This window comes from Diplotaxodon limnothrissa, linkage group LG14 (assembly GCF_057381915.1).
Source record: "Diplotaxodon limnothrissa isolate DT_005_m linkage group LG14, D_limnothrissa_male_GT1.1, whole genome shotgun sequence".
Taxonomy (NCBI): domain Eukaryota; kingdom Metazoa; phylum Chordata; class Actinopteri; order Cichliformes; family Cichlidae; genus Diplotaxodon; species Diplotaxodon limnothrissa.
Window position 1 is genome coordinate 34,458,724 of NC_140609.1, and position 241,607 is coordinate 34,700,330.

General features: G+C 39.5%; 5 protein-coding genes across 7 annotated transcripts; 4 read left to right on the forward strand and 1 right to left on the reverse strand.

Annotated features, from left to right (window-relative positions):
• Positions 1–9,542: 9,542 nt before the first annotated feature.
• tenm4 (teneurin transmembrane protein 4) lies at positions 9,543–122,131 on the forward strand. Of its 3 annotated transcripts, XM_085370026.1 has the most exons (32): positions 9,543–9,765; positions 10,396–10,668; positions 32,436–32,657; positions 41,245–41,494; positions 43,904–43,978; positions 44,218–44,316; positions 45,222–45,457; positions 50,767–50,931; positions 54,129–54,343; positions 55,448–55,658; positions 58,982–59,083; positions 59,746–59,940; positions 62,259–62,459; positions 65,807–65,992; positions 68,850–68,876; positions 72,614–72,760; positions 75,121–75,337; positions 81,257–81,376; positions 84,687–84,948; positions 86,266–86,533; positions 86,635–86,778; positions 90,549–90,798; positions 91,212–91,232; positions 94,701–94,933; positions 95,670–95,824; positions 99,892–100,769; positions 106,192–106,364; positions 109,211–109,446; positions 112,954–113,250; positions 114,200–115,814; positions 117,897–118,039; positions 121,373–122,131. In XM_085370026.1, the coding sequence occupies exons 1-32, from the start codon at positions 9,543–9,545 to the stop codon at positions 122,129–122,131; spliced, it is 8,598 nt and encodes a 2,865-aa protein (XP_085226152.1). The 3 variants fall into 3 exon arrangements, with proteins under 3 accessions (XP_085226152.1, XP_085226153.1, XP_085226154.1); XM_085370027.1 differs by lacking the exon at positions 43,904–43,978; XM_085370028.1 differs by lacking the exons at positions 32,436–32,657; positions 43,904–43,978 and adding an exon at positions 52,332–52,333 and having other exon boundaries at positions 50,767–50,935.
• Positions 122,132–134,960: 12,829 nt separating this feature from the next.
• Positions 134,961–140,457, forward strand: nars2 (asparaginyl-tRNA synthetase 2, mitochondrial). The gene is made up of 14 exons (XM_085370885.1): positions 134,961–135,260; positions 136,180–136,289; positions 136,393–136,513; positions 136,612–136,752; positions 136,841–136,921; positions 137,038–137,132; positions 137,353–137,485; positions 138,007–138,105; positions 138,215–138,252; positions 138,350–138,416; positions 138,526–138,663; positions 138,784–138,881; positions 140,198–140,224; positions 140,313–140,457. Exons 1-14 carry the CDS (start codon positions 135,099–135,101, stop codon positions 140,455–140,457), a joined length of 1,455 nt encoding a protein of 484 aa, XP_085227011.1. The 5' UTR covers positions 134,961–135,098.
• A 766-nt stretch (positions 140,458–141,223) lies between these two features.
• On the forward strand, positions 141,224–172,305 carry gab2 (GRB2-associated binding protein 2). The gene is made up of 10 exons (XM_085370900.1): positions 141,224–141,522; positions 155,702–156,002; positions 166,460–166,688; positions 169,652–170,178; positions 170,751–170,848; positions 171,029–171,305; positions 171,432–171,522; positions 171,626–171,728; positions 171,861–171,983; positions 172,060–172,305. Exons 1-10 carry the CDS (start codon positions 141,451–141,453, stop codon positions 172,201–172,203), a joined length of 1,965 nt encoding a protein of 654 aa, XP_085227026.1. The 5' UTR covers positions 141,224–141,450; the 3' UTR covers positions 172,204–172,305.
• A 5,465-nt stretch (positions 172,306–177,770) lies between these two features.
• maml2 (mastermind like transcriptional coactivator 2) lies at positions 177,771–211,263 on the forward strand. Its single transcript, XM_085370964.1, has 5 exons — positions 177,771–179,049; positions 203,761–204,930; positions 209,456–209,620; positions 209,708–209,816; positions 209,912–211,263. Exons 1-5 carry the CDS (start codon positions 178,639–178,641, stop codon positions 210,742–210,744), a joined length of 2,688 nt encoding a protein of 895 aa, XP_085227090.1. The 5' UTR covers positions 177,771–178,638; the 3' UTR covers positions 210,745–211,263.
• Positions 211,264–214,546: 3,283 nt separating this feature from the next.
• Positions 214,547–238,333, reverse strand: yap1 (Yes1 associated transcriptional regulator). The gene is made up of 8 exons (XM_085370965.1): positions 237,611–238,333; positions 236,217–236,452; positions 226,743–226,861; positions 225,722–225,835; positions 220,936–221,099; positions 218,771–218,898; positions 217,644–217,756; positions 214,547–216,843 (listed from the first exon to the last, which is right to left on the reverse strand). Exons 1-8 carry the CDS (start codon positions 237,809–237,811, stop codon positions 216,608–216,610), a joined length of 1,311 nt encoding a protein of 436 aa, XP_085227091.1. The 5' UTR covers positions 237,812–238,333; the 3' UTR covers positions 214,547–216,607.
• Positions 238,334–241,607: the final 3,274 nt, after the last annotated feature.

Consider the following 241,607-nt stretch of genomic DNA (forward strand, 5'->3'; position numbering starts at 1 on the left):
TATTTAGTAAAACATGGGCAAACTTACATGAAGATACAGTAAATAGGCAGAAACAGAATTTGTACTATTTTAATGAGCTTGAGAGTCAAAACTTGGTATGACCACCTTTATTCTTCTAGACAGTCAGAACTGCCTTAGACAAGTTTTCTTATCATTCCTTCAAGTGATAAAGAATATTTCTAAGGAATAATTCTCCAGGCTTCTTGAAGTGTATTCCAAAGTTCTTCTTTGGATGTTGGCAGCCTTTTGTTCTGTCCTCTGTAAAGGAAATTCCATACTGCTTCAATAAATATAAGGTATGGGCTCTAGGGAGGCCAAACCATAATTGATGTGATAGTTTTCCATTGTGTGTTTTTCTATACAGGTATGCTTTTGCTGTATTGGCAGTGTGTTTGGGATCATCATCATGCTAAAAAAGTAAGCCATTGCCAGTCAAAAGATTTACATGCGTGATCTGACTGTACTTTTCTGTGGTCATCATCATCGTCTGTGTTGCATCAGCCTGTAAAAAATTTCCAACACCACTGGCTAAAATGCAGCCCCAAAGCATAAATGTTTCCCCCCTGGAAAAACAAATAGAGTTTTTCCACTTTTTGTTCTTTTGTCCTCCATCTTTCCAGTTTCCTCAAATTTTCTAAGCATAGACTGCTGATATAGGCCCGGTTTTTGGCTCATACCTCTTTGGGAATCCCTTTGTTGGTGCAAAAATGCTATTTTATGCTTGTCAAACTGTAGTATCTAAAAGATTTAACTCCAAATAATGCATTTTTATGACAGGCAGCTAGTAACAAAGTGTCTGAAGATATCAGGTACAGTACATTTTTTTTTACATTTTTATTTATTTATTTATTTTTACCAATTTTCTCTTAATGTGTAAGTCCTTTGTAGGCTTAACAAAAAAGAGCATCCCTCTGAAAATAGTGAGCTACAAGTACTGGACTGAAAAATTAGCCAGTGTCAAAAGAAAAAAAAACTTGAAGAACTATTGCTCAAGATAACCTAAAATAAATGACAAGAAAGCTTTGTGCCTTAGAAGCAAAGTATACAGAAAAATAGACTTTTTGCACAGTATTGTATCTTTACAGTAGGTGTTACAGATAATACTGTTCTAACATTTTAATGATCAGTTGCAATATTATTTAGATTTAGTACATAGCCTTAAAACTTACATTCTTATTAAATTACATTTGCATTAAAATATTTTGTTTCATGCACCTGAACATTACCAGCTGTTACTTATCAGCTATTATCTTAAAATAGCATCACTCATGAGGAAAACTTTAAATGCCAGTGTTTATGATCAATCAATTAAGAGATTTCACAAGCAAGTAATCTGTAATTGCATTGGAAAATACTCAAAGGAATTTGGTAAACACCGTGTGAAAATGCTCTAAGGTGCTGGAGTATGATATTAAATTCAGTGCGTTTAGGCTGTGCTATAACAATAATACCAGAGATATTTTAAGGAATGTTATAATACCAACTGAATTGTAGGTTACATCACATGGATGCGAAGCCTCTGCTTTTCCCTTCCATGCTCCATACTTGGCACTGTTGTGATAACAGCTGAAGGACACATCATGCAAGGCAACATGGCTTCTGCTGCCACGGCTCAAATAGATTTTCTTCTTTGTTGGATTCACAAACATTTTGTTTTGCAGATTTTAACATATTATTATGTTAAATTGAGGTTTGTTTTGTGTAATTCACAATGGCGCTTACGTTGTGTTTATCAGCATGTTGTTTTGTCCTGGTTGGCTGGTCGGGCGGTAGATGTAGGTCATGGCAGCAGTCACACTGGGAGATGCGCATCTTAAATTATTGACCCTATCACAATTCTGTCCTAGGGCTTCTGTAACAATAGAAAAACAAACATGTTGTTGCCATAACCAAATATATTGTAAATATTTTCTCATTGCCATTTTTTTTCTCAGGGTCCAAAATTGCAAAGTCTTTACTCTGTGACGAATGTTACCATTTAGTCTCGAATACTGCATTGAAAAATCTATGACATGTAAAGAGCAGCAAGCAGTTAATTATAATGGAAAACAGGGTTGTGCTGCGAGAGAAGGCTAGATTTATATGCACCGGTGCTGAATAGCAATTCTCAGCACGCTGCTAATTGTTTGATGGATAGTACAGACCCATTTGCATTTATATTGTACCCCAATTGCCTCCCACCTATTTAGATCACATATTTAACTCCTGACACTGGACCAATGGCCATAGTAACCTCCAGACAAAAACCTCAACAAGTGCTTTAACATGAGCTTCACTAAGTTACTTTTGCACTACAGATAAACTACAGGTGGTTTATTTTATGCTTTGCTTTGCCAGGTTTTGTGAAAGACAAAAGACTACCTTTGGAACAAGGAACTCCTGCAGCTACAGCAGTTTCCACTTAATCACATAAGAATTGTCTTTAGCGTAAGTTTGTTTTGGGGAGTTGAGATGTGCTGATTATACAGAATTAATTGACTGCAGTTTGTTCAGCAAAACTTAACGGTAACTCATTTTCTAAGCAGAAATCAGTTAACCCGAGTAACCATTTATGAGCGGTGACGCTGATGTACTGGAGAACTGTGAAGATTTATAGAGGCAAGGTTTATTGCTTTTTAACACTGAATTAATAAGACTATACAAATCAGGTAAAAAATGGCCTGAACTAAAATTAACCGGAACCCTGGAAGAGATTGGAACAGCTGGCTAGTCCGTTTGTTAAAAACTGTATTTTTTATCATGCTAATATTCCAGGTTGCATGTCGCTGGTAGCTGGTTACGTTCCGTCTGAAAGCAGCAGCACTAACCTTTTTGATTGATTGATTGATTGATTGAATCTTTATTTTGAACATGTTGAAAAAGTATAAAAAAAAAAAAAATAGAATTAAAAGAGACAGTAAGTTATTGTCATGGTCTCCGTGCCTGCCCGGTCGGCCCCACAAGGCTACAATTGCTGTTGCTGTTTTCTCCCTCTCTGCCTGGGCGGAGCTCACTGTGGGCTCCCGCCCTTGGCCCACACACACACCTGACAACACTCACCCATCATCACCGGGAGCACTATTTGAGGCTGGAACACAGATCCTCTCGTCGCTGGATGATTGTACCCCTAACGTTAGTGTTCTCACAGCTCTTGTGCTTCATATCCGTGACTTGTGATTAGTTGGTGACCTGCCTTCTCGTCTGCTTCAGATCTCCCCCCCCCCCCGGACCTGCGACCTCCCTGCTGCGGGAAAGTGTGTGAGTGTGAGCGAAGAAGACGTGAGCGAGTTACCCTGTGATTCCCCCCGGAGTTTTTGGATCCCTTCACTGTACATATATTGCACTGCACTGTAAATAAACCACACCTTGGAGATACCTTACCGCTCTGCGTTGAATCCCTGTACCAGATCGTGACAGTTATACTGGTTTTAACCTTTCTTCCTAAGGAGTGAAATCCAGTTCCTGAAGAATGCGGATTTGCAAGTATTACTTCATAATTGTGACTTTTTCTTCGGGAGCTCCAGTGGTCTTTCTTTTATCTATGGTAGCTCATTCTAAGTTGTATTGGCTGATTGTGATCTCCGATGCACCTTGAAGTACTGAATGGGTCAGATGATTTTTAAATCTGTTCTTGCTTCCCAGCAGATATTTCAACAAGGACCTTATGCATCACTGTGTCTGATGACTTGAACTGACAATTCATTTATTATTGAATACTCCCTGCAAGCCCTTTTCTGTGGAACCACATTATTGCACTGCTTACAGCTGTTATACATCTGCTTTACACCCACAGACAAACCTGACTCTACCCTGGTCAGTTGTAGACAATGTAATTGAAAAATGTGGAGTCTGCAATTGTTTTGTTTGTGGATAAGAAGGATGGTTCGCTGCGGCCGTGTATTGACTTTCGGGGCCTTAATCAGATCACTGTTAAGAACAAATACCCTTTGCCGTTGCTTTTCTCCGCCTTTGAACTGCTTCAGGGCATGACCGTCTTTACCAAGCTGGATCTGCGCAACGCTTACCACCTGGTGCGCATCAGGGAGGGGGATGAGTGGAAGACCGCGTTCAATACGCATCGGGGCCACTTTGAGTATCTCGTGATGCCGTTTGGGCTGACTAACGCCCCCGCGGTGTTTCAGGCGATGGTTAATGATGTCCTTCGTGATTTTGTTAACCGTTGTCATCTAAGTACACAAACACACATCTTGGTCTTTTCTAAGACGCTCGAGGAGCACAAGGTCCATGTCCGGCAGGTCCTGCTACGCCTTCTGGAGAACCGGCTCTTTGTGAAGGGGGAGAAGTGCGACTTCCACGTGTCGTCTGTGAGTTTTCTGGGCCACATTATCGAGAAGGGGGACTTGCGGACAGATCCGGAGAAAGTGCGAGCTGTGGTGGAATGGCCTACTCCTCCTGATCGCCGCCAAGTGCAACGTTTTTTGGGATTCGCCAACTTTTACAGACGGTTCATTCGTGATTTCAGCAGAATCGCTCTCCCTCTCACTAAACTCACCTCTCCCAAGGTTCCCTTCCAGTGGGATTCTGCCGCTCAGCGAGCCTTCGCCCTGCTCAAGGACAGGTTCACCACCGCTCCCATACTCCGGCAACCGGACCTTACACGGCAGTTCGTTGTGGAAGTGGACGCGTCGGACTCCGGGGTTGGGGCAGTTCTGTCTCAACAGATGGACGGTAAGCTGCACCCGTGTGCCTTTTATTCTCGCCGTCTCTCCCCAGCAGAGTGTAACTATGACATCGGGGACCGGGAGCTTCTGGCCGTCAAGCTGGCCCTGGAGGAGTGGAGACATTGGTTGGAGGGAGCAGCACAACCATTCATCGTCTGGACGGATCACAAGAATCTGGAGTACCTGCGCTCGGCTAGACGTCTCAATTCCCGGCAAGCCAGGTGGGCACTGTTTTTCGCTCGTTTTGACTTCACTATCACCTACAGGCCAGGAACACGGAACGTAAAGCCAGACGCCCTGTCCAGGCAATTCTCCATCACTGGGGAGGACTCGGACCCTGAGCCTGTCCTCCCGGCCGCCTGCGTAATTGGAGCCATCTCCTGGGAGATCGAGGGGCTCATCCAAGAGGCGCAGGAGACCGAACCGGATCCTGGCACTGGTCCACCTGGTCGCCTCTTCGTTCCTTCAGCCGTCCGCTCTCAGGTTCTCCAGTGGGCTCACACCGCCCGCTTTTCATGCCATCCTGGGGTCCTCCGCACCTGCTCGTTCCTCCGACGTTACTTCTGGTGGCCTGACATCGTCTCGGATAGGGGGCCGCAATTCACGTCCCGTGTTTGGAGGGAGTTCTGCTCCGCACTGGGGGCCAAGGTCAGTCTGTCTTCCGGTTTCCATCCACAGAGTAACGGGCAATCGGAGCGGGCCAACCAGGAGCTGGAAGCTGCCCTCCGCTGTGTCACTTCGCACAACCAATCGACCTGGAGTGAACAGCTTCCATGGATCGAATACGCCCACAACAGCCACACATCCTCCGCCACGGGCAAGTCTCCCTTCGAAGCGTCCCTGGGCTATCAACCACCTTTGCTCCCGGCCATCGAAGGTGAGCACTCCGTTCCTTCTGTACAGGCTCACCTCCGCGGGTGCCGTCGTGCCTGGCGGACGACTCGGGCTGCCCTGCTCCGTACTAAGGAGCGGAACAAGACCCTCGCTGACCGTCGCCGGACACCGGCCCCCGTGTACACCATCGGTCAACGAGTATGGCTGGCTACCCGTTTTGTGCCGCTACGGACTGAGTCGAAGAAGCTGTCTCCTCAGTTTATTGGCCCTTTTCCCGTTGAGGCCATTGTGAACCCTGTGTCTGTCCGCCTCAAGCTGCCGCGCAACATGCGCATTCACAATGTCTTTCATGTGTCTCAGGTCAAGCCGGTGCTCTCCAGCCCGTTGTGCCCTCCCTCCAGGGCCCCGCCGCCCCCCCGGCTCGTGGATGGTCAGTTGGTCTACAATATCACCCGCATCATGGACTCCCGGCGCCGGGGTCGGGGTTTTCAGTACCTGGTTGACTGGGAGGGCTACGGGATAGAGGAACGCTCCTGGGTGCCTCGAGCTGCTGTCCTGGATGATGCCATGCTCCGGGACTTCCACCGCAGGCATCCAGGTAAGCCTGGTGGGTCACCGGGAGGCTCCCGTTGAGGGGGGGGTACTGTCATGGTCTCCGTGCCTGCCCGGTCGGCCCCACAAGGCTACAATTGCTGTTGCTGTTTTCTCCCTCTCTGCCTGGGCGGAGCTCACTGTGGGCTCCCGCCCTTGGCCCACACACACACCTGACAACACTCACCCATCATCACCGGGAGCACTATTTGAGGCTGGAACACAGATCCTCTCGTCGCTGGATGATTGTACCCCTAACGTTAGTGTTCTCACAGCTCTTGTGCTTCATATCCGTGACTTGTGATTAGTTGGTGACCTGCCTTCTCGTCTGCTTCAGATCTCCCCCCCCCCGGACCTGCGACCTCCCTGCTGCGGGAAAGTGTGTGAGTGTGAGCGAAGAAGACGTGAGCGAGTTACCCTGTGATTCCCCCCGGAGTTTTTGGATCCCTTCACTGTACATATATTGCACTGCACTGTAAATAAACCACACCTTGGAGATACCTTACCGCTCTGCGTTGAATCCCTGTACCAGATCGTGACAGTTATACTGGTTTTAACCTTTCTTCCTAAGGAGTGAAATCCAGTTCCTGAAGAATGCGGATTTGCAAGTATTACTTCATAATTGTGACTTTTTCTTCGGGAGCTCCAGTGGTCTTTCTTTTATCTATGGTAGCTCATTCTAAGTTGTATTGGCTGATTGTGATCTCCGATGCACCTTGAAGTACTGAATGGGTCAGATGATTTTTAAATCTGTTCTTGCTTCCCAGCAGATATTTCAACAAGGACCTTATGCATCACTGTGTCTGATGACTTGAACTGACAATTCATTTATTATTGAATACTCCCTGCAAGCCCTTTTCTGTGGAACCACATTATTGCACTGCTTACAGCTGCTATACATCTGCTTTACACCCACAGACAAACCTGACTCTACCCTGGTCAGTTGTAGACAATGTAATTGAAAAATGTGGAGTCTGCAATTGCTTTAGAGAGGAAAATAGACCATCCATCATTTCTTTGTCTATCCAGAGAGACCTCAATTGATTTTGGATCATTCCATAGATATGCAGTTAGCGTCTTTTTGGCACTGCTCGAGGTCTGCATCTAAGGCTTTAGGAGAACTTTGTCTTTAGAATAAAAGCTTGATTATTATCTTCATTTTAGAGATTTCAGTTCATGGCAGTTATGTCTTTTTTACTGTTCTTTGTAAATAACTTTTCTTAGTCTTTGTAAAAATACCCTCATTAACCTTCTCCATCGGTGCTTCAAGGCACTTTGTTCATTCCCTTGAGCCTACCATGAGATGATAATAACACTTTAAAAATAGGCTTTGTATCACATATTACTTCTATTTTTTTAGTGAGTGACGATATAACTTGGAAAATAAAACCTTCTGTTTATTATCTTCACACAAAAGTACATTAGAATAACGGTGGCGTTTCCTTTGTTTTGGCACGCTCTCACAGGATTTAGCCTTGGGCAGATGAAGAACAACAACAGCTTTGCTCTCTGGCACTGAAACACAATGATAATGTCAGATGTTGCTAAACACCGTTTCATTTTACAGGTGCCTTTTGTAAAAATTCTGACAGCAGCATTTAAGATGGATAGGGTTTCAAGACTGGAGAACATTTGCATCCCATGTCATTTGTCACTGTGCATAGTCTGTTAGCCTCTTTGAAAAAACTTCACGAGGTTTCCCATGGTCTCAAAACTACATCTCATTGCATACTAGCCGATTAGTAATGAGGAGGAAGGGCTGTGCAAAACAGAGATGGCCAAAGCACTGAGCCCAGCTCTCAGGAAACAAAAACAATGCACTTTACAGAACATTCTTGAAACTTTAGAAAGCTGCTTGTTGTCTGGTACCTCACATTTGCATAGCATCAAGGATCTCGAGTAAAAGGTAAAAATTAGCAACTCATACAGGCTGCATTTGAAATGTTGGGAGCAGCTGAAGTGCTCTTGTGGCAGAAGAGTGGGAGCATTCGCACTACGCCCCCACCCCCAAAACCCTCCACCTCCCCATGTGGCAGAGGTCCTGCTATTGAGGCCTCAAGTCATTAATCACCAGGATCTTTTCAGCTGTCAATACGTACAAAAAAGAAAGCCCCCAACTCCAACAATGGCATCTTTGAAAAATAAACTTTTTTTGGGAGAAAGGGCAAATATAGTTCACTACGGATTATTGTTTACTGTTCTGTCTGGCACAAATCTCATACAGTATTCATAAAGAGCTTATCTTGTGAAAAAATCCTTGTCTGAACAGCGCAGCCATATTGTCAGTTAAACCTCCCAGATTTGCCTGGTGTGTTTTTTATCTTTCGTTCAGAGAGCCGTCTTCTAGCATCCAGTGAGTTGCATCCTGCGTTTGGTTATAGTAATTCATTGTCAAGTGTTGAGGCAGGCAGAATTGAAAAAGAACCCTGTGGCATGAATGGTAAGGTGTTCAGCTCGTGAAATATAATTATCATGGCAATGCATTTGGATGAAGCAGAAATACAGGTTACTCTGAGCTTCAGAGTGAACTGTGATCAAGCATTTTTGTAAGGTTTCCATTCATAGTGACATTTGTAGATGTGATCAAATGTTTTTATATCCACGTGGTCACTTCGAATGTCATATTTGCATGACAAAAATTGCTGTCCACTGTACTAATACCCATTGATTTATGTCGTGCTTCTCTGAGACAGCAACGTCTTGCAGTTTTATCTTTATTTTCTTCTGTTTTCACTTCAACAGTTTGTCCTTGACGCCAAGAAAATAAAATGCACCACATAGCTGAATGCCTAAAGTTCTTCTCTGTGTAGATCTTATACTCTGTGTTCTGTTTGGCAGTAGTAGTTTTATGTTGCAGATTTTAATCATCTCTGTGGGTTCAGAGTAGTCTTAGATTTGTTTGAAACCTCCGTTTCCAACTGGTGATGATTTGTAACTTATAAACAACACAATTCATGGAGGGACACCTGCCACTTTTACAGATGCTGGAGTCCCAGCATTTCTATGTGGCACATAAAAAAGAATATTTGTGGGAGACTTGCACCGTAAACTTTATAGGTGCAAGATTTGTTGTGCAATATTTTATGAAATCTAATCCTAGTGGTTCTCCGGGCTCTCATTGTGTGTGCTGAGCCATGCATGCGCTGTTCGGGGGCATGCATTTGCATTTGATATGTTTCTGCAGCAGCTTGGTTAAGTGTGTGTATGTGGGTGTACGGAGATTTTTATTTGAAAATAGTCAGTAATGGCTTTTTTTAACATACTACCATTATGCTTCCTGAAATGATATGAGCATGTTTGAATTAGACATATTTTATACACATTTGAATGCCTTAACTTTATTTTGGGCGATGATAAAGGCTAAAATATTTTCTTTTTCTTTTTCTTCTACAGAACTCTCAAACTAAACTGGCATTGTAACACACATTTGATTTTGGAAGTAGTGTGGAGGCAGCCATGGAAGTGAAGGAACGTAGACCCTACCGCTCACTTACTGCTCGGCAGGACACAGAGCGCCGTTACACTAGCTCCTCAGCAGACAGCGAGGACGGTAAACCCAACGCAAAGTCCTACAGCTCCAGTGAAACACTAAAAGCCTTCGACCATGATTCCAGGATGGCTTACGGGACCCGTGTCAAGGAAATGGTTCATCACGAAGTGGATGAATTCAACCGACAAGGTTAGACAAAATAGTAGATGAGAAAGTGTCATTAATATCACTTGGTATAGCTAGTAGCAGTTTATTAGTGATATGCATCATCATTTTTTAATGATGAATCTCTTATTAATTTACATTGAGTCGCAGTAGAGGTCACTCAGCATCATCCAACTATTAAGTAAGGTGGCTATGGATTGAACTTACCATGGCAATGTTAAAAACTGCATGGAGGACATGCACACTTTCACCTGCTCGCTGAAATGCATAATTAATCATTTAAGTTTAAATTAAATATGATGGTAGATTTAAATTTGCTTGCCACTTGATGTTGTAGTTCTGCTTTTGCAGAGCAAAAGCAAAAAAAAGGGCAACATTTAAATACAGTAAAACAGGGAATTGAGTTACAATTTGCCCCAGTGTAACAAGACATAGTTCTGATAAGGTACCCTAAAGTGAATATAGTGAAAGCATATATGTTAAATGTCCCAATCCTTCATGTACTTGCAACTCCACGACCACTGCTAGTGAAACCTTTGCTCTATAGTGTTTTCTCCGCCCAGGCCATTAAATTGCTGTCATTTTCCTGCGATGAATACTGTTAATTATGTTAAGTGATTCAGCTAATTATGTCTATCTGTTGGCTTGCTGTAGGGGCAGACTTTTCCCTTCGAGATCTTGGCTTTGGAGATGCCCTCCCATCGCATGTCGCCACATACAGGACTGACCTGGGGATGGCACACCGCGAATATTCAGTCAGTGTGGGCTCAGATGCGGACACGGAGACAGACGGCATTATGTCACCAGAGCATGCAGTCAGATTATGGGGCCGCAGCAACACCAAGTCAGGCCGCAGCTCGTGCCTCTCCAGCAGGGCCAACTCCAATCTAACTCTGACTGACACAGAACATGAGAACACAGAAAATGGTAAGGAGCTTTTCTCTTTTTACTTTTTCTCAGCCATTCTTTATCAAAAAGCAGAGTCTGAATTTTTTTGGTTTATTTTGACGCTGGTGTAAACAACGTAACATGTTGTTTAACAGGAAAAGAAGAACAGCGTGAAATAAAGTCACAGTTTTAGACTAAATGATTATTATGTTAGGTTGAATAGTTTTTGGCATTGCTCAACTGGACTTCTTACAAAGACAAGATGAGCTGCAATTAAACATGACAGTTTCATTAAGCCTTTCAGATTTTTGCTTGATTATATCAGAAATTGGCCCAAAGACCAGCATAATTAGGATGTGACTTCTAAAAGGAGATGCGCTTATTAGTTTTCAGCACGATCAGAATTATTACCTGCCATTACCTCTGCTTTTTGTTTAGGGATCGCTTTATTCTTGCTTTCTTTCTGCTGAATCTGTTGTATTGTATTGGTCTTTGTTGGACAATGATCTGTCTTGGTGCTTCTGTTTTGTCCCAGAGCGCATGAAGTCTTTGTGTGTTTGCTCAGAAACTCACATATAAACCTCTTTAAATGAAAATTAAATGTTTAGCCTCGTTAAATGTCCACGTGTTCTACGTTGTATGCTGGAAGACATGAGATAAAAGAGCAGTCATCATCATGGCTGGGGTGAAAGGGGGGCTGTGGGGTGGTGTTCAGTAACAGGCTCAAAGATACAGATTCAAACAGCCGGGATCTCATATTTAATTAATCTAAGGAACAAAATTGTGTCAACCTCTGGGGGTGGGCCCAACTTGTCATGGCTGGCGATCGGGAACAAGGGTTAACAAACATTAGCAGCGCATTACTGGCCAAAGGATCATGCTATTCATTACATACATTTCACACTGTATTGTATTCTGTGTTCGCTCTTTACAGCGAGCACAGAATACATTGGCATTCTGATACATCAGGTGACCCTGTATAATCAGCTCCTGTCTTTCTCAGGAATCAGTTACCAGTTCAAACATGTAATGCTGAATGAAATTACAGTTATGTTATCAGTAGTGCTATTGTGTGTCAGCCGAGTCAAAGGTGAATGGAGGGAGACATATATCTGTGCATGCTACAGTATTTCAAGTGTTTTTAGGGGTATTACAATTCCAGAGCCTGACTTTACCTGCGACAAAGAAAACGCCGGAAGGGAATAACAGTTTTGCTGAAGCTACTTGTTAAATTGCAGATTAGCGAGAGCCGTAAAGTTGTGATATTACAGAATTCTGTTTGGAAGATTAAATTTGGATGCTCAGTCCCGCTGTGCCTGTTTGTCAGTAAACTCTGTTGCATCCTGTTATTTTTTTGGACAGTGTGTAAACTGAAAGAAAAAGCTCTCATAGGTTGGAGGTACTCTGTCATTTAATTTGCTTTTTGTGATACGGAGGTACTACATGGTAAAGTTTAAGGTCTGTTTAGAACGATACATAGTTAGAAACAAACCTAAATCATGCATATTAACGGGTAGATTTATGACACTGTTCCCAGGATACTTCCCAGAAAGAGGAACTCATCAAGGGCCTAGCGGCAAAATTCTAATTGCCCCTGCACAGCCTTGTAGAGAACCTTGTGAATAGTTTTGCATTTCAGAGTGTGTCACATTATGTATTAGCTTCTTATTATAACTGACAGAAATGACTCTTGGAAGTGGAATCCATTTGCCCGAATGACTCAGGGAGAGAACATGGCATCTCTCTGCTTGATCATCTGAGATGCCAAAGGACTTGATTTTACCAGCATTGTATATAATTAAAGAGACTCTTCTTGGTTGACTGTTCAGGGGTTGGTAGGCTGGAATGTATTCAGAGCACCCGAAGCTGCAGCATCATGCGTCTGTGAGACCCAATCGGGATTCTAAGTAGCTTTTTATTCCACTCACCCAAGCAGAAAGAGCACTTGTATTCAGCATTTAATTCAGTAATGCCTGATAACATACAATTTATATATGGCAAGTTAATTAAAATCCATCGAGCAGGTCTGCTTGTGTGTGCTTTAATCTCTTTAAATCAACAAAAAATTTACTCTGCTTTAATGTATTCAAGCCACTGGGCAGTCCCCCCTTCTTCACATGTGACTTACTTGACCCTAGTTTTAATGCATGCAAATAAGTGACAGCAATTTTGGAACAATTTTCTCGATGCTGTGATTCAGTTGTCAGTTTTACACTGAAGAAAAACCTTTCCTTATCATAGTGTGCTTCACTGATTCATTCCATTTGAGATGTCGCAGTAATATTAGCCTTTATCTTGATTGCCGTTTTAACAAATTGCATGATTAGTTTCAATAAATAAGTGTAGTGTCGCAGACATGCAAATTTTTATTGTTATCATTTGATACTTAATGGAGAAATAAGTATTTCCAGTGCTCATTGTAAACCTCATTTATATGCGTGCATCTGTGTGCACATGCATGTGCTCGACTGTGGATTGGATATCATTTAAATGCAGTGTGTACCGGTATGTGTGTTTATCCTATCCATGCTGCCTCCGGTCCCTAGGGAGTCCCTTGAGGATGCTTCCAGCAGCCAGCGACTGCTGAGTCATTGCACATCTTACAGAGTTTAAACTGCAAGAAGGGCCAGGCAGACTGCTGGGTTTGGGAGAGACTTGCTGTTCTTGGTTTTTACCCAATAACGGCTTATCCAGATGTGCTCTCTAATCCAACTTTCCCCCACTGTCATGGCTGGGCTATTACATTTCTGTAACCATAAGAACCGGCAATGGAGATGGCCGCAAAAGCCTGTCGAGGGATTGTTATTCATGTGTTCCATAACCTGTGGAGAAAAACAATGTGGCTAAAGTCTACACAGTTCTTGTTGATAGAAAATGTTTGAGTGACTGATGCTGATATTTTTCAAAGGACAAAATGTAATTAGTTCCAGTGAGTGGTTAGTTATGTTGTGTACTGATTTTGCTTTCCCTTTCTCCGTCCTCCCGAGAGATCTTGTCGGTATCGATTGAGGAGATATACTATGCAGCCGAGCCTTGATGTTACTGTAAAGTTCAATTTCATGATACGCTTTGTTACATCATTTCACAGAAATTGAATGCCGGTATAAAGAATATGCAAAATTTTTTATTTTAATTATTTCATTTCATTTCATTTGATTTTATTATTAATGGTCATTACTGAAATCCTGGTAACTGTAGGCATTGCTTCAGGGCAAAGCTTCATGATACTTTGGTGAAATCTTCTTGTGAAAGTCTCTCCATAGCCTGCAGCACACAAGCAACTAGTAGGGGTTTGTGTTGTCTCCACACACTCCTGAAATCGCTGGATTCACTCTGATTTTAAATCTTTTATTAAATGAAACTTTCCTTGAGGGGGTGTCTGAGTGAAATCAAAATTATATGCTAATAGTACTAATAATAATTTGAATAAAGTTTTCTGATTTCCTTTTAAAATAGAAGATTTCAACACAAATGAGCAGTCCTGATGCCAGATGCCACTTCTGGTGAGCTTAAGAGAGGTTTTCATTATATAAATGTATTTTTTGGGACGGGGGTAAAAAAGAAGTTGTGTCAAGTTGTGTCCCGCAGCTGTGTTAAATAACTCACTGATATGTGGACTTGCTGAATTCCAAAAAATTATATATGAATGATTTGAGTATATTATAGCAACTTAAGTAAATTAGCTTATTTTTATGGATTAGTCTTGCATTGAAAACAGTTACATTTGAGGGGATGGATGGATGGATGAAAAGAGCAAACTAAAATTAAGTAAGACAGTTGCATGGAGCACAAAACTCTTTATTTCCTTGGATCTGTACTCCACACTGTTCTCAGTTTAGTTACGGTTCCCCCGCTGCTCTGCACAGAGAGCAACCCACCCAGTTCTCTACAGATTCAGTCACACACACTCTGCACTGCTCTGCCTCAGTATCCCATCACCACCCTGTTTCATAACCAAAACCAACAACATTTTTAAGGGAAAAAATATGCACCTCAGATTTTTGAGCTAGAGCATCTCACTGAAATAAGACACTAGTCCATACTACTTCTTTGAGCAAACAATAAGTTGTATTACTGCCAAGTACTAGTAATAGTACCACCCTCCAAAATGCTATCTGCAGTATGGGGAGTTCCCATCCTAGAAAGCAGCACTAATATACACACCCAAATACTACACATTTTATTTTTAGGTTCTGTTTACAACTTTTCTCTCCTTTAAAATAACCCAGAAGTGCTTCTGTGCCACCACTAACAACCCCTTGCAACAGAATACCTAAACTTAGCTCCCACACACCCCTGTTTATATATTTTACTTTTAGGATTTCTCTACCTCTCCTATATCCATTACTTTTTAGTAACACATGCTCCATGCTTTTTTCCCTTTCTATATGGTATACATGGTCCGATACTCTCTTTTCACGGGTAGTTGAATTTAATCACGTATGACCTGTTCTTAACCTAGAAAATATGACTTCTTCCATTCTGTATATTTAATCACAGTACATGTAAATACCCATTTAACAGAGCTGTGACCTTACACAGTGTATGGGCTCCGATCAAATACGGCAGCGTGAAATCGCTGTGACATCACGTGAACTATGAACAGAATGGACTTTACTCTCAATTGTTGAATTGACTCAATAAAAAGCCATTAAGTTGACTTGCCAGAATGCAGTATTTTGCTGAAATAACACAACTGACTCAATTATAAAAAACAAAAACAAAAAAAAAACCTTATTTGTGCAGTATCCAATTAAAGAGGATTCTTTTAAACCAACAATTTCATTTGTTTTTGAGTGCAGTATACAGGAAATTTCATTAAAACAGAATGGACTTAATGAGCATTTAAAGTTCATTTTTTAAAGAAGAGGAATATTCTGATCTTATAATTATCCAAAATACTAAAGCATTCCCCCCCCCCCCCCCCCCCCAGTTTTTCTTCCCTTTCCTATGATCTTTATCACAACAACACACTTTAGAGGCTGCTCCACAAACGAGTGATTTGAGGTAGCATGCAAAAATAAGGCCTGAATATGAGCGGTGGTCGTGTTTTTTAAGTCTTTTCTTTTTTTATTCTGATTATAACATGAGTCAGTGATCAGCATTTATACCTTCAAAGCACATAATCTGCTGAGCTGATCATGCGTTTAGCTTGGGTAAGTGCAGCATTTATTGATGGTGAGTTGGCAGATAAAATGTGGTCAGTCTGTTATCTAGATTCACTCTGCTCCTGCATTCTTATGATGTTTTTGCTACCGAGATGTTCTTTTTGGTCTGCTTTAGATGTTGTTACTGACTTCCACTGATGATCCATACATGCAGTCATAGTTAGTGTTAGTAAGTGTTATAAAAAACTGTGAAACAAAACTCACACAGTATTCTCCAACTCCTTGGTGACAATGATTTTGTTCCCTTGCTACCTGGTTTTAGATGCATGTTGAAGGGTTCAAGACTGAAGAAACCTTGAACTGTTGAAAGATTGAGGTTAAGAGCTCCAGGGCTATACTCAGTTACTGAATCTTTGAACATAGCATGACTGAGTGTGAGGGACAGGTGTTCCTCGTAGAAAAGTCACAGCCCCAAAAGGCTGAGGAGCTTTGAAAAGCAAATCTCTCACAGTTTTGAACTTGAGCGGGGAGTACATCAACCTGTCCCCTGTATCCACGCATTGAAAGGCCTTTTGTTCGCTTCTATTCACTGTCATTATTGTTGTGCCCAAGCCACAATTCCATTGCATAAAGAAGCACCTACACTTGAGGGTGATTGTAAAATGTATGTGTTACAGAGACGCAGCCCTAACAATAGTCCACTTTCTTTTGTTAAATCCAGTACTGTTTTTTTTTTTTTTTAGGGGGGGTTGTTTTTTAATTTGACCTGCGTAAAGTAAAATCCAGGATTTGGTGAAGTGAGAAGCTGAAAAAATCTAAATGAAATAATTTGAAAGGTTACAGAGAATAAGGAAGCACATTACAAATGTACGCTCTGCCTAGAGATAGATGTCAATGGCCACACACCCCTGAATCATATGAGAAAATGTCTTTGATGCACACTCCACATTTAAGATGTGTTTTAACTTTGAACTGAATAAAATTGGAGCCTGTGGGGTGAAGTGACATCAGCCTTTCATTTGGACACGTTTTTTCTGTATTACACGGCTGGACTCATAGCGCTTGCTTACAACATTACGGGAGTATTTTTTTGTTTGTTTGATAGGTTTGTATCATGAATGTGGGTTCTTATTGGCTAATTAAAAAGAATTAAGATAGAAAAAGTAAGGCTATGATAAACTATTGATACAGACTGTGATTGTTTCTCTCTAACAGATATCTTTTTTGCTCAGCAATGAAACCAGTGACATATTTATAGAATATTATTTTTCAAATACCCTTAGGAACAATTACACTGTCCTATTGTAGTTTATTAGCTGTATCGGTTTTCCTGCAGACACAACAGAATCGTTGTCAAACAATGGTATTTTGAGGCATCATTGACTTTTGGCATCTGTGATAGAGGCTGTGATCCTTTGCTGTAGAGGAGAGTTTTTGCTGTAATGCTGGGATCTGTAATTTGACTGCAACCACATCGAGCACAACATGGAAGCTTGTTCTGAAATGGTCACGGGCATCGCAGCGGCAGAATATCAGGCGAAATGATGCTTCAAAGAAATCACTAGTGGTTTCCTAGCTCACAGCAGCCACCACCCCCAGTATTTCTTATGAACTTATTTATTTGTTTACTTTTTTGGCAGAGTTTCTCCTCAGATCATGGATTAGTAGAGATATTTGCTGGCTCATTTGCAGGCTAATTTGGTGGGTTTTATAGGCCCTTGTGGACAGTTTTGAGCTGTTATCTGTGGGGTTGCTTATCCACTCCCTGCCAGTGCCTCTGACAGTCTAAACCAACATCACATCAGGGCCCACCACTGAGACTCAGGGGCCTCAAAGCACGACATGGAGGAGGATGAGCCCTCCTCTTTGGAGGATTATCCAAACCTAGTGTTACAATTTCTGTCCCTCTTTTAGCAATATCCATTTAATGTAGAGTCCTATTTTATATGCTTGTGTTATTTTCAGAGAACAGTCATTCTTAAAATGGAATATAAGCTGCAATGCACTGATTCAATATTCTGAATCTTTTTCCGTGCACGAGTAATAGTTACTGTCCAGATTCAAGGATCCCGTATTAAATACAGTTTCTTACTCAATGCTATCATATAAATATGTAACATACCATTAAAACAAAACATCTACAAATCTCTTGTATCTGATGCTTTTTATGTTTCTCTTTTCTAGAAGCCTTGCAGTAAAATTTCAGATAGCTATGGAACTTTTAGTCCTACTTGATCTAACATTTATCAGTAAACACCAGCTATGGAAATTGAATATGTAAATATGTTTCTGTCACTTCATCATCCAAAGGTAGAAAACACTTTCTTATATTTAAGATGCAAAATCAAATCATGTTTTTTTTTATTGAACTCTCATGCATATTTCATCGTATATGTATAAAAGTACACAAGAAAAGAGCCAAAAGAGTCTCAGTGGATGCGGATGAAACGTGTCTATTAAATTTGTGTTTCTTTTAAAAGTCTTACCCGGGAATGATGTGAGTTCAGATGGTCCTTTGTGAGTATAATTATTTGTCAATACAGAGCGATTCAAAATAAGATTAGCATGCTTAAATATAAGATTATTTTCACACACATAAAGACTCATTGCGCTGGACAGCTCATGTTCTTCCTGGATTATTTATCTCTCATTGAAAATAGCTTGGCACAGTGAAAATTTCACAGCCTGTGAATTTTGAAGAAAATAGTTTGGGATATAAGCTTTACAGTTTTTTTTCTTCTGCCTTCAGAGGTTTCCCAAAAGTACTGCTGTCACACTGGAAACGCCAGTCTTATCGCAACTGTATGAATTGCCAGCTTCTGCAGTAGGTCGCACCAGAGCTGCAGTCTGTCTGTCTTGCAGTGTGTGAATTAGAGCTGGGCGATAGAACGATAACGATATGTATCGCGATATAACTTTTACTCGATAGAGAAATTAAGCTATCGCGATAGACCTCGCCGCTCTTGTCCTCTTAAAAAAAATAAATAAATAAAAAATCAGCCAATCCAAATTAAGTAGCGCAGAGCCGAACCAATCACAGCCGCAGCGTCACGTCGCGTGACTTGTAACGTACGGCACAAGTGCCAAGCCGCACGTGTGTTTGTTTGGGAAGCAGCCAGCGGGTAATGGAGGAAATGAGTGTGCCGACTAGAAAAATCAACCGAGCGTGACCGAAAAGAAAACAGATAATGGTTCCAACGCCGGAGAGATTGTCGAACGGAAGAGCCATAGAAGTTCCGTAGTGTGAAGGTATTTCGGCTATTTCAAGTCTGACAAAAAACAGAGTAGCGTGCACTGTAAATTGTGCCGAAAGCAAGTCTGGAAATACAATAAACTGGTGCATGCGTCACACTGTGCGCCACGTTATTGTTTCGGTGAAATGAATTTCTACAATACTGTTAATTCTACTCTCTGCAGTGTTTAAATGCTTACATATACACACAGTTACTGTCTGTCCACACATACGACTCGGTTCTGCTTCTATGCCCCAGCTTTGTTTACTTTTTCCCACCGAGGCTTCTAGACTTCTGATTGGCCAATATTTCTGCACGGTTAGGAATCTAGCGCCACCTGCTGCTTTGGCATGTTCATAGCAGCGTTTTCCTTCATTTCTCCCTTTAAGTGTGGACGGGATTATTTTTTAAAACGAAAACGGAAAATCTCCGTTTTCAAAAATACCCGTGTACGTGTGGATGTAGCCTCAGTCTCTGACTGGAAGCGCTAATTCGTCATTCGGCTTTTGTCAGACTAAAGTAACTGTTAAAACTGTTTGAAAAGCTCAGCTATACAACAAGGAGAGATTGAGAATTTCCTTTTAGTTCTCAGTTTATTTGATATTGACAAAAGTTAGTCAGTTTTGTCTGTTCTTCTGTAACACAAACTAAGATTTATTTTTAGAATTAATATTTTGTTTCTAAGTGGAATTGACAATTTAGTCGTCTGTTTCGTTTGTTCTATTTTGAAACTTAAACGCTTTAGCGGCTGCCTTTTGTGTAGTTTGCAATATTTGCCTTTATTTATCTGAAAAAGTCTCATGTTCCTTAAGTACATCTACCCTGTTGAACTTATTATGGGAAATAAATATTTAAATAAAAACAAGCTGCTGATTATTTCACATTTTACTTGTGAGCAACAGCACATTTAAATCTTACAAATATAGTTATTTGGCTTATATCGTGATAGATATCGTTATCGCCTGAAATGAAAAAAACATATCGTGATATGAAAAAATCTCATATCGCCCAGCTCTAGTGTGAATTACCAAATTCTGGCATAGATGCACTTTTAGAGGATTTAAACTGGTTTCTTACTAGCTAAGCTCTGTCTGTTGTTTACAGTAGGTTGGAAGTGTAACGCCTTTACCATTTTGTTCCGCGTAAGTGTAGTTCAGACGCATTTTCCCATTTAGCTTAGGTATGGATGGCAACCTGAGGCAGTATGTTTTCAAAATGTCAAGTTGAACAACTTAATCAGGTACTAGAAAATAAATTGACTTCTGTCAGTCAGCTGCCTGATAAACAGCCACTATAAAAATTTATACGCTACACTAGTTATGTGACTCTATAGCATACAACAGTTGCATGGCTGCGATAATATTATGTTCGCTTTTGCAAAAGTGAAGTGGAAAAGCGAGGACAAAAAAGAATATTTTGATTTTCCTAACATTGTTATAGTGTTAAGTTGAGCTTTAAGTCTTGTGTGCCCCTTTTGTCATTTGCTAAAAGACAGTGAGAGGCAGGAAAAGATTTTCTATAAGTTTGTTGTGGTGAGCTCAGCCTGCTTTGTTGGGGTCTGCTGGGGGAACTGCGTCGGAGCTGGTGACACTAACAGATGGATAATCTGATCAAGAAAGCTGGCTCTGTGATTGGCTACAAATTGGACATATTTGAAGATTTGTGGTCGAGAGGAGGTCACTGAAAAAAATAAATACCAATTTATAATACTGACCACACTGTTCACCGTTTACTGGACTGGCAACGGCGGACTTTTTTTGACAGACTGTTTCAGCTCTACTGCCAAAATTCAGTTAAACATTTATTGACATTTTAAAAACTTTTTTGCTTCTACTTTTTCTTTTTCTTAGTGCTGTTGATGTTATTATTATTAAATTATATTAACTGCTGTAGCAAACATATTCCCTAATCTCGGATAAATAAAGCTTTATTGTACCTTTTCTTATCACATAGTTGACTTCTAGACGTTCTGCTTTCTTCACACTGTACACATCCAAGAAAAGTATAGAAGTAAGATAGAACCGTAAATGTCTCATTTTATTCTAGAAAGTGACAGCTTCATGAATAATAATACAACCTGTAACAGCCAGAATGCAGTAAACAAAGGACTGAAAAAAGATTAGGCTTATGGCTCATATTTATCCATTAAATATTTATTGGACTCCATTCTTATCCTGCGGTTTAGCTCAGAACATCCTTTATGTAACAGAATGTATGTTTAATATGAACTAAAATGTCTCAAGGTAACATTACTGAGGTAACATTATACTAGGGCTGGGCAATTAATCCAGTTTCATTTTCAATTAGGATTTTATCTTCCAACAATTATGAGAACAAGATAACTGGGATAAAGCAATTATTGTTTTTACTGTATGTTCATTTTTCCTAAGTGTTTCACCTGTTTCTAAAAAGCAAACAAAAAAAACTAATAAAAAAAAAACAAAAACAAAGCTGAGACGTTAAAGTCATAAAATGCTTCCATTAATGAACCTTCCAAAGGTTCATTAATGGCTGCTTAAAGCTGCCTGACAGTCGCTGGCTTGCTGCAAGTCCACTGCCGGCTGGGCCTGGACCACATCCCCCATTGCAGGAATTCTACTGTAGAGGCTGTTGGATGGTTGTGGGCCACCAGGGACCCTTCCGAGATTGGCTCTACCGTCGACCAGTTTGTGCTTCCATCCCCCTCTTTTTCTCCAGTTTTTCATTATTAATTAATTCATTTTTTCCCAGTGTTTTGCTTGAGGCAATCCCTTATAAAAAGGCCCATTTTTTAAAGTTCATGACGTCCACTGCACTTATTTAACATTTGTCTGTAATTGGTAGTTATTCACCATAATTGTTGGTAAACAAACTGTTCAATGTTGTCTTATTTTAATTCTTAAATAATTCTTTTTAAAACGAAAAATTGTACACAAAGGACTCAATGCTCAACAATAGAATATATAAAATATTGGAAATTCTTATAATTTTTTGCTACTAGATTGACAAATTATTTAAAAATAATCATGATGTTTGTGCTGTTGTCCAAGTCCAAATTTGCAATAAAAATAGTTTTCCTTGCTGTGAACAATTGTTCCTTAGTAAAGGTGTTTTCTGTCTGCACAAAATATTCTTGCAACTGACATTCAACCAAGTATTGTTAACTACATACTTGGATGAATTATAAGAAGTACTTGGATGGTTGGAATATACTTATATAAGGTCGAAATTGTTTTCAAATTCAAAATACATTTATGCCCACATTTCTTTACTCTTTGTTTAACTTCTTGTGGTATAAACTAATCTTACTGACCATGTTGCTGACTCTTAGTGGCTTAACTTTTATCATGCTATGAATTATATAAGCACTTACAAACACAAGCCGCTTGACAGCATGCATTTTAGATAGCCTTTTGAACTGTCTTGCACTCAGTGGGAGCTGAACACACACACAAATCAATTCTTCAACACTGACAAAGTGTCTGAAATGAAAAACAGTGGGCTTTTATGTAAGCTATCTGGAGAGCATGATGAGAGGAGGATATCAGTTTTAACAGAGGTGTACTCTCTTTCATGAAAGCCTGCGTGTTACTCCGATGGCTATATACAACATCTGGTGGAATCATGTAAAATGTGTCCCTCTCAGTAAAGAATTTTACTGTATTATACAGTTTGGATTCCAGAAGAAAATTTGGAAGATGTAAAGGTTTTCAGTTTTTTGAGGCCATGTTTAAGCTCTTTATTGTCTTTTATTAGGAATGTAGCTTTTTCTTAAGGGTATACTTTAGAATTTTATTAGGCAAGCCCTAGAATGCACTGAGGAATGGCAGGATGGGGATGGTGTTATCTTTGTTCAGCAAGGCCCGAGGCAAGCCACATGTAGCCCTAATGAGTCGCTTACAATTTCAGGCTCTGCTTGCTCTCAAACACCAAAAGTAAACTTTTGTCTTTTTTCCCCCTCACTATTCGGGGACCTTAAGAGGATTGTGGGATCATTATTTATTCATGCCATTGTGTTTATTCACCAGCCTCTTTGTGCGATGGAAGAGGGAATGGAGTAGCCTGTGCAGACGAAGTAAAAGCTGATAATTATCCACTATTAGTGTTGTTTTTTCAGCCATGGTTTAAGTCAGCTCAGTTGATGATCGAGCTATGATAGAGGCCGCGAAACATCCATTTAAAGCAGATTACCATGTGCACAACTTTGAAGTTTGGAATCCTCTGCTGAGGATTCTCCAAATGGGCGTGATGCGTTTATAAGCCTGTTTTTACTGCACTTTTTCTGTGCAGTTAGAGAAGATGTCTTGTCACAGTGTCACTTGCGAACAGTTGTGTCGACCAGGAGATCCTTGAAAACAGCCATCACAGGCCTGCAGGATGTCGTTAACAGTGAGAGGTGAGGAGATTGGAACCTTTACTTTTCATCCTAGAACAAAGAAAACCCTGGGGATGCTTAAATGGGGTTGTATGGAGGGATTTAGCAATGTCAGACTGCCTCAGAAGTAGCACTGATTCAAAAGACCAGCAAAGTAAATTGTAAAAAAAAAAAAAAGGGGGGGGGGAATGGAATTGGGCCTAAAGACCAAGGAGTCTTGAAAACGTTTGCTCAGTTAAAAAAACACAACAACAAAAAAACGGTGCATCAGCTTAGCTGTCTCAGCATGTTCAGTTGGCCTGCACACTGTGTTCTCCGTTTATTCTAGGTGTCAAAACATTCCTTAAGGGTAACACAAAAAAGGTTGAAGCTTGCCGTTCAGCGGGATTTAGGGTTTCTCTTCGAACAGAAAAAAGTCTCCTCAGTTGATTTCAGTTTTAAATACCGAGTCTGATTCATTTCTCTGTTTGTCACAGAAAAGTAAGAACAGATGGTGTCTTTCAGCTGGATAGCGGGGCACACAAGTTTTCTTCTTTTCCTTCCAGCACAGAAAAATAGAGTGGACTGGATGCAAGAGAGTGGCAGCAGCCAAGCAGGGATGTGGGTAGAGGATGACTGGGGAGAGAGTCTGTGGTTCTAACCCAGAGAGGAAATGCCATCTCTAATCTAAGACACTCTGGCCTCCTGTTCATCTTCCTAGGTGATACCCTGGAATGCATCTGTCTTTTCTGCTGTCTGCTAATGCTGCTGATTTTTTTTTATCTTAGTTAGAGATTCTCCTCCTTCCCCATGCGGATGAATAGATTAAAACTGCCTAAGATGTTAAATTAGTCTTAGGCCCATTGCCTGTAAATATACTAATGAAAATTACCCATTTGATCTAAATCACTAACTATTTCTAGCATTTTACTGCTAATACTACGATATTTGCATTAATGATCGATGATGAGATTTTTTCTCTTGTTTTCTGGATTTATTCTTTTCATCCATTTATAATTCAGCATTTGTCTCTTTAAGAGCATACAGTTGTTGTAAGTAATGGATGCTTTGCTTAAAGTGCTGATAGAAGTGTAGTGGTGAAAGTCTTAAATGGAATTGTTTCTTCTGTGGGCATACTGTTTTATTACAAGACAGTATAATTTCCATTTTCTCAGTAATGGTTAGCCCCGTCTATAAAGAAAAAAGACATTTATGTGTTTTTACAGTTTATTTTCAATCATACATTTGGTTCACTCTCGTTATTATGATATTGATTCCTCACAGGTAAATGGCACCATCAGAGAGATATTTATCAATTTTTCAATGCTGGTTCATAAAAGCTTGTTTCCCACTTCCTCTGCAAGCGAGGCTATGGTTCTATTGTGGAGTTGGGGTAAGGAGGAGGACTTGATGTCACATAGAATTGCACCAAATCAATAAGCAAAGTCTTGTTGTCACACAGCAGACATGTTTTGTGTAATCTTGAGTATTGCAAAGGAGCTTGATGATCTTTGTAGTATCACAGTTAAAAAAAAAATATACCACATATGTTTACAATACGGTTTATCGCTTGGTTTTGGTGAGTTACTTTTATGACTCTGTCCCCTTAAGCTGCAAATTTGCTTTTGTTTACACTTCTTTTCTTTCTCTTTTTTTCTTTTCCTAAAGTGAGATCACTTTTCAAGTGTTAATTTTATCAAAAGGCTAGTTGTTGCTTGCAGCAGTATCATAGAGCACAATTATGTCAATTTGGGAATTCTAATAATAATGCACAAGAGAAAATTAAGCTGCCTTGTTGGCCGTATTGCCTGTAGAACTGTGATTAGTTAAATTACCAGAGCACACATGAGTATTCAAGATACATCTTGTAGTCTTGTAATCTAATCCTGATAACTTTTTACATGCCTTATTACAAAATCTGTTGTTTCCATTGATCTTATCCTCACAAATATTTGTCAGAAGAAAATGTAAAATGTTTATATTCAGCAAAAATTACGGATAATATGGTCATTAAAAGATTATATACATTTTTGGAAATACAAAAATGAGCAAATTAATTTTTGTAACTGCGTTGGTTTTTAAACATTGCTTTTTGTTGATCTTTTGTAACATTTCCACCTGCTTTTGCTTGTATTTTTACTGAATCTCTGAGATTGTCAGTGACACAATGGCAATATTAACACCACATTTTCATATTCTCGAAATTCATTATAAAGTAAAATATGTGATATAGTTAATGAGAATACATTTGATAACACCCAAGTAGAAAAAAAAGAATCAGACTTCCTTATTAATGGAGTCGGCTCTTTATCAGTCTTTTTAAAGACCTTGTGTCACACAACATTCCCCGGACAACTTAATCCTAAATGGTTAACACAGTAAATATGGCCACTCGAGCTTTAAGCAACAAGACGTTATGAGGGGGGAAAAACTTGGAAAGCTGAAAAGGGAATTGCAGATGCTCAGGTAATTTAAAGGCTATTAACTATCCAATTAAAGCACCTTGGTGGCCAAAGCACCTTGTAGGCAAATAAAACTCAATTAATAGACCATTATTTGTATTTGGTTTGGAATAATAGGCTTATTTATAAAGCCAGCTGTTTTCCTTTGAAGAGAATATATCCTTAATGCTTCTCAGCAAACTCACAACAGTCACTGTTGTATTAATTTGTTTTGATAGCTTAGTTTGAAAAGCACGAACACTTGTGAGTCATTTTTTTCTAGAAGTAAAGCTTTAATACTGCTGAAGTACCTTTATTTTTACCCACTCTTGTTTAGCAGAGACACTGGCAAAGACACTAGATTTTTGCTCCATAAAGTGTAAGTAAAGATTTCCTATAGTAGACACGGAAGTAGATGCTTGCTTCTGATTTTGGAAGATTTAATCAAGACTATCGGTGGTGGTGTGCATAATCACATTTCACCGTGTGCCACTCAAATTAGACACTGCAGAAGCAACGCATACCTGCAGCCTTCAGATGGGTCCAAAGACAGCTAATCAAGAGAAAAGGAGGACCTTCATAAGTGAAATCTGGCACATAATAATCAAATCAAAATAAATAACAAAACTCTGTGCATAGATGACTGATGATTGGCAACAGTACAATTAAAGTTGAGCACAGCGGCAAACATACGTATTTGTTAGACATAAATTTAGAGGAGAACTTAAAGGTGCTCCTTCTCCAAGTAATGATGTAAACAGTACAGAGCCTTTGTGCTGCACCCATTGCATGTTTCTGATTAGGTCCTTACTGTGATTAGTGCAAAAGATGCTGAAAATTGCACTTCACTAACATCACCAACCACCATCAGCAGATTGGTGCAAAATGCCAAGTAGGTGCAGACAAGGAACAAAACCACTGTGGTGTAGAGACGAGCACTTTGCATGTATGTGCACACAGAAAAAATAGAGCTGTCCATTTCCATTTGACCTCCACGTTTAAACACAGTTGGAACACTTACAGCAGCAGGGAAAATCAGAATATTCACGATCAGGCCCGCTGATGATGGCTGAGGATAAAATTCAGCAGCCGAAAATATGACAAAAGCTTTATTCATGGCATAACATCTTGGAGTGAATCCTACTCCACCTACACTGGATGACAAAATTGGTGCCAGGAGCAAATTACATAACATTTTACTGATCTGCCAATGACAACCTGCCAACCTTTCACATACTCCTGTTAAAATGGTACCACACAACCGTCCAAGCCAATTTGTTGACACATAATATTACTTGTTTGTTCTTTTTTGTCTATTTGTCTATTTTTTTTGCTTTTTGGACCTTTTTGGGTTGGGGGCGGGGTTGCCATATTATCATTGTACAATGCTGTGATTAAATTAAATTACGATTAGCATTACAATAAATGATTCTACCTTTACTACAGTCTTATATGACCACCATTGTTCAACACAATGTGCATTTTACAAAGAGAATAGCTATGTGATGATGACACTCAGTCTCCTCTGAGACTCTGAGTCATACTTCTGTGTCCTATATGCTTAGTGCCCTTAGCTGCAGTTTTTAAGTAAACATAATTCAGACGAGTGACTCCATTCATCACGGAGTCACTCGTCTGCTCCAGCCTTCCTCTGTGTGGTGGCTGTATTTAACAAAAGCAGTCATAGACCTGGTTTATCATGTTGCGTAGCTGAAGAATGGCACATTTTATCTCCAGGAATATGTCTTATTTTCTCTGTATAACTTCCGACTTTTATATCAGTCGGTGGTAAAATAAGAAAGATTAGTTAAGTTTGGAGAGAAAACAGGTTTGAATATCAGGACTCTGTTGATTCTTCTTATTCGACTTTCTTTTCACTTGATTACATCCTCCCTCTAAATTACATTCTTTGTTTACCTGATTTCATTTCCTCTCTCTTAGCATGTGAAGCCTCCTCAAATAAAGGAATTTTTAAACATAAATTTTCTTTTTTTGTTTGTGCTGATTCTGCTTCTCATTCATGCACAAATGTAATCATTCTGATTAGTTTCGTAGCTTCTCAAGGCCAAAATGTGCATTACAGTCTGTACACATAATAGTTGTAGTTCTTAAATATGTTTGGTAATGCCTTTGCTTGTCTGTAGTCACTTCTGAACTCACATAATAATCAGAGGCATAATATACAAACAGATCTGGAGCAGAAAGTGTGGCTACAAATGCTTTTTATGTTGCTGTTGGTTTGAGTGACATAGCACATAGCTGATTATTGCTAAATAATAAATCATCAGTTTTCCAGCTTTTTATTTCTGTAATTTTAAATTGGTTATCCTGGTGTTTTTTTTATAGTGTTTATTTCTGTCTGTCTCTCTCTCTCTCTCTCTCTCTCACACACACACACACACACACACACACACACACACACACACACACACACACACACACACACACACAATTTGGATGCCTTACATGTTTGTCACCTTACCCTGTGACACTGTGAATACTGTTTCTTTCACCATTTTGTGACATTTATTACACTACAGCCATTTTCACACATGAACTGTCATGTAGCACATTGAAGGAGATAGTCTGCACTACTGGAAGTAGTCTTATTTATTTATTTGTATTTATTTATTTATTTATTTTTTGGATGAGGAAGCTTCCTGGATAGAATGTGTGGGAGGCAACACACTCTCTTACTAGCAGCTAATACAGCAGACAATTAGCTGCACTATTTGTACATCAGTGCAATAAGACATCACACGGACTTAGGTAGGTGTATTAGGTAGCTGACAAGTTGAAGACTGGCTAATTTCCCGTCTTACTGTTTCAGACATTTACATTCTCCTTTGCACCTCCGGTGTAGAGAAGTTCACGGCTGCAGCACATGTGTAAAAAGAGCTTAAAGCTTAATGCAGGGTGAGATGCTATTATAGGGATTTGTGAACCAGTATACGGTAGATTCTGTAACAGTTTCCAACTCTAGAATGATTGAAAAAGGCAGTGTAAAACAGTGTTTAAGAAAGGTAAAGGTGAAAATTGGTATTTTGCATAAACTAATTAAATAAAAATAGAAAGTAAGTCAGATAAGCACAGCATCATCTTGACAAAATTCCATTACACAGATCCCAAAGATCTGTGTAATGGAATTTTAACTAGTGCAGCCAGAGCACTAGTGATGAAGCAAATGAAAAATCCTAAAACAGCTAAAAAAAAAAAATACTTTTCTTGATTTTCTTTTCTATATGTTTTTTCTACTGTTCACAAACTTGCCTTGCCCATTTGGAAACCCCCTCGTGCTGCACTCGTCAGTTACTGTAAAAAATTTAGATTTAGCCCAGAATAGCGGCAGAGTGCAGATGTGATGTCACCACTCATGGAGCATGGACATGGAGCTCTGCCACTGAAGATGCAAACTTCTTTTTTGTTGATTTGTGAATTTCTTAAACAGTTTAACAATTGAATTCAGTTCAGTTCAATACAGTTTCATTTACATAGCACCAAATCACAACAACAGTCACCTTAAGGTGCTTTTATTGTAAGTTAAAGACCCTACAATATAAGAAAGAAACCTCGATAATCACACAGCCCCTATGAGCAAGCAGTTGGAGACAGTGGGAAGACAAAAATCCTTTTTAAGAGGAAGAAACATCTAGTAGAACCAGTTTCAGCGAGGGGCAACAATCTGCTGTGACCAGTTTAAAGTGTAATGAAGGTGAGATCAAAGAGACAGGAGAAAAGGAAAACTATGAAGAGAGAGAGTGAGAGCTATAGTTTAATAATTGCTAATGATTAAGTACAGCAGTGATGTATAAACACACAGAGGTGATTCTACCAAAGAATCTTATGCTCCCGTTTGCATGATGTAGCCCATGCCCATTACTAGTCTTTGGTCAGTTTTTGCTTATTTATTTTAAACTGTAGGATTATAAAAAGAATTGATCGAATTTTTTCATCATACATTTGCATGTTTATACTGCTGCTAGGATCATGACTGTAATTCATACACCACATACAGTTTTTTTTCTTTGACCTGTAGAACTGTAACATATAAAATCTTTTAATTATTATTTTTAAAAAGCCTCACAGTGCTTCAGCTTTTGTCTTTTTTCTGATTTCAAGTGACTTTTGATAACTCACTGCATAACTTTTATACAAATTCCATTTCATATAAGCGTATTTTTATTCATATGAAACCTATATTCTATATCCACCCATATCCACCAAGTGGTGTAGCATTACGCTTGTGTAGTGTTGTTGCTTCCTCTGTTTCAGCCTTACCTGTTGTGTTTGTCAGATTATCATTTTAAATAATTAGCCATTCATTCGATTCTGTTTTCACACTTTATTCTGACACATCTGAGCATTTTTAATAATAGTGTTATTAAAATGAATATAATTGAATGATACTGAAAGTAAAAGGTTTTAGAATGTTTGTTTACAGAGGGGGTTACATGCATTTAATGCAAGAATGTTACATTATTAGTAGGTTCCTTTAGTTTAGAACAACCCAAATCTATTGAAATACATTTTGTCAGCAGTTATATAGGGAGCAAGCACTAAAAGCAACAATGTATTTAGCAGATTTCCTTACCTACAGATTACACTTATTTGCCTGTTCTTGTAATTGGCTTGCTAATGAGTAGATTAAGACCTTAAATGCAGTGGGTGGTCATCTGTTTTAGCAGTTGGGACAAACTAGGCAGTAAAAGGCACTTCCTGAAGCTGTCAGAAGCTACAGCAGTTGGGCATGGTCCAAGGGGTCCTAAGTAAAGGTTCCCTTTTGCTGCTGTAATATAGTGAGCGAAGGCAAAAGCAATCAACTCTGGCAGCCAGAGAAACTTCTCTGGCCATCTCAAGCTGTGGCTTTCTGTCTGCAGAGGCCTTGTGTCTGGCTTCAGGTGGATGTGGTGTGGATAAGGCAGTATTAATGAAATGCAGCGAGACAGTAGAACCTTTGTGTGCAAGAGTAATGGCTTCTGAACATGACTACCTTGACCTCATTTACGTTATGACTTTGACCATGTTTAGAGGACTTTAATCTTTTCTGGTCTCAGTGATGAATTCTCTCTTAGAGGAAAATGCAGTAATATTCAGTCCAAGACCCTTGTGCAGCTCATCTTTGTATTTTCCGTCAAGCATTTCAATCCTACGGTTGATCTTAAATAGCGTCAGGTAGTAGCTTGTCAAGTGGTACTTGATTTAGCAGCACAGAGTTGTTTTTTGATACTAATACATGTCTTAGATGAATCCCGTTGAATCAGCCGTGATAATGCTCTTTGCTACAGCTTTTCCTCTCGCCGTTATACATTCCTGCACATTCAATCACAGCAGTGTCTTGGCCATTAACCCACAGCAGGACCACTATGCCTCAGCACCCATTACTGAACCGGCATTAGAGAGTTGAGAAAAAAAATGAAGTGTCTGGTGTGAAGTGTGTGTAAAGCACAAACTGTGACTCTCTGAAGCAGTGGACGTTTACTGCTTGTGTAGGGCTGTGGCTGATATGTTAATATCACTAATTGTTTCCTAATTAGATGCGAGTCAGTGAGTCGTGTTTTAATACTCTTCAGGGATCATTACAGACATAGACGAAAATCATCTCTCCTGATAAATGACAATCAGGTCAGCTGGAATTTCAACATCAAGACAGTAGGACTGATGGAAAAATGGGGAGAGCGCCATACTGATGGCTTTTGTGCGCTGTAGTCATGTTACTTAAGCAGTGTTATTTTCAGCGCACTGCAGAGGTCCATCAAAAGTTAATTACACATTAACAGGAGATCTTTGTGGAGATTTAACATTCCCTGACAGCATGTGATTGGAGCCAATAAGGCTTAACAGACAAAACTGTACCATATTCAGATGTAAGAGTTATGGAAATATATTGAAATATAACGAGACGACTCATGCTTTAAAGGCAATTGACCTCTCTGACAACTATGCTGTTTTATTTTTTATATTACTGACAAGCAGAAAAGCTAAGATGGACACAGTGTACATACGAAAAAGGAAGGATTGGTTCAGGTTGGATTCATTTCTTGACTGGCAGGGGTTTTATATATTTCCACAGGAGGGGGTATTAACAGTCACCAGAATGAGGGACATATTCATATGCTTGCTGCACAGTGCGTAAATTTGATCTCTAATCATTTATCTCTCAGTGTAACTTTTGTAGTTTGGAGAATGGCAGTTATGCTAGATAACGGATGTGAAGAGAGGTTGTTTAGAATTTGAGGAGTTTTTAGATTCATAGTAATTTGACAGGCTCCTGATGGGATGCATATTTGCTGTGCTGTAATGTTTCCATACACCCTAACACGTCACCTCTGTTTTCCTCTTTTTGTTTTTTTTCCCTTTGCTTTTGGATTTGTGCATTGTAACCTGTAATTATCCCCCCTTTTTTGCATTAAACATCCCAAAAAGGTGTTTTGTTGTTTTTGTTTCTCTAAACCAGTGCCAGGCATTTGCCTTTTCTATTCTATCTCAAAGTCATTTCAGCTGTTTGTATTGTTCTTCCCAGCTGGGATGAGGTGGCGGAGACAAAGGCAGATGTGTCCCTGTTTGTTTTTGAAGTGTCAGAGTTAAGTCTTGCATGTGTGTGTGTGTGTGTGTTCTGCTTCTGTGTGATGTTGCCTGTGTTTGGGTGTGTTTCATTTCCCCCCCATGTGTTGTCTCTGTTTGTGGTCCACAGGTCCTCCGCTGCATTGTTCATCCGCCTCCTCCTCCCCTGTTGAGCAGCTCCATTACCCTCCCCCTTCCATTGCAGCCAATGAGAGCCAGGGAGGGTTGCTAGGTAACTGTGCGGCTCAGCCAGCCCAGGACTCTGACTCTGAGGATGAGTTTGGCCCCAATTCATTCTTAGTTAAAACTGGCTCAGGGAACCTGTATGCTCCTGCTACCGCTACTGCTGATGGTGAGTTGGTTTTCAAACTACTGTTGCTTTGTGGAGGTTAGCCTTCCCCTGCTCCTGGATATGTTGTGTTATAGGTCATGTGGATGGCTATAGGCAAGAAAATGTCCCTTTTTTCTGAGCACCATGAGAGAGAGTAGAAACTTTTGAGTCGATATGTAGCCTCAGGAAATGCACAGCACTCTCTGAAGCAAGGTCTGCAAAGTTCAGAGCCTCACACAAAGAGATGGACGATTTTGGTTCAGCAGGAGATATTTGTCACAGATATTTCTCTTCAATTTCAATGTTTGATGGTGAGAGTATCCATCTAAAAATCCCTCAAAAGCAGCTGCATGCAACCTCCACACCTCAGACAAGAAATACAAAAAAGACAGTACTGAGACAGTACTGAAGTACTGAAATGTAGTCCTTGCCATATCCTACTCTGAAGTCTGAGTGGTCTGAAGTTATGTTAAAACAGTTTTAAAATAAACACTGTCATTTTTTATTTTATTTAAATAGCATAGCAAAACATGGTTTTTGAGCTAGATTGAGTCTAAAGAGTCCCAACATGATTTCTTATTAATAAATGTCAGCTAATTATTCCTCATGAAACGCAATGTCTCCTGCTGTTAACTTAACACTCACTCAGACTGACAGACTCACATGGTGTTAGGAGATGACAGAAATGTAGTGAGTGTAAAATATTTACAGTATGTTTACCAAGCAGCAGTCAGACTATGTTATTCACACTATCAGTAGTTAACTTTCAGTTATAATGATATATCTTTTTTATTTGCATGAGTTGTGTGTGCAGGTAAATGTAATTTGGCTGGTCTAGAGGCTGAAATTATGGTCATATATTATTTGTTTGTTGCTGCATTGTACTATTCTGGTTGCTACAAATTCAGAGACTTTTGCTTAGACCTTCATTTTCAGTATAAAAAGTTATTTCTTTGTGTTTATGAAACATTATGAAACTTATCACTCACATCTGCATGCTAAATAAGATGCTTTAGAGTTGTTTTAATGTCGATGTCTTTCAGCTACTGTACATCTGTTACTGGTGGAGTAAACCCAAAGGAAAATTCAAAAAATTGAAATATCTGATCAATCTTACAAATCAAATACTAAAGGGTTAGCTCACAGAGCTCCAAACTACCCCAGCTGCCTGTTTAGAAAGCCCGGAGAAGGAGCTATTAATCCCATCGCAAATCTCAACACTAATTCCTCAGTAGCAACATGCTGGTCACCCAACAGTGACATGACTGTGCTGAAGGGGACATGGGTGGGGGGAATGGCCTTTAAAGCAGCAGATTTGTCTCATAACAATGACACTGATTTGCATAGGTACATCGTTTAGGTTGGCCTCTGGCTGTCAGTAAGGGGTTGGAGACTACCGATGAGGAATGTCCCCCACCAGTAGCTTTGGTCATCTCAGGTTTTGTAGGACTGATTGTTAAACTGCAAAGTAGAGCAAGTTTCTATGTGCCCTTCATATACAATTTCATATAACAGTACACCAGAGCTCTTAATATTTCCATGCTTGTCTGTTCTGAGAAACTTGTAAATATTGCTTAGTGCTTGGCAAAATGGGCTTTGCTTGAGATTCTTCATTAATGAATGTTATTATTTAGTTCTACACAATGTTTGACAGTAAGAAGCGACGTACAGTTATATAAGAGGAAATAGCCTTCGTTCTTCAGCTAACTTAAACCACCTAATGAGTTATGTAAGCTTGTTTGTTGCCTGTCTCTTCAGTCATTCTATAGTCTTGCAGATTTTCTTTTAAAATTCAAATTTGGAGAACTGTCTGTGTAGTTTGTGTCAAATAATTAGTGGCAATGTTATCATGAGCTACATAAATGTATCTGCCATTGAGCGTGCATGAGTGTTGTATACACAAAATGACATAGCCAATATAATTAACCAGATTACACATTTCTATATTTGTTTAATTAAACATCTGGAAAAATAATTCAAATGTTTTCTGTTTTATTCTCTTTTTATGGATAAAAAAGGTTTCATGTTACTAAATGTTAATGTGAATTTGGCATGCATCTCAGGTTTCAGTGAGAATTGCATGAGCAAAAAAAAAGGTAATTTAAAAGCCACCATGGCAAAAATGACTGGAATATCAAATCAGATCTTTTTTTTAATGCAGGTCAGTTGTAGAAGACAAATTCAAAGTCAGGGTTAACAGACTGTAGCAAAATAAATAAATAAATAAATAACATTATTATTGGCAGCAAACAACCACAGAAAATTTGCATGCCAAAATAATTGTCTCACAGTATATCTGTTGCTCTAGAAAACAGGTGGGTTTTTTTATCACTTAAAATTACATTTGCTCAAGGTCGTCTTTGAGCCCCCATACAGGACTTAAAATGTTCTGCTAGATTTTGAACAAGTAAACACTCTCAGCAGCATATCATTATTCACATTAGTAGCTTTCAAGGCAGCAGTGTTTATTTATTTCCCTTTTTTTCCCTGTGGGGTGGGGGGAGTCCTGCTTTTATCTAGAGGAACACTGAGCAATAGTTTCTCTAAGGCTGATGAGGCTGCTCGCTGAAGCCTGCAGTTCTTTTATGAAGCATGTGTTTCACTGTGGCCCTCAGCTTTCTCTGAGGGGCTTCTTCCCGAGGAGACTGCCAGTGAGATCCCGCTGCCACACTGAGCCACAAGATCTGAGACACTGCAAACTCCCAGCATTAGCATCTCTTAATGCAAAACAGCATGGGGTCGGTCAGTGTTAGCTTTCAGCGCAGCCGGGCTCCCTGGTGAAAGGGCCAGCACACCACCACCACCGCACAGCTGACCAAGCAGGAATGCTGAGCCGGACAGAAGGCCCAGGGACATAGCTGTGTGTGAATTCAAATAAGTCTTCATTTGAACTGCTTAATCATCCCGCTGCGTCTGCAAGGACGGAGAAATGTGGTTAAAAGAGGTCACACCAGAAAGTAATTTAGCCACAGACACCGTGAGGAATAAAACTATCTGAGCCTAAATAATAATTTAATGAGCTGCACATGGCACTGCCATGCTTTGCCCCTGTTTTTCTGAGGATCTGATTTTTTTTTTTTTTACTGACATATAAAAAGAAATTGGTTTCTCTTAGTAATAGCTTCAAGTTATCAATGAACTAGAGTCAACAGACAATTTGTCCAGTTCCATTCAACTTGCTGTCCGTCAGCGTGCAGGGACTATGGATAATGCATTTTGCATACCTACATATCTTCCTTTCATTGACATAAAGTGAGATGCATTACTTCCATTGCATGATGATTGGAGACCATCTGTGCCATCTAACAAAATCTCCAACCTCTTGATGGATTTGCAGCAGAGTGACACACAGAACAGAGCATACATAAACACTTGTCTTGTTCTTTCTAAGGCAGCTCAGGGAATGACAGAAAATCCATTAGATCTCAGGGTGAGAGAAGCATTTGCAAGCAAATCCTTATAGATTAAATTGCTGTAAAACTAGATTTTTCTGAATTATGTTACTAATATTTTTTTTGTTGTGTTATTAAAAACAACCACATATATTTTTTGGATAAATATATTTGCTTCCATCAAGTCTTTTCTACTTACTTGCCTCCTTTGCAAAAGCTTGTTTGGGGATCTTATATTTCTAAAATATCAACATTTTCTACCTCGGTGATGAAGGTGAAATTATAGTCACAATTCAATATGTTTTTTCCCTAGTTTTCCATAGAGAGCGAGTGGAGGACTGAGCGCTAAACACATCACGTTGTTCTCGGCACCTGTTACCTCTCAAATGGGTCCAGCAAAGAGAGCTGAAATTCCCTCATGTATCTTCCATTCAGACTTCTCTAATGTCATAAGAAAAAGCAAGTCCAGCAGAGAGAACCAGCCTCTGAGAGTCAGTAGAGTGTGCAGCTTCACTGCCTTCGTGACAAATTCTATTTGTATTTTTATAGACAAATGGTACTCAACTGGAAATTTTGCGCCTGTGATTAGCCATAGGAGATGTAGCAGTAAGCAAGATTTAATGATTTATCTGGGCGCTTGATAGCTTTTGATTAATTCTGTATCGAATAGCTCACACCTCAATGCGTTGATCGGGTGTTTGGAGCATGTCATATCATTTTATTTCATCAGGTGTGACCATCACTGCCATAGATTTCATCCACTGTCCTTGTTCAGAAATACAACATCCCGCAACCCAGGTCTTTATACCGAGTGGTAAATTGAGAACCTGGCCTCTGTATGTGATTTGCCGAATGTGGCAAATGACACACACTGCAAGCACAAAATCTGGTATTATATTGATTCAGTCTATTATATATATCCACTGTATCCACTGAAATAAAGAGCTGATATAATGCTATATAACGTATAAGTTAATACTTTTATTTTAGTGCCATATAAGGTTTACATAGCACAGAATTTTCTCATCACAGAAACACCTATTTTCCGTCTCAAATGCCAAGGCAGCCAACCCAAAAATCCCAGTCTGCTCTTATTGGTTTGTTGGCTCATTTAGTGCTAAATTGGACCAGATGAAGGGATGCTCTGCTGTGACTGGTTGTCGATTTTATTGTTGTTGTTGTTGTCGAGAGTAAAATTCAAAGTTTGGCTACTGCATACACTCTGAGTATTTCATTAACAAGCTCAATACAGTAGCTCATGAGTAAATGAACATACCCAGGACTTCTCAATAACCAAGATTTCTAATCCTTAAGTAAAAATCTTAACTTTACATTAGTAGAAATATTACAAGGAGTTTGAATTATTTTGTATTCTTTTAGTTTTTTTTTTTAGTTTTTTATTTTATTTTACTTGTTTGTGGAACATTAACCATTAATTTTTATTTAATCTTTCCCTGAGTTTTGTGTCATTATTTTTCTACAAATGGGACAGCAGTCTCCCAGTAATTATAACATTCCACCATTAGACATCTCTCTTATTTCTCAGAGTGCAGGGTGAGGTCGTAGCTAATGAAGTGGATTTGCCTTAATTACTTGTCTAGAAAAGCATCAGGAGGCCTTAACCAGTGCATACATCTGTTAGAAAGAAAAATGAATATGCCACATTCCCAGACTGAATGGGTATCTTTAGGCTTCTGTTTTGAATGTCCTGTGAAAGTTTGGCTATGGTAACAAAGTCCTTCTCTGACTCTCTGATAACAAATGAATCTTCTTTTGTGCCAATTTTGTTGTGCAAAGCAGTTCAATAGAAAACCATTTATTTTCTTGCATCCTTTGGATAGTAGTGAATAATTGTTGCTGAATCACCACATCTGTGGGGGTCATGTTTCACTGTGCTTGGTCTCAGACGCGTTTCTTGTCTTTCTGTTTCTTTTCAGAAAAATAAGAATGACTTTCTGCCGGGCTGTTGAGCCAGGTGCGACGAGCATTTATCTTTCTCTTTATTATAATCTGTTCTACTGTGCAGCGTGCTGGGAATTGCTTATATATAAACAGGTTGGCAGGTTTGGGAAAACTTCTCAAAAAGCCAATAAAACAGTTGGAGTGGACTGTGCATGCTAAATTATCTTTTGTAATTTGCTGCTTTCAGGGTTCTCCGAGGTTCATAAAAACATTGTAGTGCATATAATTTTGGTTGTACTGCAAAACTGATTTTTAGATTGGCAAACGTGTGGACCTTGACCCCCTACTGGGCCATAAAGTACAGACTTGAGTTAAAAAACAAAAAACATTTTCAGCTTTGTAATTTTACTTTAGAAGGAAATTGCCTTTACATATGTGCATTTTAAAAAGAAATAGAAAAATTAAAGTTAGAAATTTACATGGTCTTTCAGACCTATATTCAATCCTGAACGTATAACTCATTAATAGTTAGCAAACAGCTAAAGCAGAGCAGTGGCTGCCAGGTGCTAGAAGAAGAGCTACGATGAAGAATCGGTCTCAGCAGGCAGCAGCTCATCAGAAGGGAATGCATCAGTGAAAACACAATAAAGGAAATTGTTTTAGGGGGCATATGATGATCAAAGGTTTGATTAAAGGCTGCAGAAGATTTTCAGTCGCTGATTTTTTGCAACTGCTGTCTTGAATTTAGAGATGGCTTTTCTGTGTTACAGTATCCAAAGGGAAGGTCAAAGGTGGAATACCCAACCAGAATTATTTTCCATCAGTTTTAAAACTGTTGATACATTAAGGTTTAAAATGTAAATTTAAATCTAAATATCAGAGTAGCTCAGACTTCAGAAAGTATATTTCAAATATGTTCCTCCTGTGGTCTTTAAACAGAGCGAACAAAAGAGGCAGTAGTCCTAACTATACACTGCAAGCGCATTCTGCATACTTGTATTAATTTATACTTATATTAAGTTTATGATATATTGATGTGCACCAATTTATTTTCGTGGTAATTTTTTATGTTGTAGCAAAGCTCTTAAGAGCCTTGTTATAACACTGGGGACTGTTTCTATGGTCCCCAGGTGGAACAAAAATATGTTAGAGGAATTAATCACTTGTTGCCCTACATTTACTTGATGGTCATACAGTAGGAAGTAAAGTATTTGTTTACCTAAAAGTAAATGCATTCCAGAGCAGCGATGCATTTGTCCTTGTGATATATTTCTCAGAGTATCTGTGGTGTCCCTGTAACTAATTAGCATATCCTTATTAATGGCTTTAGGGAATCAGTTACATTACTGAGCAGGAAGGAGATCATCAACAACCGTGTGGCTTTACCTCACACTAGTCCACTGCTGATAACGACTGTGGTGTGCTTCTCTTTCACTGTCTCGACTAAGCACAGAGGCAACATTGTGCAGAAGTGGAGAACTTAGTAGCCGACCATCTGTCAGTGCAGCAAATGCATCATATAGCAATTACTTCTTTCAGCGGTTCTTTTACATTAGAAAATATGTAGATTACGTGGCATTGAGCCAGGTGAAAATTTAAATGTTTTCTCTTTTTTTTGGTGATAGTTAATGGAACGTAAAGAAACAGAAACAGAAACACTAGACTGAAACAATATGAAACTGTGTATAAAATTACCTAGTGCCTTGTAAAGCAACAGCTTGTTTAAATCCTGAAAAGAAACAGGCTTGCTTAATACAGCATGGTACATTTTGTGTTGATTTCTTTTGCTGAGCCATTATTTAGCATGCCACCTCTGAACACAAAGGACTTTATACCCACTTTGCAGACTAGACCTAAGCATTGAAGCTTAATAATAATGTTTTCTGAATACCCAGTGTGCACCTTAAAAGTTCTTATTGTGCCTGCTTTGATTGACACATGTTGATATCAGAGCTTCATGTTCCTGACCCTAAAAATATCTGAAATGACTCTAAGCTTCTTGACTGGCATGAGTAGGTATCGCTTTAATGAAGGAGCTGATTATACAAAATAAGCTTTGTGTGTGTCTGTATTCTGCTCTCTCTGCTGTAAATTGGCAATTTAGTGTTGTGGATATCTGTGAAATAAAGGAGGCTTACTGCTATAAAGAAAAGCCACTCTGTGTAAAGCCGGGAGTTCATTGATTGATGAATGGCTTAGCAGATGTGGAAATAAATGGATACAGAGTGCATACAGACATTGGTCCTCTATCTCATGAATTGCACACTATCAAATAGTGAATATAAAACCACAGGGTACAATTTCTCCGTCTAGACTTCATATCTAATAGTTTTAAATCCTCTTAAAAAAGTGACAATATAGTTGGTTAAAAAAAAAAAAAAGAAAAGAAAAAAGAGCAAATTTTCCTGCTAAAAGCTTTGAAATGGTACATAACCAGTGGAGTCACTCTTAATCTGGTTGATTAAATCTGGATCAAATCATGAATGTGTTTCACTTAAGCTGCGGCAGTTACGGGATTGAAGTTTGGAGGCAAACAAAGTATTGTTTATTTAAAAAAAACTGTGCATGCTCAAAAAAACGCTAAATGCAAATTCAGAAAAGCCCAGTGAATTGGTGTGTTTCAGGAAGAGGCCAGCTAATCTGTTTACACAGGAGTCAGTGTCTGATCTGAGTAAACTGTCACAGGTCTCTGTGGGAGGTAGAGAGAACACTCTGATAGAGGTCAGTTAGAGAAATAATGAGCAGAAGTACGACTTTTTTAACTGCGTTTTTTTGTTGGTAAGTGAAAAGGTGAAAAACTTGGTAGTTTTTGGTGTTAATTTATACTCACTGGTCAGTTTGTGATGATAAGTCCAGGCTCCTGGTACTACCAAGTTCCTTCAAAACTGCCCTAACTCTTCATGGATTCATCAACATACTGGAAACATTTTTCTCAGGGATTATGGTTCATATTCATCATCACACACTTGCTGCAGATTTCCTTGATGTGAGTCTCTCATCTCACCACATCCCAAAGGTGCTCTATTGGATGAAGATCTGGTCACTCTGGAGGAAATAAGCTTTGGATTTGTCTTAACCAGTTAGTTTACACACATGAGCTTGCTTTCACAAACCTTTTGGAATGTGCATCCTCAAAGGAGCTGCCATATTCTTGTTATGCTGGCAAACAAACTGAATCTGGCTGTCTTTGATGGTGCTTTCAAAGGTAACCCAAAAGTGCCTGAAAGCAAACAGTAAATGAGTCGAATTTTTATTCTTTTAAAATATCTGTTCCATGTTTTATTTCTTTTCTGTTTTTTTTTCTTTTCTTTCAGACGGAGCCTTTCAAAATCACTCTCGGCTGCGGACGCCTCCTCTACCACTCTCCCACTCCCACTCGCCCAATCATCAGCACCATGCAGCCTCTATTAACTCCTTGAATAGGAGCAACTACACACCACGGAGCAACCCAAGTCCTGCGCCCACAGACAGCTCCGTTCCTCCTGAGGGTCCCGCCAGTGGTCAAGACTCTGGCAGTGCACAGGACAACTGGCTACTTAACAGCAACATCCCCCTGGAAACAAGGTACTGTGTAGTTTGTCTCTCAGACAATGTATAGAGAAGTTGGCATCTGGAAGACTTGAGCTGAGCTGGTGCCATTGAACTTGGTGTTTCCTCTTGTTCCTGCTGTCCGCTCCATATTAAATTACCACAGTGCTAACAAGGAGCAAAGCAATAAAATGGAAAATATCCTGCTAGGGGCAAAGGCCTATATTTGTGATGAACATGATTTTGTGGCAAACAAGAGAAAAGTGGTGCTTTTGGTTCGCCTAATACTAGGAGTCCTAACAGGGGAAGCTATTGAGTTTAAACAGCAGAGTAATTACAATCATGTTGGATAATACCAAATTATATTCAGGCTCCCGTGAGCAGGCTTCGTAGCCCCTCCACTTCAGCCCTGAGTGTTATTTATTTCATATTAATCAGCATTCATTTCTCTAGTATTTCTCAATAGGAGGCCCTTGTGTGAAGTAGGTCTGTCAAGTGTTATTGTAACAAAGGGAATATCTGGTGTTTCTTTGGATGGTCTTATTGCAAGGCGGTATGAAATTAGGAATACTGAGGCAGAATTTTCTCAACCTTCCAAGATATCAATTTAGTCTGCTAATAGTAAAAAGAAAAAAGTAATCGCCACATCACCAGCGGCACATTTCCTTAAATAAACCCTTTGAGTAAGTTGTTATGGAGAACAAAGAAAAAACCCTTTGTTTTATAACTGTTGCAATTATCTCTTCAAAGCAGTTAAGGCTAAAAACAACAGATCACAATGACAAAAAATTGCGCATACCATGATGTTATATTATATTATATTATATTATATTATATTATATTATATATAAAAGTGAATAGTTTGTAAATTTAAATAAATGCAGCAATTGCATTTCTGTTTCTTATAGGTAAAAGTGTTATAACAAATAATCAAGAATGAGCAAAACCCACAGTTCTGGCCAATGACAGGTGGATTCTTCATATATATTTATACTGTTTAGAACAGGTAGTACCCTAGTGAAGGTGTCACTGAATAATGATTGATATCGATCTTGTCAAGCTGTTAGACAAGTACTGTTCAGGCTTATTATAATTTGGTTGGTCAGCTCAGATTCTGTCAGTAAACTATGATGAGCTGAGAGAGGACAGAATTTCTTTCCTCCATTTATATCGCTTTCTCTGAACATTTTTCTGAATTCTGACTCGAAAAAATCAGCTCAGAAAGTGTGCACAAGTAACAGTAGCTATTTGTTCTTAGCTGCCGCATAGCTTTATGTACAAAAGTTAAGGTTTGAATATTGTAATTTATTTCTTCTGTTTTTTGAAAATGTTACATAACAGCGTCCTCAGTTTAAATGTTGCCAATATTTTTAATATATTCAGAACTTATTAAAAACCACTGGTCTGTGTGATAAAATACATTGCCATAAATTAAATAGCTGTTGACAGGAAAATAGCTAATAGCTAATTTGGCGTGGCTAAGAAACCAGTCTTGAACAGACTTATTGTCTCCTCTTTCAGTTTTTGTGAGACGCTTCAGTCAACAGGAAAATGAGAATCAATTTCAGCTGGTAGAAGGACAGTTAGTTGTATAATGAATGATTACACATCATCCAGCTCCAGTTAATCCCGTACAGGTATTCCCTGTGGAACAGAAAACAGATGGTGAGGAGAGGCTAGAGTGCTGCTGAAATCACATACAGAATCGAGTCTGTATAACCTATTGCATTGAAGGAAAAAAATGACACCTAGCAAAGTTCCAATAAGGAAACTGAAACCATTAGCAATATCCGCATGGACCCTGCAATATTAAATGTCACTTTTACTAAGTTAATAGTATTAAAATGGCCCTCTCTTGTCACTTTTGGGAAATTTAATAGCACTGATAAATTCAGCACTGGTATATTTCTGCCGTGCTTTAGCACTGGAAAAATGCCAGCAGTTGGTTGGCCCTGTCCAGCTTCACCATTTTTTTTCTGCCAAGTTTCTGCCAAGTATTTCTTTCTTCGTTAAAAGTAGCATTCTTCCCTAGAACACAAGCTTTAAAGACTATGAACAGATTTTACTGCTGGCCGCAGAGGAGACTGGGATCAAAAACAAAGCTTTTCTCTTGTACCATGCAACGTGTTCAGCCTGCCCATTGCATGTGGACAGTTCATTTCTCCATTGCATTGCTGCTGTATTTCCTTATGGAACAGAGCTCTCATTTGGGGGGGGGCAGTGAGACATGAGACTCTAGAAATGTTTGCTGAAAATGTGTTTTAAGACATGTAGCAACCATTAAATGGGGGGAAAAAAGTAGCAGTTAAGGATACTAATCAGTATAAAGGCTATGAAACCTCAGTGATGATTTTCATTAGACTTAGAGTAGTATTTGTGTGTAATAGACTTTAAGGTTCTTATTTGTAAGTGATGCATTGTTTTCTTCCAATCACAACCTTAAAGGAGCCAGAATACTCTAATGTTTATCAGAGAAGAGCAAGACGCTTGCAGAGAAGGGCAGGGCTCGTACAAAACAAGGTATGGCAGTGTCCAAATGAGGGGCATAAGACAGGTAGATGTTATTTGTGTCACACCTTTGTAGAAGTAGTTCCATAAGGGCCTTGGTTGTTTTGTTTTTTTGTCCCATACTGTCCATCTTGAGCTCCATTTGTCAGTTGTTGATGTTGCTTGGTGATCACAAGTTGTATTGGCCTTTCTGTATTTCTTGCACGCATGTCTCACACTAGCTTCATATCCATCTTTCCACCTGTGTGTAGAAACATAGCAAAGCAGGCATTCCTAGAGACTTTACAGGACAACCTCATTGAGATGGACATTCTGGCATCAGCACGCCACGATGCCTCGTACAACGACGGGTATGTTGCATGTTTGCTATCTGGCTCAGACTACTGTCAGGATCTGCTTTGCCATGAAAACAATAGATGCCTGCACTATTTTCCATCGAGCATCCTCTGTTTTGAAACACTGTCAATCATCTGTGTACATCTCCTGCAGTGTTACAATCCTTGCTGTATTTGTCCCTTCCCTGTTTTAATACAACTAACAATTTGCATCGAGTAACATTGTTGGATTGTATTGCTTTTGAATAATGGTAAGCACGACTGCTGTGTGGAACACAGTTGCCCATGCTGTCTCCTGTTGCTTGAATAGGACATGTGAGAGATCTGTCCTGATATGTATAAATAAAATATAGTCTCGGTGACTTTCCACATCATACATTGTAATAGGACATTCAATCACGCTCATGTCACTGTTGCTCGAGAGCTTCTTGTATGCTTGTCAGTAAAATGGCCTTGACAACAGTGCCGCTGCCACTGGCTCTCTGATGGGCTGATCATCCGGCACTTGGACATGTAGCTGTACACGTTTTCTGAGATAGCCAGCCATGTTCTTCAAGGGCGAATAAATCTGCTCAACTCCATGCTGAAACCTTATATAATGTATCTCTCCTCTACGTAGCCTTGACACATGGTTACGGGGAATTACTCCTCTCGCAACGGATGGAATATATAAACAAGAGCCAGCTGTGGTCACTCGTCCTCTGAAAGAGATTTAATATAGATTCACAGTTTCAGCTGTTTCAACCCGAAATGCCTTAGTTTTCTCACTAATCTAGCATGACTATGGTAACACTACTGAATGTGCTTGGTATTACTTACCACTGGAAAGGGCCGTACCTGGATAGACAGTAACCTGCAACGTTATGGTCATGAGCACCTAGTGTTTCTGTTAGAACTAACAAGCAAATGTATTTTCCCAGGCACTTCCTATTCAAACCAGGTGGAACATCACCAATGTATTGCACAACTTCACCAGGATACCCTTTGACCTCCAGCACAGTTTACTCGCCTCCTCCACGACCTTTGCCTCGAAACACCTTCTCTCGACCTGCCTTCAGCCTGAAGAAACCCTATAAGCACTGCAACTGGAAATGTGCTGCTCTCAGTGCCATCCTCATCTCAGTAACACTGCTGTTCCTGTTAGCCTACTTCATCGGTGAGTCACCTCTGACACTCTCATACACCAAGACGTATACCTCTGTCAGTCACTTCCAAACCCCGCCCCTCACTTGAATGCAGACATAGGATGAATACATACTTTATCATTTCCTTCTGTCATCCATTTCAATAGTGATGAATCTGTCCTCTGCACCTTATATAAGCATGGTTATATAGGGACTCACAGATTGACTCTTTGCCCACACAATTTGTCTAAAGAAACATTATCATTCATAGATTGGACTGACTGAATCTGCAGACAGGCAGTCCAGTGTCTTGCTCTTGCGAATAGCCAGGATGTGAAATAAATTAATAAGACATCAGCCATCACACGAGAGAGGGCTGCACATTTAGAATATTCATCTTATTTCATTTAAGATTCCCTAAACAGCATTCTCAGGTCCCAGCTGGGTAAGGACTATCAGATAAGTTTTGCTATTAAATCATTTCTGCTCATTTTGACTGCTGTCCTCCCCTAAGGCATTGATATTCATTTCCGGTCATACTGTTTTCATTTCTGTGATCTATATACACTAGAAGTGTTTACACAGCATTTTGGTTGCAAATAATCACAAAAAGACAGAAATGAAAGGATAAAATATTAAAGTATATGTGGGGGGTTCCTGTAAGCAATCTCCATATCAAACTTCCTGATGTTTAAAACAATCATTCCCAACAATTTAATTTGCCACATCTTGACATATGGAGAATTTCTAGAGGAGAGCAAATGTTTTTAGAACTTAGCTAACTATAACGTATGAAGCTAATGTCTTTGTTCTTGGATAGTAGAAGGATTCGTAAAACTGTGGATAAATTAAATGCCAGTGGCAGCCCTGTTGGTACATTCAAGGTCACTAACAACATATTTGGAGTTCAGTCTAAATTAAGTAAGCTACAGGTTGACTGAGTTATTACTATAAACTAGGCTATGTTTGGGGTTCATGAACAAGGAGAAAAGATCATGTTTGAAACAAAGTGTCAGAGGTTCTGTATTACAGTGAGAAGTCATTTAAAATTTCACAAAAAGGTTTGTTTGAATTGTGAATTTAAATATTGTCATTGCCTTGATTAGCAGATATTTCCAACAGTCTGCTGATTGGAATGAAAAACAAGCAACAGCTTTTGTAATTAAGTAATGAAAGATCACTGTAACCCACAAATAAAAAAAGGAGTTGATACACATTTCCGTTTAATTTATTTTTACCATATTATGTACATCTGGTTTACTGTGAATTTCTGCTTAATATACAGATGGCTACACTGTTGAATTTAAGTCTTAAATAGAAAAAGGAATAATTCATTGTGAAGGATGGCGAGAACGCTGTTCATTTGCATGAAGTTGATGAAAGAAATCTTGATAGTTCTGCTGGGTGTCACAAGGGAGATACATTTTATGAAGGTTATTTGTTGTAGATACACATTAGGAAGTAACAACCACAAAAGCTATCATTAATTCTTCTCTTTAAGAACACACAAACTAAAATGTGATTATTATTTTTGTTACCAGAACCATTTAAACTGAACTGTGCTGGTGTTAAAAAAAAACACACGCAAACTGTTTGCTGCTCATATTATCTACATCTACTTGTTTTAAATTGGTAGGCAATTTAATATGACCAATTTTAGTTTGGTTTTCTTTTGGCATCACCGGTGTAATTTGGATGTTAAAGTAGAGATACAATTTGTGTCTTCTGCTTGTGAAGCCAAAGATCCCCATCAGTCTGATGGTGCTTAATCAGACTCTGTAATTATAGCCTGCAAAGCTCAGGCCATCTCTCAATGCACCACAAGTAAACATGTTGGAGACCAAGCCTCACCCTAAGATCAGAATTTCAAATCAAGAACGTGGGTCATATTTAATTAAAAGCTTGATGAGAAAATACATTTAATTCCAAGTGCAATTAATTATTGAGGTCTGTAATTGGGAACTCTGGGTGAGATGTCTAATGAACCCAGTTATGCCTTGTGACAGATGTTTTGACATGTAGCACAGTTTTATTTTTTCACAGCTGTGTAAATTGGAACATTTTGAAGTGCAAAAAGGTTGGGAGTTTAAGGTGCCACCATATTGTCTCAGTGGTTGCTTTCTCATTAGTACATTTTTATATATTTCTCATTTTAAGGTCATCAGTATCCTCTTGTGTTCCCTTCCATTCACCCTGGGTATCTAACTAAGCACAATTAGGCTGGTCCCCATCTATTGTTAGACTTTAAGGTCATCCAACCCGGTAAAAGGCTCTGTAGCCCCGGTCATACCTGTTTGTATGTCTTTCAATACCTCCCAATATCTTAGCAATCAATTACTTTTATAGTGAATTATTTTCCACAGCCAAAAAACGTTTTTTCCCTTCGTTGAAACCCCTTTTTGATTTAATCCTAGAATACACAATATAGATTCAAAGTCCTATATTTATGTGTAATGATAAACACCTGTGCTACAGTAATATTTGAATATACTATTGTTTTTTTTCTTTGTCCTATGCAGTATCAATTAGTCATTGCATTTACAACTACATAATATGTGCTTTTTTGGTATATTAACAAACATTAGTTAGAACACAGGTATAGAGAAACAGACAGATTGTGTTTAAATTCAAAGAGCAACAATTGGAAGTATTCATTTTACCACTTAAACATGATTTATACAGAACATCAGAAAAAAGCATCAATATGAATTTTTGCAGGTTTTAGCTCAAGGTCTTAGCTTTTTGGTAATTTCTTTGTTCCATCAGGCACTCAGATTGGATGGATGCTTTGATGTGATGTCTTTTTTCCATCCCAGCTGGCATTAATATTTTTTTCTGCACTGAACTAAGCAACACTGAAATTTCTGTGGCAAATCACAGATAGCAATACGGTTTGACTTCCTCAGATTGGCTGAGAAGTCTTCTACTACAGTACCTCTGCCTCCTAATTGGCACATGGCGTGACTCAACTTCCTGATAAGTGAAAGGAAGGCACAACATGTGCTCAGGACAAAATGGACAGTCCTATAAAGCACAATACTCGTGACAGGTCAGCGGCATCATTGGAATGTAGACACAGCGTGTCAGTGCCAGCGGCTGTCATGTTAGAAGTACCTTGTTATTCCTACTACCTGTCTTTAGTTTGCAGGCAGTTGCAGCAGCCATATTACTATCATTGCACAGTGTTTGCAAAGTTTGAAAGGCAAGCAAAACCAAATTAGGAGGCCTCTCCACTGGCTCAGGTCCAGTGCTCTGCATATCATAGATACCACGAAGGCGCTGAAGTAAATCTTTAAGGATGGGAGAGGGAGGCTCTTTAACCATTTTCCATTAGGGGCCTCAGGGACAGATGGGATGAAGAACGGGGCTCACAAAGACGTGATTACTAGGACACTTGGAACGACATTGTGCCTGGTGACTTTGTGATTGTTCAGCAACGTACACGGACTCTTTCCATTTTGCCAGTCAGTGTTGAGCTACAAATCAAAGGAATGTCATTCTGGAACTTACAAAATGGCAAATAAAGCCATCTGTCTCTTCTATGGTTGCCTTCCACGGACACAGTCACTTCCACAAGCACTGGGCATGCACAGAACAGATGCTGGTATTGAAGATGAACTTTTATCATGTTAGGGAATGTTTGCATTGTGGTTTCCCTGATAACCACTCCATTGCTTGTTGTCTTTATTCACAAATCCATGCAAATATTTTAGTGAGCATTTGGTACTGCTTAACAAGTGTGCCGAATAAATTATTAAGGACTCTTAAATACATCATGCGCATGCAGTTCTAGACTTAATATAATGCCAGTTGCTTAATGATGCAAACCGGGGGATTTGTGTCTAAAACCCTTTTGTTTTTACTCTGATGAAGACACAATCATCTTCTAGTCCTTTGTTTTTGGAGGGTTTCTGACCGTGGCCTAACGAGCTAATGCTGGAACTGTATAGTTGTAGAGGACCCTTTTCAAATAATGTATTCTCCCGCTTCATTATTATTATTGTTGTTATTATTATTATTATTATTATTATTATTATTATTATTATTATTATTATTATTATTATGGTAACCAGTGGTAACCACTTTTATCTGATAGCAGGTTGATTCTTGGTGCAAACTCCAGTCTCTGTGCTAGCGTGGGTTTCCTCCCACAGTCCAAAGACATGTTTGTCTGTCTCGCTGTGACGGACTGGTCACCTGTCCAGGGAGTACCAACATCTCTTGACCTATGCCAGATGGGATGGGCTCCATCCCCCTGGTAACACTAATCTACTCAGGCAGTTAAGAAAATGGGTACATAAAGTTAGTTGTAAGCGAAATCCAGACCAGTACAAACATTAGTCTCGTTATTCTCATTTTGATTCTTTTTCGAGTAAATGCAGTAAATTGACAAACAAATTTCTGTCACAGTCATTGTTATTCTTAGTTCTTGCCGTAATCTTATAAAATGACTATCAAATTTCTCCCCAGCAAAAAGATTACAAGAAATCAGTTTGACTTTTGTTTTGTGAGCTATTAATGTTATTATTATCTGTTTTGTATGAATAATCCTGAAATGCTTATGGACATGACTCTGTGCGCTTATAAAGAGGAAACAGAAATGAAGAAAACAGCGTTGTGCTGTAAAATTGTCAGTTAATTTCTCTCCTCATAATTTAATTGCATTATAATATCCTTGAGGAGCTTAAGAGAACCAGCTAAACAATAAAACAGCTATATCGAGTTTCTTGGCCTTTTCTGCTGACTGTTTACTTCAATATTGGCTTTTGCCTTGCTAAGCTTGCCTTGTCCATTCTTTTATTGGTAATCTGTCATGGTCGGCCCCTCCTCCGTCTGTCCTGCGCTTTAGTGCCATTGTTCCAAAGGACATTTCTTTTGTCGACCTTGTAAAATATCCGTGTGCTTCATTCAGTCTGTTCACATTGAAACACCCCTGGTGTCTCCCTGCTGATTTGTTTTTTCTTTGTCCTAACCGTCCCCTAGTTTTGCAGGGGACTGTAACGGTAATGTGCTTGGAAAAAATGGTACTCCAGTGTTGGTGTGGTGAGACAGATGTTGTCCCATGGGGTCAAGATAGCATTCATCTTGTGATTTTACTACTCAGCATTTTGCGAAAAAGCCTGTTAACCATTAAACCAGCTATTGTTCCTTATTCTATGTACTTCCTCTTCCCACCTTGCAGCTGACACCTTCATTATATTAAGCAAAATGAAAAAGAAGCAAATAATAATAGTTCTGTGAGAACATTAAGGTTATACGTTTTCAGCTTAGCTATAATCCAACTTTAAAATGGTTCTTAGCATGAATAAATTCTGAAATTGTCTTATATTTCACATTTCAGCCATGCACCTTTTTGGATTAAACTGGCACCTGCAACCCATGCAGAGACAGATGTATCAGCTGTCAGAGGACAATATAAGTGGCCTAACCTTTCCTACAGACCTGAGCTTGCCACCACTTGGCAGCACAGGCTTGGAAATACATGACCGCAAAGGAAAAGATGACAGTAAGTACAGTTTTTATCAGAATAACTTCCATCCATCCATCCATCCATCCATCCATTCGCTTCCGCTTATCCTTTTCAGGGTCGCGGGGGGCGCTGGAGCCTATCCCAGCTGTCATAGGGCGAGAGGCAGGGTACACCCTGGACAGGTCGCCAGTCTGTCGCAGGGCTAACACATAGGGACAGACAACCATTCACACCTAGTGGCAATTTGGATTATCCAATTAACCTATCCCCACAAGTTGCATGTCTTTGGACGGCATAACACAGGACAGAATAACTTATTTTATTTAAAAAGACATATGTTTTTTCTGAATGGTACTCGCTATAAGTAAATAATCTTAAATGTAGCTGTTCTTGTTTTGATGATGAATTCTTGCACATTAATTTGTGAAAGTTTTTCAGATCTCAAAGTTTTAAAGATGACATTTCAGAGCTCTTGTGAGTTTATTATTATTTTGTCATCCAGTTTCACATTTTGTTCACTTGTCTCCATGGCATGGAGAGATCTGCATTGTAATCCTGTGAAAGTTGTTGTAAGTGGGAAAGTGTTATTTGTTCCTGGAGGGAGAAAATGGAGCAGCTTAAGGGACTGAGTATCCAGGGGCTGGAGGGGGATTAGCCACTCTGTCCCCTTCAGAACGGATGTGAGCCTTTCATCTCCTAGCTCGGGCTGCCTTTCCTGGCAGCCAAAGAAAGCATGTGCTCACCCAACGGTACCAACTGCTCAACTCAAAAAAGTTTGCTCTGTTCCATTCCTGAACAAATGCGCCCAGATTTAACCATGTGATTTGCCACTGGCATACCACAATAGGTAGAAGATAGAGCTATTACCATATAAATGAATCCAGGAGTTGTCTTTTTCATTTACTGGGCAGCAGAAGTGTGTTTAGCTTGCCATCATGACTATAACAAAGCTCAGACTCTGCACAGCACCAATTGCTGATAGGAAATCAATAACTATAGTTTTCTAAATAAGTTAAAGTTTGCTCTGCTATCGCTGGAAACAATGCTGGGCTATCTAATGTTTTATCAAGGTGATTTGTACAATGTCGAAATTTGATATCGTTCTCTCTTTCTGGTTCTCGTGTTTCCATCAGAGCACTATGCTGTAGCTTATCTTGCAGAAGAAAATAGCATTTATTTAACCATGAGGCCCATTATCACTTGTCCCGGGTTATGATTTATTTAAACAGCCTGATGAGTACAACCATTAATGTGCTGCATAAATACGCACACACGCCAACATGTGGAGAATGTGCCTGTGTGCTGCAGCATTATGTAAAACCCAAATCTGGGAGACGGAGAGTGTGTCCTGTATACTCTGATAAAACCAACTGCCACTGATTGACTTTTGCGAAGACTTCCATCTGGTGTGCCATGTGTAACCCTAAGTGTCCTAGGGGTAGTTTGTATGGATGCCTGTTTTAGGCGACTCCACAGCTGAAATTAGCTCATCTACATGTGCAAACAGATGTTGCCCTTTCCGCAGAGTCCAATAAGTTGTATTATGGAGCATATGGACAATTTTTAGCAGTAGATGCGCTAATACCTGAGTGGGTAGTAGCATTAGAAATCCCTCTTTTCTATAATTACAATTTTCACTTTATTACTTTTCCTTTTTACTATCAAAGTACTGATGCATTTCTGTTTTATCAAGTATTTTCAGTCCCATACCCCTGCAAACATATGTACTTTCTTTTATGTAATACAATGTTACAATGTAAAGGTGGGATTATGTGTAACATGTAAGGCAGGGGTGCCCAATCCCAGTCCTCGAGAGCTACCGTCTTGCAGCTTTTAGATGCATCCTTGCACCTGAATCAAATGAATGGCTTGTTATCAGGCCTTTGCCAAACTTGATGGCATGCTGAAGAGGTAATCAAACCATTTGATTCAGCTGTGTTGGAGTAGGGATGCATAGCTCTCGAGGACTGGATTGGGCACCCCTGATGTAGGGTTTATAAAGCACCTTGAGGCAACTGTTGTTGGATTTGGTCATATACATATATATATATGACCAAATCCAACAACAGCGAATTGAGTTGAATTAAAGTATAAAGACAGAATGCAATAACTTACTTATCACTGAAATTCAGTGCTTAATAGAAAATAGGACCTAGTGAAAAATACCAAATATTGCGGCTGATTGATAATAAAAACAAAAACACAGGGCAAAGGGACATATTTGCAACTTTCTGGCATTACCTTGTCTTTTAATTGCACAGCATTTACTATAGTTTCAAAGAAATACACATTTTTTTCCATTAATAAGTGATTTTTAGTTACTTAAAAATTCACAATGTCTTTATATTTTAGCACCCAAACTTTTTAATAAAGTGAAATAAGCCAGACCTTTCATGAAAAGGTCATTGTCTGGATGGAAGCATTTGTTGCTTCAAAACCTGCATTTGTTGTTCAGCGTTTATAGAGCCTTAGCTGAAGTTTCATCTGTGCACTAATCCACCTCCATATCATCATGGATGCTGGCTTTTTCGGTTGAGTTTGAGCATTAATGATAAGCCAGATATTTCTCCTCCTCTTTAGCGCAAATACATATATATCAAGTACATTTGATAATGGTTTGATTATTTGATGATGTGTATATATATAGTATTCGCTGGATTCTACTAATTGTTCAATAATCGATTGAACAACTGATCATGAAATCCCCTGTTTTATTTTCTTAATAGTTCGTCCTTTGCATTGAGTTTTTATACTTCACAACTTTTGTTTTGTTGCACTTGTCCCCAATTTTTTGAAACATGGTGATAGCACCAAACCAAAAAACACTATCTCCGTTCATGATACAATTTTTTGTACTGAAATGAATAATGCTATCTCATGTTGAAATGTATTTTATCGTGATCATGATCATCATTTCTTTTTAACAAAAATATTTTTTCTATTTGCCATATCAGAAGACTCAAAACAGGACACTTCAAAAAGTAACTGGATTTTTGTTTGAAGACTATATTTTCTTTCTTTTGTGCTCTCCCCTCTAGTGGAATTGTGACTGAAATTGCTGGCAGTGGTCGGAGGGTTCATTCATTATATTTTTTCACTGGCTGTCAGCGGCGTGATTGAATATCTGTGATATGGTCAGACTATCATGCTCCAGCAAACTGAGTCCCTCTGCCATCCACATGGTGGATTAATGGTGTGATCTCTTTGACCGATTTACTTTGTGTGCAATGCAGGCAAATTGGACAGCTTGTTCCCAGATGACAGCTATATAGATATGGGAGAGATTGACGTGGGGCGTAAGGTCGCACAGCAGATTCCTCCTGGTATCTTCTGGAGATCCCAGGTCTTCATTGATCATCCCATGTACCTAAAGTTTAATGTGTCCCTAAGTAAAGATGCCTTAGTGGGGATCTATGGAAGGAGAGGTCTTCCTCCATCACACACACAGGTAGGCAATATTTACATGTCACTGATGCTGTTACAGTAAATGTATTCTACTGCACTTATTAATAGTATGACAGGTGAGTGCAGAATCTAAATGGTCGATGCACTTAGCATGTTTGAATGTTTGCGATGCCAAATCGCGTTACTCAATGTTGTGTTTTGTTTGCAAAAGACAATGGTGTATTGTAAATGTGATGTTTTATGAAAAAATTTCCAATCATGCCTGCATTGTACAAGGATTCTTCTTCTTTTCCCATTCTTCTTCTGCCACAAAATATAAATTGGGATATTGTTTAAAAGAATCTATCTAGCCATGTAGGAACGTGTCATGAATGCAAACCAATTCCGAGTTTTCTCTATTCTATTAAAAATCGCTTTCTTGTTGCAGAAAGGATTTATGGAAAACTTCTTCAGGTTCAATACCATCTGAGAGTCGCACAAAAATATTGGGCAGATTTTCCGTCTGTATATAGCCGAGAATGAGACATGTCATGTTATTAATCATACCTTGCCACTTGCTTCGCACAGTTGAGATTACTTCTGTAAATGCAAGTGCAGTTCAGCAAAATTGTTTATAGCATGAATTTTGTTTCCGCTAATGTCCAGTGATATTGATTTTTCAGTCAGCCAACAGAGTTGCCTGTTTCCTCTATTTATGCTTCAAAGAAAATCATCTAGAGTGGAGTTTTCGTAATGTGGCTGATTACACATAGAATGGCAGATGAGTCAAGATTCCCTTCCTTATGTAAATGAAAATGAAATGCCGTCTCATTGGTATTCATTGACTCAAAGCTGATGTGAAGCAAATCGGTGCAGATGTTATTTGGTAAACACTAACTTTAATTCCTCCAGCTTCCCTTTTTTCCACTGTAATAGTTTCAAACAAGGCTTTTATAAGATATGCGGACTCTGAAATTATCTCAGCCCATCCAGCCACGATGTGCCAAGACTTAACTCAAGCTCCTCTAGAATGATGAGTTATTCATGCAGACCAAATGATGCTCCACTATAAAGAGGGCTGAAAGCACTCAAGTCTCATGTGTCACTCTAATGGTGTGTCTGCGGTCCATCCATCAGTCTTTCTCACTTTCTGTGTTTCTGTCTGCAGTTTGACTTCGTGGAGCTTTTGGATGGGCGGCGGCTCCTGGCTCAAGACATCCATGGTCTGGAGGGGCCTGTGGCTATGCAGCGAAGCCTAGTACCCATCACTACACATGACACAGGCTTTATCCAGTATATGGACACAGGCATCTGGCATTTGGCCATCTACAACGATGGAAAAGAAACTGAAACTGTCTCCTTCCTCACCACTGCCATAGGTGGGTGCCCTGGGCATGACCTGCTGCTAAAACCTGTAATAGCAAACCGTAATCCCTATAATACCAACCAGGAGCGACTTTACCGCAAACAGCACAGACTTGTAGGCCATGAGTCAGAAACACTGAGAGTTTAAGAGCCAAGGAAAGTGCAGGTTAATCAAGGTGAAGCTGAATATTACAAAATCAGGACATCAGTGCTATCCCACCATGCCCCTGAGTAGGGCATTGAGAGATCATAATATCCTCATTACCCTGAGTGTCTTCCAAGCGAATCAGGGGTCCAGCTTCTCAGAACCATTTGCATACAATTCAAAGTATGATTGTACCCTCCTGCTAGTGCCAGTTTTGATCACGATTTGCTCCAATTTCCATCTACTTTCCATATATCATTGTAGGAAAGATGTTTCCCTCCTCTAACTGTGTGGCACGCGGCTGTGTTTCAGACATACGTCCTTCTTTGTGGAGGTGACTTCATTTTGTACGCTCCTCTTTGTTCTCCCTAAAGCGCCTTTGATTAGCACTGCTGTATCAAGCAAGGTGTGAGAGGGCCTAAGGTGTCGACTTTCACGGGGATGGCAGCTGGGAGCTGTTCTCACATGCTCTTTAATTAAAAGCTCCTGGGCCAGAGTCCATCTGTGACAGGGGCTGTGCCAGGCAGCAGATCGATGAGAAGCTGTCCTCAACACCAAGTGGAGACAGGCAAGAGATGCACTATGCCCTCCCGCTGTGCCAACAACAGCTGTAATTCAATACTTAATATATGATATGACACAAAAAGGGGGAGTCAGGGCAGTATGTTTACTTGTGCTTATTTCTTCTTGACTGGGTGTGCATGAAGGCCTCCTGTGGTTTACATAAGAGAAAACATAACTAGGTAAGGTAGTCTGGGGTGGGGCGAGAACTCTGTCTCGATTGAGTCGTATTGGAGCTGATCTGCTCACAGGAGCTCAGAGGGAGGCAGAAGGGCCCTTTTTAAAATGGGTCACCGGTTAAGTGCCCTTCAGCAGAAACTGAATCTTACCAACTGCCTCACTTGTATTGAGCCGTGGAGAAATGGAGTTGACCTTCAAGTAGAACAGCCCAGGTATAGAAATATATGTGAACAATATCGAACAGACACACTCAGAAACACCAGCAGCATTGTTTAAAAGACACTAAAAGTTAAATTATTTCTGTGTTTCTGACAATGCTCGTAGAGAAAATTTATATATAGATCTTTTTCCTTGCCATCAGTGTACTCTCTATGTGCAGCAAATGAAGGGTTTTCTTGGTGCACATAGCCATGCCATAATACATCTGGGGGGATGGAGCGTCCGTGTCTTTAATCTGGGTTGCTCCTCATTACTTGGCTGTGACTCCATGGCAATGTGAAATGTGTCCCACTGAATGTTTTGTATCACAACCCTCTGGAGCATGAAGCCATTTGTCCCTGCTGCCTGGTGCCAGAAATGCTTCAGCCTAGGCACGGCAAAGCAAAGGGAAGCAAAAACCCAGCACCAGTGTCTTACTCTATGTCCCGTTTAACTCTCCAGCAGAAGTTCTTTCTGTACACAACCACCCATCATCCAAAGGTATTGAGCAACCTTAGAGAGCATGGCAAGTCGCTGATTAAACTTGCCTACTGCGCACTACTCTGTCCTCACCGACTGGAGACCCACACAATAGTTAGCTCCCCTGATATGAAGGGTAATGAATTTCAATGAAGCTCTGCTTGAATCCATGATTTATGCGCTGGCCTATGTTGAGTGTGTGGCTAAGAGATATTCAGGGCCTCCTTTCCATGCTCTCAGAGGAATCAGCCAATAGACATGGGCAATGTGCAGTCTACTAAACTGCAGCATTCAGAACAGGAGCACTCCAGTTCATGATTACTTAATTAAATGTGTATGTTGCAATGTTACAATGTTGCTCACCTATCAAATATCTCTGATATAGATACAATAACCTCTGTTATTGATGCTGGTATTCTAATGTCAGGGTATTGCGTTTGAATATCTCAGAGCCTTTCTTTATGAAAAATAATGGTAACCTATTTGAATCTATTGTATAAAGTGCAAATCTGGAATGTAATTATAAATCTGGGTGGGAATTGTTAATAGCTGGCTTGTAGACATCTATTCCTTTTCCCTAACCTTCAATCACTGCCCTACCTACACTGCTGGTCTCTGTAGCTTTGAGCAAAAAGTCCAAGCCTGCTGCTATAGTTAGATGTTCTTGTTGGAAGCCATCAAAACCCCACCAAAGTGCTGATTGCCTCAACCATGCCAGAGGATAGTTTCTCCTGCATCCCTTCACTAACACAAAATGGCAAAGGCAAGCCTGCAGCACATTAGATATCCGCAGCATTTCTCTGCTCGCTGCCTCCTCCTCCTCCTTTTTGCTGTATCTCTGGTCTGCCTGTATCTCTTTCTCCCTCCTCTCTTTGTCTTTTTTTTTCCCTCGGTCTTGCATTGCATCCTCAGTGATGATTGACTCTCCAGAGTAAAGGGAAGCTGAATCCATGGCTCACATTTCTAGCCATTTGTGGAGCACAAGAGATTCTTTGTTCTGTAAGTTTTGCCTCAGAGTTTCTGCTGCCTGAAGGCAATGGACAAGATTGAATATTTTTCAGCACCATTTCAGGCTTAATTCAGTGAGCATTGTGCTTCAGATTCCTGCTGCTGTCTGCAGAGATCAGTGGTCAGTCTTATTTCTAATAAAAGCAAGTGCCGGGACATGGTTCTGTAGCACAAATAACTGTTTTGCCAATTAATTTGATTTTGTTAGAGGGATTGCTAGAGGAAAGCTTGGAAAGAGTGTGCGTGCTTTGCTGATTGTTTGCATCAAAGTGCCTCAGTTTAAAGCCATACAGTTAATTGCAATGGCCACGTCCAAGCACTGCATGAAAATTGTAAATGACAGTGTAATTTATAAGAAAAACTTACAGTGTAAAACTGAGATCACAGAATAACTCACGATGCCGTCAGATTTACCAGTCACAGCAGATAAATGCGGGTTCCAGAGTTGCAGACACTGTGCCATAAAAGAGTTAATTAGGCAGCTAGTACATGTGGTACTTAAGAGACTTTAATTCCTTTGTAACTTTTCGTAGAAGCCTGAATAATTAGAACTTGTACCCTTTTAGTGAAAGCTCATATTTGTTGTGAAACATTAGTAACACTCAAAATGTTTTGCATTGAAAAAGAAATGTTGACAGGATTGGATCCTCCATGCTTATGACTGTCATTAGCAAAGGGATAATAATCAACCCAAAGAAAATGAGTGGGAGGAAAATTTTTTTCAAACCACATTACTCAGAAAATCTTTTGATTGCTCTCTTGCAGACTCTATTGATGACTGTCCCAGTAACTGCTTTGGGAACGGTGACTGTATTGCTGGAACATGTCACTGCTTTTTAGGATTCAAAGGACCTGACTGTGGGCGAGGTGAGTCACTATCTCACTCATGTTACCTCTGTTAATCATTCAGATGCATTTTCCAATTTATATTCTCTGCATGGCTCGAACAAAACAATTTTACTCCACAATTGCTTTAGTTGTACTTAAGACCTGTTTTATTTAATTAGGCAGTAATACTCGAAATGGTTCAGTACTCATACTGGAGTATTGGGTTGCATATGAAAGAACTCTATAAAAAGCTTTAGATTATAGGGCTAGTAGTCACTCATTCTTTCAATTATTAAAGAAAGGCTCTATTAGTTTTTCTCCACATAAAAACAAATTCAGGCAGCGTGTTAGAATGATGGTAGGTTGTTTTTGTTACCTCTTTACACATACTGAACTGCCATCTGTTATCCATGTGTTGATCAGCACCATGCCTGACACTTTAATTCAGCTAATTTTTGTTCTTATGTTTTTTACCAGCCATTGTTAAGACGTTAGATATTTGTTGGCTGCTTTTGTTAGAATATATGGCACATCTGCTCTAGATGCCAAGGTACAGTAGTTTGTGCTAAATAATATTTACCAGACAGGACACCCTTTAACATTTTGGTCATTGTCAGAGCGAGGCTTTAACAAACACTCACTATTCTTTGTGCATGAAGAAGTCCATTCAGATGGATGTATGCTGTCTGCTCTTTTCAAAGCTGCCTGTCCAGTGCTGTGCAGTGGGAATGGTCAATACCTAAAAGGTCGCTGCATGTGTCACAGCGGCTGGAAGGGCTCGGAGTGTGACGTTCCCACCAACCAGTGCATTGACATCACTTGCAGCAACCACGGGATCTGTATAGTCGGGACCTGTATCTGCAACCCTGGCTACAAGGGGGAAAACTGTGAAGAAGGTGATTGTTTTAATATGTCATGGTTATGTATCCTAAACTAATAAAATCCTACATAATGTGGCTGCTGTAACCGCCATCTTAGCCTGTTAGTGCTTGACATTTTACTCATAATGGGAATGGCTATTAAGTTGGTATGGCTTACAGTCTGTTGAGTAGTAAAGACAGGACATCCTCTATGAAGAGCATTATAGCCATAACAGTTCATAATCCGCATCCTAGGTGACTTTTCCTGTATAAATCATGGCTATAAGGCATTATGTTAATGGAAACAGTCCATTTATTGTCTGAAATTCTGAAAAAAAGTCTGATGTTACTCTTCTGGGAACTTCAGATTCATCCTTTGCTGGATAAGGCTTGACCAGATAAGATTGAAGGAGCCATTGTGTTTGTCAGCTCTTGAAGGCTCTCATTTCAAGATGAAAAATGGACCCTGGGAGTTTGATAAATGGGGGTTTCTGACATCCATAGGCCCCCATTCTATTTTAGGTGGAGCGTTAGCCATAAGGAGTGGAGGGGAATGTGGACGAGAGCCCTTTAACATTTTTACCTTTCTTCCATATGACCTTCAGCCACAATGATTAATTGCCAGGAGAGAGTTTCTTGTCAGTTAGCCTCTGATCTTTGTGCCTTGTGCCCAAACCATCTGCTAAGAGGCAAGAGATCCTGTTTGTCTTACTATAACAGCCTTTATAGCCATTTATGTCATGGTAAAGGGGAGCTGCCATGCCGTGGCCTACAGCTCACAGTGACTAGATATTGCTCGTGCTTGGTGCCCGTTTGCCATCTGTGTGTACCATGTAAATATTGTTTGGTAGAAAAAAAACATTAATATTCTGATCATACTCTCCCACAACTCTTGTTCCTTTCAAAGTGAACACTCATTTAGCACGTCAAGGGAAGGCATTATCAAATCAAATCAAATCACTTTTATTGTCACATCACATGTGCAGGCACACTGGCACAGCACATGCGAGTGAAATTCTTGTGTGCGAGCCCCACAAGCAACAGAGATGTGCAAACACAACAACACAAACGAGCAAAATACAAGAATGGCCAACCTGAAACTAATAAATATATGTACAATATATAATAGTGTATGCATTTCTGGATGTGTATACTAAATATTTTCCTACGTGTGTGTGTGTGTGTGTGTGTGTGTGTGTGTGTGTGTGTATACACATTTTTACAAATTAAATAGTAAAAAAATAAATAAATAAATAAAAATTTAAAAAAAAAAATAATAATAATAATAATAAAATATATAAAATATACAGAGTTGAATATGTGCAAAACAAGTGGCATTTATATACAGTGTGGAGTGCATAATGTTGAAGTTCCAGTAGTGAAGCTGAGGTGTCTATGAAGTGTTCAGCAGTCTGATGGCCTGATGGAAAAAGCTGTCTCTCAGTCTGCTGGTACGGGACCGGATGCTGCAGAACCTCCTTCCTGATGGAAGCAGTCTGAACAGTTTATGGCTGGGGTGACTGGAGTCCTTGATGATCCTCCCCGCTTTCCTCAGGCAGCGCTTCCTGTAGATGTCTTGGAGGGAGGGAAGCTCACCTCCAATTATCCGTTCAGAGCACCGCACTACTCGCTGGAGAGCTTTGCAGTTGTAGGCGGTGCTGTTGCCATACCAGGTGGTGATGCATCCAGTGAGGATGCTCTCAATGGCACAGTGATAGAAGGTCCTGAGGATGCGGGGGCTCATGCCGAATTAATTTGATATTTGTTGACTAATTGAACTTGTACGGTGTGCACTGAGACAGTGTACAAAAGCCACTGCATGGGAAGCAAATGCAAACTCTTCAAACTGTCTAGAAACTAGAGTTGACTATCTAGTTTTGCCTAGAGGTCTGGCTGTTGCCCCAGGCTTTCCTTACCATTCCTGTAGATTCTGTTAATGGTTTTGGTTTATTCAGCTTTGAATTATGCATTATGGTGGCTTTGATTTGTGAGAAACATGCTCTTATTAAACAGCCTTCGCTCTCTGAGAGGATTTTTTGCTGTGAGATAATGGGAGGGTGCCAGCACAAGCGTGGGCAGTACCTGTAGTTTTGTGCCATGAGACATACTGTGAAAACAGCCATTTAATTAGCTTCTCTGTAAATCTTGTCACTGATTTTTGAAAAAAAGATGGACCTCCTTGAATAATTTACCCCCATTGGACACGAGCTAAGCTGAGTGCATCTGCAGCTGAACTGCAGCCTATTCCAGTTGCCATTGTACTTTGGCTCAAATAGAGATGCCAGGTTGCCTCTGAAAGAGAGAAACAGCAGGTGACTAGTGTGTCTAACACTCTCTCTTTGGAACCTTTTTAGTGGACTGCCTGGATCCAACATGCTCAGGCCGAGGGGTTTGCGTCCAGGGAGAGTGTCACTGCTTTGTCAGGTGGGGAGGGCCAGGATGTGAGAGCCCTAGGGCCTCCTGCATGGACCAGTGCTCTGGACACGGAGCTTTCCTGGCAGACACAGGAACCTGCAGCTGTGATCCCAACTGGACAGGCCATGACTGTGCTACAGGTGAGTACTTCACTCAAAACAGAGTAAATATTGGCGAAAGCCCTTCTCACAGGCCAGTGCTGATTTAACTCTGATTAGCAAGTAAAAAAAAAAAGCAGTGCATCCACAGAAAATGTTGCCTTCAGTTCAGTTCAGTTAAATGTTTCTTAGTGCGGAATATGAGCAGGACATACACAATTATTAATGTAGCTTTTCAAAGACATAGAGAAAAAACAAAATGTAAATACTGAAGTAGTTTATTACTTATATCTTGGCATCTGGTCAGCACTGTGAGTGAATAAGGTAGCACGCGTTTAGTAGCTAATATAATTATAGGTGATATGTATAATAATTTTCAGGTTTAATGGATCACAACAACAAAATACCTTGACATCTCTTTTAGTGTACCTTTGGTAATTGCTTTTATCCTTTCAGAGGTAAATATTTGTTACTTTCTTTAAAGAAAATGGCTCACATAAAAGCCATAATTATTCTCATCAGTGATCAGTAGGAGGTCCTTCGATGGCTATCAGATTCTTTTGATTTGGTTCTAAATGTAATTCTCTTACAAATGGTTGTAGTTGTAGAAAAAAGAAAGACAGATAACAGAGATGTTGTCAGAGCCATGATCTAATGCAAGTTTTCGCTCTTTTTTGGGTTCTGGATTTCTTTACATCAGTGCATTGGTTCACAGCTGACTTTTTTCCTGCTCTGAAGCGTTGTTCCTATTGCGTTCATCTCGTCCATGGGGAATTGTTATTCAAAGTGTAGAAACAGCATATGATACAGTTTCATAGCTAGAATATACCTTCTACAGGATGTAAGCACGAAAAAAAGGTTTTGTGTTTTTTACAATATAGGTTACAAGTAGATTCTTAAAGTGCCGCGAAACATAGGTAACATCAGATTTGCACTCTGAGAAGTCTAACCAAATTCACATTAGAGGAAAAAAATTTTTTTTTTTGTCTAAACATGAAGAATTTAAAAATTCACTCGACATATAAATGTGTTTATATTTGTTGACTGTATTTGTAGCAGATGGAAGTTTCAGAGAGCTCCAGCTCAAATTTGTTTATACAGGGACCAGAACAATTTTCAGTATTTTCATTTGCACACAATTTGGATCCTCAGAAAATATTTTTGAAAAGACTATTTTAATACACCAGTCGCTTTGCTTCATGAATCCTTTTATATTCTTGGCAGACGCAATGACCTATTAGGTAATCCTGAGGATTTTAAGGGGAAATGGGCAGTTAGTCTGAGTTTGCCTCACAGAGAAAAAAAGCTCTGCAAATGATGCAAATGATGAGCTGGCTTTTTATTCTCCTTTATCCTGCTCATTGTAGAGTTTTCTGTGGTCTAATACGACACTAAGCTTGGTGGTAGGGTAGTATAGTTGGCACCGATAACCTTTCAGACATGGCAAAGAAAAAGATGGAAAGCTTTCGATACATTTTTCAAGATTCTTTATCGCCTCTTGCACTATTCTTTTAAGTCAGAAACTCGTTTTCTCGTGTTGCTTTGGGACAGTACAGCCTAGGTGAGCACGGCTGGTATAATGCTGTTAGTAGCCATAAAACAATGCCTGAGGTTTTATGTCCTTTAATATGTGTGTTTTTATGCCATTTTTGCTATTCCTCCACCCAGAGGAAAGTTTGTTTACTCTGTCCTTTAGTGCAAATGGTAACTGCCATCATGGGAATGGGGGTATTTCTCACTGAGGGCTCCTCTGGCCACAGATAATGAGGGTTTGCCTGCAGGCTGTAATTGGATCTTTATCATGTTAAAGGTTTCTACTTTGTTCCAAGTGAACAGTTGTCTCACAGTCAGTTTGAGTCTGTTTTCTCTGACCACTGTGTGTTGTAGTAACTGGTTGAGTTTATGGGAGAGGGGGGGATTGTGTGTGGGGGGGTTTTTTTTCCGCATTTTTCTTGATTTTTAAAAAAAAATATTGTGTTCTTGAGCTCAATCACTGTTGTTTACTAATGTTCACTATGCTCATTACTACTTCCTTCTTAACTGTAATATTTTTCAGAGGACGTAGAAGGTGTAGTTTGACAGAAAATATTTTATTCATAAAATGATTTATAAGCTCTAACTATTCCGTGTTTGCATGTGATTTCCGTTTGTTTGTATGTTGGTGTGCATAAGCAGCCTGTCAGGCACTAATACTGCCAGCACACTTTACCTAGAAATCAACAGTCAGATGGAAAATCAGCATTTGCATACTTTGTGCTGAGCTGTAATTAGCAGAAGAGAGTGATTCTGATAAAAGCTTTTTAAGCTGGTAATGCCATGTTATGGTTTGTGGCTGAAAATACCACTCTGATTTAATTTGTAACAATGGCAAAATAGGCACTGTAAAGGCGGTAATTGACTTATTACAAGATTTTACCTCCAGTTTGGTCCCCTGTGGTCAAATTTGAATTGGCTTGGCTAATAAGCCAGGAATACATGGCTATTGTTCATCGTTGCCCATACTGCTAAGCCCCTTTTATTACAAAGTAGTTAATAAAGAGGTTAACATTTCAATGAGATTCATAAGTAATCTGTCAGCGTTTAATTTCTTTCAGCTTTCAGCTTGTCATACTCTCCCTCGAGTTCATGTGATGAGGGTAATGTCCCAGGCTCTATCACACCCAGTCAGGGAGGTCTTTCAGCTGCCACACAATAGCATCAGCCAGGCTTTACAGCAGCACTGTCTTTCAGTCTCCTTCATTGCGTCAGTGTACTTCTTCCTCTCGTGTGCAGCACTTAGAGAAAATGAAGAAGAAACCCCCCCCCACCAAAAACCAGTGTATTCATATCCTCTGCTTCAAATCATTTTGTGGAATCTTGCCTCCTTCCTGTAGACCACAGTAGAACATGTTGCAAAGCTTTGACCGCTTCGTGTACAAGAAGGGACATAACGTTTACAGTTTAATCAAAATGGCAGAAGTGACATTGTTGCCATTTCTACAAAAAGTTTCAGCTGAGCATTTTTTCCTCTTCACGCCTTTTGTAGCACAAAAAGCTAAATTTACAAAAGAGGAGAAGAGGAGAGGAAAAGAATAAGTCTGCTAAGGCTGCCACAATCCTTGTCTTTTCTTGGTAATGGACTTATTAGATTTGTATTGTCAAAAAGGATTGCCCCTTATGAGGTGCAGGAATTTCTTTTCAGCTGCCATCAGACAAGGTAGTGGAGCGTGGCTGCCTTTCCTTGACAATAAATTCTGGATTTGTCTTTTTTTCACCCTTGTCGCCTTGTCCCATCACCGCCTTGTCTTCCCTTTTCCATCCCACTTCCACCTCCCCCCCTCCTTTTCTTTCTTTCTGTCTTCCCCCCGCTCTCTTTTTTTTGTCCCTTTCTATTTCTCTGTCTCCCACAGAGATTTGTGCATCGGACTGTGGTGGTCATGGCATTTGTGTTTCGGGCACCTGCCGCTGTGACGATGGCTGGATGGGCACTGGGTGTGACCAGAGGGCGTGTCACCCACGCTGCAACGAACATGGCACTTGTAAGGACGGCAAATGCGAATGCAGTCCGGGTTGGAACGGAGAACACTGCACTATTGGTAAGATGGGAATAGGTTTTGGGTTTGGTTGGGGCGGGTGGTGTCTCTGTGTTTGGGAGGGGTTTGGGAGGCCAACAAAGGCAAAGACTGACATTCTGCCTGCCTATGTGAAGGGAAGGGTCTAGGTGGAGAAGAGTGGGAAAAGCATGCTTAATTGAATTTGTGCAACTCAGTAAAGCATGAAAAGGTTTACTCAAGGATCTGAAGCTTGCCTTCATGCATTTTAATGTGGGAATGTGCTAAGGTGTCCTTTCATTTTACTCATCCTTTTCCTCATCTTTTTCTTTGCTCCCTTTCCGTTTACTATTAATTTCAAATGCTTACATGTGAGTCATTGTGAGTAGGTCAACCACTGCTTTTCGCTGTGTTTATGCTAGCGATTGTTCCCCTCCAAACACTTGTAAAGTAAGGTTTTCAAAACCTTGACTGAATGTCAAGAGCTTTCCTGAAAACCTTGGCTCACATAAGCCAGTAGAAAGTTCAGCCTACTAGAGTCATTATATGCTGTGTATTTTGCAGTGGTTCTATGCTAGGAATAGTTCATGGATTGATCATTTTGGTATAGTTTTTGTATTTTTGGGGGTGAAAAAAGAAAACAGTTTATAATTAAAAAGAGCAGCATGGTCTACACAACACTTTAGATTGAAAATGTGCTTTCAGCATGTTTGCTTTGATGGAGGTGGCACTCCCGCTGTGAGCATTTTGTGAGCATTTTTCTGTCACCGGGAAATGGTGACTGCAGTAATATGCAAACATCAAAGTGCCCCCAAGTTGTTATCATAACTAAGCAGTAGTTGACCTCTGTTTGTGACCTGTCCTCTTTGTTTCACATGCCCTTGTTTGACAGGATGGCATTAAGATAATTTAGTTCTGCTGTTGGATTTCTGAGGTTTGACAGTTTCAGTTTAACTTGAGGTCATTAAGAGAAGTGTTTTAATGCAGTTAGCTTTCTGATATTTCTGATATTTTGTGTCAACGCTGTCAAACCTCTATTAAACATTGGAGAAAATCCACAGGATATGCTATGTGATGTCTGCTTTGCAAGACTGCAACTTTGGCATTCTGTGTTCATGTATGGATGCATCTCTTCTCTTCTCTTCTCTTGATAATATTGGATAAGCTATTTGAATGGATTTATAGAGCTATATAAAAGATGTACCAATCAATTGACCACAGACTGCAATTGGCTGGCAGCCTGGACCGGTGACCAGCCAGTTAGTCTCATATAAGTCTGATTACAAGTGGATCCACTTCATGCATGGATAACACAGCCCGACAGACACGCTAACATGTCATTAGTGTGTGTCTGTGGCCATAAGCAAGTTTTTTTTTCTGATTATTGTGGAAGACGCAAAATTCACCAAAACTTTGTAGCAATAAACGTGACACTAGCTAGACTGAAGCCAGCAGACTAAGTAAGAGTCTCAGTATGAGTAGTGAAAATATCTAAGCCATTAACATGAAAATTATGGAGATGGGTAAAAAACAGAAAAGGGTTGATGCCCTGTTATCTAGTAATAAACTTTCTGAAAAATAAAGTAAGTAATTTAAATCTAAATCTATACATATTAAATACAATTGTATATGCTGTAATATAAACCTGTTGCAACTGCTTTTTGTTTATTAAGGTAAAATATCTCGGGTAGAGGTGGGTGTACTGCAGAAAGCGCACCTCTGTCCAGTAGCACACTTTATTTCCACTTGTTTAACTTAAAGAAAATTCTGTGACTTAACTTCTGTTGGGGGAAATGTAAAGTTTAATTGTTTAATTATTCAAACCTAATTTTACATTGACAAAAACTTAATTTGTGCAAGTATGTGCTGTCAGTTATAGTTTTCAGGAAAAGAAAGTACTATGCGCTAGTATTCTAGCACTTTTTATATTTACTCCATGTTTACTTCAGTGCTGTTGCAGAAACAAATGTCTCAGTGGTATACAGTATGACACATTCATCTAAACGGAACTACCAAACGGAGTATGTGTTAAAATAAGGTCCGCAGCAGTCAGCTTTGTGTTACTAATATAGGAATAGAATTAAACTAAAGCTCTGTCACTGTTTGCTGACAGCTGTTACTGAGCAAGGTGCCAAATGGACAAAGATCTTTTTTTCTCACAGCAGTCTCATGCATATTTTGAACCAGGGCTGCATGAGCCTCGACTCAGTTTGTGAATGTTTTATACACTGGCTTTACATTATTGATGGGGCTTTTATAAGTGCCATATTGAGATCCCCACTGAACAAGAATATTCTTCCATGTCGTCTATTTAGAAGCTAAAGATCTCGATTTGAATCAATTTTCATTATCGAGAGCTCCGCGTTGGCCTCGAGTCTCAAGCTGTGGAGCACAGGAGATCCGATTTGGCCCGTGCGCTGGCAAAGCCTCTGGCGACCTTATCATATATAGAGGTGTTTGAAAATTAAAAGCACCGTTTGTTGAACATCCTGACCTCCTTTGCAATATCGCTTAAGAGATTTAAGGGAAGTAACGTGCGCATCAATCATGTTGCCTTTTAAACACTCCCCTGAGACGTTCTGCCGATCTCAGCAGTTACTAAATAGTGACAGATTTCACTTTTTTATCCTTTTGCTCGCTTCCTCTGACTCTTTCTCACTTTCATTCTCTTTCTCTGTGTTCCACAACTTTCCCTGCCTTTTTTCCATTTCCATCTCTCTCCTCTGTGTTGGTTCGTATTTGTTGTGTTGCTTGTAGTGCGTGCATGTAATGCTTCACGTCAGCATTTTTCGTCTTTTTTAATTACCTTTTGTACTGTAAACTAACACATTGCCTTGCTGTCCTGTCATGGAAGTGGCACTGTTCAGACCTCCCTTATATGTCCTGTCTTTTATCTCCCAAGCTCACTATCTGGATAAGGTAGTGAAAGGTATGGCATTCCTCCTTCCTTCTATTTTGGCCTCCTCCCATTGTAAATCCAGCCAGCATTAACAAATCATATGCACACACCATGCTTTTCCCCTACATTGACATATGCAAACACTATGCACTTCTTGTTCAACTCATTCTTAAGATCCCACATCTCCCATCAACTTTTATTTTACCATATTGTCACACAGTAATCTCCACTTAGCACTTTCGCACCTGGTTAGTGAATTTATGGGGCTTTCTTTATGTGTTGAGTAATTGGTGTGCTTGTATCCTTTCTTTCTCAATTGGGGGATGTTGGGAAAGGGCCTTTATAACCTGTGCCATGCATTATGAATGAGCATGCAGCTGTGAGAGGGGCCTGATAGGTGCTGAGGCCGCATCCTCTCTAATTAAAAGAGTTCATGGTCTGGTTGGTGCTGGGTAAGCAGGGGGTACAGGCTTTGCTGCAGCCCTGCCTTCCTGCCTCCAGCTACCCTTCTTGCTCTCACTGCGTCCTTGGTAATGGACCACCTGGCATAGGATGGTCTGCCAGAAGAGGTCTTCGAACACTTGCAAGCTCACGTTTGGAGCTGTTTCAGGAAGGATTGGGTAGAGCTCAGCAGGGACTCCTCTCTGAAAGGCATGCCAATTAAGTTGAAGTGGTGCCAATTGAAAGTGTATTTTTATTTATCCCTCTAATAAACATTGTGAGCTTTCTAATCATCTGTCTCTACTGGTTTAACCGCAGTTGTTTTGTCCATTTGTTCAGTAATAACACAAGAAATGACCGAAAGTGCCTGGACACAAGGCTTCAGTGCACAATCTTGTTTTTATTGGAGTTCTAGATGAGTTTTTGTTTTACTTATAATTGCTGAGAAAACATTTGTCAACATGCCTTATACAGTAGTTATTGGCCGCTCTCCTAAGCAGCTGTTCACAGTTCATCAAATGTCCACGGCCCATGGACTGCTCTGTAGTGTGGACAAACAGCTCCAATTGAAAAAGCCTGAACCAAACTTATTTACCTGAACCAAACTAGTTATTTAACAGGTTTAAATAATCAAATAAGGATTTGGGTTATCTGGTGAAATGTGTTCCTGATTACTATTTTATATTATGTTTTACTATTGGAAATATAGTTCTGTTTTGGGGTTCTTTTTTCATGGTTACAATAAGACGTGATTGTAGTGCAGAATTTTAGCTTTAATCCAAGAGGTTTAACAGTAGTATTACACTGACCTTTTATAAATTATAGCCATTTGTATACATAGTCCTACATTTTCCGAGCCTCCAGAGTAATTGGAAAATTGATTAACATGCAGTTTCACAACCAGGTGAGCTGCTCATATCATTATTTTACGACAGATTCAACAAATAAAAAATTTGGAGTTGATTAACATTTTGAACATGTATTCGGTAGCTTCTCGCTGGAATTCTCAAGATTAGGTACAAAGAAATGTTGATGCAAGTGAAGGAAAAAGCCATTGCATTCTTAAAAAAGAATAATAATATAATAGTAAGAAATTAACTTGAGCCCTAAAACTTTAGTAATGCGCAAAAGAATAATTTGGTACAATTTGTCCCAGAATGATGGGAAGTTGAAAAGTATACAGTAGTCAAAAGAACTGCTGTTGATCTGAAGAAAACCACACTGTCCAACATGGTTTAGACAATGTTATGGCATGGCTGTGTATGGCGTCCAGTGTAACTGGCCACTAGTGTTTATTGATCAAACTACTGAAAGAAAAGCTGGAATAATTCGAAGTGTACGGGGCTGTATCTCTGCTCAGATTCAGCCAAATGCGACAGAAATGATCGGACGATTTATCACAGTGCAAATGGATAATGACCCAAAGTAAACTGCACAAGCAACTCAAGAGTTTCTCAAAGCCAGGAAATGGGATATTCTTCAGTGCCCAAGTCAGTCATCTGATGTCAGCCCAGTAGAGCATGCTTTTCAGTTACTGAAAACAAAAATAAAGGCAGAGACCCACAAACAAGCAGCCACTGAAGGCCTGGCAGAGCATCTAAAGGAAGCAAGCACTGCATTTGATTACAACTATGTGGTGTAGAATTCACAAAGTCATTGCCTGTCGTGATTTTCACAAAGTATTTAAAACAGTGCTTATTTTTAAAATTACATTACTTTTTTCAATGACTGCATCAAATTGCTAGGAAAACCAGACCTGCTCTCTTCTAAATGAGACATCGGGTCTCAATGGGACCACCTGTATACATTTTTTATCCGGTCTTCCTTCTCTCACCCCACCTGGTCTCGGCAGATGGCCGCCCCTCCCTGAGCCTGGTTCTGCCGGAGGTTTCTTCCTGTTAAAAGGGAGTTTTTCCTTCCCGCTGTTGCCAAGGTGCTTGCTCATTGGGGGTAAAATGAATGTTGGATTTTTCTCTGTTTGTATTATTGTAGGGCTGATAATGGGGGACTATATAAAAATGACTGCAATTCCTAAACAGTGAATGCAATGCTTTTGTCGTTGTTAAAACCCTTGTGCACTTGAATCACATCTTGATTTATTTAAATTCTAAAAAGCAGCATTAAAGCAAAAGGGGAAGTGTTGCCTATGCCATTAAAAACATTTATATGGGATAAATGTGCATAAGTAAAAGCAGTGTGGGCTGTTCTTTGAATTGTTTATGCTATGACTCATGTCATAGTGTCACCTTTACTCTGTAGCTAACCGAGAGATCTACAACAGTCATCCTCCTAAATGCGTATACTTGTTTCTGTCTCACTACTGATCTTTCTCCCATTCATATGTCCACCAATCACTACACCTGTCTCTTCTTTTCTCAGTATCTCCCTCTTTTGCTCCCATTCTTTCTGTGTGATGTAAAAGCATACAGTAGAGAATGCTGCCCCACTGTCTTTAGTCGATAAAATGGGTCAGTTTAATATTCTTTCTATCAAGGCAGCCTTCCTGCAACACAAGCCGCTGTTAAGATGTGTTTTTGATATCCTGTGAATTTACCCTATGCCTCTGTGAGAGGATACAGATCACAAGGTATCAGATAAATGTCGAAGAATGGGCAAGATCATCCTCTAATCTATGCCCTTGTAAAGATATAACCAAAGAAAAACATTGGAATATTGTACCTGTCGTTATGCTCCAGCCAGCTTTTCACTCCCTTGGGGTCGCTTCCCCCGGAACAGTAGTTCTTGCAAAGCCTGCCTCTGCACAAAGCTACTGAGGTAACCTTTATCCATTTTAAACTATACTATGTTATATTCTTTTCTTCTTCTCATAATGACAAAACAAGCATTGTATGTTATTGATAGCTGAAAAGTGTCTTGGGACAGTTTATCAAATAATAAAATGAATTATTTTTTCAATAAGTAAAACACCAAACTCTTGTTTTTTTCAGCGGACGGAAATACCAGCACAATACACCACTGCTCTCATTAACGAACTGTAGCGGCATAGATATGAGAGTCCAGTCCACTGTAGTAATGAGTGAATATTGATGTAGAAGATCCCGCTTATCTGATTTTACTGCAAAGGGATATTAGAAGCTTCACGGAAGGTATATCAAATTAATCAGCCTCTGCCGAGGGTCATTGTGGCTGCCCTCACCCATTTAAAATCTTATTGTTACCCGATAAATATTAGCTCTCACCTCACATTTTTGTCATTTTTTTCAAATTTGTAGTTTTCTTTTCCCATAAATAGCGTACAGTGTCCGTGTGTTACTGCTATTTGATTTTCATTGCCGACCTTTGTCTTTGTCCATTTTGTTACGCAGAGGGCTGCCCTGGTTTGTGCAATGGAAATGGTAGGTGCACTCTGGGTAACAATGGCTGGTACTGTGTGTGCCAGCTGGGCTGGAGGGGCACTGGCTGTGACACCTCTATGGAAACTGCCTGCAGTGATGTCAAGGACAACGATGGAGGTAAAGTCACAAACAACACACAATGGTGCCTTCTGACACTGGCCAGGCATCAACAGGGACTCTTAACCAGACATGATTTGACTATAAAATTAACCACCCTTGTGCTTGAGAATATCCTGTACGTACATTTATGCTTTCCAGGCTCAGTTGCTCTCTTATACAGGTGAAGTTGAGGAATGGCTTCCAGCCAGGCACCTGGACAACAGGTTTTTATTAAAAAGCAGAGTACCTGGCCCTGAGGTCTTGAACATTCGCCGGCCCCAGGAGGAAGTCTACGCTCTGCCCTCTAACTAGCCCTGAGCAGAGCCAGGCACACACACAGAGCCAGCCAGGAGGCTGCACCACTCTTGAGGCCAAGTGGGAGACGTGACTTCCTTTCTTCCAGACCTCATTCTGGGCTTGAGCTATGCACTAGCATCCCTTATTTATGCAGGGGCTGTTTGTCTTCCGATCACTGTACAGGGACCACACAGCTCTCAATAGTAAAAGGAGGGTGCTTCTGGGGATTTGACTGAATCCTGACAGCAGGGTTTATTTTTATCACCCATCTGGCCAGATAGGCCCCTTAAAGCAAAGGCTAGGGAGTCCAGTGACCCACTTCAGCAAAGAAAAGTGCAATGCACAGCAGCTCTCTTTGTCATGTATTCCTTAAATTACTGACAGAGAGCCATGAGCAATGTTACAAGTTCCGACCATCAAATAAGGAGGATATACACACGCGTACACGTAAGAAACACTGAGTAAAGCAACAGGTCGGAACTGCTCTATTTTTTCTCACTGCTATGGTATATTAAATAAATTATATATTTAATTTTGACTCCTATTCATGTATATAAATTGTCTCTGTTTGTGTAATAATACAACAGGCAAATAAATAATCCTTTCTTGTCTAATTCTATATCAAGTAAAATATAAGGTATGAAGCCCTAAAATTTTAACAAGAAGAATAATATCCATAAAAAAGACAAATATACAGTGCAAAGTTTTGGGCATAAAGAAAACATATACTACACATGATACATTTATTAGACCATTACCCAATTTAAGGTTTTACCACAGCTGCCCTAAATTGACAGTACTGGAAATTTTATTTATTTTATTCATGTTCTTGTAATAGTCAATCTACCAGTAAGCCTAAGTTTGTTAATTAAAATATTTTTAATGTTAAAATATATTTATTGTTGTTATCCACAAATGTTAAAATTTACTATTTTACAAAAGAAACAAAGTAAAACATGTTATTATTATTTTTTGATTAACACAACAAATTAGAGTTGTTACATTTACAGCCTCTTGAATGTGATGCTTGATTAATTTGTGAGAAAACTCCAGTGTGTCAGCTCAAGTTTGGGTATAAAAACATTAATTCAGTTTGTTACTTCCCTAATTAACAGCAATATATTTTTTTAGTTTTAGCTTATATTTCTGAAATATTAATTTTCTCTTATTTTTTTTGGACAAGTGGTCTAATAAATTTGATAAGCTAATAGCAGAAGCACAAAGTAACAGACAAGGTTAAAGATGGAAACACAACACACTCATCCGAGGACACACAGTTGATGAATTTCGGACGCATTTGAAATTCAGCAGTGCCAAAAAGCAGCTGGGCTCCGATAGTTTCTTATGGGAGACTTTGAAACGATCTTTTTAGAACATTTTGTACATTTTATTGCAGTTCTGTATGCTTTCTGACTTTCAAGATGATAATTTGCTCCAAACTATTGTTTTTTGATGTGGAGCAAACTAATCATAGTACAAAAAAAAACTTGAGTTCTGATAACAAAAGCAGCAGGTACTCTTGCTTACTTTCCCTGATTAATGTAAATTTAATACAAGTCTGTTTGTTCGACAAAGGTTTGCAGCCAACAGTGCATGGCAGGTCCTTGCAGGTTTTGGGCTACACTTCTGCAAATGGAGCTGGGAATTTTGTGAGAATAAATGATCTTCTGAGTTCTGAAAAATGCAAACAAATTCTTATCCATCATCCGAGCTGTCCCAGATTTATTCCGCTGCATAACAATACTCTCAAACACAAAGCCCTAAACAACTTGTATCAACTTATCTGCCACCTACATTAAAAATATGTGGGCAAGTGTGACTAGGATAAATTATTATGTTTTAAAGATGCAGTGTAGTGACAGCAAGCACCAATTTGATTTTTTATTTATCTTTACTGTATTTTATATTACGTTAATGGCTATATATATATTTTAAACTTTTATTTCTCAAAGCATTTGTGCTTAACACACCCTAAAACCAACTTTGAGCAGTACTTTATACTTTCTTTTGCCAGGTGTGTGTCTAGGCTGTTGTTTAATGAGTCAGTGTTTGTGTGTTTTTGACTTCTTTGACCTTGTCAGATGGCCTGGTGGACTGCATGGATCCAGACTGCTGTCTGCAGGCAACCTGTCACACTACCTCCCTGTGTGTGGGCTCCCCGGATCCCCTGGACATCATCCAGGAGACACAGATGTCCTCTGCACAGAGCAACCTACAGACTTTCTATGACAGGGTGCGCTTCCTTGTGGGCAGGGACAGCACCCACATAATCCCTGGAGCAAACCCCTTCGATGGCAAGTGAGTGACTTTTGCATTACTCTCACCAGACAGCACCCAGCACAGCCTTCTCTAACCAATTCTCTTAATAATATAACCAGAACCAGCTACGGTATTGGGTTGAATTCCCTTTTTATTCTGCATCGTCGTTTGTTGTTCATGCTTAAGATTCTTGTCAGATTCCTCCTGGTTGAGCCAGTCAAATTATCAGTTGATGCTCAGTGAACTCAACAGTTGTGTTATCGCTTTCTTAAGTAATGACATTTGAGGTTCAGGCATAAATCAGTGGATTTTACTTTTAATATAGGCCGCTTCAAATTACTGCGCTACAGTTATAGCACTGACAGATCTTAGTAGATGTAAATTATGTGCTTTTTAAAATCCAGATGAAAATATTTGCACAAGGGAGAGGAGGCAGCAGTCAGTGGGGGCTGAAAGTAAGGCTGAAATGAACGATGAGGCTTGGAGGATGATGGACAGATGATGATGGACAGACATAGAATGTGGCAAAAAGGAAGGAGAATTCCCTACAAAGAAAGGCATCTCATATTTATGTATTGTGATTACTTTTACGGTAATCCATCTGAGGCCCGCTCCCAGAGGCAGAGCTCATGACACCCCAGCCATGGACTCTGAGATCCTTTCATATCAGGCAGGAAAGCAGTCAAACTCCCATTAGGTTCCCCTGCCTCTGTTTTCTTTTGTCTCCTTCTCTTTTCATCTTTAAACGCTTGTGAGGCTGCGTCACTTATTTGCATCTCACTCGCTTATGCATCTCTCTCATCTCAACTTATTATACCCACGTGACAGAACGAGACAACAGCCTAAAGAAAGTAAATTGAGAATATTTGAAAATGTTTAGAAAATGGTATTAAAATGTGACTCAGTAATGGTTTGTTGGTTTTTAATTTTTTTTTTAGGTGTTTTAACATTTTTTTAAGCAGACCATTTGTACTTTAAAAAACATGTTAGCATTGGGTTCTTGTTAACATATGAAAATTATGCCAAATTTGATTTAATTCTTTCAAACACCAGTGTCAGTAAAGGCTTTAAAAAACCTCTGTGATTTGCATCAGCAAAGTAAAGTATGGCTGATTTTAAATTTTTTTTTTTTTTTACTTTTGCAGTAGCGTCAGCTGATACTTAAGAGAAGCGGTGTGACATTTTCCCTCGTTGACATTTTACTAGCTTTCAAGAACCACTCAACATTTTGCAGTTCTTCACTGGACAGAGGAAGCGGCATAGAGGATTGAGTAATACTCTTGTCTCTCTCACAAGATGCAGACATAAATAAGTAAAATGAAGAATCCAGAGATGAGCTGCAAGATTGGAGGCCTTAGCTCACCTAAAAATATCAGTGATAATCTATTATTCATGCTTGGTATTCATTCCCCACCCACTGACAGATATGAACAGTTATGACAGGGAGCTCTGGGCTTCAGATGAGCCTTAAAGGCACGGTCTCAGCATCTTCCTTCCTGATATTCCTGCCCTGGTCACCCGATCATCTGGCTATTGATCCTCTAACCGCTTCCTTGTGCTAGTAGACATGTTGGACTTCTATTTCTGATGTTTCCCACCGCAAAAAGCTGCAAAGGTGCCACTGAATAAAGCATCTGCCACTGCATGAAACATCTTGATTCTCCACCATGACACATAATACAAGAGACTGCCTATGCCCAGCAGTGGATGGTGACCAGAATAGTAAACAGGAGCTTTGTCCGCGGAACAATTTGGGCAAAGATTGATAGCTGGCATATAATAGCGAGGCAGAAGCCATTTACTTCATTTACAGGCGTGCACTTGTATTATTTTATTTAGAACTCTTTTATCAGCGTTAGACCATTAATGTCAGAAAATCTCTTGTTTGTTTCCTTCTCTGTGTGTCCTAGCCCTTTTAGCAGCATAGTATATTTGGAGAGCTAAAAATTTATATCGACGTCTCCTCGTTTTCCCCTGTTCAGCATGCTATTAACACGCAGACAGGGAAAAGAGAGGGCTGCAGTGACATGCTTACAGTTTCAGCAGGATTTCCCCTGTAATCAATTCATTTGCGTGGGTAATGATGTTTCCGTTGCTTCCGAGTTAATGGTACTATTTATTAGCCGTGGTCATTGAAGGTTCTCTATAGTTAAAGCTGACACGCAGCTTTTATTGTATCTGAGATGTCAGTGTGAGAAAACAATGTAGTTTCCTCACAATTACACAATTGTGAAAGATGGTATTTCCAAATTATGCTTCAAATCTTTACCGTTTAATGTTTACTACCATTATTTTTACCTTTTTTTAGATATAGATCAAAAGCTCTCCTTTTGTCATTTAGTTCTTATTTTCTTGTAAATTAACCAGCCAGTATGTTGCTGTAGTCATTTGGATCGTCACCATAAATATCACCTGAAGGAAACCTGATGTTTTTTTTCCTATATAGAGTAAGTTTAAGACTTGTTCAAGTGAGGGGTGAAAATGACATCTGACACACTCCACTGTGACGTCTGACTAGATAAGCTAAACTAAAGATTATTTCATACTATAACATGTCCTCTATGTGCAGATGATGTATGATAAACTGGAGTTTGGAGATACTGTGAAGTCCCTTTTTCTCTTTGCGAATCCCTTTGGACTTGTGAAATCTCACAAAGGATGGAATTTTCTGTAGTGAATTCTTCATGCTTCCTTTGCCACTCTGTCTCAGGGTTTTATTTGATGTCAATATTTAAATCATTTGTCTTGACAGTGAGGAATCAGCTTCCGATGTGGTTCACAGAAGCAGGAAGGCGATAGTTCCGCTTTCACAACTCCATCTCAAGAAAATGGAGACGGCTGAAACTTCAAACAAGACTAAAATAAACTATTGCTGTGAATGATTAAATGTAGACAGCCAGATCAGTGCTGGGTTAACTTTGGTAATAATTCTATGTAAATGCATCCTCTTAGATATTTGGGTGTAAGCCCAAGGATTCAGAGCAGTATCTCCTTGCTTGTTTACAGCACAGTAGTGGACAGCGAAGGTCTTCTGAAGGAGACCTGGCCTAATTAACATAAAACAGGGTTCCTGGGGACCAGGATAGTGTAGGGTGAATGATCTTGCCTCTGGTAAGGACATGTTGAGGGCAGCTACTAACACGCTAGTGTTAATTGTTTCCAGTACGTGGCAGTGTTTAAGACCCAAATGTATTAAAAATAGCCATGGTCTAATGAAGAAGTGACAGTAAGGCATTTGTTAGGGGACCAATTTTTTGCAAACGACTACAGAAACAACGGCTGACCATGAGTCGGGCCTTGATAATGACGAGGGTAAGAGTCGACGAGGGAGACGTGCTACAGCAAGGTCTCAACTCATCAGTCCAGTAAGATTAGGAGGTGAATTTGGACGACTTCCCACTATTGATTGGTGGCGACTGATGATCAGATCTAATTTATGCAGCTTCTGGAGGCCTGATGTCAGTCTGGAAATCTGTTGAGGTCTTGATAATCAGCCAAGCAAGTCTTGCAATCTGCAGTCCTATTATTTCCCTCTCTGGCATTCTGTAATGGAAAAGATAATTCCTCTTTTTTAATTAGAGCAAAAGCAAAGTAAAGCTTCCTTATCTCATTATCCTTCCATTCTGGATGGAAAAACCCTTAGAGACACCCTAGGAGGTGTTAGTTTGTTGTGTTTCTGTTATGGCTATTTTATTGTGTACAGTATTTCTATTTTGAGCAAATCCATACTGACTTTAATGTTTCTCCTCTCTGTTGATCTATTTCTAATGCTGAAAAGAAAAAAAAATAAGATAAGATAAGATAAGATAGAACTTTATTAATCCCTCGGGTGGGTTCCTCTGGGAAATTCGACTTCCAAAAAAAGCACAGCAACGACCGAAGTTACAGTTACAGAACTGTTATATATATATATACACACACACACACACACACACACACACACACATATATAAATACAGAGACACATATAAATAAAATATACAAAGGGGATAAATAGAATAAATAGGAATAAAAAATAAAAATACAAGTGAATTGCACATTTCAAGTATTGAGTCTATTGCACTGTTGACTATTTACAAAAAGTATTGCACAAGGTATTGTACAGTGAGGTGCAGAGGCACTACAGCTTAGTTGTTCCCCCCTCCTTTGTCCTCCTGTTTCCCCTCCCTCTCCCCTCCAGAGAGGAGTTAAACAGTCTGATGGCGTGTGGGACAAAGGAGTTTTTAAGTCTGTTAGTTCTTGTCTTGGGGAGAAGCAACCTGTCACTGAACAGACTCTTCTGGTTGTTAATGGCCGTGTGCAGAGGATGCCCAGCATTGTCCATAATGTCCATCAGTTTCTTTAATGTCCTTTTCTCTGCCACTGTCACCAGAGTGTCCAGCTTCATGCCGACCACAGAGCTAGCCTTCCTGATCAGTTTCTCCAGCCTGGATGAGTCCTTCTTTGCTGTGCTGCTCCCCCAGCACACCACAGCATAGAAAAGTACTCCAGCAACCACTGACTGGTAAAACATCCTCAGGAGCTTCCTGCAGATGTTAAAAGACCTCAGCCTCCTGAGGAAGTACAGTCGGCTTTGGGCTTTTTTATACAGGTGCTCTGTGTTGCATGACCAGTCCAGTTTATTGTCCACCCACAGCCCGAGGTACTTGTACTTGTTGACCACCTCCACCTCCTCCCCCTCTATCTGAACTGGCAGTGGACCTTCTCTGGACCTCCCGAAGTCCACAACCAGTTCCTTAGTCTTTGAGGTGTTGAGTTGCAGGTGGTTTGTGTGACTCCATGCGACAAAGTTCCTCACCAGACTTCTGTACTCCTCTTCTTGATCATCCCAGATACACCCCATGATGGCCGTGTCATCTGCAAACTTCTGAATATGGCATAATTCAGAGTTGTAGCAGAAGTCAGAGGTGTACAGGGTGAAGAGAAGAGGGGACAGCACAGTTCCCTGTGGTGCTCCTGTGCTGCTGACCACTGTGTCAGACGTGATGTCCTTCAGCCTGACGTACTGTGGTCTGTCGGTGAGGTAGTCGGAGATCCAAGCCACCAGGCAGGGGTCCACCTCCATCCTGTTCAGTTTTTCCTGAAGCATACAGGGCCGGATGGTATTAAAGGCACTGGAAAAGTCAAGAAACAGGATCCTGACCGTGCCTTTTCCCCCATCCAGGTGTGAGTGGGCTCTGTGTAGGAGGTACAGGATGGCATCCTCCACTCCGACACCCACCTTGTATGCAAACTGTAGTGGGTCCTGGGCATGTTGTACCTGTGGTCGGAGGAGGTTGAGGAAGAGCCGCTCTAGAGTCTTCATAAGATGTGACGTCAGTGCCACCGGTCAGAAGTCATTCAGCTCATTGGGCCGGTTCTTTTTGGGGACCGGGACGATGCAGGATGTCTTCCATAGGGCGGGCACTCTCCCCAGTCGCAGACTGAGGTTGAGGTTAATATTAATAGTAGTAGTAGGAGGGGGAGGAGGAGACAGAGTGTATTAGTATTAATATAAGTACGCTGAGATAGCGTCATTTTGTGTTATATAGAAAATCCACAATGTCAGTCTTAAGTGCTGGTGGTATGTGGTATCAATTGGTATCAATTCGTTTTCATTATTTTGACTTTTAGATAGAAGCAGATTAAAAAAGAAAAGGAAAAAAAGACCTTAAAAAACAGGAAATATGGGAACGAGCTATGGAATGGTATGCAGTAATGGGTCCTTTCTCCATAAACCAAGAATTCATTGTAGGCAGCATTAGTATTGTTGGTACATTCTATCTAACCTTTTAGCTTTGTTAAAATATGCTGTCTGAATGTTTTATCCATCCTCTTTTGCATATTTTAGCGTGGACAGAAATTATATAAATAAAACAAGATAATACAGGTTTTACTGCAGGACACCTGCTGTTAGCTTGTAATTATTTGTACTGCTATGCAATGAGCAATAATGCTGATCTTTTTCACTTCGTACAGCCATGCTTGTGTCATCCGTGGACAAGTCGTGACGTCAGACGGAACGCCACTGGTAGGAGTGAACATCAGCTTCATCAATAACCCATCTTATGGTTACACAATCACCAGGCAGGATGGAAGGTAAGAACCTGAGTCTTTATATCAAAGCACACACAGAGAGTAAAGGATGCAGTAAAACCTCTCTCGCAGTTACCTAAAAATGCTGTACAGATAGTGATATTTAGATCATTGTCAAATACTTTTACAAAATCTTAACGATGGAAAGGGGGGGAAAAAACACAGTTGCCACAGCAAACTGTGCTGCCATTGATCTGCTTTGTGATTTCATTTGGTCCAATTTTGGAGTTCTCGGCTCAATTCCCAGAGAAATCAAACAAAGCCCTTCTGGTACACTCATAAGTTATGCTTCAGTAGCAGCAGGGTGGGGAAAGAATAAAATATGCCAATGCAAAGCATCTCACTGGAGCTATAAAACATTGTGCAGATGGACATTATTTATTCGACAATAGAAGATTAAGAGAATTAAGTGACACAGTTAGGTTTAGGTCACAGAAATGTGTTTGCGCTCCTTGTTTATCCTCTCTAAATAGTTTAATAATGCTTTTGCCATTTATGAAATGGTTTTTCTAATTAGTTGTATGGATGTTATAATTATGACCATAAAATAATACGTAGTAATGTGACTGTCATAGATCATTACCACTTACTTCCTCAGAGAATTCCACATATGTTCTGGCTGTTCAGGAAAGCAGGAAAAAAGCTATTTTGTTATTTTATTACAGCACCACTAAAAACCCTTTGGGGGAAGATAAATTGTTGTGGCAATGTGTTCTAAATAAGAAAGAGGAAAAAGTCTGAGTTCTCTGTGTAGCGTTCTTTGAGCGATGCTGTTCAGGCTGCTTTGGCATCAGGAGAGTTTCTCAGAGAAACAGAGAAAAACATCAAACTAGCTTCGGCGTGTTTCTTGGAGTGAAAGAGAAAAAAACTTGAGAATAAAATCTCTAATAATTTTCTCTCTTTTTCTTTTCATCTTAAATGTATTTGATAAGATTGTACAAGCATACAGTATACACTCACAACCCCCAGTCCCAGGTATCTCAGTGTTAGTAAGGCCTTGTGGCAAACCGAGTCCCTCTATCACAGCACAACATGAATTGGTGTTTGCTCTCCAAGCCCCACTTCTTCCTGGCACTTTTATCAGTCACTGACACTCTAAAGGCCCACATCTTTGCCGCTGGTTTGATCCTGATCATTCCTGCGTCCCCTCATTTCTTCCATCCTGTCGTTTTTCTCTCCCCTTTACTTTTACAAAAATCTCTCTTCTCTACTTCATCATCTTCACCTTCTTCACTCATTTCATCTGCTCTCCATCCCTTCACGCTGTCTTTCCTCTAATCTCTCATTGCCCATAAGCCTTTCCTTTCTGGGTACTGCTCTTTTACTTATTTCCCGTGCTTTCCTTGAGCCCAGGTCTCATGTCCTTTCCACTGCACTGACTTTCCTCATCTCTATCCTTTTTCCATTTATGCGTGTCCCATTTTTTTTCTTATGCATCAGTCACTTTTTTCTTTGCAAAGCTCCATACTCTTTTCTACCTTCCAGCATATGTGTAAACACTACTCCATCTCCCAGGTTCCCCTGTAAACATGCCCAGTCTCCTGCAACTCCCCTGCAATCACTGTAAACAGGCTCAGTGCAGCGTGAAATCAGAAATGCACCTGTTCAGCCACTTAGAAATGGGAAAGCTGTCTCAACTCATTTTTATGATGTGTTCTTTATTGTCCAAGGGCTTAGTTTTTTAAATTACCTTTTCCACTATCTGGGAAAGTTTTCAGGCCTAAACAAAAGAGGTTAGTGTAGTTTCTTTACAACTGTGTAGCTATTTTCTGATTGGCTGAGCATTAAGACAGACCTATTCGCTTTTAAGCTTTTCTCTATTAATGAGAAAAATGCTGACATGGGTTTAAGCTCATTACATTATTAGGGTACTTGTGAGCGTCTTTACGGGAGAACTTGTAGTTTTACAGTCTGTGTTTATTCTTACTAACTTTTTGCTCTGACCTTGGCTCACTTTAACCTAAGTAGACGTCATGCAGTCCATTATAAATATACTGTTATATTGCTCATTAGCTGGCAAATGAGTAAAAATGTAGTTAACTTTCTTAGTTTGATGCATTTCCAAAGGGCACAAGGCGGTAACCTTCTGTAGGTAATGTAATCATTTTGTTCCTTAAGGCTATTGTCATGATTGATAATAGCCAGTGAATCTCTTCATCGATCGCCTATGCTGCCCATGGTAGTCCAGAAGTATTTTGAGTTTGCGTAGCCCAAGCCTGCCAGGCATGCTACAGACTGAATGCAACTGCATGGGTACTGATGGATCACAGCTGCATGAGTACTACGAGAGCCTTGCTCTGCAGACTCGAGACTGATGAAGAAGCTCACTTTGCTTGCACCCAGCCAAGGGCAAAACATCAAGGGCGGACCAAGTTGTTGTTTATCACCACAGCCAATCAGATGTTTACCCTCAAGGGAAGTTAGACTGAGCGAGTTCTTTATATAGAAGCTTAAACCAAGAGGGAGTTTGCCCATTTTACATGGCACTATTTAAACTTACTTCTGTATCTGTAATTTGAGAAAAACTCTGAGTGTGTGTGTGTGTGTGTGTGAGAGAGAGTGTTTGCCTGTCTCAGGGGCCTGTAGGTGACCAGGTGCTAATTGGCTCTTAGAGAGAAGTGACAAAAGCTGCAAAAGTCCAGTCCAGGTGCAGGTACCATGCAGCAGTTAGAGGTGATGACGCTGCCAAAATGTAGCCTGTTTACTGAGACACAGTCAGGTCAGTCCAGAGGCAGAGACCCTTTAATGCAACAGCAGATGGGATTGCATTGCAGGGCTTTTAGACTGATGTTAGAGTGGACAGCCTTCGTCTAAGAGATCAATAAAGTACTGGCGGCTGCCTCCATCCCTCGGCACAAACCTCTCTCTCTCATTTACAGTACACATGTGAGCACAGGAGCAGCACATTACATGGTAATTGGAGTGAAACAGTCACGCCTGTAATCTGCTACTTTGCATTCTTCAAATAAAATGTTAAGATTATTAAACCAAGGAAACCTGCATTTTTACATTGTGATCTATAATCGTATTGTATCTGCTCCATTGTGTAACAGAGATGATTCAAAGCAGTTAAAAGCATCCTTTCTTTAACTTTTTAAAAAAATTAAATTTTGAATTTATTACTGATTAATCTCTTTTTTATCCTTTAAATAGAGAATAACAAATGTGTCGTGTTCACAACAGAGGCTTGATGCACAACACAAAACAAATAGTATAAATTGGGAATGGGAATTTTCACTGTATTTATTTTAATTCATCCAAAAGTAAGACAATCAGTTAATTTTCTTTGACATTGTGCACATCTGTGTTCCAGTTTTGACTTGGTGACCAATGGGGGCATAGCCATAGCCCTGCACTTTGAACGCGCTCCATTCATCACCCAGGAGCACACACTCTGGTTGCCATGGGGACGTTTCTTTGTCATGGATACCATCGTGATGCGGCATGAGGAGAATGACATCCCTAGCTGTGACCTGAGCAGCTTTACCAGGCCCAGCCCTGTAGTGTCCCCAGCGCCGCTCACCGCATTCGCTGGGTCCTGTGCTGAAAGAGGGAATGTTGTACCTGAAATCCAGGTGATGCTCTGTCCCTGCCCTGCAGGTTCTAATGCATATGGGTCTTCCTGTAAATGATTCATGCCGCACAGCTACAGACTATTTTTCAAGTATAAATATAACAGTGACTCAGTGCTTTAATTTTTATCACTCAAGTGTAATTGGCCTGTAAAATTTGGGTAATTCACAATATACGTTGTACCTAACTGCAGAGTGATGATTATTATCTTATCCACAGAAACAGTTGTTACTGTAGAGTAGTCATCCAGTTTATGCATATAAATACCTCTAGGAAGGATTTGCATCTTACAGTTATGCATACAAGTTTATCTACATGAGGCTTTTTGATGTAAGCATCTATTTGGACTTCTGTGTTGGTGACCTATGTTGTCGAACTGTTTGTGCGGCTCCTGTATTTCTAGCAGGTATCTCTGCACTTCTCTCATTACTCTGCCTCCCAGTTTGCTTCGTAAGATTTATGGCATATCAGGGAATTTAGTCTGAGTTGAGTTTATTTATAGTCGCCTTGTCTTTGCTGCTCCGTGTACAGGGACATCATCCCATTTACAGTTGTAAAAAGGAATCCTGATAAGTCAACCATGAATAGCTGCCCTGTTTGAATAATTAAAAAAAAACACACATAAAAGTCATCTGACCTATAACAGTTAAAGTACTTGTTTTGATTAGTACTCTGAATCTTGTTTTGTACTATGGAAAGAGGCGATTCAATTATAGAAGACAGGAATTGGTTAACCAAACTACTGGTGTCGACCCTTGATCCTCATTGCGAACGCTCTACAGTCTATGAATGCTGACCCACTGTTGTTACAGGTCTGACCTCAGCTAAAATTTCTAAAGGCAACAGCATCTTACTAAGCTAACTTTTATTATTCTATATATTATTGGCCTTGGCAGCCTCTGAGCCCAAGAGCACACAGGTTACGCAACTGCGATATGGATTTCATAGAAAAGACTACCATCCTAATGGAGGACTTGCTATTTTGAAATCAATTATGGAAAATTCTCATTGGAATACATAATGAAGAAATTCTTCATCCTATGCCATGTAACGCATGAGCATAATTGTCCTCTAATTAGTGTTTCCAGTCTCCCTTGGGTCCATAGATGTGGTTGGAGGCAAGGCTAAAAAAATAATGGCTGCAGTGGCCATTGACCAACAGACTGACAAGCTGATATTTTGTGTAAAACAAGAACAGCAAAAAAATAAAACAGTGGAACATTATTACCTCAAATGTGAGGACAGAATTTATAACATGTCACCTTCTGTCAGGATCGATGCTTTTCTATATTTAATAAGCTTTGTTTTTCTGTTCATAGTCTCTGGAGGAAGAAGTACCTATACCTGGAACGGAAATGAGACTCGGCTATTTAAGCAGCAGGACCCCAGGTTACAAGTCAGTGCTAAGGGTTACTCTCACCCACTCCTTAATCCCTTTTAACCTGATGAAAGTTCACCTCATGGTGGCTGTGGAAGGCAGGCTTTTCAGAAAGTGGTTTCCTGCAGCCCCAAATCTCTCGTATGACTTTGTGTGGGACAAGACAGATGTCTACAGCCAGAAGGTCTATGGCTTGTCCGAAGCTTTTGGTAAGCGATGACAAAAATTATTTTTGATTATACTGATATGATTTTCTTTTATCCAGAGAACACACATTTTTTTACTATTTTATCTTTGTTTTGTTCCATAGTTTCAGTTGGTTTTGAGTATGAGTCATGCCCAGACCTTATTCTATGGGAGAAGAGGACCGCTGTACTACAGGGCTACGAAACCATTGCCTCAAAACTGGGAGGGTGGACAATAGACAAGCACCATGCTTTAAATATCCAGAGTGGTGAGTCAGCCAGTTGTTCCTTTTCATATATTTTTTGTTTTAATAACTTCTCTTTTTAAAAAAACTTGTTTTGGGGCATTTCATCTTTATTTTGGACAGTAACGTACTGTAGCCCTTGGACAAAAACAGAGTACAGTAGATGAAGGTGAAAAGAACTACATAAAGGAAACGGCCTGCACTTGCCTTTGGCATATCGGTCGCCTGCTAAGCCAGTGAGCTATGCCAGCACCCTTTCAACAGCTTCTTTATTAAAGTATTTGTGGAGATCAGGGAAATTTTTTTACTGCTATTGTTAATAATCATCATCATTACCATTGCATTAATCATACAGTTTACAGTATTGATATTGAATTCAGATGTTTAAACATATTGGTACCCAATTAGCCTTCAAAATATAACTTTATCCCACAACATATCTTAATTTTAAGAAGATGTACCTGGATCACGATCTATTGGTTCATTGTGGGGGTTTGTGCATTAATCTCAATCTCTTAATCTTGTTTCTTTTGAAAGCAGGTTAGGGTTATTTGTATTTTGGTTCCTCGCATTCTGCGTTACTTAACCTCTGCTAACTCCTTGTGTGTCAAGTTTTATTATATTGTTTGGAGTTCTAAGCTCTTATTCAGCTTCAGGTGTTTTCTGTTTGATTTGATTGTATAGTTTGTCCTTGTTTATTCACTTGAGGGTTCAAACTTTTTGCGCTCTTGTATTTTAAACCTTTAAGTTCTTGTCAAGTTTATGGAGTGTGTTATTTTGTTGTACTTTTCTCTGAGTTAGTTCCTGTTTTACTTTGGAAGTTAGTCTCCTGTGCTTTGTGCTTAGTTTTACTTCGCCTTGATTGTCTACACCTGTGTCGAGTTCGCCCCAGCTGTCGCCACTTCCCGAATCACCTCCATGTGTACAAATAATCCAGCCTTCCCCCTCAGTCTTTGTTGCAGTGTCTGTTAAGCTCCTCTAGTGTTTTTTTTCTCCCCCATCCATGGTCTCCTGGGTTTGTTTGGATTTTCTTGGCTTCTTATTTTTGGACTCTGTTTTTGAACTCTGCAACTGGCACACCTTCTGTTTAAACAGTCTGCATCCCGATTCTCCTCTGGGTCCTTGAACCTGCATCCATGACAGGCTGTGTTAATTTTTTTGTATTTGGTTCACCCATACTGTACACAGGCCTCTTAGAATACTGATTTAGTTGGATGATATATTGCCCCAGATATAACTGCGATAAATGATTATTGCTGATATAAACAGTTTATGCCACAAATAATATATTAATAGCATAGCAATGCAAGTGCGTCCTTCGAAGGCTGTTAAGATTTTAATGTTTAATGATATTCAGACAGCTGGAGTACTAAAATGTATATTCTAAAATATACATATGTCCACAAATAACAATATCCTCTTCTTCTTTTGTTTTCTGCTGTCACTTGGTATATGTCTGTGTGGGAGAGCCTCCACATGGTGAAACTCCCAACACAATGAACAGAGCAGAAGACAGAAGCAAGGCGAACAGAAATGACAGAAAAATATGTCTTGGATTTTTGTTCTTTTCACTTAGCTGCTGTTAAAAAACAAAACAAAACAAGACATCTAAGTCTTGTGATGGTAGTAAAAGCATAGGGTCACATTGGCAAAAATGTTGCTATCAGGACCCCATTTAAAAATAGTACATTTTGTACAAAAGTGTATATTTTAGGTTTGCCTGTCCTTTTTATATTTTGCGCGTCATCCTGAATGTGCCGAAAAGAGTAGATAAGAAGAAGTGCCACTGGTTCCACCACGTGCTTTAGACGATGCTTTTAATGTAACATAAAACTGTCCTCCCTGCCTGTAGCATTTTTAGGCTTTATTCCATTCAGCAGTGTCATGTAGCCCTTGATAGATCTCACTTTTTATTCCCTCCATCCGTTTTTAGGTGAGGGAGGTCAATTTTCTTATTGCCATCAAATAACTCCTAAAAGGCAGTAGTAGAAATAACTTTGTGCATCACCTGTCACTAGCTAGGCTTCAGTGTCTGTTTGTGTCTGGGAGGACTCATCAGAGGAGATGAAGCATACTTGAAAAGTGCTCACGAAGGTGGCATTTTGATCTGTCACGCTAAACCTGCTGAGCCTGAAAGTGGAGTCCAGACGAAGGCGAGAACTGCCCTCACCACCAGCACTGCCAGTTCCTCCAGTCACCCCCTCTTTTGGCACCTTCATGTCTTGTTCATGCCCAGCATTTTTAGAATCATCCCTAATTTAATTGCTATCAGCCTGCTACTCCCAGCAGCAGCAGTCCCTAAGATTAAATCACGTCCCAGGAAGGGGATGCTTGGCTGATCTCTTCTGATAGACCAAATGTTGTGCTGCTCAAAGATCTCAGGTCACTAAGTACCATCAGATGCAGCAAAACTAAGACAGGCATGCAGATGCTGAATTTCAAATATGATTACATTGATTGGGCAGCAGCAACATCTTTACATTTACATATTTGACAATTTTCCAAGAGCAGATTGGCAACACTAATGTTAAAAAAAAGTGTGCATGCAAGTACATATGTGAATGCTTGCACATCTGCTATATTTTTATTGATTTAATTTTGTTTGCCGCAAAGCTGGTGAAGATAGAAAAACAGGTAAAAAAAACAACAACAAATATATATATTCGTTTTCTTTTGGGTTTTCTTGTTTGGATTTCTTTTTCGTGATTGTGCCTGTGTGATAATTTTCTCGCTCCAAGAGATTATGCTTGTGCCAAGGGTTTCTTGGTTCCTATTTTGCTGTGAAATTGTGCCCGTGTTTTCATCCACCAAGACGACCTCTTATTGCAATCCCAGGCACTCAGTGCAATTTTCATGGCTCTAGTTAATAGAGGTACACACACAGTCCTATTTAAAATCACATCAAATGCTTATCTGTGTATTGACTTACACTTTCCCTTAAATCCTTCATCCAATATAGCTTTTAATCTGCATTAAGCTACCTTGAACCACTATTGAGACAGGAACTCAAAGAGTTAGAGCAGTGGAACAGGCTCAGCTCACCAAATTCCCATTGGTATCACGTTAGCATAAGCAAACTGCTTATCCATCAAGCAGAAATATGAAAGCATTCAGTACGAATCCCATTTTAATCCACTTGTTCTGAACTTCATTACACTCACATCAAGCTGCTCGAGGACCTTAATTGATCAATTAAATTTTATGACATGGAATTTTCAAAATTATTTATATGAACTTCTGTGCTGCTCAACGCCAGATTGGAAATCTATTCTCTATAGATTCTCTGTTCATCTGCAGATTACTGGAGGTGTTTTGGAGTGTGTCTTGACATGTTTTTTATTAAAATAAAACTTTACTTCATGGGTGAGTACAAAGGTGGTCTAATAAATTTGTTAAGCACTGTATAGAAATAATGCAAGTTAAATTGAGATGTATCAAAAGTATAATGACAAGATATATATATATATTTTTAGCTTTGTAGCTGTTGACACAGACTAGCATGTTCGGGTGGGATGGGTTTGTACACATCATTTCTCAGGGTTCTTTCAAACATGTAAATTTAATTAAATCAGGCAGTTTGTTATAGCTGGAAAAAAAAGTTTCAATACACTCCCCTAGTTTTTTTTTTTTGGAAACACTGCTTTCAATGACAATTGGAAAAAAAGCTGGTTTAACTTAACCTCTAACCAAAATTGTAAAATGTTTTCCACTAACAGCTGGCCATGCTGCTTTGTGCTCACCCCCCTTGTTCTCCTTAACCTAAATAAGCTGTTTCTTTTCTGTACCCTCATCAGGTATTCTTCACATGGGCAACGGAGAGAACGTCTTCATCTCCCAGCAGCCTCCTGTAATCGGCAGCGTGATGGGGAATGGGCGGAGGCGCAGCATCTCCTGCCCTAGCTGTAATGGCCTTGCTGACGGAAACAAGCTGATGGCCCCTGTTGCTCTGGCTTGTGGCTCAGATGGAAGTCTGTACGTGGGTGACTTCAACTATGTGAGGAGGATTTTCACCACAGGGAATGTCACCAGCGTCCTGGAGCTCAGGTAACGGAAGAGTAGCCTACTTACTTTCGCTCAGGACCATGAGCTCAGATGGGCTTGTATACAGGTCATAAACCACAGAGGTCGATCGAGATAGACAGAAATGCCCTAAAGGCAAAGGATTGATGGTTCTGCCTCTCTGATTCACCTGTATCAGCTGGAGTTTGGATCTCATAAGGGACGTAGAGGATGTAATAAGGTCTTAACAGAAATGTTAAGGAAAGATGAATTTCCTAATGCTCCCAAGGAGAAGGTTGAGTCGATTAAAAAAAAAAAAAAAATTGAAATATTGTTTATTCATGCTTCCCTTTTGATTAAGAATGCCTACTACTTTTTAATTCCATCTACTATCAACTAACACTTTCTTTCCTTTCTCTTCCTTTCTCATTTCTGCTTCTTTTGGTAAACCTTCACAGAAATAAAGACTTCAGGCATAGGTAAGCCACACAGTATTTGCTAATTTTTAAAAAAGGGTACAGCCCAGTCACCAAATTAATAAAAATATATATATTTATCTTAATAAAGTTCGAGATATTGGTCTTTTTACACCTGCCAAACCTGTCAACAGCTGTCTATGTCAGCTGATGTAAGTACAGCAGGTACCATTCTGTCAATATTAGAGTGAATGGTAAAAATTAAATGAGCTGAGTGATTATCGTTTTATACAATGTTTGCATTTTGTAGCTGCATTTGTTTTAATCTTCGGGGAAAATCTTCTCACTCCCTCTCATTCTCTCCAAAAACACCTGGAAAATGCTGGCCATATCCTACAATCTTGGTCTTTCCTCTTCCTATATTTTTTCTTGGATCTTTTTTCCCTTTTCCTGGTTCTGAAAACATTCAAAAGATGTTTTCACTCAAGAAACAATTCAAACTGTGGTTCATTTTCATTTGTTCTGAAAGATTTGTTTGGATTAAACCAGATAATTTACATGAAAGCACAGTTTATTAACTCTAAGTTTGCTTAATTTCTAGGCTTTCTCCTTAGTTCTTCTAAAATGAAATCATTTGGGAGCATTCGAGTTGTTAAAGAAGTGGGCAGCTGGGTGGGTGAGCATGCAACAATATGAGTGTAGAAGCCCAGGTTCAAGTCAGACCCTTGTCCATTTGCCACATACCTTCCCCTTTTCTACTTTCCTGTGTATCTTCAGTGCTCCACCAACCAATAAAGGCAAAAGTGCACCTCAAAAAAAAAATTAACATTTCAGTATGGGACAGTTTTTGACAGTGTTGGAGAGTCTTAAATGTAATTTCATAATCGTAAAGAGAATATGTACTATACATATATATCCCTATTCATATAACATCTATTATAAAAGACAAGTTAACAGTAGTGCATGTTACAGGCAAATGATTGCAGGATTAAACAGAAGATAATGTCTCATTTGGTGTGCATGCCTAGCTACAGTAGCTGATTCTGCTAAAATGGCAACTCAGTGTTGATTTTATCACTGGCTTAAGATACAGAGACTTTATTTTCCATGGCAGGTGGTGGCAAGGGAAATCTCTGTGTGCTGTCTTTAGATACTGTGTCTCAGGCAAAGGGCTATTGATTGATTTTCTATCACAGGGTCATGACTTTAGCTGGGGAACAGTTAGTCAACTTGTGGATGAAAAGCCTTGTGATGCTGGTCACTGGCCTCTGTTTCCAAGAGGATGAACATACTAACAAAACACTCAGAATCTCTCTTTCTTGCTTTTTTCTGTATCTGTCTTCTGCATAACAGAAATATTACTTTTATTATGCTTCTGTACATTAACTTAGACATCGCATAGATTTCTTTGCTAGAACAAGACACATCAGAGCCCCGTCCCTCAGCACACCAAACACATTTGCATATTGAAAAGGAGATTTGCCCAGGAAAACACAGCATGTGTCTGTATAAAATGGGCGGCTGCCTCCTGTTCATGTGTGAGTTAGCGATAGGAGTGGGAGGTGGGTGATGTTACTGCAGTGTTCATTGACCCCCTACTAAGGATGTCCCAATCCGCTCCAACCATTTCCACGACGCCATGCCGCAAAATCCAATTATCTTCTACAAACTAGATGTTGTCAGTGAATATAGATGGGGTATATGGCCATAGCTCAAGGTCAGAGAATAACACCTCATAGTTTCAAACACTATGGGGGACCAACACTGTTTTACATGCACCTAGGAGCTGATAAGGTATCAGCTGATTGCACATGGCAGATAGAATGCAAAGCCAGTCATTGAGATTTGCCATTGACCTACTCTCAGACAGCAGTCGTTTCTCTAAGCCAGCCAATTGTACCTGGAGTATACTGAAGTGCATCATATCAGTCAACTAGGTCAGCGGGCAGTTTGTGACATGTGTGCCTGAGGTTTGCTGCAAAGCCCTGTCATCACTGATTCATTGAAGGTCAATTGTCACCTAAAACTATGTACTGGAGACGACAATTCCACACACCCACTTGTCTTTCTTCTCGTTGTGTGTTAAAAATGTACGCTTTGGCACTGTCACACTGACCATAAACCCCTAAAAGAACCCTGAAGGTTATATTTGAAATACTGTCTTAATCCACTTTGAATGATGTCCAGCTGACAGGGTTTTCCATAATGCTTATCAGGTCTGGCAGAACTGTGCTGTATCCTGCTCTTATACATCTGGTCATCTTTAAGGTGGCAGCAAACTCATTGCTAAGCTGGTTACGTGTTCCTTTGTTTTGTTTTTCTCCTAAATTAGTAGTAGAATTAGTCAACAGACAGTTAAAATGTGACTTTTTAATAATTTATTTTTATTTTGATGTAAGCTTTTAATTTAACTTTCAGTTTTCTGGATTTGTCTGATTTTTTTTTTTCATACATTTTCTGACATGAACTAACAAATAAAGTGTGTCAGTCAGCACTTGAAAAGAAAAGACCTTTAACCTCAGTAACATTTATGTAATGAATCATATTTATGGAAGCAGAGCCAAGGCTGTAAAATCACTTTAAAATAACACGGTTTAAGAGGTTTCTAGCATCTGGCATGTGCATAGTAAAATGTAATTGGTCTTGCTTCCAATCTCCCATGCTTTGATTTATCACCGTGAGCTTATGTTTATAGTAAGCAGAAGTGTAATTTTAATGGAAATATTATTCTTTGTCATCCTAATTTGCACTGCTGTGGATTTGTCTACAGCTATCTGTGTTTTCTGTCACCTATCCTGACTGGAGTACATCAGTAGGTTGGATGCATCCTGCCGCAGCAGGATTGGTTATATTTGGTTCTATTGTCTTGTCTGTCAGGTTGGGCAACCTCCTGTGGATATGTTTGTATGGATGTGAAGGATGGCATTGTTGACTTGGCTGGGATTTTAATAGGATATTTTTCTGTGCTAGAATATCAGCCTGATGGATGCATAATGTGTTTGGATCCCTAGTTCAGTCATGCATTTTTGTTTGTATTTTTAAAAAGTTCCAAAGTAAAATAAAAAACATAATTATTTGTATCGATTTCAGCTTATATCAAAGGAATTTCTCGGGTCATAAATTTTAGCACCACTCCCCACCCTTATTTCTCTACTACATTACTATTTCTTCAATAATATGTGCACTATTACACACACACTCACACACTGTATTTAAAGGTCGACACAGACATATAGATGTAGATACACTGGTAATTTCACTCCCTTTTCAAAACACGCTTTTCTTACTAAGCTGACTGCGTGAGTCCTAAGCCGCATTATTATGTCATGTTTAATCTCATTTTTATTTTAGCATGTTTAATCTCATTCTGTTTTCTTTGTCCTGGGTATAAACTGTAATTGTGCCCAATTGACTCTCTAAATGGCTTTTGAATCCATTTTAATTGTATTACACAGTGTTTCTTATTGAAAGAGCTGTAGCCCTTCCAGCTTTATTGACTTGAGCCTCTTCCTCTCTTTTCCCTCCTATCAGCAACAGCCCTGCACATAAGTACTACCTGGCCACCAGTCCAGTGAACAATGCCGTGTACCTTTCAGACACCAGCAGCAGGAAAGTGTTCAAGGTTAAATCGCTGAATGTTGTGAAAGATGTGGCCAAGAATCTGGAGCTGGTGGCAGGCACTGGTGACCAGTGTCTCCCATATGATGACGCTCGCTGCGGGGATGGAGGAAAGGCTGTTGAGGCCACCCTTACTAACCCCAGAGGTATTGCATAGATGTTATTAAAATTGATATAGTTTCAAGTCAGTTGTCAGTTTGTTTTTGTTTTTTTTTCTAACCTTTTCTGAAGTAAGCTTTTGCCTTCAGCTGTAACCCCAAATGTGCAGCTAACTAGCTAGTTATTTTTAACAGCATGTCTTTCTGTGAGTTTCCGGGATCTTTTTTGTGTTGCTTCCATATGGGCATGAAGCATTAGTCATTCAATCACATGCTTATTCTTTGTCCTCTACTGTGATGCCATTATGAGTCATATTTGCTGAAAGAGCCCCTGTGAAATGTGCATATCTATAGCCGTGCTTTGCATTGAAAAAGAGAGCGGTTTGCTGTAATTACTGAAAATATGAGGTCCATATTTCTTTCAATGATATTTGTCAGACTTCAGAGAAGTAGAAAAATACAGAGACTTGCTAGGCTTACTAAGCTTCATTGTTGTTTGAGGCTGATAGCAAGAGAGAAAGACATTGATGAAGTTTTCCCCATAATTGAATCAATACTTACAATACTCCTCATCTATTTTGATGTTTCTATTGTTCTTCTTTATTGATTAAAAAAAATCAATCCTACCATTAATTTTCATTGTCATGATTAGTCTTTCATTTTATTGCAGTGAACTGTCCTTAATTGTGATTTGGTGGGGCTCTGTGCTCACATTAAGTAACAGATAAACAGAATAATTTAAGGATATTTCCCTCTTCTTCTCATTGTGTGACTTTATCTGCAGGCATTACCGTGGATAAGTACGGCGTAATCTTCTTTGTGGATGGGACCATGATTCGCAGGATTGATCAGAATGGTATCATCTCCACCCTTCTGGGATTCAATGACCTGACCTCTGCCCGACCTCTCAGCTGTGATGCTGTGATGGACATCTCTCAGGTATGACCTCTCTGGAACTGTGCACTGACCTGTGCTTTCCTCTCTCTCAACCTACATCTGTCTCCTTGAATGACCCTTGTTTTCAGGGTGCTTACACCTCCACATCAGCTGGTATTTCTGCAGCTTGATTCTCCAAGCCTGCATCTAGTACTGTAGGCCTTGGTTTAGATATGGTTTATAGCCACAAGACTTTCTAAAAGATTCAATATTTTCTTTTTTTCCTGTGTGCAGTTTATTTCAGCAAATTTTTGGTCCTATGATTCATCGTAAATGATAAAATACTTCAGGTCAGTTTAGATATTTTTTGACCCACAGGAGGAAATTCATTTTGCAGCAGGATGAAAAAAATATGTAAATAGGACAAGAAAACATTGTAGACTTTGTAGTTGATCAAGAGACAGTTTCAGGGAAACACACTGAAAACTTTTACTGCACCTATTTTTTTTTTCTACAAAACTTGCCTTTCTGACCTGAGAGGTCAATTCTATTAACCAAAGGATTATCTGTTAAGATTCAATTGCATAGTTTTCACTGGTGCTGTAGGATTATGAACTTGAGAAAGCAACACACAATCAAAGCCGTGCAAGCCTGGTGAAAGCTAAAATCACCTCACAGTTAAAAAGCAGATACAAATAAAAACTGAAAATGAGCAGTTAATTGGGCTCAGTCCAGGCTTGGGCCTTCCAAAGTATCTGCACTAAGCATTTTAAAGGAGTACAGGACCATGCTGAAAACAGTAGCATTGTGGTTTTTGTAGCGCCGATTTCCTAAATGCAGAGTGCCAGTGACCTACAGCTTTAGGGGAATGATAAGAATGACCTTTAACCTCAGTGGTTTTGACTTCATGCACAGATCTTCACTCTGACGCACATGAACACATGTATACATACATACACACACACACACACACTACGCAGAACACATCCCCCAGGCAAGGACACTGCACTGAGGTCACTCTGTGGCTCACTGACTTCCCATTTGGAGGTGACAAGGCAGACTTTTAGCATACATAGCTGTTTTTGCCTCCTTGACAGTCCTACCCAGTAGTAAATAAAATCCCCTACAAAATGTATCTTTTTAATTTGTATATGCCATCTACATGATTCATAACTGTTTCAGTTTTACTTCCATGAATTGAGCATTTTGAGGCTTGGTTATTGAACTTGATTGAGGTCCAAGCCCAGCTCAGTATGCATGCAATCATTTGTTTCTTTCCTCTTTGTGTATTTTGTTGAGTATGGATGCAGGATACAGGTCTTCTGCTTTCTGTGGGGAGTTTTCTGTGTGTGAATGATGTATTCAGTGGAGGAAGCAAAGGCTCTAGCTGCCCATTTGCAGCCCTAGGGGGAACTTCATCCCCCTCCTGACCTCCGCTTGCTGCTCCTTTACCTTGTCGCACACACAAGTGCCTATGGATGCTCACCATCCCAGTTCCACAAACACGAGGACACAGGCAGACTGACTGCAGTTCTACAATGATGACAAATCACACAAGCATTGCCAGAGACACTCAGACAGTAAAAAGCATCCATTAAAAATTAATCCAGAGCTTCCTTCTTCAAACACTCCCCAACCCCTCACTTAGAACCTGACTTTCTCTGGAGAAGGCTCATCACAGTGGTCATTACTTTTGCTTTACCACACCTGGCACACCAAGGCAAGAAATAACATTAGATTTCTTTCTCTCCTCTGATGAGGTCGTTGTTATCTTACTTTGCTATCTGTGTAGTGAGCAAGCTACAGCTAAATTCTCTCTTAATTCAGTGTATACCTCTGTAACCTTTCGTTTAACTTTTGATTATCAAGCAAAATGACAATATTTTGACCTCATATATGTTTTTTTCTTTCTTTCTACCAAGGCCTTGGGTCGTTCCTGTCTTAGAAGTATCTTCCATTTTCCTTCCATTTTTCTTCTTTAAAGTCTTGGAAAATTTCGCTGCATTCCCCGCTGAGCTTAAATGCAGGAAAACCATGTCTTAAAACAAGATCACTCAAACATATTTCAGGGGTGTTAGCAGCTTCAGAAAGCTTTATCTAGAGTATGACTGTGACATTCAATTCAAATCTGAGAGGGACTTCAAATAATGACATATTACTCTTCTTGAGGCAAGCATCATGCTGTTACTAGCAAAGAGTGCAGCGATTACTAATGGAACATGTCATTATAATTCTTAATACAATTTCCATTTCATTTAAAATAGTTTGATGTTGTGTACAAATCTACGGCTCGCTTTCTCAGCTGTTGAGCATGTTTTGGTTTTCTTCCTGTTAGCGGCTTTGTCTAGCAGGCGCTTCTGACAGCATCCCCACTGTATAAAAGGGAGGGTATGATCTGGTTACAGCATATGGGACAGCAGCTCGGGAAATATCCCCTCATCAGTCAGAGTGGCGTGAAAACCTCCTTACAGGCAGCTCCCAGGAGTCACTCCACACTTGGCTCATGAAATATTTAACCAGCAGTGTTGACAAGAAATAGGTTTTAAGAAATTGAAAGTCTACCCTTCATTATCCAAGTAAATGCATTTTCTGCTTACTGAGAGATGACATGTATCCACTAGTCTCCTGTTTGTCGTATGTAGCCAAAGGATACATCCTGTTATATAAACCTCTTCCATTATGTGGCAGATGATAGGAGGTTTATAGGATGTGAGGTGTGTAATGCTCAAATCTGTTTTTCAATTACAGGTGGGCGGGTGCCCCACTTTTAAAAGGACGTGAGTTCAAGAATATGAACAGAGCAAAAAGTTTAGAATTATTCAGATCATTATTGCCACAGAATGTCACTGTTTCAATGTTAACTTTTAAATTAGAACATTAGGGATATGTGGAGATAACAAGGAAGGAAAAGGCACAATATAGCTAATGTCTAAAAGCTGTCTGAATTTTATTTTGTGCATTTTGTTCTGTGCAATCCACATTTTAAAAGAAAAAGGGAATTATAGGGCTAACTGTTTTTATATTCCTAGAAATTTTAAGAAACCTGCTTTTTTTATTGCAATGTATTTGTCCAATGTGCTGTTTAATCCCAGACAGTTGGAGAAAGCCTACTACATGGCCAAGGTGCATAGTGTCTGTGCATAATACAGTCAAAATGTTTCATTGTGTCTTTCAGCTGTCTACTTACTTGACTTAATAATATATTAATATGGTAGTCAGCCATTTTAGCTCATGCCTAAGTGCTGTATGCTTGGGTGTTTTATCAGTAGTATATTGCAGAAATAAAAATATATGCAATTTCTAGCTCTTTATTGCTAATTATTAAGCCTTGATAACTTTCCTCCTGTTTCTACTTTCTAGTTGTCTCTAAGTGACCAAACAAAAGAAAGGGTCCTTTGTGTAAAATCTTACCTTAAATCTGAGTCTGTCTTTGCATTTTGGTCCAGGTTTTAATCAGTTTCCTTTGTTGGAACTCCAAGGCTTCTATTGAAATATTGCACTTCATATTATGTTTCTAAGAGATCCCACTGGGATCATAAGTGAGAGGGAGACCAGTAAATTGGATGAAGCCAATCATTCCAATTTGTTAAAAGCCTGATGCATTGTTAGCAGAACAATAAGTCGTAATTTAGGAGGCCAGAGACAGAGTAGGCTTTCATTTGATAAGTGTGCTCCAGTTTCTTTTCAAGGACTCATGCAATCTCTTGTCATTACAAAATTAATAACCCAAAGCAAGGAAAAACAGCGACTTGGGTGAAGGATGCAGAAGCCTTGTCCTTAAGTGTTCACAGTTCTCATGAACCATCCCAGTGTGCTCTTTTCAGTTAATCTTATCATTTGTATGATTTCTTCTCACACTGCCCTTCTTCACCACTGTTGTTATCATCTGCAATCTTACAAATCATGTTTTTGTGTATCACCTTTTAAAAGTACATCAGGTATTTTCCTCCTCATCAGATAATAAATCGTTTAAAAATGTTTTTACTTACAGCTTAAGCTATAAAAATAATCACGCTGTTTTCCTTTCAGGCTCTTTTCCACATAGAAATCGAAAACTGTAGATCAATAAAAGTATGGTATATTTCTTTGGTACCTAAGGATTATATTTTTGTGTGTCTTTTTCCTCGCAGGTGCGCCTTGAGTGGCCTACAGACTTGGCAGTGAATCCAATGGACAACTCTCTATATGTTCTGGACAATAATGTAGTACTCCAGATCTCTGAAAACCACCAAGTCCGTATTGTAGCAGGCCGTCCTATGCACTGTCAAGTGCCTGGGATTGACCATTTCCTCTTGAGCAAAGTTGCCATCCATGCCACCCTCGAGTCAGCTAATGCCCTAGCTGTGTCTCACAATGGTGTTTTGTACATTGCTGAGTCAGATGAAAAGAAAATAAACCGAGTCAGACAGGTGTCCACAAATGGAGAGATCTCCTTGGTTGCAGGGGCACCAAGTGGCTGTGACTGCAAGAACGATGCCAACTGCGATTGTTACTCTGGAGATGAAGGCTATGCCAAAGATGCTAAACTGAATGCACCATCTTCCCTGGCAGTATGTCCAGATGGAGATCTTTACATTGCAGATCTGGGCAACATCCGTATACGCTATGTGCGCAAGAACAAGCCTTTTCTGAATCCCCTCAGTATGTATGAGGTGTCCTCTCCCATTAATGATGAACTCTATCTGTTTGACTCCAATGGCAGCCACATTTTTACCCAAAGTCTAACTACAGGAGACTATCTCTACAATTTGACATACACGGGATCAGGAGATCTAAGCAGCATTACTGATAAGAACAAAAACACAGTGATCATCAGAAGAGACACAACAGGAATGCCTCTGTGGCTAATGGTCCCTGATGGACAGACCTTCTGGTTCACCATTGGCACTAACAGTGCCCTTAAAACTGTTGCTGCCCAGGGTCAAGAGCTAGCTGTAATGACGTACCATGGAAGCTCGGGACTGTTAGCAACTAAGACAAATGAAAATGGATGGACAACATTCTTTGAGTAAGTAATATGAAGAAACACCTTTCTAATCATTTTACCTAAAAGTCTGGATCCAATTTGAGCTGATAACTGCATCAAAGCAAAGAAGCTTAAAGATCTGTTTAATCTGTTAATTCAGATATGCAGATTGGACAGTTTTGTTTAGGTTTTTTTTCCTGGAGTATCTGAACTAAGAGCACTGAATTCATTATATCACTGAATGCTTTAGTGAATTAATGTTTGCAGTCAAAGAGCTCCTTGGCATGTGAGTTTAGTATTTTGGCATATGAGTTCACTTCTTATGGCTGGATGTCTATGTCACTCAGAATACAAGACCTGCGGAAGGATGGGTGTAATCCTATTTGCTGTTATCATACCAAATAGGATTACTGGATGATATGTTACTCATCTGTGCCCTTGCTTGCAGACTGGAGATCATCACTTGTTTGGAGTTGTTGGGTACAGGAACAGCGTGTATCTATTGAGTAGTACAAAATGTATATTCACATGACTGGGATGCACCCCAGAAATATAAGCATAGTTGAATAGCCAAAGATTTTAATTAAATCAGGCAAAGCATACCTTGTGAGGAAACGACGGAAAACACTCCCACAGTTTAGGATTTCATGTTCTTGTGACTTGCATGAAGCAATCTGTCCCTTAGCTTAATGTACCAGGGGATACTATGCTAACTGGATGTCATTCCAAAAAGTGTGATTAAGCAGATTGGCTGGTCAGACATCTGTTACACCTCGCTGGAGGAATATAACTCTGACACATAATCAGACGCTCTGTTTAATATGAGCAGACATTTATCACCTGTGTTTGATTTGGTTGTCATCTGATGGTTACACTGAAAAAAAAAAAAGTGGAAAGGTGCAGTGAAAACAGCACTAATGCAGCCATGCATAGGCGTTTCTCGAGGTAGACTGAATTCCCTGAGGCTCAGACAAATTTAGTGGGTGTTTGGAATTCTGAATGATTTCTCTATGACGTTCTGTAAAATGGCTTCTTTTATTTTTTAGGTTCTAGCATGCGTGTCTTATTTTGAAAGAAATGTTTACGCGTTACCATAGCGACCAGAGAGCATTAAGGGGCAGAGAGGAGGATGTTTCTCTCAATGTTGTTGGCGTATTTCAGGAGGACGCGGCTAATAAAGTTACACAATTACACAGTGGATTCACGTTAATTATTATATTTACAAAATACCACAGTTTTGTCTTAGTCGTAGCATTTTATTTTGTTGTGTTTATCCGCGACACCTTAAAGGCTGGTCCGTGAAAATATTGTCTGACATTAAACCAGTACGTGGTCCAAAAAAGATTGGGGACCGCTGATTTAGGTGATAAAACTTATCGCTCATGCACCACATTGTTATTTTACTGCGGTAAATAATAATATATTATTTTCTACAGGCAGAAGATATTCTGAGTGGTTACCTTTGTCTTATGATGATGACAATGATCTGTGATAGGATGACAGTGCTCCACTCCATAAGGCATGTGAGGCTACTGAGGGGTTTGAGCAGCAAGACCATTTTATGATTCATATAATAATCATATGGCATTTGCAATCACCCGATCGCAGCCTAGTTGAACACATTTTACAGCTTCTGGCAGCACATGGTGGCCCACCGCCTTCATAAGACACTTTGTGATGTTGGTAGAGTAAAACAAAATTGTTATACATGTCAAAATACTTGGAATAAAATGAAGTCCATGTATTATTTCATTTCCTGTCTTTCCCTTTCAAATTAAGCAATGAAGCTTTGTATTTACCTACAAGCAAATCATTTGATCCATGCTTTTTTTACACCCAATAAACAGGGTTTTGTTTTTCTTGAATAATTAGCTTTAAAGGTCATTTCATCACCTGAGGGTCAAAACTGTAATTTGCTACCATCAGAACCTCTATTTATCTCTGCCCACCAAAGTTCACTGCTAATCATTTCACCCATATTAATTAATGTGTACTTACATTCCATGCTTCGTGGATCAAAATTAATTTGAATGAACGAAGAAAAAAAAAAACCAATAGATTGACTAGAGAACAAAAGACATCTGCCACACTGTCTTTCTGTTGTAACCCCTGGAAACCACATTTGTACAACAGTTACTGCACACACAAACGGTCCGCAGGCCTTAAATTTATGTTGTAATGATAAGTGCTTCTGCTTAAGGGTTGTTCCAAATCATGATGAATTATAAAACACCTAAATATTCTTTTATCGTTTATTTAAGACGGTAGAAGAAAAAAAATGTGCCTTACCCACTGGGTTTTAACAAATGTTCTTTAGTTATATCTGTAAGTTATCAGTCACACATGCTCAGAAATTCTCAGGCAGCAAGACAAATTGAAAATATGAGCGGAAGTTAGGTATGCTGGGGGTGATGCCGATATGAAGTGTTCAGCCTATTGTTGGGGCCCAGCGTGAAAGGTCATAGAGCTAGCATGTGACACAGAGGTGATGCGATCCGAATAGACTTGTGGCCAACCAGAGGGAAACTGCTCCTGTCCTTCTGCTGAGCACCCTGCCCCTGTGTGCCCCTCTTGTCGAAAGAAAGCAAAGTAATAGGCAGCTGAGCTGAAGCAGGCCAAAACCATTAGAGCTCAGCGGTGGAGCTCAAGGAATGGAACTAGCTTAAGGCCCTAATTGAGACATAGAGAGTTTGGGTCAGTGATCAAGCTGGGGCTTGTAGTGTTGCTCTTGAATGAGATTTCTGTCTTGTGGACTGAGTCTTTTGTGCAGAGGTGAAGGCAAACAGGAACGCTTGGTCAAATAAATGGAACCATTAAAAGTAGTATGGTGCAGATAACTTGCAGTGCTTTCACTGCAAAAACTTTTGATTGCATGATGGACACAAGGAGAATTTCTTGCTGATAGTATATGAGCAGTATCAAAAGAAATCAAAGGCTTAGATATAAATTACTCTGCTATTTAGTATTTCCTGAAGTGGAAGACTTGGCTTGAAATGTATCTATGAATCCCAGTCCCTAGTACAGTTGAGATCAGATAGCATTTATCTCTGGGAGATGATTCCTCTCCCACTCTTCCTTTCCATATTGGATATTTGAGATGGCAGCGCTGAGGAAATATCTGTAAACCAGCACCCGCCATCTCATTTATTAGAGGCTTTATTATGGCAGGCAGCAACATCGAAGAGGCTTTCCAATCTGTATTCAATGTGCAGATAAAAGTCTTCTTTCTAAGTAATGTACCGTTCACTCGCTTCAATTCTGGAACACTGAAAATCTGAAAGATTTAAAATTGTTCTATGCTGATGTGCTCTCTGAGCAAAATGAAACAATCTGGCCACTCATGTTCCTGTATGTGATGAACTGACTGATCTATAAGCTAGGAAGATGCTGCATCTCTCTAAGGATTCACACCTCAGCGCCCCTATTTCATAGGCTGTATAATGAGATTAGGCAATATCGCTAATCTTTTAAGCTAATAAGCAGTTTTCCAAATGTAAAAAAGGTGTTTGCTTTCTCATCTTAATCATTTTTTTTAAAATCTATTGCATATTTATAGTATATTTTTCCTTCCCACTGTCGCTAAGTGCTCGCTCAAAGGGGCTTATTTGATTGTTGGGGTTTTCTCCGTATTATTGTAGGGTTTTTTCCTTGCTATACAAATTGCCTTGAGCTAACTACTGTTGTGATATGATGCTAGAATAGAATTAAAATGAATACTTGTTTTTAAGTTGCAGTGAGAAGTATTGATATTAACGCCCCATTCACATTTTGTTGAAAGGGCTAGAAAAGGACAAAGCTGCTTGTTGGTGCACCCACTCCTTGTTTGTGAATAGAAAATTGCAGGAGATATTTTTCAAAAGCTATGCTGATTGTGCTTCGATGATTAAAGATGATAGCTCTGAAATCCCATGTATTACCTCAGGTTGCCAGCACTGATGGATTTGCTGCTGTGTTTACTGCCTGTGTTGACACATTGCTTCAATTTGTGACAACACGGAGGAAATATCGGACTCTGCGGAAAGTTTCCAATCCCTACCTATAATTACCATTAGCAGAGTTTATGCTAGAACACTTACAGAGAACAACTCATAATCACTGCTTATCTGGAATGACACAGCAACTCATTAGTCACATTTATGTACCTACAATAGGGCTGCTCAATTAATCGAATTTTAATCACGATTACGATCTGGGCTTTCAACGATCATTAAAAACGACTGAGCCGATTATTAGCCCCTCCCTAATTTATCCGCGACACCTTAAAGGCCGGTCCGTGAAAATATTGTCGGGCATAAACCGGTCCGTGGCGCAAAAAAGGGTGGAGACCGCTGATTAAGAGGACCCGAGGGAAGCTCGGAAAGCTAAGCAGAAGTTATTTGGAGAGTGACTGCCGTTGGTTGAAAAGAGAGTTTAAAAAAAAAAAAACTTCAGTGGTGTTGCACACTATTTTATATTATTTTAAAGTCATTGTTAACCCTTTAAAGCCGGTCAGAGCAGCACGCTCCGTTTTGCGTAACTATTTTTAAATCCCTGTAGAATCTGAACCGTGTAAGCTAGCGCAATAATTTGTTTTGCATATGAAACCGGAGGAGTTGTACTTACATCTGATGCCATCAGCTTGTCCTCGGTCACGGTTTCGTTCCACATATAGCTTTGCAAAAATTGCATAAAAAGCGCTTGCAGGAACAAAAACATAATATTCCAGAAACACGCTTTGCCGTTCCTATCACTTCCCACAGTGAAATGATGCACATGCTGTTTTCTTTGCAAATTTGCATCATAGGATTGTTTTTTGTTTTTCCTGCAGTATATAAAAATTGGTGTATCTCCAAAATAAAACTATGAAGACACTCAAAATAAATTTCCTGTGGTGGGAAACTATTTTTTGCAACTTTATTGTATTTAAAGTTTTGAGGGATAAGCCTCTTAAATTTCTCCAAGTAGAAATATATGTAAACAAAACAAAAGCGATTTTCAATTTTTTTTGTAGTTTATTGCACTTTTTTGCAATTTATGTAATTACTATGCACTTAATGCATACATATTATTAAAATATGGGCTATAACAGTTGTATTGATGTATAGCAACTTGAAATGCTCCCACAAATGGCACTACAGCATGTAAAAAAAATAATATAAGCTCTGGTGGACTTGGTTCTATAGTAGGTCTTAAAGGGTTAAATAAATATCGTCAAATAATCGTGATCTCAATTTCAGTGAAAATAATCGTGATTATCATTTTTGCCATAATCGAGCAGCCCTAACCTACAATCATTTATGCATACCTGACTTGCATTGATGATCATGATTGCTTCCTTATGATTTAACAAACCTCAACAAGGCTTAGTAAATTTTTAATACCACAGCATTGTTTGTGTTTCAGGCATAGTGCTTGTTTATCTGTGTTTTCAGATGGCATGGTCCTCTTTGCCTTCTTTGGTTCACATCAACATATTTCTTTGTAGGTATGACAGCTATGGGCGTCTGACTAACATCACCTACCCCACGGGCCGAGTGAGCAGCTACCGTACAGACGCAGACAGCTCGGTCCGTATCCAGACAGAGGGCTCCAACAAAGAAGATATCACCGTCACCACTAACCTGTCAGCTTCTGGCACCTTCTACACACTTATGCAAGGTGAGTCTCTTTTACGGTGGCCGTAAGTAGAGCGGTTTCTTTTTTTAGGGTTTGTTCTGCGAGGTGAAGTCCCAAAAGCTTTAACTTTGCTTATGTCCCTGATATTAATTTATACAGCTGGGACTAGGTACTGTTAGTATTTTTAAGAAACTCTTTCTCATCTACATATATTCTGACTTCCATTACCTTATGTTCTAGTATTTGATTAATCAACAGTGTATCCCCCTTATCTGTACATATAGCACTTGAGATTGTAAACAGATTTTATTACTTACCTTATTTTTGTGAAGGTGTTGCATTCTCCTGATTTAAAAAGGGATGTATTGTAGAGGGCAGTTGCTCAGAAGCCCTAAGGGAAACTGGTGCAAGCTAAGGGACTAGACAAAGAGCATTTTAGAGGTCTCTGTGGACTGTCACTTAAGGATAAGACCTTCTTTGAGCTCAAGCTGCCTGGAAGCTGCCAGGCACTTTCTGGCTCAGCCTCACTGAATATTTTGGGTTGCCACTCTGTAGCCGAATGAGAGTTTAAAAAGAAAAAAAGGGGGGTTATATATAAATAGTGTTTAATAAATAAATAGTCCAGTGATCTGGACATACACAGACATATGTGCATATAATATAAATATTTAGTAAGCATGTTGCATTGCGTTAATTGATTTAATATATGTATTGATTTTGTGCTGTGTTCCTTTCATGCCAGTAAATTACTTTTGAATTTAAAATTGAAACATGACTTTCTGTAGAGTTGCATAGCTTTTGACTTTGTTAAATGTATTTTCTTTTTGATTTGGGCAGTGCAAATCACATTTGCCTTTATCTTTCGACAATAAGGCCGAGGCAGGTGTCTCGGATACAGATGTGAATTAAAAGCAACACTGTCTGGATTGCTCCAGACATGATCAGATTTTAAATCTTATCTGTGGGTTTGAAGACATCCCATCTCAGACTTAGCTATGTTAATATCACTCACAGAGGTGCTTCTCTGTTTTTAATAACATGTGTAGTGCAGCTTGCATTTCACAGAAATGAAACAAATATTGATTTTTCTGTCAAAAAAAATAAACGATAAAACACAGTGCCGGTGGTCCATACAAGATCCTCAAGGTTTTAAAAAAATTGCTGAGAAAGATTCATGAGGAGATAAGGCTGTTTTTGAACACCTCTAGGTGTTTTTGGTATCTGTCTGATATCTATCTGATATTATCTTCACTAAATCTGGAGCAACTTTCAATTTTTTAAAGATGGGTTACGCATACACCCTTCTACTTTCTGTTTCTGAGCATATCCCTTCTTAGACTACTGACCGCAAAGCTGTGTCTGAAACGGGAGATGACACTCTCTGGTTTCTCACTTTTGTTTAACGGAGTGGCCACCTCCATGTTGTGACCTTGTCTTAGGCATCTGCCTGTGAGGAAAGTGGCGCCAGGAAATCTGCTGTTAATTAATTCACTATTGTCTGCTTTGTTAGCTGGGTGATCACATAGCATATGACTGTGCTGCCTTCGAGTTTCTTTCCTGCTCATTTGGCTGTTTTTGTCCCCTCTTCTCAGCAAGCTATCATCACAGTTTTGTGAAACAGATAACTTTTAAGATTTAAGGGATTAAGGGCAGAAGCTTTATAGCTAGAAAAATAATCAGGTGTATTACAAGATAATAAAATATATCCAAATAATAAAAAGTTGCAATTATTTGCTTTTAAAGCTTAAAGATACTGCACATAGAATGCTGTTTATAGAAGAAAAATGCAAGTCTGTTTTACATATAAGCCACTGTGAGCTATTAGGAAATTATAGCAAACCACATTGTTATGGTTTGCTATATTTCATGACAGCCAGTATTTTTCCCCCTTCTATTGCTGAACTGAGTGTGTGTACTACTTTTGCAGCATTTTGAGCTTTGTTGGTCTCTGAGGCCTCTTTTAGGTAGGGTCTGCCCCAGTAGTCTTTGGTCAACCCCTAAAGTGTCCATATGATGTAAAGAGGCAAGGGCCAGTACAAGGTCAGTCATGCCTCTATCTGTTTCTCTTGTCGCAACAGCACAACACATCCTGTGGTGCTTTGTGAAAAAGAAAAAGTTTTTTTTTTTTTTTAAAAAGCCTTTCCCCACACGTTGTGTTTATTGTTGTTCTGCGTCCACAGCAAAGAAATTGTCACAGCCACTTGAACATGACACATGAACGCAAGGAAATTGCAGCGTATGAGTTCGTTTTTTCTGTTAAATGAAGTCAAGTAACTAATGTGCTGGCTGACAAACCATTATTTTTCTATTGTTCATATTGAGAATCACATTCATCCTGGTCCCTGTCAGTCTACTGACAGGAGGTAAGAAGGACACATTCTCTGAATGTATATGAGATGCTCAGTGGAAACATTAGTCATTGGTCTGGAGCTGGAATACAGGCTGCCGTCACCTAGGGACAGTAACAGACAGGCTCAGATCTATCCCTTGTGGGTGAGTGTGTGTAAGTGTGTGTGCACATGCGTGCGTGTGCGTATCTCACCCTGCCTTCTCTGTGGCCACAGGCAAGCCAGCAGCTTTTGATAGTTTTCATTCCTCCATATCCTCCAGGCTGCTGCAACAGCTGTAAAACTTTGCTTTACTGGCACTGTGAAACCTCTCACTATTGATCTTTGTTGTCAGAGACCCACTGCGTTATTGCAGTGGTTCTGTTATATACTGCTGCTAAAGGATTTCTTTTTGCTGAGCAGCCATTTCAGGTCATTATGTTTGCGCCTCACTGACATGGATATTAGATTTAGTCCTCTTGCTTTAGTTACAAGAAGCTATGATTGTTGCTTGCCTTCTAATCATACTCGTTTTTCTCCATCCCATCTCTCCGTCCTTAGATCAAGTTCGGAACAGCTACTTCATTGGTTTGGACGGTTCGCTGCGTCTAGTTTTGGCCAATGGTATGGAGGTGTCGCTGTATACTGAACCCCACCTGCTGGCTGGTACGGTCAACCCCACAGTCAGCAAGAGGAACGTAACCCTGGCTATCGACAACGGCCTTAACCTGGTGGAGTGGAGACAGAGAAAGGAGCAGGCACGTGGCCAAGTTACTGTGTATGGACGCAGATTAAGGGTAAGCATGCTGTCTTGCTAAGAGACACTCATGGTTTTATGCAAGGTTTTTCATCATAGGCTAAATGTCTAGTGTCTTATTTCATATTTTCTCAAATCATCAGCTACAGTCCATGTAGTTATTCTACTACTTCAAATAGGGCAGTATTTATGCCGAAAAACCACAAACTCCAGAAAAAAATCCAAATTCACAAGAAATAAAAGTGTAGCTGCAGATCTAATGGTGTCAGGTTCATTGTGAACTCTATTTTTTTTTTCCTATAGAAGCTGCGACTCAAAAGCTCAGTTGTTTGTTGTGCATAAGTTAAGTTGGCCGCATGACAATACAATGACATGTCAAATTATTATAGTAAATAATTAATAAAGCTCTGTTTTGAGCTCTGTCTCACAGCTATAAATCAGTTAATCATAGGCCATCAGACTCATGGATGTATTACTCAGATTTGACTTTCTGGAACATATGGTATCTTCTCACCCATAGCTGTAGAAGCCCACCCACACACACAATCTGGTACATTTTTTGTAGGCTAATTTTGATCTGAATTTGACATAAGTAGATTAAATAAAGTGATTTCAGTCTGTGTATAGATCCTAACAGAGCAGTACAGTGGTCACAACGACAAAGTCCTGGGTTTGAATCCACTGGCTGGCCTTTCTGTTTCGAATTTACATGTTGTCCCTTTACCTGCATGGCTTCTTTCTCTGTACTTCCCACAGTCCAAAGACATGCGTGTTTGATGAATCAGCTATTCTAAATTGTTCTGTCTCTCTCGCTTTGCTTTAGGTCTGTGATAAATTGGCTGTTCGTCCACAATATACTTTGGCTTTTGCCCCATGACACCTGGAATACGCTCCAAGCGATGCTAAATTACATAAATGGAAAAAAATGGATTGATTAATAGCCTGTAACATATAAAATACTTTCTCGTTAAAATCAAAATTAAGAGTTACTTGTATATTGCATATCAACAGGTCTCCTCTCATAATGCAACAAATTCAAAGTGCTTGTCCATAATGTATGTAGGATTTAGGCATTAACCCGCACAACACTGATTTAAATTGCATCTGGTGGCCTTTATTGTTTTGCCTTGGCTTTGTAAGGCAAATGGCTACTTTGGTTAAGTTGTCTTCCACATTGTCTGTGAGGCAACACAGCTAATGGGAAGGTGCCACTTTGTCTGTCATTGGCTGTTCATGTAATGGCCTTGTCGTCCCTTTGGAAGTGAAAGCTACTAATGTATGTTACAGACAATGGCCCCAGGGGTGAGATAGGAAATGGGAGCAGCCTAATGGCATGAACAGAAGGGATGAACAGAGCTGGAATCATTGGGCGACCTTGAGTGACATGTCAAGTGATATTACGTGGGTGGCTGGGTGAGTGTGTGGCAGTGCGCGGCTGGAGGGAGGGGAGGATCTTGAATACAGTACAGATCCATGGGAACAGGAGTAGAAGAAACAACTATGTGGCTCTGACTTCACAGCTTTTTTTTTTGGTGGAGAAAAGGGAGAGTGTTTATATTTCTGATGTCTTTTTCCCCCACTTTGCTTGACTGTATTTGTTCCTTTGATACAACACGTACGCGTTTTTGTTGTGCTGTGCCTTTCATGTCCTGAGGCTTTTCGTTAATGTACACTAATGAAGAACTCTTGAGCCACTCCACTCTTGCAAGAATCTTCATCCTTTTGAATGTAGTATTGATAGCAATGACAAGATGCTTCTAATGTTTGGCTGTTTGTTCAAAGGAGATACACAAAAAAGAAACCAAAAACATGGAATGGATTATCTTTGATTGCAGCATGACAATAAATAGAACTGTTGCTATTAAAGAAAAATTAATTGGAGTAGTCATAAAACCTGAGAATAGACATTTACATATTTACAGGGACACTTACAGATAGTATTTGATATTGGTTGAGACATCATTGTTATGATCTTGAGTGTAATGTAAAAGTCTCTTTTTTGCTTCTACTCTTTTACTTTCTGTGAGAAATTCATTTTAGAGGTGATGTTCTATTTGAAATAACTCCCCTTGAGTGGGTTTCCATTCTCATGGGAACTTGGAATCACTGTTATGGGACACTTTTTCCTTCTATGCCATGCGACTTTGGCAAACCTTATTCTAGCACTGGGAACTTTTTGTGAAAGACATCAGCTCTCTGCTGCCTGCAGAGATTTAACAAGAGCAGCGGGGATCTTTACTAGTATTCTTTTAAAAAAATAACTAAAAGGTGTAGCCATTTCAATGAAGTGTGACACTTGTTATGACAGTGTTTGAAGGCGAAGGAGACAAAAGAACACGTTCTTATTTCCAGATCCAATGTACGTTCACTCCTTCTGTCTCAGGTCTCAAATAGTTTACGCCACTCCAAATATCCATGGATTTATGCTCCTCATGATTCTGTTGGTTTTACTTAAAGTAATCCTCTCAATTAGGTATCAGTGACAATAATTGCCTCTGGTGTAATTGTCCCTTCACAGATGAGAGACCTAAGCATGCTTTCCTCAATGTGAGATTGAAAAAGTGAGCTTTCTCAGCAATCCCTGTGTGACCTGCTCTGTGGGATGTATCTGGAAAGTAGCCAGAAGCAGCCTTCTGAGGCATTTTAAGATGTTTTTAAGCCTTGCCAAGCATTTTACTAAGCCAAATGATAGCACACCTGAAGAAACACTCTGAAGATTAATAAGAAAAAAAGATCATAAATATTACAGAAACAGAGGTGTAGTTTTAATTACAGCCAGAGACCTCTGAAGACCCATTTTACAAAAAGTTCCAGATGGTGTTTAAAGCAATGCTTTTTTTTGCAGAGATCTGCTCTGACCTGCAATCTAAGCTGTTATCTTCTCTTTGTTTTATTTTTTTTGCTTCTGTAGCTTCTGTTTATGGAGGCTGCTGACAGAGAAACAGAATGCCAGGGCTGCTGCTTGATCTTTTTGGCTAAAGCACAGAAGCTGCCTCATAAAGCCTGCAGTCTTCAGAGCAGTGTTGTTTTGCTCTGAAAGCAAAGGTCACCGTTTTAAGCCTGATACATTCAGAAGAGCTGTGTCACTTAAACAATGTTCAGTCATAAAGGAGATTAACTGATTTTCTTTCTCTTTTCCAATTTACGCAAAGGCAAAATAGAATGAGAGTCATCTGTGCCTGGTAATTCTTCCCAGTAAGCATTAAAAATGAATTTAATGATCAATGTGACTCTAATGTTTCTTGCTTGAATAGGCATACTCGGGCTAAGACACAAACAAAGAAATGTGGTAATTCTTACAATTTCATTACTCCGCTGGCTCCTGCAGTCCTGAGATAGAGCTCCACTTTTGTAATTAAAAGCTATGAAAAGAAGAATATAAAAATAATCACTTTGTGATTAAAGGTCTCCTCCCAATGTTCCACCTCAGAAGAGTAATGCACCAATTCCTCTCAATAATTTCAAACTTTTTAAAGTGTCTATTCCCGTTGGTGAATTTTCTGTAGCTATATAAAGTGTTCCTAACTCCCTGCGTTCCCTCCTATAGGTTCATAACAGAAACCTCCTATCATTGGATTTCGATCGAATCACCAGAACAGAAAAGGTCTACGATGACCACAGGAAGTTTACGTTACGGATCCACTATGACCATGCCGGTCGCCCCACATTGTGGGCACCGAGCAGTCGACTGAATGGAGTCAATGTCACCTACTCTCCTGGAGGCCATGTGGCAGGTATCCAAAGAGGCACAATGTCGGTGCGCATGGAATACGACCAGAACGGCAGAATCACCTCCCAGATATTTGCTGATGGTAAATCTTGGAGCTACACTTATCTTGAGAAGGTACGAATTGGTTGAACTGTAATAATGATTAAATAGTTTAAAGATAAAAAATGTAATATAATATTGGAGGCATGCTCTACAGATAAAGTGTAAAAGGTGTGTTTGTGTAAGAAACTTGTTATGAGATTTTAGACTGGAGTTAAAAGTTAACTTGTAATAATACAGAAGTGTTTGTGTTGCACTATCAGGCTCTGGAATAGATATCAGCCAAAATGTAATTAAAGTGTCTGGTGCATTGAAGACATACTTTGTTACCAAAGTCTGACAGCAAAGTTCAGCCTGAAATAGCTCTGATGAAAAGAACAGAGTGAAATGTCACTTTCTTCTGACTAATTGAAGGCAAGACTGTTTGGGTGAGGTGAGGAGCTGTTACTCTGTAGCTTAGGCATATAATATGAACAGCAGTCAGTCACCTTGTTAATAGTCTTTAGTCATAGCAACCTCTGAGCAATTTCTCGATGCCGCCTGTTGTGACAGCTTTACAACCTCATCATTTATTGGTCTAAGACAGGCACAGATGTAAATTTTAGATTTGCTTAGGTGAGAAAATTTGGCTTCCTACTGTTTGGATTAAAAGATCTGACAAATGAGCAAAATAGAAGCAGCTTGTGAAATCATCTCTTAAGGAAATCTTAATTTCAGTGGAGTATCAGCAACTCTGTGTTCATGATGAAAATTAGATTTGGACTGACACAAACTTGCGTAATATTTATCGCTTTAGACAAATTGCCTGTCATTTTGTGTTATTGGTATTAGACGTTATAACGGTAGCAATTTTCTAATTAATCTCTATCTTGTCTTATTGTGTCAGACATTGTGCTTCTGTAACAGCTTTTAGGACTGTGTGTTTGTGTAACAGAAAATATATCAAAGTGAAGCATTTGAATGCAGTCAGTCTTACAATTTATTAATATAACACAAAAAATCCTCTGTTTCTTCTTCTCATTAGTCCATGGTGCTGCTGCTCTACAGCCAAAGACAGTATATCTTTGAATTTGACAAAAATGATCGGCTCTCCTCTGTGACCATGCCCAACGTAGCACGGCAGACTCTAGAGACCTCCCGCTCCATTGGTTACTACAGAAACACCTACCGGCCCCCTGAAGGTAACGCTTCAGTGCTCCAGGACTACAGTGAGGATGGACAGTTGCTGCAGACCACCTATCTGGGTACAGGCCGCAGGATCATCTACAAATATGGAAAGCTTGCTAAGCTTCTGGAGATTCTCTATGACACCACTCGAATTGGTTTTTCCTATGATGAAGTGGCAGGCATGCTAAAGACCGTCAACTTGCAGAGTGAAGGCTTTACCTGCACCATTCGCTACCGTCAGATTGGTCCACTGATTGACAGGCAGATTTTCAGATTCAGCGAAGAGGGCATGGTGAACGCTAGGTTTGACTATGTGTATGACAACAGTTTCCGCGTCACTAGCATGCAGGCTGTCATAAATGAGAAACCGCTGCCAATTGACTTGTATCGTTACGATGACGTATCTGGCAAAACAGAGCAGTTTGGTAAATTTGGAGTAATCTATTATGACATAAATCAAATTATAACCACAGCAGTGATGACCCACACCAAACACTTTGATGCCTACGGGCGAGTGAAGGAAGTCCAATATGAGATCTTCCGCTCACTCATGTACTGGATGATGGTGCAGTATGACAATATGGGGCGAGTGGTGGCCAAGGAGCTAAAGGTTGGGCCTTATGCCAACACGACACGCTACACATACGAGTACGATGCTGACGGTCAACTTCAAGTGGTCTCCATCAATGACAAGCCTCTGTGGAGGTACAGCTATGACCTTAATGGCAACTTACACCTTCTCAGCCCTGGAAACAGCGCACGCCTCACACCACTACGCTATGACATCAGGGACCGCATTACTCGCTTGGGAGATACTCAGTATAGGATGGATGAGGACGGTTTTCTTAAGCAGCGAGGGAATGACTATTTTGAGTATAATTCTGCTGGCCTGCTTGTTAAAGTGTACAACAAAGTGAGCGGCTGGAGCATTGAATACCGTTACGATGGCCTCGGCAGGAGGGTGTCCAGCAGAAGCAGCAGGGGCCAGCACCTGCAGTTCTTCTATGCTGAGTTGTCCAGCCCCACTAGGGTCACCCATATGTACAATCACTCCAGCTCTGAGATCACCTCACTGTATTATGACCTGCAGGGACATCTGTTTGCCATGGAGCTAAGCAGTGGGGATGAGTTTTACGTGGCGTGTGATAACATAGGCACGCCACTGGCTGTGTTCAGTGGATCAGGCATCATGATCAAGCAGATCCTCCATACGGCTTTTGGAGAAGTTTACCTTGACACCAACCCCAGTTTGCAGCTCATAATAGGCTACCAAGGAGGCCTGTATGAGCCTCTTAGCAAACTGGTCCACATGGGCAGGCGGGATTATGATGTCCTTGCTGGCCGCTGGACAACACCAGACCACGAGATCTGGAAACGTCTCAACAGCAACCACATTGTGCCATTCAACTTGTACATGTTCAAGAATAATAATCCTCTCAGCAATAACGAGGAGATAAAGTGCTACATGACAGGTAAGTTCTTTTAACAGACTTTATATGCTTTATGGCTTTAGAAGATTAAATTTTAAGAAAAAATAAAGCGCAAGTCCACCTAACCTTAGAGGACAGGAAGTTAGCTTCAGTGCAGTTTCGCTGGATTCTACTGATGATCAAACAAAGAGGCATTCATTTTAAGTATCATAACCTTTAAATGAATGTCTTTAAAAAATGTAGGCAATCTGTGGAAACATTGCAAACATAAAGAAAAGGACTTACTGTGGAATTATAACTTTCTATCAGAAAATGATTTGAGTGCAGTCTGCTTCTGTTGATGCTCAAAAGCAAGATTTTCTCTGAATCTTCCTGTAACAATTCTAAGTGAAAGTGAGTAGGACTTAAAATACTTTCAGTTGTATCCAAATAATTGAATATAAATAGAAGTTGACAGTATTTACGTGAGTCCTGCTAAAGCAATCAGTTATGCTTATAACTTGGTTGTGGAGAGCAAGCAAATATTAGCCTTCATTCCTGTGTATGACTGTTGTTGCTTGAAGCGCACAATAGTTATTCCAGGTTTTTCTGTCAAATTTGTTATGTTTTTATTCTTAACAACCTCACACAACTGGAAGAACAGACCCTGCCAGAATTAAATTCAAAAGCAGTGTGTTTGGGAGGATTTTAAGCACTCACTTGCTGGGAAACTGAGGTGTGGAGGGGTTTCGTGTATGTGTGTTCGTGTATACTTGCTTATGTACGTGCCCAGTAGCTATCACTCTGAAAATGCTCAAAGGGAACAATGCTATACGGCCAAGCCCTTTCTGTTGTTTAGCATTCAGGTCCTTTTCCAGAAATATCCTGGTTCTTTGTGGTGGGGAGGGGGTAAATGGCAGTGAAAGCACCTCGGTGGAGAAGGTGAGCACAATGAATCCATACAAACCATACAAATCTTTGTTGGTTGTATCAACCTCTTTTGCCGGAAGGAAAACAACATACTCAGTGAAATCCTTGTGGTTAAACCAAGCAGTAGCTGGATCTCTGTCATAAATGAATGTATAAGTTCTCATGTGTTCATGCTGCATTATATTTACTCCATAATGCCTTTTTGTGGAGGAATAATAATGTGTTTACCTTTTATTCTTTATCCTTTAATAACCTGAAGACAATACCGAGAGACGGAGTAGTCACTTTTTGCAAACACAAAGGCATTCAGCATCATAGTCCACCATTAGGGGCTCAATGGCATTTTAATGCTAAATAGACTGTTAGAAAGATATATTGTAGTGGGTTTGCCTCAATTGTGATTGATAGCAGTGACATTTACATTCCTCTCACTAAATTGCCAGGGTCCTTTCATTGTCCTCAAACAAATTCATATTTAAAAAAGCTTTGTCAGGTGCCACAATGTGGCAGCGGCAATGTGTGAGAGACTTGCACCCCGAGTGTCACAGCAATGATGCTGTCTGTAACAAACACATGGAAGGGCGCGAGAAAGAAATCGATCAGGTTGGACAGGCTTTGCTTCTCTTAAGACCTGTAGCCTTCTCTGTGATATTCATAAAATATGACAGCATGCTATAGGGGACTGCAGCAGCACCTATAACCACAGTGTCGGTGGCTGCTATTAGAAGAACCACATTATCATGATTGGATGTATTTAAATCTCAGACACGTCACTTTCCTCTCTTTCAGCATCTCATTAGAGAGAAATTAATGCAGAGGAGCCCGCTGAGTCTTCAAAATATCTTGTGTTGAAGTCTTGGCTGCCTTGAAATGACACCAAATTACTGAATATAATTATCAGCACAGCAGGCACTCTCAGATGTCACTTGGCATTTCCGTAACCCAACTGCGTGTCATTAGTGTGGCACCTGCAGGAGTGGACACGAATTATCACAACTATCTTGAGTGTTTAGCATAGCTTTCCACTATCACAAACAAATCAAGCGGTCTGGCCGAGGTAGGAGCGTTTCATGGAAACAGTCTCGCCCACAAAATGTCAACTGTTCAGATTCAACAAATTAATTCTCACAGTTCTTCACAGTTCCTCTGAAGCCACAAACGATTGTGTCTACTAATAGAATATGTATATCATTTGTTTTGACCCTTCCCCCGCAGATGTGAACAGCTGGTTGGTGACCTTTGGCTTCCAACTGTACAACGTTATCCCCGGCTACCGCAAACCAAGCACAGAGGCCATGGAGCCATCCTACGAATTAGTTCGCACCCAGATCAAGACGCAGGAATGGGATAGCACCAAGGTAGTCATCCTTACTTATCCCACTTTTCATCTTACCTCGGATCGCTTTCTACTTCTGCCCCTCTCCTTTCCAACATCATTAGCAAATGGGCAGAGTCTATGTAGCCAGACTCCCAAAGGAGCTGGCAGCTATCAGGCCAAAACATCGCCCGGTATGCTGGTTGCTTCCCTAGTCCTCATCTTGGGGAATGGGGTCAGGCTAAATAGCTCTTGTAATTGTCCTGCCATTAGGAAAATTCACTCTCCCTTTCTTCTACCACTGGCCATTGATTTCATCTCAGCCTTACACTGTTAGCCAAGGTCTGAGAAGTAGTAGACATGCTTTGATTCTCGCTTTTATCAGGCCTTTTAAGTTGCCCCCAACTCACCTGAATTATTGAACAGGCCACTGTTGTTCTTGGGTTTGGTTACAGCTAGACTAGTGAATGCCACCCATCAAGAGGGAAGATTCATGTTGCATTACACTCTGGCTGCAACCTTAACATAGCCGGTATTGGTTAGAATGTCTTCTCATCTATTTGTAAGTCTAAAAGCTACTGGGGTGATGGAAGATTCTCTGATCTGACCAGCAGACTAATAAACATGGATACACAAAAAACTGGCAAAAACCCCCACTGTTACTATAAACTGTCATGCAGTATTTAGCTCTTAACAACTTATAAATGTCTGAGTGATGTTTTAGTTGGTGTCCCATTTATTTCAGAATTTATCCATCAATATTTATTCTATGACACTAAAGGTGAAGATTTTCAAAATTACTGTGAATAGAAACAAATGCAAATTTGTGATTTGCAAATGAATAGTTGATAAGTGCTCCTGCTCTCATGAGTCCTTTAAAAGTATTTGTAATCAAAAAATGAATTATCTCAGGCATTTCAGCAACACTTTAGTCAATTACACTGGAAATGAAATACTTATTCCTATTGTAATGTTACACATCATATATGCGTAGTGTAAATCTATAACAATCCCAGTTATTTCTTCATCTAACGTAAACTGTTTTGAAAGGGTTGTTGTCAGAACCCCTGGGACTAACTCGTGCATAAAGCTTGTGGCTAACATTCCACAAAGAAACCTCTGAACTCTCCAAAGGTGCCAATCTATAAATGAGCAACAAAAGACACTGCAGGTATTTCAGTGCCTAAGTGTAGATCCGCGGGGATCTGAGGGAATTGCGTTGTAGATTACAGATGATAAATGCAACACTCTTTCAGAAACACAAATGCACTTCTGATTGCTTTAACTGCTAAGAAAATCAGACATCTGGTGGCTTAAATTTTTTACCATCGGTTTCTCAAAAACACTCTTAGAAGGATAGAAGGACTTTCAATATGCTAAAATTAAATTAGTCATATATGAGACTATATTCAGCTCATCTATGTTTACTTCCCTCTGAAGTATTAAACATAAGTAGGTCCATTTTATTAATAATATAACTGAAAGGACATGTTTTATCTACAGACTCAGCCTTTCAATTACATATTCAAAAATACCCATAACAGACTTTAGTATATCTTTAAATAGAAAGTATGCCTTGATTGCAAGATTGTGTGAAGGAGTTTTGCCTTCAGCACACCTCTGAATATGTACTATAAATAATATGTAAGGAAGGTTTGAGATAATTAGTTGTTTTCCTGTGTATGTTGAAGCGTGTTATTCTTATCTAGAATTCCTGCTTCCAAAATGGTATTCTTAGGCGTTTAATGCATTTGATCCCCACTGCAGATGGACACACCGACCCAATTAGGTGCAGTGCAACTTTAAAACAGTACATGCTATGTGTTGTACAAATGGCTTTTTTAAAACTTTATTTTATTCATGCCTGCCTTTCTATCTTGTTCCATTTAAGCCCCTATTTCACCATGCTGCTGAATCCACCACAGATTGAAAAATGCTGTGAGGGGGCCAGAGAGATGAGCTGTGTGCTGCACAAGGCTTGATCTTTCATTTCGGCTCGTACTGGAGGCTGATTGCACAGCATGCTATGTGAATGATGCCTCTCTGGGAGTGTCCTGGGAGGCTGCTTTAGTAAAGTGGAGGACATTGCCCCCTGTTCCTCTTCTGCCCTGGGACAGCTGACCGTGTCACATACTGGCACGGTAAACAAACATGGAGTGGCATGGTGTGAAGCGTACCCCCAGGCAATGATTCCCTGGGGGCCCTACAGTACAGCTGCCCCCACCCCCGTTTTTGTTTCCTCTTGAAGCAGGTTGTGGTGTCACATGAAAGAACAGGCAGATATGCCGGTCACTGCAGCCTGCTCTTCATTTCTCAGCCCCACCCAGTCTTCCAACCCTTAGCCATCCTTTAACAAAAGCACAGAGAGACGGAATTAGAAACTGTCAGGGAAACTTTAGATGTGACTGGTTGACAAAAATTCCTCAGGATGTTCACAACCTCTTATCTTAGGCGATGGCAAGAAGGCGCGATGCTTGAGAGCTTTTTTTTCTGCTGCTTAGATACTGTGGTGTTGGCTGGCTTCCATTTAATTTCATTCTCCTCTTTTTAACATGCTTCTTTCTTCCTGACAAATATCTCTTGTCAAGTAGCATTAGGACAAAGTATTAATTTTGGCTGAAAGCAGTATGGTATGTACACATTTGTAAACCCTTAAGGAACAATATACACTAGTTACCAGCAGATTCCCGTTTCATATTTGGCACAGCATGACTGTTTCACCCTTTTTCAAAATATCATGCCTGTCATAAATGATCAGGGAGATTTGCATTTGCTGACAAACACCTCTGCCCCTACCTTAACTATGTGTCAAGGTAGGGGCAGCTGCGATGCTTTGAAGCTGCATCATTCACAGCATCAAAGCATTATGGATTTATGTGCCAATAATAAAGGCATTTTCATTGTTATTTTCAACATGTAACATTATAAAGATGTCTAATTAAAAAAGAAGGAATGCACACGCACCCGCTCACAAGGTATATATATATATATATAGTGTACATTGTAGTGTATACTTTACACTTTATTTAGTGTCAAATGTTCCTCACGTTAATATAAAAAGAATCGCTCATGCTGTGTAGTCACAGCACTGAGTTTGAAATGTTTGAAGTGTTAATGAAGCAGTATGAATCTCAGATTTGAAAAGGATGTATCTGAAATCCGACTGTGCTCCTTATTCCACATGCAAAGTAGGATAAGGATAAAGATTACAAATCAAAATGTGAAGCAATCACAAGTGAATATTTGGGAAATATCCGCAAGAACGATTTCAAACAAGCTCTTCCTCAGCGAATGAGCAAAAATATATATTTGAGTGTATGAAGCTGTTGCGGGGGCTGCGTAACTTAACAGTATTGTCTTTGTGGTTTTTTTGCAGTCTTTGCTGGGTGTTCAGTGTGAAGTTCAGAGGCAGCTGAAGGCCTTTGTAAAACTGGAACGTTTTGGCCAGATCTACAGAGCCAAAAGTGCTGGATGCCCTCAGACGGAAGATAAAAAGATCTTTGCTTCTGGTGGCTCAATCTTTGGCAAGGGGGTCAAATTTGCTATCAGAGATGGTCGCATCAGCGCTGACATCATCAGCTTGGCCAATGAAGATGGCCGTCGCATGGCTGCAGTTCTGAACGATGCATTCTACCTTGAAAACCTCCACTTCACTATCATGGGAATGGATACCCACTATTTTGTCAAACTGGGCTCAGTGGAGGGAGATCTGGCCCTTATTGGTATGACAGTGGGCCGACGTACACTAGAGAATGGCGTCAATGTCACAGTGTCTCAGGTCAACACTGTTGTCAATGGCAGGACTAGGCGCATTACTGACATTCAGCTACAGTATGGTGCTCTGTGTCTGAATACTCGTTATGGCAGTAGCGTGGATGAGGAGAAAGCCCGTGTGTTGGAGCTGGCTCGGCAGAGAGCTGTCGCCCAAGCTTGGGCCCGAGAGCGCCAGAGACTGAGGGATGGAGAAGAGGGCTCACGAACCTGGACTGAAGGAGAGAAGCAGCAGCTCCTAGGTTCAGGGAAGGTGCAAGGCTACGATGGATATTACATGGTTTCAGTTGACCAATACCCTGAGCTGGCAGACAGTGTCAACAACATTCATTTCATGAGACAGAGTGAAATGGGCCGAAGGTGACATGAACACGAGGCTCTCGAGTGACTGACTCAGATGTAGGACATGGGACTTCTTGCCAAAGACAGTTGTGTACATGACCACATGTTTTTTTTCTTTGACTGTGCTCAACTTGGTTTTTAATATACTGAAAAAAGAAAACAACATGGTTGCAATCAGTTGCACTGTATTAATAGAAGAGTGCCCTTCTCCTTTTGAAGATTCTTTAACAGTCTTTGCTCTCCAAGTGCGGCTGCTAGAGGATGAAAATTTGTGATGTCTTGTGACTCCATTTCCTCATCCCTGTTGGTGATTCTGTTCAAAGGAATCCAAGAGGAGTATTGGTAATGCATTATGTTCACTGGATCACTCTGCTGACAGACTTGCAGATTGTTATTCACAAGCTTGCTCTATTCTGCCTTTTTCTGCGCCTCAGCCAAGGAGATTCCTTCTCTTTTAATCACTTCTTTTTTATACTTGAAACCGTCATAGCCCCAGTCATCCATAAATAATGAGAGAGATTTCTGTTGGCGGTAGAGCCCTTCATCAGAACCCAGCTGAACTTGTCAAAGCACCTTCATTTGTGTGATGTCTTGTAATTTTTTAAAGAGGAAGCTCGATACTCATTTGTGGTCTTAGCTTGGAAGGCTTCGGTGCACCGTGACTGTGCATGTTGGCCTTTTTTATGAACTTTAAAATTAGCAAAACTGCTTAATTAAGCTTAAATTGTATGTGGTGGAGCCAACAAAGGGATGTGAGGTCACTTTTTTTTATTTGGTGTGTATTTTATTTTATAACCAGACTTTTTTTTTTCTCTATGAACAAAATGAAAAGCGAATAAATTCTTCTCTGCTTCTTTTGACTGTGGTCAAACAACTCGATTATAAAAACAGAGAAAAGCCAACCCTGTGAGAAAATACTGTGGAATTAATGTCTGTATTAAACTACAAAAGGTATTTTACAGGAATGGTTTGGGGTTATCTTTTAGTTTTGTTTTATAAATAGCTATATGAATTAACAGTATAACAAATGTGAATTTTAAAAAAATGTGAACTGTTGTCCCTTTTATTGTTAATTGTTGTACTTGAACAACGCTTAAGGGTGTTTGAACACATGGAATAAACTATGAAAGGTGGTTTAGTTAAATCAATTACTGTGTTTTTCATCAGACCACATGCATTTTACTGATCTCGGTTGCATATGAAAGGCTCTTTTTGTTTATCAGTGATCTTAAGTCAGTATTCCTCATCACAATGTCCAGTCACATAAAGCTCGGGATAAAAATACTTTATAAAAGTGAGGCTACAAAGAGGGTCAGTGACTAATCTCATCAGTGATACACGGTACATTAACATATTGGCTGTTGAGATAGATGGGCTTTGCGTTGTGTTGTGGGTGAGATGAAAGATACAAATTGCCTTTGCCCAAAGGGCTGCCTGCAGGTCAGCTTTGAAAGTGCTTTCATTCTCCAGGATAGGGCTCCGCTTGGTCCCATGGCTGGCTGAAATGCATTAGACCTGCAGGTGTACTACTTCCCGTTTACAGACTAAAGGTCGTCTATACATGGCAACCTTGAAAATAACTCTCGTGATCACATTTTAACTCCCATGCATCTCCCTCGGTGGGCAATGCAAGGGACAACTTAATGTTTCTTTATCTGAAAACGGACGCAGAGTCAAGACTATTTTGGAAATCGTGATACTGATTTAAATTCAGTTAGTTGTTGAACTATGCCAAGCCACTACACACTCTTGACTTGCTAATTTTCCCACAAAACATTTGAACATGTTCGTGTGACGAGAGCATGATTGAGTGTCTCAATCTGTACAAGTGAAAAAGTGAAAAGGACATGGGTGGGGGTTTTTTTCCTGCTCCTGGTCGATTCATTTACATTTTTCAAAAAACAAAAATAAAAACTATATATGTATGTTCTACATAATATGAATGATGGATATTTGCATTGTGGAATATTGCACTGAGAATTGTTGCGTCAGAAGACTGTATCTTTTTCTAAAGTTGACTCATTTCGAGTTTTGGTTTGTTCTCAACACTGTGTTTTTAGCGCTTCTATTTGACTGTGTAAATATGAGGACATCAAAGTGAGCTGTAAATAAAATGCAAATGTAGATACCTCTTAGAGCTACATCAGTGACCCTGTGTAGTCTTAAGGTAGAAAAAAAAATAAAGGGAATATTTTGTGTTTATTTTTTGCGTTTGTTTTATACACAGTCTATTGTGGATGATATTATCTATCGCTGCATCTCAAACCACAGCACACTTATGTTACCTTCCCTTATATTCATGTTCCTACCACCTCGGACTGTGAAGATTTTCATATCTACATTACACCTTGGTACATTACACAAATGTTAATTCTCACCCTGCTACACATTTCACAAGCCTTTAATGAGGCTAATTTGATGCATTATGATAATGAAATATAGTTCGCCGTGTGCCGTTATTTAGTGAAACACGCTCTGCCACCTGTTTAGACATTGAACTTATTAAATTCTCACATGGACTGAACATGTGGCTGAATCACCAGTATATCAAGTGCAGTCTATTAATATCAACTTTTCTGCAGTGAATGTGTTTAACTGGCATAAGACGAGCAAGCCTCGAGGGATGCAGTGCAAAACTTGACTATTAATTAACCTGTCAAAGTTGAGGACCAATCCTTTGATATCACAAAAGCCACCAGGAGACTGTTTTTAAACTTGATAACTTTGTTGAAGTAAGTGCAGCTCAGGGGATAATCCTGTTAGCAGGCAGGGTGGTGCGGGAGTTAGCTGCTAGTATGTGGTGGCAGCGAGGGAACCTAGAACATTTACACTCTCTGCAGGCAGAGCTGAGCTCGCTGCCCAGAAGAAAGCAACATGGCCCGTTTGACGTAAGCAGGCCGAATTTTCACATTTGTTCTTATTCACTTAGCATTGATGTGAGTCAAGGAAAGTGCTGATCTCTCTGTATGGAGGCCTAGCATCACAAGAAATGATCACACTCTGATGATTGCTTCACCTAGTCTGACCAAAAGGAAATTTCAAATCTGTGACTCTCATTTTTCTTGAGACAGTCTGAGCCTTGAGCCTCACATGCCTTTGGCAAAGAGGATTTCTTTACAGGGAACAGAGAGTCCTGCTAGCAGAGAGCACGTGCAGTCAGAGTGTCCTTTAATTCATAGAACCTTATTCTTTGGTAGAATCATAATAACAGCACTTTGACCTCCACAATAATTGCTACAACACACCTCAATGATGGATGAGTCGATTTTTTCTAAACTAAAAATTTATCTGTAAAGTTAATACTGATGCCAAGAGCAACTGTGGCTACCTTACTATGTGGCTAAAAAATTAAAGTAAAAAAAAGGCTGAAGAAAACAGCAGACTATGTGCCAGCAGTAAGGACTGAATTACTGCTGATACTGATGAATAGCCTCGTTAAAACCTTACAAATTTGCTGTTGCCATTTGTGTGGCAGGGTGTACAGAATCTGCACTTTAAATCAATTAAAGCTATATATCTGATGGCAGCAAATATGAAAAATGATCTTTTGATATTAGTACAACTCAGATCCAACACGATATCAGTGTCTGTTTTAAAATGTGCACACAAAAGCTTGCGTTAATCAAACAAAGAAACATCATTTCAGCTCCTTTTGTTGACATGTTTCCTTTGTGCTCTTCCTTTGTGCCTTTGTTGTCAACAGCTGGATGGGCAGGAACTATATTTGTAAGATGGGTCTCCACCATTGCTTGGGGATGTAGCCAAAATGTGGATTTGATCCCACTTTACATCTACCACTGCTTCTTTGACCAACCAAGAACACAGCTGTGATTTTTGCATGACGTTAATATCACTGTAACCAGTGGAGGAAAAGCATTTCTCTAAAACTCATCCATGAACTGCTGTATTTCTCATTACCTATGCTGAGTTCTATCTTCACATTGCTTTCACACTTCATCTGTTTTCCTCTCACTGATAATTTTACCACTCTGGACCTGAGTTGGATAAACACTGCCAAAGGTATTTCCTGTTAAAATCAGTAAAAGGTTGATTCATACTGAGGACCAGCCATCCATTCCCTCAATGAATCAGTTTCTTAGTCTGAAAACAACTACAAAAATGAAACACCTGCTGTCTGTTGTTTTCTTTTGCCTGTCAGTCTCAGGTGCTGTTATTACATGACAGACAGCTGCATCTATTTTGTTCAGATCGGCAATGTAGTTGGCAAAGAGCACCACCTTTCCATGACTGGCTACACTTGTTCAAGTTTTCCCAACATCCATAAAATAATGTTGGTATGATGGTCCACATCTGCTGTGTAGCCCCATAACACCATATGCCTGACTGAACAGGACTGCCTCTTATTCTGTCTTTAATCATTCAGGTCCACATTCCCTTCTCTACCAGTTATGCAAATGGTGGACCAATCATAAAAATTAATGGGGCAAGAAATGGTAAACCAACTGGCCATAGAGAGGTGAGACTGAATTGTCCTCAAGGTTTAGGTCTCATGTGAATGCCCACCTTGATGACAAAACACAGCAGCAGCAGAAGTAGACAGCGAAGTTGAACTCTGGAAATAAGAAAGACATGATGGTTTTCAACGTGTCATATTTCCACGGGTCAACCAAAGGCCATTGTTGCCTCTCATGCTGCAAAGGGAAATGGAAAATGTGCAGTACTAGCACCCTAAACAGTACAGTGCTGCATTCTTGTAATATGAGAAGCATTATTCTCTTAAAATGAGGCTAAAGAGCCCTGTAAGATAGCTTTTACTGCCCTACTCTAGGGCAACATAACCTAACATTCTGACTTTTGAACTAGTGTAAATGACTCATAACACAGCTTTTGGTATTGAAGTCATTTTGACGGAGGCACACATAGCCAAGACAATTGATAACCTGTGAGGTGGAGCAATATCAAAGCTGGTCCTCTCAAAGTCAATGCTCTATGTGGGGTTTCTTAGTGGGAGCACAGTGACTGCAGAGTGTTAAAATTAGATGCTGTTACCGCTGCATGTATTAAAGAGAGAAATGTATTTGCATATCTTAGAAAATGCTTTACTTTTTCTGAAAAATTATATAATGTAAGTCAGTTGTGCTATTTTATGTATTTTCTCATTGGGAAAATACTAAGATTATGTCACTTCTCCATTTCATCCTGACCTTCATGGATTATGAGTCAATGCTGTAAGAAATGAATCCTGTCAGCATAAGATGAAACTCTTGTATTTCTGCTTTAGAAATGTTTGCTGCTGTTTGGTTGATGTATACTGGACTTCAGGATCTTTGTGGACTCACTGGAGGCGGAAGCCACAGCTGCGTCCGCCATCTCCCATCACATTTCCCCTGACAGGTGTGAACAAAGGACCCAAAGAAATGTCACTGCAGCATTTTAAGTCACTCGGACACCGCTTGCATTCAGGAATGAAACTGCCTTGGCACATTATGCAAATCATATTGACAGCATAACTAATGCTTTTATTAGGCTAATTATGCCTGAGGTCAAATCTGTCCGTAGCACAGGATCAGGACACACTCAAACCCAGTGTCTGGAAGCAGTTTGGTTGACTGAAAGGTTAGCAAATGCTTAATGTTTTAAGACAGCTTATCATGTAGTACTTTATATCCATGAAAAAATAGTTGTTATTGATTTTTGTCTATGACGTGAGCACCAGCAATGATCAGTCAGAGGCTCTCCTCTCCTTTTCGTTTAGTAGGACCGCGGGGATAAAAAGTAAAGGCAACGGTATGAAAAGTGTTTTTAAAAAGTTTCATGAACGTAGGATGCGAACATTTCTCTGCGAGATATTTTAGAGCGTCCAGAGAACCAGCTCTCTCTCATCATATAAATGTGCGTTGAAACTGAGAACATGTTAATCATAGGCAGATGCAACGAGAAACCAGAAAGGCAATGTAATTTTCATTCTCGGTGGAGATAATCTGCCGTCAGGGCTGAAACAAGGCTTATGTATATTTAATAGGATTGAGCTGCTGCAAAACATTTAGTGGCACAGACGTATTAAAAATATATAAAGCTGTAGAAAAGGTTGCATATTCTTTAAATGAGTCAGCTCTCTTTTGGTCAGTAGGTTATGTTAGTATATCAGTGTTGAAATCCTTTTTCTAAAACCTCTGATGCTTCTTTCAATATACTTTGGAAGCATGTGCTTTTTTGAGATGGCTGAAAAACACATGAAGGCTTTAGAGTTACAATTTATCAAAGAAACAACAGACCTGTTTATTGACAAAAAGCTGAGGACTGGAGCTGTTTGAATTTAGCTTGTGCAAGCTTTAGTTGCTTTAGTCAGAGGTGGGAATTTTATACCTGCCACTCAGTGAAGAGTTAGTTAGGTTCTAGTTAGTAGCAATCTCTAGCTTCAGACAGCTTTTTAACAAACGCTTTGCTAACCTTATTGACACTTTTTTAAGTGCATGGTCTGTATGGCACCCACACATGAACAGTTTGTATTAAATGAAATGTAAGTCAACAAATGCAAGAAACATCTGCATACTACTGGATCAAGAAATCGTTAAATATTAGAGATAGTGATTCGTAGAAATTGTTTTGCACTTTCCACAGGACAATAGAGGTTCTCAGCAAATGATGCCTCTCTTATTAAAAAGAACAAAAATAGCAACACGCAGAAATCAGATGTTTTGTTTCCTATGTTTGTTTTTGAAAGTAGGATTGTGTGCATTGCTGTCTGAAATATAAAGCCTGAAGTCAGCCTGACAGAATTGTTTTGGTTACAGATTTGTTGGGCCCATTACGAATACTATTATGTAGATCAGCCTTGGGAGATTTATTTCCACGTTGTGCATTTGAATTGTGTGACACCAGGCCTCTCATTTCATTTACCACACAAAAAAGCCTGCCAGTCCAACTTTAAGGTTGTGGAAATTAGACAGTCTTGTTCTCTTTCATATTTTTTTTCTATCGACTTTTCTTAAAATGTAGATCGTGTAAAATTGCTGAGCCCCTTCCACAGCCGCACACAGACCATACACGCAACCATTTTGCAGGGAAAAAGAATGAAAACAATATTACTATTTCTGTCAGGGGAAAAATGTTTTTAACCTCAGGATTTTCAATCGCTTTCTTTTTGAAAGATCTTTTTGAAATATTTTGAAGGATGCCTGTGTGTGGCATACTCAACACTGTTTAGATTTGAAACAGAAAGGCCACACACACACTCGGACAAATACACAAACACACACGCACGGAAGCACAGTTTTTATGTTTCTATGTGGAGTTTTTAGAGACCGCTTATCGGAGCAGCTTTGTATTCCTTCAGTTTCCATCACTATCATCACTGTAGCTACTAAACAACATGTGTAAACATAAATAACATATTTACTTTAATAAAATGTCGCTGAAAAATATCAACCAGATATAAATACATAGACATAGATTTTGTCTCCAGTTAATCAGCTGTGAAGAAAAACAATAATAGTTCAATAAAAATATCTCTTTACTTTTCGTGGGATAAGTGATGCTGTCAAAAACTATCAAAACTTAATTTTAATGAAAAAAAATCACTTCCTGTATTTAATGCCTGTCACTGAGAGGAAATGAGAAATATATTGGGAAATAGAGGAACAGATTCACAAAAAGGTTTACTTCAAAAAGTAGAATTTGCCACAGAAAAAGACTTTCCAGAAAACAGTGTTTGCTGAATATACACAATACCAGCTCCTTTCATCATGACATAATGTTTCAGGAGGTGTGCAGCTACAGTCCCAACTCCCAGCTTACATTGCATTGTTTTGTCTTATCAAATAAAAAGTGATGATTTTCCACTGTTTCTGTTGCTCTACAACAAAGGTGCTTGAATTGGAATTGACTGCATGAATAAATCAGATGCACAAATCAGAGGCATCTGGAGGACAGTGTTGTGGTGCAGCAGAGATGCTATTAAAAAATATATTTGTTTGCTTTTTCCTCTCTGTGTATTTAAGTACGCTTCTTTGTCGTTCTATTTTACAAAATTTAAACTTTCTCTTTAATGTAGATGTGAAAAGATGCCAAATTTTGGTAAATGTTAACTGTTTTATAATTAATAGCACGTGGTCTTAGGCCATTGTGTATCTAAGTGACTGAAAAATAGAAATGCTGCATATCCATTTTACTGCACTGAGTTTAACTCAAATGGCCACATGGAAGAGCAAGACATTACCATTTATTGTTTGGCTAATTAGAGGTTAGTTGCTGTGTCTGGATAAAATAACATAATTAGGCTTAGATTTATGCTGCTATATGCTGACAGAGCATTTGCTCACATGGTTGCATATGTATGAAATTCAAAGAAAATAAGGCTGCTGGCTTATGTGTTATAATAAAATATATTTAATTTCAGATCACCTGAGCAGGACAGTAGGGCACAACAAGGACAGATGGATGTGTGCCGGCGTGAGCGGAAGTGTTATAACGTAGGAGAACATTATAACACTGCAGAACTGACTTTTCAAAACTGCCCTTGGCAAAGACACACAACTGCCCCAGGGGTATCACACCATTTAGTTCAGCACTCTGACCTTTGTGATTAAATGCACATGTCTCGAAAATTCTTGCCTACAGAATAGACGGTGTTGCCCCGGACCAGCTGAAGCCTCACAACTCAAATTACATGATTTTTTTTACAAAGCTAATAAGTTATTTTTATTATATAAAGGAATAATGTTTTGCTCACAGAAATGAAACCAGATTTCATCCCCTGTAAGGTAAATGAAATATATCAGTAGGGGAAGGACATGTTTATGCTACTGCTGAGTAATGTTCCCACACAAGCTGAAAAGAGCTATTTTCACTGCTCATATGTGGTTTGCTGTTAACTGTGTTAACTATTTAGCTTGTATTCTTAAAATAGGACATATGTGTGCTGAAAAAGTAGTGGAGAACAGAATTTGGCAAAAATCTTCTTTTTTCTTTTTCTTTCCTTGTGCTATGGAGAAGTGAATAACTGGCCACAGCAGCAACGTAGCTGCATTTTATAACAGTAAAATATCCTGAAGAGCTGAATATCCTGAAAGACATTGGGTTTAGCAGCGGATTATAAAAACATCCCACTGATGTGCTATGTGAGTATCCCTAGACACGCATTCTCAAGCTACACCCCCAACAAGTTAAGAAAATAAATCCTGTGGTGTTACATAGATAAAACTAGAATTCCTGCATCACAATTAAGAGTTACCATTTAGGATGATTTCTGCAAATTATCCTGTAAATGAGGATAAGGGAGCTGCGTCCAGCTCTTGCAAAGTTAAATTAAGGAACCTGGGGAAATGAAGCAGAGCCCACACTATGTCCTCATAAAGCCAAAACCGACATGTGATGCTGCTGTGAAGCGGATGAGAATGAATTGTTTCATTTGACTGTGGCCTATGTGTAATATGTAACAATACTGTGATATTACCCCTCTGCTTTTCTATTTTTCATCATCTATTCTTAACTATCTCAAGAGTGCCTGGTCTTTGACTGCTTCCAGTGAAAGAAAAGAAAGGGTTGAAATGACAAATTGTTAAAGACACTGTTTAAGTTTAAAGCTGTATTGTAAATGGTCCAACTTTTTTGTCTGTGATACTGTCTCCTCTGTACACGAGGGGGGATTTCCTCTCACTTCAAAATTAAAACATTCTATATTAGAATATATGTAAATTTTGAAGCCACATTTAGAAACTTGGCACACAGTAGTCACCACCCTCTTATCCATAGGATTGTTGCTTCCAAAAAGTAAACTTATTGACCATGAACTGACTTGATGGTTCTCTGCTACAATATATCATAAAAAGCAATGCAGAAATCCTGTGACACATTGTGAGGCACAGTATGAGAAAAATAGTGCAATCAGAGAAGCAACTTTATTGCTCTTCCTTGCCAACCTTGAGCCAGGGAGTGAATTATAAGGAGACTTCTGAGCAGGGCAAGATGCGTAGCTCCACAGGAACCTGTCAAATTTGACCCAGAAGAGCGTTTTTTTTTTAAAATAAGTTAGCAAGAACTTTATAAAACACAGTGTTCACAAGGTGATTGCCATTAAAGTTGTCTTTGATGTAGCTCGCGAGAAAAAAAACAGACCCTGTATGGAACACATTTAACACAAAGTACACACTGAGTAAAAACAGAAAAGGATGAATGTAATCATCGTGGTTGGTCTGACAGGGGACAACCCCACAGTAACAATTGCAGTTATTTTTCCTACAATGATTAATTTATTCCACTTTGAGAGGGAAAGCCTAACATGATGTCAGATAGTCTTTATGTTTCCTTTTCTTTGCAGAATTTTCTAGACACAGGTTTCAAAAGATGCTCATAAATGTTACTTTACAAGCAAATTAGATGGAAAATCTTAAACAGTGTAAATAATATTGTTAATAGTGTATATTTCTATCAAAATATATACAATATTTGCAAAAATATTGAGCATTGAGAACCAGCAGCCATTGCATTTTTGCTTTATAAAATAGTATAAAGAGTTTGTCCGAATTTTTTGTTTTAAAGGAATAATCGATGGACTATCTAAGCACAAGGACAAATACACCATTTTTATTTTACAAAGAAAAAATGATCTATCTGTGATGTTAGTATCATTTTCAGAGTGAATATCTTGAGCAGTTTACTTCGGCATTTTCGCTCAGTTGGAGATTGCTCAAACTGGCACATTACATATAAACCCACACAGAGTATTGTAGTAGTAAGTCATAGGTAAAGCAGTGCAGCAGCCCAAATCTCTTTTAGTAAGGGTTGTTAGTTCCTTTTGATTTGTGTTTGGCTGCCTGTCACCAAAACCCATTCCCTGAAATCACATCACTATAATGGTCTAATCAGCACTTAACGACCCATGTTACATAAAATCAATGCACCCTTCCTTTTGAGAATGCAGAATATTTGGAGGGGCAGCTGAAGGCTGGTGAAAGGGGGCATGGGGAGGCTGTCAATAGGGATGCACTTGCCCTCCAAGTTCAGTGATCCTCCTGAGATCAAAGCTTTTACAGCAAAATCCTTTGTTTTGCTGACTAATCTTGTATTGATTTTAACAAGTTGTTAAGCTCTATTGCAGTTGTCAGACCGCTGCCAAACAACTCTCCTACCTGTAGAGGCTAAAAGAAGAGGGAGCTACAGTTCTAACAGGGAGAACTATTTAATTCTTTTCTTGTTATAGAAGGAATAGCGTTTTACTTTGCTTTTTTCCTCCCCTTTTCTTCTTATTTTTTTTCCCGTAGTTATGCAACAGTTTTAAAGTCATACCCCTACTGTGTTTACCTAGTTTCGTGCATATATTGTTTTGTGGTTCTTGTGGGAGGATGAGAATCTGTGGAAATAAAAAATGCGACACCCCATCAAGTATCTCTCCCACGTGCAAGTTGTCACGGAAAAAAATTCTAATCACTCAGAGCTATGCACTGTGGGCACTGCAACCTCGCTGTTCCTGTTGATGCGGAGAAAACAGTTTTGGATGCAACGTGAACTGACTGTGCGCTGGACTATCCGCTGCCAACCAAAGCCAGCAGGTCCTTTGCATTGTGGTTGGTAGAACTGCAGAGAGAACATAACAATGCCAGCTTGCTTTCATTTCAGTAGGCCTCGGAGCTTCAAATGAATAATATATTGGAAGCAACTCGGGGGTAAATGAATAAATCTACACTAGGTGGGGATTTTTAAAGGGAGAAGAAATATCATAGAGCTACAGCACTACCTTGTGGTAGAGTAAGATATTGCGCGACATTAAACTAAACGGAGACCAGTTCATTATTCTGACAGGAGGATACATACAGTTCATTTTGGTGTATTGAAAGTGGCGGGTTTTCAAACCCAGATGCCAAAAATGACAGAAAAATGAAGCATTTTATGTTTTTTGTCAATTAATCAAAAAATAGAATTGTTCTGCTTCCTGTTAAAATAAGGCCATGGACATAACTGCTCCATCCAGGCTGGAGATAATTAATATCAATGACCTTGCTAACGTTTCAAATGCATCATGTTGACTTTAATGATGATGTGTCATAAGCAGCCGGAGGTGGAGACACCCGGCTCTGGTCAGGGGCTCCAAAGCTGACAGGCGAGACCAGGTGAATAATAGTCCATGGCATCTTATTATATTGCTGGCGTGATCTGATTTACTCCAGCAGCAAATGGTGGGAAGAGACCCAGTGTCGTTGTGGGTATTGAATTAACGAGGTTTACGCGCAAATGAACCCCACACTGACGGCAGATACATCACGAAAGATTAAAGAACATTTCCACGTGGCTGTGATAGCTGTTCGGCTTGCTTCATTACACTCCTGACTCACTCCACATGTGTTCGCTTCACAGCCGAAAATGTTTTGGAAATTTTGGAAGTTAGCGGGGTTGACTGACCTTTGCGTGAAATCTTCTACCAATCTACCTGAAGAGAGATTTTTTTCCCTTCTTTTTATTTTTACTGGTAATGGGAGATTTGACACGTTAATACATCCAAGATCACAAAATCCATCTACGCACTGTCATTACTCATATGGGGAGTAAGAGGGGCATTGCAGCAAAGCTTCTTACAAAGCTTTGAACAGTGTATAGTATTTTCATGTTTTATGGTTCCCCCTGTTAGAAAATAAATAAATAAATAAATACGACTAAACAATGTAGATTATACTGTTAATTTAAAATAATCCAATGTTAATACAATGTCTGTGGAAAAATAATAATTCCAACCCTCCTGAGTAATTTTTTTATACGTTCGTCTTTAAATAACACTACAACTCCCTGCAGCAAGAAACAGAAACGTGATTGGAGTTTAATAAACCACGTGACTGGATTGGACGAATGGCGAATGACCTAAACAGGAAGCGTTGCATTCAGTCTCAGACAGCGTGAAATCTGAAAGTCAACTCCAGACAAAATGCGGTGCATCTAATACACCTGTTAAATATATTGTCTTCTGAGTCTTCAGATTGTGATAGTAGCATGTTGTGCTTTTAGCAGGTTCTGCATCTGAAACAACAGCATTTGTCACAATGTTGCAGTCGGCAGCTAAAGTCCTTTCTTTTGCATCAGCCACCTCAGTATCTCGGGGAATAGCGGCAGGTATTAGACATTATTGTAAGAATACACCAACTAAACTAAGAGTGTCCCAAGCGCTGTCTGGGGCAGAATTGGGATCTAACATCAAAGTTCAGGTAAGTTATGTTTATTGGTTAGTATTTTCTGGTAACTGCGCTTATTTGTGCGATCAACCCTGCCGCAGGAACTCAAGCTCATTTAACTCACAACAATGGTGGCTTGTTATATGTGATTGCTAAGAATCTGCTAAACAAACTTCACCCTTATGCAAATTCTGCTGAAACTTGTAGGTAGTAAATAAATAACAATTTTTGTAAAAACCACTTTATGCTAATTTGCCTGGGTGCATGCGTGGAAGTTAAGTAGCGACAAACAAAACTGGTATTTGTGAAAGTTAACCACTGCTAACCCTAAATATTTTTTTGCTGACTCCCAGCCATCACTAGCTGAAAATCTGTTACATCACCACATTATCATATTTTCACTATGCCGCTATGCGACTGTAGTAAAACATCTTGTTTTGCCTCTAAGTTACACTCAAAACAAGTGTATTATTAGGTGGAGAGAAAGAGTCCATAAAAATAACTGTATAAACATAAACGAGCTGCGTTTTTGTAGCATCTTTCTAGTTTTATTGACCACTCACACATTCATAGAGGGTTTTCTTTTTACAATATGTTGCCCAAGGTCACTTCCAAATATCGGATGTAAACAAAATCCACAAATAATCTGCTTAAGTGCAATATTATTAATTCATTATTCAATTTGATAATCTCAGAATTCCATTTGAAATGATCATGGTTATTGTTAGTACCAGTACATCACAACACCCATACCCTAATGCCTAATGCTGCACTTTCTCACTTACTTTCAAATAATATCGTACCACATTCTATGCATTTATGTGCCATGTTGAGAAAGAACAAGCAGTGAGTTCTCAAATGACCAACATCCTGATTATGTATGCAAAATGTGCACATTTTGTTTTACCAGATGGAATAGCTGAGTGTAGTTTGTTCTGTGTCTTTGTTTTAGGGATGGGTTCGCTCGGTTAGAGCTCAGAAAGCCAATGTCTTTCTCCATGTGAATGATGGGAGCTCCTTGCAGTCATTGCAAGTTGTCGCAAGTTCAGAGCTGAGTGATCCGTAAGCATTTTGGCATTACTCCCTATAGACAATCCTTTGCCACAGAGTTTCTGACATGAAAAGTGCATGCTTAGAATATTCTTTGTTTTTCTCACAAATTTAGGTTGCTCACATTTGGTAGTGCTGTTGAAGTCACGGGCATTCTTAAGAAAAGTCCACACCAAAAACAACCAGTTGAACTTGATGCTAAGCAAATCAATGTAGTTGGAGAATGCAACCCTGTGGTAAGAACAAATTTCTCATACACATTTTGTAACTGTTTATATGGTTGCTATAGGAATCACAGTTTTATTGTATTTTGTTTTATATTCTTCTTTTTAAGGACTTTCCCTTTAAAATCAAAGAGCGACATGGCCTTGAGTATATTCGCCAATTTCCTCATCTCAGGTGCAGAACAAATGCTTTTAGCTCCCTGTTGAGGATACGAAGTGAGGCCACTGCAGCAATTCACTCATATTTCAAGGTGAGAACATCAGTGGAGGAGTTTCATAAAAAATGAGGAGCAAGAGTTTTTTTTAATTTTTTTTATTGTTTACCTTTTTTTCCTCCAGGACAATGGCTTTGTAGAGATTAACACTCCAATCATCACCTCAAATGACTGCGAAGGGGCAGGGGAGCTCTTTCAGGTGGAGGTGAGCATCTAAACACACTAACAGCTCTGTTTTTTTTTAAAGTTAAAGCCCCGTGCTTTAGTCTGAGCAGATTTATGACACTGTTTGAAAACTTGAAATCCCCGCTTTTAACACAGCCATCAGGCCCAGACTATGCAGATGGAGAGAACTTTTTCTCTGTACCAGCCTACTTGACCGTGTCTGGACAACTTCATTTGGAAGTGGTGTCAGGGTGAGGTAAACTACAGAAAGTTGACAAATTACAGGAGAAATCAACTTACTTTACGTTGTTGTCAGATAACTATTGGATGTTAAGTGCTTAATCGTATTGTTTTTTTACTTTCATTTTACTTTATCAATTTCTGCACATTCTAAAGCTTACATATTCATATCAGTTGTATTCAGCTATGTACACTAAAGTATGTTTCTACTTATAACTCATACTCTTCTAGGGCTTTTTCTAAAGTCTATACATTTGGGCCAACTTTCCGTGCAGAGAACTCCCACAGCAGACGCCACCTGGCTGAGTTTTACATGGTAGAGGCAGAGATCTCCTTCACACAGTCCTTAGAGGATCTCACTAAGGTTAGCTATGTCATATTTGATCTGTATTCGACCTCAGATACAAAATGCTATTTGTCAGTCAAACAGGACATTGAATAACATGTTTAAGCCTGTTAACTTTTTATTCTATACTACATATTTCTGTACTGGTTATAGATTAATTCGGCTTCCCTTCTTTCAAATTCACAGATGTCTGCTGTTCTGTTTGTCAGTTTTTGTTTGAAAGTTTGCGTCCTATATTAGGCCAAAGTCTAAAGCCATGCTTGCTAGGTTAGTGGTTGTAATTTGAGGTAAATAAAGTGTTGAAATGGTACAAAATAAACCGCTGTATGCATGTGTGGTTAATTGTGGCTTGTAGTATTAAGTGTTCTGTGTGATCAGTAAGATTAGAAAAGCATCTAAAATAAACTGAACTGATGTCATCATATAATTTCTGTGTACTGAACTTCAAATTTTGCAAATTCCCCATGTGACTTTTAAAGTTGCCCTTGTGCACAGTTGCCTGGGAAAGCTTTAATTATTAAACTTGGCCTGCTCCTTAGGTTATGGAGGACATGTTCAGATTTGCCACAGAGCATGTATTGGCTCACTGTGTGGAGGATGTGGATTTGTTTCACAAGCATGTGACTCCTGGGCACAGGGTAAGTCCTGAAGGACACTTGGGGACATAACCTGGCTCCAGCCATTACTCTGTCTGACTTCATTATTAGCTCAACTTATGTGTTTCCTCTTGCATTCATATATCTCAAGGACACTGTAGATGCTATGATAAAGAATAGCTTTCCTGTGTAAGTCTATTCCTTTTCTGTATATCACATTTAAAAAGTGGATGACATAAATAATATGGAGACAAAAGTTGAAGGAATATTTGGTGTCTTTTCTAAGGATTACCTACAGAGAAGCTATAGACATCCTGCGCCGCAGTTCAGAGAGATTTGCCTTCCCAACAGATGTGAGTGGCAATGATTACATTTTTATGTTGATATTGCAAACTAGATCTCTTCCTCTACACTCTGCTTGCTAACAACAAGTTTATTCCACACGGCTCTTCTTTTCTACAGTGGGGCTGTGACCTTAAGACAGAACACGAGAAGTACCTGGTGAAACACTGTGGCAACATTCCAGTCTTTGTCACTGATTATCCTTATGATCTGAAGCCTTTTTATGCAAGAGACAACCAGGATCATCCTGAGCGTACAGTAAGAGTCAGTTATACTGTATAACAGGGTGAATGAATGATCTAACCTCTCATTTCCTTCTTTGTCAGTTAGGGTATTTCAGTAATTTGCATATCTGAGCTGATTTTGACTGTTGTGCAGGCAGCTGCAGTGGACCTTCTTGTGCCAGGAGTTGGAGAGCTCTGTGGGGGCTCCCTAAGAGAGGAGAGGCTGAATCTGCTGAGTGCTCGGCTGGAAGAGTAAGAATTCATACTCCACGAGTATAGGAAGGCTTATGCCAAAAGATTTCGACTACATTTTTCAATTTATCCTCAATTGCTTTAGAATTTTTCCTGAATGCATTCAGAGCAGTCATAATCCTGCCTGTGAGACTCCGGGCCAGCTGGTGCAGTTTAAGTCTTGCGGAGGCTGATTAAAATAAAGAAAATGCTCTGTACCCCCCCCCCTCCCTTGTCTCTGACACATCTTGTTGTATCAGACTAGATGGGTTAGCATCTATTTTGCATGGCTTAGTGTTTTACCTCACTGCCCATTAAAGATATTACACTGAAAGGAAACTTTTAAGGGATGCTATTTCTGAAGTTTGATCATAAAGTTATATGACTCTGCCCATAAAAATCAAGATACCATACCTGATCTAAATTTGATTGATCTCCTGTCCAAGGTTGTGTCTGTGTTCAGTCCCTTTATACTTATGCATGCTGGATCTCCTCTGATATGGTAAAATGGTGACCTTTTAACTTGAATTTCATTTTTGGGAAGAGAACAAAGTTGCAGAGGGGCAAATCTGGCAAGAATATCGCTGCACCTGCGTTTCTGTGGCCAAACAAAATGTTTCATTGCACTATGTGAAGGTACATTATGGCATTGAAGTTGAAGTAATTTTAGCTGGATTTCCTCTCTCAGATATCTCAGGATGTTACTGTAGAACTCTGCATTGCTATTCTGACCCTGGGGGAGGAATTCAGCTCGCACATGAATTAAAATAAAGGAATAAATCAAAAAACACCTTGCCTGCTCTCGCACTCCTGACCTAATAGATCATCTTCAGACATCGACACTGCATGCACATCCACTAAAATCTCCTGTGGGTCGCTGGGTCTTACCCAGAGATCTAGCTACCATTACAAATGAGGATCCTTGACATAAATGTTGTGTCACGGAAGTTGATGTTTGCACAAGTTTAAGGTTCATGTTGGAAATTCGGGTGCGCAGGTGGTCAGAACAGGCCATCTAGGGAGCAATATGAAATTAGAAGCAGTGCTGCAAGTGGTCCAGAGTTTAACAAGAAGGTGACCTTGATGGGTGAGTTCAGACAGCTTTACATAAATGATTGTTTTTCTATTTTTATGGGTGGAGTCTTGTAACTTTTTAATCACATCTCTTGTAATTTATATAAAGGAATTTAGATGTTTGTAAACAAAAAAGAATATATTGTACTGTGCAAAATACGGAGCATTTGTGTGGCACTTTCATGCAGCAGTGGACAAAACCATTGAAATCATGCATTTATTGTAGAACTTGATCTCATGTCAATTATTGCACTTTTTTCCAGGGCTGGATTAGAAGACGTCTATAGCTGGTAAAGTAATAATAGTAAAAACGTCTGTATATTTATGATATTTTAATGGACATTAAAAGAAGTCTAAAAACACTTGTGAATTTTGCAGGTATCTGGACTTGAGGCGTTTTGGCTCTGTCCCTCATGGCGGCTTTGGACTGGGATTTGAGCGATATTTGCAATGCATTCTTGGTGTCGACAACATAAAAGATGTCGTTCCTTTCCCAAGATTTTCTCATTCTTGTCTTCTGTGAAAAAACAGTTCAAGCATTTTGGATGTGTTAAAGTTATGTATGTCTTGAAAACATTAAATAAATGTAATATTCAGGATTGTTTTAATTTTTATTTTATTTCTGTGTTTGCCTCTATAATGGGAATTGCTCATTGCCAGAATTTGAATTGATACATTTTAGTTTTCAAGGAATACTTGATGACATGAGCAATACTTCCTAGGGAAGCATTACCTGGTTACTTTTAATTTTCTGGTTCACTTTTCCAACAAGGTTGGTTTTAAGAGCAAGATGTTAACTTCCCACCAGATGGTGCCTTTTCCCATTTCAACTAGTGTGAAAATGCCAATTTTTTTTGCCAAGTTAAATTTGTTACCTGAATCCATATTATCTGTTTTTCCAAAACGCAGAAAGTTAAGAAACTGCCTTCTGTCTTTCATAATATCGAACTATACTTGGATCACATTATGGGCTCATACAACTTTTTTTATTTTTAATTATTTAGAGAAAAATAATGTACGGGGTTTGAAATAACAGAAAATCGCTTCTAGATCTGCTCGTTGTGTTAGAGACAAATTGATATTGTTTTATCCGGAGTCGCTTGGGGAGCTGTTTAGTAGCAGATCTTCCCCCATCCTGTTCATCCCAGTGCAGCCCATCCCTCTATTCACGGTGGGCGTGGTATCTAAGGAAAACAAACTGCAGACACCCTATGATACTTCCTCACCCTGCATCAGTTGAGTTTGGCGGCGGCTCTTCGTCAGCCGGTCGTGCGTAATTGCCTAAAAGCAGAATCGCACCGTTTTGCACGCCTCTTGTTTTACACGGTACCATTGGGAGCGACTGTCTAAATCTGCGACCATCACTACTTTGATTTTTATCAAATGGGGGGAGCAGACAGCAGCAGGGAGAGCCAAACCCCGACAGCACTTTGAACAGGCAAGCCCTAAGGAGCCATCATGTACTAGTGGCAAACCGCAGTTTCAGAGCGAGAAGAAGCAGCAGACACTGACAAACATGAGCGGCGGAGAAATCATCTTCCAAGGCTGGCTGAGAAAATCACCACCGGAGAAAAAACTCAGAAGATATGTAAGTGAATGCACTTCCGTTTAGTTTGTCTACGTTTAGAAGTTTGATCGGTACAGAAGTTACCCGATTTGTCTGCTTTCTCACTCTGCCAAAGTGACTCTTTGTGTTCATGTCATTTGATATTAACTGCTGTCAAACTCGTATAGTTTACTTGTAGCCGGTGCATCCTTTTTCTAACTCGTAAAGATCTCATGAAGACAGTTTACAGCATCACGCCCTCATAATAAAAGAAACGACTAATATAAAACAACAAAACATGATAATAAATACAAAAAGGTTTTCAAAGGTCCCTGGGTTTAATCCGATTGCACAGTGAACAAACTAATGTTTGTAATGATTACTGATCTTTGGTGCTCTGTAATGTAAGCCTGAAGGCAGAACAGTGAATACAGAGCGTGTAAAGGGGCAAAGTTTTAAAACCTTCATGTCCCACAGATGAGACAGTATTCTGTGTTTCCTGTGATCTTTTCACTCTTTCTGACTGTACAGTTGTGTGTGTGTGTGTGTGTGTGTGTGTGTGTGTGTGTGTGTGTGTGTGTGCGCGCGCGCGCGCGCGCGCATCTATAGACAAACTAAAACAAGAGGATACTGAGCACTACATTATTGATTATATGCAGGATTTATTGAACCATCCCATCAAGGTCCACTTGATATTAAACCCTCACTTAACTGCTTCTGTATTGTAAACAGCAGACAATTTGCAATATTTTAGAAAACTAACATCATTTAGTAAAAAATGGTGTTAGAAATTGTGCTTTAGTCTTATAGTCCTAATTTTGATGTGGAGTCCACTAAAAACATGAAATGACAGCAGATTTTACATGAAAGGCCACCCGCTGGGATGTATGATAATAACATGGAGGTAAGCCTGTGCAATAGATGACAGCTGTCTATAATTTTGGCTAAAGAGCTGAGATGCACGCAAACTGTCGTTTGGTTTTATCCAAATATGATGAGGTAATGTCTAATCAACAACTGATGTGACCAGTTTTCATCCTAGCCAAGTCAACTAATGTCACAACACTTGAGTGCTTTGATAAGTCTATATAAGCCAAAGCTGCTGGTCTCTTGCTGGATGCTAGGCAGGGGAATGGCTACAAATCAGATAATAGGATTTATGAAGGCAGATAGAGCCATGAGACAATCTCCTATAAATACAGCTGTCCACTGTTTTTGTATGGTGTAGCGTTACCAGGCCTCTCCGTGTTCCTGCTAGCTGATTTTGCCATGATGTCATCTCTCTGTTTCATCTGGAAATCCATCCTTGAATGTCTTCAGATGCTGTCCGGTCATTTAGTCATTGTCTTCCACTTAAAGCTGGCTAATGTTTACACAGAGACCACCATGGACAGTATGGAAAGGCAGCTGCAATACTACAGAGGAAAAAATTTGCTTGGTTACAGTACTATATAAACAACCAGAGAGAGAGAGAAAAAAAACCTCTCAAGGCAAGATAGAGCCCACATAATGGACTGCAAGCAAGAACGCAGGGAGCAGCCTCGGAGCCCTTCTCACACTGCTTCTCACCCTGAAAAATAACCTATAAACAACTACACAAACACTGTTTCAGCCAGAAAACAGAGTCATGAGATGGAGTGTCCAGAACAGGCAGACTTGTGAATGCGATCATCTGTCCATCTGACATTCCTTCGACTTAAAGTCAGGCTATATGGACAATCAGGGCCATTTATTTACCAGTATTGCTGTCATCTGATGCAATTACGTGAATGTAGCGGGATATTTTCAGATACAATACTCCAGACATTCCTGGAGGTGTGCTGTGCTTGAGAACGTGGTAGCAACTTTGATCGGTCAGTAGAAGAGGTGAAAGGAATGTGTTGTTTTGGAGCTGTAACTGCCATGTTTTATGTTAAAATGTTCAGTTCAGTCGTGCCAATCAGAGGGGATTATTTATGAAAATATATCTTAATCCTTAATAACAACTTCCCTGTCAATATTCAACCATTTGTACCACCGTGCCCTTCCCAAACCAGCTGAGGCCCGTGTTTGTTAATCAGTAGTTAGCTGATGAAATAGTTGGTCATTGTATTTATCGTCTCCCGCGACCTTCCACAGATGATTTCTGAAAATATGCCACATAGCTCATTTAGTGCAGGGTAGAATCTGCTCGAGTGTAGGGCGAGAGTAAAAACTGGTACTACCACTGCAGGCCCAACATGCAAATCATGTGCAAAGCAAAACACTGCCAGTTAAAGCATGGATGCAACTAGTGGAGAAGACAGGAGACAGCATGTTTATGCAATGTAATGACTAGTCATAGTTTAAGGTTTTCTAATTGTATATGTGAATCACTACAGTAAGACTTACTTACTGTACAACAGCTCCTCACTTCACAAATGCAGCCCCTCTCAAACATGTGACAGTGGCTTTGCAGACGTGTGGTTAATTTTCACTTCTTTCCCACCAAAAAAAGTCATGGTCTAAATGTAAATCACTTGGTTGGAGTTTATCTCCTCTTTGGCGCTGATTGAGGTTCCAGAGGTGGGCAGTGTTTTAATGCTGGGGGTGGGAGTGGCCCAGCTGCTTTTTTTGAACAACGTCCAGAATAAGCAGAAAGAACATGAAAACAACTGACGAATCCAGTGTGTTCCCAGTTCCTCTTGCATAGTTCGGCTGAGGTAATTTTTACTCATCACTCGTGGTCAGACAGCGAGCTTAATCATGTCTGCTGTATGAAGCTGCAAACAATCTTCTACGTGCCGCTGCTGTGTACTAAACAATCTTCCCATTACAAAATCAATACATTGCAAATAATAACACTAAAGTTTGCACTAGTTTTTCTTGGCTTGTTGTAAAGAAGGAAAAAAAATCTTCTTTGGCTTCTTCCTCATTAGTTTCTTAAATAAATACATTTTTATTTATATAGCACCTTTCAAGACAGAATCACAAAGTGCTGCACATAAGATTACAAGTCATAAAAAGATTTAAGAAGAGAAAATCTATTTCTTACTAAATAGATACTTTCAGTATTGACATGTGTCGTGATAAGTTGTCTATATTAATCACGCACAGTGTGACTCACACTGCATACATTAAAAACTGTCTTTCTTGCTCTCTGGCTGATCAAGCTGCTGTTTGCTAAACTCTCCCCATCTGTCCGTTGTTGTATCTGACATCACAGACGTGTTTGTTCAAATACAGTAAAGCGCTGCTACATTCCAGACAGATCATATCGGCAAGGTGATATCTTTTGCGTCTTCTTTCTCCCCGCTTGCCCTTTTAAAAGGCTGTGCACTTTTTCCCTTGTGGATGGCACGCTGCAGAAGAGAGGAAGAGAGATGAGGGGAGTCGGTGAGGTTTAAAGGCAGGCATAGCAGAGCAGCAGCCTGTGTCCCACTGTCAGCTGCCGGGTCTGCTGTTGTTTTGCAGAGGGGCTTTGGGAAGTCCTTGCCCTTAGAGGTCAACTCCAAACACCTCCCAGTTCCTGCTTTGACAGACAACCAGCACTCCAGACATTTTCCTTGTTCCATCTCATCTGTGGGCCTTTTCCCCCACAACACTGGGGTGGCTTTAAGTGACACTATTGATATCTAATGATTTTTTTTTTTTTTTTGCTAAAATCATTAGATATGTTCACTTAAAAGAATTCTTGTGTTTGACCTGTGATTTTTGTTTTGTTTTGTTGTTGCTTTATAATCTGTTCATTATTTTTAGTTTTGCTTGGTGGGTTATACTGATTGTTCTATTATATATTTTGTCTGGTGTTCTTTCATTGGCAGTCCATTAAATGAAGTGAATGCAGATTATAAATATATATTTATATTTTCATGGTCTGATTTGAAACTTTCTTATGCCATACTCTGCTTTGCCATGAACTCGTAGAATGTAATTCTACCAATAGCAGATGCCAGACTTCCTTTGGATGGTACCTACAGGAAGTATTGCAAAAAGTCCCATGACAGGAATAGTAATTAAATTGGTGAGTCGTACATAAATGCGTTTCCATTTATGAAAGCCTTAAGAGCCGAGCTCAAAATAGTGTCCTTCTGAAGGAAATTGGAGCCTATTGATTTTTTTTCTTTTTTCTTTTGTGATTTGGACTAACAGTGAGATCGTTTATGCTTTTTTGATGACATTTAAGAAAGCGCACATGGTTTAATGTAATGGTTCAAATAAAAATGAGTCAGACTACAACAACTTTGATTATAAACAGTTGACCGAAACAACTCTCGTGGTTATTCTGTTTTCATTTTTGACCCAAGTGGTAAAAGCAGTCTAGGAAAAAAATGCACTGACGTCATCTGCAAGTTGTGCATGCATAAACTTTATGCTGGTTAGTTTCATGTTCACCCACGTGTGGAGTTTTTTCTCCATTTAGAGGAATCTAGTTTCTGTACTGATTAAATCCAAATGTAGAATAATTGACACAAATCACACGTTTAGTTCAAACTTAGATGTCATATGACTATCATTAGATCGTCTTCCTGAAGCAAGTGAGCTGTCATGCTGTTGTCACCTGCAAACGGAGGCATACATCTAAGTATAATTCAAGTTACGCCCACAAGTTAGCATATTTTTAACATTCAGTGAAATGATCTGATTATCAATACCACACACTGAGATTAAGGTAGGATGGGAAAATGTGTATTTCTAGCATACATTTGAGTCAGCAAGCAAATAAGTAGGTGGTTGTTTTTTGTTTTTTTTTAATAACAGCAGCTTGTTTTTCATATTGTCACACTTCTTTGGATGTTCATCAAACTGTGGGATCTTAAAGGTGTCGTTCACTGAAATTTCAATATTAAATATCTTCGAGAAATTAGTGTGGTTGATAGTTCGAATGAGCTTCGAGGAATGCACCCATGTGTGGAAAAAACAGGTGGGAGGGCACTGGCCAAACTTTTACCAGTTAAGAAAGTTTTGTAGGGGTTGTTAATGTGTTTATACTATGAAATATAAGTGTAGTAAATGCTTTAAATATGCCAAAACACAGGCTGTTGTGTCTCTGTTTTATTTGAATCTCATTGCCTTTGGGCAGTACTTTGTAGGAGTTTGAAAAACAAAGTGACTTTTGGTTGAGGTTGTGGTGCAGGTGGTTGTGGCAGTCATAATGAAAACAGTGACAAGCACGCATATGTTTCTGTATATGGCATTGGTAAATATTTTTCTTGAGGACATTGTAATACACTGGAAAAAAACAAGTGTTTTGTCTAATATTTATGATAAGATCACGTGTTCTAATTCTGGCTACTTGTATGGGGGAGTTTAACACGTTTTATTGATAACAATGCTTTTTTAATAATAGATGATTTTCACATCATTCTAAGTCACATGCTAAAAGAGTTAAAGACAGAAAGACAAAATATTAATATTTGAATAAATCAATTAAGCTTAAGCTTTTTCTAATCCAAGCTTTTACTTCATCATCGCTACATTCGCACCTCACTTAGGCATTTCTGTCATACGAACATCTAGACATGGATGAGTCATTGCATGCTAGTTATAGGAACTGAAATTTCCAACAACTGAGTTTAGATAAGAATAAACTAATGTTTGTAACCAGTGTATAAACATAGACTTCTAGGACACTACACCACAGAGCTAACATTAAAACCTGATGCCTAATATTTTCTAGCTCTCCTTCATGCTGCCAAAAGAGCTTTAATCAGTTGAGACATGGACATGTGTCTCCTGGGAATACCCTGTGGTGTCTGGCGCAGGGACATTGACTGCTGGTTATGTTTTGGGGCTTCCACAGTTTGGGCCTGTTCAGGTGCATTAGCTGACGCTCGACTGGATTGAGATCTTGGAATCTGGAGGCTTGGTCGATACCCCCTCCCTGAGCTTGTTCTGTTTTGTTTTTGATGGGGCAGTTAATTCTGAATATCTCCTCTTAGTATCTTTACTTGGGCATTTTGTTGAAAAATTCAGAAATTGTATGTATTTGTTATGTCAGTGTTGCTGAAAACACGTTTTTGGTTCCCACGGGTTCCGTTTCTTGTTCATGCTTAGGCAAAAGACAACGTGGATAATGATATGACGTCCATTACGACTCTATGACGTGCTGTCCAGTCACAGGAGCATGTTCAGTGAGAGGCTGAGATTACCTAAATGCACCACTAAACGACACAGGAAATCATTCCTGCCAGTAGCTATCTCCCTGTACAACGTCTCCATCTAATGCACAGTGCACAGTGCAATAGTTACACCCTTTTGCACATCATCTACAGTGAAAATAACAGTTTTACAGTTTTCTATATATATATTTAATTTCTTGAATATTATTGTTATTTATTATTATTATTATTTTTGTGACTTTTTAATATGTTGTATTATGTAATTCTGTTCAGTCTGTTACTGGAGCAACTGTAACCACATGATTTCTTTAGGGATCTTCACCATGATTATTTCTGGCACAAAAAAAGTCAAGATGATAAAGCAAATGTTAAGTATTTAGCACCTATCTTTAAATAATATATGTCTTTTAATACAGTCATTGATAGCTCTGGATCAGGTCTGTCCCTGATTTGCTGTTGCTGGACCCAGAAACCTGCCAAGTGTTTATTTTATTTTTGTCTGTTTTCATCTCTCTGTGCTTTTCTTTTCTTTCTTCACTTTCCCAACTGGTCCAGGCAGAGGGCCACCTCTCTGGGTCTGGCTCTGCTGGAGGTCTCTTCATGTTAGAGGAAACTTTTCTCCCCACAGTCATGTTGTGCTTGCTCAGAGGGACTCGTTGATTTTCTCTGTGTAATATTGGGGATGTAAAGTTTTAATGTAAAGTTAACCGGGATGTTGGGAATTAGTGCCTTGTAAATCTAATTTAACAACTACATTTATTCATTTTAAGTTGTAAAATGGTCATTAAATGCGCCACTTATTAAATGTACTACATTGGTGTCTTTTTAAATTATAGCTTAATTAATAGTATTTTGCAAATCATCTGTCTGCTGCCTTAAGTAAAGTTCATATTCAGGTTTTGTCCAGTCTTAAAGGTTATTTCTCCCAAATTTAAAAATACAAACGCTATTTCACACCACGAATTATAGCAACACGGCAAAGTGGCTGTATATTTTTGATTCATACAAAAAAGAAATTCTTACCATTAAGGCACAAGGACCATGAAAACTGAGCACATAAAAATAATAGAAGAACTTGTAAAACTTGTAAAAAAAAAAGAAAAGAAAAATTGTTGGTCATTAAAAAGCAGCATCATGAAATTAAAATGCTAATTTTTTTGATCATCTTATTCTCAAACAAAACAAACAAAAAAATACATCTATATTGTGTTGCACAAAACTTTCAGTAAGACCTTGACAAAAATATCGGTGGCTGACTTCAGTGATGCACATGACCTCATAGACATGTAGCTTGCGAATCCATTTGAGTGATTCTCCAACAAAAACCTCACTGTGGTCAGATTTTCTCCTTGTATGGAAATGTTTCTGCTCACAGGACCACTTCCATTCCAGAGACGTCTAATTCACTATATATAAGATATATAAAACCACCTTGCAAGGAATTAGAAAGATCAGGAGATGTTCACAGCACATTCGCGTAGACGTGTACAAGCTGACGCAGATGGCAGAGGAAGCAACACAAAGAGTTCTGATTAAAGATAATGCTTCTCGTTAGTTAAACTGTCAGGGTGGGCTCATCTAAATAAGCCCAGCCTTTTTCTGATACGGAGACATGGCGAGCGATTACTCATTTTCATAATGATGCAACTGTTCAACCATCAATTGAGGCTGATTATATCTACAGAGAGCTTTTTAGAGGTTGTTTTTCAAAGGCTGTGTTGCAGATTTTGCAGATCATCGCCCCCGTAAAGCGAGTGAATGAGAGCAGTAGGTACCAAATGTTGCATCCCTCTTGATCATCGTCACACCTGTGCGATGAGGCTGTCTGTCATAGTGATGTGATGGCGTGGTATTTGGAATCCTATTTGCTAAAATGTTATGAAAGCTCAAAGGTACGAGGCTCTACTCTGCATATGAAGTTGTGTTCAGAGGACCTAGTCTGTATTTGCAGTCTCTAGCTCACCTCTGACCTTTTATTAACTTACGAGAATTTATGGGCATGTTTAGGCCTTATCTTTATGTGTTATGTATTCCAGCTGCTGTCCTTCCAAGGCTAGTGTTTTGACTATTGGGAAACATGAGTGGTTTGATTTAAATTGCAGGAGTGCTCTAATGCATTTGCTATATTCCCCAGTAGTTTATACTCACAGAAACTCTTCTGTTTAACGTTTTTTCATGTTTACCTTACTGGGCACAAGGCTGGGACAAAGCTGCGTCCCACTCTTCTCCACTCAGTAAATGTAGCGGCTAACGATGCATACTGTTGGCACATTTTGTTTGTAACCTAAATTTATTGCAAGTGCTCCAGAATGTCTTTTATAAACTTTGTCTGCTTAGCATCTTACTCAGAACCCATGTGAACTCTACAGCTTCCAAAGAACCATTTGTGGCTTATGTAAGATTATATAAATGGATGTCGTATAGATAAATACAGATGAATGGTACCTTTTAAGCACAGACAAGACAAACTTACTTTTAGTGGATTATCATTCTCCTCTCTTGCAGATTGAGTACCTCATTGTTTTGTTTTCTAGGAGTTTTCGAGAATAATTCAGATTACGCTGTGTTTTTGTGCTGTGTAGATGGCCGTGTGCTATTCTTCAGCTTAATCTCGATCACATTCCCTCACTTGCTCAAACTCCAGCCTGCTCCTACAATGTGTTGTTATGTGTGACCTGCTATTGATTGGGACTGGATAATCAGGGCTCTGTTGTCATTGTGTATCCAGCTTTGTCTCCTCTCGCATAAACTGGAATCACAAGTGTTTAGGCATTTACTCACAGAGTCACGGTCATTTTAACCATTGTCCTTCCTAATTCACATGTTGCAAAGTCATCCTCACTGTTGTTCTTTTGTTGAAAGATTTTTCTTTTAAACCATAATCAAGCAGCATGTGACAGGCACAAAAATTAAAGTATTGTGTATTAAATATTCCTCCTTCATTTCACTGTTATAGGATAAATATGGGGGGGTTTTTTTGTAGGAGGGCTACTATAATTGACAGTTGCTTAGGATGAGTGGAATGAAAAGCTACATCATGCTAACACTGTATGAGCACTCCTTGTTGTCTACTATTATTAATGAATTTCACAAATAAGATTTCATGGGAGGTAAAAGTGACCAGCGAATCCTGTTTATCACTTTTTACTTTACTTCACTGGCAATGAGCAAGCACCTGTTTGTTTTCGTGCCGTCTCTCAGGTGTTTTTAGTGTGTGAGCGCTATTAAACAAGGGCACGCTGGCCGAGGTGTCCAATTCAGCTTAAACCAAGTAAAGATGACATGATGTAATTCCCTTTTCCACAATATGACCATAATAAAAGCTGGTAGTAGATTAGAAAATGTACACAAAGACACGCAGGGTGATTACAGAGGGTCTGCTGCAGCTCTACAGTGCCAGTGTTTGTGCAGCTGTGTAGTGTGTGTGTGTGTGTGTGTGTGTGTGTGTGTGTGTGTGTGTGTGTATACTACAGCATCCGGTAAACCAGAGGAGGTACAGTCAAAGAAACACAACCTGTTGTCTCTTCTTTCACTCCTTTAATAGTACCAGATGTAAACAAGACTATTCTAACCCCTAGCTTGGATAGCATAGTCATGACTGTTTGCTCATGCACATTTAAAAACATGTTGACTGATGTACGCCATCCAGCCTGTTGACACAGCCTACTACTAACCACACACTATGTATATCCGTAGTGTTGTAAAAGGCACACCTTAGATAATTGTTTAGGCCACGGCCATCTCCAAGTTCATTAGACGGTGTGATTGGCACTGCGAGGCTCTATTTGTTCGCGTACATCAGACAGAGCCTGTTTTTACTGTGTTTTACAGTAGACGAGCCAGTACAATACATTTTTGGATGACACTGTATTTATGATGCTAAGTTTGATATAAAACACATACCAGATAACTGCGTCCTCCTATTTCTGTGAAGCGGGAGCTTATTTCTGAGTTGGTTTGTTTTCCTACACAATTGGTTTCAAAGTCTGCCAAAAAAAACATCCTAAATAACAAAAGGAGCCAGCAATATTAGCTAGTTTTAGTCCTATTTTTAGATGCAACCACAGTCATAGAATTGTTTTGTATGGTTTTGGTATTGAGTGTTTTCCTTCCTATCCATCTACAGTACATGCACACATTGTCTTTTGTATGCCGCTGCTGTTTCTGTATCTGTAGCCAGCTGCCATCAGCACAGGACAAACGACACTGCTGAAACAAGGTAATATCAAGCTTTTATTGGATGATCGAATTGAATTCTTGGAAGCCTTAAAGTGCTCATGCAGGGGGGGTAAACTTTGGCTGTTGTGCTTTCACTAGCATTAACATTTTTGTGTTGTGCTTTACACAGGACTGTTGTCCTGTTTTCTGCTTCTTCTTTATTAGACTTTGACTTGATGAAATAATACTAGTACATGGGAGATGCCACATGTCCTGTATAGTTTGCAGTACATTGCTCAGACAATGGTGCAGCTCTCTGTCACCATATTAGTTTTGAGTGTGATCAGTGGCCTGGCCTAGAGCTCTCTCACTGGTCCCATGAACTACCCGGTCTAGTTGTTAACAAGGGCGTTATTTATGGCATTATTTCTGTGCTGAGACACCACCCGCCCTTTTTTTTTTTTTTTTTTTTTTGCTAAACACTGATGCAGCTTAAACACATCCCTCATCCAGCTTAGAGATATGGGAGAATACAGACTATTTTACAGCTTCAGCCCTTGTTTCCCACTACTTACAGTGTGATTGATGTGCTTAGACATGCTCTGTAGTACAGGCAGTGGGGTGAGTATGCTCGTTTCCTTGTGTCTTACTCCCTTATGATTCAGTTCACTGGGAAAGAGGCTACAGTGCCAGTTGCATTATTAAGATAATATTGCATTTCGTGGGAAGCTTAACATGACGTGTAACTGTTGTTTTTAGTCTTCCCCTTTATTTTATGCGAGTTGTGATTTGTTTGTAAGCAACAGCTTCATTTTCCAACAACTGAGTAATGTTCTGATTAGCATAAAGATTTCTAGATAAATTTTCTTCACTCTGTTGTTGAGAGCTGTCCTGTTTTAATGTGCTGGTTGCAACCGAGGGATACCAGGAATAACCCAACTGGGTTGCACTGACCTTTTGAAACTGGGCAGTTCTCCAGGTCTCAATTAAGTGATGCTCTGTCTTTCCAGAAAAGGCAAAAATATTTAAATGGGGTTCGCAAGAGTTATGGAGATTTTTTTTAAATGCATTGTAATAGCATTGAATCAAAGAGCTTTGTGGAACTTTGTTTTTGTTTGTGGTTTTTCTTTTTTCTTTAAATGGTGCTCTGCTTGGTTCTTTTGGAGGAGTGTGATAACTCCCCTGTGTTTCCATTTCTGTGAAATAAGTTCATACGCCAGCAGAAGCATTTAGGTGCAAATTTGAGGAGTATCACTGCTGACAGTTTCCACACAACCTTTGTTGTTATTATCAGTATCAGTAAACATTAAAAAAAACATCTCATAGCAAGAAATGACCTAATACATGTTTCACAGTATTACATTTCATGAAGATGCTGCTGATTATCTTGTTCACACTTCTTTCTACTTCCTGAATATGGGGTTAGTGGTACAGCAGCACAGCTGTACTATCAAGACTATTAAGATGATACTGCCTACAGCTTTTATCAGTTTATCAGTCTGAAAGAAAATAAACAGACAGTATTGCAAACTAGTACCTCAGGAGAACTTCAGTTAGACGCCGAATATAAGATAACAATCTGCACTTCCTGGAAAAAAACAGAAAAGAGTATGTGTTCAAGAAAGAATGTCAAAATAACCATTGGTATGATGACATTTGTCTCAGAAATGTACTTTATCGTAATTAAACACCACTGTTTAACACATTATTTTGTGAAACATTTTAGAAAGTAAAAAAAATGGGAACAGCTCGCAGCAAATTCATAAAATAGCAAATCTAAGGGATGCATTTGGTTAAACCTCTTTAGAAAGATATATCTTTGAAATAAATTTGAAGGTGTCAGTTGTGCATCTGATCAAAGAAAGGTAGTATTATGCTCTAGGAAGATCATGACACAAACATATATTAGGTGGAACCAATACGCGTAGAATTATACAGTTCTCAATACTCATTTTGATACCACAACAAAATTATTATTATCCCATGTGCTTAAAAATGTATTTATTTAAAGTGTTAACATTATACTTTGTTGACAGGGCACAGAATGAAATATTGGCCTACTAATGTTACTACAAGGTGTGATATTAGTTACGTTGCATAAGGTTAAGCATTTTGCTTTTGCAAACATTTTAGCCTATGGGACATACTTCATTTCACGGTGGTAATGTCAAAGTAGGATAATACTTTAGTTGTTGTTACTGAAACTCATCCACCTTGAACTGTTCGAGCAGATCTGGGTCCTGGTGTTTTTGGTGCTTTGCTAAATTAGTAGTACTTTCTCTCTTGGTCTCAAAAGCTTGATAACATTGGTTACCTTTTGCAAGTCAGGCATCACCCCATGGCCATTTTCCTCAAACACAAAGTACTTCAATACCTGACTGTGTCTTACTTTCAGTGAGTTGGGGTGGAGGTATTGGAACAGCTGCACTAGTTGCTATTTTCTACATGTAGTTTTGGTTGTGCCTTTTGAAGGTTTTTTTTTTTCCTACTTTGTGGGCGTGCTTCTGGTTTTTCAGCATCTAAGCTTTTTGGCTAAAGGTGCTAAATGGCATCAAGAACATGCAGCCTGCTTTAACGCCTCTTAGAGAAGTCGAGAAGGAATATCATGTTGGATTTTTTCCAGGTCTCTCAAAGGGCCTGTGATTGATTGTTCGTCTTAGTAGTATTCAGTCTAGGTCGTTTTGTTGGACCAGGCATGTAGGCCGGCATTGCAGCAGCTCTCTCCTAAGTTTTACTTTTCAGCGGCAACCACCTTTTCATAAAACTAACAGGTCTAATCTCTTTATGGGTCCCTGTTGCTATCCATACATGTATTCTTTTTTTCTCTCTTTATTTCTCACATCACCAAAATGCTTAACTACTTCATTTCATTTGAGGCTTGTTTTCATGGGCAGGGTAAAGATATCAAAGCTATTTCATCCATTAATCTGACCTCTGCATCACAGAAGTAATGGTCTAACTAAATAAAACATTTAGCATACTTATTTTCCAAGGAGGTTAGGAATCTTTCTGAAAGGCACTAGAGACATCAGTACAATCCATTTTTCTGCCGTGTGTGTGTGTCTGTTTGGGGGGAGGTGTTAGCCTTGCAGCAGTGTCTGTGTTGATGGAAAGAGAGAGAGTGCTTGCAGAATCCTGTGTGTCAGCAGCCTGAACGTGAGACATTGCCTTGCAGAAGTGCAGTGCATCATGGCAAATGTCCAAAAGTCTCCCCCTACTCTCCCCAACCCTCCTTTACTCCTCCTTTGCCTTCCTGGTCTATCTTCCTCTTTTGTTTCTGAACATAGAGAACACAGAGTCCCTTTAGACAGCCACTGGAAAACTACATTCAACTGTTGTATTGAAAGCCATCGTTCTTCCTTTACTCGTTTCCATTTGATACATACAACAATGTTAATGGTGTGAAATGTGTGACATTGTAGTTCTCTTGTTATTATAGCTGTTTACATTATCAAATATGAACCTTTTGCTGCTTTTCGTGTGGTTACGATGCACAATGCTTATTTACTCTCAGACAAAAATTGACATGATGATTTGCAGATGTGGCATGATTTTGATTGGACCGAAGAAGTGTGAATTACCAGTTTTTAAGGTGGCAGGAGGCTGCAGTCTGAAGCTGTGTTAGAGGAGCGCTGCTAGTCTCAGCCTAAGGAGGGATATCGGCACAGGAAATACGTTGGGAGAGAGCAAACACCTGCTGCCCCCTCACCCCACAGTGTCTAACACACATACAAACCACACATAAGCGTATGTGCAGAAATAGCTTTTGTCTTTTTGTGCAACGCTTACAGTCCAACTATATATTGTGTGTGTTTATATAAACATATATATATATGTATATATGACAATGTATATATTTTTGTATATATGTCTGTATATATATTTTTTTTTAAATAAAACTTTTGTATAATTTGGTATTTGTGTTTCGTTTTGCTTTGTTTTGTTCTGCATTCACGTTCTTACATTTTCAATCTCATTTCCAGGCATGGAAGAAACGCTGGTTTATACTTCGCAGTGGCCGCATGAGTGGTGACCCTGACGTTCTGGAGTACTACAAGAATGATCACTCTAAGAAGCCCATTCGGGTGATCGACCTGCAGTGCTGTGAGCAGGTCGATGCAGGCCTGACCTTTAAGAGGAAGGAGTTCCAGGACAGCTATGTATTTGACATCAAGACTGTAGACCGCACTTTCTATCTTGTAGCTGAGACTGAGGAAGAGATGAACAAGTGGGTCCGCTCCATCTGCCACCTGTGTGGTTTCAACCAGTCGGACGACAGCCACGGTAGGGAACAGAAACACAGTTGCTCATCTATCAGCCTCGGTTTCTGTTTGTCTTTCCTTCTATCCTCTTTTTTAAAATCTTTAATTCACTAAAATAAATCTCTGAGAATTTTACTTTGTATTGCCATGTATTATCTCTTGGGCTAGCCGAGACAATTAATTTGCTGTTGATCTGTGATTTAGTCTGCCTTGAATTCAAATTTTCAAAAAATCTTTTACAGACCAAAATAACCAAAAAACAACTCACTTAAGATGTTAAAGGGATGCATTGCTTCTTTTCTGCTTTTCAGGAAAGCTTAAAAACATCACCTAATGCTTTTAATAAATAAACACTCCAAAAATAATCATATAACAATGTATACAGTTTAATACAGTTTTATAAAGCAGAATATAGTCATCTGTCTTTTATGAATCCTCTGTTGTACTTTTGCATGTTATTTGAACTTTGAACAGAGATTTAACCACATAATGTCAATGGCAACATTTCTGTCAAATAAATAGACACATTGTCTGAGACTGATATAGATTTTTCCAATATTTTTTTTATTTTTAAAGAAATGGTCATCCCTCTACTTTTTTTTTATATCCAGAATGTTTTTTTTCTGGTTATGAGATATTTTAGAAGTTTGTTTTTGTTATAGATTTTGGTACCGCTTAAGTTACGATCCATTGTACATGTGAATGGATTGCTTTTATAGATGACAATCCATAGATCAAGATTTTTGGTGTGTGTAAAAATATCTCCATAGTTACAGTAAATATAAATATATATAGCTACAGTTACTATAGCTCATGATGCTCTGCATTTTTATTATTTTTATTCCAACTTATCCAGATTATATTCTTGCTGTTGTTTTCCCGCCATCTGGCAGCTGGTGGACGTTAGTCTTTGTGCACATGGTTGATCATGTGTAACATGCAATATGACCAGGTGTGGAATTAAAAACAACTAGGAAGAGTGTAATAATCCTCACATGATGAGGAGAGCTCTTTGGTTCACGTTCAATAATTATGAAAGTCCTGTGATGAATTTGAAATTGTATCAACTATGGCCAGCAGAGTAAGGCTAAGTGAGTGGGTTTGGAAAGTGTGTATGTCATGACAACTGCTGTAGTGAGTACAGCCTCTTTAGTGTGCGCACCACATCAGCCTTTTCACAGGGAAGTAACTATTTCGTTGTATTCACAGAACTATTTAGTCAGTGACAGTCAGGTTCTATTTTTATACTATTAGATGATAAATTGTAATTTAACATCCTTTTTTGTCTAAGTGAATTCTCTGAAAAGCCACTTGAAGGAATCTCGATTCCTGGTATTGTTTGTGCTTGAGGGTTTTCGTCTTCAGATAAACTCTGATTTTAATTAGCACGGCAAACTAGAACTAATAAGTACTTCAAGTGTTTTAATGCTGGAGATGGGCATGAAAATGTTTTTTCGGGGGATTTTATCCGATTCATCTTTCTTAAAAATTCTTGTGCTCCCATGGTTCCCCTTCATGACAGTACCGTTTGTCGGCTACTATTTTTAAGCTTTGCATTTGGCATTTCGGCCATTGCTGTCCTGGCGTTTGGTATTGTTTCTGAACTGAAAGTGACCATATTTGGTTTGGCTAGCTATGTGGAAGTCATGTTCAGTGTATGATTGGATGGGGTGATAATTGACAACAGCGAGCAAAATTTGATTACCATGAAAAAAATGGTCACGGGACTTAATACAGTCATGCTTCTGGCTTGTTTTCACAGCAGTACTGGTGGAGATGACAAAATTACTATAGGGGCCTAAAGTAGTGAAATAAAAGCTGCCCATTTACACTAATGTAAACCACTGAAGTGAAGATTTTATGACAACAAAAATAACCATTTACATGAGTTAAAGCTTAGCACAATACTTTATTTTTGCAATATTTAAATGCAAAATAACCACTCTAAATATTAGTAGCCACCTGTGGCTACAGGGTATTCTTAGCAGCTACACTGATGGCTCGCAGTCAACAGTACCTCAAAGAGTTACCGTGGTTACATAAATAACTGATATTGGCTAATTATCATGCGTGCTGATGTGCTGGGAGGGGCAAACAGGGGCTAAAATTGAGCATAACAATAGAATAGGTGTTGTAGCTATGTGTGATATAAAAGGAGTCTTTTTGAAGATTAAAATATTTTGTGTATCACTCCTCCCCCACCCAGACAAGCTAAAGCTATTGTTTTTTGTGTGTGTGTGCGTGTGTGTGTGTGTGTTTTTTTTTTTTTTTTTAATTAAAAAGCATTGCCTCTTCATCCTGGTCTCTTTCCCATCTGTTACTAGATGCAAAAATTTATCACCACACACATCTCAAGATCAGTCCACATTTAACTTCCTTGTAAAACTAGCTTTACACAAGAGTTTTGTGCACAGGTCAGAATTTTCCAGGGAGTAAGTTGTTGACTTTCATGCAGATCCATCCTTCCTTTCCTGGTAGTACCGCCTGCCTGGTGCCTTGTTTGCTATCAGCTTGTTCTCAGTGTCTCAGTGAAAATAAATGATCACATCTTCAACTGCATCTATCAACACTCGCCCACTGTGCAGTTAGCTAGTGTTGCACATTTTGCCTTTCAGTACTGCTGTCCTGTTGAAAAAGCAAGGGCATGTTGATACAATTAGTAAAGAATTCGGACTCAATGTGGAAAAAAACCTGTTACTCCAAGATCCAGTAATGTACCCTGTAAAGTCCTTCATTTATACAGAGCAAAATCTAAAGTTTACCTTAAAGGGCTTTAAAAGCTCTACAAACCCTATATCCAGAGTTTTTATTTGTTTAAAGATTACATTTGAATTTTTTGTGTGCATTACAAAACAGTATTGCATTATTGACATCACATTATAGTAATGTGCTTTTTTTAATTACTATTTTATTACTATTTGTAAAGTCAGTAATCATGTGGGTTTTTTTAATGCAAAAATCATCAAATGTGCTGACTCATAAATCCTTGAACAATTGCCTGACTTCAGGTCGCGTAGTAGATGAAGAGTCAAGAATAGTAGTATGGCCTAGTGCTTTAGAAGAGTTCAGATAGGCACATTATTTTGAATTTTTTGCTCTGATAAAAATTTAACAGCAAAGTACAAACTGCACCCAGTCCAGAATATCAGAAAAACTCACCAGTGCTGTCACCACATTGTGTCTCGTAGCATCTGAAGAGGAAATGGCTTGTATTTCAACAGCATAACCACCGTCACCACAACATTTTTTGTGAAATTCTCTTTAAGTGGGGAAAATATGAACCTTTTTCTAAAACAGTTGCAAACCTTAATTCAAGTTAATAATACATGAAACTGAACATTTTTGCTTTAATACAAAAGTAATGTAGTAAGTAGTGTAAAGCAGAATATTTTTTTATATAATACCTCTTAAAAACTTTAGGAGCTTGGCCCTATGGCTTCTTTATGTGAATAAAGGAGCAGCCGGAAGTATCTTTGCCATTAGTGACCCCAGCTGGGCTTTTGTCAACCACAGATAATTGACTGCCAACAGAAGTGCCAGTAATTATGGTCAAAAAAGGATGTAAGTACTCTGGATTATATTTTAGCTAATAACCAAAACTGCTGTTGAAATCTTTCAGTACCGTTCTGACAACACGTTCCTGCCTTGTGGTAGATCTTTTATTATTTTTTTTATCACATTCCAGCTGGAAGAAACTGCCTTGAGGTCACTGAGCAAATGTTTGTTAGTAAGAGAAGTGGAGGGGACGAGGAGGCGTGCAGTAACGATGCAACCTTGTGACCTTGTGCCTGCATCAGTATTCTTCCTCCAACCTCTCTGATCTCAATCGTGCCATGAACACATAGCACTCGTGGGGGGTGAGCCATTTAACCATGCAACAAATCAACTGTTGTTAATTGCTGAAATCTGATCGGTTGCTCAATCTTTCATTTGTGTGTTTTGTGATTATATTTTCATGAAGGTGCTAGCATATGTGGATGCTCACTGAAGCTAATAGAAAATCAAATATGATAAACATCCTTTACCTGTAAAGATATTTTATGGGTTCTTCTCTTAGCAGGCAGCTGCAGCAATGACGTGAGTGTGTCATCTAACAGACTGGGAATTCCCTCTTTGAAAGAAAACAAGCTAGGCTGGAAAACAAATAAGAAGTTGCTTCCTCTTATGGAAATTGCATAATGTGACAGAGACATACAAACACAAATACTAAATTATGCAGATATCGTGTTTCGTGTCATACAGAGACTTGATTAAATCAGCTTCCATATTTTAGTTTTTCAACAACTGTTGCAGTCCAGTAACAGCAAGAACTCAATATTACAGATTGTGCAAAGTGTCACACTTCTTGTTCTTGCTACACTGTCAGTGTGAATTTTTGGCAGGATCTCTTATATCAGCACCTTGATCTGAAGTTACCTTTTGTCAGTCAAAGTTGGCTTTATCAACTTAGAAGTAAGAGGTAAGCTGCAGCTCAAGTCAAAACTATTAGGAAGGATGGCCAATTGTAGCACTTAACAGTTCATTGTTACACAACCCTCTTGTTGTCTCGCTATCTTGTAATGTGACTCATTGCTTTTCTGTTTCCCTTTTCATATGCACACTTTCTCACACTTGCATTCATACATTTTCCAGTCAGTTCCAGTATGGCATTTGGCACATTACTTGTGCTAATACTCTTAGTATTGTTCTTCTTTAGAGGACCTAGTGTGCAAATATATTTGTCAGTTATGTAATAGCCTTAAAGTTTTGTTACTCTAAGAGCAGACTGCTCTACTGCTCTCGCTGTTGCTCTGTAAATACCTCTCTCTCTCTCTCTCTCTCTCTCTCTCTCTCTCTCTCTCTCTCTCTCTCTCTCTATATATATATATATATATATATATATATATATATATATATATATATATATATATATATATATATATATATATATGCTTAAATATTATGCAAACCATATTTCACAGTCCCTGTTTCATGTCTTACAATCTCTAAATGCATTTCTGCCTTCTCCCCTCCCAAAGTGCCCTTCATCTGCATTGATTTTTGTTGAAACAATGAGACTCCATGGCTCTGGAAGGTCAGGTTTCTGCTGCCAAAGAGCAGTCTGAGGACAGGTTTCTGTTGCTGCCAATGCCATGCAAACCACAATATCAGTGGCAGCATTTCTGAAAACCAGAGACTTGAGAATGTATTGTACACACTCGTCATCAAAATTGTTATAGAAGAGGGGTTGACTTTTCTGTTTGTAAAATAAAGAATTTCAGCAGCTTTAGGATGTTCAAAGATGCATAAAGAAAGAATCATGTTCACTTTTAGTGGTTGTTTTCATTTGCAAGCATGTTACAGTTAATATTTTCATTTTGAACAAGTATTGATGTCCAACACCAATTTGTTGTTAACTAGACAAAAGTGAGGATTACTAAAAAGTAATTTTGAAACCGATTTCCTTACATAGACACATCCCAAATTGTATGTTTTTCTTGTTCTTAGAATCTGTTGATGAGTGTTGTTGTTATCAGATGCTGATGGCTGGGTGTGTGGCGTGTGCCTGCACCCGGGGAGACCCACCCCCGAGCACAATCTAATGAATGGAACATCGTCTCGTCAATCATGGGCTTTGTTCTGCTCTGGGCTGGCTGTTTGAACTCCGAGACAAGGATAATCTCCAGTTAGGGGTGATTTTCTTTTTCTTTCTTTGGTCCATCTTTTACATGATAGGACCCATTGTTTTGTTTTTTGATGGATCATGTTAGCAGCCATGAAATGAAAAAAATCTATTTATAACTGTAAATGCAGCAGCCTGAATTGTAGAGGCATTAAAATGGATGAATGGAGGGATGTGGCCAGTTTTGAAAAAAAATCATGGAACTGTTACTGTCGAGGGAATATTGTGATCTACTCGAAACTTCCCCATTTGATCATTCATAAATAAAGGAACAGATTTTGTACTAGGAACCTGCTTAAAGATATAAAGATTTAAAAAAAAAATTGGTCATTGTTTTTTTTTTTTTTCTTGCACATTGACCGTGCAAGAAAAAAAAAAAACGTGAAAAGTCAGTTATGCTGTGGGAGGAAATGGCAAGACGTCAAGCTCCCTTTCAAGACAGGAATTTAACTTATTGCAGCAAACTGAAAGCCGTAGTGAAAGTTATGAAACCAAGATAATCTTTGCATTTTCTTGTCCTTATAAAATCAAAATACGTTCAAATAAAACAGAAGGGATGATGTGCGCGTTTATAGAAACAGTGGCGGCAAGCTACTACTAAAGGAGTATCATTTTACAAATTAATTCAAATGCATAGATGAATCAGAGTAATCACATGAGCCACAGTGCAATCTTTGCTGCACTGATATTCTGCTCAAACCTTGCTTAGAAGCTGCATAACTCTCATGCCTACACTTTTTCTAAACAGCAATTAGGAAAAAGTGACACACGCATTTATTAGGTATATGTTTTTTTTAAGCAGAAAATCAGAACAAGTTATGTTCATCCTGTATTAGTGTCTGACCATTTCCTTTTGCCCCTTCTACCTTGCAATTCTTCATTAGCACCATGTGACTGTTGATTTACAAGTTTAATTTTAGAGAAACTTGTGGACAGTACAAATGGAGACCTCATGGAAAAAATGATATTTCCAAGTGTATCCATTTTCTATGCTGTAAAGCAAGAATTATTAGATCTAACAGTACATGTTACATCCATTTTTAACAAGTATATATGTACTAAGTTTTTAAGATGACTAGGGACAGGGGTAATGTACGCACTCTTTATAAGTTGGACCCCTAAATGTGCATTTATGTTAAAAGCTTTGGGGCGACTCCTTATGGTTGTAAAAAGAAATTCAGTTCCATAGAAGTCTATGAAAAAGTAACCCGCCTGCTCATCTCAGTTTGCCTGTCTTATGTCTTAATTGATGCGGCATGATGTTAATATTTTATATTTTTAAGGTAAAATTGAATATGGTAGGATATAAATTAGAGCTTTGCTACCTTGTGATTTATAAGATACTGCTGTATGCAGTGCCCTCCATGGCTCACCTAGATCCATAGCCCTCCTTTGGTGTTTGGTTTAAAAAGAAATGTTAACAATTAAAATGCCAAACTCAAGGTTTTGAAAGAGGAATCCAAAATCCCAGTGGTCATGTCTATCTTTTATTTACAGTCTATTTATATCTATTTATTTCTTTTTATATCAATCCATCACCTTATAGAAGTGGATCATGAAATTTAAAATTATTTTAAGTTTTATAATTTAGCCAGACGCTATGATACAGAGGCCCAGAATAGCACAAGCCATTTAATTGATTGATGAGTGCAGTGTTTTGAGGGGAAACTGATGTTACTGTGGGGTCAGATGGTGACGCTCACATGGTATTGAGTGGGCACGGGGGGTAACGTGATCAGCTCCTGCGTGTTTAGTCTGCATAATACTCTTGTGAACTCTTTTCAAGGGAAACCTTGCTCTAGCAGAGTAAGAATGCCATGCAAACATCTCTCTTCACTGCTGATGTTACCCATGTCAGCAGCAGCCTAGTTTCTTCTTCATCCATTTATATCACTGTCATGGAAACGTCCCATACCCTCAGCAACCACACATCCAAATGGACCCAGTATGTAGCCCACTGGGACACAGTGCTTTTTTTATAGACTGCCAAGCAGATTTGGACAACAAATAATGTAGCTATGTTCAGCACTGTAGAAACAGTTTAGTGCTCATGTAATGAATACATTTTCAGATGAACGTCCAAAAGTAGTGGTCTCCTTTTCAAGGGCACGCAGACGTCAGACATATTGTGTCACCTTATTGTGTCTCGCACTCAGACACACACAACAACCCCCAAAATCATCAGCACCACCACCAAAACCAAGACCACTGCCAGGCCTTTGTGTACACTCTTGATGTATCTGAGGTTAATGTGCAGTACTTACTGCAGCTGTTTGAGCCACAAGATAGTATTGTTAAGTGCAATCTCTGACAAAAACCATTAAGGAAATAATGGTTTTGAAGTACTTACATTCAAGGCATGTGTTTAGAGTGTACCTTAAATCATTATCTTTTATGCAGTATTTAAGGGTTTCACTTGCAATGCTGATGAAAAATTCAGCTGCTTCCTGTATATTTCAATTCAATAGGTCAGTGGTACTTTCTATTTTTATTTCTAATTTCATATTAAATTATCATATGTCTATGTCTTATTCTGGTTGGACTGGGAGGAAATGAGCACTCTACAAAGACCTTCTTGTCATGAGTGATCCAGCATGGTTCTAATTTTGGCCCTCTGAGCAGCAGCCAGCTTATATTAGATTATGGCCACAGACTCAATGAGACAGTAGGTGATGTATTATAGAACATAATTGGAAAATTGCTCATGAACTTAGGAGCTCTTTGACCCAGCAAAGCAATGTGTCATTCACCGACCAAAAGGGTCCTTCAATGCATTGCTGTTGATGGTCTGATATTTGTTTCAAGCATGGAAAGAACTCTTTGTCTTTTTAAACTGCCTTTGATGTTGGTGCTTCAGTTTGAATTTAGTGAAAAGAAACCGTTTTGGGTAATGAAATCAGCCTCAAAACTAAAAACCGAAGAAAAAAAGAAACAAAAATCACTACTAACCTCTTATTTTATTTGACTCCTTCCTCTTAGTTTTATTGGCTTACTTTTTAAGCTGTGGTATTGTTATTTATACGATAATAACGGTAAATAATAAGCATTTTTCCACCTTACTTTGAGCGTCCCAGTACATTAACTAGTGTAGCGAAAATTTGTAGCATCTGTGGGGACATATGAGTGTTTTTATTTTCTGCTCTTCTCTCTGTTTCTGTTTTGCGGCTTTGTTCTGTGTTGCTGGAATTGCTTTCCAGTGGCAACATACATCATTAGGTCCATTAGTGTCAGTGATGAGCCATATAGGCTGTTCCATCAGCACACTGAAGCAGTCATCCTTCATGTTGTTCTGATTCTGACAGTGATATGTGCAGTTAATCAAAAATCTTTTAGAACATAGAGAAAAACATTATCTTGTGCAGCTGTCTCATGTTACTCTTTAGTTGAAGTTTTGTTCTCTCCGCAGGATCAAAGTCATCAAGCCTTCTTCTGTTTTTTTCATTGCATCTGTCCACTCTGGTGCGCGGGGCGGGGGCTATTTTTCGACAACAGATCAATATATCTACCCATATTCATGGGCCTAGTACTCACCGCACTGGATGAAAGCTTTTACAAAGCTTTTTGTGGAGAAAGGAGATGATGCCTAACCAGCCTAGGGAGAATGGAATTGCTCAGAACAATGGTGTAATTGAGGATCACTGGGGAGAGTCCCCGCCTGTGTTGCTGTGGGCCTGGGCATCTCGCTTGTGTCCACTAGCTTGGAGTCCTCATAGCATAGCCCTTTTTTCCCCTCAGGCATGGATGTGACCTCATTCAGCAAATTGGACTCCAGAAAACCCCCACCCTCCAACTGTCCAACATGCATACACACATGCTCACACACCACATTTGTATCTGTTTCTCAGCACATATTATGACTCACAGAACATTGCCTTCTTCTTAAAGGGCAGTTTGACCCATAGCTTGCTTTGTAAAGGCCTGATAAAGATTGAGGAGAGTCACAGTGGACAGACAAATTCAACGAAAAAGTGAAAAGCAATACTAGTCATTTGTCTGACGGAAAAGTTGATTTTACACTCCCTCCTGCTTCTAAAAAGGGAAAGGTTTTCTTTTTGTCCTCGTTTATATGTTTTGGTTCAAGACTGTTGTCAGATAGTATTTTCTTTTTTTAAGCTTCAAAGATTCTTGCTTATGCAAAATCTTTCATTTACTGTACAGTGAAAGAAAGAGATTACTGTCAGCAGTAGCTGAGATTTTTTTTCTCTTTCGCCTATCAGCTAGTGTTGCACAATGCACCATAGGTCGATGTTTCAGTGGGCTGCCTACTCACTACTCCTTCTGCTCAGTGTGCACCTCCTCATTTTGGCTTTCTGCCCAGTCTATTTCCAGCATCCCCATCTCAGATTTGTCTTTTCTTTATAGTCTTTCAGTGGAAAATATCAGGAATGTCACACAGAAGCAATAAGATTGTGAGATCATGTTGTTCACATAGTCCCACTGTGCAAAACAGTAGGTGGCTCCATAAAAATAAAAAACAGGCACATTGACCTTGGTCAAAAAGGATAACTTGGATCATGTGCTGTTCAACTGCATCCCAAAAAGCAAGAGGATACGATTTTCTGTCTTCCCTGGAGATAAATCCCTGTTCTCTATTGATTTGAGTGTAGACTGATTGCACCTAACTACAAGACTAGGTCATCTGAAGACCTAGAACCCTTTCACCTTTTAGTACAAAGACTTTGACAGCAGAAGTGAAATGTGTAAGGGATGATTACTAAGCTCATAATTTCTAAAGCATAATACTATGTAACATATCACTTCTACAGAAAACTAACCTAAGTGAAATAATCAATTATCCCAATGTCTCCTCTCTGCAGATGGCAGGTTACACCATATGCCCCGTTCTGTTGGAGCAGATGTCACCGGCTCAATGGCTCCTTTGACCGGAGAACGCAAGTCCTCTGCCCCCGTCCATTCCAGCCAGCCAGTGCTCTTCACATTTGATGTGCCTGTGCGCCACACACACCATAACTCCATGTCCAACAGTGCGCCCCAGGACTACCTCCTCCTCCACCAGTGCATTAGCAGGAAGACAGAAAGTGCACGGTAAAGGTCATGACCTTCAGGCGTCCTGTGTCAGTTTCCTGTTTTCCGTTAATGCAGGTCAACGTACAGGTTTACAGCGTTTCCTCAGCTTAGAAGCCTCTGAGGGTTAGAAGTAACGTTTTAGGGTTGAGAATTGTGATGTCACCGTGTGTGTGTGTGTCAGTGTGAGTGCCGCATGTGCTGTGGAAGCGCATATGATGAAGCATTGTGGAAAGTATAAACAAAGAAGGTTTTCATTATTCACTGAAATTAGATCCAATTTGAAAATGTAAGGTAAGGTATAATGGATTGCATTTTGTAACATGGTATGAACATTTGGTTTGCTGTGCTGATAATTATTAGAATAAACAATCAGATGTTGGATCTTTTTGTTTATTCGGTGTAGCAAATACTATAAAAATGAAAGTATTTTGTCAGATTAATGCAAAAAGGCTCTAAACAAGATCCAGCCATGACCCAACTTGTGTTTAATTATCTTAATCAGTCATTTGAAAAATGACAAACATTGAATGCAATGAGTTGCAAATTTCTTTAATCAAGTGTTTCATTGAAAGTACTACAAAGACAAATTGCCAAATGTTGAAAGTGATACATTTGAATTTCTTTTTGATCTTTGCCGAATTTTAATTTCATTGCATGCACCACATCTAAAAAAAATTGGTACATGGATATATTTGCCAGAGTACTGCATCATCTTTTCTTTTAACTGTCTGTAAACACTGAAGAGAACAATTGCTGCAGTTTTTGAAAGCAGAAAATGTTCAGACTCTAGGCTGATAGAGGATTCAGCTGCTCAACAGATTTCAGCTTTCTTTGTTGCATTTTTTTCATTTCATGATGTGCCAAATGTTTCAGTGGGTTTGCAGGTCTGGACTGCAGGCAGGCCATTTTTTGCAACCAGAGCCTGCTGTTGGTTGTATTGTCGTATCGATTTATTTTTTCTTTTCATGGTTTAACATATACTTGCAAATGTAGTGATAAAATGCATTCACTTAAAATCCTCTTGCAAAGTGCTATTCAGGGATTTCCATTACAGATTAATGTGTGTCTAATAGACATTTGTCATAATTCTCTGAATCCTTTTTAATAATATGCATCATAGATCCTGATCTCCACATTTTTGACAACATTAAATTAAGAACCATTATTTTTAAAATGCTGAGCGATTTGCCCATAAGGCCTTTCTTATAGGAGCAGACCCTCACCATCTGCACTTGCGTAAGTCTCAGCCACTCTAGGATGTCCTGTTATTAATTAAACAAAGTAGTTGTTCCACTAGGAGTATTTTTTTCCACGTTATGCATTTACAGTCTCTTGTTGCTCTATTTCAACCTTTTTTGAAACATGTTGCTTGCCTTAAATTAAATTCAGTACATGTGTATCTAAAAAATACCACAGCGTGCTAGACTTTATATGACTTTGTAACATGTGATAATGCCCTAGCTTTGTAGTTGTAAAGCAAAATGTGAACAAATGCAGAGGTGTGAATACATGTGGGGTAACTAGAAGTAGGTACATAAATGCTTGTGTCAGCTATATGCTGAGCAGGAGAATAAAAGGGACCAGGCATTTATATTAAATGCGCTCCTGTGTTTTGCATCAGCATGCACCTTGCTTTCTACCGCCTTCGTGCCTGTTTTTTAAGAATCAAAAGTCAGCTTTAATAATGATGCCATTCGGCAGATAGCCGGCACAGTAGATGATCAATGAGGTTGAGGCAGCAATTCATCACTCCTATAGGTTTAAACTCACCCAGGGAAGAACTGCCCTCTCAGCCACACGATTTGCACATAAATCTGCTGCATTGGACCTCTGCAAAACCCAGGAAATCAAACCTCACAATCCATCTCATCAGCTTTATGCAGATATTTATGTTGCTAGCTTCTGTTTCACAATTGTGCTAATTAAGACAGGCATCTGGTGGCAGGGTATGATTCATGTCAGAATGAAACTCCGTGGGTCTGACTAGAATTAATCTGCGTAAAAAGCCCACAAATCAGCCACAATGATGGAATACAGAGCAATGAGCAAAATTATTGATTGATGATGAAAATCCACAGGAGACAGAAGAAGAAGAATTGATGGAACAAAGTGTGTTATTTGACATGAAAAAGAAATTAGATTAGAGAGAGCAAAATGTTATGTCAATATTAATGGTGTGGCATTAATGCATTATCTCTTATTACAATAAAGAGTTCATGTAACCATTAGAAGCCTGCAATTTAAATTGCATATTTGCACACAGCCTCCTCAGCTTACATAGAGAAACAACTAACTGAGGATAACTTTCAGTTGCATTGCTCCACTAACTAGACCAAAATTTCTAAGGAGCAGCGTTGCTTTGGTTTTCTCTCAAGGTCAAGCCCTTCAAAGGAGCCAGACTAAATGAGGCATGTCCCTAGGGTGCCTGACCGAGACTGAGAAACTCTGGGAAAGTCATAGAGTTCCCCCTCCCCCTCCCTTGACAGGGAAACCCTCTTTTGTCAATGCTGAAAACATAAAAATAAAGAAGCTTTTCAAAGAATGATTAAAAATACCGAATTCAAAAAAGCCAGTCCCCCAGGCATTAGAGGCAAAAACGTTGCCTGTGGCATTGGATACAATACTTGTATTGTTCATTGAGCCATCTAAAAAATAACTAAATCACTAAATAAGGTATTTTAGCTCCATAGGTATCATTAACTGGATATCAAGTATATTGTTCTTTAATTGTGTGCTTAATGCTTATCAAGGTAAAGTTCCCTCTGTAGTGCCATGGTACCATCTAGTGGCTATTTTGGTGATTACGCTAAAGTGACAGTAAACACTGTAATAGAAGAGATGATGGTTCATTTTTGTTTAGATAGGCTGGCGCAGTACTTAATTCACGGCATGAGAAAAATAAAGGTAGATAAAAGAAAAGCAGCAAGAAGGTTTCCAGAATAAAAGTTTGTGTGTTTGTGTGTATCCTCTCTGTGCTGCAGAAGTGCCAGTTTCTCCCAGTCCACACGAAGCAAGAGTGCGCAGCTGCATGGCTTTTACAGCCTTCCCAAGCCAGGAAAACACCAGTTGCCAGTGCACGATGACTCGACCCAGGAGGCCTGCTACGTTCTTCCAAGGGGTTACAGCTCGGAGGCGCCAGCTCACAGTGGTCTAGGTGATCCTGAGCTTGAGAATGAGGAGGTCTACACTTTCAAAACGCCTTGCAATGCCCTTGCCACAATGCACAGCAATGAACGCTTGCCTGATAACTATGATCTGCCTACACCACCTGGCTCCTTCTATCAGATCCCCAGGACATTTGATAAAAATCACAACGCCTTGACACCCTCTAGCTCTGAATCCTCATATAATCCTCCTCCCAGACCCCCTAAACCCAGTCAAGGGTCTGAGGGTCAGTGGGGGAGTCCTCAGTCAGTAGGGAGCCAGAATGAAGAGGTAATGTCTGCAGTGTCAGTCATCCCACGCAGAAATACTCTCCCTGCTGTCGAGAACATCAGACTGCACAGAGGTACGCAGGAAATAATTATTGCTATGACTGCTTTGCTAATACGTTTTCACTTCTTCTCTGTTTTTGACAAATAGCAAACACTTTTTGCATCACTCACCTGCTTCTCTTTCACTGACTCTTTCTATATTCTTCTGCTTTTCACTTTGGTGATTTAAAGTTAGCAACTAAGCAGAAACAAGCGTCCCAGTCTGGCAAACTCTGTCCTGTTGAGATGCTAATGAAATTCAAGCCATACAGCCTGCTCCAGAATTTTTCATTCCAGGCTTTTTTCTGCCATGTGAAAAAAGCTTCTGTAAACACAATGCATGGTTTCTTAGCTTGCTGTGGTTATTACTTTGCAAAGTCCATCCTTAGCCATCATATAGGTAGAAACAAGAGCTAATGTGGGACCACTTTTTTTAAATGTTAAAAAGGTCCTTCCTACATATAAATTGATCTCTATAGCAGGGATTGTCATACAGTATTTAAGTCATGTAGGCATGGAATGTTACTTTTACACTTGGGCAGCATTTTCCCTTTCAAAATTTCTGACAGTGGTAAATATTGATCATTTCCTTCACCCTTCTCCACAGGATCCTCCTTTGAAACTAACAATCAACATCGTTTCATCCATTTCAACCACTCAGGCCAGTCTATGGAGTCAGTCAATGATGGATTCAGCTCTTACCTGGTGAGTAACTCTCCCTTGAACTGCACTGTCTCCTCAGATAGATCCTGTCAGCAGTCAATCATAAACTGCAGAGATAGAAAAGGAAATACTTCTATATTTATTCCAACTGAGTGCTACAGTTTTCCTGCAAGTCCAGGGAGATTGTGAGAGTCATTTGCCCCATGTCTCTTTTGATGGCAGAGACAGACACCACTTACTCGCTCAGACAGCGGCAATTCAGATGACAACTACGTGCCCATGAATCCTGGCTCCTCACCACTCAGCGCTTGCCAGGCTGACAGTCCTAAGAATATCTACATTCCTATGAGCCCAGGGCCACATCACTTTGATTTCCCAGGATTCTCTGCAACTTTACCTGCCCGTAAGGCGAGCAGTGCCTCCTTGTGCCACAGGCCCAGTCGTCTCAGTGATGTTACACCACCGCCTATCTATCGCGACCTCAAACCTGACAGAAAATGTGAGATTTTGACACTTAGCTTCTCACTTCTCACTAAGAGCATGCTTCAAATCAGCTCTAAACTCTGGTGTAAATTGTTGAAGACCATGATATTTGTTAATAACATCTGTTCTTGTTTTTCTGCAGCAAAGCCAACACCTCTTGATTTGAAGAACAACGGGATCATTGATGAGCTGCCATTTAAGAGTCCAGTCACTATGTCCTGGACACGACCCATGTGAGTCTTATATCAGTGCATTCCACACACACACAGTCAAGAATCATTACATAGCAGGCAGTACAGATGTTACAGATTTTTTCCCCCCCTTATGTTTCTTTAGGCCTGCTATGAACTGCACATCCTCCCAGCACTGTAGACCCATCTCTACACAAAGCATCACCAGCACCGACTCTGCAGACAGTGAAGAGAATTATGTGGCTATGGTAGGTCCAGGGAGCTGGACGGGGAGACTGGGGAGAGTACATTGTGTTCTTTGTTTTAACGATCCACTTATTTGTATGCACTGCTAACTCACTGCATACTGTGTGAGTGAAACCTCCCTCCTATTACATTAGCAGAACCCAGCGTCTACCTCCCCAGCCGTGAGTGGCACCAGCAGCCCAGCCCCTAGGAAGTGTGGCAACGTGGACTACCTAGCACTGGAATTCCAGCCTGGGACACCCAACCCACACAGAAAAGTAAGCAGAGGATTTTATAGACTAAATTAACTTTTCTCATTTCATATGCAATTAAACTTTATTTATTGTTCCACAGCCCTCTACGTCCTCTGTGACATCGGACGAGAAGGTGGATTATGTCCAAGTCGACAAGGAAAAGACTCAAGCTCTGCAAAACACAATGCAGGAATGGACTGATGTGCGACAGTCTACTGAACCTGCCAAGGGGGTCAAGTCCTGACACTGACCTATACATCAAAAACAAGCCTTAAAGTGTCCCTATTATGCAGGTTTATCATTTTATTCAGGGAGTCAATTAAAATAGATTAAACTCTAGTACAACGAGCGGTTTTCTTATTCTCATTGCGGTGACACTTCTTTTCACCCTCTAACAGGTTCCATTACAGCATTTCCCCAAAAAGTTGACAATAGCGTTGCAAAAGGGAGACATCCTTGATCACAGATGTATAATCGTAGTCCTCCAAGATAGTGTTACCAGGTTTTCCTGCTGAATTGAGAACCTTAAAGAGTTTAATTATTTTGCCCACTGGTTTGCTACATATCTTTGCATGAAATAATTGAATTAACAATAAATTTAAAAAATGTTATTTTATATTAAATCATTTATTTATGCAGAAATCCTAGGAAACTGCCACTCATATATATATATACACACCCAAAACATACTGTAACGCTCTCCAGCACCCACTGTCCACCTCTGAATACCATGTCTGGATATTGGGCTGGGTTTTTTTGGTTTTGGGTGTTTGGTGTTTTTGGCTAGCCTTTAACCCAGTTGTAGCATTTTATTCAAAGGGCTGCAGATTGCAAGCATAAAGCATTAGACATGTTAGAAAGACACCACACATTCACATAATTCTGCTGCAGCTGCTCCTTTTATAGGAGGGAAGCTAACAGATGGTGAAGTTAGCCACATTAGCATAATGCTAACACTAAAGATTTAAGGATATTCCTATTGTTGTGGGGACATTGCTATGGAAAACTAAAAGTACTTTACTTGGTCACTTCCTCAGATCCAGGGAGTGCCCGAAGACTCGACAGCAGAGCATTAGGTGTGTGTTCCTCACAGCAAAGGAATTATAGAGTTCGTAGAAGTGACTTTAATTGAAAATAAAGCAACTGACTACATCTAAATTGAATTAAGGCTGCTCCTCATTCTTTGTTAGTGAGCATGTCAAACCAACCGACTGCATAAACTTCATGACATTGTGTCACAGTGACATAACTAAGTAGCAATACAGAAAAAAGCCTGGAGTGTAAAGAATGTATTTGAGACATTACAGCAGCAGAGATTTTGCTTTCATTTGGCCACACGTGAAAGTTTGGCCTTTGAAAGTTTCCAGACCTCTTACATGAACAAAAGGCTGCGTAACAGATTAGAGAGTTGAGGAAAAACTTAAAGCATAATAGGGGCACTTTAGGTCAGCCATCTCCAGTGTCAAGTTTCTGCCACCATTACCATGGATACTGGATGAGCTTGCTTAAAACTAAAATATTTGGGCCTAAAGCCATAACTAATTTATGCCTGTTCTTTGTGATGATTATTACTAGAGTGTACTGCAAGCATGCAGAATATCAGGCCATACAGGTGAAGTTCCCTGCCAAAGCTCCTCACACAGACTGTTAGAACAGTGAATAGATAATTAATAATATCATCCTTACTGTCAAACTGTTATTTATAAATGCACTGTTTGATCACTGTTCCATTCAACCCTCTGCAGAAGTTAATTTTGTTTGCATCTAGTTGGCAGTTTATTTTGTCTTTGCCATTTAAGAGCAACAGAGGCTAACTGGTCAATAACCATATTAATATACTGTAAGAGTATGCTTGCTGGTCTCAGGAATGCCAAGATGCACTTCAATTTTGGCATGCAGGCTGACTTTCTCTTTTCACTTTAATCTATCATTTGTGCTGAGTCTTGCAGAAGCAGTGAAGAGATTATTTTCACTGCGGGCAATCATTTCAGCTTAGCAGTGCATGTCTGGTAAGAGGAGAGGAAAAAAATATAGCCATACAAATATGCAAAGGCTTGTGTCAGAACCCCTAATGATAACCATACATGACTGTTGCCTGGGTTTCTATTAAATATGAGCCCAAACTATATTTAAAAGCTGTCAGGCATGATGGCAGGCCAATTATTTCAATGCAGGAACAAAGTTGGTTACATCCAAATCTACGACATGAAGAAGATGGGAAAGGCAAGATGACAAAACCTCGTTACGTTTGATTTCAGTGGTCATTTCACTTGAGTTAAGATTCAAATGGATTTGCAATGTAAACGTGCACTGAAAAAAAAAAAACAAAACCCAAAATTATTGTGTTGTGCTGATTAAAAAATAGAAATAAGACAAGAGGTGTAGTTTGCACGTACTCTGTCTCTCTAGAGACCATTAACAAAAGTCTAGTAGATAAAGAGTAGCATATTTCTGTTTTCCAGAACTCTCCATTCACTGATTTCTCTCTTTGGGCTTTGAAATGCCACACACTACAGCTTTGTCCCTGAGGAGTACTTTTGTTCCTGTATGTAAATTATTAATAGATATACATATTGCAGTGCATCTTTTTGACTGTTAGAAATTTGATACACTTGTACAAGGCATAAAGAGCACTACAATAATGTAACATAGTGCTTTAAATGCAAAGGAAATCTACCACAGTGGATATTTGCCAGTGATCGTAGTCACTATAAAACAGTCGTGAAATATTGTTTACTAAATTTCTTTTGTTGATCAATTTGCCTTATATTTTCATTTCGGTTTAGACCGTACATTTTGCCTTGAAGAAATTTTCACAATATTCTTAGAATAAACAGGAAGAATCATATTATAGTAAGGACAACTGAATGATCAGTTTCTAGTTCAACTCAAGTTCAGTATTTCATTGTGGGCTGGAACCACAGAATCCATTTTTGACCTTAATAAGAATAGCGTGGCCATGGAGTGCTAGATGGTATGGATTATTTCATTAAGATTTACTTCTTAATGTTTTTCTACCATTTTTACAGCTTTTTTATATTCTTTTTAATCATTATTTTTTACTGATACATGTAAGCAAGTGTTATGCATTATGACAGGAACAGGCTAAAGTAAACTACGTTTGTTTAGTGTATTATTCTTTTTTTTAAATTACCAAATTTCATTTTTGTATGATCTAATCATAAAAAGGCAAAGGCTGCCAGTGTAAGTTGGACTGGCAAATCCCAGGTGAATTGTGATTCACAAAGAGCAAGAGAGGAAAGGAAAGAGTGAAGAAAAGCCTGTCTCCCTGTCTGTTTGTTTGGTTTTTTTTTTAATGAAATGGATGTGTAATTTATTATCTAGAGAGATCATGTGTAAGCAGAAGAGTTGTGTATGTGTTGTGGTAGATTGTAAGCTGTAGTATGTTAAATGACAGCCTGACTGGGTTGAAAACACTGTTCAGATCTACTGACAGGCTGTCACTGAGTTGACGTACTGTACTTGTAAAGATTTTTTTAACCACTATTATTACTACTACTGTAAGGCAGATTGCTTGTGTTAATTTATTAATTTATTGTATGTGTGTGTGTGGTTTTTTTTTAGTTGATAATAGTAAAAAAAGAAAGAAGGAAAGAAAGAAAACAACAACAACCATCAAACAAGGAATCTTCTCTCTACTAACACTGATGTATACAAACTGTCTTGATTTTGAAGCAATATGAGAAAAACAATGACAGTGGTATTGTGGTACAGTTAAATTGGAATACACAAAAATACAATACTTTGTTATTCCTGTATAATGGTAGGCTTACAATGTGGACGTAGAATAAAGCAAGAAGTGAAAGTTTGGTGTTAAAGTTCTTTAAATGTAAACCTCATCTTTCAACCACACTTTCTCCTTTAGTTGTAAACTGAACACAGTGGTGGAGATCTTACTGTCCACACACAGTAAACTGTGGCTGCTCCCTTTAGGAGGTCACCACAGCAGATCATCTGTCTCCATCTCAGCTTATCTCTGCTATCACACCAACCGCCTGCATGTCCACTTTCACTGCTTCCCTGAACCACCTCTGTCCTCTTCCTTGTTTCCTCCCCCCTGGCAGCTCCATCTTCAATGTCCTTTGTCCAATATGTCCACTATCCTTTCACTGTAAAAGTCCAGTCCAGCTTGGTCACTCCCAATGAAATTAGCATCTTCAACTCTCACACCTCCAGCTTTACCTCCTTTTGTGTGTGCCACTATCTCCAAACCATAGATCACAGCAGAACTCACTAGCATCTTGAATTGCTAGTAATACCAAAATAAAATACCTTAGAACATCTTCCAAAACAGAATATACAGACGTTAAATGTATGCTGCCCTCTGTTGTTAAAGAAAGCAGCTGCAGTCAAGTACTAATAAAACATTAGATGACAAGCTCCTTTGGGTTATGCCCAAAGATGCATTTAGAACCAAATTGGAAAATGCAGATTATCGTACTGAAATACAGATATTTTTTTAAAGGGTTTCTACAGGATTCCTCGTCTTTAATAAGCCTGCTACTTCTTAAATAATGACTGTTATTATGCTTCAGGATCATTTTCCAGTAATGACCACTGGGTGGCCATGCCATTTCCCATAAAGAGAATAAAAATGATTAATAAGCAAAACATTTCTTAGTCAGCCAAGACCCTGATGAAGATTAGTTAACTGAATGACTGAGGGAGGCATCTATACATATAGGTAATGAAATATCCATCATAAAGAAGGGCCTAAAAGGGAGGGGAGAGTGTGGGTTGGCAGATTCGTGAGAGCGTTTTAGGTTTTAATCATATGCGTATGGGTTAACAAGTTGGTGGCCGCTAGTCTTACAGTCTGCCGCTATCAAAGCAGCCCCAAAGACAAATAGTTAATTTATTATACTAATTACACTTGGAAAAGGCTTCAGTGTTGAACGGAATTGATTTCTTCTTGAACTCTGTGTGGACTTCGCACGATCTCCCCATATTTGTGTGGTTTTCCTCTGGGTGCTCAAGCAGCTTCCTTCTGCTTTACAGAAACATGCATCCTGTGTGAGCGAGTTTCTGCGTGATTCTGTGGCTGTATCTTAATCTCCTATATCTCGTTCCCCTGAACCAGATACGATTAACTTCAAACAACAGCCGGTTAATGAATGAAAGGGCAATAAATTGCTTTGAGAAGGTGTAAAATCATAACAAATATAGTCGAATGCACTTTTGTGATTGTTATATTTGAAAGCTACTGAGTACATTTACCCAACTTTTAAGATTTACAGAAAGCTGAAAGTTACCAAAGATTTGAGGCATAGCGGGCTAGACACATAAGACAACAGTATAGGAACATGTCAGCAGCCAATCAGCTCATTTGAGCGGTTCTGTAGGCTCGCTTGGTTAGTTACTCTGCGTGTTAACTCAAAAAAAGATCAAAGAATACTTCTGGATTTAACTATTCTTTTCATGCTTTAGTTAATTATCTAAATATGTTTTTCATTTGTGTCTTTAAATACAGGATGAGTAAATGTTCGATAACATGTGTTAGTTGATTAGCTTGACCAGGTGGCAGACAGAACAGCGGTGCCAGGTTGACCCTTCACTGCTCCTTCGGTTAGACAACAGTGTTCAAATTTTTAAAATACATTATAAGATTCCCTCCGTGTCACCGTTCACGCCTTGCAAGACAAGTTCAGGCTTTTCTCCACTAGAGTGTGCCACTGGACCCCCCCTTTTTTAACCATACGAGTTCATGTCAAAAGCAGAATGTTCGTACAATAAGGGTCTGTTTAAGTAGCTCCGCTATTGCCTTCGTGTACCACACGGACAAACGATTGTCAATGGACTATTTGAGACGGATTTCAGTCGGCTTCTGCGACGACTGCCTGCGTTTAGGGGGTCTGGGTTTTTTGGGTTTTTTTTTTTACTTGTTTGCAACCAGATTCCTATCCGGATTGAAAGGAAAGCAACAAAGAAAAGGACTCATTTCGAAACAAACAAAAAAATGCCGTGAGTCTTGAAGTTTAGTGGATTTCGTGTGTTTGTTGGTTCTTCTATTTTTGCAGCCGGTCGCTCTCACTCAATTTATAGTCGATAGTGTACTCTTGGACTTGGCGTTAACGAGAGTGGTACAATATTTAGATAAAGTAGGCTGAAAATGTAGCTACTCGGAATGTACCACCAGTGAAACCGAAGTTGTGCGTGCCGTGGGTTTGAATTATCTAAGGGATTCATATTGAATATAACCTATTTATCTGTGAGCAGAGCTCCAGTCGTTAAGCAAGAGCGGATTCATTCCAGCTGCGGAGCCTTTCATGTTTGTAAATCATTTCACGTTTAATTATAAGCTGACAGAGCCTATCCCCCGAGGAAAAACTACTACAATTCTGTAACTTTGAGACTTTTAATGCATGTTTTTAATCCACGTGGAGCATAGCATGATTTTACATGGAGCGTATCTTAATCTTTAATCTTTTATATCATATAATATCATAGTCCCAGTTTGACAAGATAATTGGCTCACATTTCAACACATATCATAGGCCATAGTGACTCCTCTCCAGAGACTACAGCCAAGTATTTTTCTTTTTCACATGGGATCATTGGAAGTCTTCAGTACGTTTTCTTGTTTTCTTCCATGCCCGTTCTGTGGTCCACTGTAAGCACAGTGGACCTCAGTCTATAAACTTATCAGGGACCTGCGGGCATGGGAGAAGCGACCCCCGCTCAGTCTGCTGCAGGGACATACGTACCCATGTTGGGTGTTGGTTTAGGAGCTATGCCCGGTGGGGTCAGCAACGGGCCGGTGGTGGCCAGCTCAAGGGGCTCCACAGTGCCACAGCTGCACAACGCCATAGTTGAGCGTTTACGCGCCCGGTTAGAGACGTGCAGGAGGCACCATTCTACCTGCGCGGACCGCTATCAGCGAGGTCAGGCCGAGAGCACAGACCGGGAGCACGAGAGTACGCTTCAGCTGCTTAGCATAGTCCACCAAGGTCCTGGGAACCGTAAAGCAAAAGGTAGCCGGGGATCGAACCAGCAACCCCCAGACTACAGCAGGGCTAACGGAGAGCAAAAGGGGTCAGATGGCGAGCAGAAGATCCCCACACGCATAGCGGTGAGTTGCTGTTAATGTTGTCTGTCAAGGTTCTCAGTTATCCAGGTCATCGTAGTCTATGGAGCTTGGAAAGAATAGCATCTGGACTTCTTTAAGTTTCTTTGAAGACGATTCACCTCTCATCCGAGAAGCTTCATCAGTTCTAAGAGCAACTGGTGGATTGTCCCAGATTTTAAGCCCTACGGGAGTGTCCCCAAAAGGGTCATGGAGCGCCTATTGATCTTCTACCTAATCACACAAGCCAAGGTGTGAAAACGGGTGTGGGCCACAATCAGCCAATGTTTCCGGTGAACCCAATGTGAAACCTAGCCCCACCCTATCATGTGATTTACTGAGGTCAAATGGCCCAGGATGTGAGTGGGCATTAAGGCGTCTGGGAAGGGATCTCAAAACTGGATTATAGATGGCAGACGGTTGGTGTGGTAAGCCAGCGCCTACATTCAAAGATGGCCGTTCACAGTGGCTTCTTTCACTCCTCTTTCAAACCGTCTGTCTTCTCTGTCCAAAATGTGAACATTGGCATCCTCAGCATCCAGAAACACCTCTTTAAGAAAACCTAAAGAAGTCCAGACGCTTTTCTTTCCAGGCTCCTTAGACTGCCGATATTGTTGTGTTGTTTGTTTTTTAACATAAATAATTAGGACTATTACAATCAAGCTTGTGGCAGCGATGACAAAATTGATAACAATGATGAGGGTACCAGTATGTTGTAATCGGGGTGAAACGCCTAAAGTTATGGCCATTCTCAAGGACCACAACATTGAGACTGAGATTTTTTTTTTTTTTATGCTATGTGAAAAATCAGCTGGGAGCTTTCCTTGGCGATAATGGATCAATAAATGTTTCTACATTGATAACGCTGCTGTCACTATCCATGAACAAAAAGTCCAAGCTTTTTCCAAACTTAGATGGCAGCCAAATGCATGTCAAAAACAGTCAGGAAATGTTCTAAAACTCTAAGTTCCTGATTAAGGGGGCCCTTAAGGTAGATGGCATGATACAGAAGCGTTACGCTTGTTTGCAAAGCAATCCATTTTGAGGAAATGGTTTTGGGGTCATTGGGCCATGGGGATGTTTTGCATTTACTGCAAACCTTGACAACATAACAACCATGCAGCTGATCCAAACAGAGGGATGCGGATGCATTTTGTGGTTTGTTTAACCCATTTAATATGCACTGTTATGTCATTTTTTAAAATTGTTTTTGTTTCTGAGTTATTCTGTTGAGATTGAGAACTGAGTAGTTGCATGACCTTGTGTGCCACTGAGAGTACAGGACAGTGTTTTCTCCCCTAACAGCAAAGCTTCACATAGGACATAGGTAGGCAGGATAGGAAAACTTAACTGTGCTTTCTGTGTGCCTGGTAGTGCTGATAGGACTGACTTCCTGTATGGCATCTGTTAAGGGAGCAGTCACTGAGATGTGAGATTTATTTAGTTGTTTTCTTTCACTGGGCATGGGGGAGTTTAGCGTCTAGCCTATTACTTCCCAAGCAATAATGTCAAAGGTTGAAAGCTTGCAGACATTCTTTTTCTAGATGTGGTGAAATAAACAATATTTCATACATATATTTTATTTTTTACCAACAAAAATATAAAATGCATTAATGTTTCACGTACAAGAAAAGCAGATTCTCTGTGGTTTATAGAGTTAGTTTAAAATGCAGTTTACCTCTCAGCTTTTACATTTTCATGCTGATCGGTAGAGCCATGGCAGTGGAACACGATGAGAGACAAGACACAACTTCATGGATTATACTGGCTGTCTAAAAGAGGTCAGGGTACATCATTATCATGTACCGTTTCATTTTTACTGATCTTGACTCTGGAGTAACATGTTCTATTTAAAACTGATGAGTGCAGCAAGATAGTGAGGAGGAAATGAAGTCCTGGCGTACATGTTTATATCAACCCTGAGGTTAATGTTTTCGCAACGTATAATGATCGGGTGAAGCACAACAGCCGCTCTTGCAGAAATCCTGTTTAATGCCAGTATGTTGCATGTATACAGTCTATATATATCCTTATAACTCTTGCCACCAATTTATTTATTTTTTTAAATTTATTATCATCTTTGGCTATAATAACTGAAAGCTGCTTCAAATATGTATGGGGGTTCTGCAGAGTTCACCATAATTCATTCTTCAGAATTAAAAAGTAAGACATCTCAAATGACCACATCTGTGCGTGTTATTGAGTGTTCACATTGGAATTTGCAGTGGAAATGTATACTGAGTTAGGGGCAAACAACACAATGGATTATGACTGCTTGGGAGTGCAGAGTGAGCAGCAGCACTTAACAACAGTGCTCATTGAGACCAGATTAACAAAGGATATTCTTTTAGATGAAATTGGAGAAATTTGAAGGAAGAGACGAGAGCATACTTATCGACTCGGAAAATCGTTTTCCTTAATGCGTGGATGAACTCATTGAAAGCTTTTGGATATTCATATTTTAGATTGTTTCTTTTCATGGCCAGTTTTCCAATTGTTCCCTTCATACCTGTATCAGAAAATGTATTCAGCACAGAAATAGGTCACACAGTAGAGCTTACAAAACATTAGCCCCATATTACAATGAACAGACATTCAGTTTCATCAGATCAGGATCCAACAATCATCTTACATTGTCTGTCAACGATACAGATAGTGAGCACAAAAATGAAAGGCTTAACAAACAACCATACAGCCTCGAAGCATACTAGCATGCCATGTAATGCCATGTTATATTATCATGTGTTTAACAAATGGCTCACTAAGCACCTTCTTGATAGATTTGCCGGCCATGAAACTGTTTGAACCACAAGGTCCCCATATAAATGTTTAGAGCCACTGAATACATTTCCTGCATGTGTTTACTTTAAGTCAAACAGGCCTTGAAAATGCAGTAGGCGAAGGATGCCTGGTGATTAACAGTGCTATGTGCACAGGGAGGATTTTGTTATTACTCAGTCTTGTAGTGACAGATCTGGGAAGTATACTCATAGAGCAGCATGCACACAAAGTGCTCATATGCTGAGCTGTTTTCCTATTATTTTAAGCACTTATGACCTTGTTTGTCTGCCATACAGGTTTTTTGTAAAAACTGTAGCCTTAGTCATACTGGTCAGTTAGTGGTTTGAAACATAAATCATGTAACCACAGCCAGCTCTAGCCAATGACTTCTGGTTATCTATCAATTTTCCGTGACTGTGTACTGTGAGTCCTGTAATAAAGGCAAATTCCCAAAATATTATTTTGGCTTTGTGTGCTAATTTGGCACAATTGCCTTGGCAAACTGAATAAAAATTGGCAGTTGTAGTTGTTTGGACTTTTAAATGTATGACATTTATTTTACAAGATAAAGAGGGTATGAGAAACCATGTCATTTGGACATTTTTAAAGCTTGGAAAGGAAGCTAATTTCCGCTCTCAGGGAAACCCTTTTTACTATGAAAATGGCAAACATGAGGGATTATTGGAATGCTGGGTAGAGGTTGGAAAGACTGGTTGTTTGCACTTTTCATGATGTTCTTAACTTGAAGATCATCACCCCCTCAAAGAGGCTGAAGGATTGCAGAGTGATTAATAGGACAGGAAAGGAGAAAAAATACTAATCAAAATTTTGTTTGGTCTCTTAGGCTTTGAACTAATGTAGCTTTTGCGCAAATGCTTGTGTAACACTGCGCTTTTGACTTAGTGCATCATCTAGGATATCACTAATGCCAATTGAAGGTTTTGCAGCGAAATTGTTTCTCGCCTATTTACTAGTGCACTACTACATGGGTCAGAATTAAAATTTATGAATTTATAATTTATTGAGTTTCGAAAGCTTAAATATTGTCACAAGACTACAACTTCTGGGTAAGCAGATTGACAGTAAGCAGATTGACAGCTTGCTAAAAAAAAATCCCACAGAAAAGGAATACCTTGCACTTATTCGTGGTCATGTATGATGGAGTGGATAGTGTGTGCATGTGTGTGAATGTGGGGTGGGGTGTGTGCTGTGTTTCCTGGCATACCCTGTTTGGCTGTTGAACAGCCTGAATCAGATGCCGGTGGTCTGATCTCAGCCTGGCTCGGCAGTGATGTGAAACAATTAGCCCAGGTCCATGGGGGCCACCCACTGTGAAGCCCATAGCTCTACCCAACTCTGTGGATGCAGAAAGGGATCCGTGTTCATCCCACAGATCACTTCCATGTTGTCATGGATAGGTTACAGTCTTCTTTTAGAAATAGCTTGCTGCCAGTTGGTCTGAATGGTGAATTACTTTAAGTCCCCTGCAGAGCAGAATGGAAATTCTGTGGGTGCTGTTTATTGACAGCATGGCTACACTTTAAGCCTGATGTGATTACGCTTGTCTCATTGTGCAGACCGTTAGCTGCTAGATGAGTTGAGCATCTCATAGTGCTCTGATTAAAAGACATTAAGATAGGCCTCCATATACTGTAGTAAAGCCATCTGTTAATCTCCTCTTTCTATTTGGGATTAGTCATCCGTCCAACTTGTGGTTCAATTCTACTTATGGGTAATAATAATAAATATATTAAAAATGTTCTATTATTACTTTTTTTTTGTTGCTACAAGAAAGACATATCTTTAGAATTGTCATCATGCTCTTAAAAGATAGACAAAGCAGTTTAGTCAGTGGGGTGCTTACTGAGTAGTTATATTATTTATTTAACAAATTAGTAACGTACCTTTTTATTGTTCAAATGCTAAAAAACTTGGAGGATTGAAAGGTTTTGGAATTCAAAGATTTTGGGTTGATGTAAAAGCTTAATCTAACAAAGAAAGAATGAGTTGAAAGTGATATATACTTGTATTACTGAGTTTGATATGCTCAAATGTTTCCCGATTAATCAAGGCAGTAATGTCTTTTCAAATGTATGACCTATTCATATATTGGTTTATGTCCTGTTTCTTCTTGTACAGAAGAGATCCCCACATTTTTGCATAGAAAAACATTAAAACAGCCTTTTTACAGTCAAACAGTCAGATTTACTGTCTTATGCAATAAAAGTTGAGACATGTAACACTATGTTCTGGACACTCCAGAGCACCGTTCATAAATTTTCAGCACTAAGTAGAGGTACTTAGGCACATCTTGTCCTCAAGGAAGTGGGATGTGGTATGTTAATGTCAAACAAGGCTAATGTTGTGGCTTCTCATTTGGGGTGGTGGTGGTATTAATCTAGGACATTTGTAGTTATATTTGTAGTTATTAGCTACTGTATCATCTTTTGGTTAAATTGTGCATGAGATTAAAGTCTGCGGTAATATTTTAGGATAACATCAGCTTATAAACATTCTAAACAACTTATACATTTTGTGATCGTGATTGCTGTGTCCTCAAGGGAGAGCGGGATACAAGCGTCAACAAGTTCCTTTTCTAACAGACTATGTAGACACCGGATTTCTAAGTGGCACAAAGAAAGTTCACAGATGAGTGTCATTTCTCAGAGGAGCTTTACTTATTAATCCCTTTGATTTTGTGAGTGTATTTATTGAAAATGCAGATTTTAATATCTTACAGTGTCATGATGTCAAGATATTCAGCACATCCCTAGTTCTAGCATGATGATGTCTGGATATGTCAAATTAAATTTTAAGTGGATGTCCAAGACATCCAATTTTGTGTTAAGTGCTAAGCAGTTTTTGTAGTGGATTTGTCACTGCCTCCAGGAGATCTAGTAGTATTTTGTTTTTGGTTTTTTGCTTGCTCTATCTGGTGTGTTGAGCCATGGTAGCTGCTGCTGACTACCCAGCTTCAAACAATCTTGTTAATGCCAGAAAACATGCATCACTTCCTGTGCAGCAGTGGATTTTTCCCAGAAAGGCCCTATGAGACACTCAGGTTTTTATGACAACAGATGCAGTAAAAGCTGAGTGAGCTGAGTGTAAGTTGCTAGTGTATCAGATAATTGTGAAGAGCAGTGAACATTTCAACCAAATCACTTTAAGTTGTTCAGTGCAGATATAGAGAAAAGGGTGATATTTGTAATGGTAAAGATGGGAAGTTATGAGGAACAAACAAAAAGAGACTTTCGTGTTTGGCATATGTATCAGATCCCTTTCCTACTTCCTTTAGTGTGAGAGAAAGGTAAAAACTTGTAATTTTTAAGAGGTTTTCAGAGTGTGGTCAGAATTCAACTTGTTTTTGTTACCATGACCTGGCTATTACCATAAATGAGTAACTGCAAATTTCTTTATGCTTCCCATTGAATAGATGATGTGTTAAAACAGGGGAAAAAATCAAGTAGAATTAGATTTAAAAACAAGAGAGGGCTCACCAAACCTTGGTATCATGCAGCAGCAACGTGCTGGAAATAGTTGCATGTAAATCTGGGACATCTCTGTACCTGGCAACATTTGCAGCGCCTTCTACTCTTTAAACGAGCACACTTTTATTCTTTTCTGGACTAATTTATACTTTGTTATCCAGTTCCATGCTACCAGAGGGCACACAGAAGATAAAAATAATAATAAGAAAAACAAAAAAACATTATCGATAAAGAAAGACAGAAGTTTCCAAATACCTAGCGGGGCAGCCAGGATGTGTGTCAGATCAAAGAAATTTATGGCTCATGGGTTATGCGGCATCTCTAGGAGCAGTGTCTTAAGCGAACTTCACTCTCGCTATCTCATCCCACTCCCCTTCTCCTACATACTTCCACTCACACTCACTGACACACAAATACACACACAAACAAAACCCACTCTGCCGCACGCGTCCTTATGTTTTATTCAGCAGCCTATGGAAGGCAGTGCCTGTCTTTGAAGAGTGCTGCAGAAATCATGTACTAAATCCATCTCATCCTTGTCAATGGTTGATTCAATGTAAGTGTGTACATGCTCAGAAGAACATGCTCCATTCAAAGTCCAGGTAGGCCAGGTTGCTGTTCGAGGTTCATAAATGTCTGACCTTTTAGGATAAATGTTTCCTTTATTTGTAATGGAACCATTGCTGGTTAAAAGCCTTTCCTCCATAGACATGTGCTTCCTGTCCTTGGAAGTGGCCCCTGGTGTCAAGAAGAGCTTGCAAGGTAACATCTTTACCTTCAGTCACCATCCAAACAGTGTAGAAATTTTATATATATATAATAAGCATCACCCTTGCAAAATCAGCTCCTTGGTGGCATATATTTTGTTGTGTTGAATCTACTAATTTATCTTTAGAGTAGTAATGAATAATAAGTCAGTATAAGTGTTTACTATTGCTTAATTTCACATTACAGAAATGGCTGTGACGTCACGTGTGGATCTCACTCAATTAGAACATTTTATTTAAGAGAAAACTAATCCATGGTAATTTTTTCATATGTGCTTAAATAATCTATTAAGCAGAAATTGTCAGCGTTTTCCCATAAGTTTCAGAACAGACACATTTCCCCCACAGTCTCATCTTACTATTAAATGGATATTTTTTGCAGCATTCACAGTTTGGTGCACCAAAGGGGGGTTTCTAGGAATTTTTTTTTTTTTTTTTTTGGGGGGGGGGTCCAACAGTTGAAATCAGTAAATTTTATTAGCTATCAAAGCTAAATAAATGCACATGAAGAAAAAAAATCAGATTGTTATAATAATCTTAGTGTACAGACCTCCTATGTCAATAAACATGCATTAGAAGACTCAGCTCCCCATAATAATAGTGTAGCCATGCAAGATTTAACAGCAAGATAATGGAACTAATAAAATACAGTCTGATTACAACAGTAAATATGTTTAATTTTGCTTAGTCACAGAAGTAAATACCAGCATCTCACATATCCTTTGTTGGCAGTTTGTAAAGCAAAGAAGTTGAACAGTGGCAGTGGTGCAAAACACTGTTCATCTTTCAAAACCTCCAAACTTGCTGTTTTCCTTCTGTAATCAAACCAATATCTTTCCCTGCATATAACGGAGCCACCATGAGCCACCCTTTTAACCCCAGCCCTGGTGCAGCTTTTATGTTTATATTTATTCAAAAATATAACTTGCAATATAATGCATTCACATAAACTGCACTTTGCCCTATTTTCGGATCTCATTTTGATAGTTGTTTTAATTTTTCTTGTTGATATGTCAACAAATTAGACTCTGCAATAGACCCTTGTGAATTTGTGTAGATACTCGTTCCATGTTCTGAATATAAATTACCGCGGTACTGACTGTGTTCATGCAAGTGAACATTTCACTGCGTCGAAATACCTCCATTCCCAAAGGGTTTGGATTAGAGAGTCCCCACTGTATCCCTTTGTTGTTGAGTTCTGCTTTCAGCATGCTCCCAGTTGTTACCAACACATTGTTTAAATTTCAAGCATTATGCCGACCTCGGGATACAAAAAATCTCATCTATGCTGTTGAAGTCATTGGGGAATTTTAGAAGGACTAATATATTAGTGCTCCGTTGTAGCTATTAAATCCACATGAAAACAAATATTTCATAGCTTTTCATCATCTAGAATCTAGACATAAGAGTAAGTATCCAGCTTAGGGCAATCACTTAGCAGGCAAGGACCATGTTTATGTGCTTTTGTATCTTCAGAGGGGCCTTGTAGAGGTATCCGTTCATGCCTGATGTGATTTCTTCTGCTGAGAGAGCTCTTTGAGGTTTGTCAAGTTTTTCCTGCTTGACTTAATTGAAGGGAGGGTAGGATTGTGTGAGTGGGGGGGAGAGGTGGTTGGGGGTAATGCCTCTGAGTGTCTTTCCACCAATACTTTGCTACCCAGTGCTGAAACTGGAACCCTGTGGGAACAAGCTTGTTCAGGTGTATTTCATGTGCAGTGCACTGAAAGTGAATTGAGGGGAGGAATTGCATTCAAAGCGAAACACAAGCAGTAGTTTGTTACCTTGTTTACAGAAGAACAAGGCTTAAAAATAAAAGAGTATTCTTTAACCTAGCAATATTAGCATTTGTTTTTGGAAGTTACATTATGAGCAAACTTTAACAAGTGTGATGCTTTTGTTGTCGACACTTCTGTGTTTGGATAAACAGGAGCTTATCTACAACTGTTCTCACACTTATCTGACAATCAGCCACCTGATATGTCAGAGTTTCCTGGACTTGTTCTAGCTTCTGTTGTAAACAGATCTGATTATCTCAGCTGCTATGAGTGAACTGGGTGTGGAAGTCCATTTATGTTATCAGCTTAACACAATATGTTCTTCTTCACCTTGCTGAAACTCTTTAGTCTAACCTTAAAATACTTGATAGGTTTAAAACGAAGTCTGTTTATTGGATGGAATCATTTGAAGCTGAACTAAAAGAACGAAACTCACTCGTTTGCTAAGCAACAGTTGCTTATATAGCAAAACAGCTATATTTTCAGCAAGAGTCTATTCTCACCAGGGTCATTACCCTCTTATGGAACTGAGTAAGTGGGCTCCTGATGTCACTGGCAAAGCCCTTACACAGAATGCTGGGTTAAACTGGGAGGGGGAAGGGCCATGCTAGATCAGAGTTCAGGCATGTTTACATTACAGCTCAGGATATTTCTCAGAGCCCGGACAAGCTGCTGAAGTTCCCAGGCTCCAGAGTTGCAGAGTGCTGAAAAGAGGCACAAGCGTTCACTTATTCTTCAATCCCTCACTCTCCTGTGCTCTGGGGTCTAAGTCATAGTTCAACTCAATTTGCATTGTGCTAATGTTCTGTTCTTTGCTATGGCTGTCCTTTGGGGAATATTATACATGTGAAATACAAGAGAAGTGAAAGTCAACAACTTAGATGATGTTGTTAGCATTGTGTTTAGATATTAATATCAAGAATTAAAAGCAAATTTGGCACATGCAAAAAACAACACATTGCATTTTTATCTCCTTATTTTAATCAAAAATGTGAATTTTCTTTTCTCAGTAGTTTTAATAAAAATATTTAACAAATTTAACAAGGGAAAGCTACATTTTATTTTTTAGTTACACCAGTTACTTACTTTTCTCTAGTATCACACTCTTTTAGATCATAGTTATGTAGCAAAACATACATATGGTTTAAATTTTAGCATTGAAATAAAGGATAGTTGGCTTGTTAAGTCATTCCAGTGTGGTATTGCAGGATTTTATTTGAGGATTTTTATGTTTAGCAATATTACTTCGCCCTGTGTTATGGAGCTACCAGCTAGATAAAACGGTATAATTACTGTGGGAACTTTAAAACATGACCATTAACGTTAAAGTTCCCTGGATATTATTCATTGTTTAGAACACTTTGTTTGGATGTGGTTTGGGAACATAAACTGCTAAAAGAAAGTCTAACTGCAGTTCAAACTAGTCCCTATAAATTTACCCAGTTATTTCAAAGACAAACGTATAAGACCAAAATTTCTGTTGTTAACACCCATCACATGTTTGACTTTCCCACGTCTCAGACTGCTAGACCAGCTTGACTAGCGCGTCAGATAGAGGTTTAGAGGAGGAACATAGATGGCCTTGTTTCTTGCCTCTGCTCCACCAATAAAGCTGAGAAGTGGCAGCTGGAATGTTTGCCTTATTGCTCTGCTGTGGTGAGGTGTCACGGTGCTGAGCTATGCTTTGGCGCCTGCATGCTCTCCACCTTGCCTAGAGGCGCACAGACGAGATGTGAAACCAGGGGAGGATCTCTGATTTCCCTCTGCCCTGCCCTGTTGAATCCTCCACGGTATTGTTTTAACATACCTTAAACACTTCTTAACACTTTGCTTTATCTTTAGGTCTATTGCAAAAAATTAGTCCAGAGGCAGATGATTCTAAAAATGGATTAAATGTATAATATGTTTTCCAAAGAGACTCTTATATCTGCTGTTTGCAGAACTAGTGAGTGAATTCTGTTTTCTTTCCACTAAAGGACTACAGGAAGGATTATGAACAGAGACATGGAATCTCGCGCTAAAATGGACACTCAGGCCATAAAAGAGCCTTACTTTGATGATGAATTGGAGGACATCTGCTTTAAACTTCAATTTTTGTGTAGGACTTTGCTTAATGTCAGCCAAATTGCTCAAGTCATGTAGGATAACTGTGGCCATTGCCTTGATTTCCACAAAATATATAATATGACAGCAGTTTGGTGTATTTACTGCTTAAAGAAATATGAAAAGGAATAAAAAAGGGGAAGTTCGGGAAGGGGATTCCTGCTGTCTAAGCAAGTATTTTCATTTTCTTCTCCATAAGGATACTTGCTACGGTCCAGTATTGCTGCATTTGCCTATAAAACTTTTATCCAGGTGCTAGGAGAACAACCTCCTGCTAAATGTCATCAAGACTAAAGAGCTAATCGTGGACTTCAGTACAAAGCAGGCAAGGAATTACAAGCCCCTGATCATCAGTGGTGCACCAGTGGAGAGTGGACAGCTTCCGATACCTGGGTGTCCTCATCACTCAGGAACTATCATGGTCATGTAATATCAACACTCTGGTCAAGAAAGTCCGCCAGCGTCTCTTCTTCCTCAGAAGACTCAGAGACTTCCATCTGCCACTGAGGGTGCTTAAGAACTTCTACTCCTGCACCATCGAGAGCGTCCTGACGGGAAACATCTGCACCTGGTTTGGGAACAGCACCACGCAGGACAGACGAGATCTGCTGGTGGTGCGCTCGGCCGAACGCATCATTCGATCAGAGCTTCCTGACCTGCTGTCCATCTACACCAAGCGGTGCAAGACCGAAGCCAGGAAGATTATGATGGACCTCTCCCATCCCAAAAATGGACTCTTCTCACTGTTGAGGTCTGTGAAGCGCGTCCGCTCCCTTAAGACCAAAACAGAGACAATGAGGAGGAGCTTCTTGCCCCAGGCTATTCGGGCCCTGAAGCAGGTGTAGGACATGACTGGACTCTCACACACTCTGTTTATCTGCACACTTCTCATAATTTCTTTCTTAAATTGTTTATATGCACATTCTATTTTTATCTTTATAATTGACCTTTAACTCTTAGTTTAGTCTCTATTTCTTAGGTTAAATTCTTAATTTATTGTTTACATCTGTTAGCCTTTTTTTTTAATTTAACTGTAAATTTCAAAAATTTTTATTTAACTGCGGATTAAAAAAAAATTGTACTGCAAATTTCTAAATTTTAAATTTGTGAAGTTTGTATAACTATTTAATTTCTGTTGTGTAGTTTAATGGTCAGGCATTGTACAGCAATAAGCATTTCACTACATGTCGTATTGTGTACGATTATGTGTGTGACAAATAAAATTTGATTTTGAATCCTATCGTTCTCACTCTAAAAAATACAAAGTGTATTTAATCTGGTAAAGCCATATGGTGAATGTTGCTTCCAGAAGATGAGATTGCAATTAGGAAAAAGTGTATCCTGTAAGTCCATATGATTAACTTTGAGTAGATCCAAATAAAGCAAAACATCTCTATGTGGCACACGTGGCAATTTAAAAAGTTCTTAAATATTTCTGACTGCATTTGGTACCAGAAAGTTAGGTCAGGTGCTGCCTAAGAATGATAATTAATCAATCAATTATTAAACTTTTGGATCAGTTTTACATGCTATTAGTACAACGTATTAAGAGCATACCAAACGAAATTCTAATAAGATGAAAGAATATGATCAAAATACAGTTAAAAAATCAAAACATGAAATACTTCACTTAGTAGAATATTACTAGAATGAGTTCTCTCTCATTTTCTATCTTTTGTGCGGGGGGCAGGTTGATTGTTCTTGTAAATGAACATGGCAAGTGATCATTTAGCAAGTAAAGGCTCTTTCTCCTGCCCTCCTGCTTGCAGAGAAAAACCGTGATGCTGCATTCTTTTCATAGCTGATAGTGAGAAAGTGGGGTTATTATGTGTGCGCATGCACGATAACAAGGAGGAGAAAGAGAGAGTGAAGAGAACATTCCTTTCTCACTCCCACTCTCTACCACCACACCCCCATCGCTACTCGCTGCCACCCCACCCCCAGTTTCCTTCCTGTGCTTTTTTTAGAGTCTATTGGATGTTTTTCCCACATCCGGCAACAAAGCCGACCTTTTTTATGCCATAATCTAACAGCATGGTGTTCTGCGGTTCAGTTATACACGGGCATGGTCAAATGTAATAAATTCATTGACTTTAAATAAACCACTGTTTCCTAACTTTAACTCCAGACTGCTTAGGTAGCCTTGCAAGGTTGACTTTGACTCTTAGAGAAGAGTTTGTCGACTACTGCAGAATGTATTCTGTAATCACTATCATGTGACTTGTACAGTGCTACAGTACAAATTTATGGTATTAAAAGGGGGTTTATGAAATAAATGAATTACTGTATTGGTCAGATTGTGGGCCGATATAGATAGTGGAATCTGGGTGTATGCTGTTCAGTATAGAAAACAACCCCATAATTTTCCTTTCTCAATAGAATCCTAAGATATATGTATATCGACTGATATATTGACCTGAATTTGTTTTGCCTTAAAATCGGTTTTGGCATCAACCACAAAATAAAAAAACAAGGCAGCAAATAGAAAGTAAATGAACAATTGCACATAGTTTTTCAGATTATTTCACTGGTAGGTCATTTAAGTGTCTTGGAGTCCTTGCCACAATTCATCTCTAGATTTAGTTTGTCTCAGGATCTTCAATCTTTTCACATAATCCCAGACCTCTGATGTGATTTTGGGATTTGGGGTCCATGGGGTCTTCTGCTGGACTTCTTGTTCGTTGTGTGCCCGATGTTCTCGTACATAATGGCCGTGCTGTTGAGCTACTTTTCCCTCCTCCTGATAGATGTAACTTCAGATGTATCTCTACTCAAGCTGCAGAGCTACATCTGAAGGATGATAAAATGACACCAATGCAATACTTTGTCCGTATTACAGTAAATGTTGCTCGCAATACAGTCTGTGTTTACCACAGATTTTTAATGTAAAAAAGCAACCCTCATGGTGGACTGCTGACTTGCAGAATATACACCGATACACTGATATGCTATTATATAGACTGATCTATTACTGCATTTCCTAATGCTCTTGTTAGTAGTACATTATCTCGGAACAATCTTTCAAAGCTCTGATTAAAATACTGACACACATGTCTGTTTGCGTTTATCCCATTGTCATTCCCATTGAATTAATTCCCCTGCCAAGAAGGAATTTCCCAAACAATTGTGCTGCCTTGGCTTAGTTTGTACCAACAGGCTCATCTGTTTTGCCTGAAGTAGTCAAAGTGAAGAGGAAAAAAACAGCTGTCTAGTCAGTGAAGAGACGCCTTGCCAGTTGAGCTGTGAAATCCACAAGTAAGCAGGATAATCTCTTTCACCCAGACCAAATATTATATCCTGTGATGGCAATTTGAATCATTCAATGCACACAACCTTGACCTATCAAGGTGTAATTTCATGTGACAGCAGCATAAGGTACGGTGAGATATCCTAAATCTCATCACACTGGTGCTTGGTAGGTATTGCCTTTTGTTTGAATGTCACTTTCCACCTGCAGTATATAAAGGTATATAGGCAGCATTGTCACATATTTACATAACTGTGTGAGGAGAAACAATGCAAAACATGTTTCTACTGTCAACTTTATGGTAGCAGGGCATTATTATGATTTACTAGTTTATCTGCCACGTGATAGCTTCTGCTATGATATTGCCTATGAGTTGGCATAGGGAGCAGATTCTGTTCAGCTCTTTTTATCAAATGCCACATGGCTCCCTTGCTGGAGGTGTTTTCTTTTTTATTGTTCAGTCGATTTAGTTGATATTACTTGAACATTTAAAGCAGTTTGCTCTTGATGAACTCCACTTCAGTAGCAGTTAAACTGTAGGTTTTACGAGATGTTCTTTCCTAAATCTAATTTGCAACACTCATCAGTTCTCCCCACTGATTTAGTCAAACACATGTGATCACATGATTACCTGTGCATGTGGTTGCCTTGTTACCAAAGCCAACTTTAACTTGAGGCTAGAGGCTCAGTATTCAAATTTCTGCTGCTTTTGGAAATTTTGTCTGCTCCACCAAGCAGTCTCCTGCTTACAAAATAATTTGGCAGATCGCTGCTACAGCAGTCCTCAGTGCTTTTCATTATTTAATCTCATGTCTGGCAGAAAGACTCAGGTGTCACTAGCATGGGCTCATGTCTGTTATCACATGATAGAGATCTTGACGCCCTTATAAGCTTGGTGTGGCAGCACACGGACCAGTTCTACACTTGCTGCAGGAACTGGTTGGATTGATTCTCCAACTCCCAGTCACAGACAGTGACAGATGTAGCTTCAGCGTGTGGAAAATGAAAACGAGTGAAGGCAGTGGGCAAATGCTTTACACCTGCATTCTTTCTAATGGCCAGAAGGGAAGAACGCCACACGTCACAAGTTTATTGGTTTTAATGAATACAGCACAGTGCTCATTTTGTAAATTATTGTCCCAGTTCTATGAGTGATAAGGAATGGTTTGTTGTGAGGTGAGACTACCTTGTGACTGATCAGTCTATACTGTGAGAACACAATGTTCCTTACTTTGTCAGTCGCATCCAGTTTCAAAACAAAAAGATAGCAATAACCAAAATCCTCATGTTGAGGTTTAACTAACAAATGGTAGCACAGTGTCCTTGTCCATCTTGTATATACTCTATATGTAACATATCTCCCAGCAAGCAGAACAAGTACTGCTGCAGTTACCTGCAATTTAAGACAGTGAAATTGGACTGTGTCGTTGAGATAAAAATTGTAGGGTGCAGCTTGTGTGTGTGGTGCAGGTATTACTCATGTTTTTAGGATCTGGAAGTGTTGCAGCTATTACTTATTGGGACATAAAGCAACCCCTAATAATGTAAATAATTGAGTTGTATGATGAGGACAGAGCGTTGCAAGGTTAGAATTAGGCTTGACAAGTGGTATTTATAGTTGGGCTAAGAGAAAGTCTCCAGGCTCCTGTGTTTGTGTAAACATGTACTGTATACAGTTGTAGTCGGATTTAGACATTTTACTTCTAAGAACTGTTTTGACAATAGATTGATAGGATGCCCAGAGGTGTTTTTAGCTTCCCACAATTGTCACAATCAGCATAAATCTGCCTAATCAGCCTAAAATCAAAACGGTTGCCTTTTGAATGAACCTCTGCCATCACATCATGGGAAAGTACTTTTTTTCCCACTTGGACAGATTACCTTAGACTGTCTCTCACCAGCGCTGACATGTAACAAGACCTAAAGCGCTGGTATAGAAGGCCTACTAGACCAGTCCTGTGACTGCACACACACACAAGAGCAGCATGCATGCAGAAACTTGCGCAGAGATCTAGGCTTTGCTGCAATCTTGAACTCTCCCTTCCACAGTGACAGCCACCACACAAGACAGTGGTAGTACCTGCAGGGCTCTGTAGGAAGGCAGTTTGGGCAGCCTTTCAACGAAATGTTTTATTTTGCACACTGTTAGTCTAAATTACAAGTTGGGACAGCAACAGAGGACAATTTCCTGTTTACCTTAGGAAAAAAAAGTCCTGAAATGCTCAAACGGAGATCTGAGGCTGTCTGTCTTTTAAACATTCACTTCTACCTCATTCACTTTTGTTCCTTAATTTGTCTGATATTTTGGTGTTAGAAAGGTATATCAGAGCTTGTTTCTTGAAAACCACTGTCTATGGGAAACGCAGGAACACTGAATCTCTGCAGGTTTAAGAGTGAATATCTGGATTAAGATCTGAAAGTTTCAGCAAACAAAAGAAAAGTGCATTTTAGCTCATTTTCAGCCTCGACTTCATTCCTTCATTGCCGTTCACTGTTTCCTGTGTTTTCAGTGCATTGCAGTAGTTATCTCGCAGACTAAAATAGTTTTTCTAACTAGTGTTGACATTTATCAAATTCTGTCTTTTTTTTTTTGTCTGTGTGGTTGAGTTGATCATAGAGCTCACAACAACATTTGCAGCTTTGCATTTGAGTTGTTTACAGCTGATTTCAGATAAGTTATGTATTTATTTATTGTGGGAAAGTCCTTCCAAATAATCAGTTTTTATGCTTTTATTTGTTTTTTACATATAAAAAAAAACCCTCCCCCTCTTTTTATGGCCACAGTTATCATGAATCAAGTAAAACAGTTTGGAATTGGACAGATTTTTTATTTTTTTAAGGTATAAGCCTAATATGTCTCATATTGGTATTAAGTAATGGTTTGTTTTTGTTGTTCTGGGAAATGTCAGATGTCTGATGATAGATTTATGCAACGGTCACATATTTTCTGCACCATGATCCCCTAATGCCTCCCCGCCCACCTCCAGTCTTCCCAAAAACACACACATTTTCCTTGGTTGGAGTCAGTGAGCTCTGCAGTGTTTTCTGTGTCCGTCTCCACCAGCGCAGGGCTACACAGACCTTATTTGGAATGTCAGAACAGAACTGATAGGAGTGGGAGTGAAACAAAGCTTCCCACTCATTTATTTTTTCCTCTTACTTTTAAGTCCCTTTTCAAACCGAATCAGCAGAGGATTGTTTCGTAGCATGAGTGCAGATTAGTGTGACTGCTCGCCTATCCAAATGCATGTGTGTGTAATTTAAGCGAAAGCTGAGAGAGATGGCAAAACTCAACAAGTATACCCTTTTCAACTAGTGGATTTTTCAAAGCTTTCTCCATTGAAGCGGTTTAAAACACTAAATGTGTTTTCTCCTCTCTAAAAGCATGAGGCTTATCAAGGCCTGGCTGAGTGAAGCAGCATTAGTACAGCATTAACCACTCAGCCCAGGTTTCCCACGGGATATAAAATGGATCCTTGTTTCACTAGGAAATCGCCATACCAATGCTGCCGAAGAGCACTTTGCTGTAGCCACACCAGATATTGACAAATGTTATTTCCTGATTGGGAATTGCAATCAATGCACTTGAAAGGGAGCATTGAGGAATTCATAATCATAATAGATGAGTGATATGGCATAAGCAGGGCAAAAAATATGGTGCAATTAAAGATTATCTCGTCAAAACTTAGTGCAGGTCCTGAATAATATACACAGTTAGCACAATAGCCAGTGAAGCTACATAATGGGTTTTCTTTGTAGTGGCCAGAGATATGACTGGAATGGCACAGGAGTGTGTTGCTCAACTCAGTACTGGCAGTGTTGGCTCTCACTGTGCTGCAGCTGCATGCTAAAGAGCAGCCAGATGTTTTAGATGGTGAAATGAGCCTAGTGTGCAGGAAGCGGTTCTGCATGCCATAGGAATCATCTTTGAAAACAGGAAGGGAACTTGTTCCCTGCTTATGTGCCTTTTCCTGTGGCATGACCGGAGGCAGGCCTTGTGTTTGGCGTTTGCTGGGGAAAAGGTACTTGAAATTGTTTGGTAATGGCCTTTAACGGGTACAAGTGTTACAGCACAAACTAGAAGAGCCTTTAACTTGTTCAGAGACAGATTTTTTTTTTTCCAGAAAAACTAAAAACATCTTATTATCTACTGTGTCATGTGTCCAAATTTCCACCTCCGCAGTAGTTACATTCTTGTGTACCGTTACAGCTAAACCAAAACAATGCATGGAAGCTGTTTTAATCATATATATATATATACATATATACATATATACATATATATATATATATATATATATATATATATATATATATATATATATATATATATATATATATATATATATATATATATATATATATATATATATATATATACTACATACTACAGTCCTGCTTAAAGATCTATGTTTTTGTGCTTCACAGTCCTGGTTTACTTCTTCTGTGGTAACAAGCTGTACATCAAAATGAGCTACTGCAAATATTGCTACCCTTAAATTGAGTGTTTACATCAACAATGTGTGACATGACCCTATTAAAACAATGTGATAGTATGATAATTTAAAGATGACAAATTTACTGATGTTAACTATTCACATAATGTCATGGATGTCATAGGTGTTCTAAACAAAAAAAAGAAAACCTCTCAAAACCCATTGTACACTACTCTCACAGCACCAATGATGGAGAGTCACAGATGGCAACTACATAACAAGCTAAAGAGTCCAGTTTAGATCAAAAACACAAGTAGAGGAATATGAATGGTAGGGCAGCAACTAGAGATTATTTTGGTAGTCGACTAATCTGCCAATTTGCAGAAAAGTAACAAGGTTACGTTTTGTTTCTGCTGAGCCCAGGTGGGGTGAATTGTATAAAACTTATTGCAGGTTTAAACCTTGGCTGTTACGATTTCTTTTATGTTCTGATTTAAAGTATGTCGACCCACCCACACCCTCAAGCTGTTTCTCAGAGTGAAAGTTGTTTCTCACTTTCTGCCCTTAAGCAGAAACAGTGCAGTACGTCTATTGAAAGAAGATAAAGGTAAGGTAAATTACACACTTACAGCACTTGGTATTGTACCAATGAGACTTTAAGCTGAAGAAGGACCTTAGCAATTAGCCAAGTTGATAGGAAAGCTCAGTGTCTGGTGACCAGCTCTGCGTTTGTTAAATGGATGGATGCTGTGCTGCACAGAAGGAGGTTTAATGGTGTTTTAAAATTTACTGTGAACAAACTTTAAGATCAGAACAGTTGAATCTAGAATTTCTTGCTTTGCACAAATTTATCGCACAGATACCTTTTACTGGAAAATAGAGTCGGATGTGATGCATAGGATTGTTCCTGAATCTGGGGAGCCCTCAGTCCTCCTCAGTAAATGTCTCTGTGGTTAAGAATGACATATAGATGAGAGGCGACAGCAGTGTCAGGAGCTCTGAGAGCCACATGGCCATGGGTGATGTGATGTGACGGCTTGTCACTGCGATGTCGGTGACCTGTGGTACGTCTGCAGTGGCACGGCCTAGCTGGTGCTGCGGTAATGCCTTAGTCGCAGCACTTAGACTCTGTCATTGTATCTGACAGAATATATATATTGAATATAGGCCATTGAAACTACTGCCCTGGGGAAGAATAATTAGTATTTTTAGATCAATACAAATGGTAGATTTACTAAAAGACCTTTTATATATTGTCATCCAGAGTTTTGCATTTCATTACATAGGGTGCCTGGTAATAGAAAAGAGAGCTGCATTGCTTGGCTTATATGAGTTCTTATGATGTCCTTGCATGTTTTTGGAGAATGTTCTCCTGTCCTTTAACTTTGGTGATATCGCATTAAATATTTCTGGATTGTGAACATGCCAAAGCAAGGACTAGCTATAATCTTTCCCTGTAATCTTCAGATTTGGACAGTGGGGAGCTCTTCTTTGGAAGGTAAATGTCTAACAGGATTTTTAGTGTTCAAGCTGCTTTTGATTAAAATAGCAAGTTTCTCTACGGAATGCTGGAACTGAGATACAGTAACTGTTTAAAAAAAAAAAGTTTGCCCTCAGTAAACATAATGGATGATTTCTCTTCAAAGGAGCTCTTATCATCTCTTCCCATTTCCCAGAGGCTGCCACAAAGCTGCCTCTTTTATTCCTCCTGCTGCTGCCGCTGCTCATCCTTCTCTCCTGCCTGCTCTCTGCAGGGCATCCTCAATCTAATACAACTGTGTCAGGAAGTATGGGGATGCAAAGTGCTGAGGAGCCAAAAGTAGCCCACCTCTGCAGTGTGCTGCTTCGTCCCAACACACACCAGCCTGATTAGGGAGGCACACCATGAACCTGTGCTCACATTCCTGTGTAACCTTACGGTATATGAATTCAATTCAATGTAACTATCTAACAAAAGCAGAATACCTGAATTATAATAAAAAGACTTATTATTGCGTCTACTAAAGTTAAATTCCTCTTATTCTTACTTCTATGCAAATCCTATTGTTCAATGAAATGTTTGTATTGTGTGAAAGCCAAAGATGGCTCTTTAAATTTAAATTGAAGTGCAAAATTGTCGGTAGTGATTGAGTATGTTTTCTAGTGGTTGCTATGACATCACTGTTATCCTGGAGATTTTTTTTCTTTCTGTTTTGTTGAATAGTATCAAATACACTCTGCTTACCTCGCTACTCACTGAAATGTGCTGAGTAAAACAAACAAGGATCACACACACACACACACACACACACACACACACACACACACACACACACACACACACACACAGTATGATTTGCCTATATACTGCCTTGTGAATATAAATACCAAGTCTGAGCCTTAAAATAATGAAAATGTTCAAGTTATCATGGATGTTTTTTGGCTACACTATCATAGCTTGCAGCTTCCTTCAGCTAGTTCAAATTTTATAATTCGACGGAACCTTCCATATTTGGGCCTGCAGATGAATTTTGTGTGACAGCTGATCATTGGCACTGGTCTGAAGGTTCTTATTTCTTATCTGGCAATAAATGAGCTGAAATCCCCTCTTGCAACAGTATGCAACCTGCTGAACTGCATAAATATTATGTCTCCCTAGGAACACAATAGTCGTATTTATTCCTTTATTTTGGGACTGTTTTTTTCCATGTCAAATGCCGAGAGGGAGGTCTCTAGCTCTCTCAGGAGCAGATTGCAACATGTTTCAAGGCTCTGGTGAATAGATTAAAGGCTGGCAAGCTCAATCTCTCATTGAGCCACACTCTCTTACTCACACATGCGCAGACACAAAACCTGCAAACACTCTAAAACCTATACCCTTAAAGCATGTATGGCTCAGAGGGCTGTGCCACTGGACTGACAGATGGTACCATGAGGCTTGGTGTTGCGCCGTTGTGATGGCTCACCCGGAGCCCCATCCACACTGCTCAGCATCACTGCAGTGCTCAGCTTGACACACAAGCCAACAGCCTTCCAGCTCACATGAACAGATAGGCTCTGTTGACATGGCCAAGGTCAGGTTCCTCACTGACACAGTCAAAGATCATCAACAAACGTGAACCGGAATATGTTCAAAACTGAACTTATCGTTCTTAATTTCCTCAGGAAAATCATTTTTTGGAAAATTGTCTCCAAGCTTGGATCAGCGGCTCTGCACTGTGCCGTATTGGGTTCTTTTTCGGTTTACTATATCTGTGAGAACTTTTAATTTGATTTTCCAGCTTGTACTAATCCATTTTTGAAAAAAAATAAAATCCTGGTGTACACACTGTGCTAAACCTTGGGCCTGACAGTGGCTGAACGTTTTCTCAACACAGAAAATCAACGGCGCAGTTGCGCGTGCCTCTCTTAGATGATCAGTATATAATATATAGGTTTAAGCCGCTCATGCAGAAGGAATCTCTTTCAAAGTGATTCAGAGCATCTGAGCTCATTAAATGTTAATCAAAAAATCTATTTTGAGATCACTAGGAGATCAGTCATGAGGATTTCAGGTCAGCTGTGAGGCCACTGCATCCGAGTACTGAGAGTTGAGTGAGCAGGATGGTCCTTTTTTTGCTGTGAAGTGTTTGCGCTTGACGTTGGGGTTTGTCCCAATTGAAGCCAGTATCGTGACACATATGAGTGACTGAAGCATGAGAAAATCTCAACTGCAAAGTCTTGAGACACTTCATCCTTGAAGTTTGAACTGAACACTACTCCTGGCTATTTTTTTTTTTTTTTTTTAAATGGCACAGAAACAGAAATGAGGCAACCCTCTCTCACAGTGGCTTTTTGCAACACATGCACTGTCCTTTCCATTATTCATGATGTGTTTTCACTGACAGTGCCTTGAACCATGAGGAGTACTCCTGTCTGTCTTTTCCAGAAAGAGCCCTGTGGAATGAGAGAACATGTACCTGAGGTGCACACACTAAAAAAAAGCCTGTTCTCATCTGGTTTTGGAGAAAATCACATGTCGTAGATTATGCGGCTCTCATTGAAGATGGAAAAAGTTCATATGGCTGATTAACTCATGGAGCATTTCCAGTGTAAAATTATATGCAACTCCAGAGTTCCCTGTATTAAGCAGGAATCAAGCAGCCAGACTGCCATTAAGATAAGAGGTTTTTTTCTTCTCTAGACTCTAAGAAACTGTCTGCTGAGGTTACTTTATCTAGCAAAGCATGTTTAAATTATTGCCTCTCTTTTTGTTTGGTATTGGGTTGCATTTTATTTTGTTTCATTACTTTTTTAATTATTATCTTAATTACTATTATTATGTAATTATTATTATTATTATTATTATTTATTATTTATTATTTATTATTTATTATTATTTGTTTTGGTTTTAGATGCAAACCAATAAAACATACATTACGTTTCACTTACCAGCCTACTTTGTTTACTTATTTGTCCCTGTCGAGAACATTTTTTAAATACTACTCTCTTTTTCTACTATTGAAACAATCCTTAATGCAGATTTCAAGATAATGTGGCAAATGTTGCACATGCAAGCCCTGTTGGGGCTGTTGGATGAGCTTAGATTAAGAAAAAAACAGATTTTTATAAGCACCTTGAAAGTGCAAATTCTCAACATACATTATTTTGCACAATAGGAGGCAAACATCCAAGAGAATGAAAACTGACCGTAGTTTTTTTTTTTTTTTTTTGAGTGGATTCATACTCATCATAAAATGGAGCAAAAGTAAGGGTCTGCTGCTTGCATGTTGAATTTTCTCCTGGATATCTTTGTTTTGCAGTTGTGGTTTAAAAAATATGGTTTGTATTAGCGAGATAAAGTTAAATGCAAAGTCAGTGTGATTAAACAAAACAATGTCCCTCTGCTTTTAAGTGCATCAGCATTATTGTCATCATCCAGTTACTGTGTCGAAGCACGCATGGACATGTATTAGCATTTACAGGCTTGGTGAGTCAGAGATATTTGTACCTTGATTAACATGAACTGTTGTTAAGAGCATTAGTAGAAATAATATGACATGAACAGAGTAGAAATGTAGTGAACTGCAGGATTCGCTCCAAAGCCTCAAGCTATGAATCATCTTAATGCCAGCTAGTGGAAATGAGTCAAATTTGTTCCACAGTGAAATATGCAACACACTGATACTCCTCCTATGATCAGGCTGGTGTACAATTAAAACCATTTTGTTTCCATGCAGGAGTCGCATTAAAATATGGTCAGATAATCAGCCATTTGTATGAATGCATTTACACAACAGATCGCTTCTTAATAGACAGCCTTTCTCACTGTTGTTAAAGACTCATATTGGAGATTGTATTGTTTTGTTGACATGATGATATCTTCTCCTAAAAATATGACTCATTTTTGGAATAGTAAAATTCACAGTTAGGATGTTAAGAGTGTTGCTGTGTGCTTAGTTAGTTCCACCTCTGTTCTTATTACCTTAAATGAAGACATGGGTAGAGGACAAAAGGAAATCAGATATCTGCACCAGCATGTTAAGCAGAATCTCAGCCACAAAGGAGAAACTCTGTATATCTAACGAAGCATAATGGATGAAAATATAATGTATGCAAATGAGGGAAACAGACAAAGAGCTTATTCTTCTCTCTGCAGTCTGTCGACTATATCAGATTCCTAACTATCTTCTCATCCCATTCAATGCGCTCAGGCTACATTATATCAAAACATTTTTCCAGTTCCTTCTTGCTGTATTGGAAGAGTTTAAATAAAACTGTGTATTCAAATTTTGCCCAATCTGAACGTGCATAGTCTTACCCTAATTTGTGATTGATGCCAGAATGAACCGTTTGAGAAATCACTGCTTTTTTTAACTTTAAGATTAGCATTTGTTAATTAATATGTGTGAAATTAGTCTTGAATACATGGTGTCACTTCACGTCTGTGTAGTGTATTCATTTTCAGAACTGCTTTACATTCTCTCACATGACATATTTTCCATTAAGTACAATAATTTAACTCTGGGTTTATCTGAACTGCATACCTGCTGGGGTTATTTTTGAGGGGAGGGGGTTGCTTACCTGGTGATAAAAAGGTAAATGTTAAAAGCCTTTGATATTTTTTTTCTGGGTTTAACTTCTATATGTTGTTTTTTGCAGATTCATGGATCTTTGCGAAGGAAGATTGAGGGGCATGCCCCAGGACAAATATCAAAGCAAAATGGCCTCTCCTGTGGTTTCCCTGGATCAGACTTTAAGCGGGTCCGTGTGGACCACAACTTAGCCCAGTCCCATTCTCTGCAAGGCACCTCAGCCATGAGCATGCAGAGGAAGAATTACATGATGCCTCATGCACTGGGGTCAGACATATTCAACATGACCCTGAAAGAAATGAAGAAAGAGCCCTCTGAGATCCAGTCTTGTGACCAGTCAAATGCAGAGATGATGTTTGACTTCAAAGATGAAGGTCAGATTGATCCAGAACTCCAGGATCTCTTTGATGAACTGACAAAGACGGTGCCTACACTGAATGACCTGGAGTTTGAAAAGATGCTAAAGCAGGATGATACATTTGGCTTGGATCTAGGACGGCCAAGCTCGGCGGGAGCAGCTGCCAGTCTGTGCTCTCCACTGGAGAAGCCGATAAAGACAGAGCACTCACCTGATTTTGGGCAGGCTCATTGTGGCTCACCACAGCTTCGACCCGCTTCTGCAGGGCCCACTTTCACATTGACCAGCACGTCTTCAACCACCACATCGCAAAAAGCAAACACTCAGGCAGGACACCCAAGGATGCCCTGTTGGCCTGAAATATCTCATGCAGAGCAGCTAAAGCAGATGGCAGCAAACCAGCAGCAACCGAATTCTCTTCTCCATCACCACCACCAAACCGCACCTGTGGCCCTGACCAGCTGGGCTCCTTCCATGAGCACCCACTCCTCCACCAGCACCTTCCCTCAAGACAATGTCTCTAGCCCACTCCCACTCAACCAGCAGAGGATTGGCTCTCACAATAAAGGGATCAACAACTGTCTCTTCAAATCAACCAGCCACAATGGCTCCAATCATTTGGACATGAAGGTTCTCAGCACCAAGCCTACATTGCATTTCAGCCCCAAAGTACCCCATTCTGCCAGCCAGCCCATGTCTATCATGACAAACCCAGTGAACAAGACAGAACAGCAGCAACAGTCACCTTCACCGGGCCCACATCAGCCACATTCAGGTCTTCATTTCCAGAACCAACAAATCCCCACATCAGGAGCCCTTTGTCTGCAAACCAAGACTGCTCACGGAGGGCTGCCTTTCAGACCGTCACAGCAGCGGCAGGTAAGGTCTCTGTCCAAAATTCCTTTACACACGATTGCCCTTATGTGAAAACACTATTTTAACTTTTCAGCTCTACAGCAGGACGGCTTCCACAATTAAGAGATTTGATATAACATGTGCCCATAGCGGCATATCAAGCATAGCTAGTGCCATAAAATACTGAGACCAGTATGGCTACTTAACATTCTGTTTGATCCACAGAATGTTTCATTTTTCTATTTTACTGCACTTTATGAACAAAGTCAATAACAGCACCGACTGCCTTTTTTTCTGTAGAAAGTCTAGTAACATAATCCAAAGCACAATCAAACGTACTGATTTAGTTGTCCTGCTGGCATCTTCAGTTTGCTTGCAGCAGCCAACCTGCTGTCTAAAACAGCTACAATGCAGCTCTGTTTATTCTGCGACTTTATTGTTCTTGCTAATGTCTGTGTGTGTGACGATGACACAGATTGCCAGAGCATGGTAGATTATCATGCAGGACTTCTAATTTCTCTGCTTGTCATGGTGGCTCCCTGTCAGGGCACAGATATGCACAGCGGGATTTGCTAATTGGAGGTTGTTAGCTACAAGGGACAAGTGGTGGAAAATGACAGTAATCTGCTTAGCCTAGTGCCGGAGGTTGAATCACTGATTTGTTATGATTGGAGAGATTTAGACCCTCCCCTCTTTCATTTTTTGCACCAACAATATCTGTAGCTGCCTTTGTGTGAAACGATAATGTGAGCCCCGCAACAGAGCTCTCGTAACCTCTACAGATCAAGGGAAGTGCTTGGGTGACTGGGAGAGGGTGGGAAGAAGGAGAGAGGGAGGGAGTTATGCAGACATGGAAGTAAACCAGGTAGGATCATGACAGTTACATCAACACATCAAAACGGGACCAGTTTTACCACTGCTAGAGCTATTTACACTTTAAACAGTGGCTGTTCATGGTTACCTTGAAACTACTTGACAAATATTCCTGATATCAGAAGCCTTACATAAATGTTTGAGGCAGAAATACACGGGCTTAAAGATTGGTAGATGATTTAAATAGACAAAGAAAAAAAGCATTTTCTGGGCTCAGATTGACCCCATTTCACAATATTTCAAATCTTTTTTCATAAACACAATGGATCATTTCAAGCAAATGTACTGGCTGCCGTAATAGTGACAGTAGTATTAGTGTTGCATTAGCGATAATAAGCATTTTTTATAAAATATGTAAGATGTGGTATCTAATTTAAAAAGGATTGCAGTGAGAGAAAAGGGGAAGACACTTAACAGAGCTGGATATCAAATAATGAAAAAGACTTGTGAATTTGTTGAATTATTAAACATTATTTCAGAGCTCCTTAAAGTAAAACCTCTTTTTAAAAGTTTGTGAGGGGTTAAGGGCTTGGTGAGACAGCTTTCCCAAAGAGATTCTTTTTTTTAATGTGACCAAATAACCAGCACGTAGCTATGAATATGATAGGGTTAGAATTGAGGATTACAAAAAAGACCTTTATAATTTATGGACACTATTTATAATTTCAAGCTGAGCTAAAAAGTGCTGATAATGGTGTTTGTAAATTTTAGCCAGCATGTACAGGGTTAAAAGTCCAGCTAATGAGAGAGGGACAGCTTATAGAGAGGAGAAAAAGAGTGGAGTCTCTTCCCACAGTGAACTGAATTAGTAATGCCAGAGAAATAAAGGTCCCGAAAGAGTGCCCTGATCCCCTGTGTAACACAAGTAACTAGCAGTGGGCTTCCTTCCACTGCCTGAAGCTGGAGACCGTTAAGCATGCACGTCCAAACATGTTTGAAGCTTCTTACTAATAATCAGTTTCTGAATCAAACCTGACGAAATTCAAATCCACCACTGTGTAAACCTCTGAGGTTGCACAATATTCGCTTCACCCACTTAAAGTACTCATACGAGTACATTCTGGAGCAGCATGCACTAGAGGACACTAATGCATTATGAAACCTGAGTTACTGTGGTTGGTGGCAATGCTGTCTCAAGGACAAAATTTTGTGTTGCTAGTTTCACCAGTTGTGTAGCTGTCTTGTGTGTTTTGGCTAAAGAAAAAATACTTTGGGGTGTAATATGAGTGCTAATAAAGAATGAGGCAATCCCGGTGTTTATTATTTTTAATTTCTGAAATATTGCAGCAGTGGAAAAAGTACTGCTTCAATAAAAAGAAAAAAGCTCTGTATGGAGTTTTCGCTTCCAGAAAGACCTTTCAGGGAAACAAAGAAAAATGGTTTTCTAGCACAAACTATGTTAGTGAAAGTTAAGCTTTTTAGTTCCTTAATGACTCAAGTCAAATAGTTACTGAATATTTTTCCATATTAAATATCTTTATAGCAATATAATGACCTATGTTTACATTTTTTTTTATTTCAAATTCAGTTGTGTACACATGCATTACAAATATTTGTCAGACAGTCTTATCCAAAGCGACATCCGTATTTTCTCTGCATCAGATCAAATGAAGACATTTGACAGCGATTTCATCATCCCATACCAATTCCTATTTTAATACGACACACAAACTTTCTGGAGAATACTGTCCTTATTGAAATGCATGAACCCAGTCGCCAAAGTAGCCGAATGCTCACAGTGCATGCCACATAATCTGGCTGCAGACCTGAGCTGGATGTCATAACCCGTCTAACACATTTCCTTTCTGTTTTATCACTACTACTACACAACTGTCTAGTAACGGCAAACATTGAGTAGAACTCAAAACTAAGGCAACATCTAAAAATAAAGGTTTACTCAAAGTAAATAAGGACTCCTCAACTTTTGTTGTCGATCTTGTGGCACCAGATCCTTCAGTTAGGATAAGAGCGGGGCCGTAGGGGTTGAGCCTACCAGGTCACTCCAGCAGTGCTGTGAAGGGAGTACTTGTTTCCTGGGAAAGGGAGCTGCGGCCAAGTCCAGATGCCGAGGCGCTCCCCAGGGACAGCATCCTGAGACCAGACTGGAGGAAGTGCAGTGTGAGAGCCGGCGAGGCTGGGCCTGGATCACTGTCAGCTGCCTGCGCTGCCGCAGGATGGGAGACTAAATCACTCCGCTCCTTCTCTCAAGCCCGAGCCACATGTGGTATTCATTTACAAAAAACTTGTGAAGAATGGAAGGGGGGAAAACATGGAAAACAGCTTTATGACACATCAGGATGACAGAGGATTACTCAGTTGTACACGCTAAAACACCCCTCATTGGGTCTTTTCTTACAACAAAGATGGATCAAGCTCTCTTCAGTTTACCTCTGTGGGGAACAAGTCTTTGAAGGTCACGTTTTCTTATAGACTCAGTAAATGGATAAAGTAAATCAAAACCAGTGACTCTGCTTTCTACTGTAAGAGGAGAAACCACTGTTTTGATGTTTCAGTCCCTGTGTAACCTCATTGCCATGCTTGGTTTGCTGTGTGGGTTGAACTCGGGCAGAGAAGGCGAATATTAGCTTACGTGAAGTGGCTTGTGACTCCTGATGAGTTTCGGCTTCCCTTAGTCTCTAATCCTGTCTCGTTACTTCTCCAAATTTCAGTCCATTCATTATCATTCACTAAGACTAGTAGACACACACGCACACACATATTCTTCCTTTTTTTTCTTCAGAAAATCAGAAAGCTACTACCCTGTAGATATTCATTCTCTGCAAAGACTCTGTCCTTAAGTAGTAGCTTCTGGTAAATGCACTGTTGGATTTCTAATCCATTTTACCCTGGGAAACATTTTAAGTCAACACAATGACTGACACTGTATACACAGTATGTGTTGACTTGGATTTGGTGCACATTAACCTCCTTCATGACAAATGTTCGCACTTGATGCAAGCTTGTGTGTTGTGAGGGTGTCCACATGAAAGGCTAGTTTTATTTGGAGCGATTGGATGGTCGTCACAGCTGTCTAAAAAAGCTAAAGAAAATATGAAATGGAAGGACTGTAACATCTTAAGCACCATGGTATTCACATGGTGAAAGATTATCTGCAACAACAACAAAAAAAGCATACACTGAGCACAAAACTTTAAACAAAAAGCTAGTTTGGATCTCTCAATTCCTGCGCCGCAGACTACAACATTTTAATCAGTGATAGTGTCAGGAGCCAAATGGGTTTCTAGAGGATGGAATGCCTCCTTGCCAAAAACAACACAGTGATCAGTAAGGGAGAGCTTATTAAATGGAGGTAGTCATGGTGCTGGCGCTTAACTTCCCATCGGCACACATTTCCTGCTGTCTCAGGGATTCTTTCCACTCTCTTTAGACACAATTATCAGGGGAGAGGCAGGCCTTGAGGATGACTTGAACCCCCCGCACCTCCCCCAACAAAAAAAAAAGAACAGAAAAAAAAGCCCCCTCCATTTTTCCCTTTTTCATCTGCAGAGGGAGTAGCCTTGACCACATTCTGGAGGTTGAATAGCATCTTTGAAACAGATGTATGATGTCTTGTAGAGTTTTGCCCCCTACTGGCACGCCTGTGTTGTTGCAATGTTTTGATTTTGTGCTTTCACTGAGAGTAATGTAAGACCATCCTATTGTCTCTTTTTCAAAGGGTCTTCCTGCTGGTCCAAGGCTTCCCACTAATGGAAGCTTAGGAGTCATGTCAGCCCAGCCACAGCCACGACCCCCGGTCCCAAACAACCAGCAGAAAGGGCCTCCAAAAACACAGGCCATGCAAAGACAGCTCAACCAACCCCAGCACACCATCGGCAATTCAGTAAGCTGCATTTACATCATACCGTTTTCACTGATTAATTAAGACTGTTTTGATCAATCATATGAATATACTGTTTTTACTTTCAAGGACAAAGACAACACACATGATCAGTTTAGTCGTCACCTGACAAGACCACCGCCAGATTACAAGCAGTCAAGAAGTATAGCTGGAGTTCAGCAGGGAAACATCTTCCCAGGTACTTTAAATTTCTAGTGATTAAGGAATGCTTTACATGCTAACAAACAATCTTAATAAAAAAAACTTTTTTTTCTTTGTTTGATGTTTCTGCAGGTCGAAACTCCTCCCAGTGTCCTAACAGTGGCCCTGAGAAGACCCTACAGTCTTGTCACCTTGCAGTTGGTTCTGCTTCAAAGATGAGTGCTTCACCATCAGACCGTAGATTTTCTATTGGGACAGATTGTCACCCCAGTTCTTGTGTCAGCCAATGCCAGCAGCAAAACAGTCACAGTCAAATTCGACTGAATCCGAGTAAACCCAGGTTCCAGGGCCCAAACACACAAGGAAAGTCTTTTGGGATAAACAGTGTGGCAGGTGTACAGCACCAGAGATTGACATCTCACTTGCGTTCCTCTGTGCCAGGACAGGGTGTAGGAGGGTTGGTGACAAATGTCAACATGGGCTGGGGTTCAGCCAACAAGCAAGTGACACCTGGACTCTGTATTAGGCAGCTACCCAACCCACTACAGTCCCAGGGTGTGCAGGACTTGCCGAACCATCCATTCCAACAGAGACACATTGCCCCTCCCAACCAGGTAGCACCAGACATCAGCATGCACACTCTAAACCCTCCACTAAGAGACATAGGCCAGAGAGTAAGTCAGGCAATGATGGGTTCTCCCTCAGCCGTGGGAAACCTTAACCAGGCCTCACCTGAACCGAGGATACCAGCAGGGAACTTTACAGAGCCCAGTCCCAGCTCTAGCAGCTACCATAATAACAGAACTAACCGTCTGACCTTTGACTTCCTCCCAGAGGGGGACAACACAGTTCCGGGAATCAATGCAGACTCAGACTTCATAGATTCCCTGCTCAAATCGGGCTCTGGAAATGATGACTGGATGAAAGATATCAATTTGGATGAGATTCTTGGTAGCCACTCGTGAATTTGGGTCACAAATGACTAAAAATGGACCCACAGCTCAGAGCTTGTAGAGGTGTAAAGGATTACATTTGTAAGTAATATTAAAATGGACTTTTATAGACTTATTATTACCCAGATATACTGAATTGCTTTGTATTGTATTTACTGTGAAAATCAATTGTGTTCTATGTACTCTGCGTATTTCTTCCTGGTGTATTGGCCAAGAAATTGCTTTTCTATGCAGTCACTGTTTTTGTGGTCTGTGCTCTGTGCTGTCTTATAGAGTAAAGTACAAAATTCACACTGTGAAAAGAAAATATTGCCATTATTTTCCTTTTCATCCTGGTTTGTGTTTCAAAGTCTAGCATCACGTGGTATGAGCTTTCCAGTGTTTTGCTGCCAGACACAAGCAAGCTTGCAAAAGCATTTTTTCCCCTTTACTTCCTTCTTGTTCAAACTGTTTCATCTGTGGTAGTTACAGTTTAAATTATGTAACCATTATTTTTTTTTCATGTTATATTTAATAATTATTGGAATAGTAAGTAGACATTATATTACATGTAATTAATAAAATTTATTTGACTCAAGTTGTGCTTTTGTTGACTTTATTTAATAATGAATAGTTTGGTTTACTACATCTCATACTTCCAAATCAGCGCATGTAGATACTCTTAATTAAAGGATGCTTTGATGTTATGTCCCACTTTACAGGGTTAGTGTGTTGAAATGACACACTTTAACCCAAATGGCAACCTTTTCATAAAAATAAACAAGTAGTGTACAGTGCTTAAACTTAACAAAATACTTTTTAGTGCCTTAAAATATTTAAGGCACTAATGAAGCTTTTTCTTTGTTTGTAACTACCCCAAATCTGTCCATGCAGCTTTTGGTACCTAAAGCTAACCAGCAAGTAAAAGCAAAAGTGAAAGTTGGATGGAAACAAGTCAGCAGAGTGAATGAATACCAAAGAAACAAAATCAAACACACAAACAAAACCTAAACTGTTTTCTTCAGGCTGACAAAAATGGTATTATGCATATTCATTTTGTCCCCAAAACAGACAAGATATTCTGGAAGTCATATATAAATCAAACGAGGACAGCCTTCTTTCATCTTAAGAATTGTCAAAATTAGGAACATCCTATCTAAGAGTGAAAGAAAAAATACTGCATACATACACATAGTCCTTCTACTCTGGACTATTTTTTATTAAGGTGTCTCAGTACCACACTGAGAGAAGTGAGGCGAAAGTGTGCGATACTGAAAAGAAAGCGAGTGATGATTGCTGTATGATTTTTTTCCCCCAAACATCAGCTTTTAAAACAAAATGTTCAGCACTGCCTGAACTGAAACAACCATTATTCTAGATAATTACACCTGCGGATGAGTGTTGCTGAGGGACTGTAATATTGTTATGTAATGATGATTTGCACAAAATGTCATTGAACCCTACAAAGCAGATATTATATTGGTTATGTATTTTAGCTAATAACGCTCATGATTAAAAAATAAAACGAGAAGCCTGGAAATTTGTTTACAGTATGTCTTGTCTGAAGTAAAGGCACAAACAATTATAATGATTAAAAAATGTTTCAAAATGAACAACTTACAGAAAGTAAGTCTCACCCCAACCGGTTGCGGCAGATGACCACCCCTTTCTGAGCCTGGTGCTGCCGGAAGTTTCTTCCTGTTAAAAGAGAGTTTTTCCTTCTCACTGCCCCCAAGGGGGTCATATGATTTTGGGTTTTTTTTGAGTTTACGCAGATGTTTTGCATTGGAGGTAGTGTAAGGTTCATGCATTAATCTAAACTCTTTGGCCTGATGTAAGACCCAAATTGGATGTATTATGATACGATAATGCACTGGCATGTAACTGTCCTGTTCAGTATCTGGCACAGCCTCTCGGTCAGGTAAGCCAAGTATACTTTACCGATTGCTTTGAAAGACGTGTGACCATCAACAATGAAAAGTTAATTCAAATTCCCTAGGAGGAATTGTTTGTGTTCTTTATATTTTAATGTTTTGGGTCCAGTCTATTCTTTGTTTTTGATTTTTGTTGTTGTTGTTTTTTTGCCATTGTCTTGCTATTTTCAGAGTTATCTTTCCAGAGTTTCAGTAGCTAAACTATTAATTTGGTGAAAAAAATACAATAAAATATTAAAAATAAAATTATAAATCTTTGCATAAAATTTCATATATAGACATTTATAAATACAATAAAATATAGAAAACAGATGTGTGCAGTACACAGGTTCAACAACATATCAGCATAAGAATAGAATAGAATAGAATAGAATAGAATAATCCTATAATTGTCCCACAAGGGGAAATTTGGTTACTTAAATAAGAGCATTTATTTAAACCTGGTAACAATGCTAGTGTTTCCCCCCCAAATACCCCTGACAGCATAATGCCGCTGGAGGCGGAGCTAAACGTGGGCAGTCAGGGCTCTGTCGTGTTTTGAGGTTGATGGTGTTCGTTGTAGTTACCTACTGTGAACACAAGAGGGAATCAACATATCCTTCTGTTCAAGTTAACCTTTCAATTCCAAGGCTTTTAATTTGAGGCTGAAAGTTTCAAAAACCTTTAGGTGGGCGTCGGTTTAACGCGCTGTTTAGTTTGCGTGACGTGACCTGTGACGCATGCCTTTCCCTCTTCTTCCTCCGCTTTTCTGTCAGTCTTCACTGTCCCTATCGAAAATGAAGCCATAAGATAAAAAAGGCCCCCCAAAAAAGTTTCTGGTGAATGCTAAGATAAAATTGCTTGTTTCAGTTAAATTTATTGTTTGTTGCTGAAAATGTTAACATTTAGTTTTCAGTAATTTCAGTAGTAGTTTGAATCATTTTAATAATAATAATAATAAGTGGTTTACATAAAATGTAATAATTATTTTAAAGTGTGTATAACTCACTAGCTGGAGTAGTAATGCATTTCTATATATATTTCAGAGTATCCACCTTCGAAGAATTGGTTTGAAATTGGCAACACTATGTATAACTGGATTCAGCAAAATGGGTATGAAGCGTCAAGTAAATTGCATAAAAAAGTTAGTTGGTAGAATAATGTAAACCAAATTCATTAATCGAAATACACAGTGCATAGTCCGGTGCTAAACTGGTATGAACAATGACTTTTATTTTGACATTCACCGGATGTATCGCTTCTCAACAGTTCCACAGTTCCACCACTAGAGGGCTAACAATTAGAGCCTTTAATAATTATTTTGAAACCAAACATTTTAGAAAAATGTTTGCTGTCCAATACTTAAAACAAACTATAAAAAACAGAATATGACACAGGGAAATATTACCACAAAGTATATACTTTATTTTAGGCCAATTTCAAAGTATCATATGAAGAAAGATATATTGTAACAGAATTTGTTCTAAAACACATGCACATTTCTATCAAACAAAAAAAAAAAAAAAAAAAAAAAAGAACAGATCATTACTGAATATAAATTCATTTCATGTGCATTTAGAAAACTCTAAATACAAAATCCTTTAACTTGTGATTAGTTCTACTGCTACAATGAGAGTCAACAGCTAATATGCTCTGACAATTACACACTAAGCATAAAATCAGGTCTGTGTGACAAAATGCATTGATGCATTAAAACGAAAACTAGCCGTGCAATACGAGCACTGTGGTGTACCACTCATTTTAGTTGCATTGTTCTCACCAACACTGTTCATCCATCTTAAAAATCCATCAGCACGTGACTTAATATTCAGTAAAATCAAAACTAAAAAGAGGTTTCTCATGAATTAAAAAAAAAAAAAAATAAAAAAAAAAAATTATATATATATATATATATATATATATTCCATCAAGTTAATGCTACCCATTTAGTATTGGTTGGCAACAGAATCAGTGTGACATCCTGCAAAGCCTAAACCAGGGGCACACGCAGCAGGCTGATTATTCAAAGGTTACTGCAGTAATGCAAATATGTAGTCATTGTGTAAACATCAAAAAATAACATGATTATGTGAGAATTGTCAGTGTGTTGTCTCAACTGCGGCCGAGTATGTAAACATGTGAGTGCTTGTAGAAGAATCGCTCTTTTCTCCGCTCTGAAACCTCATCCTTAAAAATCTCAAGGTTAGTCACTCGAAACAACCATCCCAAACAGAAGGGGAGGGAAAAAAAACTCTCTCAGCTAGACGTGCCCATTAACACTTAAAACATGTTCTCATTATTAGCTTATACAGTTTGTTCAAACACAGGCTGATTTACAAATCATACCGTTTCTGGTCTCTAAAGATAGAAGCAAAATACAAGTTTTTAGTGTCATTACAAAAACATCTTTGGAATCTGCATCAACAATTCCTGACTGAGATATCTGATTGTTTCTTTATTATGCCACCCCCCCCCCCAAAAAAAACAAAACAAAACAAAACAAAAAAACAAAACACAGGCAAAAGGAAAAACTCACCACCATCAGTCACACACTGATCCTCTACTCTACCCCTTGACATGACTCTTAAACCTGCTAAAACTTGTCCTGGCTGCAGTCTATAAACCTTTCATTTAAAACACTCAACACAGCGTCGCATAGACGGGAGGGGCGGGGGGGTTCCAACATTGTAACTGTTGTATACTGTATGTGGTCATAAGGTTTCATTGATCAAAGAGCTATACTTTGTTCTGAGCCAAGAGACCTGCCTTTTTGGTTAATGTTCAGGAAAGACAGTGAAAAAAAAGCTGCATGTGAATATCAAAAATACAATAACATTAAAGTGGATACAGTAAAGCAGAGACGAGAGAATCAGATAAATGGGTTTAAAAAGAGTCCAAACAGAATCAGACCACCAAGATTAAGTCCTGGCTGGTTTGATCTCATTGAAGTGTCGTGCTGCGATATAACAGACGACCCCGTCTAAAAAAAATAAAATAAAATGATTCAATCCATGTATGAAAGAAGGAAAAAAAAGAAAGTAAAATGCCATTTGATCTAAACTATCATACATATATAGTTATCTAAAAATAGAACACTAAAAAAGATAAAACGACGAATGGATTGTGAATCAGGCTGGGAACCCCAAACATACAATTTTGATCATTGAACATTAGAGGGAAGTATGCCTGCCGTTTACGGGAACAGCAGTGTGCTTGTCGCTGAATTATAGAAATGTGGGTATTTATTCGTGTCGCTCGCATCTCAAAAAAAAAAAAAAAAAAAAAATACAACTGAAGGCACTTGATCTATCAAAGGTTTAACTTAGACTTGCTGGCACAGCCAAGCAGCGGTGCAGTCAATCCGCAGGTTCGAACCCCTCCCACCCCCACCCCAAGCAACATGGGCCTCACGTTACCTTTACTCCAAATCAGTATTGTTCTTTATGCTCCAAATACATCATTTTTGGTTTTTCAGGCTTGTTGAAAAAAACAAAACAACAACAACAAAAAGAATAAAAACATGAGGCCAAATATAAAGCTACTAGCTAGATGCAAAAGTCCCAAATACAGTTAAGTAGTGATGCGTCACGCTATTTTGCAAGAAAGAGGCTCCAGAGACTCCAGGGGATAACTGATCAGGGCAGAAGAGTGGAAGCACCTGCCCAGTGGGTAAATATGCCCTAGATTCACTGACAGGCCTGTGAAAGATTTGGGGACCCTTGCATAATTGTCTGTTCATAGGCCAGCCTTGAAGACACAGACAAAATACAGAGATAACACAACCAGTGAAGAGAACAGAACAATACTGCCAGGAAAAAAAAAAAAAAAAGAGGTTGGCCTTACATGCTGACACAGACACAGAAGTCCCGAGAGGCTTGCTGAAATGTCTGATAAAATCATCTATGATTCCTTCACAGATTAGAGCAGGCAGAAGTTCAGAGTGTAGGTAGAGGAGCGAGGAAGGAGTGGCCAGCTCGGCTTTTCTATAACCATGTGAGGAAACTCTCCTTGTCGAGCTTGGTAGCTGCCAGCACAGACTCCATGTCATTGAGGATGTCTGAGCTCAGCGCCTCCTGCAGGCTGGGCATCAGCTCCTCACCTTCCACCGCCATGCTCTCCCCCTCCAGGGTGCCCAGATCTACGTCTGTTCCAGGAATGGTATCCAGGTAGTCAGGGAAACGACTGGGCTGTGTTGCCATGGAGGGTGCAAGTGGGTCCCCTGATGAAGAGGGAAGAAAAAAAAATGTTGATACTGTTTGATGTTACTTGCTCCAGAACAGGTGTGAAAAAGTTTCTCAAGGCTACAGCAGTTCAGTACCAGTAACTTTTAACCTCAACTTCAGCTAGTTTAAAAAGAAGGTATGATTAGATGTAAGTTAACCAAAATGAATTGGCATATCTTATGATAATGTATTAAAATAGTTCACTTTAAATCATTTCAGTAATGACTTGTGAACAAAAAGGCATTCGGTTATGAAGGGAATGCAGAAATATGTACAATAATAATCAGCAGCCGTGAGCAAATCATTAAGCCAAACCGACAGAAGAAGTGCGGTCCATCCCATTCAGACAGAAATGAATCAAGAGTCAAGAATTCAAGTCAGATGCAAGCATTTCATGTTTTGATGTGCACATGCATCGACGCATTTAATCAGAACGTGTGAAACAGATACAAATGTCATTATGTCCACCTCCTCATCTCTTAGGCCTTTGTATGATCCGTTTCCCTAATAGGGCTACATTCTGTTTTCAGGACAATAAACATCTTTTTTGTTCTTATATTCAAAATGTAGCCTTTCAGATTAAAAGCTGCAATTTTTTAAAAGACTCAAGTCTAAATTTGCAGGAAGCAAACGGCAAGAAAGGAATCCGGCTAAATTGTTCATATTGAAAAACCTTTATCTGACTGGTTAATGAAAATGTTTAAGCACCCCTCGGCAGGAGATGGTTCCAGCCTGTTTATTTTGACTGAGCACTTTTATTCCACTTGGGTCAAAAATATTAGTCTCTGTGGCTCACCTGTATCCATCTCATCCACACTGTTCAGGAAGTCATCTGGAGTGCGAGGGACACTGTAGCTGCTCATACTCAAGCCGCTGTCTGTGCTCTCATCCCTGGAGTGGTAGGTCCCGCTGGAAATGCAGAAATGATGAAATGTTGGTTAGAAATGCTGCTCTGTTACCAATGAACTCTAATGGCCTATAGTTTACTTTAAAAGTGAACTGTTGAAATCAGCGGCCTTAACTCCCTTTACATACATGCACATTTAAATGGTTCAACCCTCTAGAAACGCTACGTGATGACTAATCTGCAGTGACACCATTGAAAGTGAGCTTCACTTTTTTTCCCCCTTTTTAATCTACACTATATTGCAGTACATAGGCAAAGAGCAGCAATGAAAGGGGCAACTGAGACAAAATGAGAGAGAGGACATTTGACAAGCCTATACTAATTAGCAGAAAAATATGTAGGCAGAGTATGGCAGAGGCACGATGAATGAGGCCATTGTGAGCGCAGAGGAGTGCAGGGAACAGGGGGAGGAGGGGAGATTAGGTTGGCCTGTCTACTGACTGGACCACATGTTCTCATGGCCTGCTTGCTATTCAGCTCTTTTCCTCACTTTGTGTGCACACAGAAGAACTAGAGCTTGAACTACTAGAAATTATTTCCCAGCATACCGTGGGGCAGCATTCACACAATAAAAAGCTTCCTGTACCTTTGTTGTTCAAATCTGTACAGCCTCAGACCAGCAGATTTTCACTTTATTTATTTTTTTTGGAGGGGGTGGGGGGGCTGTCTCACTCTTAAAATAAAAGAGTGGTCTTGTATTATTTCATAACTTGCGTCGCCATTTAAGCTCTGACTGACTTTACTGCAGCAGTTGTACACCAGAGGTCATCACTGAACTCCAGGCACAGATCTGCTGCTCTGAATGAGTCATTACCATGTGAAGAGGGTTAAGGCCCAGAGTTTGGCCTTCTGTTTTTACTACCACAGCTCAAAAAGTTTTGCACACAGATCCCTAAAACAGGATAAAGTCTGATGGGCTGAACCAAAAGTCAGCTGGTGCCAATCAGACTGTAGCGGTTGATTGTCTCCTTATTTTGTTCCACACCGAACACGCCTGGCTTATGTGTAAACCGAACCTGTTGAGGAATGGATCAGAGCTGTTGGCCGTCATGGTCCGGGCATCTTGAGCCATAGGGGAGGACACAGGGTTTGTGCTGCCATCTTGATCCATACTGGTAGGCAGCTGGTTCCTTAGAGCCAGCTCCTGCGGATAATAAGACACAAAAACTCATGAGCAACACTGTCAACACCACCCCTAACATCCAAAGCTAATTATACACAGCTAGAGCTTCATGGAGGCGTTTTTTTACAGCCTCACTGGTCTGCTGTCAGACATGTTGGTCTCCATTTCTCTCCTTGCACGGTGTCATATTACATGAGGGGCCGGCCACAGTTGTAGACAATTGTTTTCTACACATGAGGAATCAGATAAGGTTGAGGATATGAAGTCATGCTTTTCTTTTTCACCCCCTTCCTTCTAAGGGGATGTGAACAGAGCTGACCATAGTCACCATTTTCAGCTCTCATTAAAATTCTACAAAGACACTATTGGAAATGCACTAATTATACTTTTTTTTTCTACTTAGTATTTGGTATCAGCAAGTAAAATAAATCAAGTATAAGTAGTCAGTAATAAGATTACGTTTCAACCTTGGCATGTAGTGCAGTATAGGTTGCTGATATCTGCCATCTGTGCATTCCTTGAAACAAAAGTGAGGCAGCCTACGCTTTCAATGAGTGCATAAAGTAAATTTACCTCTTCAAACACACAGCTGTTGCAGTGAAGTTTGGAACAGTTTCAGCTGAACCAAAAGTTGCAGTTGTGTGATAAATGACCTGCTGACACTATCAAAACCACGTAAAAATAAAGCTAGCTAAACCGGCTGTCTGAGCAGCACACGCCCGGCAAGGCATGTCTGATGGCTCATCTGCATTTGAAGTTGCAGCAATCTCCATTGTGTTGCGGCAATTCTACGGTTTTTCACATTTATGTTGCCATGCATAAGTGAAGGACTAACTATAAGCTAGTCATAGTCAATGCAACATCAATAATTCATTTTATTTCCTGTAGTATTAATTACCTTACAAAGGGTTTTAAGTTAGCCACTCACCTATTCTTCATTACATAACTGCATAAGTGCATACATTTCCATTTGTGTCAAGTTTTGCTCCAAAATTGAACTCCCCATACACGCCTAACGTTATGCAATGTACTCCTGACACGCACTACAAGATTTGTAAATAAATGATAGCCACCATAATCCAAACAAAGCAGAGTTACAGGGGTTTCGGGTTTATTGGAATCTAGCGGCTAGACAGAACCCCTCTTTATATCTTTGCCTGGTCTGCAGTGCCTTTCCACATTTTATTTTCCATTTTAACTGGTGGCCGTGGATGTCTGAGCCTTGGATAATTCAGTTGCTCATGTTTCTTTACATAACTGATGAATTTCTATCCATCATTTTAATTGTGTTTGTCTACACAAGACACTAAGTGAAATCAGGCAGCTTCACTGAAATAGTCTGGTCCCACTTTTGCTCGCGGGCACTTAACAAAAACAAAAATTGTAAATAAACTCATAATTCTGATTTTAAGGCTTTTAAAATAGCTAATAGTCCAAAGTATCTGAAAGAAAGTGTTTGTGCTCATCATACTCTCATAATCTCCTTCTTTAAAAGCCAACAGTAACCAGGCTACATAAGCATGCAGAGCATATTCTCTTAAAAAGGACAGTTCCAATAATTTTCCCTTTATAACCCAGTGCCTGCATACACACGGGTCACGTCCTACAGTGAACTTTAAACAACCCATCTGAACCTGAGGCATGGTAAACAAAGTCACCAGCACTCTCATTCATAATCATAAAGCTCCAAATCTGGTACTATGACACAGCCTTGAGTAAACTACCGCTCCACCCTGCGTGGGTGGCACCACTGTGACACATCAACCTTAGGAAGTGATAATTATTAAGGACGATGACTCACAAGACTTCACTGCAGTGTGGTGTAACAATAAAGACTGATCAAAGAGGCTTAGGATCCACCACTATCCCTGCCAAGATTTTAAAGCTGTACATTTTAAAGTGTAAACATTTTGCTGCTGCACTCATTCAGCAAATGAACAGTTTGAGGTTCAGTATCGTGGTGGAAACATACTGAAAAGCATTTGTTCTTCCATGAGGCCCTGGCACTTCCAAAAGGCCTTAAAAATATTTTGAGCTGCTTTAACTCCGATTCCTGACCTGTGGTCTCTGCCGAAGCAGCTCCTGTTGCTTCTGTCTCAGTCTTTCCTTCTCCATCTGAAGTCTCATCTGGTTGTTGCTTCCCATAACTCCACTGATGCTGGGAGGCAGCTGCCCGGCCTGTTTCACTGGAGCACTCTGGGAAATTCTCTGCTGGTTCAGAGCTACAAATAAAATAAAAGTTGTTTACATATCAGTCAAATGCACATAATACAAAGACCCCAAATGCTGTAACGACAAGGATAAACTTTGCAAAAAATGGTTGCTAACTGCTTTGTTGTAAAGGAAATACTGAGGACAATCATTATACTTTCAAAATATTTTTTAGGCAAAGCGGGGGAATATTCAGACCTGACAGCAAAACTTAAGTGCTGTGCTTATGAGACACCTTTATCCTTTGGACTTTACTATATTGAGATATATGCAAATTTAACAATGTCAGCTCTCAGAAGCTGGCAATAAAACTAACATACATGATTTCTAGTTAGCAGACTAGATAGACTAGTATCTTCCCATCTCTCTTCAGAAACTTCCTGCTACCTCACCTCTTTAATGGATCGCTGCATTTAAATACTACATAACAAGACCAACAACTTGTGCATTTGTCCACATAGTGAAATTGCAAAAGAGGATCCAGTGCAGCAGGTTGTGTAGGACAAGGGAAGTCCCAGCACAAGTTGTCCACCTAGTATCTAAAACAATCACTATTCCTGTAAGACCTGATCTCCTCCCACTCGCTGACTAAGACGAGCTTTGTTAGTTTTGTACATTGCATCAGTCATGACTTATCCTTTCATTGTGCGTTTTGTTTCCTTCTAAACAAATCGCCGCTTATCCCTCGAGACTGACTGCCTTCTTACCCTGGCTTGATGTGTCCACTTAAGCTGATTTAACGCATGCAATATGATTGCTCTGTGCCCATTAATATAGTGCAGGCCTACCTAAGGTAATGCAAACACAGTACCACTTCTAAATTTACGTTAAAGGCTCTTTTACACAACAAATGTTACTGCATTAAGCATTTGTAAGCCGACTACATGTTTACAATATCAGAACAAATGTGTTTGTACTGAAAACACAGCTGTTCCCCAATGAAATCTTTGTTATTCTTCAGTGTAGTGGGGGTGGGTCTAATAAACATAAGTGTAAAGCACAATGCGATGCTGCAATCTATGCATGCAAAGTAGGTCACACATTTGCAGTGGAGTAAACGTGAATGTGTTGCACCAACAATAAAGGAGCCAACGAGGTGTGCTGTTTGCTTATGTGCTTGAAGCGCCAATCACAACAAAGCTTTAATGGGGCGGGGGCGCAACTTTCATGCGGGTCTGGCCCTCTCTGTTCTGTCCTGCCCGCCCCGGCACCTTTCTCATCACCATTCAATCACTGTCTGTTTACACTATTGCAGGGGCTGAATGAACCATAGCTGAGGGCTCTCCCTGGGAAGCTTTGGAGGCCCCACCTTGCCTTGCCTTCCACCGTCCCCTCCCCTCTCTGACCGCAATGTCTCCCCAGCAGCCCCACCCCAAGCGCGCGCACACACACAGACTCATGTAGGCAGCTTCCCCCACACACACGTCAAGAGAATCCGTGGGAGACTGTTACTTCTCCCTACTTCTTATCTTTGGCAGATACTGAAGCCTTTTGTGGCTGGAGCGCTCCGCCATCGGGGCACCATTAACTGTTCTCATGATGGAGTCTCTACGCATGGGCCATGTCAGCAGCTGCAGATCTGTTAAGGCCTTAGCTTTGAAGACGAGTTGCGTAAAAGCGATGGGACACATATGGAGAGATCCACTGATACACAAAGCCAAAAGATAAAGGAGAAGTTTTAATGTCAAAACCTGGGTCTTTATTTTGACCCCAGTTTCTATTTATGACAGTAACCTTTTATTCATACGAACAGTGCCAAAGGGAAGTCAGCTTCCAATCACCTCCTCCTCCAGCCAATTTGCAGCACAAGGTGAAAAAATTCTGCAGAACGATCGCGTAGTTTCGCCTAATTTTACAAAAAACTACAAAAATCTGAAGATTTGCTAACCTTGTTAGTTCTCTGCCAAGTAAATTATGCTCAACAAAACTATGTGATTAGTCAAAGTCAACGGTTTCCTTCAGGGGAGCAAAGTTCCTGCTGCAAAACCAAGTCAAGGACTCTTTTTGCAGACCAAATAGCAACAATAACCAATGTTACTGGATGAACTATGCACAAGCAATGCAGATATCAAAGAAGGGAATTACATCTGTGGGCGAGATAGTTGCCAAGGATAGGTTCATTTCAGGGCCAGACTGATATTTTAAAAGGAGGCCACTCAAGGCAAAGAAGACTGTGTGTGAGAGTGTGTGTGTACTTTTGGAGAGGTGGTTTGAGTAAGCAGCACATAGAGGTAGTGATTGCCGGTGAGCCAGTCAGATAAGAGACAAGTTAATGCTGTCTGCCTTTTGTCTTCTTCACGCACTCCTGCAAGACAACGAGCCAGCGACACAACCCCTTATCAGTCAATCACACTGGCAGGCATATTACACCACAAGATCACCTGGGGCAGGTAAAGTTGAGGGTGTGCCAGCTGTGGGAAGCTCTCTATATGACCAGGCCTCAGCACCTTTTAAGACTTAGTAAATATTTACCTGCTTTCGATTTAACAAGTTTAACAAAAAAAAAAAAAAAAAAAAGGCATCTTGGGAAGGTGTTGTATTTCTAGCATCAAGATAAGTAAAGCGGCAAAACAGACTGGATGTGATGCAAACAAAGTTTTATCATCTTGTACTCAGTAAGCTAAAACCAGCCTGTGCCGACTTGGCTCTGAGAGGCATGAAAAAAATAAGTCAGGCGAAAATCAAGAGTGTAGGCTAACAGGTTATAATACAGCTGTATCTGACACTTCTAATAGAAATCTATTAATGCGTACACTCAATTCCATTTAATGGTCACCAATAAAAAAAAAAGCAAAAAAAAAAGCATAGAATATTTTGGCAAAGTTTGGCAAAACTCAAACATAAACTATCCATCCACAGGATGCTGTTTGAGAGTTAAGAAGCTGCTCCTGACTTTTTCCACATGACATTTCTTAATTCTGTTTGTATCACAAATGCCAAACTACCCTATGACAGCGACATTTTCAACAAGGTTCCAGCTTTTCTGGTTTAGTACTCTGACAGTACTCAAACAGTATTACGCCAAGTCTTCAGATGAAAACATTGAAGTCCCAGGGGAATTTTTTGGTCTTTCTGCTGTCATTTCCTGTATGTGCCCACAGCAACACATATAGGATATGACATCCACATTAGCCAGTCCCCTTTTGAACTCCCACGTCACCGTGGACTCGCAGCTTGCTCACCACCTTTTTGGATCTTAAACAGGATGCATGTTTATCCCATCGTCATTTTCTCTCTATTCCTCAGTTTTTCTTTCCTCCCCTTTCGCCTTGCCCCCCTCCACCACTCCCATGCCCTCCCCTCTTTAGAGTTCTTTGACTGAAAAGGTCTGGAACAGATTAAGAGTTGGAACACAGAATAAAGAGGCCTGGCAAAGATTCAAGTCTGTCTGGAGCTACAGCAGAATGGGGCTGTGCCTGCACTGGGCCTCACACAGTGGGAAGGCAGCCGGCAACAACCCTCAGTTAAAGGCACTCTGCTGCTTTTCTTCTCAAAGCTCAAATTAGCCTCCATTATCAAAGCAGTTGGCTTATGATTGAAGACCTACATAGCAGCAGTATAGGGGTTTCTGACGCACAGGAGCTTACTTAAATAGTACAAAAGTGCAAATGCATACAAAAAAATGATAACAAACAAAACTACTGGAATTAAAAAAACAGTTCAAAATTCATAAGTTTTACAATTTTTTGTAAACCTAAGAAGGTACAAACTGCCGCAAATGAGAAATACAAGCAGTATAAATGTGACGTTTTAACAATTATTATTAAAAAAAAATGTTATACCATGAGGAACAAAATCATGTTTATGGCACATAATGAGTTAAGAGCCTGTCTCTTTCACTCTTTCTCCCCCTCTCTCGCTTTCAGGGGCCCAGCAGCCTTGTGTGTTCAAGACTTATAAACCTTCAAAGAGCTTTGCCGATTAAAGCCTCCATCTCTCCCCAGCTGCCCCACTCCCCTTACAACTCTGTTTTGAACTTTCCTGTCTGCTTTCAGAACAGGGACACACAATTGCTTACATAAAAATTGCCCTTTAAGTGGCCATGCTCGGTAAAAAACTAACACTAAATTTAAGCGGGCCGCACGCTGATTCACACGTTGCCTTTGTGAACCAGGGTAAAGTTCCCTGGGGAACACTTCAGTGATGAAAAGCATGTCACCTGAAGAATAAATGAGTCAGAGTGACATAAGCCCTCATCTCAGGAAGTCTTTCTGGCACACGGGAGGATTAGCTTATTCCCATGGCCACAGAGTAGTCCGAACACATGTACCTGGCTCTGTCACTAATTCACCAACCCTGACCACCACACACTCGGAGCTAACTTTAGTTTGGCCCGAGGGATTAATGGCAAACTCAGCTGTTGTGCCATAACTAAAACGGCTGACAAAAGTGTAGGTGTGAATTTTGAGGGTGGGGGTTTTAACAAAATCTGCCTTCAACCACCAATGCTATGTCTAGATAGCCCAAAGCACTCTGGTGTGGTTACATTAACTTTGAACCAAAAGTGGAGAAGGAACACCTCCCTCAAGTGTGAACATTTAATTATATTTTCAGGTGTCTAACAATGACTTTCCTATATTTAATCAATACAACACACTTTAACACTAACAATCTCAGTCCAAGGCAAACTCACCATAACGTGGCTCAAGTCGTGGGTCCAGCCAGGATGTGGTCTTGTTCTTGTGATTGATGTAGTAAATTTCTCCCTCTGCTGTAATAGCCTGTTCCCAGCCGTCAGGGAGGGATCCTAAAGGGACGATGCAAAAAAAAACAAAAACAAAGTCTAAGAGATCCTACAGGTTCAATCTATGCTTTAATTGACTGGCAGAATTTTTTAAACTTCTTACAGTCAGCTGACAAAGAGACCAAAACAAAGCAAAAACTTCCCATATAGAAAGCAAAAGGAATAAATAGACAGAAGAATTAGAGATGGTCGTAATCTTTCATCTCTGAATTAATCATTGCCATCAGCCACTGAAATCAAACAATCCTGTCTGTCAACAGTTGACAGATGACTAACAATGGGTTACCAGATCGGTAATCTTTAATCTTTACCCAGTTTCTGATCTGGCCTTTGTCCAAAACTGGCCTTTCTGACATGTAGCTCCATATTGGAGATGGTTCACTTCAGATGCATTCTAATACTGGAAACGCTGTTTGTTTAGATGAGGGGTGGCGGCCAGGTACAGCATGCGAGAGGAAGGACTCGCTTGCTGTGATTTCAGTGGACCGATTCCCTGCTATATTCTCACATGGCTTTAAAGGACATCACACAGTGTGTGCATGTGCAAAAGTAGCTATTGAGTCAGAGTTCCCAAACATGTCAAACAGGACGCGTAACGTTCTGCCTCAGTCTTCCCTCACCTAGGGCAAATTCCAACTGTATGGACAGACCTGAGGTACACCAAGTAGTAACAGGTAAGAACCAGACTGTACCTGACTTGTTCGGTATAATTTTTTTCTTCTTTTTTTTTTTATTGTTTTGCTTTACATATGTGAACACACAAAAAATGCATGTTGAAAAAAATACACTATGAACGTTGTGCAAAGGAAGAACTGAAATAATTGCCATTCACTGCTGAAAATTACACAATGCATTTCATGCACTGCCGCTGATATAAAAACTAAATTTGACAAAATCAACAGATACACACCACTGGCTGGGTTCATGATAGGTTGCGGCTGGACTGGCACAGAACTGGGAGGGGCAGGCTGGTTCATCTGGAGCAAGGCCTTGCGCGGATCCTGCCAAGTGGTGGTCTGATCAATGTGGCTGTAAGGAGATAGGACAGCCAATAAAAATAAGTCACAGAAATGACCATCTATGATTTCCTACAACTAATAAGCAGTAAGGCCAAACTAGGGCTATGTCAATACAACACATAAATGTTGACTCAGACCCATTTCATCAACCTCATGGACAAAAACACTGAATCTACCCCCCCCCCCCCCCTCCCCCCGTTCTGTAAATGATGACTGTTACTGGAAGCGAAACTCAATGTTGACTGTGTGTGTTCCAGCCTGGATTCAGTCTAGATTTACACTACTCATTCATTCATGATTTGAATCTATGTGTATTGAATAACAATGGAAAAAAGAAAAAAAAAAACATTAAATTATATTTGAAATAAGACAAAACAAAAGCAGCACACTGCAAAAAATGAAAATAAGTCAAGTCAGGCTGAAAGCTTCTTGAAAATGTGTAGCGGCCTATGATTGGTTTTAAAACACCCATTGTAACATCAAACAATGTTGCTCCATCTATTTTCTGGCTCATCTTTGCTGGAACAGGACTGAGGCTTGGGGGAGGAGGCATTGTGTTTCATTCTGTGAAGGCATTGATAATTAGTGCTTTGTTGGTACTTGTTGCTTGATTAAGATGGAAAGCTAATACAGGAAGCCCTCCTCTCCCGAGCAGGACCCTCTCTATTGAGGGAGGGTCAGTCCCAGGGCTCAATGCAGGGGGTCCTTTTTTCCTGGAAGCGGCTCGGACACTACAGAGTGTCAGGGGCTTTAACAATCTGGCGCCACATTTACAAAGCTTTCACCTGCTTGACAAAGGCACAGACTGAGCTACGACCTAAAACCCCACTATTCACTTGTTTTCTCTCTTTTTTTCTTTTTTTTAACTATCCCATTTTTTTGAAAAAGAAACAAAAACTAATCTCATACAAAAGGCATGAAATTCAAGTGTTTTTGTTTCATACATCACCACAAATCTTGCATTTATAATGTAACTTGACTGAGTTATTTCAACACACATGGCAAAAATAGTTTGTTTGTCATGCACCTAAATGTTACCCACAGCTATCCATTATACCCCAGGTTCTAATGGTGTCCTTCCACCCACTGCGTTTCTTTACAACTCACTGTTAATTTGATCCCTAAACGCCATTAGCACAGATTTTGGAACAGCTGGGTGAAATGAGAGATTCAGAGAGTTTCTCTTGGCCTCTGCGGTAATCCCAGCCTGCCTGTCTGCTCTCGATCCCAGGCCAGAGAGCGAGAGGACCTGACTCAGCACTCCTCCCCCGATACAATGCAGCCCATTTTGAAGCCCCCTCTTGTTTATGCTTTATTGATCAAAGGAGCTGCCAAATCCCCTACCGAACCCTCCCCCAGCCCTCACACGCACACACATATACACACACACACCCACACAAGCACCGCAAACCAAGCAAAATAGTTGGAACTGCTCAGACTGGGGGGGCCTTGAGAAAGAAAGGTCAGGGAGAGGAGGGGCATATAACTGGAGAAAAGAAAAAAAACAAGTGAAAGTTAAAAAAAAAAAAATCTACAGAAGCAAATCCCCTGAATTCCATTGGCTGTGTGAGTTGCTGTGGTTCTGTTACAGTCTGAGTGCCCGCCCTGCCCCATTTCCTGCCTTTTTCCCCACTCTGGAAACTATGACATTTGTTATGGGGGGAGAACAGGGGAGGAGGCAGGGAGACGGGCACTAGGGTAAAAGGGAAGGGAGGGTTTATTGTAAATGAGAGGCCTGCACATCCTTGCACGTCAATGGCAAAAAAAAAAAAACTGCTAAAAGTGGGGAAAAAAAGAAAACACTGATAGGAACATAAAACTTTAAAACCTTAAAATCAGATTCTTGAAGTTATGCACAGATAAAAGGTATATTGAATTTTCTATCAAAGACTAGTTAGAACTGCCAACTTCCGTTGATCAAATCAACCACAACAACTGTAAACAAAGCCTTAGTTCAAAATACAGGCAATAATGATCTAAAAGCCTGTGATGAAATCGACTTTCTGTTCAATAGTGCTGAAAAGAATATTGAAAAGAAACTGAGAAAACCGGTAAATGAGTTACCAAGAGTCAGTAATTCATCACCAGGTTTTAAAACTAAAAGATAATCTATTCACTGAACCTGCCACCAACCATATATGGTCAGCTGCACGGCTTCCTGTAGGTGAAACATAAAACAAAACAATGTCATGGCAACTGTTGGGACGGCTGGAGGCCACCAGTTGCTGTTAGGAATTGCTGATGATCTGCAACCCCACGGTCACAACTGCTCGGTGTTTTCTTTACATGTTTCTGACACCACAACGAGCACAGCAAGGCAGCCTTTGTACCCTGCCCCCTACTGCATACCCGGGGATGGGCAAGATATTTTTGGGGTTGGTCCTGATCCATACAAGTGCAAAAAAAGTTTACAATTTTTTTTAAGTAAGCTGTAAAACTGTGCTCTCAAAACTCTCATTCAAGCTGCGACCCAAACATTAAGAGAATGCTTAAAATAAATGGCGTCTTTTGACTCTTTACACACAAACTGCTGCTGTGTGATTACACACTAAGCACATGAATGGACAGAATAAAATAAGTCTACATGCCACAAAAAAATGTAACCTGTATAGACACGTTTCAATCCATAAACAATGAACTAGCAGCTAGATTCTATTTCTGTCACATGGTTTACATAAACAACAACATCCTCCTCCCCCAAATTAAGTCCCTTAAGGGGGATTTTTTTTTGTTAACACAAACATCTTTTGGTGTTCCAACCCCAAATCCTAGTTTAGATGACGGGACAAGGTGGTGGGGAAAAAAAAAAGTCTCATGTTTGTCTGGGAATCATCACAGACAAACTATAACACATCATTTCTTCTGCAAATGACCAGGTACTGCAGCCAAGAAGAACAATGTCTTTCAAATGCGATCCATTACTTTCCATCTTTTGCTCAAGTTGTCATGTTTGACCATGTCTTGCTGAGGCATGAAGGCAAAACTCTACTTTGCTGAAATGATATATGGGATGACTTATAAGTTTCCTGCTCAGGACTAACTGGAGTAAAAATACAATGCAAAGTGCTAATCGTTAAGGACTGACTGAAAAATCTGAGATTTAAGAGATTCAGGTTTCCGGACTGTGCTATAAAGGGTTCACGATCCCTTACGTGCAAAAGTCTGAATTCCCCCACTTGATTTTTCAAAAGCTGCAGTGAATTACTGTAGTATTATAAACTAGTATGACAAACACACAGCCTGCCTGTTTATGCTCATGAAAACTATGGCCGTTTGCATCTGGCTTTGTAGAGAATTTACTACTCAAAAAACATAAAGTCTCCAAATAACCTCTGCCACCTTCAAAACACCAGATCAAAGCTCGATTTCAGTCCAGGCTGACTGTTTATTCCACTGAAATTGCACATCTTCAAATCCAGATGTCAAGTGCTGCATTTCGCTGGTGTAATACAGGGGAGTGAAGCTATGAGAAGTGCAGCAGTGATGAAGCACTCCCACAGCTGAGTTGTCAAATGTTAAAAATGGGATCGTCAGACCACAGGAGCTCCACCCTGGGAGTATGTGCTTGGAAGTTGGTTGAAGCCAATGACTTAAGAGTGCACTGGGGGAGGCCAGATGTAATCAGGCCTCTAAGTTGAGGGTGACCACCTCCACTCTCGTTGACTGGAGATGCCTGGCTGCCTCTCTATCAGCAGGACATCATCAAGAGAGATTATTGGGGCAACCTTTGTGACCCTATTGTGGCTTTAAGTTTCCCTTTGAAGGGTGGTTTGTATTAATGAGGAAACTAGTTCATGAAGTACCAGGACTGAATGTTCCTCGGTTTTTCCACTGTTTATTTTTTAAGAGTAATTTCAAGATTGAATGTAATTTTAGGGATTGTCGTAATTAAAGATTAATAGGTGGGGTTTTTTTTTTAAGCAAAACTTGCCTGACAAAGTACTCCGCATAAGCACTTCTCTTAATCATTTACCAAGTAACATTGCAAACTTATTAATAGGTGCATACTTTTAGTCAAATAATATATCAATATTAAAATAAGGTTATCCGAGTATTTCGAAATCTCTAAATCCCACCTGAGAGGTCCACCTCTCAGAGACTACTTCTCTGTGGAGATGCCCTTAGTGACAGTGGAGGCATTGATGTCTGAAACAGAGGTGTTACATCAAACCTTCGGTAAACATTAGTCTGACTTTCTCACAGTCCAGTTTGTGTACTGAGCTGACAGGCCAAAGTTGAACAGGAAGGTTCTTGTCTGTGTGTGGTCAATAAACCAAAAGTTTGTCAAACACAAAGTTGCTCCAAATGAGGGCTTTGCACAAGCTTACAGCCCAGTCTTCCCAGCACCATTTGTGACTGACCAAGTGGTCTTAGTTTACAACGTCTTAGAATGAAAACCAATTTGCATATTTATCACTTTAAACTCATCGCAAAACAATTATATATACCATTTATTTCATTTACTATAAGATCAGTGTTAGCCAAGCTATAAAGGTAAAACTTGTTAGTGAATTTAAAAATGAATTGATATTGTTTTTATTTAATTTATTACATCACTACAGTATTAATGACTAGATGAAAAACTGTCAAGTAGTTAAAGTCTGACTATGGTTTAAAAGACAACATAACACTGCAATTGCAGCTTTATTTGCTCAATTCATGGCGACAGTTGGAGAGCCTAAAGCTTGACTAGGCCATTTTTGTTTTAAATGCAGTAAATATTACCATGTTATCTGCTGGAATTGATTTATCAATATAATCTTATAGTTTAAAATCAGCATAACAGAGTTATTATAATGTACTACAGCAAGAGCATAAGGCCTAAATAAACATCTTTCCTGTGCAAACAGGCAATCTCTGACTTGTATTTAGAGCAACAGATGTTCAGGAAATCACAGACAGAGTATAGTAAAAGCTGATTATTAGCCGATTTACCCGGGACTCTGCAGCAGTGTAAGTCTGAGAAAATAATTTGTTTTTTAAAAACATAACACTAAAGAAAGGATTTATTAAAGTTCTTCACAGTGGATAATCATCTCCTTGCATATCTAATCATGAATCATCTTTAGCCACTGCAGAGTTAAACCTTAAGAGAGACACATAGTCTGCTCTTTTCATGTGAAACCAAGCTCATCAAAACATTTAAAAAACCCAGTCGAGAAAAGACAAAAGTGTCCATCAACACGTAGATCTACCTGCCCCTCAGGGCAGATAATAGCCTCCCCCCCCTCCAGAGCTTTACTCTGCTTTGAGCTGACTTCCCACGAACTGAAAGCTCTTTCAAAGCTGCATTTAATAAGCGCCCGGAAACAGTGATTACCCCTCCTAGTTCACCGGTGTGTCTAAATTAGAAACCTTCATTAGTTTATGACCCACCCCTGGAGACCATCCCTGCCCCCGTCCCACCAACAACCAAGGTGACCCAACCTCTGTGCCCTGGCTGTCATAAATCAAAGGCCGCAGCAAACTGCTGTGAAAAAGACGAAAGGTCAACAGACTTTGTTGACGTTCTCCAAGTATTTGTTTTTATGTAACAGCCAAAACAACAAAAAAAGACGGCATCCTATTTGACTCTGATTACCATTAGGGCTGCGACTATTGATCACCACCAACAGTTATAACAAAATGTCTCATTTTTTAAAATTTGGTTTAAAAGGTGCATCACTTTTATCAAATGATATTTATATCGCTTCAACACCATTTGCTACTCTAAAGGAGAAAAAAAAGTGCTAAATCTGTCACTTATCATCACTGGTTAGTATTTACACCAAAATTAAACTAAATTTTAAAAAAAAATATCAGAACTTCAGGTGTGAAGAAGGTTAAAGTCTTAACAAAGCCACCACTCTCTCACCCCCATCTTTAAACTTCATGTCAGCCATTTGTCTATTTCGGGAAGGCTCACATGAGTCTCAACAGGCCCGTCGTCTGAATAAAGATCACTGTTTCGCTGCTGGGACAAAGGGGGAGGGCACAGTTTCTTTTGGCCCCCTCTTCTAGTGATCTCCACATGGCTGCCATTTAACTTCATTGACACAGAGAGGCACCATCACAGAGTCACAGCTCCATTCATACCAAAACAGAGCATGACTCCTGAAGGAGTGAGGCATCGAAATCTAGAGACTCACTGACTCAGAGGCCAGTTATTGTTACGCATAATCCTGCAGTACAGTAATAAACAAATAGTATCTTAAAAAAAAAAATACTTCAACTTCAACCCTGGGTTCATTTATCTCTAAGGACAACAGCAAGCAACCAGAGTGAAATGTGAACCCCCAACTCTCTGCTTTCCTAGCTGGTGACCAACTCCCCACCCCCACTAGTCCATAGCTAGCGCGCACACACACACACACGCACACTCTTGCTCTGCTTCACTCTCTCTGCAACACATCTTGGTCAGACAGCCCCTGTTTATAAATAGGGGAGTGTCTTTTCCAGCAGCTCTGGCAAGCCTGCTTTTATTCCAGATCAAATATCTGCTCTTTGATCTGTGTGGAAGCTGTCTCCTCGCGTTTTCCGTACTCAAACACAAACACAGTGTACTATACTCACTCTGGTTGTATAACATGCCAGTTGGAAAAACAGTTAAGTCTCTGCAAAGAAATGTGTTTCACATCCCGTTAACATCAAACTCTATGTGAGTTGAAAGGAAGAGGCCCTCAGGTATACGCTATATAAACAGGTATATATTATATCATCTATGAATAATTGGATAGTTTAGCATTAAAAAAAAAAAAATTACCGACCAGTGAGATCAAATGACTGTTTTTATACACAGAAAGACTCTCGGTTAACACACCTGACTTGTGAACTTATGGCTTTTATACTGCCAATTTTATACACGTTATATTTTATTCTGCCTTTATCAGTATTTTAGGATAAAATACTCTAAAGAACCATAAAGATCTCGAGTCTTTCAGAGTACTGTTTTGATTCCTCTATTCCCTGTCCATTATTTTTTTGGCCTCCACAAAATGGGCCAGATGTTCTCCAGATGTGCAACCTTAAAACATGTGGTAATGAAAGCTCTCTTTTTTTTTGGGATCCAAGTAAGTTTGAAGCTATCATGTTTGTCCAGACTCTGCGTCAGAGAGTAACATTTCCTAGAACTGACAACATTTTGCCTTTGAGTAAAGAATGAGGACTTTGAGTGTCAAGCCTTTTTTTAAACAAGAGCTGCTGAAGAGTTCATAAACTTTAGAAGGCTTCACAATGAGCAGATTACATTAACATAAATTGTTGACAAGCACGCCACTTTTATGAATAATTCAACCCATCTTTGCCCAGAGCTACAGACAGTGGAAATAAAAAGGGTAACAAATGCACAAAAAAGTATTAAAGAACCAAAGCCCTCAAAACCCGAGAAGTAATCGATACATCCTGTGACAAGCCTAAAGGTCTCTACAGTACCTGCAAACAAGAAATCTACATTACTATGGATGATTAATGCGAAGAAGATCTACTGAGTAGCAGAGGAGCTTTGCAGAACTGTTCTTTGCTGTCTGGGGTAGCTACAGTGCTCCATTGTCTCTACTGAAACCTGAGACCAAGAAAAGGAGCACTAGATACAGCAATCATTGCTCAAAAGACTTCTCTTGTTTGCTGAGCCCACCAAATTTAATAACCTACAATTTAACTATTGCAATTGTCTCTTTCTGGACACAGTGGCAACTATTGTGTAACAGATTTGAAAATCATTGTCAGCATAATGTATGCTGAATAGAGATGTAGTATTGAGAGCTGGGCCCTGTACTACGAAGCGAGTTCAGCATACCCAGGGTATCCTTCGTTATCCAGATTTACTCACCCTAACACTGGCGTTCGGGTAAGTGGTCACACTAAGCTGGTTATTAACTCACTAAGTTAGCCCAGGACTTCCCAATCGAGGTACACGTGAGTTCACATGAAAGAGGTGGTGCTGGTAATATCTGATCACATTGATTAGTGTACTAGTAGCTGATTTTACAAAGAAAGAGTAAACTTTAAAATGAGAAAAATATGAAGAGGTTACATAAATGATGTAAGTATTTGTATCCACTTTAGTTAGAAAGCTATTATTAAAGTGTAGCCACTTGTCTGAGTTAACAGATAAAAATATCCCATTAAGATATTGGAGAATCTGATGAGCTGTTATCAACTATTCCCATCAAATTTGCATAAGACAGTTATAGTTTTCATTCTCTCAGCTACAATCTGTGTCTTTTAAGGATTTAAGAGTAAGTTTAAATACAACAACAGAATTCAAATATAGGCTTAGTCTATGTACAAATTTGAAATGAGGTTAGAAAGTGCAGTATAGGTGTCCTGTTTTAGGATCGTATATTACTGACTAACACTTATCAAAGAGTAAAATTGTTGCTGACAAATATGGGAATGAATCAAGATTTATCACCGATGCTCATCAGCTAACACAAAGACTTTAGACACTACTGAAAAACTAGAGCCACCTACTCTACCCACAGAGGGATTGTTCAGGCAGGGTGATGCCAGTTTCTGAAGAACTGCCTGGTCAGTAGGTGGTGATTTCATACCTGCTGATCTCTAATCAGGAACCTAACCTGTTCCGGAGCAGGTTAGGGTTAAGGGTTAAACTTCAGAGCTAATCCAGAAGTTACCCAGATAAGATTAAATCCTGCTTTGTAGTACAGAGGTCTCTATAGAGACCTGTCACAAGACCAATTCTTTGGTAACTTTCATTGTCACAACAAAAAAAAAAAAGTTTGAACCAGTGATTGTACTGCTTTATAAGCAGGGATATACATATTGTAAATATCAGTAAGATTATTCCAACAATATGTATGTATAAAATTGCAATCAAAGATTTTAAACACATTTTTTAGAACTTGCACAAATATAAAATGTTCTCATAAAATTAGACAAAATTTTCCATTTTGGGGATTTTCTGACATCTGATGTAATAATGTTAAATAAATGGTAAATGGCCTGTATTTGCTTTACTTAGTCCCTATGGACCCCAAAGCACTTTAGACTACATTCAGTCATCCACCCATTCACACACTGGTGATGGCAAGCTACATTGTAGCCACAGCAGCCCCGGGGCGCACTGACAGAGGCGAGACACTGGCGCCACCGGGCCCTCTGACCACCACCAGTAGGCAACGAGTGAAATGTCTTGCCCAAGGACACAACGACTGAGACTGTCTGAGTCGGGGCTCGAACCGGCAACCTTCCGATTACAAGACGAACTGCCAACTCTTGAGCCACGATCGCCCTTAAGTATAAGTATAAAATAAGTATAAAAAGTTAAGATAGATGAATATCACCGATTTTTCAAAACATTTCAGGTTGCAAGCATTCAGAGACTTTTACAAACTGTATGATGCACTTCATGGCAGCATACATACTTGAGGAAGTATCTCTGGCCAGAGGCTGTCTTGGCCATCTCCCACCCATCTGGTAGGGGCATGTCATCAGGAATCTCATAAGAAGACTGACGAAGATGTTGAGGAGAGGCCCCTGTTGAGCCCATGCCAGACAGTGAGCCACCAGAAACAGCTCCTAACTGCAAGGAAGCAGGGGATGAGTGTGCACGGACATGGTGAGGGATGAGGACTCCGGCACTCCCAGCATCAGTGCTGGCCTGTGTTGGGGTTGAGAGACAACACAGTTAGTTTTCTTTGGGGAGTTTGAGTGAAAACCCTCACTTAAAAACATCAATTATCATGTAATAATTAAAAAAGGCCATATGCAAATGTAAAGACAAATCAAACATTTATGAAAGAATAAAAAAAACATGAGGCTTTGTTTGTTTCAAATACAAGTGCAATAATGGATTGAGGATGAAAAACAGAACACAGTCTTAATTTATTGACAGTGTGTACTAGTCTACATAATTTCTACCCATTTAATATTTGAGTCACTCCTTATAATTTGTAATCACTTTAAAGTGTATATAAATTCTATTCATGTGCATGTGAAGGCATGTTTTTGACTTATTCGGGTGTGGGAGGTATCCAGGGCTTGCCACCAACACGCATGCGCACTAATTACAAAAAGTCCTCAGAGTTATGGGGAGCGACCGGGAACTTGGAAGAGCTGAAAATGGAAGAAGGGATCGGGGAGGGGCTGTGGGTGAATATAGGATAATTTAACCATCATATGATTTCCTGTCAGCAAATCAAGTTGTTTACATAAAAAAGTCGGATTGGAAATTTAAGATGATACGAACATGACGGTTATCCGTCTGCAAATAGCTATACATGAATTATTAACCAAACCATCCCTTATTATTTTTACATTGTCACTCATCTAATCACAATTTATTCTAAGCTAAGCAATATTCATCGGTTTTCTTGGTTACTTACGGCCAAAGACTGCAAGAGAATGTTTCCGCCGTTTAATAAAGCCCTCACGGCCTTTGCTGTTTTAATGTTTGGTTTTTTTTCTCTTTTGTTTTGTTTTTTTGCTGTGAAATGTGTTAAATGGAAATTAAATGCAGTTTGAGGGGGGGAAACAACCCATCAATGGAAATGCACACTCATTTAAGCAGGTCAATACAAGTCCGCCTGAATAAAGTTATTATATCTTAAAGACTTAAAAAAATAATAAGTGTGTTCAAAGATGACTGACCAATAAAACAATAACGCTGAAGGCTAAAAATGGCACCAGAGAAGGATGAAGTAACTATTAACTAAGTGCCAGTCACGTAGCTCCTGAAGGCCGAAACTCGACAAGATGGGCCCTGCTTTTTAGTTGTGATTTCTGAGTACGGGCACAGTAAAAACCAGGGCGGGCTTACTTGTCTGGAATGAGACTTTGGTTCTGGGGGTTTGAAGAAGGAGTCTGGCAGTTTCCTCATCCTCATGGGCACAGAGTGGGGCACGGTATTGACTTTCGGGTTCATCACAGCGTTAAAAAGCGCCTCTAGGTCAGTCTCAGAGTCGCCCCGTACATGGACGATTTGGTGTCCGGCAGGAGGGTTGTGCTGGCTCGGATCCATTGTCCCAAAAACAGTCTTCGAACTTTATGTCCCAAAAAAGTTAGGCTTCGGAAGTTAAAAAATAAACGTGAGCCAATCCCAAACTTTTTTTCCACGCCGGGAGAAATCTGAAAATCTCGACGACACTCAGTAAAAGTTATTCGGAGTCATTCTAAACTTTACAAGTCGAGCACTTGATATTCTTCCAAAGTGTGTTAGCTGTCGAAATCTGCAATGAAAGACAGCCTTTTCCTGTTTTTTCCTGCTGGCATACTTGTTAACGTAACAAAGCGCATAAACTCCACATTGGAATTTATGCTCTCGTCCCCCCAAAAAACGCAGATGCAGCCACAAAAGACGAAAAAACACCACAAACGGTTGAGTGAAAGAGTCCAACTTTTTCTGAGTGTCGGGCCAAGTCCAAGCTGTTGTTGATATTCTTTTAAGCAAGGCTCATAGTGAGCGGTACAAATCTCCGCAGCTCACTTTCTAGAAAAAAAAAAAAAGTTTAGCCCCAGTCGGATCTAAACTTTGGAGAGGACATCAAACTTTATGACGCCAGTGACGTAATCACCAATAGGGCGGGACTTACGGCTCCGATTGGGACAAGAGCGTTTAAAGGTAGACTGGAAAAGCCAAGCCCTTTATTAGCGGGCACCTTCCCCAATTAAACATAGTGTGAAATTAAAAGTAAAAGATTATGTACCAAAAGATACATTTTTGATAAGACATGTCACAACTTTTTAACGTTAACATCTACTTATTTCGACAGCAAATGGAATTGTAATATCCTTTACAGTTTATGTAATCTTCGACCGGACAATCTGGGCAAGACCTTATGAGTTATGGTCTCCATTTATGGCCCATTTGCTAGCCCAAATCTGGATGCCTTGTAGAAAAAAACACTACTACATGGGAAGTTTCATTAAACTAACTTGCAGATGCACTGAAAATATATACACACAGATGAACACAGGGTAACCAAATTAAACTCAAATTTGATGCTATAAAGTGACATTTTCTTGTACAAGTTTGTACATGTTTTTTTTTAAGTTACCAAAGTTTTTCTAGTGTAAAAACAAGAAAATAAAGGACCAAAAAGAAAACGAAAATCAAATTCATATTGAACTAAAGCTCATAAAAACTTACAATAAAGTACATTTGCAAACGGAAAATCTGACTAAAGTAACACTGGCAGATCACATTTTTCTTTGCAGGATTTATTTATAACATTATGACAAAATATAGATAAACACTTTCCCAAGAATCTGAGCAAAGATAAGAAAAAAAAATATCATCACTATGTGTAATAGTACAGTTTTGTCTCTCTCTCACTCTCTTTTTTTGTTACAGTGCTCATGAAAAGTAGACCCATGCAGTTCCCACAATTGTTATGCTAATGAAGCCCCTCTCCCATTGAGAAATCATTTTGTCAAGATCCACCCTCTTTGGATATAGAGGCTCTGTTTCAGCTTTTCCCATACATCCATGAATGCATCATTATGAAGATCTATTAAATATCCACAGACACTGTAAACCTCCTTAACAGACTGAGAGTCACACTCAACCCACATGCTTTTGGACAGATAATACTTTTTAACAATGCTGCACCTTCAAAATCTTAGAAACATTTAACATCGCTGTAATCCACCATACTGGTAGGAATTCATGTTTGTCCTGCTAAACTTTGATGTGTCTAATAAATTATTAGTAAAATGCTGACAGTGAGAGAACTTTTAATATTTGTGAAATACTTGATTATTGTTTTAAAAGTTGCTCTAATTTGATGAATGAAGGAAACAGTCTTTGCACACATGCTGCCAGTCAAAAAAATGTCCATTGTTTCAATGAAAGTGGCCATTTTCACATCATTGTAACGCAGTCAGACACATTAAAGAGATGGACTGCAGTGTCCCGGCAGCGCCAAGAGGACCACCCACCACGCCGAGTTTGGTCACTTTTTGTAAGCCTTCCATCCTCCTCACTGCTCTCGATTGGATATTACTAGAAACGATTATATGGCCGCTATAAAGCAGAATCAACCTGTGATCGAAAGTGTAGCTGTATGAGTCCACTTTGTGTAAAGCGCTTTGCTCTTCTGTTTGGCTATTACAGATATGTTGACACACTGTTGCTACAGTCAAGTGAGTGGAAGGCTCGCACGCCCCCTGCAGTGTACAATCGGTATTTATCCCAATAAACAAACTATTGCAGTGTCTATCCCTTCCTTTCTGACTTCCTTTAAACATGAACAAACCACGTACAACTATGTTATTGCCTACAATCTTTCAGCTTTATGCATAAATCTTAGCTATCACTCATTTTCTGAGCATTAAAACCATTGTTATCATTACAAATTTGATCTAAACACGTAAAACACAATTTCCAACCTTCCATCCATGTGCATATTGTCTTATTACAAAAGATATTCAGATTTTTTTTAAAGTCAAGGTTTGTTTCGGTCATTTTTTGTTGCATGCAATATTGCTTTTCCAGACACTCATTCATTGCGTGTTAAATGGACTGTAACAAAAGAAGACAAAATACTTGACAGCTTAAGCTTCACAACAGACCAAAGCACAAGCTTGAACTTGCATCTGTGAAAATGTCTCCCCTTATTTTCAGCACTCTTGCCTTTTCTTGTTCAGTTTCTGGGTGTTGTGCTGGTTAAGGCTTAAAGCTCATTACACTCACCATTGTATAGCATAATGGCTGTGAACAATAATGGTGCCAGGCCAAACGGAACTGATTTCAGGGCAAACCTACAGCAGAATATTCAGAATTTCAGTGATTTATCTGAACACGAACACTTATTCTACATGATTGTGTTTATTTGTGTGCACGCTTATGTTGTTTTTTTTTCCTTTTTTATTGGGGCAGTCTAAGTATCATTACTAGAGAGTTTCTTGTTAATAGGTAGGACTCAAATATGTTAAATATCAGCATCAGTTCAGATAAAAGTAGTTTTCTTCTCTTTATAATCGTCTCATGCACACTGGGTAGAAATAACACTGACGCTCATTGTCAATTAACCACATTGGACAGTTTGTATGTTTCACTGGAGAATCTCTTCAAATGTAACGAGTCAAAGTGCATCTGCTGTTGTGGGCATAATCATATGCTAAAAATGAATACATTGTTTCCCTCTGTTGCTGTTCTCAGTTTTGGTGTAAGCTAACAAGGAGGTGATGCACGACTCGATGTGGCAATGAGACACCATTGTCACATTACCGTTTATAGCTCCTTCTTGGAGCACCAAAGAAACCTGCAGTTAAGCTATAAAAAAAGTCCCATCATTGTTCAGATGAGCTTGGGCTTCCTTCAGCTCTTGGAACAAGTCCTAGCAGGCTGACAGAGGGACAAACCCAGACACGCCAGAGAAGGAGGGGCAGCTCACATCAATAATCCCTACAGCGTCTTCCCCCAATGAACCTATTGTTTGCCAAGGAAGACAGAGAAGTTTTTAATTAAATACACTTTAAACAACAACTAGTATCAAATAATAGCATGCTTTGTCTTTTGATGTTACTATAGATTGAGGGCAATATTAAATAAATTAAGCCTTAAAGCAAAAATAAAATTCAGCATAGGTGCAATCTGAAGAGAAACCTGCAGAAACCTCGCTGTAGAGGCTCGGCTTGTTAAGCCAGTAGGTTGAGTCCAGTAGCCATAATCATCTTTTCCACAGCCATAAAAGAAAGACAAACACACCTTCAACGCTGCAAAACTTTTCATAAACCATTTCCAGGCCTTGGTCAATTCACTGATTGTAACACTGCCAAACACAGAGTTTATCAGCAAACTGTCAACAACATTT

What these genes read in the sequence shown, in the direction of transcription:
- tenm4 (XM_085370026.1), top strand. Translation starts at nt 9,543, where the DNA reads ATGGAAGTGAAGGAACGTAGACCCTACCGCTCACTTACTGCTCGGCAG. An exon ending in AACATCCCCCTGGAAACAAG is followed by an intron (nt 41,495 to 43,903) that starts GTACTGTGTAGT and finishes ACAACCTTAAAG; the next exon opens with GAGCCAGAATACTCTAATGT. An exon ending in AATAAAGACTTCAGGCATAG is followed by an intron (nt 91,233 to 94,700) that starts GTAAGCCACACA and finishes CCCTCCTATCAG; the next exon opens with CAACAGCCCTGCACATAAGT.
- nars2 (XM_085370885.1), top strand. Translation starts at nt 135,099, where the DNA reads ATGTTGCAGTCGGCAGCTAAAGTCCTTTCTTTTGCATCAGCCACCTCA. An exon ending in GATCTAACATCAAAGTTCAG is followed by an intron (nt 135,261 to 136,179) that starts GTAAGTTATGTT and finishes TCTTTGTTTTAG; the next exon opens with GGATGGGTTCGCTCGGTTAG. An exon ending in TTAGAAGACGTCTATAGCTG is followed by an intron (nt 140,225 to 140,312) that starts GTAAAGTAATAA and finishes TGAATTTTGCAG; the next exon opens with GTATCTGGACTTGAGGCGTT.
- gab2 (XM_085370900.1), top strand. Translation starts at nt 141,451, where the DNA reads ATGAGCGGCGGAGAAATCATCTTCCAAGGCTGGCTGAGAAAATCACCA. An exon ending in ATGGATTCAGCTCTTACCTG is followed by an intron (nt 170,849 to 171,028) that starts GTGAGTAACTCT and finishes TTTTGATGGCAG; the next exon opens with AGACAGACACCACTTACTCG. An exon ending in ATGTCCTGGACACGACCCAT is followed by an intron (nt 171,523 to 171,625) that starts GTGAGTCTTATA and finishes ATGTTTCTTTAG; the next exon opens with GCCTGCTATGAACTGCACAT.
- maml2 (XM_085370964.1), top strand. Translation starts at nt 178,639, where the DNA reads ATGGGAGAAGCGACCCCCGCTCAGTCTGCTGCAGGGACATACGTACCC. An exon ending in AGCACACCATCGGCAATTCA is followed by an intron (nt 209,621 to 209,707) that starts GTAAGCTGCATT and finishes TTTACTTTCAAG; the next exon opens with GACAAAGACAACACACATGA. An exon ending in GCAGGGAAACATCTTCCCAG is followed by an intron (nt 209,817 to 209,911) that starts GTACTTTAAATT and finishes ATGTTTCTGCAG; the next exon opens with GTCGAAACTCCTCCCAGTGT.
- yap1 (XM_085370965.1), bottom strand. Translation starts at nt 237,811, where the DNA reads ATGGATCCGAGCCAGCACAACCCTCCTGCCGGACACCAAATCGTCCAT. An exon ending in CAAAGTCTCATTCCAGACAA is followed by an intron (nt 236,453 to 237,610) that starts GTAAGCCCGCCC and finishes ACCCCAACACAG; the next exon opens with GCCAGCACTGATGCTGGGAG. An exon ending in TATCATGAACCCAGCCAGTG is followed by an intron (nt 225,836 to 226,742) that starts GTGTGTATCTGT and finishes TCGTCCCTTTAG; the next exon opens with GATCCCTCCCTGACGGCTGG.